Source organism: Halichoerus grypus, chromosome 1 (genome assembly GCF_964656455.1).
Source record: "Halichoerus grypus chromosome 1, mHalGry1.hap1.1, whole genome shotgun sequence".
Taxonomy (NCBI): domain Eukaryota; kingdom Metazoa; phylum Chordata; class Mammalia; order Carnivora; family Phocidae; genus Halichoerus; species Halichoerus grypus.
Genome location: NC_135712.1, coordinates 69085830 through 69306908, shown reverse-complemented (window position 1 = coordinate 69306908; position 221079 = coordinate 69085830). Strand labels below are relative to the sequence as shown.

At 40.3% G+C, this 221079-nt stretch overlaps 2 protein-coding genes and 1 long non-coding RNA gene across 6 annotated transcripts; 2 read left to right on the top strand and 1 right to left on the bottom strand.

Moving 5' to 3' along the window:
• Positions 1 to 44293: 44293 nt before the first annotated feature.
• Positions 44294 to 168635, top strand: ZNF148 (zinc finger protein 148). 4 transcript variants are annotated; one of them, XM_036071637.2, is made up of 9 exons: positions 44294 to 44511; positions 56230 to 56285; positions 82364 to 82499; positions 92204 to 92552; positions 119605 to 119730; positions 128211 to 128334; positions 129787 to 129870; positions 161636 to 161754; positions 162095 to 168635. In XM_036071637.2, the coding sequence occupies exons 4-9, from the start codon at positions 92220 to 92222 to the stop codon at positions 163691 to 163693; spliced, it is 2385 nt and encodes a 794-aa protein (XP_035927530.1). In that variant the 5' UTR covers positions 44294 to 44511; positions 56230 to 56285; positions 82364 to 82499; positions 92204 to 92219; the 3' UTR covers positions 163694 to 168635. The 4 variants fall into 4 exon arrangements, with proteins under 4 accessions (XP_035927530.1, XP_035927533.1, XP_035927532.1 ...); XM_036071640.2 differs by lacking the exon at positions 56230 to 56285; XM_036071639.2 differs by lacking the exons at positions 44294 to 44511; positions 56230 to 56285 and adding an exon at positions 44911 to 45389.
• An 11099-nt stretch (positions 168636 to 179734) lies between these two features.
• On the top strand, positions 179735 to 210301 carry LOC144381104 (uncharacterized). The gene is made up of 3 exons (XR_013445661.1): positions 179735 to 179866; positions 181053 to 181147; positions 210118 to 210301. It is a non-coding gene; the product is annotated as an uncharacterized LOC144381104 (long non-coding RNA).
• On the bottom strand, positions 187728 to 188484 carry LOC118522550 (mitochondrial import inner membrane translocase subunit Tim9). Its single transcript, XM_036071644.2, has one exon. The coding sequence runs from the start codon at positions 188293 to 188295 to the stop codon at positions 188026 to 188028; it is 270 nt and encodes an 89-aa protein (XP_035927537.1). The 5' UTR covers positions 188296 to 188484; the 3' UTR covers positions 187728 to 188025.
• Positions 210302 to 221079: the final 10778 nt, after the last annotated feature.

Sequence of the window (221079 nt, the reverse complement as noted above, 5' to 3'; positions counted from 1 at the left end):
TGGGAGGGCGCCGACCTGGCCTCTGTTCACCCCAGCAATGGTGTGCCCAGCCTTTCTCCCGCCTGGCATTCATCCCGAGGGGGAGGGCACCTGCACTAACGCCACCCTCACCAGGTGATGGGGCACAGGGGGTCTGGACATCCTCTCGAAGAGGAGCTTTGGGTTGTCCCACAGAGTGACATGATGCGGCAGCAGGCCCTCCCCTGTGCCCAGGGAGGAAAGTCAGTGTGACTGTTCTGTTCACTCGAAACATGAGTCAAAATGAGAAAGGGAACAGCCCGCTGTGGAATCCGAGCGCGAGCGCGGCTGTGCTTATCCCTGGCCTCGTTCAACGCTCAGAACAACCTGGGAGGCAGGCAGTGTCATCTTGCACGTGTTACAGAGGAAGAAGCTGAGATGCAGACAGGTTCGAGCTGCACCAGACCTCCGGCTTGTGGCCTCCTGTGGTGCTGTTCAAACTGTGCTCCGTGGAACCCAGGCCCCTTATGTCACTTTGGGGGGCCCTGGAGGGGCAAGGAAGGGACCCAGCCCCAGGTTGGACCCCCACTCCCTCTTCAGCTGTCACAGAGCCTTTCACTGGTTTGGGCCTCGAAATAAGATTCTGCCAGGATTTCCTGGCTGAGGAAAATGTTGACAAAAGCCCTGCCGCGCACCAGCGATCAGCTGCCTGCAGACTGAGGTGGGCGCGTGCCCTGGTCAGCCCCAGACTCCACGCCCCAGGATCTGAGCAGGATGTCCTTTGGGGCCTCAGCTTCAACTGGGGAAGTGAATGCGAAAGATAGGACACATCTTTATGAATGTGAGATGGAATTCCCATACATCTTGAATTTACAAAGAAATGTGGAGAACTGGTTCCACATCTCTTGGACTCCTCAGACAGATCGGGGATCTGAAAATGGGTTAGTGTGTGGGGAGAAGTTTGTGAAGAGATTTCCTGAGAGAGATCGGCTGTCACACCCCATCCCTCATCCTGCCCAAGTGGGAAGGAATGGGGTGCCATCTACTTCACCTCCCACCCAGGAGGAAAGGCTTCCATGGGGCTATCTGGAGAGCTTACCAGGTGTTTCGGTTACTTATTGCTATAAAACAAACCACTACAAAAACCGGTGCCTTCAAATGACAACAATCATTGATTTATTCATAATTTTACAATTTGGGCCAGGCTCAGTGTGGACAGTTTGTCTGCTCTGCATGGTGTCATCTCCAAAGTGACTCAGTAATCTGGCTGGCAAGTTGGCGCTGACTGATGGCTGGGAGGTCAGCTGAGATTGTTGGCCAGAGGGTTTGGTTCTTCTCCATGTGGCCCTGGGCTTCCTCACAGCATGGAGGCTGGGTGCCAACAGAGAGGAAGGGGGAGTGGCCAGTCCTCTTATGGAGGGGCCCAGGCCAGGCACAGAGTCCTTTCCAGAACATATTGTTGGGTAAGCAGTCACAGGCTAGCTCAGATTCAAGCAAGTAGAGGAACAGATTCCTCTTCCTGCTAGCGAACTGGGCATGTGTATAAAGGAAGAGCAGGAATGGATGGCGGCCATCTTTGAAGATGGTGACCACACCACAGGACCTCTGGAGTTGAGGGGGTGCATAGAACCTGGCAGCTGACCCCCTTCTCTGGAGTAGGACAGACAGTTGTGCTGATTCAGGGCTTTGGGGGCAGAGCTAGGAGCTTGCTGGTATCAGGCTCATTCCTGACTTCACTAGAGCCAAGGGAAGCATGAGTGTTTCCCACGGATCCGAAGTGGACCGAGCAGAGGAGAGAGTCCACGGGGCCCCAGTAGGAAGCTAGAAATAAGCTCTCACAAGTGGCCACCCAGAATACCGATGCATCTTGTGGGTCGAGGCAACTCTGGGAGGAAGGTCCTAAGGCTGGTAGTCTCTGAACAACCCATAAGAGCACCCATAACAGAAAGTCTGCCTTAACTCTGCCAGCCCCGAGTAGTAGGTGACCAGTACCCTTACCTGCCCTTTCCCTCCTCTGGTGATGATGGGAACAGTGCTGGTCACAAACCATGCTTGTTCATCACACAGATACGATCCATGAGGGGTGCCACGGCAAATCCCAGCCCCGGGGCAGTGGGACCCCACCATGACCCCGCAGCCCGAGGACCCCAGTGTGGTGCAGGGTGCTTGTTCCTGTGCCCTTGCTCTGCTGGGGGAGGAGAGAGTCTCACCAGAAAGTTCACCCACATCCCAGGGAAGTCCTCAGGGGTAGAAAGGATTTTTGTTTCTCTGCAGGGCTTCAGATCCATGGGGATAGAGAAACTGTGTCCAGCCCTGTGTACCTTTGGCCCTGGCCTGGAGGTGTCCTCCATCTCTTTCTGCCTTGGGTCTTGGGTCTAGAAATGACTGTGCTCGTCCTTGGGTATCTGCACCTATGGGCCAAGATCTTAATGGTGCCCAGATTCCTGGGCTGCTTTGTGGACAGCTATGGTTGTGGAGTCAAGCAGATCGGGAGTGGCTGGTGGTAAGGAAATGCCAGATACATTCGTAAAATACAAGCCTGAACGGCTATGTCTAGTCACGAGAGCAGACTCTCTTGCTGGTGGGAGGGCATCTTGAAGCTGGAGCCTAACCTGTCCCCAGTCTCGCTCCCGCCACCCCTGCCTCCCACGCACAGCTTCCCCCTCGATGCCCCGTCCCAAATGTGGCTACATCACCCTTCTCTCACGATCTGGATAGCTGAGACATGACTCGCCCACTTGAACAGGTTTTACCAAAAGCTTAGGACATACAAATGAGAAATGAACACGAAGAGTCATATGGAAGCAGCCATCTGGCTCACAAGGCAGAACTGACTTGTGACTGTCTCCAGAGGTACCTCTCTGACCCCAGACCTCTCCTCCCCACCCCCCTGGCTCTGTAGGGTGGTGGATGCCACCTTGGCCACCTCTGCCAGGGAAGTCCAAGGTCAGGACAATGAGGATGTGGGGAAAATTGGATTCCCCCTTCCTCCTGCCTAGTGCCTAATTGAAGAATTCATTTTCTTAAGTGAAGAACCTCTTCTTCCCAGAGGGGATTAGCCCTGGGAATGATGTCATGTCAAGGAAGTGTGGATGTTGCGCTGTCCCTCTCCCCACTCCAGAGGATTTCTGGATCCAATTCAAATTGTGTTTCAACACCATAACCCCAAGATTCATATAGCAAAGATTCATATAAACATAACAGTAAAGCTTGGATCCAGATTTTATTTAACTCTTAAGTTGCCAATAAAATCTCCGAGGATGCTTCTAGTCATTGGCACTATTCACCAAATGTTTGTGCTTCGTCTCCTGGCCACACTGCACGCTTTGAAGTTAGGTGTAGGCACGTGTAATGGTTTTAAAATATCCATATGTTCTTTGAGACTCTCCCCTTCAGGAGGTAGGGCTTAGGTTTGCCCATAAGGTATGGACTGGAGTTAATGACTCACTTAGCATAAACAGAATATTCTGGAAGTGATGGTATCTGATGTCTGAGACTAGGTCATAAAAGGTTTTTGGGCTTCCTTCTCGGGTTTCTCTTGACTTGCTCATTCCGGGGGAGGCCAGCTGCCATGTCATGAGAACACTCGAGCAGCACTTTAGAGAGGCTCATGGGGCAAGGAAAAATCGCTCTGCCACCAACAAGCAGTGCTACGTTGCCAGGCGTGTTCGCGAGTCAACTCAGATCCCCCAACCTGCGTCAAACCTCCAGACACCTGCGCCCTGGCATCTTGACTGCAGCCTTGTGGAAGACCCAAGGCCAGAAACACCCAGCTAAGCTGCTCCCGGATTCCTGCCCCCAGACACTGTGTGAGATCACAGATGTCAATCATGAACGCTGGAGATTAAAAGACCCTTCTTGAGAAGTAAGTACTGGCTCTTGCCTAATGGGGTCACTCTTAATGTTTGTACCTGTAACGGAGCAGGGGCTTTCTCTGCTCGCTGTATAGGAAGTCCAAGTCATAAATATTCACAGGGTAACGTCAGTTCTTTTGGGGGAACTTTCAATGATACTTTATTGACAATTTGAGGATAATTGATGGATTAGTTTCCTAGGGCTGCCGTAACTAAGTATTACAAACTGCATGGCTTAGAACAACAGAAATTTATTTTCTTACAGTTCTGGAGGCTGGAAGTCCAAAATCAAGGTCTTGGCAGGGCTGTGCTCCCTCTGAAGTCCGTAGCAGAGGATCCTTCCTTGCCTCTTCCGGTTTCTGGGAGCCCCAGCTGTTCCTTGGCTTGTGGCAGCATCAATGCAATCTCTGTCTCCAACTTCACATGGTTGTCTTCCCTGTGTATGTGTGTGTGTGTGTGTGTCTGTGTGTCTTTCTTTTCTCATGAGGGCACCAGTCATATTGGACTAGAGCCCACCCTACTCCAGCGTGACCTCATCCTAACTAATTGTATCTGCAACAACCCTATTTCCAAATAAGATCACATGCTGAGAGGTTTGGGACTTCAACATATCTTTTTGGTGGACACATTCCACCCTTAAAAGTAGAAAACAATTTACAACTAGTACATAGGCCTAGACCTGTCTTTAGAGCTCCTTGTTTGTTTTTCCTTTTAAATGTCAACTTAAAAAGAAAATACCCATCAAGCCGAACTTACGTAGACCCCCTTCTCCGTATGTTAGAAGAACATACGATGTTCTGTTCTAAGACATCTAATATTGGAAAGAAGCAGTTTACTAATCTAGACTCTGGGAGAACCGGCCCAACATCAAATTAAAATAATGGTGTGTCTGTCGGGGTGGGGAGCATGGCAAGGGATACTCAAAGAGGATAAATACAGCCCATCTTCCCGGAGCACCAATTTTGTTAGAACTTTTAAGGGGGAAACACATTTTTATGTATAACACATTATGAAACAGACTGTAAAATTCACATGGATTTTAAATATAAATTGCAAATCCTCAAAGAAATTTTAGCTTACAGCTGGCCTTTTTGGGCTACAACCTCTTCTCACCCACCCCCAGCTCGTATTCACGTGAGGGTGCTTTCATGGCAAAGCTGAAGAAGCAGGGGATCTGAAAGTGCCTTGCTCGTGGTACAGCTCCAGGTTTGTGAGGAAGACAAAAATATGCCCAGAAGACGAAATACCCGCACTCCGCCTCTCAGCTGTTGGCGTAAGTACCTTCTCTCGGTGAGGGGCAGCTTTCTTGCCCTGTGCATTTAGGGCAGGTCCATAGAGAACCACTCAGGCGAATGGGTTTAGCTGGATTTCTTTGTAAACTGTTTAAAGATAGTGAGGGATCTGAGCATCCAATTCCAACATGGTGGGGGGTAGGGGATGTGTTCCCCCATACCAATAAGCCATTCTCCAACACCAGGGTGTGCTACCATTCGACTCAGTTCTGACACTATCCCACAAGACTGCCCCCCACCCTGGACCCCCAATCCCACCACTTCGGTCACCAGCCAAGGTTAAGCCCAGGCCGTCACCTGTGCTTCTGACTGACAGGCTGCACATTGGAGGTTCCAACAATCCTTCCTTGGGTTCAATTAATTTGCTGGAATGGCTCACAGAACCCAGGGAAACATTTGATTTACTAGATTACTGGTTTCTTATGAAAGGATAAAACTCAGGAGCAGCCAGGAGAAAAAAATGCATAGGACAAGGTATGGGAGGGGTCATGGTGCTGCTGTGCTCTCTGGGTGCACCACTCTCCCTGAATCTCCACATGATCGCCAACTCAGAAGCTCTCTGAACCCTGTCCTTTTGGGTTTTTTATGGAGGCTTCATCACAACGGTGTGGTTGATTAAATGATTGCCCATTGGCGACTGATTCACCCTCCAGCCCCTCTCCCCTCCTTGAGGTCAGGAGGTAGGACTCAAAACTCTAATCATATGGTTGGCTCCTTTGGTAACCAGCTTCCCTCTCCCCCATCTTTAGGTGCTTTCCACAAGTCACAACATTAACATAAAGTCGGTTGTGGTTGAAAGGGACTTGTTATGAATAATAAGACATTCATTTCGTCTCATGGCTCTGATTGAAGTGATTTCAGAAACTGAGGTCCAGAGACCAAATATTACAACAAAAGATGCCCTTCTTTTCTCTTATAGTTCAGGAACTTCCAAAGGTTTGGACAGCTCTGTGCCAGACATGGGGATAAAGACCAAATATACACTTCCTGTTATGAATCACGATACACAGATAGCCTTCAGTGTTCCTTGATACCCTTGATATGAGTATTTGCATCATCCATTCCTGCTTGATCTTAGATCCCAGAAAAAGCTGCCTCCACAGAAGAATTAGTTAGAATTCTTTGTCTTACTGGACAATGAAAATTACATAACTTATTGTGTTTCTTTTTGTTTCATTGCCAGATATCTTAAAACCAAATTTCTTAGGTCTTATAACATTTTCGGATGCCAGAAAATGCCTGCTCCTTCTGTCACCTTCAGATGGACTCTGAGCTGTTCCTTTCCTATACATCCAGCCTTGTTTGGTGTTGTAAACATTCAGCCCACTCAGGAAGAGAGCAGGGCACAGATTATAATGAAAACAGTTTTTTTCAATCAGCTTTTAAAAGGATGGGATCAATTTACAACCAAAATTCAGATATAAGACCAAAAAACTATGAACACAGACTAAAAGACAAGTCAAGCACTAGAGAGGAGTAGCTGATGGATATTATTTTTTTAAAAAGAAAAATCTATGTACATTCACTTATTTTGTTATTATAAACAACACTGTAATGAATACCTAAAGTGCATAATTCTATAATTAGTTCTTTTTTTTTTTTTTTAAGGTTTTATTTATTTATTTGACAGAGAGAGACAGCGAGAGAGGGAACACAAGCAGGGGGAGTGGGAGAGGGAGAAGCAGGCTTCCCGCTGAGCAGGGAGCCCGATGCGGGACTCAATCCCAGGACCCCGGGATCATGACCTGAGCCGAAGGCAGATGCTTAACGACTGAGCCACCCAGGCGCCCCTCTAATTAGTTCTTTAAGTTATATTTCTGGCAGTGAAATAATCGCCCTATGGCATAACGATTTGGAAGGACAAATTAATTTTCTATGTGTAGTAGGATGTTCTGGGTCACAAAAGAGGCCGTGTAACAGTGGCTGAGACTAGACTCTAGAGTTCACATTCTGGTTCCACTGGGTTCTGCCCGGGTTCAAATTCTCATTCCACTACTGAATAGAATTAAAAGTCTACTTTGGGAGATAATAGTAAATATAATGGTGGACTCAGCAAAAAAAAAAAAAAAAAAAGAATAGAAACAAAATAGCAAGGGAACATAAAAACTAGGAAGCATAAGACAAAATGAAAGATGCAACCCCAAATAAAACCAGTATGAAAATAAATGTAGATAGGTTAAGCTGGCCTTGATTAAAAGACAGTGATTCTCAAATTGGGTCAAAAGTCAAGTGAGAGATCGACTGCTCCCCCACCTTCAGCTAATTTGTTACCGTGAAATCTGGCCACCACATCCAGCTCATGCCTCTCTCTGCTCTTGTCGGGGCATGGAGATAGTCACTCAACCCAATGGAGTCTCTTCAGCCCTTGTCTCTCTTAACCTCTTGGGACCATTTGGTGCTATTAGCCACACCCTTCCTCCTGACACAGACTTCTATAAAGTTTCATGTTTTCTGGTTTTTTTCCTATCTCTCTGCTTACCCCTTCTAAGTGTCTTTTTCCTTTGCCCATTCCTCAAATGTTGGCACTGTTCCTTGGCGGTCTGTCCTAGGTGATTTTCTTTCTCCCTCTATATACTCTTACTGTTAGCACTCCCAAAGTTTTGATTATCATTCACATGCTGATGGATCCCAAATCTAGAATTCCAGTCCAGGTCTCAGGAGAGGTCCTGAGCTCCAGATCTGTATGTCCAACCGCAGAGTGGATATTTCTATTTAGGAATTTTGAAGGAACCTCAAACTCAACATTGCCCAACTGAATTTGTCATTTCTCCCATTTCTTTCTCCTGTTACTAATCAATGGCACCACCTGGTTGCTAAAGTCAGAAACCTGGGATCCAGCTTTGAATCCCTCTCCCTTAACTGCCCACATCAAATGGACCAGCCTCTTCTGAATATTTTCTAAAGTCCATTTGCTTCTTTGAGAGCTCACTGCCAAGCCCCTCTTCTGGCCCACTGCCCTTTCTTGGCTGGCCTGCTGAACAGCCTCCGAGGTGGCCTCCCTACCTCTAGTCACACGACTACACTCAATGTCCACTCTGCTCCAGAGTGTTGCTCCTGCCGTGAAACATTGACCGTGACGCTTCCATGCTTAACGTCCTTCAGAGACAAGTCCCTTGGTGACTGGCCACTGAATTTCTTTTGTCTTGAGTGTGCCTTGCTCTTCTCACACTCAGGCCTTTGCACATGCTGTTCTCTTTCTCTAAAATATTATTTGCAATTCTCTCCTTAGCTTACCTCCTCTCATTCTTCAGGTCTCAGATTCAATGTCACTTTCTCAGGAAAATCTAAAGTCATGTAGGCTTCCTGGCCATGTGTTTTGTTATCACCACACAATTTCTCTACCACGTATTGTAAAACTGTTGAAATTTCTTTTTTTTTTTTTAGATTTTTAAAAAGATTTAAAATATATTTATTTGAGAGAGCAGGGGAGTGGGGTGAGGGGCAGAGGGAGAACCAGGCTCCCAACCGAGCAGGGAGCCCAATGCGATGCGGGGCTCAATCCCATGACTCGGGGATCATGACCTGAGCTGAAGGCAGACACTTACCCAACTGAGCCACCCAGGTGCCCCTGTTGAAATTTCTTAATTGTCCTGTTTCCCTGTTGAACTGCAAGGTCCATGAAGACAGGAACTGTGCCTATCTTTTTTACCACCGTGCGCCCTAGCATTTAGCACTGTGCCTATCATTAGGTGCTCACTAAACAGTTACTGAATACATGGGAAGACATACAAAGATGTGTCCTGTTCATATTGCTCAAAATGGCAGACAACTGGAAAATACATAATTTTCAAACACGAGGGGATAAGTTCAATGAGGTATGACCCTGCATATATTGAATTACCCATGAAGTCCAGTCAGGAATATCCGATAAAAAACCTTCAGGGACATATGGAAAGATGTTTCTCATACAGTGTTAGGTGAAAATGATAGTATTACATACTGTATAGTCTGATCATGTTTTTGGGAGGGAGAAGCAGGCTTCCCACTCAACAGGACCCTGGGACCATGACCTGAGCTGAAGGCTGATGCTTAACCGACTGAGCCACCCTGGTGCCCCGGTCTGCTATGTTTTATAAAAGACAGCTCTTCTTCCATTCAGTCAAGGATGCTAAACAATTTCCCAATATTTTCTTCTAGTATCCTACAGTAGTCTGCATTTTCAGGAATTTGTCCCTTCCTCTTGTTCGTTAGGGAGGAAGGGATATGTCCTTTCTCTTATTCAGCAGCATTTTTCATGGGCTCCATTTTTTTCTCTTTTTACTTACTTAGATTGAATGAAACAATTATCTCCTCCTTGGGAGATAATAGCATCCTTTTCTTAGATCAACAGCTTGAGAGGAGGTTGGTGTGAATGGTTCCCAGTCAAATTCTGAGTTCTAGAGGACTCTAGTACAGCATTGCTCACTGAGGTGACATCTTCAACACCTACTGCCTGGCTCTTTGATTCTGTGACCCCCATATGGTACATAGCAACTTCAATTCCTTTTCCATTAAAAGGAACCAAGGCTTCTAGGGGAAAAGGCTGATTCCGGGTCTAGGTTGGAAATATACAAAATAAACCTGAACATCACATCTCGTCATACCAGATAGTGAAGATTATGCATCAAAAGGATTCAGGAACCGATTTGAAGGGGCTTCCAATGCCAGTGATGGATAATTGGAATATCAGTGAGGATAACCGCAATGGATTGAAACACATCACATAATTAAATCCATGCATTCACAATACTACCACCCCCTCCAAGCCCTGGTTGGTCTCTGTGGGAGGGTGCTAGAGACCAACTCATTATTTTAAATCAAGGAAGGACATCAAGCATTTATGTTGCCTTCCCTGTGTGAACTGTATCACTGAGAAACCAAATACGGATTGTAGGGAATTTTTTTATAGAAGCATTACAGTCAATAAATGAAGAAGGAAGGATAGAATTAACAACCATTTTGCTACCCATAATGTAATAACGGATCTAGGCTTTAATCATCAACAGCTACTAACATCACAAAAAAAAAAAAGAGAGATGCTGGCAGACATTAAGGGACTCCTGGTGGAAGAAAACAGCAGTAACTATAAAGTAGTCTTGCCAAAAAATCTAACAAACCTGATCAAGCCTCTAGATTCAATTCCCTTTTTACAGGGAATTGGGAAGATCAGAAGCATGTCACACATTTCACCACCAACACCACGAGGATGCAATCATCAAAATCCAGATTGAGGGAAACTCTTACCTGCTCCTGTCAACAAATAATTTCCTAGTGGACATATAATGGTAAAGGGAGAATGTGTAGGGTCTAAAAAGACATATCCCCAATGTATGGACCTTATTTGGATCCCGAGTCAAACAAACTGTCTTAAAAAGCCATGATATTTATCAAATGATTGTAAATTTGAGCACTGATGGGATTTCCTACAATATTAAGAAATTATATTAACTGCTGGGGTGATAATGATACTGTGTTAATGTGAAAAAAGTCTTTATTTTTAAAGATACATGCTAAAATATTTACCGATGAAATGATAGGATGTTGAGAGTCTGTTTCAAAAGGCATCGGGGGTGGGGTAGTGAATGGAATATAAAAGAAACCAGATTGGCCATGAGTTGATCATGTTGAACTGGGTGATAGGAACACCCCAGAGGCTAGTATATCATTATACTGTTCTGCTAATTTTCCACATCTGATATTCTCTATAATAAAAAGTTTTGAAAATTGCGATAATCCAAAAACATTCGATGAAATAACCTCCTAATCCTTGACTCGCCAATACATAGCGCCTCTGTCCCTATCGTACTTGGGAATCCTCCTAGGACAGCAGGACCTGCAGGGGGGCCCATCCGACCCCAGTTACAGGCTTCAGTCAGCACCGGCTGCTAAGGTCAAGCCAAGTCAAAATGTACCTTGACAATCCTTTAAGTTTCCCACAAAATAAGTAAATAAGGTATCGTGAGTAAACCTTGTAGAGTGTTTCTTATGTATAGTAGCATTTGAAAAACACAGAGATTGGATGCCTTGGTGGCTCGGCCAGTTAAGCGTCTGCCTTCAGCTCAGGTCATGATCCCAGGGTCCTGGGATCGAATCCCTCATCAGGCTCCTTGCTCAGTGGGGAGCCTGCTTCTCCCTCTGCCTGCTGCTCCCCCTGCTTGTTCTCTCTCTCTCTGACAAATAAATAAATAAATAAAATCTTTTTTAAAAAGTGAAAAACACAGAGATAAACAAAAGGAAGCTCCAAAAAACTTGGAATACTTTCTCCACTTGTTTTCCTAGACACCACTATTTCTTGATTCTCCTAGCCCAGTCTTTACCGCTTTCCTCTCACACCCCCCCCCCAATGTGGGAGTGCCCAGGGATCAGTTCTCGGATGGCTTTTCTATCTACCCTAACTTCCTAGTGAATTCATCAAGTCTTAGTGCTTTAAATAATGTCTGTAAACTGATGACTCCCAGATTTCTATCTCTAGCCCAGAATCATTCCCCTGAATGCCAGATTAATTTATCCAATTGCCTACTTGACATGTCCATCTGGATGTCTAATAAGCATCTCAAATTAACGTGTTTGAAACAGAATTCTTGATTTCCAAATCCTTCCCATCTTGCTCCCCCTTCAGTGCTCCTCTTGCCTATAAATGGCACCAGTTGCTCAGGCCAAAAGCTCGAGAGTTGTCCTTAATGCCCCCTTTTCTCTCACATCCCATATTCAACCTTTCATTAAATCCGATTTGTTTTTCTTTAAAATATATCCAGACTCGAATCACTTCTTACCACTTTTGCCTGGATTATTTCCGTAGTTTTGCAATTGCCCTTCTGGCTTCCACCCTTGCCCCACTGACTGTTTCTTCTCAAACCTAGCAACCAAGCGACCTTACAGAGATCAAGTTACTGCTTGTCTCCAAATCTGCCCATTGTGTCCCATCTCAGAGGAAATGCAAAGTCTTAGAGTGGTTTACGAAGCCTTTCAAAATATTGGGCGGTGAACTCCGCTACTTCCCACCACCCGACTACCCCTCTGACCCCGTGTCTCTTACCTGTTTCACGGACTGTGCTTCAGCCCCACAGACTTCACTGCTGTGCTTGAACATGCCAAGCATTCTGCCCCAAGACCTCTACCTTCCTTCGCTTCTTTGCTCAGTGGTCACATTATAACCTCCCATAACAAACACACACACACACACACACACACACACACACACACACACACACTTCTTAGCACTTCCTCCCCCACTTATTCTGCTTTATTTTTTCTATAACACCCATCCTCCGGTATACTATACATTTCTTATTTATTTATTATCTGTCTTCTCTATGGAATGTAAACTCTCTAAGAATTGCAAGTGTGTTTTGTTCGCTCACTGTCGTGCTCCCACTACCTACAATAGTTCTTGGTACATAGAGCCCCACGATATTACTTGAATGGATAAATCAGTGAAGGAAGGGACAAGAAGAAAGTCTAGATGCCGATGGGTAGGCATGAGACATTTAAGACACCCCTCAAATCTCAGCAGCGACTGGGGATGGGTGGGGAATCTGGAAGTGCTCCTGCTTGTCGCCAGGTTTACTCCGTTGTGTTTTCTTATTAAAACTCCTCAAAAGCTGCCATGTTGTGATATGCTCTGTGAAGAAACTTCTGTCTCAAGAACCAGAGGGATCCCCAGTCCAGCAACCATTGAGGAGCCAAATCCCTCCAACAGCCCCGTGAGTGAGGAAGGAAGTGGGTCCATGGGTCCTTCCTCATTGAGCCTTAAGATGACTATGGCTTTGTGAGAGACCTACAGCGGGGCTGGGGGGTGGGGGGGAGCAGCTCAGCCGTTCCTGGACTCTGACCCACAGGAACTGTGGGAAAAGAAATGCCCTACGTTTTGGGGTAGTTTGTTATACAGCGATAGTAAGACGGAGTTTGGTTTAGTGACTAGACCAGAAATTCCTTGAAAGCAGCGACTGTTTACTCAGTGCTTGCCAGACGAATATTTTTTAAATGACTGGATGACTTAGAGTTTTAATCTTTTTCTGTGTCTGTGTGTATTTCAGGGGAGAGTCGGGGAAAGCTACATCAGGCGGCTGCTAACTAGATGCTACTTTAAATGTAGTGTCTCTCTCAGTCCCTAATCCCACCATCCCCACTAAGTGAACCCCTCAGAGGCTGTGATGAGCAGAGGGGGGTTTCCTAAACAAGTGATCACTTTCCAGCCCGTGGAGGATGCATATTTCAGAGATATGCCTAGGCAGAGAGGGGATGATTATTATCAATGACAATGGCCCCTTGATTAGAAATTTGAATGCTGCTCCTCTTGGACCATAACCTACAGTTAACAATCGCAGGTTATTGTTACAGATCAAGTTGCTTGAATATTTCCCTCTTCAATTAAGATGCACATCCCTACAGGTGTGGTCCACAGGGAACAACCTCCACAGTGTAGATGATGCATCAGAGAGGGGACATTTCTGGAGCCAATGACGCTAGTGCCCAGGTCACCAGCATTTAATCCCTCATTTTGAAGCTCAAGCAGAGAGTGTGACAAATACAAGAAGAGATTGAATACATTAACTTTTGGGTCCAAGCATCTGAGTTTTCCACCTGCACATGAAACAGCCAATACCCACATGGCGACGTAGTGAAATCCTTTCATCAGAAAGCTGAGCGAGCCTCAAAGGAAAAATTCCTTATTGTACCAGTCAGAGGCTCAGGGAGAACTGCTCAGCTCTGCCAAGTCATGTGGTCAGCGGCCAGGCTGACAGGGAAACTAAAAAGCACCGGATGTGAACATGTCCCTTTATAGCCAGGTCTCTTCTAGGTGGATGATGTGAAAGCTCAGGAAAAAGATGGTTAGGTCAGGATCTTTTCTCTGAGTCCCACATTCCATATTCCAAGAAAGGATCTCTTCTCTCTATGGGGTGTGTTCTAGGGCCCTGGGGATTGGGAGAACGCAGCTGCTTGGCTTTTTTTTTTTTTTTTAACTCAAATTTGTATGCTTCTCTAGCACATGATTGCTAACACTGCCAGGGCCGGACAAGCCTAGTTCTAATTTTTTGAGGTACAAAAAAAAAAAAAGATTTTCTAATCCACTTTCTCTGAGGAGGGCTTGGTGATGCATCACCCAGCTGGGCAGGGCGGAGCGTTCTATCACTGCTAAAACTGGAATTATGCAAGGGTGTGGGGGGATGGGCTCGAGACCCGGGGCACAGGAAGTAGATATGAGAGGGGCTCGCCCTGGAGGGGAGTGGACTAGTTAGTATAGTTAGTAGCAGGGAACCCCTGGGTTGGGGGAGGCAGCACTGTGGAGGGGGACTTCCGTGATAGTCAGGCTGAAGGGGATGGAGGCGAGGGAACTGTGACAAGGACCGAGTTTAGGCTGAACATTTAGAGGTAGACCCAGGGCTTCGTATGGATCGACCCCTCTTTGTCCCGTTAGCTGGTCGCTGTACAGGTTCGCACGTGAAGTCGTTCAGGTCTTCCTCTGCTGGTCCCTGAGCATTTCCATGAAGCTCTGAGGAAACCAGACTTTGGAAATCAGTACTTTATTTTTAAGTATCTTGACAGTTTCTGGAGTTCTTTCCGGGCCCTGACTATGATTTGATTCATTTATTCACAGATTCATCCATTGAATAAATGTCGTGAGCACCCCCTTTGTGTGAGATGCTGTTCCACCAGAGTGGAAGACCCGTGAGGTCTGTACGTCCGTGGAGTTTACTTTTGTGTGGGGATGATATGGATTTAGCACCATCCAAAAGGATGGGTCCTGCTGGCTCATCAACTCCCATGGGCAGTTCTATTTCAATAGTCAGCACAGATGTGATTTTCCGAGTGGATAGCTATTCTTGAATATAAACAGCTGTGCATCAGCATGTCAAAAGGCTTCCTTAAAGGAATGCTTTCTCCTGTCTGATACTTTGAGGCTTCAGAGAAAGACATTTTCATCCAGGCATCAGGAAACTCTGTGTTGACTAAGGGGCACCAAGAGCAGCTCTCGGGACACCTGTAGCTGCGTTTAGCCTGACTCTAACCCCACCGATTTTGTCACTAGAGATGTATAAACATTCCTCAACCTCCGCCCCACTCTGCATCATCATGCTTGGGTCTACTGGACTTGAGGCACGAGGTCCACTGAGAATCAAACCAACAGATTTAAGGAAGTCATTCATTCCTCAATGGTGTTTTAGAATAGGGCAGCATTGGTAAGCCTCTAGAATCCAGGTAAACTAGCTTGATCTGAAGTGATGTCTGAGAGGAACATGGGGTCAAATGGCAGCCCTTGAACCTTCGAGAACGGCTTCTTACCCCTGGCTGCACATTAGAATGGGCCAGAGAATTTAAAAAATTGCCCATACCTGAGTCCAATGCAGCTCAATTAAGTCAGTAGCTCTGAGTGGGGGGTCTGGGCTTTTATTTTATTTTATTTTATTTTATTTTTTTTATTTATTTATTTATTTATTTATTTATTTATTTATTTATTTATTTATTTATTTTTTAACTGAGATGCTGTTGTGCGGCCAGACTTGGGGACCACTGCTCTAGACTGCTCGAGATGGGAGGCAGGCCTAATCTGTCAGAGAGCAAAGGTAAGTTAAACAGGCCGCTTGTACCTGCCAGAGGGACTTTCAAGCTCACCAGTAAGTTGGTCAATAGGTCTAAATTTCAAAAGCAAATTTCCAAAGTTCAAGTCACTTTTCCTGTGGCTAGAAACCTTTAAAATTGTAAAAGCAAACTTTTAGTTCCAAAGCGGATTTGAAGTTTAAAATTTAAAGCTTGCAAGCTGTGTCATCCCGCAGAAAGGAATATTTTAAATTCCTGGAAAGCATGTCAGAATTTCAAAGGATAATAATAATAGGTGAAAGCTGACTGATGTCGAGAGCCAAGCAGACAGCCAGGTTTCCCAGGCCCATAGTTACCAAAAACCTCCGGGCTCTCTCTCCATCTTCTTCATGGAAATAAACAATTATGGATGTGGAAGGCCAAGCCCTCACCCAACAAAAGAATCCTGTCTGGAACATCTCTGCTGGAGGGCCAGCTAATCTTGCTAGAACAATTTAGATAAAGAAGCACTTACCATTTCTTGGAACAGTCTGTATTGCTGTAGCTGGGTTAGTCTGAGAAATGAGTATCTTTGGGTTGGGCTGACAATGGCAGGTACGCCTCTTTGACCTCAGCCCTACCTTCTTCCAGTGTTGGAGCACTGACAATGGCCATGCCCACTCCCCCAGGGCCTCTCTCCTCCAGCCCATGTCCTCAGTTTCTCTGACATTGTTGGCTTGGATGGTTTCCAGACCCCTCACCCCCTGGTGGTTCTCTCAAATTTGTCAATGTACTTCTCGCAGCATGACACCCAGCACCAAACACTGGGCCTGAAATCCCGGATGTATCAAGAAGTGCTGTGGCAAGATTTGCACACAAAACCACCGCGGTCTGGCCTCTCCGTGATTCGAAGGGGAGGCAGGGCCCAGGCTGGGGCGGCGTGGGGACTCAGGCACGGTCTGAGCTAGGCCTGCGAGAGGCGCGGGTCCCAGGTGAGCAGAACCGTGAGGTCAGGGAAGGACAGACGAGCTTTAGCACCCGTTTGTAACCAAGGGTTAGACGGAAATACTACTTTGTAGTTTTAGTACAATGACTCCTTTAATTTTTGTTAGTAAACGTCCTGAAAACACGTGGTCTGCTCTGCGCATTGTCTTTGTAGTATGGGAAAGAGGGGGTCATAGAATAGATGGAGAGTAATGAAGAGCAAGGTAGGGCAGTGCTCCCTTTGTGGTGGGCAGGAAGAACCCCGCTGGTCCCTCTGGGGTGCTGGTGGCTGTCAAACAAAAGCGGTATGGGATGACCGGGTGGTCCCCAGCCAAAAGCTAGTAGAATGATCTGGAAGGCAGGAGGGGACAGAGACCAATAGTAGTGCCTTGCTCCCCTGTGGAGAACCTTGGGAGGCTCAGTGCTCTAGGAGAGCATGGTGGAGGCAGAGGAAATGCCCCAAACATATTCATCAAAAGTCACTCTTCTTAGAGAAGGAAGAAGACAGTTGGCTTAGCTCCCTTATGCACCTGTTTTTGTCCTGTGCCAGGGAGTCAAGGCTTTAGCGGATGCCTTAGAGAAGGCCTTGTCTTTGAAAGAGACAAGTTCAGAGAGATTGCCCAGGGTAGGAGACCAGAGGCAGCTCTGTCCTTCAGAAGGTGAAGGCTGCTGAGAGAGCTGGCAGCCTGGAGGTGAGGATGAAAGCAGGCACACTGTTCCCTCATGTTGGAGCCAGGAAGAGGAATTGTAATTAGAAATGATGTAATCATTCTGCTTGCTTGTAATTTCTGCAGTTGTGAGAGTTGAACCTGGAGAGTCTCTCTCTGCAGTGAAGATGGTCTGCATCTCACCGCAGAATGGGCTTGTTTCCTTGGCCCTCCGGGGAGGGCCAAGGTCTCAAGTGGTCATGGGGTCAAGAGCGTCCTGCAGGGGGGAGGGGGGCCTCCAAGCCGATGTCAACACCGGCTCAGGTAGCAGGAACTAGCTCTCAGTCATTTTGTTTGTTTAGTTCTGAATACATCAGCACGTAAAATAACTTCATAATAAAAGGCTTTCTGATTTTATGGGGTTTGATGGCTGATGAGGTGACATCTGATCTGATTTTCTTCCTCTAACTTCCTCATCTTCCTGGATATAATCTTCTGAAATACGAAGTAGAGACAAGAAACAATACATAAACTGAGGGTAGGGGGGTTGCGGGGAGGTGGTTTTCTCTGTCTGAAGTATCTGGATTCCTGAGCTCTGTCATGGCTTGCCCAACATTTGAAACATTGTGACAGATGGCATTTGGAAACAAATACACACAAAGAACTTCCCTGAATGGATATTTTCCTTTTAGGGAAAAAACCCACTTATTATTGATGCTATTTTTTTCTTTCTTTCTTTTTTTTTTTTAAGATTTTATTTATTTAAGAGAGAGAGAGAGAGAGAGCATGAGCAGAGGGGAGTGGCAGAGGGAGAAGCAGGCTTCCTGCTGAGCAGGGAGCCCGATACAGGGCTCCATCCCAGGACTCGGGATTCATTACCTGAGCCGAAGGCAGACGCTTAACTGACTGAACCACCCAGGTGCCCTGATGCTATTTCTTTAAACTGAAGGGAGTCACCATTTAACTTGAGTGGGTCCTCATAAGCTCTTCTAATAACTCAAACAAAGGACCTACACACTGCCCAGTAAAATCCTCACTGTCTCCAATGTTCCAGGCAATATGCCATTCTCCTGTTTTAGACAAGAAGGAAGCAGGTTTGGAAATGGAATCTGTCGAGATGAATGTCAGCCTGTGAGGAATTATACTGCTCGAAGAGGAGCTTAAATGTCCTGAACCTGTGTAACTCCCCAAAGTTACGGAATGTGAAAGGGGTTTGTTCATTTACTCGTTCATGTACCCATGTCTTCATCTGTTTAACAAGTACCGATTGATTTGTTTTTAATTTTTTTTTTTTTTTAAGATTTTATTTATTTGCGAGAAAGAGAATGAGAGACAGAGAGCATGAGAGGGAGGAGGGTCAGAGGGAGAAGCAGACTCCCCGCTGAGCAGGGAGCCCGATGTGGGACTCGATCCAGGGACTCCAGGATCATGACCTGAGCCGAAGGCAGTCGCTTAACCAACTGAGCCACCCAGGCGCCCACAAGTACCGATTGAGAGCCAACTCTGCATCCGCAGTGTCTGGCTTTCCAGGTGAGAAGGAGCTCTGCCATCAGGTTCTAACTCTGTAGGAGAGAGAGTGTATGTTTGTTAATGTCCCCCTGGGACACGGGGTGGCCCCGGCTGACCGGATGCCAGTGCGGCACATGCAGTGTCTCCCTTACATTTTGTGAGCTCCCAGCAGCCTTCACATTTGGAAACATGGGCACGGAGGCAGATGACCTCACTCACATGACTGGGGTTGGGGCCACCTGAACCCCAGCTTGTTCTACTTCCCTGCTCTCCACATGAAAATGTCTCTGTATCTTTCCTCATTGTCTTCTCCTCCCTCTGGTTTCAGAGAAAGCAGTGTCCAAGGCTGACCTCTCCAGCTGTCCTCACCCTCTCCAGCAACTGGCGCTTTCTCTTCTTCCTTCTTGATTTTTTTCTGCTTTCCACTAACATACCTAGTTCTCCCCCTTTTGTGCAGACCCCCTCTCTCTTCCGCTCTTCCTCAAACTGCCATCATTTTCCCTAGTTCCTTCTCAGATGCCGCTTCCTCCTCCATCCTCTCCCTGCAAGCTCCCTACAGCTCGCTAGATGAAACCAATTGCAGAAGGGACCGGTGACCTCTGTGATAGAGACTTGGGTCCCAATAGCTGTCCATCATTTTCTTCCATTAGAAATAGAACCCATGAGTTTTAGCTGAGTCCCAGACTGCCCGGTTAACAATGGCAGGTTCCCATGCAGCTAAGTGTTCCCATGTATGTGATCCTGGGTTATCCCCTTGAAAGGAAGGGGCGTGCTATCCACTTTTCCTTTTTTACCTTCATCCTGGCTAGACTGTGGAGGGATGACGGGAACAGTGATTTTAGATCTGAGATAGAAACCTTATGCTCAAGATGGTAGAACAAAACAAGATAGAAGGAGCACAGGTCCGCACTAAGACGGCCTGGCCTTATTAGGCCTGAACTGTTCATGCTGGACTGTTATATGAGAGGAAATACACTTCACACTGTTGTTTGGCCTTTCTTACAGCAATCAAATCTATATTCTTACAGAATAACCCACATCTTATCAAGGCAAGCTTCTTCAAAGTGCCAATTCCCGTGTCCATTTCTCAGACCCTACTCTTCTTGATTTCTCTGTGGCACTGGGCACTATAGATGCCCTTTCTTCCCGAAGCTTTTTCCTCCTTCTGCTCCCCTGCTATTGCACAATCCCAATTCCCTCTTTGTCTATCCCAGTGGCTTCCCGTTCTCCATCCCTCCTTTAACCACGGCCATTCTCATTGACTTTCTCCTCTACATTCGGTGCCCTCCTTTGGTAAGCTGATTCCAACTCATAACTTCAGCCCTTTCTGCAGATCTTACTAGCACTGCCTTGGTCCGCCTCCTGGCCAGGTGTGGATACTTAGCACATAGCAGTGTGGTTGGGGGTGGGGGGTTAAGAGTGCAGACTGTCCTCTTGGAATCCCAGCTCTACCGCTTACTGTGGGATCTTGGACAAGTTACTTAACCTCCCTCTGCCTCAGTTTCCCTCACAGACGAAAGGAAGAGAGTAAGAGGACTTATCTCAAAGGGTCATCGTGAGGATTAAATGGTTAATAGATGTTCAGTGCTGACAGCAGAGCCTGGCCCTGCAAAGTGCTTTGGGAGTGGTAACTCTTGTTATTGTTGGCACCCACACCTGAGGACACAGGTCCCAGTCCCTGACCACGCCGTGGCTGGCCCAGACATTACCTCAGAGTCACAGTCACCTCATAGTGGCTAGAAACGTGATTGGATTTTCCTGCCTGCCTGGATTCCTCATTTCCTCCCTGCTCTGGTCTCTGGAAATTGTAAGATAGTTTTATTCCCCTCGGTGTCAATGATTTTTGGCCACCCATATCCACTGGCCTGACACCTCACCGGAGCCCCCGCGTTGCCTCTTCAACAATCCGTGGCCGTGGCACCTGGAACTCATCTCTCACATCACCGTCAAAGCTGCCTGGACGGGCTCTGCTTACTTGGTGGAATCATAGGCTTTGCGCTATGGGGCGGATTGACTGATATTTCCTACGACACTGCCGAGCGTTTTTACAAGGAAGTTTCTCTTTCTTTCCCCTGGTTAATTATGGCACCAGACTTGTGTAGATTAGTAGGGAGACCCAGTTCAAGAATGACACTGACCCTAATTCAAATCCAAGCTACTCCACTAGCACTGGGGGAAATCCTAAACTATTCAGAGTTGTATAACACACAACTCCTAAGTATGTTCGGTAAAACTGGATGCATTTGATGATGCACACAGGGAACTTGGGCATAGGAGGTAGGTGATACACTTTTTTCTCTTGTATTTTAAAAGTAAGGCTTATTGGATTTACTTTTATTTGTATTTTGCATTTATTTTCCTGTTAGCCTGTGTGAGAGCCTGGGGTGTTTGAATTTGCTCATGCCCTCTCTGTAGGGGAGGCTCGCTCTCAGTGGGTGTGCGAGCAGTGCAATAACTCAAGAAGTTGAATATTAAAGTGATAAATTTCTATCAGGCTGATTCCTGAAATGAATTTGAGTGACCCTTTCAGAGAGGTCGGCTTGCTTCCCTCCCTAGCCAGGTGAGGCAACCAGGCAGGGGAGTCCGTTGTTCATCTGACTTTCCCCAGAGCCAGCCTGGAAGGAGCTTTGCTCTTTCGCTTTTTTTACAGGAATTGTACTGAAAGGTAGGTCACTGCCACCCAGCTCCGGTCCTTTTTGCTTCTGAAGTGTGAGGACTGATGCAGGGGTGGGGAAAATAAGTAGTTGTTTATATACCCGGCCCCTGAAGAAAATACAAAACGAAAATCAGCATAGGTCTAACAGAAATCAAGTAGGTTCTTGTCTCTCTCCCCAGGTAAGAGCTCGACTTCCTCAATAAAAATAACTTCTCCAACACTGGCAGTGAAGGAAGCCTCCAAATATCACATCGGATATACTTACACCAAAAGATTATTTATTGTTTATCTGAAATTCAAATTTAGCTACAGATCTTGTGTTTTCTCTGGCCAACCATAACTAGAAGGGGGTGATGGGTTCTCAGACACCGTGAGCACGCCAATGTCCACTCAGGGACACGAGCAGAGTCCCTACAGACCCATGATCTTAGTACACAAGGCAACTCGTTCTTGCTGGGTCTGAGGCCAGGACTCTGTGCCATCGTGGGCGTGGCCTGGTGGGTTTTGTTTTTCTTTGCTTTCCTGCTTACAGAGCGTGCCTGATGGAGGTCTCTATCACTCCACCATCCACAGAGAGCGAGACTCTCCATTCACTCCAACCCAGACCTGTTTGTTCTTTGAAGTGCCTTCTGAGAAATGGAACAGTGAGGGAGAAAGAAGAGATATGCAGCAAAATGCCTAAAGTATAACCTAATCTGGGCCAAGTGTAGCCCACAGGATCCTAAAAATGAGACACGTGGGCACCTAGCCTCTAATTACACAGTGAGGATGACGCAGATTGGCCGCAGCTTGAGGTTGCTAGAGAGTATCCAAAACCAGACATTTCTTTTCTTATGGGAAATGAGGAAGCAGTCACTTTGGAGATGGCGCGGTGGAGAGAAGGCATACATTTAGTTCTCCTCAGGATGAACATGCTGTTTTATTTCTACCTACCTAATACAGTTTTTGTGAGATTTAAAGCATCCAAAATGATCTGTATGTTGTAAAATGAAATCAAAACAAAGGAACTCAATATCATTAGTTATCAGGAAAAATGCAAATTAAAACCATGATGCCAACTCCTACTTTCTAGGATGACAAAAATTAAATTACAAAACAACAACAAGAACAAAAAAACCCCGAAAACACCGAGTGCTAGCTAGGTTGTGGAGGTTGCAGATCAGCGATGCGACATGGTACACACTTTGGAAAACAGTTTGGCGATTTCTCACCAAGTTAAACGTACATTCACCATGGCACCCAGAAATCTCACTCCTGGTGTTAAATGGGTTTATTCCAAGAGAAATAAAAGCACCTGTGCACACAAAGACCTTTATGCTAATGTTTGTAACAGCTTTATTCATGATAGCCAAAAAACTGGAAACAACCAAAGGCTGTCGACTGGTAAATGAATAAACTGTGGCACAATTAAACTATGGAATACTACTCAGCAATAAAAAAAGAACAAGGCTACCGATGCATGCAAAATCAGAGTGGAATCACAGAAGCATTATGGAAGTAAAGAAGCCAGATTCAAAGGCTACACGCTCTGTGATTCCATTTACGTGACATTTTGAAAGAGACAAAAAAAAAAAGGACAGAAAGTAGATCAATATGGTGGGGATTTTTTCTATAAAAGGGTATGAAGGAGTTTTGGGGCATGATGAAACTGATACCCTGATTCTTTGTGGTTACACAGTTGTGGACATTTGTCAAAACTCATTGAACTGTACATTGGAAAAGGATGATTTTATTCTATGCACATTAACTCAAAAAGCCTGACTTTAAAAAAACCCTAAGGCATTATTTTTATTAAGATATCATCACCTATGTTAATGTGAGCTAATATTTGAATATTTAATATGTGCCAGTCACTATGCCATACGTTATATATATTAGATAATTTTAACTATATGTTAGATGATCGTTGTATATATCAGATGTGTTATTAGATTAGGAAACTAAGGCTCAAGGAGGTTAAGGAACTTGTTCAAGGTCATCGAGGTGCTACGTGGGAGAGCTGAGGTTTGAACCCAGGTGTGTCTGATTCCAGAAACCATCACATCTTGCTGCCCTAGTCCGAGGTGTAGGCATAATCAACTCTCAGATTTCTAGTTAGGGCTTCTCAACCTTGGCACAACTGACATTTGGAGCTGGATGAGTTTTTGGTTGGGGGGGGCTGCTCTGTGCGTTGTGGAATGTGTAGCAGCCTCCCTGGTCTCTGCCCACTAGTAGTACCCCCATGGTTGTGACACCCACACTATCTCCAGACATTGCCAAAGGTACCCTGGGGGCAAAGCTTCCCCTATCCCACCCTAGCCTCCCATCAAAAACACTGAGCTTTCAGCGAGACTGTCCCAAAGAAAGACCCATGGGGAGCCACGGGGAATACAAGAAGATTCAGAGAAGACATTTGGCATATTTGGGTAGCTGGGCCCCAGACTTAACTGGAGCATTTGGGCCGTAGGTGAATCCTCAGAAGTTAATTAATTTGACAGAAAGCTCATGTGAAGAAATACACGTGCCCATGGACATAGACACACAAGAATGAAACTGTAAAGTTTCATGACAAACGTTTATGTCAAAATGCACGTTTTCCTCCTTATGCAGTCACCCTGAGAAGGGTTATGCGTGTGCCAGAGGTACCCCAATCTCTAGGATGGTGCTGGGGCTGCCCTTGAGAACTGCCTCTGCTTGGAAATCTCTATTTAAGGCAAGTCTTCATCTTTTAGAAACAACTAGTAGTTGCTAAAGATGGGGAATAAGGTGGGCAATCAGTGTGAGTGATTATGTTTTTTTCCTCAAAAAGAAGATTGATCTTTCTTTGCATTTTGTTCAATAACTATTGTGTGTTTGGTGGTTTCTCAAAACAAATCATACAATAATAATACTAGCTGCCAGTCATTGACAGCTTACTATATGCCTCGTGGTATGCAATATTCATTTTGTAGAACCATCATAAGAACTCTGTGACCTATCACCACATTTAAAAATTAACTCAAGGGGCACCTGGGTGGCTCAGATGGTTAAGCGTCTGCCTTCAGCTCAGGTCATAATCTCAGGGTCCTGGGATCGAGCCCCGCATTGGGCTCCCTGCTTGGCAGGGAGCCTGCTTCTCCCTCTCCCTCCACTGCTCCCCCTGCTTGTGCTCTCTCGCTCTCTCTGTCAAATAAATAAATAAAATCTTTTAAAAAAATAAAATAAATTAAAATTAAAATGGATCAACAACCTAAATGTAAGAGCTAAAACATACAGTTTTAGAGCTAAAACTCTTAGAAAACATAGGAATATCCTTGTGACCTTACATTAGGCATTGTTTTTTCAAACTATGACACCAATGCACAAGCGATTTAAAGAATAGATAATTTGGATTTCATCAAAATGAAAAGCTTTTGTGCTTCAAAGGACACTATCAGGAAAGTGAAAAGATGATCCCTGAATGGGAGAACATATTTGCAACTCACATATCTGATAAGGGATTAATATCCAGCATATATCCAGTATATATAATACCCAGTAACAATAAAAAGACAAGTAATCTGATTTTAAAATGGGCAAAGGAAATACACACTTCTCCAAAGAAGATACGCAAATGGAAAATAAGCATGTGAAAAGATGCTCAACATCATTAGCTGTCAGAGACATGCAAATCAAAACCACGCTGAGATACCACATCACACCCACTAGAATGGCTGTGATTCAAAAAGACCAACAATACCAAATGTAGACAAAGATGTGGAACAATTGGAACCCTCATCCATTGTTGATGGGAGTGTAGAATAGTGCTGCTGCTATGGAAAAGAATTTGGCAAGGGATGCCTGGGTGGTGCAGGGGAATGAGATTGATATCAGGGTCATAAGATCGAGCCCTGTGTGGGGCTCTGCGCTCAGCAGAGTCTGCTCACGTCTCTCTCTCTCTCTCTCTCTCCCTGTGCCCCTCCCCTGCTCATGCTCTCTCCCCCTCTCTCTCAAATAAATAAATAAATCTTAGGGGCGCCTGGGTGGCTCAGTCGTTAAGCGTCTGCCTTCGGCTCAGGTCATGGTCCCAGGGTCCTGGGATCGAGTCCCGCATCGGGCTCCCTGCTCCGCAGGAAGCCTGCTTCTCCCTCTCCCACTCCCCCTGTTTGTGTTCCCTCTCTTGCTGTGTCTCTCTGTCAAATAAATAAAATCTAAAAATAAATAAATAAATAAATCTTAAAAAAAAAAAGGAAAGAATTTGGCAATTCCTCAAAAAGTTAAACATAGAGTTACCATATGACTCAGCAATTTGATGCCTAGATATATATCCAAGAGGAATGAAAACACATGCCCACAACAAAACTTGTATGGGCATGTTCATAGCAACAATATTCATAGTAGCAAAAGGATGGAAACAGTCCAAAAGTCTGTCAACTGATGAATGGATAAACATATTGTGATACACTCATTCCATGGACTATTATTTAGCCATAAAAAGGAATAAAGTACTGTTACATGGTATAACATGGATAAGCCTTGAAAATAATATATGATTCCATTTATATGAAACGTCAGAATAGCCAAATCCAGAGGGGCAGAGAGTAGATTAGTGGCCACCAGGGATTGGAAGGAAGGGGGAGTAGGGCGTGAGTGCTAATGGGTATAGGGCTTCCTTATGGGGTGATGCAATTTCTGCATTAGACGGTGGTGATGGCAGCACAACTTTGTGAATGTATTAAGAAACTGAATTATACACTTCAAAATTTAATTTGGGTGAATTTTGTGGTGAGTGAATTATATCTCAATTTTTAAAAAAGAACTCTGTAAGGTGACTATTATCTCTATTTTACATAAAAGGAAACTCATGTTCAGAGATTCTAAGTTGCTGAATAAAATGTGAAAATTTGCCTTTGCACCTCCAAACCCTTAGCAGTTTGGTGTTGTATTTTCTTCTAGTCCTTTTTCAATGCACGGTGTGTGTGTGTGTGTGTGTGTGTGTGTGTGTGTGTGTGTGTGTGTGTGATATATAAATATAAGTTGGGGCGCCTGGGTGGCTCAGATGGTTGAGCATCTGCCTTCAACCCAGGTCATGATCTCAGAGTCCTGGGATGGAGCCCTGAGTTGTGCCGGCCTCCCTTCTCAGTGGGGAGTCTGCTTCTCCCTCTCCCTCTTCCTCTAAACACCCCCCTACCCCCGCTTGTGTGTTCGCACGCCCTCTCTCTCTCTCTCTCAAATGAATAAATAAAATCTTAAATAAAATAAATATAAGTCATCTTATGCTTATTGTTCTACACCGTGTTGGTTGTTTTTATTTTGTTTTACTTTAGGAATCGGTCCATGAATGTATGGACTCTATACATAGAGAGACAGAGACAGAGACAAAGACAGAGGGACAGAGAGAATGAGAGAAAGGAGTCCTTAGTATTTCATAGAATGAACATGCCATAATTTAATTAATTCCTCTCCTGATGGATATTTCAGCCCATCTATTCTGTAAACATTGTGTTGATTCCCCAGAGTTTCATCTGTGTTGGCCCACCACTCTCCTCACTCCCATGCACTCTCCCTGGATTATCTCTCCTCCACTGGCATGTTACCCCCTAGCCAATGGGACCTACCTGGTACCTCTGTTTGACTTAGACAAGAGGATCCTGCCCTAGGTGATATACCTTAGCAGTCCCTGCATGTGCAAACATAGTGTAAATTAATTGAGGACTACCTAGGCACTGTTATCATTCAGGATCCGGCACTCAGCACAGGTACAGTGTAACCCATATCTTCAAACATCTCCTCTACCCATTAGCACTGTTCAGGTCCTAGGGAAACACTTCTCCACATCGCTTGCCCTGTGTTCCCCAAATAAAAAGCAACTGCCTCCAGGTTTATGCTTCTGACGTTGGAGATGGATGCTGCTTCTGAGTTTGGAGGGGATTTGAGCAAGGTAAGTATTTAGACAATTAATTTGTCAAATCCTTCTCAGACTGCAGGAGTATAATAGGTTATTGCATAACAAAGTGTTTCCCAGTAGTGCTGAACATCATTTTCTTGCTTCTCTTCACATTCTAAATTGTGATTCTCTTGCTATTCACAATAGTTGCACAGAGTGATGGAGGAACATTTTATAATATTAAATAATATTATTAATCATATATCCTATTATTTCATAGGATTATTTTAAATTTGTGTATATGTAGGTCTAGGCATAACATGTGTGAAGCTATGTAAATAACCAACCAGATGGCTTGTGGTAAATTGTTTGCAAAGATAGCTGCCAAGAATTCTTCCCGTCCTTGTCCACTCATGTCATTTCTCCCATCAAGAAGTGGAGTCTGGGGTGCCTGGTGAGTTCGGTCAGTGGAGCATGTGACTCTTGGCCTCGGGGTTGTGAGTTCAAGCCCCATGTTGGGCATGGAGCCTAGTTAAAAAAAGGAAGTGGGGGTGCCTGGGTGGCTCAGTCAGTTAAGCGTCCAGCTCTTGATTTCAGCTCAGGTTAAGATCTCAGGGTTTTGAGATCAAGCCTTGCATCAGGCTCCGTACTCAGCGCAGAGTGGGCTTGTCCCTCTCCCTCTGCTCTTCCCTGTGCTCGCACTCTCTCTCAAACAAAAAAATAAGTAAATAAAATCTAAAAAAAAGGGGGGTGGTGGAGGGATGGGGTAACTGGGTGATGGACATTGGGGAGGGTATGTGTTGTGATGAGCTGGGTATTATATAAGACAGATGAGGTATTATATAAGCGCCTGGGTGGCTCAGTCGTTAAGCGTCTGCCTTCGGCTCAGGTCATGATCCCGGAGTCCTGGGATCGAGCCCCGCATCGGGCTCCCTGCTCTGCGGGAAGCCTGCTTCTCCCTCTCCCACTCCCCCTGCTTGTGTTCTCTCTCTCGCTGTGTATCTCTCTCTGTCAAATAAATAAACAAAATCTTTAAAAAAAAAAAAAAAATAAGACAGATGAATCACATACCTGTACCCCTATAACAATACATTAAAAAAATAAATTAGAAAAAAAAAAGGTGGAGTCTGTTTCTCTCCACTTGAATCTGGGATGACGTTATGACTCGCTTTGACTAGTAGAACGGGGCAAAAGTGATGGTGTCACTTCAGGAACTGGGCCTTAGACCTAGCAGCTTCTGCTTTCCTGTTTGGGATCCACCTGTCATGTAAGGAAGCTACATTCATTCAGACTGCTGAATGATGAGAAATCGAACCATTCCCTCAAAGGCCTCACATATGTGAATGAGATCATCTTAGATCCCCCAGCTCTAGCTGAGCCATCCCATGACTGCAGTCTCATGAATGAGCCCAAGTGAGACCAGTGGAAGAACCAGCTAGCCAATCCACAGAATGATGAGAAATTAAGAGATCATTATTTTTAGTTACTAAGTTTTGAGGTGCTTTGTCATGCAGCAAAAGGTAACTAAAACATGACTATTGCTACAGTTGATAATAATTCTATCTTGATAAAAATATTCAATAAGATTTAAATTGTCAGAAAATTAAAACTTTCAACTTTAAGTAGTTTTGATTTAAATGGTTGATAGTAATTATAATTTGTCTTTTGCTTTTTAATTTTAATAGTTTTGAATAGTTGAGAAGAAAAGAACTTTGTAAAACTTACATGAATGATAATTTTTAAATTCTAATATTTCTTTGATTTACATTTCCAATGACAACTTATTTAAAATTTTGTGTACTTTAGGGACGCCTGGGTGGCTCAGTCGGTTAAGTGGCTGCCTTTGGCTCAGGTCATGATCCCGGGGTCCTGGGATCAAGTCCCGCATCAGGCTCCTTGCTCAGCGGGGGAGCCTGCTTCTCCCTCTCCCTCTGCTGCTCCCCCTGCTTGTGTTCCCTCTCTCTGACAAATAAAAATAAAATCTTTAAAAAAAATTTTTTGTGTACTTTGAATACAGTTACATTTATTTTTTAACCCTTTGAATCACACTATCAGTTGCATACAAATTATGTGAAAATCTTCATTATAAACATTATTGAAAATTGTGCTGAAATGAAGGCATGAAAAAATAAATTTCATGGAGGAAATAAATAGCAATTCATGAATTGTGTGTATATTTTATGACTCATCCCAACTGCCAACCCATCAAGAGAACTCCCAAGGTGGCTTGGCCATTTTGCCAATGTTCAGTCACATAAAAGCCATCGCTTTATGCATGATTTAAACGTTTTTGTCATCATGAAGATATGTGTGTCAGGGTAAAAGGAGTCCAAGTATTTTAACAGTAAGTTAGTTTGATTTATAACTTTTAAATATTTCGATCTATGCCCGTATGGTAACTTGTACTCTTGTCCTAGGCCCTGCAAATGTTAGGGGCAGGCCTGTCTCCGTCATGGCCTGTCCTTCAGCCACCTGACACACATATTTGTCCCCTAGATAGCTCCCACTGGTTGCCGACAAGAACTTCAGTATCAGCTTGTCCAAAACTGAATTCACCAAATGGTCTCTACCAGACCTCCTCCCTCTTCTGGCGATTTCTCTGTCAGTCATCCAAGCTAGAGCCCTAGAAGGCATCCTGGGTTTCTTGACCCTGTTACTCTCCCTTTCCTTTCTGACTAATTCTCTCCTCTGCCCTAGTTTGGGCTGTGAGAGGCAGCAGCACCCGGAGCAGTGCTGCTCAAGCTTCAGAGTTATCTGGAGCGTGTTCAAACAAAAGTGGCTGGGCTCTACCCCCAGAGTTTCGGATTCACTAGGTCTGGGGTGGGACTTGATCATTTGCATTTTTAATAAGTTCCTGTTAGCTGTTGCTGCCGGTCCGGGGCTGTACTTGGAGAGCTACTGGCTTACAGGTTGATTTAAAATTTTACTCCTCTTATTTGCTGTGTGACCTTGGGTGAATGAGTTTCTCCAGGCCTGTTTCTTGGTCTGTGTAATGGTGATAAAGGTCTTACCTTTGAGAGTTGAATTAAATGAGATAATACAGGTAAAGCACTTAATACAATAAGGCTGGACACGTGAGGGCTTAATGAAAGGTGGTTATTTAGGCCCTCTTCATCTTCTCCTGGACTCACTATGGGTCTTCTGCATCCCTTATCAAACTATCGGAATGATTCGTCTCTAACTGACCACAATCTGTTCCGTTCTATACATGCCTACCCAATAACATTTAAACGTGTTCAAATTTCTTTCAATTTTTAAAAAACCCATAATCTGGCTTTGACTCCATTCCTTCCTTCAGCCACCCTATCTTTGTCCTTTTCTTCACATCTAAGCATCTTGAAAAATTGTTTAGGATTGCTGTCCCTCTCTACTTCTTCCATTCAAACTCATTCCTCGGTGTATTATGGTCTGGCCTTTGCTTCCATAGTCCTCTAAGCCAGCTCTCTCTAAAATAACAAATGGCTTCCCCTCATTGCCAAATCTCCGGGATACTTGATCACTCTTTGACACGTAACACTGCTGACGTATCTTCTGCAGGAGGCAGTTTGGAAAATGGATCCCAGTGATCTCCACCTCCGGCTATTCACTCCCTTTTGTAATGCCTTCCCCTGGTGTGTGGGCTGAGCCTGGGAACTTTGTTCAAATGAAGAGGGTAGGACAAGAGTGAGATGGGATGACATGGCACTTTTGAGGTTGTTATGAAAGACTTGCTTGCACTTTTCCTCTGAGTCTTCTTGCTCTTTTGCTCTGCTGAAGCAAGCTCCCAGGGTGGGCAGTAGTTGAGAAGGATCTGAGGCCCTCATCCTAACAGCTCTTAGAAAACTGAATCCTGCCAACGATTGGAACAGTTTGCTGACAGTTTGGAAGATGATCCGTTTCCAGTCAGCCCTTCAGATGAGACCACAGCCTTGCCTAACACCTTGGTTGCAGTCTTGTAAGATACCCTAAAACAGAGGACCCAGCTAAGCAGTGCCCAGATTCATGACCCACACAAAGAGTGAGATATTAAACATGCATTGTTTTAAGCCACTAAGTCTTAGGGTAATTGTTCCACAGCAACAGGTAACTACTATATCTTCTTTCTTCAAACGATTTTCCCATGGACTTTCACACCTCCTGGATTTCCTCCTCACTCCCTGGTTCCTCTTTCTCTCTCTGGTTCATGGGCTTTTCCGATGGTGCTGTCTCTCACCTCCTACTGTTTCTCAAAGTTCTCTTCTTCTCTACATAACGTTTTTTTGCCAGTGACACCCATTCAAATGCCATCTATAATCCAGTGACCCACTTTTCAGCACCAGGCCCATAAATGCAACTGCTTAAGTGTCATTCCCACCTGGGTGTTTGTCTCAAAGACACTTAGAATCAGCAAGCCCCAAACTGAACTGGTTATTTCCCACCAAATCCCTCATCTTCCTGTGTTTCCTGCCTCGGTGAGTCACCATCCACCCAGTTGCTCAAACCAGAAAACTAAGAGTCATCTTTCATTTCTTTATTTAATAAACATTTTATGGGGCACCTACAATGTGCCAAGCAGTGTTACAGGCTCTAGGAGAGTTTATAATCTTGTGGGGAGACAGACAGTGAAGATAATAAATTATATACCATGTTAGAATGAGATGGATATCACAATAAATGCTTTGGGGAAAAACTGAGCAGGCAGAGCAAGGAATGTCATGGCGAGTGAATTGTGGTATTAGATGGGGTGGTCAGAATAGATCTCACGAAAAAGGAGACACCTGTAGGAACGAGGGCTGTGCTGTATGAATATTTGGGAAAAGAACATTTCAGGGAGAGAGGACAGCTAGTTCAAAGGCTTTGGCCAGGAATTTAACTGAGGGTTTGAGGAACAGCAAGGTGGCCAGTGTGGCTGCAACAGAGAGAACGAGAGGGAGATGATTAGAGATGAGCTCAGGGAGGTACCCAACCCAGATCACGTGTAGCCTCATTGCCATTGTAAGGATGTGGGATTTTACTCTGAGTACAATAGGGAGCCCTGTGAGGGTTTGACTGGAGAAATCCCATGATCACTCTGGTTACTATGTGTAGAATAGGCTACTGAGAAATCATTCCTCTTCTTTTTATCTCTCAGCCCGTAAATCTATTTTGTACACTAAGCCCTTGTATTTTATCTCTTAAATATATCTTGAACACACCTATTTCTTTTTTTTTTTTTTAAGATTTATTTATTTGAGAGAGAGCGAGAGCAAGCACATGAACAGGGGAAGGGGCAGAGGGAGAGGGAGAGAGAGAATCTCAAGCAGATTCCCCGCTGAGCGTGGAGCCCAACGTGGGGCTTGATCCCATGACCATGAGATCATGACCTGAGCTGAAATCAAGAGTTGGATGCTTAACCGACTGAGCCACCCAGGAGCCCTGAACCCATCTATTTCTCTTAATTTTTATTGTTACTCCTTAAATTGAGCCAACAAAATCTCTCGTTCATTCATTCAACTGATACTATTTGAGCAGCTACTACCTTTCAGGCACTATTCCTATTCTTGGGACACAGCAGTGAGGAACAGCCTGGGGGCGCCTGGGTGGCTCAGATGGTTAAGCGTCTGCCTTCGGCTCAGGTCATGATCCCAGGGTCCTGGAATCGAGCCCTGCATCGGGCTCCCTGCTCAGCGGGGGGCCTGCTTCTCCCCCTCCCTCTGCTTCTCCCCCTGCACATATTCTCTCTCTCTCTCTGTATCTCTGTGTCTCGAATGAATAAGTAAAAAAATCTTAAAAAAAAAAAAAAAGAAATAGCCTGTGTGGAGCTGACATTTCTCCCTTGGATTTATTGCCTTTAAAAGTTTACCATCTTTGACTCTTAACTCTAGGAAACAAACTGAGGGTTGCTGGAGGCGAGTTGGGTGGGGATGTGGGGTGACTGGGTGATGGGCATTAAGGTCACTTAATGTAATGAGCACTGGGTATTACATGCAACTAGTGAATCACTGAACTCTACCTCTGAAACTAATAATACACTATATGTTAACTAATTGAATTTAAATAAAATAAAATTAAAAAAATAAAAGCTTACTGTCTTTTTTTTTTTTTTTAAGATTTATTTATTTATTTGACAGAGAGAGACATAGCGAGAGAGGGAACACAAGCAGGGGGAGTGGGAGAGGGAGAAGAAGGCTTCCTGCCAATGAGGGAGCCCAATGTGGGGCTTGATCCTAGGACCCTGAGATCATGACCTGAGCCGAAGGCAGACGCTTAACGACTGAGCCACCCAGGCGCCCCAACTTACCATCTTTTAAATTGTCTTTTGTATGTAGAAATTTCCTGCACACCAGATGCTCCTGGGTGGTTCAGTTGGTTAAGCATCTTCCTTCAGCTCGGGTCGTGATCCTGGAGTCCTGGGATTGAGCCCTGTGTTGCATCGGGCTCCCTGCTCCATGGGGAGTTTGCTTCTCTCTCTGCCCCTACCTGCCATTCGCTCACTCTCTCTCTCTCTCAAATAAATAAAAGCTTTAAAAAAATTTCCTACAAAAAAAAATTGTCTGGGCGCCTGGGTGGCTCAGTTGGTTAAGCGACTGCCTTCGGCTCAGGTCATGATCCTGGAGTCCCTGGATCGAGTCCCGCATCGGGCTCCCTGCTCGGCAGGGAGTCTGCTTCTCCCTCTGACCCTCCCCCTTCTCATGTACTCGCTCTCTCTCATTCTCTCTCTCAAATAAATAAATAAAATCTTTAAAAAAAAAAAAATTGTCTTATGTATGTTTTTGGTTACTCTCTCATTGTGTCCTCTCCTCACATCAACCTTGTGAGCTCAAGGACATTACCTATTGTGTTCACCAGCTGTGTTCTCAGTGCCTAGAACAGCACCTTTCATATATGTGCTCAGTGCATACTAGTTGAGTGAATGAAAAAACTACTGCAGGTGTGTGTGTCTGTGTGTTGTGTTATATGTGATGCTGTCTTGCTATTATATATTCTATCCCGTTATGTTGCACTGAGAAAACCCCCGCCACTTACAGCTTTAAACTTGGTTTCAGAGCCTGGACTTTAACCGGGAATTTGACAAACACTTCTCCAGTATTCTCCACAACCAGAGTCTTCTTTCCAAGTCAGAAGTCTTGTCAGGTTGCTTCCCTGTATGAAATCGTTCACTGGAACTCTGTTGGTCTTATAAGCTGTTTTCCCCAAACATCAGTCATTTATGGTTGTTCATGTACCAACTCTAATAGAATATATTTAATATTTTGTTTACGAATAGAATCATTTTTGCCATGCAGCCTCACCTTAAGCAATAATCTAAGGGAAGTAATATGTCCAATGCATGAGTTATATATTTTTCAAATGCCTATTAAATCCATTAACTGCCAACATAAAGAAATGTTGGTTTGTGTACCATCTAAACTCCTCTTGCTTACCACCCAGCCACACTTTGGGGAAACCTGCTCTCAGGACAAAGGTCAGATGCCTCAACTTGGCCTATGAGCCGCTCTTGGAGCTTACTGGTGCTTTCGTACAGTCTCTCTCTCTTTACCACTTCCTGCACTCATTCATTCTGAATAACTAGCAGGTCCTGAATGCACCGAGCTCTCTTTGGCTCTAGGACTCTGTACTGCCATCAGCTTCCTCTGTCCAGAACTCCACCAGAACCCCCACCTCACCTCCTTCCAGGTCTAGCAGAAAGGTTACCTCGGAGAAACCATCTGGGCGGTGGGTCTGGGACGCCCTGCTTAATCCGGTCTCAGAATGCATCACCCTGAAGCAAAGCGGCTTCTTCATGCCTTGTGCTCCAACCGACGACCGTAAGCTCCTTTTGGGGAGGAAGAGTATTTTATTTACCATAGTATTTCTGGTATTAAATATAGTACCAGACATGCAGTAGTAATTTGGTTAGGAATAGGAGAACAAATATACAGGTTTCTCAAGGAAAGGAATGTCACTAACACTCAGCACGGTGCCTGGCACATAGTGGCCATTCAGAAAACATGGTTGGGTGACTGAAAGCAGCGAGGGCTGCTCCTTGCCCTAGTGACATTACTTTTTGTTTTGCTATTTGAGAGGTGGTCTCAGATTCCAGTCACACTATTCTCTCCTCTCTGCCCAGGAAGAGGTCATAAATGAGGTAAAATGTCTGTCTGTTGCCTAAGAGACTTTTGGTCCCTCTGGTGACAAGAGGATGGGGCTGGGAGGGAAAGCTACAGCACAGAGGGGATCTAGATCCATATGCTTTCTCTTACTCAGGGTGAAGTAGCTATAAAGTCAATACTAAACATTTGAATTAATATTAAAATCCATACTCCATGCATGTTTTCAGTACATTTAATGTTATTATATACAGTCTCCCCACACTATCTGGAAGTGGGGCATTCCCTTGAAAACTTTTGTAAGCTGGAATAGCATAAAGCAAAGAAGCAATGACCATTAATGTATATGAAAAAAACTTTTGAGCATTCCCAGACCTAAAAACGACTTCTCTTGGGCCTTTCTGATGTGTTAGGACACATCTTGCTAACGGATGCCCAGAATAAGTTGAGATAAACACAGATGGTCATAGTTCAGAGCTGAGGCAGCTGGATGCTGAGATGCTGGGTGTAGTTCCCGGGGACGGAGCTTGGGGGTCACTCTCACTGCTTGGGGTGCACGCTGCCTCTCGGACAGCTCCGCAGCTCGCTGCAGAACAAACGCTGAACACTCTTTTCATTTTTGCCTTTTTTGGTAAAAGTGAGCATCCCCTTTGGATTTCTTTTGGTCACCGAAAACAGGTACAAATGTAGGTCTTTCATAAAAGTGAAGTGGCATAACATCAACCTTCAAAAAGCATGGATAATGGGGCACCTGGGTGGCTCAGTGCCCCACATCGGGCTCCCTGCTCAGCGGGAAGCCTGCTTCTCCCTCTCCCACTCCCCCTGCTTGTGTTCCCTCTCTCACTGTGTCTCTCTCTGTCAAATAAATAAATAAAATCTTTAAAAAAAAAAATAGCATGGATAATGACGCCATTATCCCTAATTTCTGAGGTTCTACAACCTATGCAATTTTTTTTTTTTTTAAAGATTTTATTTATTTATTTGACAGAGAGAGAGAGCGAGAGAGGGAACACAAGCAGGGGGAGTGGGAGAGGGAGAAGCAGGCCTCCTGTGGAGTGGGGAGCCCGATGTGGGACTCGATCCCAGGACCCTGGGATCATGACCTGAGCCGAAGGCAGACGCTTAACGACTGAGCCACCCAGGCGCCCCAACCTATGCAATTTTTAAGACTGATAGTAACAATGTTTCTTACAACAATGTGTGCCATACATAACAAAGGTTTTACAGCAACTAAATTCTACTCTAAGACTTTCTTTTCTTTTCTTTCTTGGCTCTACTATCTGGAATCTAGGGGACGATGGTATTTGGTATAAATGGAACTTCCAAATAAATTATATTTAATCTTATAAACAACCAAAACATTAAAAAACAAAAAACAAAAAAAAGGGAACTTTCCCAATACACTGCATACTTCCCTGGCTTTTGTAACAAAATGCCCCAAATATTAACAGTCCCATGCTGGCTAGGAGCTCTTCGATTGGACTCTAGGTTTTTGGATGCCATATCTGCCCATGCTAGAGGTCTGGGGAGCACACATGCAGACTCAGATGATAGCGGGCCTGAGGCGAAACCGGTGATGACTTTAGCTGTGACATTGAAACATTTTCTTATGAACAGAACTAACCCCCAAATTGGCTGATTTCGGAGCTCTCCCCTCTCCCCTTTTTTTCATAAGGGGAGAATGAAGCTTACTTAGCTATGTACTTTTCTTCGGGAAGTATAAAATTGTTGACTTTCTGCAATATCAGCGAATGAAAAGGTAACATAGCCTCCACCCCAGTACTTCATTCTTGTGTTCTTGTGACCTTGACTTGCAATCATGTCTTCCTTTGAATTCCTTCAAACCATAGTTACCTCAGAGCTGATGAACTTTAGGGCAACCCTGGACCTCTTTTACCTCTTTTGTTGAACCCTGCATGTGGGTTTGTAATAAATGTTTATAGAGAACATCGGTAGGCAGGAAAATGGTCACTTTTTGGGAAATGAACTCTTTCTTTGTGTTGGTCTCCACAATTGTTTAGCAACAGGGTAGGGTTGTTGTTGTTTTTTTTTTTAATGTACATTTATTCTTAACACATGGAACATATGGTATAAAGATTTTATGCTGAATAAATGATATTCATTAAGCCCCAAAAAAGGAAAAAAGAGGAATTTACATCAAGTTTTAGCTGCATTGTTTGAAATACATATATGCAGATTTTATCACTGAAAAAAATCTCAGTTGTGTTTCTTCATCAGGAACTTCACCTGAACCTAGAGCTTTTTCAAACCTCATTTAGAAAGAAAAGAAAAGAAAAGAAGACAAAAACCCAGAAAAAAACCAAACTGTAAGTTGATTGCCTGCTGAGACAGCAAGGACTTTTTACAGAGACCCGTACAGCATTGCACCAAGAGGGGCGACGTCTGGAAAGAGATTAAATGGCTGTGTCTCACTTCCTGTAGGTCATCAACTTGTTAACATGTCATACTATAAAGGGGTAGTAGGGAGGGGGACCAAACCGTGGGGATCCAAGGTTATGTGCAATGTACAACGTCATATGTATACATAGTGTAGGCATGGCAGCTAAAAGTTAAAACCAGGTTGTTTTTTTTTTAAGATTTCATTTATTTATTTGAGAGAGAGAGGGAGAGAGAGCGCGCTTGTGCGCATACAGAGCAGGAGGAGGGGCTGAGGGGGAGGGAGAGGGAAAGAATCTCAAGCAGACTCAGCACTGAGCGAGGAGCCCAGCTCCACCTCACCACCCTGAGATCAGGACCTGAGTGGAAACCAAGGGCCAGGTGCTCAACCACCCAGGTACCCCTAAAACCAGTTCTAAGAGGTGATTTCAGGGTTTTTCATATAGTCAAGGAGGAGAGAAAGGGGTCAGGGTGTTGTAGGTTCACACGTGATACCTTGGGGGAAAAGCCTTTTTTTTCTCCTCCAAGTTTAACTAAAAACATTTTAAAAAACTACAGCTTGCTGCTGACCCAGTGTTTTCTGTGGTTTCTATGTGAGACATTATCATTACAGTATGTTTATAGCACCAGGTGTACAGTGCCGCACATGCAAAGGTCTACACTCAACTGCACAGGCCCTCCAGGGAACAGGGTCTAGCAACGGGGTAGTTTTAATATTTTCTGGGAAGTCCAAAATTCTGACATGCTTTTTATTTAAATTATAAGAAAATAGCAAAAACAAGAAAGAAAAATTCATCTGGGCATTATATTGCACTCTCTGGCAGTAATCAAATGTATGAAATCGTTGAAAGCTCTAGAATACTAAAAATTTCCAATTGCCCTTCTTTCTTTTTTATGAAAACCCACAGCTTTAATATATATGAATAGTTAACTTGTCTTCATTCTGCTTAAACTTTGAGAGAGAAGAGGTAGGAACTTGATTTACTGGGTATTTACTGAGTAGAAAATAGCAAGCGTCTTCACAATAGACCAATTTCATCAGCCTTATAAGTAAAATTATTCAGGCAAAGATTATGCTCAGAAATAAATTCTTTGAATAATGTTACATATTTTCTCTGCAGCTTAATTGCTTAGTTCTTTCCTAGCTCCATCTAGCTATCATATAACTTTTTTATTCCCCATGCTAAACATTCTGTACTTTTCCACTTAAATCATTTTTTGGGGTACTTGTATAGTTTCTCTTTTCCCTTGCCTCAATCCACTTGTAGGAACTGACTTTTTTTCCCTATTAAATTTTGCTTTTAGGAAATTTGGTTCAGCACCATCCTTAAGTCCTTTTTAACAGTGACAGTGACAATGACAAGAACAGGAATAATAACACCGATATTCCTCAGTTTACGATGGGATTAGGTCCTGATACACCCTTTGTAAGTTGACGATATCATAAATTGCAAATGCATTTAATGCACCCTACCTACTGAACATCATAGCTTAGCCTACCTTAAATGTTCTCGGAACACTTCCATTATTCTACGGCTGGGCAAAACCATGTAACACGACAGCTTAGTTTGTAGTAAGATGTTGACTATCTCATGTAATTTATTGAGTACTGTAGTGAAAGTGAAAAACAGAATAGTTGTATGGGTGCAGAATGGTTGTAAGCATACCTGTTGTTTACTCTGCTGGTCTTGTGCTTGACCGGGAGCACTGCCCAGCATTGTGAGAGAGCATCACACTGCACACTGCTAGCCCAGGGAAAGATCAAACTGCACAATGCAAAGTTTGGTTTCTGCTGAATACATATTGCTTTTGTACCACCATTAGGTTGAAAAATCATAAGCTGAACAATTGGAAGTCAGGGACCATCTGTATTTGCAATATATGGAACATTCAACTACGTGCCAGAAATTGTTCTAAATCCATGTATTAATGCTTACTATTCTTAACAACCCTAAGATGAAGTTGCTATTAGTAGTCCCATTTCCTAGATGGGGCACTTGACAGCACAGAGAAGTAAAGTAACTAAGGTTGCAAAGGTAATAAATGGTAGAAGCAGGATTCAAACCCAGGAGGGTTTAGTTGCCATTGTGGACTTAACCACAAGGCTAACCTCTAGGTCCTAATAGAATACCTCATAATGTTGCTTTATTTTATTTTATTTTAATTTTTTCCTTTCCCACTGATATAATTCTGCTGAGGCCTTATTTTCATTCATTCTTGTGTTCTTTTGCATCTTGTCTTTTCTTTTTTTAAAGATTTTATTTATTTATTTATTTGACGAGGGGGCTGGGGGGGTAGACAGCGAGAGAGGGAACACAAGCAGGGGGAGTGGGAGAGGGAGAAGCAGGCTCCCCACCGAGCAGGGAGCCTGATGTGGGGCTTGATCCCAGGACCCTGGGATCACCACCCGAGCCGAAGGCAGATGCTTAACGACTGAGCCACCCAGGCGCCCCCACATTTTCTTTACCTATTCATCTGTTGATGGGCACTTAATTTGTTTCCATATCTTGGTCATTAGTTTTAGAATATATTAATGATCTAGAAGTGTCCTTCAGTTCTGAGGCAGGAACTCAGGGGGAGGTGTCTCAGGAAAAGATGGCCCATAGGAACAGGAAAAGCCATGTTTCCCTGCATCTAGTAGGAATGACAAGATGTAGTGGGGGGGCAGGCTCCTGTGGACCAGTCTCTGACAAGGCTATGGATTTGGAGCTTTGCAAAAAGAAGCCAAGTTTCCCCTTTAGGTAGAAGCAGCCTTGACAAAGCTCATGCTGCAGGCACCCATGTGGATAGAGAAGATAGTACGTCCACATACTCCTGAGCCTGAGAAGTCCAGGAAACTTGGAAGATGGTTGATATAGAAGGTTTGGAAGACCTGGTGAAGTCTTTGGGGACAAGAGATGGTACATTCCTCTCCTAAAGAAGCCAGAGGCACAAGACTGAAGAGGACCCTTTCCAGAACCAGAGGAAAGGAAGAAGGCCCTGGGAGGCACTGAGAATCAATCCCCTGTTGAGAGGCCTGTTGCCAGCCCTGTCTGGGTTAGTCCAGATCAGACAAGATAGAATGATGGCTGTATGCTGAATCTGACCCACAGACATGTTTTGTCTGACATGCTTTCCTGTTTTAAAGAAGTGGAATTAGTTGCCAACATTGATATTTGGGAGAGGTCACCCCAAAATTCAGATTCCTGATTTTGCTTAATTTCCTGATCTTCACATTCCCACTTGGAAATTATCAGCTGGAAATGAGTAGTGGCTGTGCCCTTCAGATTGGTGTGAGCTCTCTGGCTCTTCACAGTCCCTCCCACTGTCAATTGTCTTTGCATGTGGCCTGCTTCATCTATTCATGTTGTTTGGCTTGTTGGGCGTTGAAGTTTGCTACCTGTGGACTGTATCCTGAGCAGCTTAGTCTAATGTAGATCATCTCCCAAAAGAAATTCGTAGGCCCACCTAACAGATGTTTCCTGGAGCTATCTCAAAAAGGGTGTCAAAAAGAGACATACACTATATAAGCTTAATATTTCAAGAAACTTTATAATTTACTCATGAGAGTTGTGTTTCTCTACAGCGATATGTGATGAAATCCTTCAACAAAAGGGGCCTGTGAGCTTGTTTAAAAGACTACCAAGGAAAGTAGGAGTTACAGAGATGCCTTATTCAGGAGCCAGTTTTGGGGAGAGAGAACTACATACCTATTAAAATAGTTAAAACATGGGGCACCTGGGTGGCTCAGTCATTGAGCGTCTGCCTTCGGCTCAGGTCATATTCCCAGGGTCCTGGGATTGAGCCCAACATCAGGATCCCTGCTCAGTGGGGAGCCTGCTTCTCCCCCTCCTTCTGCCTGCTGCTCTGCCTACTTGTGCTCACTATCTCTCTGTCAAATAAATAAATAAAACCTTAAAAAAATAAAATAGTTAAAAAAGAGTGATAATACAAAGCCCTGGTGAGGATGGGGAGAAACTGGATATCTCATACACTGTTAGTGGGAATGTAAAATGATATAGCTCCTCTGGGAAATAGTTTGGCAGTTTCTTAAAAAATTAAATACACACTTACCACATGACCCAACAATCATATTCTCAAGGCATTTATCCCGGGAAAATGGAAACTTAAGTTCACACAAAAACCTGTACACAAATGTTCATACCAGTTTTATTTGTAATGGCAAAAAAGTTGGAAACAACCCAACTGTACCTCACCTGGGGAATGAATGAACAAACCCTGGTACATACAATAGAGTACTAGACAGCCATAGAAAGGAATGAATGTTTGATACCTGCAACAATCTGGCTGGTCCTCAAGGGTATTATGTTTGGGTAAAAAACATCATTCTCAAAGGTTATATGCTGTATGATTCCATTTATATAACATCCTTGAAATGACGAAACTATAGAGATGAAAAACAGATTAGTGGTTACTAGGGGACAGGGATGGAATAGTGGGGTTGGGAGGGGAGATGGATTTGTGAATACAGGAAGATAGAGATAGCATGAGGGAGTTCTTTTGTGGTGATGGAACAATTCTAGATCTTGGTTGTAGTGGTGGTTACACAAATCTATACATGGAATAAGACGGCATACACACACACAAATGCAGGCTTAAAGAAAATGGTAAAAACTAAGTAAGTTCTGTAGTCTAGTTAAAGGTAATATACCATTGTCAATTTCCTGGTTTTGACATCTTACTAGAACTTTTTAAGATGTCACTATTAGGGGAGGCTGGGTGAAGGGTAAATGTGACTCTACTATTTTTGCAACTTCTTGTGAGTCTATAATTATTTCAAAACAAAATTAAAAAAAAAAAGGAATGTATGCTGAATGCCTAGGGCTGGCATTTGGGGAGGTGAGCAAGAGGAGCGTCGAGAAGCAAATTGGGGCTGAACAATATTTCCAGAAGTTTAACCTACAGAAGCCTTAAACTTGGTCCCCATTATCACTCCTGATGTCATTACCTCTATGGTGCTTATTAGTCGGCCCGTGTTAGGCAGTTGTTTCTCTACTGTTTCTGTTAAGGTGCTGAGCAGAGAACTAGAACTATTCCTAGGCAAACCAATCAATTTTAACCCACTGAGTGGAATCGCCAGGCCTTCAATCCTTTTCAGTTATTAGTTTTCCTATTACCTAACATTCAGAGACTCTTTCTTGGCTGCCAGAGGTGTTTTATATTTTAACATCTGAATTCGATGCCATTGCAGATGCTAGAAGTTGCCAGAAGGCTGTCCTCCAGATAACAGTCTCTTGCTCTACCTTGTATCACTGTTTTGTTGCAATTAGCAGATTATGCACTGTCATCTTATTAAAACGTGTATTTTTTAATGGAGAAAGCACATGGAGAGTTGATTGTGGAACTGTAGCTTATCCGTGCTCTTCTTAGTTACCTGTGTCTAAATTAAGCTGAACCTATGGGCCTTAGCTATTTCTAAACAGGCATCACGATTTACTAAGGTTAATGCCTGGGGGAACATTAACCTTGCAGACACTAATCTAATTCAGTGCCATCACAAGTGCATAATGCGGGAGTTTGGAGTATCGCCAAAAAGCACTATTCAAATGAACATTCAGTTGGCAAGGGGTGGGAAGGTGGGCGTGGACAAGGGAAGGAGAACTCCAGAAATGGTTATATAGACACTGTAACGTCTTTCCTTTCCCTCTCCCCTCGAGGTTATGTTTAAGTATGCAGAGAGATGCTAAATAAATCTTCAGACTATTATGAAGAAATCGTGATTGTGTTTCATCCCATGCTAAGTTTCTGATGCTCATAATCACTCAACATTCACTGAGCATCTTTTACGTTACATGACTGACCTTGTGCTAGGGTGGGGACACAAAGATGAGTAACTGTAAACCATCACCGCATGGGCACCTCAAGGCGTCTAATAAATGTCAGTTGAATGAAGGCACCCTTAAAAAGAGGTCACAATTTGGCTAAGGTCACTTAAAGGGCCTCCAAGGGATGAGACAACCGTGCAATTCTAGGTCGGTATAGATCATTCCCAAGTCTTTACCATATCAAGAGCTAGGTTTGGACCCCAGGTGAAGCGAGAGGGAGAAACCTGTAAGACCTTGCGCAACAGGGTCCAGAACAGAGTCTTTCTTTAGACTCACATCCTGCTTCTCAGTTTGCAGACACTAACAGGGTTTGCTGGTTTCAAGGGCCCAGGAGGGCCGTTTCCGGAAAAGATGGCATTTGGGGTGATAGAGGCCAACGACTGGAGGTGGCGGGGGAGAGGGCAGGTAAGAGAGAAGAAACGAAAAAGCCAGGAGATTCTGGTAGATAGGTCCTTCACCTAGGTCCCCGCCCCTTCCTTTTCCCCGGGCCTGAAACGCACCCGACCCCCGAGTCCTCCACTTCTCAGGGCGCTAGGCACTGAAGGCTTGACCCCCTGTCAAAGAGATTTCCTCAGGGCCGATATTTCTCATACTGCTTTCCTCCAGGCCCAGCCCGGGGGATCCGCGGCTCGGGGCCGGCTTCCCCGGCCACGCTGCGCCAGTGACACGCAGGCGCCGGAATCGAAGCCACGCTGGGTCTTCCCAGCCTGGTCCCCGGGCCAGGGAGGGCAGGCGCCGCGGAGCGTTTCCCGTGTGCGAGGCTTCCCACAATGCACCGCGCCGGCTGTGGCGGCGACCGCGGCGGCGCTCTAGCCGCGGCATGTCTGCGTCTCGACTGCTCTGGGAGGAGGAAGAGAAGGAGGAAGAGGAGGAGGAGGAGGGGGAGGAAGAGGAGAAAGGCGCAGGGGTGGGAGCTGTTGCCGAAGCTGCCACAGCAAAAGTTCTCTCCCCTCCCCCCTTCCCCTCCTCTCAAGGCCCCTAGAAAGGTTGGAGCTGCCGCCGCTTGCAGTCGGTGACCGCGCGACTCGGCGCCCGCCCGCGGTAAAGCGCTGGGCCTGGCAGGCCCGGGCCCGGGGGAGGGCGGGGGAGGGGGAGGGGGCGGCGCGCGGGGGGAGCGCGCGGCGGTAACGGCCTGACCCCGGGGGGAGCGAGCCGTGGCGAGGCTGGGGGTGGCCAGGGGAGCGGCCGAGGCCGAGGGAAGCGCAGGAGCTGGCTGGGGAACGGGAGGAAGCAGGGCGCGGATGGTGGGTTGGGGGGTTGAGAAAGGATAATGACGGGGGTGGCGGAGGCGAGAAGGCGGCCTCCGAGGCCTGAGGCGGGTGTCAGAGGTAGGGAAGGAGGTGGGAGGTTTGCAGGGGGAGGCCGGAGGGTGCTGGGTGTGGGTGTGAAAAGGCTAGGGAGACACCAGTTCTCTGTCCGTCGTGCCTGGTGCAGTGCTTTATGCACCGCAGGCCTCAGTCACTGTTGCTGCCAGAGTGTGTTCTTTGGGAGAAGGGAAGGGCAGGGGTTGGAGAAAAGGGAATCCTTGCGGGAAACGTAGTGGGAGTGTGTGCAGGGAGCGGGAGGCCGGAGGGAAAGATGCCGGGTAGGTGGAGGAATGCAGAGGGTGGCTGTGGAGGAGTCTTGAGGAGTCCGGGGGGTGTTCATTGTGCAGATACATTAGGGATTTCGTTATGGAAAGAACTGAAGCGTTTCTAAGGAAAGGAAAGAAGGGATACAAGGAGTTTCCGCGAATAGAAAGGACCGCGTTTGAAGCCAGAGGAAGTGCTGAATACTAGAGACTATGAAGAGAATGCATGATAGAATAGACAGATGTAGTAGAATTAATAAATGTTGGCCCAAGGACTAAAGAGTTATTCCAGATGGGCCAGGATGGCCTAGTTCTGAACCTGTTTGGGCTCTTCTGTAGATGACATCTGGTAAGTGCGGTCCTGTAGTGGTTGGGGTCACTGAGAATTAGACCTTAGTCTGTAGTTTTGGTCTGAGACCTTTTAGACCTGCACCAGCGAATATGAGAATTTCTGAAACAGACGGTAAGAAAACGCCTGGCCTGCAGGGATCCCCTAAGCCATGAGTTTAGATTTTAGCAAATTTGAAGTATTGTCATTTATTAGAGGCCGCGTGAACACTAATGCTGGAATGGAAATTACTTGGCTTGGCGGTTTTCTTCACTACCCAGCTTATCTGGTCCAGGAGAACTGATGCCATATTATTCACCCTGGGTTGCAGTACACAGGGTTATAATTAATGGTGGGGGGAGTCCATGCACGGTGGCCTTTCTTTGGAGGCTCCATTTGGAGCTCAAATTAGTCAGACGGGATTGGTTCCGTAACTCTGGGGCTGGTGGGAGATCTTTTGCTATTCAGGGTTCCTGAATGTATACCCTCACTGAGGCATTGTGGTATTGAAGAAAATGCATCAGCCTGCAAAATGTGGGCCTGCAGAATGGAGGATCTAGAATATCTGTTTTGGTCTTAGGTTGCAAGGAGGTCAGGACTGGTTGTCTTGAGGTCTAGGGGAACCTGAAGAGACTGGATGATTCTAGAGCCAGGTTAGAGGGAATATTAGCATTTCCATATCAGGAAATGAACCAAGGCCTATTGGATTTGCTGAGCTCCCACCAGACCAGATTTTCAAGAGGGAAATGTAGGCTAGAACCATACTCTTAAGATTTACCTGAAAATTATTCACTTTTTGTTATTAAGAAAGAATATTACAATTACACATTATAATATTAATTCAACTGAAGAGAGGGTAGTATAAAAAATCTTTTTATGGAAGTAGAGGGTGGAGGGATTAATGGGGGAAGATGGAAAGAAATTTGGGAGAGGGATGGAAAAACTCATTCATTTGTTTAGCAAATATATCTAAAGGAGGATGAGAATTTAGCATTAGAAATGAGAGGGGCTTTTATTTAAAAATTTTTAGTGGAAATAATCCAGGATTTTTTTTTTTTCTTAATTTGGAAAACTTTTTATGTCAGTACACTTAGATTTACTCTTTCTTTTCAAGGGCTTCAGTATATTTCATAGTAGGATGTACCCATTTTTATTGTTATCATAGAATGAGAGAGTCTTTTCTTTCCGCTCACCTGCACTGTGTATTATCACTTAATTTTTGTAGGTTTAATGGACTTAAATATAGTATGTCATTATTTTTCTTCCCTTTGAAATTGTATGAAATAACACATGTACATAATTAAAAAGTAAAATTGTCCTGAGGGAGCTTATAACGAAAAGCAGTAGCCCCTGTCTCACCTGTCCATTGCAATCCCACTTTCCAGAGGCTACTACTTGTAAGCATTAATTTTTGTAGTTCTTGCTTTTCTTCAGGTCTGCAGGTAATATACATGTACTGTTATTTCTTGATTGATTAAAATACATTATGAAGGAGTCAGAAGACTTCTATGAATGGAAAGGGTTTGTGTCATTGGCATTATCCCCATTCTCCTCCTTTCAAACCTTTGATAGTTATTATTTTAGCTTTTTTATTAGCTGTCTTTATATCTTTAAATAATATGCTTAAAGAGAAAGCATTTAAAATTAGACTGGAAATAAACTGGGTGAGAAGGTAAACGGAAGTTTAATGGATGGACCTGTAAGAAACACTAGGTTGTGGGAAACAACATCTTTGCAGCATAAGGGTTGCTGGTTAGAGAGAGGAGGAGTTGCTTGGCAATGATAGTTGTTCATCTTGGAAGTAGTTACCAGGTCAATTGTGCAGTGTTCTTTGACAGTCTTCTGGAGAGTTTAGAGTGGGGAATCTGGGAATGGATTAAAAGGACCCTTGACTGTTCTTACCAGGCTTCTGTGGCAGTTCTTATAAGAGTTTTTAGGAAGGAATGAATTGTTGTGGATAATGTGTTTCTTTTTTTGTGGAGGGAAGGAGGGATGGGGAAATGTGATAAAAGGGGGAAGAGGATGAAGGTCAGGGTATGATGGAGGTGGTGATAGATTTGTAGGAGGCTGAAGAAAGGGTAAAGAATTCTGAGGACATTTGGATATAGTTGATGTGAAGGAGATTTAAATTTACAGTGGTGAGACTGAGATTTGTGGCAGTTACAAGGAAATTTGCGTATTTAAGTCACTAATATGGTGGGAATGTGGTGGAAAAAAGTATGGTGTTCATATATTAGGATTGATTTGAAAAATACTGATTTTTGAAATTTGTGTATGAGGTTTAACATCACTGAGTCAGTAGACAGATGGGGAGAATAGAAAGAACTTGCTCCCTTTTTCGGAAGTCTTGTTTAAGTAACCTCACCTCTTGAGAATCTTTACTTTGAGTAAAAACAGCGTTCACATGCAGATTATATACTGCTAAATCTTGTATTTGCTTTTGGGAATTATTCTTTGTTTTGCAAAGGGTGGCTAGACTGTAACCTACTCTGGAGCCAAGAGTTTCTTTAATCTCTGGGGAAATTCAAAACAGTTTGATTTTTAAGTGCTTAATAAATACCTGTTGAATGACTGATAGAAAGTAGTGTTCACTGTCAGTGATAATAGTGGGACTGTGTCAAATTGCTGAGTACTGTGGAAGTACTGTAGACAAAAATTGTGTGTGTGTGTGTGTGTGTGTGTCTGTGTTTGAGAGAGTGAGGGACAAAAGGGATATCTGGTGAAGCCTTTGGATTTAAGGGAAGAAGACAGAATGGATTAGAATGGGACTGGAACAATCTTGCCAAAATATTGAAGGGGTGGGACCAAAGGTTCTCTTCTAATCTGAGGCTAGTTTAAGCTGAGTATATTATTATTGTTATTATTATTATTATTATTATTTTAGAGTTTATTATTTATTTTAGGGGGTGCCGGGGGGGAGGGGGGACAGAGGGAGAGGGAGAGAGAGAATCTTAAGCAGGCTTCACGTGGGACTCGATCTCATGACCCTGAGATCATGACCTGAGCCAAAATCAAGAGTTGGACACTTAACCGACTGAGCCACCCAGGCACCTAGATCTGAGTAAATTTTAAATCTGGATCTAGAGTTGGTGGCTGGTTTAATTTGGATTTTCTTACCTAAATGACTGCTTAGAGATTTTTAGCTGTTTTAGGAATCTGTCTGATGTAATTCATTTTTGGCATGATAGTAAAAAAGCGTTAGGTGAAATTTCTTCCCTCAAGGAATTTATAGTATTTATATTTTTTTAGGGGGAAAAAGACAGTTATGAAGTAATTTAGTAACAGTTTAAGATTTCAGAAAGTTGATTTTTTAAAACAAATATCAAAAGTATACCTCCAGATGAGAATTTTTGTATTTTGGTAGTCATTTTCAGTAGTAGCATTCAGAACTTTTTTGGATCACCTTTTCTGAATTCCCTTCTGAGCCTCCAGCACATTCTGTACAATTTATCTGTTTATTAAGTACCTATTGTGTACTTTTGGGGGACTGGGCTTGTAAAGGTAGGTTAAACGTGGTCCCTATCTTCAGTGTTCATAATCCCTTCAGAATGGCAGAATTACAAATGGTATTAGGCATAATGTTATTCAGTAGTCTCATTGGTGACAAATCTTTTTAGTTTGAAAGATTTGATTTTTAGAAATGCTGAAGATCCGTCAATAACAAATAAGAGTGAATAAAGAATAGTTTTGGTTTAAATTCAGCTAGTCACAGAAATAGGAATGGTTTTCTTGGTTGACTTATTAACTGATTTTGGAAAACACTCCCCGTGATGAAGTCGGAAATATGTTGAACGGTGATGATAGCTTCACTTGTAGGTAGTCGAACACTGGATAAATGTTGGTTAAGTGCATCAGATGGTTGGGTGGATGGAGTGAATAAATGGATAAGTGGTAGCCTCCCAAGGTAACTATTTTAAAGAGGGCCTCACTGATTTTAACCAACTGAACCACCCAGGCGCCCCTAGGACCTCGCTGATTTTAATATGTAAATAAATTCTGGGTATATTTGTTAACAAACACTTTGATTACTGTGAACAAGGTGGTTTATGATTAAGATCCCAAATGAGTTTTATGGACAGTAAATGCTGTAGGAGTTCAGGGAATGGAGAAATGAATATTGGCTAAGGTTTGGGGAAAGGATTTAAGTGTACCATACTTTAGCTAGATATTTGAAAGGATTCCTTAGGGATCTCAGGAGAGGAACTAAATTGCTCCAAATTTCTCTTGCAGCCCTAGAATGAACCTAGAGTCTGGATCTATTTTTGTCTGAATGCTTTCTGCCTATTTCATTTTAGCTACTCCTACTGGTTTGTTCCTCTTCAAATTCTCCTTTGCTGGGTAGATTTTGAGCTCCTGGAGCAAGGGGGGGGGGGGGCGGGGGTCTGTTTCCATCTATGTCTAGTGTAACTTTTAGTTTTTCCTTTTATGAGCCTGTACCCCACAAATTACTTGGTCTCTGTGAGTGAAGAGCATGAGTCAACTTGGCTCTGCTATCCTGGCATTTTCCTGCGTGCTTTTCTCAAAGCTGCTTTCTGAATTACAGAATAGAATAGTCAGGGAATTGAGGGCATATGCCTAGTAGACACATGCTTGTTGAATAAATGAATGAATGAGAAAGTATCAGATAATTTACAAGCTCTAAATGATCTATATGTTTCTGATTGTTTCAATTTATTTATTCATAACCTGCCTTTTTTCTGCAAAGGATTTATTGGGGCTGACAGAAATATGTATACTATAATATGAATTGAAAAATTGAAGTCTAGTTGAAGAGAAAATGAAAGAAAAATCTGTTTAAAGAATATAAGGTCTATTATTATGAATGCTAGAGAACTAGGAATAAAGTGGAAGATAACCAGATGGAGAAGGAAAGGTGTTATTCCACAGAAAGTATGATTCTGAAAGAAGAAAAAGATTATTGGTATATGATAGGTTATGTTTAGCGGAAAGCAAGAGAAGATTGAAAGTGTAGAGGATTATTTGAAATGGTTATTTTGGGGAGGAAGATGGTAAGACAATTCGAAGGATAATAGTAAACCAAAGTTTAGAATGTAGCAGAAATTATTTATGATGTGGATTTATAACAGTTTTCAGAGAATGATGGGGTGAGTTCTCTTTAGTCAACAGATGATGAACATTTGTTATATGTAAAAGCATTGTTAGATGTAGTTAGGAATAAATCCTTTGGGATTTATATTCTAGTATGAAGCTGGACTTGTGCACAAATAACTACACTATGATAACATATCTTAAGAAAAACGGAATGTTACTGAAGTTAAAAGGTAGGAGAAAACATTTGAGTAGGGGGAAACCTGGGACTACGTTTAATGGCATGCAAGTGGCTTTTGAGCTAGTCTTTGAAGGGATGGATAGGATTCTGACGGGTAGAAATTACTGGAAAGAGCGTTCCAAGCTGAGGGATTAGCAAAAGCAAAGACTTGGAGGTGAGAAGCCAAGGATATGCGGGGAATAGTGAGTTAGTGTTTAATTTTTTTTTTACTGTGATCCACAGTAAGAAATACATGTCACATCTTCAGCTAATATATGCATATTTGAATATTTGTGTATATGTATAAAACAAGATACACCAATAAACATATCCCTTACCATGTTGGATGCACTCATATGTTTTCCATTCTGTTCTGTTTGGCAAAAAAAAAAGATGGCTGTCACTCACAAACTGATTTCATGACTAACTAAATAATTGATCACAACTTGTAGTTTGGAACACAGAGAGAGTTCATGAATAGGGCATAATATGATAAAAGGTAGGAAGAGTCAGTGGGGTTGGATAGAAAATGGGTGGCCTGAAAGCTAAGCTAAGTAGTTTGTGTTTGATATGATGTAGTGTTGTGCTTAGTAAGCAAACAGAAGCTGGGTTTTAGTCTTGGCCCTTCTATTTTACCTGTGCTATGATTATGGAGAGAATTACTTCCTTTCTGAGATTCCATTTTCTCATCAAGAAATTGATAATTATTGGGACTCCTGGGTGGCTCAGTCGGTTAAGCATCTGCTTTTGGCTCAGGTCATCATCCCGGGGTCCTGGGATTGAGTCCCGCATCGGGCTCCCTGTTCACCAGGGACCCTGCTTCTCCCTCTGCCTGCCACTCCCCCGCTTGTGCTCTCTCTGTCTCTCTGACAAATAAATAAATAAAATCTTAAAAAAAAAAGAAATTGGTAATTATTATACCTTCTGGCAAGGGTTGAGGCTAGGATTTGAGGATTAAAGTATGTTAACATAGGATGAAAGTATGTTCACATATCATTAATGTATAACTACTCAACTTTTTTGAGTAGAGAATGAAATAAAAGCCTGTATATTGAATACCTTAATCTGATGATAGCTGTACTGTACAGGGTAGATTGGCGGCAGTGTGTGGTAGAGTAAGATTGGGGGGGTGACAAACCCAGTTAGGAGGCTACTGGAGAAATTTAAGAGGGGCTTGGATTGTTTTGAGAGCAGGATTAGAAATGAGGGGGTAGATTGTGATTGGATGGTGAAAGGAGGAAAGGAAATTTAGAGCTGTGGTAAGATTCAAAAGGCAGCAACTGAAATTGGAATACATGTTGGGGTAGTTTAGTGGGGTACATTAGGGTAAGTAGTTGCAGTTTCTTGCATATAGTAGGTCCTCAGTTATTTGAATGATTAAATACATAAACGGAGGAAGAATTGCAAATGGAGATAGTAAGGGATAGGTTTGAGAAGGAGGGGTGAGATTGAAGGGTGCTTTTGAGGGACTGCAAGCATTTCTTCAGGGAATATTTTTGTATACTTACTGTGCACAATGTTCCATGGTAGGCAGTGTGAAGGATACATGTTTATATATGACACAGTTCATTTTTTTTAGGAGTTTATCCAGGGACAAAAATGTGTACACATCTGTTTATGACAGAAGTACTATGGCAGGTTCGACTTTGTAGAGAAGTTGGTGTGTAGCTTAGGCCTTGAAGGATGAATAGGATTATAGTAGGCAAATGGTGAGGGTTGGTATTCCAAAAAGAGGGAGTATGATATGAGTGACAGAGAAGTTCCGGATGTGTTTAGGGGTTGGTGGTCTAGATTAGCTGGAATTTAGGGTTATCATAAATCATAAGATTTATGAATGGAGGGAAATAAGGCTGTAGAGGAAACATCTAAAAATCTAGACTAAATGGGTTTTAAAAAATTTATTGAGATATGACTTTATGTACATAAAGTGCTCAAAACTTGTTATAGATCAGTGAATTTTTGTAGGTAGACATTTATGTCACCACCATCCAGTTCAACATTTCTAACATGCCAGAAGGCTCCCTCATTTGTCACTTTCAAGTTGATGTTCCATTCAACAAAAAGTAATTAACAGTGACCCTTGAACAACATGGGTGTGAATCGCACAGACCCACTTACAAGTGGAATTTTTTTGATAATTACTGTGTTTTCTTTATGATTTTCTTCATAACATTTTCTTTTCTCTAGCTTACTTTATTGTAAGAATGAAGTATATATTACATAAAATGTACAAAATATGTGTTAGTATACAGTTTGCTATCGGTAAGGCTTCTGGTCAACAGTAGGCTATTGGTAAAGTTTTTGGGAGTCAAAAGTTATACCTGGATTTTCGACCACTGCGGGGAGAGGTTGGCTCCGCAACCTCTGCGTTGTTCAAGGGTCAGCTGTACTATTCTGATCTCTAGCACAACAGGGTAGTTTTATGTTTTGAGTTTCTTACTAGTGGAATCATACATCTGTGTCTGGTTTCTTATGCTCAACACATGTCTGAGATTCGTCCATGATGCGTATAGCAGTAGTTCATTCTTTTTCATTTCTCTGTGGGATTCCATTATGAACATATCACAGTGTATTTGTTCATTTCATGATTGTTGAGCTGTTGGCAAGTTTCTATTTTTTGGAAGTCTAAGGACTTGACTCAGTATGCAGTGAAGAACCATTGATGAGTTTTGAGTGGGGAAATGAGATAATTTAAGAATACATATGTGGTGGCCTGTTTTTGTTATGTTGTTTTTGCAATGAAGAGAACCTAGGGACTAGGAGACAAGTCAGAAAGCTATGACAAGGGGCGCCTGTGTGGCTCAGTCGTTAAGCGTCTGCCTTCAGCTCAGGTCATGTTCCCAGGGTTGGGATCGAGCACCACATCGGGCTCCCTGATCGGCAGGAAGCCTTCTTCTCCCTCTCCTACTCCCCCTGCTTGTGTTCCCTCTCTCACTGTGTCTCTCTCTGTCAAATAAATAAATAAAATCTTAAAAAAAAAGAAAAAGAAAGCTATGACAAAAGTGTGAAGTATTGAGAGCCTAAGTTGCAGTGGTGGTAGTGGGAATAAAAGAAATGAGATACATAGAAGAAAGAATTGAGGGATTTGATGGCAAATGGCTTTTGGAAAACTGGAGAAAAAGAAAAGGGAAACTCTGAGGGCTTTTCTTGGGTAACTTGAGAATGGTAGTGCCATTAATAAAAATTACTGGATCAGTTAGCAGAACTATTTTGCTGGGGAAGAATAATTACTTTGGTTTTAAGACACATGACCAGTGTGTGGGACACCAATGGAAGTAGGCAAAGGGGAATTATTTAGCTAGATTTAGAAATACTGGATTCAGCTGAGGAAGGAGGTCTAATAGAGATTTGGGAATATGTACCTAGAGTTGATAATTGAAGCTACTAATTCTGGATTTGGTAGGGTGGTAATGGCAATGAAATTATTTGGACTGATAATTGAGGTATTAATTGAAGCAATAATTGAAGGATATAGGTAAAAAGAAATCATTATATATTCTAGTTCCTAAGGAACAAATTAGATTGTAGCAGAGGGGGATGGTTTAAAGATTATTTTTGGGAGCTGAGGGTAGATATCCATATGAGGAATGAAAATGTAGAAGCAATGTTAAGGGATGAAATGCCAAAGGGGAGAGAATTAGAGAAAGACAGAACTTGGGAAAATACCCATTATTTGGGCTAGGAAGAGGACCAGTACTTGTTGGAGATAGAAGCAGCAGCTAGAGAGACCACAGTAGAATCCTGTGGTACAGTGACATAAACCAAAAGAGGTAGTTCAGGTGTTATTACCAAAGAGGGAATAAGGATTGAGGTGGTGGGTCATATGATTCGGTACATAAAATTGTTTTTTGGTCTTCAGGAGAGCAGATCAGAGACCACAGTGCATGGAGGTAAAGGACTGAGTGGGTTGGGAGAATATGGAAACATTGAATGTAGGAATTGTATTAAGAAGTTTATTTTAAGAAGGAGGAACAGCTCTTTTTCCAAAACTGGAGGCAACAAGTAACAGATGGATGAAGATATACAGCATTTTAGAAGCTGTAAAGAGGATTTGATTACAGGTGGAGAAGGTGTGATTTGAAGAAATTTTATGGAAGAGATTGAGGTTTTGATGGGATTAAAGATTTAAATATGAAAATGACTTGGATCAGTCAACGAGATAGAGAATTGTATTTAGAATAAATCAGTTGTGGAAGACTTCATAGCTTTCTGGTGGTACTTAACACCCAGTGTGTGGGTGTGAAGAAAACAGATGGTGAAGATTGTCATTGGGGAGGTGCATGGTGAATATAATGGGAGGTCATGATATTCTGGAGAGGGCAATATTAAATGGCTGATGGACTGATTTAAATTGCATGGGGAGACTAGGGAAGCCAAAAGGAGGTAAAGAGCAGGTGTAGAACTATAAAGTAGTTGTTTAAAAAAAAAAAAAAAAAAGGAGGTCTGTGAAGTTATAATCCTAGTGGTACAGCACTCTAATTGATGACCTATTTTCATTATATATGTGTGGGTGGCTGAAGTGCAGCTGAAGGTTTTAGGAGCTGAGGAAGGTCAGGGTGTAGAAAGTACTTCAACATCCTTGTTGAAGTTACTGAGAATAATGGCTGAATGTGGTACAAAGTAGAATTGAAGTCTTTGGGAAGGAAGGGGGGCGGTATTCTGGAACTTGGTAGATGTTGCAGATGGAATGGTTTAAGTGAGTAATGTAAACTGCAAAGAGATTTTTTAGTAATAGGAGTGGCCCTTGGAGCAAGAAGCAGTTGGTCCTTTTAGCAAGCTGAAGGAGTCGGAGAATGGATAGCTAAGTCATGAGAGAAATAGGTTGTCCAGGAAAAGCCAAGCTTGAGATACCATGAAGGGGTAGTCACAACAATCCAGGCAGGAGATGATAGTATCTGACTTATGGTGTGGGGATGGAGATAAACAGATTTGTTACATTTACCCATTCTTTAAATTTCTTTATAAATTATACTTGCAAAATCCTAGCCATTCGTGTGCAAGGAAAAAAAAAGATAAGGTAGGGGTATATACTAATATGAAAGGCAAAAGACATAGGGTAGTTTGTTGACAGTAGAACATGAATAAGCTGATAGAAGCTAGTAAAAGGGTAGAACAGAAATGAATGAGGAGGTTGGGGTTGACCTGAATAGGAATAAAGGTAAGAAGAAGAGGAGAGTTAAGTAACTTGTAGCAGAGAAAATATGGGGAAAACATAATGCTGTTTAGGAAATACCTAATGCCAGGAGCCTATTCCTTGTCTGCGCATAAGGACAGTCCTTGCCACCCATGATGTTATAAAAATGGTGCAGTATGCATTAAGTATTTGAAAAAATAGCATGATGATAGAGATACTGAAATCTTTTGACCTCTACATGAGTTCCTCAAAACCACATCAGTGTGTGGTGATAATTTGTATACGTAAAGAAAAAGAACTGTGTGGTGATAATTTGTATACATAAAGAGGTTCAGGTAAAAAGTGGGAAGAATGGGATGGGTGGTAGGAAGGGGATGTCCTAAGGAATCTAAAATGGCCTCTGTAGTTTTTTCTTTTCTTTTTTATCTATAATGACTTTTATCTCATATATTTCTTAGTGTTCTTAGGAGGCTGGTTGCTGTGTTTTCTCATTTCACTTATTACCTATATAGAGGTAAGTCCCAGATGCACAGTTCTAAATATGCTTTCCTGTCTTGTTTGTAGTTATCATTTATTGAACATGTCTAAAGGAGCTGTATTGCCAGTTCCAAAAACAAAATATAGTTAAACTATTTGTTTCATTTTGATTTTTTTTTAAATCTCAGTGCTTGAAACCTTCATCATTTTCCATTGATGATATTTAAGATCTAGACCAGGCCCTTTATTCTTTGGCTTTGTCTTTGCTCTCAAACTTTTGCTTGTCCAGTTGTGCAGAAGTGTTCATTTTTGTCAGTCTTTGTTGTCTGTCAACTTACCCCTTGTACTATCAAAGGCTTGACTCTCAGTGCTTACCTGACTCTGGTTTTTGAGATTCTCCATCAGTGCCTTGCTGTGGTCCCGGCAGCTGATATTTTAAACCAATACTGGCCAAATGCTGTGTTCTTCAAATCCTTTGTATTTGCATTATATTCCTTACATGATTAACTCATGCTTTCACCCTCTGAAGAAAGAATACTTCCTGATCCTCCCTGTTTTTGATGTTATCCATGTTACAGAGAGCATATTTAGTGGCAGTGAGAAAAATATGACAAGACACAAAATACATATTATTGGTGTTCCACCCAAGTGCAGCTTTATTCCAGAATCTAGCCCCAGGTCATTCGTCACTTCCCCCCCCCCCCCCCTTCTACATTTAGTCTACATGTAGTCAGTCACGAAATTTAATAATGAAGGACCTGTGGAGACCCAAAGCTTTGAAAAGCCTAAGAGGGACAAGGGAGGTCACTTTGCCCATCTCACATCTTTGCTGTAACCTGCCTGATTTGGTCTAGAGTTGTTTCCAGGACCTGCCTCTGACATAGCATGGCCTATTTGAGTGGGTTGTGTGGGTTAGATGAACCATGGATGTAAAGGAAGCTGTTGGGCATGATTGTAGTGGAAATGGTGAGAGAATGTTTTAATGGTAATTATATTAATTTAACAGATAAGTGACTTCATAAGGTAGGAGTTGGATGCCTGAAAATCTTGGTTGGCATCAAGGAGTTTTCCTTTTAAATTTGAGAAGAGCCAGTACCCAGGGGATTAGAATGAAATACACAACTTGATGTTTTGTAGGGTCCTATATATGTGCATTTGTCAACATATGCACACCTGCATGTGTAGATATTAATGATAGACTTAATGTGTTAATTTGATTAGGTTCTATAATTAGAGTCTTTAGGGAAATGGTCTTGGTAGTCTTAAGAGTGATTCCAGTGAATTGGTAGAGAATGTTTGGAAAGGTCATTGTCAAGTTACTGGGATTATGCTTGGGAAATGGATTTTTTCAGTGACTGTGGTGGCCTTTCTGGAATTGGTTCACAAAATTTGAGGGCAGTTTGAGGCCAATTTGTGTGTTAAGTTGGAGAGCCTTAGTTTGGAGGGAATGAGGGAGCACACAAAATGCAGTTTTAGAAGGTTGTGAGTTGATTTGGTGGGAGTTGATACAAATTATAAGTTAATTGTGGAGAGGTTTTGAATAGGTAAGTGGGAGATGTTAATGGAAGGAATTTATAAGGAAGCTTGTTATACTAGAAAAGTAAATTTCAAGAGTAAAATTGGAGAGATGGTTTAGGGAAGATTATTTTTTGGGAGAAATACAGCTCTTAGGGTAAAAACAGGAAGGTAAGGGAAAACTAAAACGAGTAAGTTAAGGTGTGGAGAATCAGAGTAAGCGGAAGGGTTAAGGAAGAGGTTACTGAAAAATTTTTTATCGTGAGGAGTGTTGTGTTGGGTTCTACTTTTGATTAGTGGTTCAGTAAGGGGAGGGGGCTTAAACGTGCCTTGGTTTGTAGGGGTGGGGATAATTCAGCATAAGAGTTACATTTCTTGAGAAGCCGGGGCAGTCGCGAGCCGGGGGCCGGCTCAGACGGCCGCACGGGCGGGCTTTTGCCGGCGCGCCGCTGGGCGGTGGGCGGAGCAGCGGCGCGGGGCTGCGCGGTGGTGGGCCCAGAGCCGCCGCCGTCGCCGCCCCCCGCGAGCGCGGCCGAGCACAGTCGGGCGGGCGTTCGGCGCGGCGCTCCGCGCACCCGGGCCTCTCCGAGGGCGCTCCAGTAAGTGAGCAGGCCGCGCGGGCCGTGCAGCGGCGGCCGGGAGGAGGGGCTTTCCCGAGCGCCCCCAGCGGACCTCCGCACGCGGCTCGCACGGCTTCCTTTTGTTGTGTGTGTACGTGTGTGAGTGTGCGCGCGCGTGCGTGAGTGCGCCCTTGTGCAGGGAGGCGGCGGAGGAGCGCCGAGAAGCCGGGGCTTTGCCTGCTGGGGTGCCTCGGCGGGTGGCGGGGCCTCCCAACAGCCGTCTTCCGGGTCGGGGCCCGCCGCGCAGGCAGGGCCCCTGCTCCCAGCGAGATGGCAAACTTTGTGAGTGGCTTGTCGGCGGCCAACAAGTGTCTGCCTGTCAGCGGGGACTGCCGAATGTTAATTGACAATCCCCCCCTTCCCTCCTAATCCTGCTTTTTTCAAATGTTCTGTTGGACCGGGGTTTATTTACCGTCTTATGGTGTGCCATAAGGTCAGACGGGTAATTTGGTATACTAGACAAATAGTTTTTTACTTGGTATCAAGAGCAAAAAATGTACGCCAGGATCCGTATATTGGTTGCGCTAGTAAAACCTGCATGCTTAGTGGTAAGAACTGTCCTAAGGCCTCTCCGTAATTAGGCTATGGGGCAAACTTTTGCTCTCCAGACGTTGTGGAGCACTTTTTACGGTGTCAGGAAAGAACTTCTTGTGTACTAGACTAACAGCTAGATAGAGTTAGGAAATGCAGAAGTTAAAGCCCTTCCCAAGAGCTTGAATTAAAAACAGCTTTTTTTTTTTTTTTTTTTTTTACATAATTATGATTGTTTAGTTTGCATATAGAGTTTTGCAAAATTGGGCATGGCGTGATTTAAAAAAAGCATTTCTTACTAATTTAAAGGGGCAGTGGTAAAGGCACCACGCAGTTTTGAAATTTCAACTATGTTAAATGTTGCTATAAATAAAATCCTATTCAGATTTTTAGATTTAATATATCTAAAAATACGTTTGCAGTTGTCCTTTGGGTGCAGGAGGAAGTCCTGGGTTTCTCGTGCTTGTTTCTGGGCAGATTTTCAGTATTGTCAGCATGATACGGGTGTAGAACCTTAACCTGAGTGAATAATTTGCTTGAGATTACCAGTCTGTTTTGCAACTGGGAGTAGACTCTGGGTCTCTTATTCCCAGTCTGGTGACCTATCCAAGAATAGACTAAGGAAACTGGGTATTTTTCTGTTTGGTGGAAAATATGGCTGAGTTGAGTTTGTAGTGAGTATTAAACAGCCAAAAAGTGAATGTGTGAACGTTTAATTTTCTGTTGCAACTTTAAATGTAGTTTCTCCACATGGTCTTTGGCCTTTCTTTGAATACAAAAGGGACTTTAGGGTATTCCTCAGTATTAACTTTTCGTGGCATTTGTAGCACATTTACACTAGATTAAAATAGATGCTTATTGTAATTGTGTTTTTCATGTGGGTATTCTCTGTGGCTAGAGAATAGCAGATAACTTGAGAATGTTTAGCCTTCTCACTAATGCTAGGGAGAATAGGAATTATGTTAACTTCATTAATCTCTGATTTAAAAACTTTTGGCTCTTTTTATTGAAAATGCTTAAAGAGGTACAGATGGAATACCTGTGGATTTTCTCCTCAGCTTTCTCTACTGTTATTCTCATTACTATTACTACTTAGCTACATACAACAATATTTGGTTAACATGTGTTTTGGTAGGCCTTTTAGAAAAGAGTACCTTTTCATAGTATATGATTTGCAGTTGAACTTTTTTGTTCATTTCTTAACCTTTCTTATGCCTTTCCTCCTATCACAAAAACAAAAACAGTTTCTTCCTCCTTCCCATCTCCAAAGAACCTGGACATTTTTATTTTAATATAATAGTTCACCACCAGGGGTGATTTTGGCAATGTCTGGAGACATTTTTGGTTGCCATGCTGGGGGATTCTGTTGGTATCTAGTGGGTAGATGCTAAACATCCTACAGTGCACATGATAACCCTACAACAAAGAATTATCCAGTGCAAAATGTCAGTAATGTTGATGTTGAGAAACCCCGACCTCATAATATTGAGAATAACATTCTCCCAAATAATTTAAATCTATAAAAGTTATTTATAATGTGATTGAAATATCTATCACATTGTTATGAATCTTTTTCCAGAGTTGTCATTAGAATGATCATGGGTCAAAAGTTATGAAGTATATTTTAGATCATCAGTACATAGGATTTTGGAGCTGCAAGATTAACAAGTTTAACTCTTTTAGTATGTAGATTAGGAAATGGAGTTTCAGAGAGATTGTGACTTACCCAAGTTCTCACAGATAATGCAGAGCTCAGGTCTCTTGTTTCTATTATAATTTACTTAATTAAAATTAATTTTAGTACTGAGGGAAACAGTATTGGTCATTTTTGCTTGGTATACAAATACATTTAAATAACTGAATTAAAAAATAATTGCATGGTGAAAATCTCAGTATTTAATGAATTATTGTTACGTTTTCAGATTCCCATGTGTTTGTTGAATTCATCAGCATGGTTTTGTAACTGTTGTAAATTTGGCAGCATCTGCTTTTTTTTTTGTTTTAAAGATTTTATTTATTTATTTGTCAGCATGAGAGAGAGGGAGAGAGAGAGAGAGCACAAGCAGGGGGAGCAGCAGGCAGAGGGAGAAGCAGGCTCCCGCTGAGCAAGGAGCCAGATGTGGGGCTCGATCCCAGGACCCTGGGACCATGTCCTGAGCCGAAGGCAGATGCTAAACGACTGAGCCACCCAGGCGCCCCAGCATCTGCTTTTTAAAAAAGTGTTTGAAAATTTAAAAAGACCACATACAATTTTAAAACAAAACAATTCTAAGTTAATTATGATACATTAGGCAACATTGCAAATGCAGACCCAACTGGAATTGTTAAAACATCTTTGGGTGTCATGAATTGTGTGAAGATTGATCACCGTAAGGGTGAGTTATTGTGCTAATTGTAAATCTATTCTAGCAAGATCCTTTTGGTTTAATTGTAGAAAATGATATTGGAACTTTCAGGCGAAATTAATTGAGTGAAATAAAAAATGGGTATTTAGATGAAATATTTTCAAATTAAGCAGTATATTGTCAGAGGAAGAAGTATCAATGGGGTTCTTTTTATGTTTAAAATTTTTTTCCATAGTATTACTTTTTTTATTTTTTACTTATTTTTTTAAAAAGATTTTATTTATTTATTTGACAGAGAGAGACACAGCAAAAGAGGGAACACAAGCAGAGGGAGTGGGAGAGGGAGAAGCAGGCTTCCCGCTGAGCAGGGAGCCCGATGCGGGGCTCAATCCCAGGACCCTGGGATCATGACCTGAGCCGAAGGTAGACGGTTAACGACTGAGCCACTCAGGCGCCCCAGTATTACTTTTTTTAAGTGAGTAAAACAAAAGAAGACAGGATTGTATGAGCAAAGATTTCTTTAAAAACTTTCAAATAAAAAATTTATAGAAAAAAATTTAAAATCCATGTTAATGAAAAGAAAAAAATCAACTGGAGAAGCTGCTGTTAATATTTTGATATATGGCCTTCTTATATTTTCATTAACTTTTTAAAGATTTTATTTATTTATTTGACAGAGAGTGCACAAGCAGGAGGAGCTGCAGGCAGAGAGAGAAGCAGGCTTCCTGCCGAGCATGGAGCCCAATGCAGGGGTTCAATCCCAGGACCCTGGGATCATGACCTGAGCTGAAGGCAGACGCTTAACTGACTGAGCCACCCAGGCGCCCCTTATTAACTTTTTATTATGGAAAAAATTAAATAAAAAATTGAATGGTATTATGAATCTCCATATAACTACGATCTAGCTTCAACAATCAGCAATTAATGGCCATTCTTGTTTCATCTATACCTCTACCCTGTTTCTCTCCTTTCATATTATTTGTTAAAAAACTTTATTTTGAAATATTATAGACTCACAGGAAGTTGCAAAATTAGTACAGTCCTGTGTATCCTTTACCCAGCTTCCCCCAGTGGTGACAAATTTTATAAAGCTCTAGTAAGACATCAAAACCAGGAAATTGACATTGGTACATTACTCTTAACTGCCAGATTTATTCACTTTGTACCATTTGTTTAACCTGAATTCATTTGTGTGTGTGTATGGTTCTTTGTAGTTTTCTCCCATATATTAGTTCATATAACTACCACCACAGTGAAGATACAGAATTGTTCCCTCACCACAAAGAAAACCCCTCTTGGTACTCCCTTTATATTTGCATCCCACCCCAAAAGCCCTCCGTCTCATCACAGTCTTATTTTCCATCTCTGTAGTTTTGTCATTTCAAGAATGATATATTAATACATACTTCGTTGAATCACAACTCATGTGTTGAAGGACTTTGAGTGTATTCACCATTTTGTTATTAAGAAATAAAGTGATTATTATGAACATTCATGTACAGGATTTTGTATACAGTTATGTACAGAGATAAATGCCCAAGAGTGAGCTTTTTAGGTTGTATGGCAAGGGCAAGTTTAGTTTTATAAGAGCACTCCAAACTGTTTTTCCAGAGTGGCTGTTCCATATTACGTTCTCATCAGCCGTGTGTGAGAGATCTACTTGTTCTGCATGTTCACCAACATTTGTTGTTACTATTTTTTATTTTAGCTATTCTAATAGCTAAACAGTGATACCTTATTGTAGCTTTAATTTGCATTTCCCTAATGGCTAATGATATTGAACATCTTCATATGTACTTTCTTGCTGTCTGTTCATGCCTTTTTCTCATTTTCTAATCAGAATATATGTATTTATTTACTGTTATATTTTGAGAGTTCTTTATATATTCTAGATATAAGACTTTGTCAGATACATGGTTTGCAAACATTTTATCAGTGTGTAGCTTATCTTTTCATCTTCTTCACAAGTTCCTTCACAGGGGAAATGTTTTTAATTTTGATGAAGTCTGGTTTCTTTTTTCTTTTTTTTTTTTAAGATTTTATTTATTTATTTGACAGAGAGTGGGTGCACACGTGCATGCACAAGCGGGGGAGCCGCAGACAGAGGGAGAAGCAGGCTCCCCGCTGAGTAAGGAGTCCGGAGCCCGATGTGGGGCTCGATCCCAGGACCCTGGGACCATGACCTGAGCCGAAGGCAGATGCTTAACCAACTGTGATCCACCCAGGCATCCCGAAGTCTGGTTTCTTTTGTGGATCATGTTTTTGGTTCCAAGCCTAGGAACCCTTTTCTTTAGGTCCTGAAGGATGTCTCCTGTGTTTTCGTCTAAAGTTCTGTAATTTTATGTTTACATTAAATTCATGATCCATTTTGAGTTGTTATATAAAGTTGTGAGGTTTAGGTCAGACTTTTTTTTGCCTTTGGATGCCCATTTGTTCTAGCACTGTTTGTTGAAAAGACTACCTTTCTTCCATGGAATTATATTATCTGTTGGGCATATTTATGTTGGTCTAGTTTTGGGTTCTCTCTTGCATTGATCTATGTGTCTGTCCCTCTGTCAGTACCACACTGTCTTGATTAATGTAACTGTAGGTTTTTAGTATATTCTTTAGGGTTTTATGTATATAAGATCATGTCATCTATAAATAGAGGTGCAGTTTATTGCTTCCTTTCCATTGTAAATGCTTTTTATTTAATTTTCTTGCCTAATTTTCCTTGTTAGAATGTCTAGTACAGTGTTGAATCAAAGAAGCGAGAGTAGGGGCACCTGGGTGGCTCAGTCAGTTAAGCGTCTTCCTTCGCTCAGGTCATGATCCCAGGGTCCTGGGATTGAGTCCTGCATTGGGCTCCTTGCTCAGCGGGGAGCCTGCTTCTCAGTCTGCCTGCTATGCTTGCTGCAGCCCCTGCTTGTGCTCTCTCTCTCTGATAAATAAATAAAATCTTAAAAAAAAAAAAAAACAAGAGTGGACAGCTTTGTCTTGTTTCTGGTTGTAGGGGGAAAGCATTCAGTATTTCACCATTAAGTATAATGTTAGATTTTTTTGTATATGGCCTTTATCAGGTTGAGGAAATTTTCTTCTATTCCTAATGTTTTGGGAGTTTTTATTGCTAAGGGGTTGGATTTTGTCACATGTTTTTCTTCCTCTGCTGAGATGATCTACAAAAAAAATAAAGATTTTTGTCCTCTATTCTGTTGATAGGGTGTATTATTTATATTACTTGATTTTCAGATGTTAATCCAATTTTGCATTTCTTTCTTTCTTTTTTTTTTTTAGAGAGAGTGAAAAAGTGTGAAAAAATGCATGTGTGCACAGTGGGAGGGCCAGAGTGAGGGAGAGAGAGACTCTTAAGCAGGCTCTGCACCCAGCGTGGGGCCGATCCCAGTTCCATGACCCGAGATCATGACCTGAGCTGAAACCAAGAGTTGGAGGTTCAACTGACTGAACCACCCAAGTGGTCCAGTGATAACCTTTTTAAAATCCTTATCTTGGTGATTTGTGTCTTCTCTGTTTCTATTGGTTAGTCATATTAGAGACTTAAAAATTTTGCTTCATTGATTTTCTCCATTTTCCTGTTTCAGTTGCATTCATTTCTATTCCTTTATTATTTCCTTCCTACTGCTTGCTTTGGGTTTGTTTTTCTTTTTTCTTTTTTTATGTGTCTTGTGATAGGTAATTAGGTTATTGATTTGAGATCTTTCTTCATTTCTAATGTAAGCATTTAGTGCTATAAATTTCCTTCTAACTACTGCTTTAGCTGCATCTCACAAATTTTGACATGTGTTTTTATTTTCATTCATTTTTATGTATCTGTATGTTAATTTTTTCTTTGAGATTTCCTCTTTGACCTATGGACTTTTTAGAAGTGTTTCTCCCCCCCACCACCCCCCATTGTGTTACAGGGTTTTCCTGTTGTCATTCTGTTACTGTTTTCTAGTTTAGGTCCATTATGGTCACAGAATGCACTCTGTATTATTTTAATTCTTTTAAATTTGTTGAGGTCTGTTTTGTGGCTCAGGATATGGTCTTGGTAAAAGTTCCATGGGTATTCTGCTGTCATTGGGTGGAGTATTCTATATATAGTTGACACTTGAACCATGTTTGAATCGCGCTTGTCCACTTATATGTGGATTTTTTACAGTACAGTACTGTAAATGTGTTTTCCTTATGATTTTCTCTAACATTTTCTTTTATCTAATTTTATGTAAGAATGCAGTATATAATACATGTAATATATAAAATGTGTGTTGATGGATTGTTTATATTATCGGTAAGGCTTCTGATCAACAAGTAGGCTTTAGTAGTGAAGATTTGGGGGTGTCAAGTTATACATGGAGTTTTGACTGTATGAGGGGGTTGTTCAGGGATCAACTGTGTATCAATTAGATTCTGTTGGTTGATTGTGTTATTAATATAGCCACTGTGCTTTTCTAAAAGATATTGTTATAGCTTTTTCATTCCTTTATTTTCAACATATGTTATCATATTTCTTGTTTGCAACATACAGTTGGGCCATTTAAAAAAATCTCCTCTGCCAGTCTGTCTTTTGATTATTTAGGCTATCTGCATATAAGGTAATTACTGATATGTCACCATTCATGTCTGCTGTTTTGTTTTTTTGGCTTGTTTTCTCTGGTTTTTGGATTTTACTTCTCTTTTCTTGCCTTCCTGCAGATTACTGGAACAGTCTTTAGGATCCCATCTTTTATAATGTGCAGAAGATCTATTTATAATGTTTTTGAGTCTGTCTTGGTGTAGTTTTTGCAGTGGTTGTTGTAGTTATTTTACAATATGCATATGTGATTTATAATAGTCTGCTGGTACCGATATTTTACAACTTCAACTGAAGTGTGTAAACTTCACTTCTATTTTACCCTTCACCTTCTCAACTTTTATTTAAAAAAATTTTTTTTTAAAGATTTTATTTCTTTATTTGAGAGAGGGGTGGGGGCAGAGTGGGGAGCAGCAGGCTCCTCACCGAGCAGGGAGCCCAACGTGGGGCTTGATCCCAGGACCCCAGGAACATGACCTGAGCTGAAGGTGGATGCTTAACCGGCTGAGCCACCTACCACCTATGCGCCCCACCTTCTCAACTTTTAAACATAATTGTCTTGGGTGTGAAATGGTGTTGCCATTTTTATTTCAGTCATCAAATATGATTTATAAAACTAATGATGGAAAAGAAAATCTGTTGTGTATACCTATATTTCTTTTTTTCCTGTTGTTTGGAACGTTTTTGTCAGCCAGTCTTTATAAGTATGGCTGTTGGTGACACAGTCTTTTAGTTTTTCTTCTTTTGGGAATGCTTTTTAAAAATGGCCCCTTTGTTCCTTCTGTGGTCTGAATGTATTTCCCTAAAATTCATATGCTGAAATCCTATTGGGAGTTGGGGCCTTTGGGAGGTGATGAGGTCATGAGGGAGGGGCCCTCATGAATGAATTGGTGCTGTTATAAAAGAAGCCAGAGAGGAGCTCCCTTGCCCTTTTCTGTCCTGTGAGGCTACAAAGAGAAGTCTGTTACCTGGAAGAGAGCCCTCACCCAATCATACCGACATCCTGATTTTGGACTTCTAGCCTCCAGAACTGTGAGAAATAAATTTCTTTTGAGTATAAGCCACCCATTCTGTAGTATATGTTGTAGCAGTTTAAATGGATTGTTAAATGGATGTTTAATAATTCCTGAAGAATAGTTTCACTGGATATAGAATTCTTGGTTGGCAGTTCTTTATTTTTCTAGTATTCAAAAAATACTGTTGCCACTTTTCTTGGCCTCTCTGATTTCAGATGAGAGATCTGGTGTCATTTGAATTGTTGTTCCATTATAAGTAGTATGTTGTTTCTGTGTGCTGCCTTCCCAGTTTTTTGTTTTTAATTTTGAACATTTAATTGTGCTGTATCTTGGTGTAAATTTCATTGTGTTTATCCTGTCTTGGGTTTGCTCAGTTTTTTGGATCTGTAAGTTTGTATTTGCCACATTTGATCAGTTTTAAGCCATCATTTCTTCAAATACTCTTTCAGCACCTCTCCTTTCTTTCTGTGACTCCAGTGATACGAATGTTGGACCTTTTGTTATCGGCCTATTGTTGCCCAGGACGTAATTTTTTTTCTGTTGTTCATATAGGGTGAGTTCTGTTTTTCTGTCCTCAAGTTCAATGATTCTCTTTCCTATCATCTCTATGTTTGTATTGCATTTATCCAGTGAGTTCAAATTTTTCTGTTGTTGTATTTTTTTAGCGCTATAATTTTCTTTTGCTTCTTTTTTTTATATAAATTCTGTGTCTTTGCTGAGATTTTCCATTTTCTCACTTGTTTTGGGAAAATTTATAATTGATTGCTGAAACATTTTTATTATGGTTTTTAAAAATCTTTGTCAAATAATTCCAGTGTCTGATTTCATCTCTGCATTGGCCTTAGTTGATGATCTTTTCTCACTCAATTTGTGACTTCTTGAGTCTTTTCTTTTTTATCTGTTAGGAGGCTCTGGGCCCCCTATTGATATTTTTATTTTAGCAGACAGACCCTATTTAGGTTTAACATACAGATTTTGGCTCACTTTTGTAGGCTGTGTTTCCATTGGCAGTTTAATTTTCAGAGCCTTTGTGGTCACCTTAATTTATCTGATGCTGCTGGGCTCCCATTAAGTCCTTGCTGGTGCTGTCTGAGGGAGCAAAAGGGTTTTCCCCATGCTGGGCTTCTGGGTATCTCTAGATGGGAGGAGAGGATTGTGGTAGGATCCTCCTGCTGTTCATCCCATGCCTCCCCATTCTTCCCTGTCCCCCTGTCTTTGGATGAGGGAGGAGAGGCTTGGCCCAAACTGAGCTGCTTGCTCTGGTTGGGTTCCTCAGCTTTGCCTACTTGTCTCTGTATCTCTAGGTGGAAAACAGTCTCAGGCCAGGTGGGTAAGGAAAAATTTCTTCCCCTGGTCTTTGTTGTTGGCTGGGCTTCCAGTTGGATTTCCCCCTTATACTGTAGAGGGACTCCACTTTAATTTGGGGGGAAGAATGTGACTGTCTGGTCTGCCTTCTGTTGCTAAGTTGGTGGTCGGGAAATGCCAGTCTGGGTTGCTTTTTTCTGTTGGGTGTGGGGACTAAAAGCACCCTGCTGCTCTTTTGTTTCTTGTCTTCTGGTCCCAAAGTGGTTCACTGCCTTCTTACCATTTTCAGAGTTTTCCTCTGGTTGTCTCTTATATTATTTCCATGGTTTATAATTGTGCTTAGTGAGGAGGAGCAGGGGAAAACAGATCTGCGCCATCTTGACTAGACAGGGAGTTTAAATTCCTTATTTTGTGAACCTGCATGATCTCCAGTCAGGTTATATCAACTTTGAAAATAATGGTATATGGATATGTGTTTTGTGAAGTTTTAAGCACTATATAAATGCTTGCTTCGGTTATAAATCAGAATATCAGACACCTAAGTTTTTGGGAAGTCAGTCCTAACCAGTTTAAGAGGGTGCCAGGGAATAGATACATGCTATTTTACTGGGCATCTGTCACATAAACAGAATTTTGTTATGTAGTTAATTAAAATGAGGTTATAAATTCTGAGTATTTTCTTCAGAGATGTGTTTGTTTAATAAATTATTTGCACTGAAGATGTTTAAGTACATTATAGTATTTTAATATTAATATTTTTCAAAACAATACTGAAAATCTTGCATTATGCAGCCAATTTAAACTGTTTCTAATTCATAGATTGAAAAGAGCAGATAAAATGTCTTGTCCTGCCTTTATAGTTCCTAGTTTTTTAATTGAGAATAAATTGGCCCAAATAAGAAAACGCCCATTCTACATTAGTAAAAGCTTATGTTTCTAAATGATGAGTTCACTTGCTAATTTGACTTTTCCTGTTTAGAAAAACAGTCTCACAAACATACTTCATGAATTGTTCAAACTTAATATAGTTACTGCAGTTATGTTCACTAGGCTCCTTTGCAGACACTTTTTGGGGTATTCTCTGAATGACTCTGATGGCAAATCTCAGTTTCCTAATCAGATTAAAAACTGTTTGTTTTATGTGTGGGCATACCTCTACATTGTGCTGGTGTCTAGTGTAACTCTGGGCATGCATTCTAAACAGAAGAGATAAGAATGATTGTAGTATTGAATAAGATGAAAATTGTCAAAAGATGAACTGGCTTTTTGTGGACCATTTGTATGTTTTTAAATGAGAGTTGTTAATGATATTTCATATGAGAAGTAATAATTCCAGTTTCTTCTTATCTTTGACCTTTAATAATATTTTAACATTATGTTTTTGTTCACAAAGAATTGACACTTTAAAAAATCAATGTAAATAAACTAATTTTTAAATGGGTATTGTAATTTTTTAGGGTTTCCTTAGTTATTAGAGTGGGATAATTTTTGTGTTAAATTAGGTGAATTTAATTTTCTCTATTTACATGGTAACTATCATAGATAATATTTTAATTTAAAATTTTATGTTCATTGATATTATACTTCAAATATTATATATGTACATATATATATAATTTTTTTGACTCCCAGGACATTGTTAAGAGTAGCGTTAAATATATTTTTAACTTGGGAAGGACTTGCATACTTAACCCCTTGAACCTCAGAGATAAACAATAATACCTGCCTAGGTAATTATAGGGGGTCAGGTGCAATGTGACAAGTGAAAGCAGGTTGTATACCACGAAGTACTTTATCAGAGTATGCTTGTATCATCTTTGAGGAGATTATTTGAAAATTTGCATGATCTTGATCATCATAAAATATTAATTTACAAATTAATGTGTATTCAGTAAAAATTTATGTACAAGTAAAAGTAAAGCAGCTTTCCCTTGAGTTTATTGGCTTACTAATCTTTTCTAAGAGAGAGAGAGAGAATGCATGTGCACATGCGCGGGCAGCAGAGGGGCAAAGGTGGGGGGAGAGAATCCCAAGCGGGCTCCACGCCCAGCATGGAACCTGACGCAGGGCTGGATCTCAGGATCCTGAGATCACCACCCTGAGATCACGACCAGAGCCAAAACCAAGAGTTGGATGCTTAACCAACCAAGAGTGGCTTACCAATTTTAAAAATGAATTTCTATTAGTAAATTTGGGGAAGGATTACATAGTTGCTTGATAGTTTGTCATAGTTTTTGGGAGGTGTCTCTCCTCAACAGGTAATTTAGGTTGAAAGGTTCAATCTCTTTAGCAGTTTAGAGTCTAAGGAGTTTATAAAAATGCTTGTGGTGGACAGTTGGTTTCTTGTTCGACAAACGTTTGTTGTTTAGGTGATTTGAAAAGGTCAAGGGCAGGTGAAAATTTTCAGTTCGTGGTTTTATTTCACTCACTTTGGTCAGTTTTCTTTTAAGAATTTGATTACTCCTTTGTAGGATTTTCATTTTCAACTAAGTGGATCAGCTACATTAATTGCAAAGTTTATAAGATTTTGGCCTGATGTTTATTGAGAGTAGAAATGGAAAATGGTTCTAGAAAGACCTGGGCAGAGTAATTTCTGGGGTGGTTGGTTTGAATTTGTTGGGCTGTCATTCCTGCTTGGGAAAGATCTGGTCATGAAAAATATACTGTTAGACCGTCATTCACATAGAGTTCTAATAACTTTAATTTTTAACACAGCTGGTGTAAATTAAAGAACACCTATGTCTGTGCTTTGTTACTGTGTAGAAATTCTAACCATATTCATAGAAATCTTTTGCCTGGAACAAGTCCCCTCACCCCCAAACATTTAGAAAGCATCATTAAATCACAAAAGTAAAAACTAAAGTAATACTAGAACTTGACTAACCTTAAAATGTGATCTAGTTAAAAGATACTAAAGGACTTTAAAAGATGCTAAAGCATTTTTTGTTTCAGATTCTTAAACCATATGTACTATTATATATTTTATTGCTTTGTGCTTTTCTTGATTACATTTAAAGGGCAAGAGGTAGTAGCCTTTTTTGGTAGTGCTTATGGAAGCATCAGTAGTTGAAATTTTGTAAGCATACACATCAGTGAAACTAAAAATGAGGTTTTAAAAGAGATAATTAACCAAGAACTATGGTTTTTCTCAATTAGCTTTCCTAGAATGGTTGTATTTGGAAGTAACATTAAGGTGCATGATATAATGTAATACTTATAAAACAGCTAAGTTTTGATTAGATTTTCTTATATTTTTATTGTCTTAGAAATTCATATTGACAATTTTTGTGGGGGTTTCTTATCTGGATTTTGATCATTAATTCATAAAACCTCATCTTTTGCAATCTTTTCTAGGCAAAGATGACAGTTGAAACAATTTGGTAGGCTGAAATACACCAAGCAAACAACATACAGATATACTTTGAAAATACTTGAGGTAGAAGTTGCCTAGGTTCGTAGAACTAAACATGGAGCATGTGAAATATTTGAAAAAATTAGTTTCTTCTGATCTGCTGTAAAGTGCATGCAGCTTTTGTAGCTTTTCTAACACAGTACTTCTGAAATTCCTTATTAGAACTCAACAAAGACTAGAAATTAGATAGGATTAAACGGTTTTTTACATTGCTAAGAATTATTTTTTCTATTTGATACAATGTTTCATAAAGCTTATAGTAAATTCATCAGTAGGTTGAATCTCTTTATTGTTAAGGCCTTCAAGCCTTTTTAGGGAAATTTCCCAAGCTGAAGGGTAATGTTGCCAAAAACCTCACTAGGCTGGTTTGATATCAGGTTCTGCTGTTTCATTAGGTTAATGTGACTTTTCTAGATGCTTTAGTTTTGTTATCTGTGATTCTGTAATTGAGATAGTGTTGTGTGGTGGTTAAGCTTCTGGAGTTTGATTTCTCTGTTAGAGTTAAGCTTTATATAATCATTTAAAAAATACTAAATATCTACAATGGGCAAGGCACTGTTTTAGGCACTTAAGATACATCATTGAACAAAACAAAATTTCTGCCCTTGTGGAGTTTATAGTTGGGAGTTAGAAAAACCTTAAACATCATAAACAAAGAGATTACATAGTATGTTGAGAGGTGGTCCTACTATGCAAAATGTGTAACAGATTAAAGGGGGATTGGGTGAGTGTATGTATTTTAAATTGCATGGCAGGAAAAAAGCCTTTTAAATAAGATGATGATTGAGCGAAGACTTGAAGTAGGTAAAGGATTTACTTAGGCTTATCTTTGGGAGGAAGTGTACCAGGCCTAGAACAGCCAGTACAATAGGCCTGAAGGCAGTAGCATGCTGGAAGATCTAGGGAGATAAGGAGGTCTGGCTAGTGAGGCTTATGTGGAGTGAGCAATGGGGAGAGTATAGAAGATGAGGTCTGAATGGTGGTGGTGATGGTGGTGAGGAGAGCATAGCACAACAGATTGTGGAGGGCCTCGCAGACCATTATAGGGACTTTGGTTCTGCCACTTACTAGTTTTACAACCTTTGGTAAGTTATTTAACCCTTCAGTTTTCTCTCATAAAATGTGAGTAATAATAGTACCAATCTCATAAGTTTGTTGTTTGGATTAAGTGAGTTAATAACTGCAAAGTCCTAGGAACACTACTGAGCAAAGTCTGAACCATATATTCATTGCATTTTTAAATGTGGAATCAACATTAAAAGATTACTTCTTTTTCATTTAGTAGCAAAGGAAGAATTGATTGCTCTCTGCTTTTTTAAAAAGATTTTTAATATTTTATTTATTTACTTATTTAGAGAGCATGAGTGGTGGGAGGGGCAGAGTGAGATGAAGAGAGAGAGATCCAAGCAGACTCTGCTGAGTGTGGAGACCAATACTGGGCTTGATCCCACCACCCTGAGATTACGACCTGAACCGAAATCAAGAATTGAATGCTTAACCGTTGACTGAGCTACCCAGCAGCCTGTGATTCCTCTCTGCTTTGACTTTTTTCTATAATAAATTGCTTCAACTTCAGTTATAGCCCTTATCACATTATGTTATTATTACAAACATTATTTGTTATGTGTGTACTTACCATCTTTGCTAAATTATGAACTCCTGTGGGCAGAGGCCATGATATTTTATGCATGTCTTAGGAATCTTAGGTAGCATGTCGTACATGCATATCAGGTGATCAGAATGTTGACTTAGTTACTGACAAAAATGTTGGCTTAATGAATCAACCCACCTGCTGGGGTGTGTGTGTGTGTGTGTGTGTATGTGTATGAATTTTGCCAGTCTTTCAAAACTGAATAATGGAAGGACAATAGCTAATGGCCCCTGCAAAATATTTCATTTATTTTCTTTCTGTGCCATAGTTATTAAAATTGGTAATGGTAGAAAATCACAGTTATTAAATAAGTGTGAGGTAAATTAGAAGTCCATATTTACAGTGTAGTATGGCTCTATTAACATCTGCTGTCTTTGGTTAAAGAGAAGTATCTTTATTGACAGCAAAGCATAATACTCCTGCCTTAAAACATATTTTTAGTCTTAATTTCACTGTTTATATCTGCACAAGTGGTATAATGAGGGAATATTTAGCCAGCAAAATCTTAAGTCAGAGGAATTGCTAAGAAGGAATATTCACTAACTCCTGATGTGAGGGAGTGAAGCAGGAAAAGAGGAAAATCATAACTGACCTTTGGGTGGTTGTCCAAGTAACTTTATACCTCTCTTTTTGTACTTACAGGGTCTTAGCTTCCAGCTTGGTAGGTTCTTTTCTTCTCATTGTTGGGGGAGAGGAGTGGGAGAGAAGGAGGAAGGATAGAGACTTGGAAGGAGAAGTGAATTGGTAGATGATGCTAAATGAATTTAGGGTTCCAGAGACAGAGACTTTGTGGCAGGTGAGTTAGAGGGAATTGTGTTTCCATGGTAGAGGAAAGGTTGTGATGGGAATGATATTCCAAAATTTCTGTTTACAGATTTAGACCTTGAGGTTATATTATTTTAAGCATGCGGGTGTGTGTGGGGGGGGGGGGTGGTCATGTTTCCTTTTCCTTCTTGCTTTACTGGTTTTTTTTGTTTCATTCTCCTTTAACATGTCTAGTTAATGTTCTTTGATGTATGAGAGCCTTAATTTAGGGCTTTCAATAAGAAGTGATGCAAGAAGATGAGTAGGCTTTTTGTGAAAATGTTTTCAACAGAATATTAACATTTCGAAAACATTTGTCCAGTCTGTAGATTTTATCATATTCTGTGATGGCATATGTAATAATGTCTTGATTGTGAAGTAAATATACCCAATCAACTTTGTAAGACTCCTAAAATATATAATTTGAAGACATTTTTATTTCCTGTGTATAGACTTTGCTGTGCTTTTTCTGTTCAACTTTACAATATAGCTTTAGAAATTCTAAAAGTTGAACATAGTGAATGAAGAACATAGATAAGTGAATAGCAGTATAGTGCAAATACAGTGTTGCTCTACTTGTTTTTAATAATGTCTACCACAATAGTATAGTTTTATGGCAAATACATATTCAAAAATTGTTTTACATAATTGAGAAGGTGGCATATATGCTCTTCTGAATTCTTGGAAACAAAACTTTGAGGCAGGCAATTAAGAGCTTAGTAGACATAAAATTTTTAAAATAGAGTTTTTAGTTTGTAACTATTTTAGCAACAAAGCTGACTGGCTGAGGGACTAGAAAATGCTGTAGTGTTTGTGATCCCTAGATAAAATTATGTAAATACAACTTTGAATTAATATATTGGTTATTTTCTAAAGATTTAAAGTTATTTAATTGTTTTGCTTTTCATTTATAGCTTTTATTGATTTGCATATTTATTGAACCCTAAAAATGTGTTAGGGCTGCTATATAAATGCTTTATTATTTCTGAATAAAAAATTATATTTGGCTTATTCTTTGTTTCTAATAAAATTTCAGCTTTCAGTCTTCATTACCTCCATTTCATATGCCAGAAAAAAATACTACAGTTACATAAAAGAAATTGTATGTGTCCAATATCAATGCAATATCAGTGCAGGATATTAACTTTCTATACTAGTCTCTGTTAAAAGGTTTATTACAGCATAACATTTAAAAATATATATAGTCTGTTCTAGTATTATTAAATACCTTTGCCTTGAAATTTTTAAATGCTTAATGTTTTTATGTTTTTAAAAACTATATTAATGTAGTTAGACTTTTGAGCTGAGGGAAATGTTACTTTGGGGTTTCATCAGGAAATCATACTCTGAATAATGTAGAGTAGCAACATAAGATTTTAATGAAACACATTTTGTGTTTATTTTCTTGTTTTTTATTTTTTAAAGATTTTATTTGTTTATTTTAAAGAAAGAGCATGCACAAGTGGGGGGAGGGGCAAAGGGAGAGGGGGAGAGAGAGAGAGAATCTCAAGCAGACTCCCCGATGAGTGCAGAGCCCAACGAAAGGCTCAGTCGCACGACCCCGAGATCATGACCTGAGTCAAAATCAAGAGTCAGACGCTTAACTGATTGAGCCACCAACCCACCCCTACTTTCTTTAAGTTATTTAAGATGATTCTGGGTTATTGCCCAGATTTTAAAGAAGGTAATTCTGGGTTATTGCCCAGATTTTAAAGAAATCTTAATCCTCAACTAGAAATTAAATTAGAAAAAGTCCAGTTAGTGTCTCCTCATTTCCTTGGGATATCATTTATTACTAATTTTATTTAATCCAACAGTATCTACCATGGAGAGAATATTGTTAGATTTGGCATATTTGGATATCACTATTTTACTTGACTTTAAGAACATGTCTAATCCTGGTTCTTTTGGGGGATAACCTGTATTTTTGTACTTTTATAAGATAGAGGGGAGGAATTGGGAGCTTGGAAATTGAGCCAAGTAATCTGATAGGATGGACATTTGCCTGACATATTTTATAGAGGTAATCCAACACTGTTTTACTCAGTCTTTAATTTTTACCTGTGATAGATGCCCATGCACTTGTGTATGAACTGCACTGATGCACTGACCACAACCGTTGGATAGTACTTTTTATCTGTTGGATGATCTCTTTTCCTTTTATGCCCACTAACATATAAGCATGAATTATACATATCCATATATATATATATGGTATTGCTCTATAGAGATAATGAATACCTACATTGAAAGAGTTAATGTTACTAGTTTTATAGGATGTAGATCTTTTCTCACTTAACTAGATTACTTGCGTGTCTCTTTTAGGCCCCAGTTCCCTTATTTTAGGAAGATAGATGATTCCTTTCTTTTTGGCTTATGTTAGTACATATGTTAGGTCTATGCTTTTATCCTTCAAACAAGTGAAAGAAAGTTAAATATTTAACAGTTTTCAGGGTATTTACATATCTGTTAATGGCACATATTCTGATGTCAGTTGTTAATGATCATAAAAATTCTAAAGTTTTTCATAAATTTTGTTTTGAGAATTCCTTAAAAATGAGGATGTGAAAATAATATAGTGGCCATATTTTAAGATTTCCTTCTTTTTCCATATTTTCTGGTAATTGTCATGTTCAGCATTTCTCATTCCTTATCCAGGTTTATTGCAAGAGGATACGCACTAGGCAGTAGAGAATGTTAAAAGGTTTAAAAAAAAAGGCTCTCCCCTTTCCTATTCATGGTTAACATTTGTGCGTATGTGTGTATCCTGTCAGACATTTTCTATATATATGCAGACATATGTATACCTGTATTTACATATTCTTTACACAAATGAGATCACACCATACATATTACTTAGCAACATGTCTTTTTTGTTGTTAACTTCTATATTTTTGCATATCATTCCTTCTCATTTCATTCTGTGTAGTATTCCAGTATTTGGATATACCATAATTATATTAACTACTAACTTATTTATGGATATTTAGGTTTTTAGTTTTTTTTGCTATAATAAGTGGTAATATGGTGAATAATCTTGGGCATGTCTTTGCATATATTTTTAAATATATCTGCAGTATAAGGGGCGCGTGGGTGGGTCAGTCAGTTAAGCATCTGACTGTAGATTCTGGCTCAGGTCATGATCTCAGGGTCATGAGATCGAACCCTACATCGGCTCCACATGTAAAGTCTGCTTAAGATTCTCTCCCTCTCACTCTGCCCTTCCCCCCCAATTCCTGTGCGTGCATGATCTCTCTCTCAAAAAAACAAAACAAAATAAAATAAATCTGCAGGATAAATTTGTAAGGGAAAAATTGTTGGGCCTAGGAGTGTGTACATTTAATAATTAGGTAGATATATTGCCTAACTAAAAGATTATCCCAGTATCAGTAGTCTAGGAAAATGGGAATCTCTGTCTCTGTGACAACATGAGCTAATGTCAAACTTCTTAATATTTTTCAGCATTTTGTTGTTTAGTATTGCTTTCCAAAATTTCATTATGAGTGAGCTTGAGCATTTTTCCACTATTATTGGCCATATGTATATTTTCAGTGATCTCTTTGGTCATGTACTGAGCCCCTAGCCATTTGTTAGGCAGATTATTTTCACTGATTTTTTTTCCTTATCCTTTGATTTTGTTTTTGCCTTTATAGAAGTTTTAATTTTTTATGATTGAATTTAGTGATCTTTTCCTTTATAGCTGGGGATGGGGGGGTTTCTGTGTAAAGTTTAAAAGCTCTTCGACATTGGTTATAAGACTCTTTTCTCTCTGTTGTCACATCTTGAATTACATGAATCACTGGTTTGTCATAGTTTGACATTATTATTTTCTTTCTTAGTAACCCATAAAATAGCCATGTATCTTAAGATTGGTAGTTTTAGATTCAGTGAACTATGGTACTTGAAAAAGAGTTATACAGGTTTTCTATTACTTTTTATGGTTTAAATTGCTTAAAATCTTGATGTATGTTGAATATATTTGGTATAAACAGTAGATGTAGAGCTCTAGCTTTACTTTTTTTTCTGGCTGGCTAACTGGTTGTCCCCATTCCAATTATTGAATGTTGCATTTCTTTTCTACCTATTTGAAATGCCACATTTATCATATATGGAATTTCCATGTTTTTGAAGGGCATGTGTCTGAAATAATTTCTGTTCAGTTCATCTGCTTGCCTCTTTGTATACTGATAGTATTAAGAGAATTCAGTAAAGGAACTGGTTATAAAATTAATATACACAAATAATTTTTTTATACAAACAATAGGCATTAGGACTAATATTATGTAAGAAAAAGTATACATTCAGAATAACAAAATATAAAATGCCTGGGGACAGGCTACTTGAAGAAAATTTTGAAATTCTACTGAGGGATAAGAAAGAAAATTTGAATCAGTTCAAATTTTTGGTAGGAAGTCATAATACAAAGACGTCATTTCACTATAAAAATAAAATTGATTTTTGTTTATTGATTTAATATTTTATGATCTTGCTGAACTTATTTCTTGTGACCTTGCTGAACTCGCTTATTAGTTTTCTTCCAGCTTGTTGAGAGTTTTTATTGTGAATAGGTGTTGAATTTTTTCAGATGCTTTTTTTCTGTGTCTCTTGAGACAACCATGTGGTTTTTGTCCTGTAGTCTCATAATATAGTGTATTACCTTATTTGATTTTCAGATGTTAAACCACCTTTGCATCCATGGGATGTATCCTACTTAATCATGGTGTATAGACCTTTTTAAATGTTGCTAGATTCAGTTTGCTAATATTTTGTAAGGATTTTTGTATCCTTACAATTTTATAATTGTAGACATTGCTGAGTAGTTTCATGTGATGTCTTTGACTTTGGTATGAGAGTAACTCTGGCTTCATGGATTGAGTTGCTGAATGTACTGTCTTCCTCTTGTTTTGTGAAGGAGTTTGTGAAGGATTGGTATTCTTTAAATTTTTGATGGAATTCATCAGTGAAGCCATTTAGGCCTGTTCTTTTCTTTGTGGGAAATTAAAAAATACTAATTCAGTTTGTTTATTTGTTATATTCAGATTTTTCTATTTCCTCTTTAGTCAGTTTTGATAATACATGTCTTTTTAGGAATTTGTCCATTTTATAAAAGTTGTGTAATTTGTTGGCATAAATTTGTTAGGATGTTTCTTCCTTTATAATTCTTAAATTTTTTTTTAAGGTGTAATTAACATATAACTTGTATTAGTTTCAGTTGTAGAACTCTTAATTTTTGTGGGGTCAGTGTTACCATCCCCTTTTTCATACCTATTTTTTGGTAATTTGTCTTTTTTCTCTTTGTTCTTAGTTTGCCTAAAAGTTTGTCAGTTTTAAAAGAACCAGGTTTTTCTCTAATTTTCTGTTTTGTAGTTCATTAACTTCTGCTCTGATCTTTATTATTCCCTTTTGTCTGCTTACTTTAGGGTTTAGTTTGTTCTTTTTCTGTTTTATTAAGTGGAGGCCTATGTTACTGATTTGAGAATTTTTTTCCCAAATATATAAAATTACAAACTTCTTTCTAAGTACTATTTTAGCTGCATTTATGTTTTTTATTTTTTATTTATTCTTTTTAAAGATTTTATTTATTTATTTGGCAGAGAGAGAGACAGCAAGAGAGGGAACACAAGCAGGGGGAGTGGGAGAGGGAGAAGCAGGCTTCCCGCTGAGCAGGGAGCCCGATGCGGGCTTGATCCCAGGACCCTGGGATCATGACCTGAGCCAAAGGCAGACATTTAAAGACTGAGCCACCCAAGTCGCCTTCATTCTTATGTTTTTTAAAGATGTTGAGAGAAGAAATGAGAAAAATATATAGAGTCCTTTAGTTTAACTCACATATTTTCTATTTCTGGTGCTCTTCTTTTTTTCCTGTGTATTTGAATCTGTTGTCTTTTCCTAAAAGCTGAAAGCCTGATGGATTTCCTTTAGTATTTCTTTTTTTTTTTTTTTTTTTTTTTAAAGATTTTATTTATTTATTTGAGAGAGAGAGAGAATGAGAGACAGAGAGCATGAGAAGGAGGAGGGTCAGAGGGAGAAGCAGACTCCCTGCCAAGCAGGGAGCCTGATGCGGGACTCGATCCCGGGACTCCAGGATCATGACCTGAGCCGAAGGCAGTCGCTTAACCAACTGAGCCACCCAGGCGCCCCTTTAGTATTTCTTGTTAGGCAGGTTTGCTAGCAAAAACGTCTCTAAGCCTTTTTTGTCTGAGACTCTTTATTATGCCTTTATTATTGGAGGATAATTCTGTTGTCTTCTTGGTTGACAGCTTTTTTCTTTCAGCACTTTGAATGTCATTCCACTGTCTTCTGGCCTCTATTATTTCTGACTGAAAGTCAGCTGTTAATCATGTTGGGTCCCTGCACATGCTGAGTGATTTTTCTCTTTGTGCTTGCATTATTTTCTCTTTGTGTTTGCTTTCACCAGTTTGACTATGATGTGTCTAAGTGTGGGCCTTTTTGTATTTATCCTACTTGAGATTCATTGAGTTCCTAAGGCCTGTAGATTTGATTCCTTTTTACTAAAATATGGGAAGTTTTGGCTGGTATTTTATTAAAAAAATTTTTTTCCCTGTCCTTTCTGTCCTCTCCTTCTGGGACTCCGGAAGTGTTAATAAATTGGTCTCCAAGGCTCTGTTCAATTTTCTTCAACTTATTTTCTCTCTCTTTTTAAGATTTTATTTATTTGACAGAGGGACAACGAGAGAGAGGGAACACACGCAGGGGGAGTGGGAGAGGGAGAAGCAGGCTTCCTGCTGAGCAGGGAGCCTGATGCGGTGCTCGATCCCAGGACCCTGGGATCATGACCCGAGCTGAAGGCACACGCTTAACGACTGAGCCACCCAGGCACCCCTCTCTATTCTTTAGATTGGATAATTTCAGTAGATAGTCTTCAGGGTCATTGATTTTCTGCCATTTTGAATCTGTCATTGAGCCCTGCTAGTAAATATTTTGTTTTAGTTACTGTTCAACTTCAGAGTTTCCAATGTGGTTCTTTTATGTAATTTCTGTACATTTATTGAGAATCTGTTATTTGTTGATTATTTTCATAATTAAAAAAATTTAAAATATGTGTTCTTTTCACATATCTGAAATAGATGTTTTGAAATCTTGTTTGCTTAAACCAACATCTGGGCATACTCTGGAAACTGTAGTGACTGCTATTTTCTGTTAATATTTAGATCACATTTTTCATTTTTTTGTAATCTTGTAATTTATTGTTGCAAACTAGGCCTTTATTTGAGAGAGGGGGAGAGTAAGAGAGAGCATAGGTGGGGAGAGGAGCAGAGGGACAGGGACAAGCAGACTCTGCTCTAAGCATGGAGCCCAACATGGGGCTTGATACCATGACCCTGAGATCATGTCCTGAGCTGAAATCAAGAGTCGGATGCTTAACCCACTGAGCCACCCAGGTGCCCTAGGGATCTAATATTTTTAATGACTTATGGTAGGAAATTCCATAAACTCTTGAGTTTGTTAACTATGCTCAGAAATACTGTTAGACAGATTTGTTGTGTATAGCTTATGTTCTTCATTTTTATTTTTGTTTTTTGGATATGGTATACCGTCTTCCTGTGATTCATGGTTGATTATACTCATTGTCAGCTTTTCCTGTCAAAGGTGACCTGACTGATTGAGATTCTATATCTAAGTATTTAATGGGATTTTTACAACTGAAATTGTTTTTATTGTAAATAAATACATATTCTGTACATGACTAGTTCTGTTTGTTATTTGTAAGGCCTGGTATTGTGTTTGCTTCCCTCTTCACTTCATAGACTTTGCAAAGCAGATATGAATAGTAGTAAGTGGTTTCTTAATCTTCGCTTTCTCTTTTCTAGCTTTTTAGGTCTGTAACCCTCTGAATTTCCCTCAGCATCACATATCTCTAAAGCTGTAAACTCCAGATTTAGTCAAATTATTCTTTAAAAAAATTTTTTTTAAAGATTAATTTAGAGAGCAAGAGAGCATGGGTGTGTGCATGAGTGGGGGGAAGGGCAGAGGGAGAGAGAAGCAGATTCCTCGCTGAGTGTGGAGCCTGATGCAGGGCTCAATCCCAGGACCCCGAGATCATGACCTGAGCTGAAATCAAGAGTTGGCCACTCATCTGACTGAGCGACCCAGGTGCCCCTAGGCAAATTATTTTTTATAAGGCCAAGGTTATTTCATAGTTACTACTTACCACTATTTTATCTTCCTGGTTTCAGACTTAAAAGCAAGTCATTGTACTGGTCATTCAGGCATAGCTTCTTATTTGCAAAGAATGATCACTTCATTATTCATACCAGTTTCCATGTTGTATTTGTACAGTATTTTTTCCCTTCATAAGTAATGTTTTTGTTGTGTGTTTTTCTTTTTCTTTTTTTTTTTTTGTAGGACTTGGATGGCATAAGTGATTAAAGTGGTGTTGAGGGTCTCTGAAGCTTACGAAAGGTAGAAACTCAACCATGATTTCTTTTTCAACTCTACAGCATTCCCTTCCTTGAAGTCTTCATTTTTACCTTAGTCTCAGGTAACGTCAACACTTGTTTTTCATAATTATGAATAAAGTAATATTTTCAAATATGAAACCATTTTTGGGTGATAGAATTTCATGTTGATTTTTGTATTATAGTTTATGTTTTGATGTTTATATCTGTTAGGAACTTAGGATTTTAATCTTTTTTCTTGAGAAAACAGTGTTAAGAGAAAACTGAGGAGTAATAATATTTTATATTTTAAGTTTAGCACAGAAAAATATGGGTAGCTTATTATGTAATCTTAAGTGAAATTTAAGTGGGAAGATGTTTTTCTCTTTTAACCCTTTTTTCAGCAGGGTATTGTATTTTTCACCCACTTACATTAACACATACAAACCCATGTTACATTTTTCAGAATTTCTATGGAAACTGTTTTCATACGTGGGAAAACTAGTTAAACCTGTTAATCAAATTTAATGGTGTTTGGCATATAATTTATAAAATATGAAAAAAACGTACTAGTTACTGTACTTTGTATGTACTGTATGTTTGCCTAATCATTTATATTAGAGATATTCGTTAAAATATAGACGTGGCCACGGTGACAGAGGCTTTAAAGGTAGAAATACATTATTTGAAAAGTCCATGTAAACAGTCTTGAGATTTTATAGAGGCTCTAGAATCATCATACTCTGGACGTCTTTGTTTTGCTCTGCTATTCTTAACAGGTGGCTTCTCCCTTGTGGTCCCAGATGGTTACCATTATGTCTGTCAACAGGAAGAAGGAAGGACATTTTCCTTCCCTTTAAGAGGAGTTATGTATATCATTTCTACTTATATTCCAGTGGTTATAACATTGTCACATGACCACAATCAGCTGTAAAGGAGGCTGGGAAATGAGTCTTACCTAGGTAGCCATGTGTCTCACTTAATATTTTATTATTAGGCAAGAAGGAGAGAACAGATTGGTGGGGGGAGAAGGGGGAATTTGTTGTTTGTTATATTAGGGTTTGTGTCAGATTTACTTTCCATTAAGTAGTTTGGATTAGCATTAAAATACAATTTTTATTATCTAAGGCATTAACTCTTGGCCTGGGACATACTTTGGAAATTGTGCTTATTTGCATTCTGAGACAGTTCAAGTTTTGTAACTAGTCATCTTGCTTTTTTTTTTTTTGACTAAACACTGCTGGTCTTGATAAGATAGAATAAGGTATTAGAAGTTAGAATTGACTTGAGATAATTCCTCATTTTGTTTCACTGCCATTAGGGTGAAATGATTTGTCTATTATTATTATTTTTTTAAATTTTATTTATTTATTTGACAGAGACACAGCAAGAGAGGGAACATAAGCAGAGGGAGTGGGAGAGGGAGAAGCAGGCTTCCCACTGAGCAGGGAGCCCGACTGGGGGCTCGATCCCAGGACTCTGGGATCATGACCTGAGCCGAAGGCAGACCCTTAACGACTGAGCCACCCAGGCGTCCCTATTATTTTAGACTCTAAAACAATTGGGTGGGGGTCTTGGATGGGAAGATCTTTCCAGATACACATAGAGCTAAAAGATCTGTAACTAGCTCCTTCTAATTCTAAAGAGTCTGTTACTCTAAATGTTTAGATAAGATCAGAACAACTTAATCTCAGGGACATTATACACTTCAAATAGTTCGTTTTAGATGGAAAGTATGTCATCATACATTGTATTTTATGGTTCTTGTCCTGTTGTAAATACTGTATTTTGAAACAAGTATCAAATATTATATATTCTATTATAGAATTTATTAAAGGGTTAGAAACTAGTTGTCAATTTTCCACCATAATTTATGTCAACATATTTTAACCTTGGTACCCTTTTTAAGAGACTTGAATAACAGTTAGTTTTGATAAATTTATGTACTTGTATACAGCATTTATAGTAGTCCTGTTGACTTAAGTTTTATTACTGAATAGTGTAAGACATTATAGGTGTTTTTGGTATTGAAAGTGAAATTACATCCTTAGTTCTGTACTGAACAAATAGGGTTTGTATTATTAAAGTGAGAGCATTTATCTAAGTTTAAAAAATGTTGATATTAATAGTTAGCAGTTCTCTGTTCTGAAACAAGTTTTGGTTACTCTGTAGTACATACTAAAAATAACTTAGGTGTTTAATGTTCATAGTGTACAGGGAAGTTTGTTTTAAGGAGTGTTTTTGATACTCCTTTTATTATACAAGACTGTAGAAAATTCATAGTTTCCTAACAGAATAAGTATTTTTAACATTAATGTTTGAATTGTTGATATTGGCATAAGATGTGATGTATGAAACAACTAGATCCAGCAGAATGTAGGGTTCTGTTTTGTTTGGACCTTTTTTTTTTTATCCCCCTCCCCCTTTTTCAATATAAATTACAGCTGTTTCTTAAACAGTATGAGAGGCCAAAAATTTGATGTTTTAATATTTATAGATACCACTATTTTCTTGTTGTCACATTGTTTTGGAAGACTTTGGTGTTGAGTATTTGGAATACAGAATATGCTTAGATTCTGCTTTATTTGAGGGGGATGCAGGCATATAGAGATGCCTGTTAATTTTGACTTAATATTTACAAATTTTCTGTGGTTAAAAAAGGGTCAGAGGTTTTTCTTGTTATATTGTATAAAATGATGGATCTTAGCCTATACTTTCTCTTATTTAATGTCTTTAATTGTTGCTAGCAATGATCAGAAAGACCATTTTTTCCAGTTGCCATTATTATAAATGATGCTCCTGTTGGAATGTTTTGAATTAGTAGTAATTTAAAAATCATCAAGGAGCGTAGTTTACAAGATATACTTTATAGGTGCAAAATGGTAGTTATACAACGGTATATCTGAAGGAGTTTCTGAATGTGGAATATGTCTAGACAAGAAGTAGACTTTGTTTTTAAATTAGCGATGAAGCATTGTTTGCATAGATAAAACTATTCTTTTGAAGGATGAAAGAGAATAGGAAACTTCTTAAGAATTACCAGTGGCAAATTGTTAATTCCATATTGATCATGGTTTGCTTTGTCTAACCAGTTGATTTTGAGGCTGACTGATATCTGTGTTTCCAATGCTGATATTTTTTAAGGTGTAATTTCTCACTGACTTGTACATGGGTTAGAAGTGTTAATATCCAAATTAATATAACTGGCATCCTCCAGACAACAAGGAGTTTGCTGAAAATGCTTTGGGTCAGAAGTAATTTGTAAAACCTAGCTTTTCTGTTTCAGAATAGGTTCCTTTGAGTACTTTTCTTCTACATTCAGGTGAGGTTTATAGGTTGAATGGGTTCTGGTACAAGGCAGGGTATTGTTGATTTGGGAGAATATTTTGAGTTGGAAATTATTCTTTTTATAGAAAAGAATGATGTTTAATTCTTAAGCTTGCCCACTATAATCTGTTTTGACTCATAATGTTGGAAGCTCTACATTGTTCAATAAAAGTTGGTGGAAAATAATATACAACCAAACTAAATAAATAAAACAGAAAAGCAGTATCTGTAAGTGAGAAATATTTCTTTCATGTTTGAATGCAAGATTTAATTAAAGGTGATAAAGTGGCAGATGAATATTTGTGTACGTTCTGAAGGGGAACTAGGTGCTTTCAAAAATTTTAGAGGATTACAGCAGAAGTCTTCCAGATCTGTTTTCACCTTAAAATGTACAACCCTCTTTTCTTTGATACAGGTATATCTTTAGAACCACTCCTATATTAGCCACATTTAGGATTATTTTGTTTGATTTCCAAGTGAAAATGGTGAGGTAAAAGAGGAAGGGAGTTTCCTGAAGTAACTTGGTAAAGGTTTGAAGAAAGAATGGAAGGATTAAGACCGTGTATGTAAGCCTATGAAAAAAAGAATGACAGAAATTTACTAAGGTGTGAGTAATGGGTGGAAGTGGGAAAATAGCAAATGTAGGAAGTGTCCATTCCTTCCAAAGGAGAAAAGGGGATTTTGTGTCACAGAGTTCTCCTGTGGTACCATGTGGTGGGAGTAGCCAGCTAAGGAGACTTGGATTGCTTTACCAAGCCAAGCAGTGGTGACAGAGTGGCCTCAGAGTAGGTGAGTGAGAAGAGGAGGAGTTCTGTGAGTTCTTAATGTGTTCAGATCCTTTTTCAAGATGGGAAGGTTTAGTATAGTGAGGCAAAAAGTGCACTAAACCAGCTAAGCCCGTTTTGAAATCCCTCCTAGTGTACCTCATAGCTATGACTTGGGGTAAACCCCAGTTTCTTTATCTGTTAAATGGGGATATACTGTTATTGTCTTGAGCGTTACTATACGGGTTAAGTGATGTAACATATATAAATGTACCCAGCAGTGTCTTACAGCTAGTAGATCCTCAACACATATTAGTTGTTCTTCCTTTCCAGGTTATGATAATCTCTGAACTTTATAATATAGACCCAAACCTATTAATAAATTCGGAAAGATATTTTCCTTATTAATTGCATAGAACTCCCTTAAAAAAATCAGTAGGCACTTTAAGTGCCTTGCAGAGTTGATTAAAAATGAGTAGTGGTGGCCAGCTTGTCCATATGTTATGCTTCTGTCAACTTTGTCTTCTGAAAGCAAGCCCAAACAGTCCCCTCAGTTTAGAAATAATTAACACAAATGCTTGTATTAAAAGCGCATGTGTTTAATTCCTTATTGAAAACCCTGACTCAAAGCTTATTTACTCCATTTCATCTTATAAATCTATAAAGCTTACTTTTTAATTGCTTGCACACAGTTGATTAGAAGCATTAAATTAGAAGGTGATGACAAGGAGAGTCAGCTGTCCCTTCTGGAAGACAGGAGAAAGTGATGGCTAATAATTTATGTTCTCTTTGAGTAGAGCATTGCCATTAGGCTTAAATGACTAGGGGTTACCTAATTGGCCACAATTTGAATTACTTTTACACAGCTGAACCAAACATTTTTCAGTAGGAAAGGCTGGTAAGAAGTGTGTGGGAATCATTGAATGGAGCAGGAAACTGTATTGTGGCCCCCTAAATATCCCTGTTGCTGTACCTGTCAGCTTTTTTGACAGAGAGAGATGGAGATGAGGGAAGAATAAAGCTTGGAAAGGGGGAAAAGAATGCAGTTTGAAGTAATCTGCTAAAGGGAGATTTAGGAGAAATTGCCCCGAGGTGGGCTGGCCTCTTCCTTCTTTTCACTCTTTTGCTATGTTCTAGTTTTTAATGATTTGTGTTCTGGGTAACTCTAAATTTCAGAAGAAAGAGAGCTATCCCTTTAGCTGAATTAGCCCTAGGACATCATTGTCCATCTTGTCTCAGCTCTTAACAGCTGTGATGTTTTAAACTCTTTGTCAGCTGTCCAGGGTCCCTTACAAAAGAATGTGTTGTCATAAGGAACTCAGGGTGACTGGTTGCTTATTACTCCACCCAGCCCTTCTTTTTCCCCAGTTGGACAGAGGCTACTGGGAACACAAATTAATTGTTTATTTCTTTTTTTCTTCTAAAGCAGGCTCTCATGTAAGTGACATGATTTAAAGGAACCATTATTTCTTTCTTCCTCTCTGCTGTGTAATATCCCTAACACCTGAATTTCCATTAATTGTATAGATGTTTGGGTCAAAAAGCATTAGTTGGCTTTTTGACAGTTTAGCAGGAAGAGACATTTAACTATTTGCATTTTATTTTATTTTTTTAAAGATTTTATTTATTTGACAGAGCACAAGCAGAGGGAGAGGGAGAAGCAGGCTCCCTGCTGAGCAAGGAGCCCATTGTGAGACTTGATCCCAGGACCTTGGGATCCTGACCTGGGCCGAAGGCCGCCGCTTAACTGACTGAGTCACCCAGGCTTCCCTAACTATTCACATTTTAACATGGATTGATTACATCAGTTTCCTTTCTTTACTCCTGGCTGATCCTCCTTGGAAATAACTGAAATTAGAGAAGGGAAGTAGCCTATGTTAACTCTTGAGCATAGGACCTTTTGTTGTATTCGGGCTGTTGAATGTGCTGTGAAACACATGGGAGCTTTGACTGAGACCATGCAGGAGTTAGAAGGGGGAAAGTTAAAGATGATAAGTGCATGTTAAGAGAGTTTCAAGGACAATAAAAAATGGTCTTTCCTTATCATTTTTCGTGTAACTTTGTCCTTTTTCCTTTTACTATAGGCTTGGTGAAATTAATTTTATTGTTTGAGAACCTTATCTAATTTCTTGTCCAGCTTACTCTGCCCTGTTACTTGTTGAGATGTATGATACAAGTATGGCTCACTTTATTTGTCTATGTATCTTCTTCTTGATTTTTTTCACGTAATGTATCTTGGAGAACTTTTCACCTGGCACATACAGCGGCCTCATTCCTTTTAATGACTGTATTCCATTGTATGGTTGAATCATAATTAATTGAACAAGTCTTCTATCAGTGGATGCTTAGGTTGTTTCCAGTCTTTTCCCACTAAAGGATTGTACCAGACATCCTTGTACATACATCTTTGGTTAATTTTAAGGAATTACTTTATAGGATTGTGTATATTCTTAGCAGTGAGGTTGCTGGGTCAAGGGTGCATGCAGTTTTCATTTTGATATTTCCAAGGCTTGCTTTAAACCCTTGTCAGAGCAGTGTTCACAGATACTGAAATCTATATCTTGGTATTTTCTGGTATTTCAGGGAAGTTGTCTCAAAACAATTTCTCGGCTAGCCAGTAACTCAAAATGTATGGATTAATTTGGGGTCATAGGAATAAAACCATACCTAAAAAAAGGAAGAGAGATTCCTTTTTCTGTGTCTATGGCCTGTTTTCAAGCAAATTTTCAAAGAGGTCATATTTGTCTTACATTTAGGCTTTCCACTTCCTTTTCCATTTACTCCGTATGTATTGAGATGTGTTAACTTCCTGTTCCAAGTCCCTCACCCTGGCACTTAATGTAAGCCTACCTTTTTTCCAAAACAGTCTCTATCCCTAGAATATTTTGACTTTCTCAGTACTTACTGTTTTAGCCTCATGTTAGGGATAAGGTTAGTAAAAATTATATTTTAATGTTTGTTTTCATATGTACATTTTATGTTAACAGTATTTTAGAGGTATAGTTTTAAATCGTATGCATATATTAGGATATACTATTTTAAAAAAATGATGAGATGCATGATCAAAAACAGTGGAGTTGGGGACCATTGCTTTAGGGAAATGTAGACCCTGTGTTGGGTTAACAAGTCAGCTTCAACTTTGGCTACTTTTTCTTTAAGTTTTGTCCTAGGTCAGTTTCTTTAAGTTGCCCTTTTAATGACTTCTTCTACATCTCCCGTGTTCTTTAAAAGCTCCCCAGTTTTTTGTGTTTTGTTTTTAATAACGATATAACAGTAGCAGCTGTAGCAGCAATGAAAAATTGCAATAAAGGATGGCTTTGTGTAGACATAATTCCCTTTTAAATTAGGGGCTTTCCACATTCTTTAAGAAAACAGTAAATAGAAGAATATAATTGATTTGGTATGAACCTCCAAAGAAATGGCCAGAATAAGCAAATTTTAGCCCTGTAAGACTTCGGTCTCACTTACTTGTGGGATAGTTGATTTTCTAAGAAATGTGATAAATAGAATATTAGAAGAGAACAGTTATTTGGTGATTTATTTAGAATCTTTGTCCTATAGATTTTTAAAAAAGATTTTATGTATTTATTTGTGAGAGAGAGAGAGAGCAAGCATGAGCGGGGGAGGGGGGGCGCAGAGGGAGAAGCAGACTCTCCACTGAGCAGAGAGCCTGATGTGGGTGGGGCTTGATCCAAGTTTGCTACTAAAGATTTTGAAAAGTAAAATCCGATTCTGGGTCCTTTGTTTTGTGTTCTAGACTGATAATACCTGGTACCAGGGAAGATAAGATTAGCAAGTATGAATTATATTTTTTGTGTTTTTTAACTTTGCTGTTTGTGTTTTTTTGAACTGTTCATTTAAGTACAAGTTTCTCAGTAAATGATAACCTTAGTAAATGAAAGAGTATTTAAATTTCGGTAGTTTGTTTGTTTGAATGTAACTGATCATTTATTTTACCTACCTGATTGATTTGGGAAAGAGGTAACCAAACTGAAACATAGTTAATGCATTTACTACTTGTGGACCCTTCCCTTTGGGTAGGTTATGTATGTTAATTCTACACAGTCTGACAGTAGAAATCTATTTTGAAAAACTTTGTACAAGTGCTTTCACCCTCTTTGAGATGAAATTTCTTTGATTTCATGATTGTTATGTTAGTTCCTAGAGTAACACAGTGGAATTTGAATTTATAACAATCAAAGTTAGAAGGGCAGATTTAATATTGCCTGTCTTTTCTAAATAATGGAGTAAATAAGGTAATGTAATTATTTGATAGCATGTAGTTCTTACAACCTATTAAATTTAATCATGTGCTGTTATTTAAGATTATATTAGTAATGGAAGTTTCACTTTTATTTCATTTTAACGCATTTAAAAACGTGTAAAAAATAAAATTTCATTATAGTAAGTTTTCAAATTAGAGATAAATGTAAATATGGAGAAATACAGTTTAAACACCCAGTGGTAATGTTAATATTGTTAGCATTTTAGAAATCTGTACATTCAGACACACATTTCCTTTAATATATTGGGATATTCCCCCACATTTTCAGATACTTTTCAAGAATATTTTTATTACTGCATACATTCTTTTTTGAGCTTCCAACAAGCTTATTGAAGTATAATAACTGACAGAAACATGCACATATTGCAGATAAACAACTTGAAAACTTTACAAAGTGAGTACACCTGTGCAGTCAGCATTCCACTCAAGAAAAAACACTGCCAGCACCCGGACACCTCCCATTTCATACCTGTTATAAGCAGCAGCCCCCACAGGGTAGCCTTTATTCTGATTTTATTTTTAAGAAAAACTGTGAGATATAATTTACATATAATAAAATTCACCCATTTTCAGTGTTCAATTCAGGGATTTTTAGTAAATTTACTGAGTTGTACAGCCATCAGTATAGTTTAAAACATATGTATGAATATATTTTAACCAGCTTTGTTTTATTGAATACATAGTGTATTACCATTTTTTTGTTAATGTAAACTTTACTCTAGTGATTTTTTATATATAACTTTCTATGCATTTTGTTTCATCGGGATAGGTTTCTTAAAGTATAATCACCAGTTCAAAGAATATGTGCATTTTTATGGCTTTTGATACATAGTACCAGATTACCTTTGAAAATAATTGAGCTAATTTATTTTCCTATTGTTAGTAAATGAGTGTCTTTTTTTTTTTTTTTTTAACCTACCTCAACATTGGACGTATTTTTTTTTTTAAAGAGTCATACCAGTTTGGTGGATGAAATATAGTAGCTCTGTTTTAATGCTCATTTCTTTGATTACTACTGTAAGTGACTATTCATTTTATATACTTTATATATGTAGTGATTTGCCTGATAGTGGTTTGTCAATTTATTTCTTAATGAATGCACCTTTTTTATTTTTAAGACATTTTAATATATTAAAAGATATGAATCCTTTGTTACAAATACTTTCCCCCAGTTTGCTTTATCTCATACTCATTTTTCATAATGAAATAGATTAAGATTTTATGCCTTAATGCCAAAGATGAAAATTTGTATTTTACTCTACCAGCCTTTGGAAACTTACTTGGTAATTTTAAAATTGGAGATGATAATGAATTACATGAATAAAATTTTTCTGTTAAAGTGTGTACCTTTCATAATTGAAATTTTAAAAAGTATCAAGTAGACATATAAAACTAATTCATTATGCTTTGTTGCCAAACTTGGTCTTTCTAGGCAGTTATACTTAAGCATGAACATTGACGACAAACTGGAAGGATTATTTCTTAAATGTGGCGGCATAGACGAAATGCAGTCTTCCAGGGCAATGGTTGTAATGGGTGGAGTGTCTGGCCAGTCTACCGTGTCTGGGGAACTGCAGGAGTCGGTACTTCAAGACCGGAGTATGCCTCACCAGGAGATCCTTGCTGCAGATGAAGTGTTACAAGAAAGTGAAATGAGACAACAGGATATGATATCACATGATGAACTCATGGTCCATGAGGAGACAGTAAAAAATGATGAAGAGCAGATGGAAACACATGAAAGACTTCCTCAAGGACTACAGTATGCACTTAATGTCCCTGTAAGTAATTCCTTTAAAGATTAATATAACTTACAGTTAGAAACATAATTTTGTGTTAAGTAATACTTCAAGTCATTGAGGAAATTTCAGAAATTGTTTAAAGGCTTAAATAGTTCAAATGGGTGTTCTTGAATTGATATGCTGAATGTTGACAGAAATCACATTTGAAAAAGCAAAATTAAGTTTTTGTATTATATACATTTTGGAAACTTATCTTTTCCAGGATAAAATTTATTTCTCTGTCAGGATTACTGTGTATTAAATTTTAAGTGCTTCAGTTTTAAAGATTTTGTTTTAACTTCTGGGTTTCCTTGAGGAGTAGAAAGATTGACTCTTGAGCATAACTAGAAAAAGATCAGACACTTTTGAGGGATTTTTCCTTCAAATTCTGTAACTTGGCAATTCCTGGTGCCTGTATTTTTTTCACTGTCTTTTTAAAAGGTGTATCAGCTCTTTAATTTTTCCTGTTTATCTTAGATGTCGTGGTTTAATCACCTAAAGTATTCTTTTGTAGGCATCCATAACTTTTTTGCCTTCTTGTGTTTTTATTTTTACCTGATGACCAGCAAAATCATAACCATAGTGTAATCTTCTTCTATTCTTTCTGTGATATTAAACCTGGATTTCTTTCAGTATATCTAATATACTGTGCTTTTTCTTTGCTTCAGAACCTTCGTATATCCTGGTTATAATATTCCCCTCAGCCATACCCCCTCCCTGTTTTTTATCTAGTTAGTGGTTCATCATTATCAGCCTTCCCCTTCTATTTAGTCCAGGTTGAGTTCCTACAATAGGGACTTGTGGTTACTTGTTCAGTGTCTGTCTCTCTGATAGATTATAGGCTCTATGAGAGCATGAATTTTGTCTTACGTTCCATTGTATCCCCGGTATTGGCACATTGTGTGAATGAATGAATAATACTTATAGTTGTGTTCTAATACATGTGCTCACCAACTTTTACCTAGCCCATTGCAATAGCCTTGTCTTTTTTTAGCCTGTTCATGTGATGGATTATAATAATTGATTTTTGAATGGTGAACCACCCTTATATACCTACAATACATCCCACTTGGTTGTGGTGTATAATTCTTACTATATATCGTTGGATTCAATTTGCTAATAAGTTGTTGAGGACTTTTGTATCTATGTTCATGATATATATTGGTCTAGTTTTCTTGTAATACCTTCATATCTGATTTTGATATTAGAGTAATCCTGGTCTCATAGAATGATCTAGGAGTATTCCTCTGCTTCTGACTTCTGGAAGAGATTGTAGAGAATTGGTATAATTTCTTCCATAAATGTATGATAGAATTCACCAGTGAGTACTTATGGTCTGGTACTTTATTTTTTGGAAGGTTATTAATTACTGACTCAATTTCCTTAATAGATGTAGGCCTGTTCAGATTGTTTATTTCTTTTGTGTGAGTTTTTACAGATTGTGTCTTTTAAGGAATTGGTCCCATTTCATCTAGATTATCAAATTTGTGGGCCTAGAGTTGTTCATAATATTCCTTTGTTATCCTTTTAATGTCCATTGTTGTTCAGCAGGTCTCTAGAACTGTTTCATCTTTCAAAACTGAATCTCTATGCCTATTGGACAACAATTCTCTGTTTTTCTCCAGACCCCAGTAGAGGCTTACTGATTTTACTGCTATTTGAAAAGAGTCAACTTTTGATTTTCTCTGTTGATTTCTAGTTTTCAATTTCACTGATTTCTGCTCTAATTTTTATGATTTCTTCTGTTATTTTGGATTAATTTTCTAGTTTTCTAAGGGGGAAGATTAGATGATTGATTTTAGATCTTTTCTAATATATGCATTCGATACTATAAATTTTCCTCTAAGCACTGCTTTTACTGGATCCCACAGATTTTGATAAATTATATTTTTATTTTCATTCAATTCAGTATATCTTTTAATTTCTCCTTAGATTTCTTCTTTGATCCACATGTTATTTAGAAGTGTGTTGTTTAATCTCCAAGTGTTTGGCGATCTTGCAGCTATTTTCCTGTCATTAATTTCCAGATTAATTCTGTTGTAGTCTGAGAGCATATATCATATAATTTCTGTTCTTTCAAATTTGTTAAGGTGTGTTTTATGGCTCTGAAAGTGGTCTGTGAGTGCTCCATGTGAGCTTGAGAAGATTGCGTGTTTTCCTCTTGATGAAGTGGTCTATAGATTGCATTAGCCTTTTTAATAGGACTGACTGTCCTATAAATATAGATTGACTTGTCCAATCTATATTTCATATAGTTTCTATAGTGATCTTTCTGAATGAGTTTTATATTTCTCACTCCCCTACGAAAACTTCTTCAGAGGTTCCTGTTGCTAAACAGCTAAAATACAGCCTAATGCAGAGGCAGAAAGAGCCTACATAATCAAAATCAGATCTCTTCTAACAACCCCTTAGACAGTAGTTCAACAGCTTCCCTCCCCCGTTTATACATGAAGTGTATCATATTACTTTATTTGCCCAGCTCCACTATGATTTTTTCTATTACTTCTGTATATGTTCTATATACTTGTAATATTCTTTGATTGGCAATCTACTTGTTTTTACTTCTCAGCTGAAAAGATTTCTCTTGTTTGATTTTCATTGTGATAACTAACATTTTGCATTTTTTTGCTTACAAGACTATCAGGTCCCTTTTCCGGATCCTGCCTTCAATCTTTGTGTTCTCAATACCTGGGCTGTAGTAGGCAGTCAAATATTTTTTGAGTGAAAAAAACGTTTGTGTGTGTGTGTATATATATATATATTTTATTTTTTTTTTGAGGAAAATGTATGTGTATGTGTAAAGTGAATGCTCTCAGATGCTAAGTTTAAAGTTCAGAGTTTAGACAACTGCATAGACTTGTATAACCCACAACCCATCAAGATACAGAATATTTCTGTCATCCTAGAAGGTTTCTATGTGTTTCTTCCTGATCAGTCCCTTTGAGAACTTTATGTAAATAGAATCATATGTAACTCTTGTGTGGGGCTTCTTTTGCTTAGCACAATGTTTTTGGTTTATCCATATTGGTTGAATGTATACATAAGTAGTTCATTCCTTTTTGTTGTTGGTTAATATTCTGTTGTGTTATTGTCCTAAAATCTGTTTATTCATTTCCCCTTTTACGGTCATGTTACCTCTAGTTTTCAACCTTTATGGATAAACCTGCTATGAGCTATGAACATTCTTGTACAAGTCTTTTTTCATTTCTTTTGGGTACTTCTTTATACAAGTTAAGCCATTTCTCTTGGGTTCTCATTTTATTTGATTGAGCTAGTGTCTGTCTTTGCATCAGTATTACACTGTCTTGATTGCTGAATCTTGTATAGTAAATCTTGAAGTCAGGTAATACGGTCTTCCGATTTTGTTATTTTTCTTGCAAGACTGTTGTGACCATTTGAGGTTGTTTGTATTTTCATATAAAATACAGAATCAGCCTTTCAGTTTTTATAAAGAGAACCAGCTGGGATTTTATTGGAATTATATTAGTTCTACATATTGACTTGATAAAAATCAACATCTAAACAATAGTGGCTTCTAATCCATGAACATGATATATTGCTATATTTGTGTAGGTTTTCTATAATTTATCTTAGCCTTGTTCTTTTCAGTGTAGAATTATTGGAAATATTTTAAGTTTATCCCTAAGTATTTCGTGTTTTGGATGTAATTGTAAATGGTATTTTGAAAAATTTCAATGTTTAATTGTTCATGACTAGTATATAGAAATGTAGTTCATTCTTTTTATATTGACCATGTGTCCTCTGTTATATGTACATATAAGTTCTAGTAGTTATTTTGTCGATTCCTTAAGTTTATTCACAGTCATATTGTCTGATCATATTGTTCATGCATTTTACATTTTCCTTTCCAGTATATATCTCTCCCTGCCCCCATGCCCCCACCCCCCACGGTATATATCTCTTCTTTTTCTTGTCTTATTGTATTGACTGGGGCCTTCAGTACAATGATGAATAGAGGTGGTAAGAGTAGACATCTTTGCTGTGTTCCTGATCTTTAGGGGACTCATTTAGTTTTTCACCATTAAGAATTATTTTAGCTGTAGATTTTTTATAGATGATCTTCATTACGTTGAAGAAATTTTCGTTCTAATTTGCTGAGACTTTTTTGAATAAATGAATTTGTAACTTCAAATGCTTTTTCTGTGTCTATTAAGTGATAATGATTTTTTTCTCCTTATTATCTTAGTATGGTGAATGATGTTGATTGATTTTCAAGTATTAAACCATCCTCATATTCCTGGGATAAACTGCACTTGGTCATGATGTGTCATCCTTTTTATACATTGCTAGATTCAGTTCACTAACTTTTTAAAATAATTTTTAAGTGTACATTTATGAGGGATATTAGTTTTCTTGCATATCTTTGTTTTAGATGTACTAGCCTCATAAATGAGTTAGGAAATATTTCCTACTGCATTTTCTGAAAGAGTTTGTGTAAGATTTGTACATCTCTACTTTACGTATTTGTTAGGCTTTACTACTAAAGCTAACCTGGGACTGTGTTTTCTTTGTGAGAAGTTTTAAATTCCAAGTTCAATTTTTATTTATTTTTATATATATATATTTTAAAGATTTTATTTATTTATTTGACAGCGAGAGAGGGAACACAAGCAGGGGGAGTGGAAGAGGGAGAAGCAGGCCTCCTGCCGAGCAGGGAGCCCAATGCGGGGCTCGATCCCAGAACCCCGGGATCATGGCCTGAGCCGAAGGCAGTCGCTTAACTGACTGAGCCACCCAGGCGCCCCCCAAGTTCAATTTTTAAAACATATTTCAGGTTTCTCAGATTTTTAAATTTTTTTTTTTTTTTTTTTAAAGATTTTATTTATTTATTTGAGAGAGAATGAGAGAGAGCGAGTACATGAGAGGGGGGAGGGTCAGAGGGAGAAGCAGACTCCCTGCTGAGCAGGGAGCCCGATGCGGGACTAGATCCAGGGACTCCAGGATCATGACCTGAGCCGAAGGCAGTCGCTTAACCAACTGAGCCACCCAGGCGCCCATTTAAATTTTTTTCTTGAATCCGTTTTGATAAGTTGTATTTTTCAAGGAATTCATCCATTTCTTCTTGTTTAATTGAACAGAATTTTTCATAATTTTTAAATTTCTTTTTTTGTCTAAGGATCTATAATGATTTTTTCTTTCTCATTCCTGATAGTGGTAGTTTGTCCTTTCCTTGACTAGTCTGGATAGTGGTTTATCAATTTTATTGGTCTCTTCAAAGAATCAGGTTTTGGTTTTATTGATTGTTACTATTGTGCATTTCAACTTTAACTCATCTTTATTATTTCCTTCCTTCTACTTACTTTGTTTTTAATTTGCTCTTTTCCTAGCTTTTAAAAAATTTTTATTTTATTTTATTATGTTAATCACCATACATTACATCATTAGTTTTTGATGTAGTGTTCCATGAGTCCTAGCTTTTAAAGTGGGAGGCCAGATGACTGTTACAGGCCATTCTTCATTTTTGATATACACATTTGGAGCTATAAACTTCTCTTAACTTCCTTTGTGATTTCATTTTGACCCATGAATTAATTAGAAGTTTTTTGCTTAACTTCTAATGTTTTGAAGTTTTCCAGGTATCTTTTTGTCATTGATATTTAATTATTGTGGTCAGAGAATGTGCAGTGTATGATTTCAGTCTTTTTAAATTCATTGAGACTTGTTTTAGGGCCCAGTATATGGTTAGTTGGTCCATGTTTTATACTCTCTTGAAAAGAATGTGTATTTTGGAAGTTATTGGGTGGGTTATTTTATAAATGTCAATTAGGTCAAGTTGGCCTAGTTATGGTCTTTGACACTTTTTTTTTTTAAGTTTTTATTTTAATTCCAGTTAGTTAACTAACATAGTTAATACTAGTTTTGGTTATACAGTATACAGCACCATACATCACCTGGTGCTCATCAAAGTGCATTCCTCAATCCCCATCGTTTATTTAACCAGTTCTTCCACCCCCTGCCCTCTGGTAGCCATCTATAATTAAGCGTCTGTTTGTTGATTTGTCTTTCTCTCTCTTTTTTCCCCCCTTTGCTTATTTGTTTTGTTTCTTTAATTCCACATATGAGTGAAATCATGTGAAATCATTTGTCTTTCTCAGTTATTTTGCTTAGCATCATACTCTTCAGAATCATCCATGTTGTTGCAAATAGCAAGATTTCGTTCTTTTTTTGGCTGAATCATATTCCATCATGTATGTATACTACATCTTCTTTATCCATTCATCAGTTGATGGACACTAGGGCTGCTTCCATATATCGGCTATTGTAAATAATGCTGCAACAAACATGGGGGGGCATGTATCCCTTGGAATTAGTGCTTTTATATTCTTCAGGTAGATACCCAGTAGTGTGATTGCTGGATCATAGGGTAGTTCTATTTTTAGCTTTTTGAGGAACCTCCATACTGTTTTCCACAGTAGCTGCATCAGTTTGCATTCCCACCACTAGTTCATGAGTGTTCCTTTTTCTCCACATCCTCACCAACACTTGTTTCTTGTATTGTTGGTTTTAGCCATTCTGATAGGTGTGAGGTAATAACTCATTGTAGTTTTGATTTGCATTTCCCTTGTGGTGAGTGATGCTGAGTATCTTTTCATGTGTCTTGGCCATCTGTATGTCTTTGGAGAAATGTCTATTCATGTCTTCTGCCTATTTTTTTATTGGATTGTTTATTTTTTGAGTATTGAGTCTTCTAAGTTCTTATATATTTTGGATCGGTCTTTGACACTGATCCTTTACTGATCTAGTCTTCCAACAGTTAAAGTTTATTTGTAAAAAGACCCAGTTGAAAACTCTATATTGCATTAATTGACACGTCTCTTTAGTTTTCTTTAGTCTGCGTTAGTTCCTCACTTTTAAAATTTTATGATCATAATACTTGAAGATTATAACTTTATTTTGTAGAATGTTTCTCAGTTTGGATTTATCTGATTTTTCCTCTTAATGATAGTTAAATTACTATCTTTGGGAGGGGTATCGCAAAAAGTGATGCTGTGTCTTCTCTGCATTGCATTCTAATAGGTGGCACATGATTTTTATCTGCCCCATTCTGATGGTTCACTTTGATAAGTTGATTAAGGTGATGTCTGGCAGGTTTTGTCACTGTAAAGTTAATCTCATTCCTCATCACACTTTTTAATTAATTTATTTATATCAGTATGGGCTTAGGAATTTTATTAACTGGGTTAAAATCTATTACTATGATTGTTCTAATGCTTGACTTAAGATTTGGCCAATTGGATCCTCTGCAAGCTGACTTCTGTGTTCTTTTGACATGTCCCATCAATCTTTTTAGCACATCCTTGCTTTCTGTCACAAGATTTTTAGGTCTGTCTGGTGTGTTTCTTGCCTCACCCTTGGAATCAGCCATTTCTCTAAGGAGGCCTAGTTCATTTTCGTGCAGAATGGCATTTAGAAGGCAAGATCTGGGTGCCTAATGTGTTGCTCATTGCTGTTGAGGTATAGCTACTTCCAGGCCTGTCAGTGGACAAAGCCAGAGAATATATGTATGTATATAATTAAATACATTTATATGTATATATGTACACCCACTTCTATCTATAATTATCTCCATATCTTATCAGTATTATAAAACTATGAGTCACACTGATCCCTCCAATTACAGTCCATTACCACAGAGTACATTTTAGTTTTCTCCCTTCTGTATTTTATAACTCCCTTCTTAAACAGTGAGAAATCTGGCTTTCTTTATCATTAGTATATTTCCTTACTTGATCAGACCTCCCTCCCCCTCGTGCCATGTGTAAACCATTTGTCACCCCATCTTCCTGTGCAGATGCCCTCTTCCTCTACCGAGGCTCCTATCTGCATGGCAGTCCATACTTCCTCCCTGCATGTGCTTTCACAACTTGCACTGGACCTCATCACCATATGGAGCCCTCCTTACACACTGTGCTGGTCCACGCTCACACTTGGTATCCTTCTTACCCCACTTAGCTTCTGACAGCTTGCTCCAGGCTGCCCTTCCCCTATAACGTAGATCCTTACGCTCCCTGGGTTCTGACACCTCACCCTTAGCTGTCTTCTGTGAAGAACCTCCTCACCCTGCTTACACCCTGACATCTTGCTTTGTGCAGCAGATGCCTGTTTATCTTGTCTGGGATCTCATACCCTGTTATGCTTCAGCTTATGCCTTTAGGAATGAATGGTTCATGGAGAGCGGGTAAATAGGGAGGGGCAGGAAGAGGAAGGGACAAAACTTATTATCCTTTTACTTTTGGTTAAACTTAATTTTGAAATTACATAGATTCATAGGAAGTTACAAAATTAGTAGAGAGGTCCCGTGTACCCTTCCCCCAGTTTCCTCTAGTGATTAAATTCTACATAATTATAGTACAATGTCAAAATCAGGAAATTGACATTGCTATAATATGTCCAGTGCTGTATACTTTATCACACATGTAGATATGTGTAACCACCATCACAATCAGGAGACAGAATGAATCCATCATGACAAAGATCTCTGTGGTGTGACCCCTTTGTAGTCACACCTCTTCTCCTACCTTTTCTAACCCCTGGCTATCCTACCCCTAGTTTATTTTCCACCTCTGTGTCTTTGTCATTTTGAGAATGTTTTATTAGTGGGCTCAAACAGTATGTGATCTTTAGAGGTTGACTTTTTTCATTTAACATAATGCCTTTGAGAGCCATCTGAGTTATTGTGTGTATTAGTAATTTGTTCCTTTTTATTATGGAATACTATTCCATGGTGTTGATGTACCACAGTTTAACCATTCGCTTACTAAAGGACATTTTAGTTGTTTCTACATTTTGGATATTACAAATCTGCTATGAACATTCTTGCATAGGTTTTTGTGTGAGCATAGGTGTGTGATAAATACCTTGTCATACTCCCACCACCAGATATACACTCCTAACATTTTGGTATATATACTAATGTCCTTTTTTGATATGTATACCAGACGTAGGATCATGTTGCTTTTTATCGACTGTTTTCATTTACCAGCATATTTTGAACTTTCCTTAACTTCTTATTCTTCTAATGCTTCTTAAATGTTTGTTTCATATTCCATATTTATGGATAATTTTAAATCAAGTCCTGCTACTCCTACTAGGTAATGATAAATTTGTCTCATACTATATACCAGAGGGCAGAATTTAGGATTTGTGTAACATTGCTCTGTAGTAGAACACAACAGACACAAATTATATCGTTTTTTCTTACTTAGGCATTCCCACTAATATGGCACAGTGGTGAAGGGTAAGTCTTGGGACCATGAATATATATTTTTGAATTAAAGAGAGGACAGTATGATCTAGAACAGTATGATCCAGGTCCCCAGAAGTAAGAAGACTTAAGTTACCAGGCCTTTCATCCTTTTTAGATTATGTGCTAAAGACTTTTAAAAATAGATATTGAGCATATTAATGATTTTCTTCTTTTATTTGCTCATTCATTTGGAAGCCACAAAGAACTTTTTCATATTAACTTCTTTTGTTAACTAAAAACTAGAGTTGAGTTTTAAGTTTTCTTAGATTGTTAAATAACAGTTTAGGTTCTATAGCCTACGTAATCTCCCTGCTGTTTCGTGACAATTGAAGTAAAAGTTCCTCATTTGTGATAACTGCTGATTTTCAGAGTTTATCTTAACCTTATTCTAAATCAGTCACCCAAACTCAATGGCCCTACATTTTTGGCAGCAATCTCCAGGCCACCTTTTGAATGTCTACAGTTTACTCATTAGAACTTTGTTTCCTAATGTGTTAGAAACTTAAATTAAAATGAAATAAAATTAATTTTTCAGTTCTTAAGTCTCATTAGCCACATTTTAGGTGCTCAATAGCCACATGTAGTTAGTGGCTTCTGTTTTGGACAGCAAAGATAAACAACATTTCTAACATGGCAGAAAGTTTTATTGGAAACACTGTGCTACAAAGCTTCCGTAACTCAGAAACTGAATTTCTTTTAGAAATGTGAAAAAAGTATTTGGTTTATTCTTTTAATTCTTATATTTGTTTAGTAGGAATTGAGAAATCATAACTCTCTATGGGCTTTATTTTTCCAGTTTGATGGCAAGCATGTTGAAGAGTAAAGACATGTTTGTGTTGACAAATTGGAGCAAAATGTAATTCATAATGATATATATGCTACATTTGTTTTTTAGAAAACTGTTGGATTGTATCACTTGAGCAAAAGGATTTTATAAATTAGGAACTATAAAAAATCATGTTCTAGTCATATAATGATATAATAAAATGTGAAGTATTTCAGATATTTATAACTCCTGAAAAAATATACTTTAGCATTTTTGTAGCATTTTATTTTGTCATGAATTTCTGTGCTATAAAACAGCATGAACAAAATTGTAGGTATTTACTTTCATGTATTTCCTATTTATGATTATTTTGTTCATGGCTTAGGAAACTCAAAATGTATTTGGCCATTGGCATAAGACCTTTATTTGTTTTTTTAGTTTTTAAATTTTCTTAAATCCTGTTACTAATTTAAGGAGGGCTGTATAGATATTTTCCCATATGCCTCTTGCTCTAGTCAGTAAAAACCTAACATGCTGGGCGCCTGGGTGGCTCAGTTGGTTAAGCGACTGCCTTCAGCTCAGGTCATGATCCTGGAGTCCCGGGATCGAGTCCCGCATCAGGCTCCCTACTCAGCGAGGAGCCTGCTTCTCCCTCTAACCCTCCCCCCTCTCATGTACTCTCTCTAAGTGAATAAATAAATCTTTAAAAAAAAAAAAAAAACCTAACATGCTGATGCTAGCAATTTGAGTATATATCTTGTAATGGGTAACTTTTTCCCTTTTATTAAAAAAAGAGAAAAGAAAAAAATCAACCCTAACCCATGTCAGTGGTTTTTTTGTTTTGTTTTTTTTTTTAAAGATTTTATTTATTTATTTGACAGAGAGAGAGAGACAGCTAGAGAGGGAACATAAGCAGGTGGAGTGGGAGAGGGAGAAGCAGGCTTCCTGCCGGGCAGGGAGCCCCATGCGGGGCTCGATCCCAGGACCCTGGGATCATGACCTGAGCCGAAGGCAGACGCTGAACGACTGAGCCACCCAGGCACCCCTTTTTCAGTGGTTTTAAGATATTTTTTATTTCTGGGGCGCCTGGGTGGCTCAGTCGTTAAGCGTCTGCCTTCGGCTCAGGTCATGATCCCAGGGTCCTGGGATCGAGTCCCACATCGGGCTCCCTGCTCGGCAGGAAGCCTGCTTCTCCCTCTTCCACTCCCCCTGCTTGTGTTCCTGCTCTCGCTATATCTCTCTCTGTCAAATAAATAAATAAAATCTTAAAAAAAAAAAAAAAAAAAAAAGATATTTTTTATTTTTGCCACATATTTTGTACTCTTGTTTTTTTTTTTTTTTTTTTTAAAGATTTTATTTATTTATTTGACAGAGAGAAACACAGCGAGGGAGGGAACCCAAGCAGGGGGAGTGGGAGAGGGAGAAGCAGGCTTCCCGCCAAGCAGGGAGCCCGATGCGGGGCTTGATCCCAGGACCCTGGGATCATGACCTGAGCCGAAGGCAGACGCTTAACGACTGAGCCACCCAGGTGCCCCTTGTACTCTGTTTTAATTCCAGAATTGGATTGCATTTATTGGTGACAAATGATCTTTCACAAGCATCCTGGAAGGTGACAAATCTGTTTGCCATTGTATTTATTTGCTTAAATAGTCATTGGTAGGATATGTTTCTTTTTTTGGCTAACTCTCAGCTTGTTATCCCCATTACATTGTATGCTTTAAAAAAAAAAAAAAACAGAGCTATTTATAACTTGTAGCCAATTCTTACTACCATTACATTTCTTTTAGAGTTCATCTGAGGGATTGAGAAGTAGTTTTGTTTTGTTCATTGGCTGTTGGGGTCCTTGTCTTTTGAGGTGATTGCATTGGCTGTTATTAGGGCTCTATGTTTTAAAAAGTGTTTTTATTCTTCCCATTCAAATACTTTTTACTTCAGCATACTCTTTGGATATCTTTTTCAGAAATAGATCCATTAATTAAGCTTATTTTAAGGAGAAGAGGTGGTAATTTATATCAACTCTTTTTTTTTTTTTCTTAAACAAGATTTTATTCACATGCTATATAGACCTTAGAAAGTGCCATATTTGATAGGAATCAATATATGAGCAGAAAACCTGGCATAAGTAATCGTGCTTCATAGTTTCTCCTGGTGTGAGTCATACTACTGCTTATTTATTATTTCAACTTACTTGATAAGCAGATGAGTCAAGGTATCTCTTTTAAGAGATTGTTTTAGGGCACCTGGGTGGCTCAGTCCGTTAAACGTCTGCTCAGGTCATGATCCTAGGGTCCTGCGGTTGAATCCCACATCAGGCTCCCTGCAGGCTCATCTGGGAGTCATCTCCCTCTCCCTTCACTACCCCCCCCCCCCCACTGCCCCGTGCTCACTCTTTCTGTCAAATAAAATCTTTAAAAAAAAAGATTGTTTTAGGGAGCTAACCCACAATGATCTATAGTTTTAATATCCTTCCATGCTCTTAGAGTTGTTTGATTTAATTTATTTTCCCTTTATGTGGACATAAATTATTAATAGAAGATTTCTTTCTAGATGACTGAATTAACATAGCCAGTCTCCTAACACGTTTAATTTAGTTCTGTGTGATCTTTGATGTTCGACTGGTCTGGAATTGTGAGGCAGTGGTACTGAATGAGCATTATACTCTCTTACTTAGGACAGTAGTACACAAATTGAAAATCATTATGGACAAGGCTGTAGAGTCAGCCTAGCTAGATCAGTCTCAGAGATAACTACTTTGGTTTTTTCATAATGATATGATGTAGGTTATTATAAACAATTACATAGTCATTGTAAAGATTCAAATAGTTTAGAACAAAGTAAAAGGTAAAAATTGTTTCCACCACTTACCTACTTTAATTCCCAAAAGATACCTACTAATATTGATAGCCTTCTGGAAATTTTTAATTTATTAACAAACATGCAGAGTGTGTATGTGTATTTATTTCTATGTAATATGGTTTTAAGATCTATTATCTTATGAAAACATATATTTTGTTTTCCATAGATTAGATGGTGCTATTTATATGCTTTTGAAATTAGCTATTTTCATTTAAAACACATCCTATAGAAATTTTGTAATTGCATATAAAACTTATTTTAATAACTGATTAAATGGTATGCCTTTAAGGCAGTATTGATGGATATTTATATTACTACTAGATTTGTTTGAATGAAGTAATAATGGTGAAAGGGTCATGCTTATATATATAGACATAGATGCCTATATATATGTATATATATATACACACACACACACACACATATATATATATATGATCATGTTCCTTGTATTTATATCTATATATAACTACACATTTGTAACACTCTTTCTCTAGGTGTATGTCTTTTATTGAAATATAACATTTATACAGAAAAGTGCAGAAATTTTATGTGAGGAATTTTCTCAAAAGTGAACATAATTGAGTAACCACTGCCCAGATCAAGGTATAGAACATTACTAGCATCTCAGAGGCCCTCCCCATCTTTTATCTATCTTAGTCACAACCCTTTTCTAATTCCTGAAGATAACAACACTTTTAGCATGGCCTAGTGGTTTTACCTGATTTTGTACTGATTATAAATAGAATCATGCACTCTGTAGTATCTGATTTCTTTGGTTCAGATTGTGAGATATATTCACATTGTTGCATGTAATAGTTTATTCTTATTTCTATATAAGCATCAGTTGTGTAAATATATCAAAATGTATCCATTGTAGTATAATAGACATTTAGATTGTTTCAAGATGTGGGCTATTATGAAAAGTGCTGATGTGAATATTCTTGGATGTGTCTTTTGGTGCATGTACATACTCATTTTTGTTGGTTATGTACTTAGGATTGAATTTGCTAGATACACATATGGTCAGCTTTAGTAGGTACTGGCAAAAGCTTTTCTTAGTGGTTTTGCTAGTTTAGTCCATATCCTTGATATTTTGTATTGTCAGTTCTTTTAATTTTAGCCATTTTTGTTCGGTAGTAGTCTTGCACTGTGATTTTAGGTTTTTGTTTCACTGAAAACTAACAAAATTCAGTACTGTTTCACACTTACTGGCAGTTTGGATATTATTTTTTTGTAAGGCACATGTTTATCTTTTGTCCATTTTTCTATTAGGTTTCTTTCTCTTACAGATTTGTAGTAGTTCTTTATCTGTTTGTTGGGGATATATATATAGATATATGTATATATATCTCTATATATCTCTATATATCTATTTTTGTGTATATGTCATCTTTTCTTATCTATCTATATATCTATCTTTGTATATATATCTCATCTTTTCCACTCTGATTTGCCTTTTTACTCTTTTGATAAATAGAAGTTAATGTTAATAACATTCAATTTATAAGTCTTTTCCTTTTGGTTAGTGTTTTGTGTATCCTATTTAAGAATTCTTTGCCTACCCCAAAGTCACAAAGATACTTTGTTAACTTCTAGAAGCTTTATGGTTTTTCTCTCCCATTTAGATTAATAATCCATTTGGAATTGATTTTTGCTGATGATGTGAGATAGGGATCAGGGTTTATTTGATGGCTTTTTTTCCCACTCACCCATAGAAATTTTTTCAGTTTCACTTTGCTGGCTTAATGTTTTAGTTCTTAGAACAACTTAGTATGTTAAGATAATGATAAACAGGTTTTTCTTTGATTAATACTAGGGATTTATACTAACACCGGACTTAAGTATCTTTTTAAGATTATAAAGTAACACATACTTGTTGAGGAAATGTAAAAATTCTAAAACTGTAAAAAAGATAGCAAAAAATTGTTGTAATGTCACTGTAGGATAATCACAACTAACATTTGGTTGTTAGCATTTTAGTGTTTCCTTTTTGTTTGTTTTTCTGTGTATGTATTTGTGTTTGTATAAAATTTGCTGCATATGTATTTGTGTGTTTGTATAAAATTGTAAAATATACCTATCTACATAATTATATATTTACTACTCAAACCATGAACATTTCATTATGTCATTAATATTATCCAAAACTAAGATTTTTTTATAACTGTATAATGTCAAATAGCTGTGTTGTAATTTATCTCAGTCTTTATTACTGGATGCTTAGACTGTTTGCACTTTTGTTTTTACTACCATAAAGAATGTTATGTTATATGTAGACATTGTTGCCATGTGAGATTATTTCTTCAGTATAGATTTCTTAAGACTCTTGATATATCCTGGTCAATTTGTAGTCCGTAAAAGTACCAGTTATTCTTCCTGTAGTAGTGTAGGAGATTTCCTACTTAATATCTTCATAAATGATCTAGAGTAGGAGCTGGGAAATATAATTTCTAAATTTGTATATGATGTTGAAGGAAATAAAAACAAGTGGACTTGGTCTTGGGTTGGTTGGCAGTGGAGAAGAAAATTAAAAGATGTTTTTAAACAGGAGACTGAGGTAATATAGCATATTGAAAGGCAGGGAATTTGGAAGGAGGTTCTGAGGTGAAACACTGATTTAGATAATATGATGTCTAAGTGGAGATGTCCTGTAGAAATTGGTAACCCATCTGTAATTGTATGATAATTAATAACCATAAATATTTGTTTAGAACTTGAAAGTTTTCAAGGTGCTCTTGATGTAATCTCATTTGATTTTCTGTTGTGTATTAGCTGGATATTATTACTACCATGAGTAAGAGATGAAGAAATGATTATGATCATTAGTAGCATCAAGAATCTGTCTGCTATCAACTGCTTGTATTGTAGTTGATGCTTTACATATATAATCTCTTCTAACTCTGCAGAAATTCTGTGAGGATTATTTCCTCCATTGTATAGGTGAAGAAAGTTCCAAATGACTAAATTTTAGTTCAGCCTCAAACTGCTATTAATATTTTTTGGAATTAGATTGTATTTCCTTTAACTCCCCACCTTTGCTTTTCATGTTTTTCCATACTTTTCCAGCTGGAAGCCAAGTTCAGCCAGATAGTAATTGGAAGAGGTAGGATTGAAACTCAAGTCCTGTGCTTCACCTAAATATTGACGATATTTTATCCACTTTGTTATTATTTATTTATTTAAGATTTTATTTATTTATTTATTTATTATTTATCAGAGAGAGAGAGCGCGCGCATAAGCAGGGGGAGCGGCAGGCAGAGGGAGAAGCAGGCTTCCCGCTAAGCAAGGAGCCTGACGTGGGACTCGATCCCAGGACCCTGGGATCATGACCTGAGCCCAGGGCAGATGCTTAAACGACTGAGCCACCCAGGTGTCCCTCACTTTGTTATTTTTTAAATTATTTTCTCTCCCTTTCCTAGTAGCCATTCTAGAACCATTAGAAATTTTTTCCACATTCTGGCAGCAAGCAAACTGTATTCATATTTGGAAAAATAAAATGTTCGTGTAAAAAATTATTTTAAAATAAGTTTTAATAATTCAGATTTATTAAGAAGCTGTTATGGAAATAACACTGGACTAAAAGATACAAGATCTTGATTTAAATCCTAGTGTTGAAATATAGTAGCTTGGGTAAGACACTTCCCTGAAGTTTTAGTTTCCTTATTGGTAACATGAAGGTAATAATTCACAGATCACAGCAGTTAAGATTTCAGTTGCTAGATTTGGAAGACTTGGGTTTAAATTTTGATTTCCCGTCTTAATTAATGGGATTTTAGACAAGTGACTTAACCTGTCTGGGCCTTAGTTTTCTTATTTTTAAAAGGGGATGAAAATAGTGTTGCTGTGAAACTGAGATGAACTGCAATAGACTGTATGAGTTAGGGAGCATGTGCTGCCTGCCTCCCCCTCCCCCCATCCTGTAGCCTTAGCACCTAGGAACCTAGAACAGTGGACGGTGCCCAGCACCCAATAAATGGTAGATGAATCTTTGTTTATCATGCTGAGGAGGAGAAACCACAAATTTATAGAAGACCATATAAATGGTAACTCTTTTAAAACAGCATTATTGAGGTATAATTGATATACAGAAGATCTGCACATATTGAATGTATACAATATGGTGAGTTTGGGATGCTAAGTATTTTTGTAGTTAGAAAAATCAAAATTTTCTTAACTTTTATTTTGTAATAATTTTAGATTTATAAAAAGATTGTAGAAATACTTTATAGAGTGCATATAAACCCATCACACAGCTTCCTCTCATATCAAAGTTTATTCAACCATAATACAGTTATCAAAACCAGGAACTTAATGTTGGTAAAACTATAGACGTTATTAGAATTTCATTTGTTTATCCCCTAATGCCCTTTTTCTGTTTGAGGATTCAGTGTAAGATCCTACACTGCATTTAGTTTTTCATCTTCTTAAGTCTCCTCCATTCTGAGGCAGTTCAGTCTTTCCTTGTCTTCTATGACCTTGACATTTGATACTTGAAAAGTATTGGTCAGTTATTTTGTAGAATGTCTCTCAGAGTTTGATGTTTTCTCATGATTGGGTTGAAGCTCTGCATTTTTGACAACCCCAAAGAAGTGATGTTGGTACAAAACGTTGATATGCCTTATTACTGGTGATATTAACCTTGATTCTTTGTTTAGGTAGTATCTGCCAGTTTTCCCCACTATAAAGTCACTATTTTTCCCTTTGTAGTTAACAGATATCTTTGAGTCTGTTTAAATATTTGATTTCTCGGGGCGCCTGGGTGGCTCAGTTGGTTAAGCGACTGCCTTCGGCTCAGGTCATGATCCTGGAGTCCCTGGATCGAGTCCCGCATCGGGCTCCCTGCTCGGCAGGGAGCCTGCTTCTCCCTCTGACCCTCCCCCCTCTCATGTGCTCTCTCTCTCTCTCATTCTCTCTGTCTCAAATAAATAAATAAAATCTAAAAAAAAAAAAAAAAATTTGATTTCTCCTCAAATTCCTACCTATTGATTTTAGCATCCATTAGTGGACCCTGCCGATTGTGGTTATTAATGTGGTGTTTGCCTAATTGTGATTTTGTATTTTCCTCCTTCTTGCTGTATTTATGTTAATTGTAGCTGTCCCTTCTCCCCTATTAATTTTTTCAGTTACTTCAATTTTTCTCAGCATGGATATTCATTTTACTCTATGAGTTCCAATCCTGTACTGTCATTACTTACTTTGTTGCTAAAGTTGTTCCAGCTGTGCTGGTTTAGAGTTCCTCCAGACTTGTGTCCTTTGGACACGTGCTCATCCTTTTTCTGGCTCTTTAGTTTCTGGTACCACAGGATATTGCAGGGTCATCTTATATTTTTCCCTGGCCCAGCTCTGGAATCAGTCACTTCTCCAAGGAGCCCCAGTTCCTCTTATTTTGGTAATGATATTTAAGAACCTAAGTTCTGGGTGCTAGGTGTGTTAGATATCATTCCTCCTTGGTAATCTCAGTAGACAGAGCTAGGAAATACATGTATGTCTGCTAACTCATACATGCACACACATCTCTACTCATTTCTTTATGTTGGTAGAGTCCAGGTATCTCTATTAAAAGAGATTGAATGGAGAAGAGGAAGAGAACACAAAGTATAGTTAAGATGTATCTAGGTCAGCAGCTCTCAAAATTTCTGGTCTTGCATGCAACCCTTCTAGTCTTAATAAATTTTGAATGCTCCTAACAACTCTTGCTTATGTTGGTTATATATATCATTATTTACCATTTTAGAAATTAAAACAAATTAAAATTTTATTTATTAATTTGTAAATAACAAATCCCACTGCAAGTTAACATAGAACATACTTTTAAAAAATTATATTGGCAAATCGTTAGCTAACCTGGTACCCACCAATTGCAGTATGTTTCTGCCTTCTAAGCAGAGGCTGTCTTTCTTTTTTAATTTATTTTTTTGTTGAAGTATAATTGGCACACAATCTCACATTGTATACCATTGTTTCAGGTGTACAACAAAGTGATTCTCGGCAGCTCTGTGTGTTATGCTGTGCTTAACACGAGTGTAGCTACCATATGTCACCATGCAACACTGTTACAATACCATTGACTATAATCCCTATGCTGTATCTTCTATCCCTGTTACTAATTCATTCCATAACTGAAAGCCTGTACCTCCCACTCCTCTTGACCTATCTTGCCCATCCTTCCCCCCTCTTTCCTCTGGCAATCAGTCACCAGCTTGTCTCTGTATTTATGGATCTGTTTCTGCTTTTTTTGGTTTGTTTGTACATTTGTTTTTTAGATTCCACATAGAAGTGAAATCATATGGTATTTTTCTTTCTCTGTCTGATTTATTTCACTTAGCATAATATCCCATAGTTCTGTCCATGTTGTTCCAAATGGCACAATCTCATTCTTTTTTTTATGGCTGAGTAATACTCCATTGCGCGTGCATGTAGCGCACATCTTTATCCATTTACCTAACATTGGACACTTAGGTTGCTTCCATATGTTGGCTGTTGTAAATAATGCTGCAATAAATATAGGGGTGCATATATCTATTTAAATTAGTGTTTTTGCTTTCTTTGGGTAAATAACCAGTGGTGGAATTACTGGATTGTAAGGTGTTTTAGTTTTAATTTTTTTGAGGAGCCTCCATACTCTTTTCCACAGTGGCTGCACCAATTTATATTCCACCGACAGTGCATGAGGGTTTCTTTTTCTCCACATCCTCACCAACACTTGTTATTTCTTGTCTAAAGGTTCTAGCCAGTTTCATAGATGTGAGGTGATATTTATTTATTTTTTTCATTGTGGTTTTGATTTGCATTTCCCTGATGATTAGGGAGCACCTTTTTTGTGTCTGTTGACCATCTGTATGTCTTCATTGGAAAAACGTTTATTCAGGTCCTCTGCCCACATTTTAATTGGAGTATTTGTGGGGGTTTTTTTTGTTTTGTTTTTGGTATTGAGTTGTATAAGTTCTTTATATACTTTGGATATTAATCTCTTGTCAGATGTATCTTGTGCAAATGTCTTCTCCCATTCAATAGGTTGCCTTTTCATTTTCTTGATGGTTTCTTTTCCTGTGCAAAAGCTTTTTATTTTGATGTAATCCTTATAGCTTATTTTTGCTTTTGTCCTTGACTGAGGAGATATATCTAGAAAAACGTTTCTTCGGCCAGCTGATGTCAAAGAGGTTGCTGCCTATGTTTTTGTCTGGGGGTTTTATAGTATTAGCCCTCACATTTATATCTTTAATCCATTTTGAATTTATTTTTGTATATGGTGTGAGAAAGTGGTCCAGTTTCATTCTTTTGCATGTAGCTGCCTAGTTTTCCCAGCACTATTTATTAAAGAGACTGTCTTTTCTCCATTGTATGTTCTTTCCTCCTTAGTCATAGATCAATTAACCATATAATTGTGGCTTTACTTTTGGAGTGTCTTTTCTGTTCCACTGATCTATGTGTCTGTTTTTGTGCCAGAACTGTACTATTTTAATTACTATAGCTTAGTAGTATATCTTGAAATCTGGGATTGTGATACCTCTGGCTTTGTTCTGCTTTCTCAAGATTGCTTTTGATAATATATGGGGTCTTTTTGGTTCCATATACATTTCAGTATTATATGTTCTAGTTCTGTGAAAAATAACATATAACATTTTTAATGAAATATAACCTTGTTTTCTAAAACAAAAAATTTAGAGAGACTTTTACAGTTTTATTAATATGTATATTACCTGGCTTACTATAATATAACTGGATTCTCCACATTTGCTAATACATTCACTCTGTGGTGACATCACATGTTAGCTTCTGAAAAATGCCACTATGTATTCATGAGAGGAGAGTGGGGAAAACCGTCATAATTATGGAAGCATTTCCAAGCTCATGGACAACCAAAAAGGGTGTCAGGGACCTTCAGGAGTCCCTGGATCACACTTTGAGAACCATTGATAAAGATTTACTGAAATTCTTACAAAATGAAGGTGTACATCTATATATCTATATATCTATATATATATACTAGAAGGATAGATTCAGAAGAACTTCCATGAGGAATAGGAGATAACTTAAGTCATGATTTTATGGAAGTTGAAAGAATGGAATGTCCAGGTAGGATGGGGGGAGTCAGCACTGTCACAGATAAGATAACTTGATTTGAGCACTTCATCTACTTCATCTACTTCATCTTATAGTTACCTAATTTATAAGTTGCTAGCGTAGCAGCCAAAATGCAGATTTATCATAAGAAATGTAGAGAAACAGACTAGAATATTTGCTGTGAAGTATGGATCCCTGAACCCTTCAAAATCAAAAGATAACTATGGACCTTGTCAAACCCTGACGAATGTAGCTACATTCAAAATTTTGAATGCAGTCGTGGGTCAGGCAGAAGGGAAGGTTATAGTTCATGAATCACACAAAGGCCTGTTCCGTCAGTGTGCTCCTTCCTCTCCTTGCCCTATTCTGTGACTTGGTGAGCTTGGAATTAGAAATATTCCTATTGACCAGTTACATTTAACTGTTCTTGCCAAAACTACCCTGAAAATACACACACACACACATTCATTCTCTCTCTCTCTCTCTCGGTCTTAACTTTCTCTTTTCCAGACTCCAGGAATATTCCCCACTATTGCTAACATTCTTTCTTTAGGCAGTATGTTTACAGTACAGTTAATTGTGTTATATCTTTATTTTTATATTCAAACACTTGTTTTATTTACAGTCACCTTGATTTTGTTTCCTAGATGCAATACTTTGAAACAGTTCCCTTCTAGTGATAAACACATCCTTTTTTTATGGCTGTGTGTACTACTTTTACTCTCAGGAATAACCATTTCTTTAAAATTTGGAGGCAGTTATTTTGTCGGTATTCTTATAAAAGAATTATTCTGTATAACAGATTATTCTTTGTAAAAGTTTCGCCATAAGAAAGAAATTGTTAGAAAAATTTTGGTTCATGAGAAATGATTTTATAGAGGAAATGTAAGTGTGCTTTTAGGCAGAGAAGATGTAGCTGATAGAATAAGGAAGATTATTTTAGAAAGGCAGTGAAACAGATAGGTAGGAATTGAGTCAGTAGCACAGAGTAGAGAGGAAATTGAAAATTGGAAGGAACATATGGCTCTAGAAATAGAGAGGAGAGGTGGTAAGGACAGCTACTTCTGCCAAGTGACCTTTTCTTTTCTGTAAAGTGGATCATATAGCATCTTGAAAGCTGAGCTGGGGAGAATATAATTGATACCATGGGCAACAAGGAGCTATTGTAGATTCCTCACTGGGGAGATGATAAGAAAACAGTTTGTTTGTTTTTTTTTTTTAAGATTTTATTTATTTGAGAGAGGGGGGAGAGAGAGAGAAGCGCACGCATGCATGCACAGGACCAATGGGGAAGGGACAGAGGAGAGGGAGAAGCAGACTCCCTGCTGAGCAGGGAGCCCATTGCGGGCGGGGCTCAATCCCAGGACCCTGAGATCATGACCTGAGCTGAAGGCAGACGCTTAACTGACTGAGCCACCCAGGTGCTCCCAAAAAACAGTTTTATATTTTTTCATGGGAGAATATATGAGGGAGATGATAATGCCATCAGGCAGCAAGGTTGATAAAGTTAGAGTGAAATGGATTTTGCTGGATATGGATGTAGAATACTGAGAATGAAGAAAAGGAAGAGTCTAAAATAAACCTTCTTACCTGGGAGTTATGGGTAGAGGGTCGACTAAAATGTGCAACCCAAATGAAATACTTATTCATCATACACTATGTCTGGCAAATTTATTTTAGTACATTTCACATTTGTTATATCACTTATTAACATTATTAAGTCTGGAAGAAAGAAGTTGGGAAGGGTAGCAGGGTTGGAAGGAAAAAATAAAGGGATATGTATGATAAACCTGCAGCTCTGATTAAGTCTCTTATTTCATTCATGAAGCCTTTTGCGGTTATTTCCAATCTCATTAATTTTCCCTTTGATTCCTGCCCTTATTCCCTGTACCATTCATTTAGGTTGAACCTAACATGTACTATCTTGAATTGCTGGTGTTTTGTTGTTGTTGTTGTTATGCATCAAAACTCCGCATGTACACTTTTAAGACCTTTAAAAAGGAGACCTTATATTTAGACTGTGTTCTTGGTATTTAGAATTGTGCTCTGTACATATTAGAATTTTAGTAAATTTAAAGCTTTTGTTAAATTATTTTAGACTGAGTTTAGCACATTGCAGGCACTTAGTAGCTGTTGCACGAATAAATGAGTAAGGCTATTATGGGAAATACCAAAGAAGAATATCTTACTTGCAGATACCAAGATAAGATACAAGTGCATGAAATAGTGAAATATAAAAGTAGGATAGTTTGTCTACTTTTGGGACGGAAATGAAATAAGTCTTAAAAGAGTAATTTTGGATTCTGGGCTCCCTTTACTAGTGATCATGGGAATCAAGGGAAGAGTTTTTTTTTAATGTAGAGAGGCCTCTTTATATTTAAGGTCAGGAGAATGAAGTGAAAGAGATCAAAAATGAAGAAAACATCAGGATAATTAAGAAATATATTTTAGAAGTAGCAAGAAAGAACCAGCATGGGCTGTGGCAAGGGGTGAGGAGGTATGACATTATAGGTCTCTACCTCTTCTAAAGGTGTTGGGGAAGAAGTTAGAAGAGTATGGAAGGTAGATATAACATGGGAGTCATGCCTGACAGTTTCCCTAGTCTCAAAGTGAGAGATCTAGAGGGGGCTTCAGGTTTTAGGTGGAGAAATGCCTGGGTTTAGTCAGATCTTATGAAAGGAAGGGTAGTTAGGCTGATTGATGGTTTGATGGTATTTCTGGGTCGGTAGTGAGAACAACATTGAAATTCAGGTCTCAAATGTAGGCATGAAGTTGTATATGGGACAAGGTGGAATGGTAAAGCTTAAGTGATGAGGAAGAAACCAGAGTCTTTGTTTTTTTAATCTGACGTATTTCCTAGTCTCTTGGTTTTCTTTTCTTTTCTTTTTTTTCTTTAAAAAGGTCAGAGAGAGAGAATACAAGCAGAGGGAAACCAGCAGGCTCCCCGCTGAACAAGGAGCCTCATGTGGGACTCGATCCCAGAACCCTGGGATCATGACCTGAGCCGAAGGCAGCTGCTTAACCGACTGAGCCACCCAGGCGCCCCTGAATATGTTTCAAAATTCCAGCAAACCAGTCTTTTCAAATATCATGTACCTGCAGATGCTGCTTTGATTAATTATACTTTGGTTTATTTTAAGTGAAAAATAACACTGAGAACTTGATTTTCTTGTAAAGACAGTTCTCAAGGAATGAAAAGACAACGTATAGATGAATTCTTGTCTCTTTTGTCATGATTAAGAGGTTTTCATGTTTTGGGGTGCCTGGGTGGCTCAGTCAGTTTCAGCATCTGATTCTTGTTCTCAGCTCCAGTCTTGATCTCAGGGTGATGAGTTCAGGCCCCATGTTGGGCTCCACGCTGGCCGTGGAGCCTGCTTAAAAAAAAAAAAAAGTTTTCATGTTTTTATAGATTATAGTTGTCTTCTTAAAGCCAAAGAAGACTTAAGTTTTCTCAGACTTTTTTGCAACTCACTCTTTCTAGCTGACTTACTATCATACCCATCCATCTCTTTATGGTTTAGAGTTACCTCCATCTTTTCTAAGCACCTTAGGCTGGATCTGTATACTTTAGTGTGTGGTTATGTTATATATAGAGGAGATTAATTTATTCCATTTATGGGTAATAAGCCTGTTGGTGCACTCTAAAAATGTAACTTCCTGTGTGCCTGACATTCACAATGTTTTGATTCATTGATACTTCTAGGTTTGAGGCTGGGCTTTCATATGTTAAAAGTGTGCCTTATATTTGAGAATGCTAGTACAAATACTTCTTTCCGGGGCGCCTGGGTGGCTCAGTCGTTAAGCGTCTGCCTTCAGCTCAGGTCATGATCCCAGGGTCCTGGGATCGAGCCCCGCATCGGGCTCCCTGCTCAGTGGGAAGCCTGCTTCTCCCTCTCCCACTCCCCCTGCTTGTGTTCCCTCTCTTGCTGTGTCTCTCTCTCTCAAATAATAAATAAAATCTTTAAAAAAAAAATACTTCTTTCCAGGGATGCCTGGGTGGCTCAGTCAGTTAAGCGTCTGCCTTCTGCTCAGGTCATGATCCCAGGGTCCTGGGATCAAGTCCCACATTGGGCTCCATGTTCAGCGGGGAGCCTGCTTCTCCCTCTGCCTGCCGCTCCCCCTGCTTGTGTGCTCTCTTTCTGACAAATAAATAAATAAAACCTAAAAAAAAAAAAAACCACTTTCCATATATGTGGAAATAACTGAAAAGTTTAGATACATTTATTAATCTTTTTCACTGTTTACACATAAAGGCTCTTCCTTGGTTTGTGAATATCTGCTAATTGCAGAATTTGTGAATTTGTCTTATACTCTACTTGGCACTTTTGCTAAAAATAATTCCTCTGTTTCTTACTGCTGCATGATAAATTTTCATGGTTTCTTTGCAATTTAGAAGCTGATGGAAATACTGGAACTACTTTTTGGTGCCCCTGCAAAATGGGACAGAGCAATTCAGCAGCTGCTTACATAGTCTGTAATCATCTCTGCTGTCTCATACCCAATCCAAGTTTTGTATTTCAGTACACATCACTTCCGAGGTGTTAACATGTCTGTATTCCAAAGCCTTGTTGGTGGTGATTTTACCATTTTATTTTATGTTCCAAATAATGATACCAAAAGAAGCCATAGGAAGGTTTGCTAGTACTATTCTATAACCTGATAGAAAGAATTATTAGCCTAGTAAATCATTTACATCCTGTTTTTGTGCCAAGATTCTTCTTGATTTGTGATTCTTATACTGCCTACACCTCAGGAATTTATGAAAGCTTCCAGTTCCTTATTTTGTCAGCCTGAAATCCCTGCCTTATGTTGCATTTTCCTCATGAACCCCTTCTACACAGCTGTCTTCCAACTTTACACTGTGAACCTGTAAGATGTTATAATGTTTTGCACCATTCTTTTTAGTGTATGTTTTGAAAAATGTAGCCACTACTACATGGTACTTCCTGGATTGTTATTAAGGAGTTATTTATTTATTTTAGCTTATAAAGAACAGAGATTTATTTCTCACGGTTCTGGAGGCTGGAAATCTAGGATCAGGGTGTCGGCATGGTAGGGTGAGGGCCCTCTTCCAGATCGCAGACTTCTTGTTGTGTCCTTACATGTTGGAAAGGTCACGGATGTTTAATGTGGTTCAGAACCTGTTGAGTTGAAAGGTTTTTTAGTTTTAAGATTCTTGTATTTTCATTTCAAGGATAGATGGAAAATGTACTATTAAAGAGCGGATGACTGAGTATCATCAGTTGTGATGAGAATTGGCACTACCATTACTGATCTAAGAACCTTCATGCGTTTCTATTTGTGTGTGTGGGGGGGGGGTTTGTGATTTTTTAGGACAAGCATCTCATCTGTGAAAACAGAGATCTGAAGATGGGATAACATTTTGTAGTTTTTGTTTGTTGTGTAATTAGTATCCTGCCTTGTACATAACAGTGGCCTAACACTGTATGCAGTTTTATAAACATCTTTATTTGGTGATGGTTTGGTGTATAGGCCAGGAAAGTACAGGCTAAGCTAAGATATTGTCAGGGTGTTGAGTTTAAAGATAATTAAATTTTCATTTTTTTGTCTTACCTTTCTTCTGACATGATTACATTTTGGAATTTTGTGTTTCCTCATGATATTTTATAAATCGAGAGAAAGCCTACTGTGAAGTCTGAATACCCTTTTATTCCCCCAATATTTTACTGATTTTTGGAATTTAAACCTCTTTTTGTGCTTTTAACTTCAGTATCAGTTTCCTTAAATGTGGGAGTGAAATTGATCTTACTTTGTCCTGACTTCTACTTTATTCTTTGGTCTTACAATCCTTTCCCATGATATCTTTAGTCTTCTTTTCCAGATAGATTTTTGTAAAATCTTAGTCTATTCCTTAGTTGATACACTCTTGACTCTTATTATTCATATACTCTTGACTCTTATTATTCTATTGCGTATTAATGAACTCTTCAATACACTGTTCCGCGCACGCGCACACACACACACCATCATTTTGGAAGCACCTATATGTAGGTTGAGCAAAGGATTAAACATGTAATGGCTTTGTCACAATGGACTTTTTGTTTATTTCTAAAATTGGCTTTTTTTTTTAACAGATAAGTGTAAAGCAGGAAATTACTTTTACTGATGTATCTGAGCAACTGATGAGAGACAAAAAACAAATCAGAGAGCCAGTAGACTTACAGAAAAAGAAGAAACGGAAACAACGTTCTCCTGCAAAAGTAAGAGAATATATTAAGGCGGTGGTCCCTAACCTCCTAGTTCCAAACTATTGGTTAATCTTATGGGCAGGAACCTGGCTGCTGGACCATAAGGCAAACATAAAAATCTCATGTGGCTTAGTAAAGTTGGAATGTTGTATCAGAATCGCCAGGAGGACGGGATGCATGTCTGCATGGAGGTGGCGGGCCATTGGTTTTAATTTTTCCACTTTTTTCACCATGTCTTTTTTCTAAAGACAAACTTTTCTTTTTTCACGTCTCTCTTTTCTGCCCTTGCTTCTCATTCATATTAGTTTTACTTATTTTAATATGATTTCAAGAAAATTCAACACCAGTTATTCATCAGGGAAAGGTTGTGGGATACCTGTACTAGAATGTAAGCTCCACGAGGGCAGGGACTTCATATTATTCACAGTTGTATCCCAAGAGCCTGGGATAGTAGGCATAATAGACCCTTAAGAAATACTTGATGGGTGAATGAATAGATTAGTAAATAAGTGACCTAGTAAATACTAGTAGTAATTGCTGGCTTTTTTTCCTCTTTGATATAGTAATAGTTGACTGTAGGTAGCATTTTGGTATTCCTAGGAAGTCTCTGAATTCTGAGCAGTATGTTTACATCTTTATAGTTATTTTTCATCTTTTGTTTTCCCTCATAGAGGAAGGATTTTTTTTTTAAGTCATAATATAACATGACCTTTTAATTTTGATGGCTCCTTATTTTTACATTTGTGATTTAGATTATCATCATCATTATTTATATAATTAGTCTATTTTTGGACTCAGTGATGTGCTGAAACCAGCTTGTATTGGCTTGCCAGAGCTGATTGCTAAATTTACAGGAATTTTGCAAGCCAGTGCTAAAATCATTAGTAACTTAAAATTAGCCATAGTGAGAATATTTATAACAAACACTTCGCACCACCTGACTCCTTACTCTGTTGGTAAGCATTAAGAACATACCACGGCTTTTGGGATAGATATGTATAGCTACTATAGAAAAATTTGAAAAATACAGAGACTAAGATAACCTGTAGTCATATTTCCAGAGATAGCTAACATAATTTTCTGCCATATTCCCTTTCTGTATTCAAATTTGTGTACATAGATTGATTGATTGAAAGTCCTGATTTTTTTTAACAGTGTGTAAGCAATTTTTACATTTAAAGTTATTAATGGTTTTTATAAAGATTTTATTAGCTGCATAATATATTATTTTTTGGTGTATCACATTGTATTCGGTGATTGCTATATTGTTGGAAGTTGTGTTCTCTTTGCCTTTATTTTAAATCATGCTGCACTTAAAATATTTGTGTATAGATCTTCATGTGTTACTGAATCAATCATCAATCAGAGGGCATGAATTTTTCAAAGGTGTTCTTGACAGTGTGGCTCCTTCCAGAAATGTTGTACCAGTTACATTGCTACCTGTAGTGGGCCTGAGGTGTGTCATGTCTGTCTGTACTTCCAAGTGTGAGACTTCATTTTCTGTAGCATAAGAGGGACATTTCATTATAGTTTAAATTTTAATTTCTTTAGTTACTGGCCATACTAAACTTTTTTTCTCCCATAATTATTGGCATTTTATATTTCATGTTTGGTGACGTCCCTCCCCGCCTTTCTCCTTCCCTTTGTTTTCTTGGGGTTAATTTTTTTCTCAGTGACTTATATGATACTTCTGTGTTGTTGTTTTTTTACATTAATGAATAAATCAAGTTTTTCATATATACAATACAAGGTTTTGAGGAAAAAATTATAATATTGCGATAGTGATTGTTACTTTGGGTTTGCTGCTAATCTATGGGGAATAAAGTCTTTTAAAAAAAATATACTGCATTTTCCTTGGTATTTTATTGCCATTTTTTTTCTGGTACTATTCTTTAGTGTAATGTATCCTAAAATTCTGACTAAAACTCAGATTATTATCTTCTAGTAGGGTGTTATTTGGCATCTCTATTTGGTGCTATGTTCTAGGTGTTTCTAATACAGATCAGATTTTTAGAGGCTTTAAGCTATTTTGCTTGTCTAATTTGTAGATAAACTGATAATGTATTAAAATATTTCTAAGGGTATTACGTAAATATATATCTATGTAATGGCAAATGAAAGATTTGGCCTATTTTAAGTATATTATATATAAGGAAATGTTTTGGGGAGGTCTTTTTAGGGAATTCCTAGGAGAGTGACATAACTAGAAATAATACATGGAAGATGAGGGTGTGAGACTAACAGAAACAATTATTTTTAAACTTTCCTGACACATTAAATGTAATGGAGAATGGTTGTGGACTGTTTTTAACACTGGTCTGCAGTCTCCAGATGAATGGTTTTTGTGTCTGGAGTATTAGAATTTGAGACAGAACCAGTGAGTTTTTTTACATTTTCTCAAGCATGTTTTTAAAAATTAACACTTCATATTTTTCATTAAAGTAACTGTTTCTTCCTTTTTTGTAAGAAGAGAAAGAAAAGCTTATCTCACGTCTATAAATCAGTGTATTGCTTGTTTTAAATTCCTTAAAAACAGTTTTAAGTTTCACAAAGAATTAGAATTTATTATGCTTAGAAGACTCTACTCTCCCCCCAGATCTTTTCCAGATCTTGAATTTGCCATTATGAATATTTTGGGTGTGTGCCACCATTGTGTCATATTAGATTGGGGATCTATACAGAAAATATAACTAACATGATAGACTTCTGGTTAAAGTATTAGAGCTTACATATCCATATAAATAAATGTGACTCCTTTCAAGATCAGCTCTGTAGTGAGAAGTACTGTATTGTTAGGTCATCTTTAGCTGCCATGGATTTTAAGCAATATTGCTTTCTAAGCCTCTATCATATGGCAGAGGTAGATTTGATACTGAAAATGCCAAAATACATTTAGCAGCATGTCTGAAGAAGAGGATATAGTCAAGCTTGGGAATGTTGGCTAGGTCAAGTTATTTGGTGCTATCATGGATTAAGCTTGTTTATGAAAGTAAGTTTTCTACATAATAAAATCTTGTCCCTTTTAAATGTCAAATTTAATTTAATTTTAACAACTTTGTCGGGGATCTTTAATGTGTTGTGTTCTTTTTAAGTATAGTGCATATGAACTATAATGTCTAGTCTAATGTCTGTCTATGTTGATGATGTAAACATTTTTTAAAAAATCATATGAATTATAATGAGGCCTTTCGGAAGGACTGAGATATTAGGGCTTTCCCCGCCTCTTACCCTGAACGCTCCTGACTGGTGGACTTTAAGTGTTTTTTTGATGCTTATAATTGCTTCTTGTCTCATTCCTTAATGACGTGCTATTCTTTTTTACATTGCTATACTTAGTTCCATCGCCCCTTTGAATCTCGCTTTGTTGTGGATTAGCACTATATGGAGAACTAAAGTTATCAGAAATGCGTGATAAGTTTTAGTAAACTTAATTCGTTCTCCATGCATTCATGTCAGTGGGTTTCCTCCTGGCTCTCATTAGAGTCACCTATAGGGCTTTTCCAGTTATAAATACCCAGGCCCCAACCCTGGGGATTCTTATTGAGGGGATTTCCATTTATACTTTAAAAGAGTCCGGGGCGATTGTGATGTATGTTTACGCTTGAGAATCTCAAGTCTTAATACTAGAAACTTCTGGAATAAGAAGTAAGGAATGAGCTATTACCACTTGACTTTGATATTGACTTGTTAGGTGTATTAGGAGGTAACACAGAAGGTTTCTCTGAGGATTATTGAGTCAAAGTCAATGAACTCTTAAGATAATCTTTTTAAGAAAAGTATAATAATATTATCTTAATCCAGTATTGTATACATTGTATAGGTCTTTTCAAATGTCTTAGTGACTGAATGAGATAGAGCAGAGTACTTTTAATTCCTTACTTCTTATTCTGAAATGTATCTCCCTTTTCATTCCCTCAGCAAACAGTTTAGATGCCTGTGATGTGCCATCATCTCTTATCAGGTGCTGAAGAAAGGAACTGTGTTTGTTTAATAGTTTAGGTGGTCCGAGTAGAAACTGATCATTCAGAGTTGTGCTGAACTCAGTAAGGATGAGAGTATTCCACAGATCAAATAGATTGTAGATTATATAGAGAATCCTTTCTTAGCAATTTATTATACACTATTGGTTTTCAGAAAAGATTTGTGATTTTGATATCAAAAAGATCTTAAATTATATAAATGAAGAAAACTTAATTAAAGGGAACAGAGAAATAGATATACCAGGCATGTGTCATACTTTCTCCTGTGTGTTGACTTGATTATGGAAGAAGTGGCTTTGAAGCCGAAGAACTGATGAGAGAGCACACCAACCAGGGGGAGTGGCAGGCAGAGGGAGAGGGAGAAGCAGGCTCCCTGCTGGGCAGGGAGCCTGATGCGCGGGACTCAATCCCAGGACCCTGGGATCATGACCTGAGCCAAAGGCAGACGCTTAACCGACTGAGCCACCCATGCGTCCCTAATATTTTATTTCTCTAATTTTCTCAGGGAGCTATGTGTTTTGGGTAAATAATTTTTCTCACAAAACTGAACCCTAACTTTAAAAAATATTTTGATGCAAACCTTTCTTTAAATATCACATACTTTTTTGCCTAATATTTAGGAAACCTAAGAGAAATGACCTTTTCTAAAACTTAGGGTTATTATGCTGAACATTAGTTATTGTGCCATGCTTACAATACAGTGACTTTTGTGTTCTGGCACTGTCAAAAGCTTGTCATTTTAAAATGAAATTTGTAATGTATGAAGTCCAGTATGGACAGATAGTGAAAATTCTGAAGAATGAGAGTGACAGTGTGAGGGTGGGATATTAGAGGTAACTAGAAGGGTCAAGATGTTGTGCTGGTTATTGCTGTGGATGGTTATGGCTGTGTTATTTTGTTGTATATCTTTGGGATGGCACTATTCTGCTTCTGATTGGATTTGAAGAATAAAGAGAATTATAGAAGATCTCATTCTCCACCCCCCAGTTGCAGTGAACTGACTTACAATACAGGAGAAATTTAAATTATCTCCTCTATATTGTCTTTTGGGTTTTGGTAGTTTAGAAGATGCTTTAGGTTGATTTAAGAATATATGATAAAACCTATAATCATTACCTTAAGATAATTAAAATTATTTTAAAATAATTTTAATAGTACATAACAAAGAATGGAGAAAATAATTTCTGCCTTTTAAGACAGCAAAACTTTTCCTCACTGAAGAGTGTTAGGTTGTTCAGTGGCAGTGACCTTTGAGGAGTGAAAAATCTCTAAATTTAATAGAGCTTTGTTAGTGCTTTGCCTGATGAAAATTGATGTATTATTTAAGATAACCATCATATATAGTAGCTAGCTGGGAACAGATTTGGCTCAGAACAAAAAATAATGGACCATGAGATTAAGAAAGCAGATTAATTGAGTTCCATTTGGTTTTGAAATTTTTTACTAAAAAATCTGTTTTAAATTTGTAAACAGTTAAGAAAATCAAGTATGGTAAGTATTGTTTAGACTGTTACTAATTTCTCCACTCTTGATAAAGCCTTATTGCTTGGTCTTTATAATATACCATATTTCTCCAAGAGTAGGAGTGACAGGAAGCAAGACAAATCAAATGGAGATACTATACCAGGCATTTTAGGATTTAAACCTTGAAATTTAAAATGTTTAGTTGTAATAGTGTTCATAAATTGAGGGGAAAAAGAAAAGCAGAAATATTTTATGGTACTAGTTAGAGTAGCAAGTGAGACTGCTAATCTCTAAGGCAGACACATTTAACTGGTAGATCACATTCTCCCAAAAGATCTTGAAAGGGTGTGAACAAGAACAGAAGCCATATCTATACCAAGGAAGAAAATTTTGCCTATATTAATGTGCAATTTCTTTTCCACTAAGGGCCTTTGTTCTTTAACATAGCCACGTCTCTGTGGCACTACTTAGTAACTTCGAAAAATTGAAAGGTATCACTTTTGGCAAAAATTTTTAAAAAGAATAAATTGGTGAGCCATGAGGCTGTTTGGTATGGGTAGCAGTCAGCCATGTCATTAGACATTTATAGAGTCTAACTATGTTCCAGATACCATCTTGGGCACTGGGGTTATAGTGGTGAATAAAACAGACAAAATCACGTGGTTATATTGAAAACAGGTTACAAATTGGAAGAGCCACTGGTGCTCGTCTGAGGCAAGATGAACTTTACTCAGTGTCCTTTATACAAATATGTTTGTTATTCTGGCCCCCCCCCCCCAAAAAAAAAAACCACAGAGAAAGAAATATTAAAATGTCCAAGAATTTGATTTTTCTGTCTTTGAACTTATAAATGTGCTAGATTTTTCAGTCTTCTTATTCACAAGCCAGTGTTAGCTGTTTCATCCATAAAATCCACCTTGAGTTAAGGCTTGAATGCACAGGGAAAGGCAGCATTACCTTCAGTGCCAGAAAACAATGACCTAGAACTCCTTAACTCTTCATAAAAGGGCTTTGTACAGTCAGGGACAACATCCGTTTCACATTAAGTAACTTGGGCCAGATTTGTTCCTTGCAGAGACTTCCCTTGCAGTTGCTATGCCACAGAAAGCTATTGAGCTGCCATGTGTTTTGGCACTTGGATCTTGTTATCAGCATATGTGGAAAAAATACCTGGTGCTATCTTGTTTTTAGTTCTGTTTTATATAAAATGTTTAACATCTTTTTGTTATTTGTTTTATGTTAGAAATATTTTGAATCTTCTTTGAAAAGATTTTGTGTTTTGTTTTGCATAGTGTTAACTTGCATATTATTTTGTGACTTGGAGGGGTCAAAAAATTTAAAGCAACTGGCCAGAGATGAAACTTTCTATTCTCACTGACTCTCATCAGGAAGCTGTGACACCCACTTCCATTCTTGTGCCAAATGTTTCTCTTTATGACTCTGGTGCATAGACTTTGAAGCATTGTTGACCACATTGGCAGTTTGCCCAGAACCCAAATATCCTGTATAATTTGCATAATAATTACCATTGATTTACATACAGTACAGGCTGAGTTGTCTTCCAGAATTTAAAGTAAAAGGATGTTTTAAAAATTAAAGCCTTTTCCCCCTTACCTCTCCTGTTCTCTAGGTTTGAGAAGGGGGTCATAGCTGTGTGTTTACAGGCCCTAATCAGTTTCCACAGGCCTTTGTATTTTCTAAGATGTTTCCTAGATTTTTCTACCCTGTGTGGGACACAATTTCATAGCTCCTACACTGTATGCCCCCACCTTCAGTATTGTTTCCCTCTTACTTGCCATGCTCCTAGTGATCTGATCTCCTGCTGGTTTTCTCTGCTTCTTATCGTCATGTCATATTCTGCCATGTCATTTCTAATCTCCTCAGTAATGAAAAAAAAAAGATCATTATTTTTACTCTGCTATGTGTCTCATGAGCGAGACAGTTTAATGTTGCATGTGGAACAAATGGTTGATAAATTGGAATACATGAAGCCCAAAGATGAGCTTCTCTCCAGCACTGTCCAGACCAGGCCCATAATATTCTCAACCTCAGGAAGCCCAGGAAGATATGATTTCTTTGTCACCTGTCTTCCTTCCCCATACCCACTCTTAACTTATTTATCCAACAGATGTTTTTAGGAATATGCTCAATGACAGTTTAGTAGTCCTAGAATAAGTTACCTTAGAAATTCTAGAGTGAACCAGACTCCAAATTCTATGCTAGATGACTTAAAAACTTAGATTGCTCTTTTTCTCTTCTTTAACAAAAGAAAGAAAGCAAGCAAGCAAGAACGAAAATGTAATAGGTAAGCATTTATGTGATTCAGAAAAGTATTTAAGTATAAACAATGTAGAGTCCCCCTCCCACTTTCTCCCCTCTGCCCAGTTCCCCCGGCCATCACAACCAAGGCTATGTGTGTTTCATGTGTATCCTTCTTAAATAGTTTTTATGCATATACAAATAAATATGTATCCTTGTATGTACTTTCTTATATATAAAAATTTGCAAAATTATGTACTGGATTCTAAACCTTGCATTTTTTACTTAATAAATCCTGGAGCTTTTTCCATGTAGGTCTGTAGAGAGCTTTTCTCATTTTATTTTACAACCAGATAATATTAAGTTGCATTCATTTTCCATGATTTAACCAGCCTATACTGATTGATATTTATGCCATGTCTATCTAAAACATAAAACTTTCGTCCTGCATATGTGAGAATTTAAAATTGAAAATAAAGTTACACTCACCCTAGCAGAGAGCACTTCGGGACTCTGTTAGACATCACCTTTGGAGAAGAGGGGACAGAGTGCTGAGATCTTACTTACACCAGCTTCCAAGGTTTTATTAGTGATTTTTACCATTCCGAGTCACATTGTACTTTCCTACAGTTAATCATAACCTTATTCTAACACCTTTTTCAAGATTAGGAAAGAAATTTTCATAATTTCTGGTGACCATTGTTTGTGTTAAAAGGCATTACCTTTTTTATAAGTTAGTATTATGTTTTTAAAACTTCTTTTGTTTTTTACTTTTTTTTTTTTAACTAGATCCTTACAATAAATGAGGATGGATCACTTGGTTTGAAAACCCCTAAATCTCATGTTTGTGAGCACTGCAATGCTGCCTTTAGAACGAACTATCACTTACAGAGACATGTCTTCATTCATACAGGTATTTCTTGAATTAAAATGGGCTTATGGCCATTAAGATTATTGTTGTTGCTATTTTTACCTCGCATAAATGTCATTCATTTCTAAGACTGTAGCTAACCTGGCATTTTAAATCAGAGATTTCCACAGGCCAGAATGTCAGAAGGAAACCAGCAAAAACTTTAAATGAGAAAACAATGAGCAATGATGTGTAAAATTAATTAATCTTAATTGGACACTTATCTGGCTTATGTGTTCTTTTCAGCTAGAGAAACAGTTAAATAATGTATTATTAAAAGCCTGTCAACATTTATTTTTCTCTGCAAGACATCCAGATGGAGTTTGAAATAAGAATTTATGAAATATGAGCTTCAAATATTAAAAAATGATATTAAAAATGATCATTAAGAACATGACATTATAGAGGGCAGACCTAAAGACTAATCACAGATCCTTGGGGAAACAGACTAGACACGTAGGTTAAATTAAAGGGTATGGGGTGGGGAAGATAGAGTAATAAGGTAGGTTTAATGAAGTAGGAAATAGAGTGTCCCAGAAGCTAAAAAAAAGAGACAGTTCCAGGGCGGGTATGATCAGCAATGGCACAACCTTCAGAGAGGATAGAGAGGGGTAGCGAACTGAGAAGAAACCATTGGAATAAAACAGTAAAGAGATCACAAGTAGCTTTTAAGAAAGCAGAGTATAAGAGTTAAAGCCCAAGTGGGTGGTGGAGAATTTGAGACATGAGGTAAACTACTCTTAAGGTATGGTTGAAAAGGAAGGAGAGAAAGTAATAAGGTGGGAGTGTTTCAGGATTTCTGGAAAGTTTGTTTGCATAGAGCAGACCTCAAGAATACTTAGAAGGAGAGGTTCCAGCAGAGAAGGAATGATTGAAGAGTCCAGATTAAAAAAAAAAAAACGAAAATGTTCGAAAGTTCTGAAGGTTCTGGAGAAAATAATTGAAAGGGCATAAAGGGATAGTTAGCCATGGAGAACAGGGTGGGTGGATCTTCTTTCAGATAAAAAGAGAGAGGAGCTGTTTAAGACACACTAGATAACCCAGATCCTTTTTAGCCTCCTGATTTTTAAATTGTTTTGAATTGTTTTTTTTCTTTCTTTCTTTCTTTTCTTTCTTTCTTTCTTTCTTTCTCTTTCTCTCTCTCTCTCTCTCTCTCCCCCCCCTCCTTCCCTCCCTCCCTCCCTTCCTTCCTTTCTTCCTTCCTTCCTTCCTTTTGGATATAGAGTGGATTTGATCTCATCTTTGTGTGATTGTGAGAATGTGAATTTTATAATTGTGGGGGAAAAATTTGAGGAAATAAAATTCTTTTAAATTAATAAACAGTATAAAAATATTGTGTGGATAATTTGGAATTTTCCAGAATTTGGGCTTCTAAGATTTATCTTTCCTCAGAAATAGTAACTATAAACTGTGTTTTATCCAGTAACTAATTTGTGGATGTGAAATTATTTTAAGGCGAAAAACCATTTCAATGTAGTCAATGTGACATGCGTTTCATACAGAAGTACCTGCTACAGAGACATGAGAAGATTCATACTGGTGAGTGTTGCCACCCTTCCTATAGGGTCATTAAAATTACCATTCCAAATACAGGGAAGAATTTTTAACAAGTAGCAGCAGCTTGTTGCCATTGTCATCAGTTTTGTTTCTTAAGAGTGTGTATCATATTTTTTCTTTGAATAAATCAAGTCTTAACTGTTAAGACTTGGCTTTAATGTCCAAGCCCAATAAATTACTTTGAAATAGAGTTTCATAATAACTTAAAATGTATTTGAAATGACAAAAGGAGATTTTTGTGAGATAGCGGTTTCCTAAGATGTTTAACAAGTTTAGGGTTAGGTAAAAGTATCATTCTTATTCATTAGTCTGGGAAAGAAACAAAGTGCCTGAGCCCTAAGATACAGATACCATTCTTTTTTCCCTTACTGTTTCATGTATATAGCTTACTAAATTAAGAGAGTTGTAATCCTGATAAATTGGAGACTTCCAGGTTTTCAGTTAAGTTGTTAATGATTTAGAAACAAGTATTTCGGAAAATCACTTTAAAGGAACCCGTACCTTAAAAAGTTAAGTCTCTTTTTAAGCAAACATTTATTTGCTTTTATTTTATTTTATTTTTTGACAAATGTAAAACCAAGTGTTATATGTAACCTTGATTTAGTAGACTGTCAGCTTTTGACTTTGATGTCTGTAAGCATGGTGAAAAGTGTTTCTTTAGAATTTATTTCTAGTGTTTTGCCTTTTTGTGATGGAATAAAAGCAGAGTTGGTGTATTTGTATCACTTTGATTCTTACATTTAAGTAGAATTGAGAGTGATGGTGATACTGAAAATATTGAAGTTCTTTTTTTTTTTTCTTAAAGATTTTATTTATTTGACAGAGAGAGACACAGCGAGAGAGGGAGCACAAGCAGGGGGAGGGGCAGAGGGAGAAGCAGGCTTCCCACCAAGCAGGGAGTCCAGTGCGGGGGCCCGATCCCAGGACCCTGGGATGATGACCAGAGCTGAAGGCAGACACCCGATGACTGAGCCACCCAGGCGCCCCCAAAATATTAAAGTTCTTCATATTTTTCTATATTAAGTACTTAAGCAGGAACGTGCCCAATGTTATTTAGATGTGTTCTCATGGTACCTGCAGTACCTGTGAAAGGGGATCCTGGACAGTTTGTCCTATAAAAGAAGCAACTTCTTCTGCCTAATCATTTTCCTTTCTTTGCCCCTAACAAAGAAGCATGAATGTGACTGGTCTCCTTAAATACAACTTCAACTGTGTAGCACATCTATGTGCTTTAAAGTTCTACTTTTCAAAGATTGTTACGCACAACAGCCATTTCAGTTTCTTAAGTAAACATTTATTCATCACTTCCAGATGGAAGGGAGTGTAATAGGCACTTTGGGAGAAAGAACAACTTATTGATCTTATGAGACTTACAGCTAAATTTATATTTCTATACAGTAATAAAACCTGATCAGATAATGATAAAGTGGTTAAAATTTTTGTATGTTTTTAATACCTATTAGATTTTGATGATTTACTCATTCATTTAAAAAAATGTAATGAGCCTTCAGTATTTTTCAGGTATCAGAAATACAGAGATTAAAAAAAAAGGTAGTTTCCGTGGAATTTATATTCTAATGGGAGAGACATACATATAAACAAGCACAGCGTGATAAGTGTTGTCGAGTTTTGTACATGTTCTTGTGCCCTTGAGCAAGAGCCAGCTGTGTTAGCTGTTGAAGGTTACATAGGGAAGGCAACACAGGAAAACTGCAGGCGGCTTAGTTGAGAGAAGCCACGTACGTGAGAGAGAGAGAGAGAGAGAGAGAGAGAGAGAGTGTGTGTGTGTGTGTGTGTGTGTGTGTGTATCTGACAAGGATTTTTGAAACAGTACTTTCCCTTAATTGCACTCTGCTATTTTCTGTTCTGTTCTAGTAAATTCTTTTTTAATGTGCTGGTCACAATCTGTAATCTTATGAAAAAATAACTGTGCTAAGCCAGGGGGGTATCTTGGATTTAAACATGTTATAATTGGTAGTTGATATTTAGAATTTACTAAGACCAGATACTGTGCTAAATATTTTGTTAAATATCTCATTTAGTTCTCATATTAATCTTGAAAGAGAGGAGCTATTACCATCCCCGTTTTTTAGATGAAGAAATAATACGCACACAAAAAGTTGAGAAACTCTTCTAAATTTATATATAATCTAATATACATATATGGTGGAGCTAAGATTCCAACCTAAGTCTGTGATGCCAGATACACATGTGAAATCATTAACTGCAGAATGAGACTAGAAGCATATAACAGTTATCTTTTGGCCGTTTTGAGTTTTTCTTGCTGTGCCACTAAGCCATAACCGGGTTTAGTAATATGTAAAAGGAATGGAAACAAGGGCTGGGGTTCTCATGATATAGAGAATACAGTTAGAACAAGAGAAGAAATTGAGAGGAACCAGGGCAAACCAGTCACTGTGGTTCCTTAACAGAGAAAAGTTTCTTTTGAAGAGAGACTCACTTTTGCTTCACTGTTCACACCACCTCAATGCCCCAGGTGGAACTGATATAAAGGGAATTGATTTTCCTTCTTCATTTTCTTGGTTCCTTTTATGGATTCTTTCTGAAGACAGTAAGGTGTTTTTGTCTTATAACCAAGATACCTATAAGCTATACCTATCTGGGGGTATATATTTAGAACCACATATATGTTCTCCAACATTTATTATTCTGTCCCTTACTGTTCTTTCGCGTTTTAAATGGCTTTCATTTTTGGAGAGGTGGGTAGTGCTCTAAAGTTTGCCCATGTCAAGGCTTTCTCTCTGTACGTTCTTAGTTTAGAAGAATGCATCACATTAGTTAGGGCTGTAAAAGAGATTTTGCATATGTTTATCCATTTTTAAATTGTCAAGAAGGTAATGAGTCACGTATCAACTGATCCTCAATGGTCCTGTCGTGAGAAGAACTGCTAGTTCTTACAGGCTCCATTTTCCTTATAGCCTCCCTCATATTCTTTTAGGTCTCATTATACTGTCTCCTCCAGCCTCCCCAGCCCCCAGGCCTGTACTCTGCTCCATTTCCAACATGACTAAAAATCATTACCTGCTTGGCTACTCTTGCCACCAAAAGATATCTGTGACTTTTAAAAACCAAGAACCGAGCTTAATTTGGTTTTCAGATAGAAAATTTTAAAACTCAGCCTGGACAGGTTATCACTTAATTATGTTTCCAAAGTTTGGCTTAGCCCATGAAATGTCCTTTTGTGAGTACTTTTTCATCCAGAGGCTGATCCCTGAAATTCTGGTTAAAACTTTATCCCTTTAGCCTAAGGCACTGAGAAGGGTAAATATTCTTGAGACTGCTGTTTTTTTGGCAATTATGGGAGATTTCTATCTTTTTGTAAATGTATTATAGATCCTCATGGTATGTTTGGGGATGTGGGAGAGAAGGTGAAGACTTGAAGCCAAGGTTGAAGATGAAAATCTAATTGATCATTTTGTTTAGGGTCAGGTACATACCAGGGTTAAACATTGATTTTCAGTGGCAGATTTGATCAGGTGTTTTTATTTTATCTAAGGTGCCTTTTCCTTTACATCTTCAAAGGCATGTATAGACCACATGTTAGAATGACATATATCCAGTTGTGTTCTTTTCTAGACACCTTGTCACCATTTTACCCTAAGAAAGTACCAGTCTTACTGCCATGGGACAGGAGGTGTGAGTTTGAGGAGTAAACAACTTAATATAGTTTTCAGTATTTTATTTTAATTTTATTTTAGTTCTCTAAATTCCTGTAAATAGTAAGCCACAGAATACCTATCTTGATATTCTGACTGTTTTAGCAAATTATGGTTGTATTTTATAGTGTGGTAGTTTTCACAAATTTTTTCATTTCATTAGTAAAAACTTATGAGCCATTTTGTATATAGGGAAGATTTTATAGAATGATCTTGCTCCCCAAAATGAAAAGTATTTTGAAAATAAACCAAATCATTCAGAGTTATGCATATTCATTAGTTTCTCCCCCCTCTTTTTAAAAAAGGCTTTAGTTTTTAATGCATACAATTCTATATATACAAATAGAGGAAGAAACACTGGAAAACCTGTCACCCAAGTTAGCACTCTTTATGCCTAAAAATATGTTGATCTTCTTTTCCTCTTGACTATGACTTTTATTCACAAGCATGTTAAAAAGCTGAACAATAGCATTTTTTTTTTTTTAAACCAGTTGGGCTAGTGGGGTGGAGTAAGAATGTTGATTCACCCTTGACTAAGTTAGCTCAACACTGTATTTCCTTCATTATAGTTGAGTTATTATTCCTCTCATTATTTGAATCCCCAATCTATAGTTTATGAGCTTTAATAGAGAGGTCTTATTGAAAGAAGACGTTACAGACCTGGTTAGAGTGTATCTTATTGTGGAGATGGAGGAACTGAATACTGTTTGTGCTGCGGAGGATGTTGCCTGCACTAGTAGCTGCTGGCATTCTGATTGCTGAGCCAGATCGCACTGGCATGGCCAGAGCTTGCCAAGAAAGATTAAGCAGGGAACTACAGATTGCTGTGACTGACATCCTCTGGTTTATTAACAAAGCATTCAGAAACCAGATTCCTTTTTTCCTCTGCAAAACTGTTGATAATTCACACTAAAAGATTTGATTACACATAAAATACATATAAAAGCTTAACACTGTATAACAAAGTATCTCAGTAAAGATATAGAAGAAATCATACACCCTCACCTATGCGCGTGCACACACACACACACACAAAACTGTGCCATACTTTTTTTGTTTTGGGGGATTGCAGAAGTCATTCTGAGAATCAACTCCATCTTGACATTATGCATTAGTACTGAAATACAGAGAACAAGAGGCTATATAAGGAAAGTTGCCTGGTTTTCAATTAAGTATATATATTTTGTGTACATGACCTTTTCCTCAAATCCATAGAAAATGTTCTTTGTTAGTTCTTAGTGTCTGCAGTTTAAAAAAAAAATTTATCATTTGTTTTGACGAGTCTCTAGTTTAACAAATTGGGAATCTCTTGAAGTGGTTTCATTCTTATTTATGTATCATTATTGAATGAATGAACATGTGAGTGACATGACTCACAATTGGACACATTCTATACAAGTAGTACAGACAACCTGTGCTTTAGGTGTTCAGATGAAATAGACCAGTGAGGATTCAGATTGGTGGCTTCATGGAAGACATAGAACTTAAATGGTCCTGTGAGGTTCGATTTAGACTTTGTAGTCCATGTGTTACATGGCAGTTAAGTGTCATCGTAGGAAGTATAGGTGGTAGAGCAGAAGCACAATGAAGCCAGGACCAGGAGAAAAATCTGGGGTGTACTGAAGTTGGGAATATTTGGGCAAGGATAGGTAAGCAGATATGCAGATGATAAATTCAGGTACACAGAGAGAGTAGCTAGTTAAAAATCTGACAGATATCAGGACAATTGCAGATGCTGGATAATATGATAGCAAGCAGTGTGTCATATATGCTAGGTTAAAAGAACCAGAAGGAGGCAGATACTTTGAAGTTAGTTAAAAAGCTAGAAATTCCTAAGAATTCAGTATCATCAACCTAATAATACTGTCAAATAAATTTGAGTACCTGTTCTGTCCAAGCACTGAATTAAACACAGTACATAAGTTATCTCACTTTACCCTCACAGTAGTCCCTCGAGGAGAGGGTACTATTGATTATTCCTTTTTTTTTTTTTTACAGATAAGGAAACTAAAGGTAAAAATGATTAAGTACTTGCCCCAATGCGTGCAACTGGTTAACGACACAGTCCAGGTCTTCAAAGATCATGCCCTTAACCAGTATGCTATTGAAAGGGTAGATCAAGCACCAAGAAAATTTAGAGTTGGCAAAAACTTTTGTTTTTTTGTTTGTTTTGTCTTTCGAGAGGGAGAGAGAGGGCGGAGGGGAGGGGCAGAGGGAGAGGGAGAGAGAGAATCTTAAGCAGGAAATTCTTGATTGTTTTTTAAATCATTTTCAGTTACTTTATAAAATGTGGTTAGTCTAGAACAAGACAAGTTACTTTTTCACTTGTTAGTTTGCCTTCCTTTAATGTGTTTTTTTCCCTAAACCCCCGTACCCTCAATTATTTCACACTCTACAGATGATAAAGCATTAAGACAGTTGAATCTAGATCTGATGCTTTGGTTTTTTTGTTGTTTTTTTTTTTTTTTACAAGTTCTTTTGGAAAAATACCCAATTACTTCCTTGAATTCAAACACCTGGAGACCTTCAAGATTCTCTAATATTTGAAGCTGTCTTTTTGACAACTACTACTTATTATTCCAGAAGCCAGTTGAGTGGATGACCAACATTCATGCTTTTCACAACTTGAATTCATTAAGTTTTCAGATGTCTGGATTGGCTGACAAAACTTTTTTTTATTTGTTGATAAGTTTTTCATTTGACAGACTTCTAATGACACGTAGTTTCAGAATTCATATATTTATTTGGGCCTTTGGTGGAAGAGTGACTGAACTGTCTGGACACAGGATGAAGAAATAGGATTTAGATATTTAAGGCAATCTAAATTTACTTATCAAGGTCATTCATTCTTATTTTTTTTGAATACTTTTAAGATCCTTAGATGTTATCTCTGAAGAGTTTGTTTTTCAAGAATTCTTAAATGTTATTATCATTTTCAACTCTGATTTGAATTTTATGGAAGTGTTTTGACATTATTTGAAAGCAGCCACAATAATAGTAACTGCTTCTACCTATTTTATAACTTTGCTCTTCTGTAGATCTTTTGGAGAGAGTCGAACTTCATGATACTGTTAAGAAGCAACTGTCATAGGATTGACATCCTAATGTAGTTATTTATCTCCAGCTTCATCTCCTGTGCTGCTTTTATGCCGTTTGTGTTACTGATTATTGATGGAAGTACTTCCTAGTCTTTATTTCTTATAAGACTGTCTCTTGTCTCTTCCTCACAGCTGTGTAAAGAAGCTGATAGACAGATTAACTAGAAGTTTATTGATTTCCCCCTCCCCCATATATTTTCATCTATCTGTAAATTCCTTACAGGGCTTAACTGATTCTTCTTTACCTACATTTCATTATCTGTTTTGATTTTGACTTTCTAAGGGCACATAAAGAATAACTGCTGAGCAAGAACTTTCAGTGTGCATTTTTAATTATCCTAGAAAATATATTCAGTCAACTCTTAATTACCTTGGAGAATTGACTAAATTATAGATTTTTTTTTTTAAAGATTTTAGTTATTTATATGAGAGAGGGGGTGTGAGTGAGCAGGTGGGGGGGGCAGAAGGAGAGGGAGAAGCAGACTCCCCACTGAGCAGGGAGCCCAATGAAGGGCTCGATCCCAGGACTTTGGGATCATGACCAGAGCCGAAGGCAGACGCTTAACAACTGAGCCACCCAGGCGCCCCAGATTAATTATTTAAAATTTAAAAAGACAAATACAATTGTGAAAAAAATAAAATGAATACCGGCACAAAAAGAGCATTACATATTGCTGTTATTTGAAGTTGCATAGTATTCTATATATAGGCCTGTTAACGCTTATATAATGGAAGAACTGTCTTCATCCTTAAAATTCAGTCAGGTATGTTCTTGTCTACATCACCTTTTAGTTCTGTATCATCGGATGGAGGGGAGGGACCTGGAGTCTGATCAGTGGTAACTCTGTTACAGAGTTTTGAGGTCTAACTTTATCCCTGCAGAAAAATCTGCCTGTTAAGACATTTTATTTTTCTAATGTCAGATTTGGGAGGAAATGGAGGATGGACTCATGGGAACCTGGAACTGAAAGGTATTAACTTAAAATGTTAGGATTCAGTGAAAAATACAAAGGTTTCCCTTATGCAGAAGCCATGGGCATAAAAAATTAGGGACTGGGCAGGAGACATTTGAGGGGCCTTTATTAAGGAGGTGAGATGTTAAGCAGGAGTGGAGAACAGAATGATTGTTACAGGAAGAGGGGGTAGAGGTTACCTACCGAAAACATTGCCTGATGTTCTGCTTAATCATTGAGACTTCTAGATTATTATTTAGTAGAATTTGCTCAGCGGCTAACTGATGTACGTAGGTTTTTTATGATATTAAAAAGAATAAGATAGTAGCCAAGAAATAGACAATGGTAACAGACTATTTTAGCAGAATAATAGGATTTCTGGTCATTTCTTCCCTTGTATTTCATGTGATATTTTGTATTTCTAAGCTGTTACATTTGCTCTGCTTTTACATTTTGGATGAAAGTTCTTGAATGGTAAATATGTTCCTGAATATTGTGTATAAACAAAGTTTACATGAAATCATTACAGTGCTGAATTGAAAGTTGAAGCTATTGCTTCTTTTAACAGTCTGGATTTATTTGCTCAGCAGTGTTTGCGTTTTAGATTAATTAATTAGCTATTAAAGTTTTTGCCCCTGCAGGGAAGTAACTTATGAAACTAATTGCAATCTTTCTTTTTTCTCTCTCGTTGCAACAATTGCTTTTATAATGAGATTTCTTAGGAATACCACTGTCATACTCTGGCAAAGTAATGATGGCCTGAATTTATGAACAAGACATTGACTAAAAATTGAATGAAATGGATATGAAGGATATTTTTTTTTTTTTTAAGATTTTATTTATTTATCTGATAGCGAAAGCAGGAACACAAGCAGGGGGAGTGGGAGAGGGAGAAGCAGGCTTCCCGCCTAGCAGAGAGCCCAATGCGGGGCTCGATCCCAGGACCCTGGGATCATGACCTGAGTCGAAGGCAGATGCTTAACGACTGAGCTACCCAGGCACCCCAGATATGAAGGATATTTTAAAGGATGATTAACTATAGATGAAATTTAATAGCAGTTTAAACAGAAGCAACTAACAGTGAAAGTAGTAAAGGCTATTGGTTTTTAAATTTTTATTATGGTACCCTGGTTTTCAAATGAAACCCTACATGGAGCAACAGCAATAGTCAATTAGAAAACAAGGCAAGTGATTTCAAATGGTTTCCTTGGCTCTTGATGAGTTGACAGATGTTACCAATACTACCCAGTTGTTATTTATTCAAGGAGACAATGACAAGTTGGAAGTGACTGAAGAATTAGCCTTTGTGGAATAACTAGGCAAGAATATTTTCAAAATGGAATAATATGCTTTAAATGGTTGAATTACATGGTATGTGAATTAAATCTCAATAAAGATAGTTTAATTTCCTTAAAAAGAATACACGAGAAAACATTATTTCAGTATATAATACAAAGTGGAGTCCACTAAGATGTGTTAACAGCTGATAATGGGAGAAGTATGTGTGGAGCAGAAAATAAGAAAATGTAAAGCATTTAAAGCTTATGGGCTATTCATTGTATTACATGAGCAGTACTTTGTGGAAAACATTTGAATTTATTATGTGTCACTGAACCAATAGTGTCAACAGCAATCTTCATTTGGTGTGATGGATTTAACCATTATTGCTCCCATGAATTTTCGTCTGAGACATAAGTGAACATCCTGACTTACCCTACTGTATAGCAGTTTAATATGTTAGAATTGGTCGAGTTTCATTGGCAGTTTTTGAGTATAGAGCTGAGGTTAAATTTTTCTGAATGAGAAGAACTACTCGCAACCACTATTTTATAGAACACTGGAAAATGGCTTTGGAAATTAGCTTTTACTGAAGACTTGAGAATGTTTCTTAGTTAATTAAACCTAATACTACGAGGGGAAAACAGTGCTTATAGTGAAACTTCTATTGTAAAGTTGTTTTGACAGCTGCTAATGTGGAATCATAAAATGCTGCTTTATACACTTCCCACGTTGTTACAAGTTACAACAAGAAGCAAAATCTCCATTTCCACACACATATGGGGTAGATATGTTTTCCAGCCTCAAACTATATTTTCATCAGATTTTAGACCTTGATGTGAGTGCAAAAGAAATTTCCATATTTCACGACCATTAAACGGTAATTCTACCTCCTCTTCAGTTGGAAGTAATTAATCTGCAATGTAATGGCATGCAAAAGGCAAATATCAAGAAAAGAATCTAATAGAATTCTAGAAATGCCTTCCAAGTGATGAATGACTCTTTAATTAAAATTATGTTTTCCTGGATTAATGTCAGTATTTTGTGACAAAACAGTTTTAAAGAATATGTAAAATCTCATTACAGATAGATTAGCATTAGCAGATAAACATTTGTAATCAACTTTGACGATAGGGAACAACTAACTTTGAACCCCAATTCAGTGATATGCTACCTCCTCCCATAAAAAATAATTCCAGTCTTACCATTAATGCATCTGTTGGTCAAAGTTATATTCTATTATTCTGTTTTTCTGTTATTATTATATTATTATAAATTATATATTGTATTATCATCATTATGTGTTGAATCTCATCAGTAAAAATATGTGGAAATTTTTCTCTTTTGTTATATGAGTATGTATGCAATATCCTTGATTTTACCTCTTTACCCACAAAGCTTAATATATTTACTGTCTGGCTCTTTATAGACAAGTTTGCTGACTGCTATCAGAATTTATTCTTTGAATGTCCTACTCTCTCAGTTCTTAGACCTCTGCTTTGTTGATGATCTTGTCATTCATTCTACTTCACTCTTGGTCATACCTTAGGCTAGTGGCTACCAAACCTTAATCTCTTCATGATTTTCAAGCATTGCCTCCTATCATTTCTGTTGATGCCTTCTTATACTTAGTTTTCAACAGTCTTTTGTCTCTACTAGGACCTACAATCCAGTGATTCTACCTCCCTTTCACTAGCATTCCTTTTCCTCATCTTTTTCCTTTCCAGTTTAAATTCTGTCCTCATTTATCATAATCACTCTCTTGATACACTCATGCTTTTTGCTCTCTCTCATACATAATACTCACTTGGCTAAATGACAACTTTGGGAAATTTAACTCCTTCCATCTCTGGAATAAAACAGAAAGCTGTGCTGAATTAGGGTCACCTTAAATGTTAAGCAGGGCCTTTAATACCTGCTGAAAAGCATATAGTTCCTTAGTCCATTCAGTCTACCACTCATCTAGATGGGATCCGTATTTCAGCACATGGGCCAGTTCCATCTGCTACCTGTTAATTGTAATTAAAATTGTATTAGAACGTAATCGTAGGCATTTTTTTTTTTTTTTTAAGAATTTTTGTTTATTTGACAGAGAGATTGGGAGCATAAGCAGGCAGAGTAGTAGGGAGAGGGAGAAACAGGCTTCCTGCTGAGCAAGGAGCCAGATGTGGGGCTCAGTCCCAGGACCCTGGGATCATGATCTGAGCCGAAGGCAGACGCTTAACCAACTGAGCCACCCAGGTGCCCCGTAGCTATATCCATTCTTTTATGGAATATCAGTGGGTGTTTTCTCCCTACAAGTAGCAGAGTTGAGTAGCTGTAACAGAGATTGTAGGACTCTCAAAGCCTAAAATATTTACTATCTGATCTTTTACAGAAAAAGCTTGCCTACCTTTCTCCCTAATGAATATTTCATGCCTTCTCCTTTTCATAAACCTCCAGCATTTCCTCCTACTCTCTCACTTTCAGCTGATTGCCTGATTCCTGTTTCATTGAGAAAATAAAAATAATCAAAGGAAAACTTCAGTTAGTTCCTAGTACCTATGTATTCATCAATTAGTTGGGAAGTTTTGATTTTTTGGAGGAAGATGGGCTAATAATAGTGATTTATTTTATTTTGCAAAATAGCTGGGAATTTTTCTAATGTTTTGTATAGATACACATTTAAAGATGTTTAAATTTTCATTACCTTTTTCATCTTAAGGGAAATATGTTTTCTTGACTTCAGACTTCTTTTTTTCATTATTTTAAACTAAGGTACAATTTACATACAATAAGCTTTACCCGTATATACAAATGTATAAACATACATTTGTGTAAGCACCACCACAATCAAGCTACAGAACAGGGAGTGCCTGGCTGGCTTAGTTGGTTAAATGTCCGACTCTTGATCTCAGTTCAGGTCTTGATCTCACGGTCATGAGTTCAAGCCCTGTGGTAGGCTCCACACTGGGCATGGAGCCTACTTAAAAAGGGAGGGGCGCCTGGGTGGCTCTGTCGGTTAAAACATCCGACTGTTATTTTCAACTCAGGGTCGTGAGATCGAGACCTGTGTTGGGCTCTGTGCTAGGTGTGGAGGCTGCTTAAGATTCTCTGTCTCCCTCTCCCTCTGCCCCCTGCCTTGTGCTCTCGCTCTCTAAAAAGAAAAACAGATATAGAACAGTTCCATCACTCCCCAAAATTCCCTCCATATCTTTTTGAGGTTAACTCCTCCCCAATTCCCATCCTTTGCCTCTTTCAGAATATTCTATAAATTAAATCACATGGAAGGTAACCTTTGAGTCTGGCTTCTTCCACTTATCATAGTGCATTTGAGAGTCCTCGTTGTTGATGTATCAGTGTTTCATTCTTTATTTCTGAACATTATTCTGTTGTATGGATATACTGCAGTTGGTTCATGCGTTCTCCAGTTGAAGTATATTTGGGTTGTTTCTAGTTTTTGGTGCTTATGAATGAAACTTCTGTAAACATTTGCTATAAAAATTTGCATGCAGCTTTTTTGTGAACATATTTTCACTTCGCTTGGGAAACTACCTAGAAGTAGAATTGTGGATCATATCATAAGTGTATGTTTAACTTTTATACCATTTTGTCTTTTATAGTAACTTATGAGCCTTCCATTTCATCTGTATCCTTGACAGCACTTGACATTGTCACATTTCTTTATTTTTTTATTTTTATTTTTTAAAGATTTTATTTATTTATTTGACACAGAGAGAGACAGTGAGAGAGGGAACACAAGCAGGGGGAGTGGGAAAGGGAGAAGCAGGCTTCCCGCCGAGCAGGGAGCCCAATGGGGGGCTCGATCCCAGGACCCTGAGATCATGACCTGAGCCGAAGGCAGTTGCTTAACCAGCTGAGCCACCCAGGCGCCCCCCACATTTCTTTATTTTAGTTATTCTAACAGGTGTGGTTTTAACTTGCACTTCATTAAGGACCAAACATGTTGAGCATCTTTTCATGTGCTTATTTGCCGTCTCTGTGCAAATACACATATTTGGGGGATGGTTAAGTGTCTCTTTGATTCTTTTGCCCATTAAAAAAATTGGATTGTTTGTTCTTATTGTGAGTTTTGAGTGTTCATTATGTACTTATTTCAGATATGTGATATGTAGTTTTTTCTCCCATAAGATGTAATCTTTGGTGTTAGGAGTCTAGATAGTGGTTATCTTTTGAGAGTTTGGTGACCAGATGAGGCTTCATGAGGTGCTTAGAAAATGCTAGTAATGTTCTATTTCTTGATTATGGGTACTGGTTAAATGAGTCAGTGGACTTTGTGAAAATTCAGTGAGCTTTGATTATGATTACTTTCTCTGTGACTTTTATACTCCGGTAAAAAGTTTGCTTGCTGAAAATAAGAAAGGAAGGAAGAAAAAAATAATGGGAAGAGTTAGATAAAATCGACTGGGTGTTGGTAATTATTAAAGCTGAGGGATGGGTACATAAGTCCTCTTTATATTCTTCTCTACTTTTTGTGTATGTTTGAAAATATAATAATAATTAACATAAACTATAGGGACAGACAGCAGATACTCGGTTGCCTGAGAAGGAGTAACAGAATGACAAAGAAGGGTGAGAGGAAGGGATTATACAGAGTAGCAGGAAACTTTGTGGTTTTAGATGAATTCATTGTCTTGATTGTGGTGATGCTTTCAGAGGTGTATTCCTTTGTAAAAACTTACCAAATAGCCAAATAGTGTGGAAAAAAAACAACAAGAAAACCTAGGTTCCAACTCCTGTTCTTTTCCTGTAGTTTCCTGACACTGACAGACACTTAGTACTTGCTAAATGAATTGATGAAAGCCTGGGGTGCAACTTGCTATATTATTGGTCCACAGTTTGGGATTGCTTTGAGATAAACCATGAGGTAGATGTATTTGTTGCCGAGATGGCTTTTCTGGAGATGAAAGAATGCCACCAGGGTTTGTTCCTAGGCCTGATTTATTAGTACTGTGACTTTGGGCAAAAATTTCCTAGCCCGGCAAATGGGGATAATGTACTTAATTGACAAGAATAGAGTTGATTTAAGTGTAAGAGTGCCCAGCAAGTGTTTGGCACATAGTAGGTTGCTCAATAAAATGTTAAGATTGAAGACATAAATAAGACAGGTGTTCTAGGTTGGAATGCATTTAAGATGACACTTAAAAAAATAATAGAGTACTTGAGACAGACTACTTCATGCTGTGTTTCTAGAACTGTGGTGCTTGTTTGTTGTCTTTATTTAATTGACGGCTGAAATCAGAAAAGATAGCTGCTTGAAATTTCACTTAATTCTGAGTCACACTATACCTGGGTTTTTGCTTAAAAGTTCTGTTTATGCTCCTTGCCCACGTTAGAGAGCACCTATACTGTATTTCTCAAATGCATTGTAGGTGAAATAAAAGTGTAGGTTGCAGTTAATATGAAAAGGCAAATCATTTTATTGCAACAGAATAAGAGACAATTGTGAGGGTGGGCGAAAAGTCAAAAGACCCTGATTAGGGCTCAGATTAGGAAAACAGATTTTAGTGATGAAAAAAGTATACATATATATTTTTAAAGATTTTATTTCAGAGAAGGAGAGAATGAGCGAGAGAGCACAAGCAGGGCGAGCAGCAGAGGGAGAGGGAGAAGCAGGCTTCCTGCTGAGCAAGGAACCCGATGCGGGGCTGGATTCCAGGACCCTGGGATGATGACCTGGGCCGAAGGCAGACACTCAACTGACTGACCCACCCAGGCGTCCTGAAAAAAGTATATTTTTGAGAGAATGGTTCTTCATCTTTTGATACCGTAGTTAATTTTTTTTTAAAAAGGGAAGAAAGCTGATGGGCATTTGTCCAGTCTTATATGAAGATAATACCATAAATAAGAAAGAAAATAAGCTGATGATAGGTTTCTTTCTTTTTATGCAGTGCAGTATACGGGATTCAAGGTAGAGTCAGTTGATTTGGTAACCTCTTTATGTGTTTAATGTAATCTTCATTGTTGATCTTTTATTCTAGAGCACTTGTTTGCAGGAGGTAGCTGGAAAATGGGGGTTTATATTAAGTTCAAAATCAGATTAACATGTTTACAAAGTTAAGGTAGCGTTTACTTAGCTCACTGTTGTTTAAAATCTATTTTACGTTTTTAGATTTTTTTTTTTTTAAGATTTATTTATTTTCGAGAGAGAGCATGAGCAGGAGGGGCAGAGGGAGAGAGAATCTCAAGCAGACTCCGCACTGAGTGTGGAGGCTGACACAGGGCTCAATCCAAGGACCCTGAGATCATGACCTGAGCTGAAATCAAGAGTCAGACGCTTAACCGACTGTGGCACCCAGGCACCCCACATTTTGAGATTCTAACTTAAATTTCCTTTTGGTATTTTAATTTTGATTTTGTACTGCCTACATGTCATCATTGGGACATCAATTACTTAGTTCTAATATGCTTAGATATTATTACAAGCTGTGTATTGGATGCACAGTATACAACTGATAGAAAAATAAGGTGTGGAAATTGCCATAATTGTATTGTGTTGTTTATTTTTAGAATTAGGACAGTGTTTGTTTGTTTTTCTCATGATTCCTAGACCAACTCGTACTTAAATCTTTAAAATTGTGAATCGGGTCTGCCTGGGATGTTGCTCTTACTGGAGGTGATTGATTATTTTTCAGTGTTGTCTACTTAATAAGGCAGAAGTCTAAAACTTAAGTCAAAAAACAGCTCCCCACCTGTCATTTGCTGTTTCATCTTAAGGAAACTAGACTTAAAAAATTATAGTGCAAATGTATAATTTCATAGCTCCACAAAAGAAAAGAAGCCTAGAGGAGATGAAAGAACTTTTTCTTAATTTTCTTTTGTGGGGGAAGGTGATGACCCCAACTTGTTATTTTTTTAAATGGGCAAACATTGATAATGTTTCTTTCTTTTTTTTTTTTTTTTTAAAGAGAGAGCGCAGGAGCAGGGTTGTGGGGTAGCAGTTGGGGGGTGTGGCAGGCTGAGGGAGGGAGAGAATCTTAAGCAGGCTCCATGTTCTCACGACCCTGAGATCGTGATCTGAGCTGAAATCAACAATAGTCAGATGCTTAAGCTTAACCGACTGAGCCACTCATGCGCCCCTGCCAGTTTCTGAAGTTGAAAATGGCAGGAGTTGAAGTTTCTCCCTGACCTCCATTCTAGGGAAAGAAAGCCATTCTATTCTACTGGAAAGGTTGGTTTTAAAACTTCGCTACCAAGAAAAATTACTTTTTCCGTTAGTTAACTTAAGACTTCTGGTTTTTGTTTTTCTTTTTGTCCGTTTGATTTAACTGACATGTCTTCATGCTACTGTGGCAGCTTCACAGTTTTCATGTAATGACCTAATTTACACTTCATTGGTTGTAGTTTAGTCTCAGATTATTTCCTATAGAATATAGTTTCCGGCATAGTACAGGCAGCTCTGCATCATGCATGTCTGTTAGCGCCATTTTTCGAATAGCAGTTGCTCACTTCGTGTCCCTGTCATATTTTGGTAATTCTTGGAGTATTTCAGACTTTCTCATTATTATATTTGTTATGGTGATCAGTGATTACAATTTGCTGAAAGCTTAGATGATGGTTAGCGCTTTTTAGCAGTAATATGTTTTTAAATTAAGGGATGTGCTTTTTTTAGGCACAATGTTATTGCACACTTGATAGACTATAGTAGAGTGTAAATACAGCTTTTATATGCACTGGGAAATTTAAAAATTCATTTGACTCATGTCATTGTGATATTTGCTTTATTGTGGTAGTCTGGAACTGAATCCTGCAATATCTCTGAGGTATGCTCGTATATGCGTTCTTAGACTGATAAATGATCTTCATAACTTCCTAGAAGGACTGTATGCCAAAGATATATTTTCTAAATTCTCTATAAAGTTTTAAGCAAATAACTGAGTATGTGATTACTAACCCATGTATTTATTTCAATAATCCTCCATGTTTCCCTTTTCCAAAATTTATTGTCTAAGTTAAGGATGTTTTTTTTTTTTAAACAAGTGATTTTATTATTTTTTAAAGATTTTATTTGAGAGAAACATAGAGCACAAGCAGGGAAGAGAGCGAGAAGCAGAGGCCTTCTTTGAGCAGGGAGCCCGATGTGGGGCTTGATCACAGGACCCCTGAGATCATGACCTGAGCCGAAGGCAGACGCTTAACTCACTGAGCCACCCAGGCGCCCCTAAGTTAAGGATGTTTTAAACATTTGGGATATATAGTCCAGCCAATGGGTTGTAACTGTACTCAATATGTAAATATAATGATAATCATTTATTTATTAGCCTCTTCATTTCTATTTTTAATAACTAACATTTATTGAGCTATTAAAGTGTACCAGGTTTCATTTTTAAATTAGTTCCCACAGGTTATCTCATTTAACATTTGGTTCTGAAGTATGTTTTATTAATACTTTTACTTTACAGATAAGAATATCAAGTCTTAAGAGTTTAAATAACATGCTCAATTTCTCACAGTTAAGAAATGCTGAGGACCAGCCTTAAAACCCGGCTGGTCTGGCTTTAGAACCTGTATTTTTAAGTACTTATAATGCTTCTCACAATAGTGCCAGATCTTTTTTGGTTAGTGTAATACTTATTATTGTTGTAAATTTTGTTATACCTACCCTTTTTTATGATTTACTAAAGATGGATGATTCCTTCTGTTGTCCAGTATGTATTACTAGATAGGCCGTGTGAACTTTGTCATAGGTCAAATATTACCATAAGTATTTTTGACCTAGATTTTATGAAGACTTCATTATTAAAATAATTGCCGCTTTCATCTGATTAATCAGAACAGTAGATACCATTTCTAGAGTATATAGCACTTTGCAATTCACTATCATAACAGAAGTGGTTTGGGGGAGGAATTTTAGGAGAAAATGATCCTAGAGGAGAGAAAAAACATGATAGTTCTAGGAATTGCAAGAAGGCCACTTTGATTAGAGCTCAGAAAGTAAAGGAAGGAATTGTGAAGAAAGATTAGACATGAGAGAAAGGCAGGACCCAGTTTTTGTGTTTTCTGTTTTTTTAATTCTAAGAACAGTGGAAGGCCAGGGATAGTATTTAAAGATGATTAGATTTACTTACATTAACAAAATCTGGAAGTGGTATGGAATTGTAAGGAGAAGAGGGTGGATCCCAGAGAGACTGCTATTAGGAGGATATTATAGAATAGTCTAGTCCAGGGTATGATAGTGTCTTGAATTTGATTGATGACAGTGGGAAATGGAAAGAAGTGGGGAGATCTCGCAGGTATTTAGTAGATAGAAACCTTTTAATTAGTTGAATATGGAGAGGAGATGAAGAAAAGTTGTGTGGGCCTCTGGGTTGCGAAACTAGATGGATAGGAGTGCCATTCATATAAATAGGAAATCTGGGGAAGGACTAGCTGGGGGTTGAAGATCACAGGTTTAGTGTGGGGTATGATTTATCTGAGATCCCCAAGTGTTATTGAAGTGGATTGTTTGTTCAGTACACAGCTTGGATGTGTGGATTTGGAGGTCAGATTTGAGTATAATTAAAGCTATGGAAGTAGATGAGTTTCCCCTCTTGCCAAGGAAAAGAAAGAAAAAGCAAAAAACTTAAGAAGCCTTGAAGAACTAAAACATACCATGGTTGGAGGGAGGAAGGTGAGCTGGGAAGAGCACCAAGAAGGAATAGTCGGAGAAGCTGCAGGAGCATGGCTGCCATAGAAGTTAAGGGGAAAATGAGTTTAAAAAAAAAAAAAAGAAAGGGATCACTTGAGTTGAATGCTGTTGAGAGGTCTACTAAGGTAACTGAAAAGATTTGCAAGATGTGATGTGCAAGTACCATTTTGATGAAGTAAGTGCAAAAGCCAGATTGGAATATTTGAAGAGAAGCAGCATAGTTGAAACTGCTAACAATCAGATTAATATATCAAGCCATAGTGGGCTAGTTTATGCATAAAGACTATGTCCTTATCACTTGTATATAATTTGCCACAGTAATTACCCATATATTAGAGTAAGAATTCTTACCTGTAAGTAGCTCAATGTGAACAGTGTTAAAATTACTAGGGAGAAACATCACAGTAGGAAGAATCTGTGGTCTCAGTGGGTAACAGTTAGAAGAGAAACCCCAGGCTTCTTGGGTATTGGAAATTACCATTAGTGGAACACCTTGTTTTTTCCTCCCCTTGTTACTGCTTTCCCGAATTTTAAGTAGTATTTACAAACTTCTTGTTATTTTTCAAGTAAGCTTTTCCTCTTAATCTTAAAATCACTCAAATGCTATATAGGTTTTCTTTTTAGTAGAGGGGCCCTGGCCCTCAAGGGGAAAAACAATAAAGGGATTTTCTTCTAAAGAAATTTCATTTAAGTGTTTATTTTTCTTAGTGAAATATGTATCAGTCATTTTTTGTTTTCATTCAAAAAAAAATACCAAAGTACCAAAGTCAGGAATAAGATATAGAGCACATTATCACTACTTTGTTTGAGAATAGTAGCCAGCAAAAATACACAAAAATATTACAGGCAAAAAAACTATTTTTGCAACCAACATTATTTTATACTTGAAAAATCCATGAGAGTCAACTGAAAAATTATTGCAAACTAATAAATTCAGTAAAGTAGAAAACCATATACTTTGTATACACCCACAGTAGAAGATAGAAGAAAACACCTTATTTATAGTATCAACAACAAGAAATATGGAAAATCCCATATGAAGAAATCATTAAAACACTGTTGAGGACAAGAAACCAAATTTGGGTAATTGGGAGGAGGGCATATCCCCCTCCCTTTTTTGGTGAGAATGGTCAGCATCATAAAGGCTATCTTTTTTATAAGTTAACATAAACATTTCAGGCAGCGCTCCCTTTCCCCCACCCCAAATACTAGACAAGATAATTCTGAAATAATATGGAAAGTGGGTAAACAAAACAAACTAGAAGAGCAATGATGGGGATTAGCTCTACCAGATGATAAAGTGTATAATAAAGTCATAAAACGTTTTCATTCTGGCTTATGATAGTCAGACCAGTGGAATAGAATAGAATTGAAGGTCTAGAAATAGACCCATGGAAATTATTAGTATATGATTTTGATGAAGACGTGATCACAAAAAGTAGAACTTCTCAGTAAATGGTGTTGGGAAAACATAGTCATCTGGACCTCAGGATGAACCCAAAATGTGTCAGATTTAATGTAAAAGATGAAACCGCAAATGGGTCTTGAAAATATGGGCAGATTCTCTACATCCATGCTAACATTTGTGATTGTCTTTTTTATTTTAACTATCTTACTGGGTGTGAAGTGGTATCTCATTGTGGTCTTGATTTGCATTACCCTAATGAGTAATAATGTTGAGCATCTTTTCATGTACTTATTGGCTATTTGCATATCTTCAGAGAAATGTCTATTCAGATCCATTGCCTATTCTTAGATTATTTGTCTCTTTAACTGTTGAGTTGTAAGTGTTCATTTCATAAACTGGATGTACATCCCTTGTCGGATATATAATTTGCAAATAATTTACCCCATTCCCTAGGCTATCTTTTCACTTAAAAAAAAAAAACATAACATGGAAATTTATCATTTTCATCATGTTTAAGCATAGAATTTAGTGGCACGAAGTGCATTTACAGTATTGTGTGACCAAGCAAAACCTCTAACCATTAAAACAGTATAACTCCTTTCCTCCCTCTCCCAGTCTCCGGTAACCTCTATTCTACTTTTATCTCTCTGAATTTGCCTGCTCCAGGTACCTCATCTAAGTGGAATCGTTCAGTATTTGTCCTTTTCATGTCTGGCTTCTTTCATTTTCTTCAAGGCTCATCCATGTTGTAGCATGTATCAGAATTTTTATGACTGAATAATATATCATTGTATGTATATATCACATTTTATTTATGCATTATCTGCTGATGGACACTGGGTTGTTTCCATCTTTTGGCTGTTGTGAATACTGCTTCTGTGAGCATTGGGGTACAAGTACCTGTTTGAGTGAGTCCCTGTTTTCTCTTGGGTATGTACATAGGAGTAGAATTGTTGGGTCATATAGTAGTAATTCTATGTTTAACATTTTGAGGAGCTGCCAGACTATTTCCCACAGCAGCTACCTTTCTTCCTTTTTACTTTCTTGATAGTGTTTTTTTTTAAAGATTTTATTTATTTGTTTGACAGAGAGAGAGAGCACAAGCAGGGGGAGTGGCAGGCAGAGGCAGAGGGAGAAGCAGCCTCCCTGCAAAGCAGGGGGAGCCCGATGTGGGACTCAGTCCCAGGACCCCGGGATCATGACCCGAGCCAAAGACAGTTGCTTAACCAACTGAGCCACCCAGGTGCTCAAAGAACAAACGTTTTTAATTTTTATGAACTACATTGTATTTTTTGTTTGGTTGATTGGACTTTTGGTGTCATGTCTAAGAAATCATTGCCTAATCCAGGGTCAGGATATTTCTGTGCTTGCTTCTAAATGTTTTATAGTTTTAGTTCTCACATTTAGGCCTATGATCTATTTTGAGTTCAGTTTTGTATATGGTTGAGGTGTAGGGGGTCCAACTCTGTTCTTTTACATGTGGGTATCAAATTTGCCCCAGCATCATGGTTGAAAAGAGTATTTTTCCCCCATTGAAGTGTATCGGCACCTATGTTGAAAATCAGTTGACCATAAATGTAAAGGTTTATTTCTGAACTCTCAATTCTGTTCTTTGATATATATGTCTATCCTTATGCCATTACCGCCTATCTTACTAATTACTGTAGCTTTGTGGGTAGGTTTTGCAATTAGGAAGTGTGAGTCTTAGTTTTTCTTTTTCAAGATTGTTTTGGCTATTCTGTATCCCTTGCATTTCCAAATGAATTTTAGGATTAGGTTCTCAATTTCTGCTTTGAAATCTATAGATCTACTTGGAGAGTATGAACCATCTTAAACAATACTGAGTTTACTAGTCCATGAATATTATGCAGAATTAATTGAACTCTAATCAGTTCACTAATTTTCTCCTCTATCCTTTACTACTTTTGAGAAATGACTGTAACTTCTGACCTTGATAAGCTTTATCATCTACATTCTCTATTTCAAAATATGGAAGTATTATTTACTTTTTTCTAAAATATAACCTGTACTCTCCCTTTTCATCTTAGGTCCTCTGAGATCTTGTTCTTCTGATTATTAACCATAATATTTCAGTTTAATCTAGAATTTCATTTCTCTTCTTCACTGGCTCCTTCCTTTCTGGCTTCAGATAAATCAGTTTCCCCATCCTTATCAATACTTACTCTCTTGAATGGATTGCCTCCTCATTATTACTTCTCATCTCCTTTTCTTCATTTCTTTCACTCCCCAAATTTCTTAATAAGTGGTCTTCTTTTTTTTTTTTTAATTTTTTTATTGTTATGTTAATCCCCATACATTACATCATTAGTTTTAGATATAGTGTTCCATGATTCATTGTTTGTGCATAACACCCAGTGCTCCATGCAGAACGTGCCCTCCTCAATACCCATCACCAGGCTAACCCATCCTCCCACCCCCCCTCCCCTCTAGAACCCTCAGTTTGTTTTTCAGAGTCCATCCTCTCTCATGGTTCTTCTCCCCCTCCGATTTCCCCCCCTTCATTCTTCCCCTCCTGATACATTCTTCTTCTTTTTTTCTTTCTTAACATATATTGCATTATTTGTTTCAGAGGTACAGATCTGAGATTCAACAGTCTTGCACAGTTCACAGCGCTTACCAGAGCACATACCCTCCCCAGTGTCCATCACCCAGTCACCCAATCCCTCCCACCCCACCCCCCACTCCAGCAACCCTCAGTTTGTTTCCTGAGATTAAGAATTCCTCATATCAGTGAGGTCATATGATACATGTCTTTCTCTGTTTGACTTATTTTGCTCAGCATAATACCCTCCAGTTCCATCCATGTCGTTGCAAATGGCAAGATCTCATTCCTTTTGATGGCTGCATAATATTCCATTGTATATATATATACCACATCTTCTTTATCCACTCATCTGTCGATGGACATCTTGGCTCTTTCCACAGTTTGGCTATTGTGGACATTGCTGCTATAAACATCGGGATGCACGTACCCTTTCGGATCCCTACTTTTGTATCTTTGGGGTAAATACCCAGTAGTGCAATTGCTGGGTCATATGGTAGCTCTATTTTCAACTTTTTGAGGAACCTCCATACTGTTTTCCAGAGTGGCTGCACCAGCTTGCATTCCCACCAACAGTGTAGGAGGGTTCCCCTTTCTCCGCATCCCCGCCAACATCTGTCGTTTCCTGACTTGTTAATTTTAACCATTCTGACTGGTGTGAGGTGGTATCTCATTGAGGTTTTGATTTGGATTTCCCTGATGCCGAGCGATATTGAACACTTTTTCATGTGTCTGTTGGCCATTTGGATGTCTTCTTTGGAAAAATGTCTGTTCATGTCTTCTGCCCATTTCTTGATTGGATCATTTGTTCTTTTGGTGTTGAGTTTGATGAGTTCTTTATAGATTTTGGATACTAGCCCTTTATCTGATATGTCATTTGCAAATATCTTCTCCCATTCTGTCGGTTGTCTTTTGGTTTTGTTGACTGTTTCCTTTGCTTTGCAAAAGTTTTTATCTTGATGAAGTCCCAATAGTTCATTTTTGCCCTTGCTTCCCTTGCCTTTGGCGATGTTTCTAGGAAGAAGTTGCTGTGGCTGAGGTCGAAGAGGTTGCTGCCTGTGTTCTCCTTTAGGATTTTGATGGACTCCTGTCTCACATTGAGGTCTTTCAACCATTTGGAGTCTATTTTTGTGTGTGGTGTAAGGAAATGGTCCAGTTTCATTCTTCTGCATGTGGCTGTCCAATTTTCCCAACACCATTTGTTGAAGAGACTGTCTTTTTTCCATTGGACATTCTTTCCTGCTTTGTCAAAGATTAGTTGACCATAGAGTTGAGGGTCCATTTCTGGGCTCTCTATTCTGTTCCATTGATCTATGTGTCTGTTTTTGTGCCAGTACCATACTGTCTTGATGATGACAGCTTTGTAGTAGAGCTGGAAGTCCGGAATTGTGATGCCGCCAGCTTTGCTTTTCTTTTTCAACATTCCTCTGGCTATTTGGGGTCTTTTCTGGTTCCATACAAATTTTAGGATTATTTGTTCCATTTCTTTGAAAAAAGTGGATGGTATTTTGATGGGGATTGCATTGAATGTGTAGATTGCTCTAGGTAGCATTGACATCTTCACAATATTTGTTCTTCCAATCCATGAGCATGGAACGTTTTTCCATTTCTTTGTGTCTTCCTCAATTTCTTTCATGAGTATTTTATAGTTTTCTGAGTACAGATCCTTTGCCTCTTTGGTTAGATTTATTCCTAGGTATCTTATGGTTTTGGGTGCAATTGTAAATGGTATCGACTCCTTAATTTCTCTTTCTTCTGACTTGTTGTTGGTGTATAGGAATGCCACTGACTTCTGTGCATTGATTTTATATCCTGCCACTTGACTGAATTCCTGTATGAGTTCTAGCAGTTTTGGGGTGGAGTCTTTGGGATTTTCCACATAAAGTATCATATCATCTGCAAAGAGTGAGAGTTTGACTTCTTCTTTGCCGATTTGGATGCCTTTTATTTCTTTTTGTTGTCTGATTGCTGTGGCTAGGCCTTCCAATACTATGTTGAATAGCAGTGGTGATAGTGGACATCCCTGCCGCGTTCCTGACCTTAGGGGGAAAGCTCTCAGTTTTTCCCCATTGAGAATGATATTCGCTGTAGGCTTTTCATAGATGGCTTTTATGATATTGAGGTATGTACCCTCTATGCCTATACTCTGAAGAGTTTTGATCAAGAAAGGATGCTGTACTTTGTCAAATGCTTTTTCTGCATCTATTGAGAGGATCATATGATTCTTGTTCTTTCTCTTGTTAATGTATTGTATCACGTTGATTGATTTGCGGATGTTGAACCAACCTTGCAGCACAAGGATAAATTCCACTTGGTCGTGGTGAATAATCCTTTTAATGTACTGTTGGATCCTATTGGCTAGTATTTTGGTGAGAATTTTTGCATCCATATTCATCAGGGATATTGGTCTGTAATTCTCCTTTTTGATGGGGTCTTTGTCTGGTTTGGGGATCAAGGTAATGCTGGCCTCATAAAATGAGTTTGGAAGTTTTCCTTCCATTTCTATTTTTTGGAAGAGTTTCAGAAGAATAGGTATTAATTCTTCTTGAAATGTTTGGTAGAATTCCCCTGGGAAGCCATCTGGCCCTGGGCTTTTGTGTTTTGGGAGATTTTTGATGACTGCTTCAATTTCCTTAGTGGTTATAGGTCTATTCAGGTTTTCTATTTCTTCCTGGTTCAGTTTTGGTAGTTGATACATCTCTAGGAATGCATCCATTTCTTCCAGGTTATCTAATTTGCTGGCATAGAGTTGCTCATATTATGTTCTTATAATTGTTTGTATTTCTTTGGTGTTGGTTGTGATCTCTCCTCTTTCATTCATGATTTTGTTGATTTGGGTCATTTCTCTTTTCTTTTTGATAAGTCTGGCCAGGGGTTTATCAATCTTGTTAATTCTTTCAAAGAACCAGCTCCTAGTTTCGTTGATCTGTTCTACTGTTCTTTTGGTTTCTATTTCATTGATTTCTGCTCTGATCTTTATTATTTCTCTTCTCCTGCTGGGTTTAGGCTTTATTTGCTGTTCTTTCTCCAGCTCCTTTAGGTGTAGGGTTAGGTTGTGTACTTGAGACCTTTCCTGTTTCTTGAGAAAGGCTTGTATTGCTATATACTTTCCTCTTAGGACTGCCTTTGCTGTATCCCAAAGATTTTGAATAGTTGTGTTTTTTCACTGGTTTCCATGAATTTTTTTAATTCTTCTTTAATTTCCTGGTTGACCCATTCATTCTTCAGTAGGATGCTCTTTAGCCTCCATGTATTTGAGTTCTTTCCGACTTTCCTCTTGTGATTGAGTTCTAGTTTCAAAGCATTGTGGTCCGAAAATATGCAGGGAATGATCCCGATCTTTTGGTACCGGTTGAGACCTGATTTATGACCTAGGATGTGATCTATTCTGGAGAATGTTCCATGGGCACTAGAGAAGAATGTGTATTCCTTTGCTTTGGGATGGAATGTTCTGAATATGTCTGTGAAGTCCATTTGGTCCAGTGTGTCATTTAAAGTCTTTATTTCCTTGTTGATCTTTTGCTAAGACGATCTGTCCATTTCAGTGAGGGGGGTGTTAAAGTCCCCCACTATTATTGTATTGTTGTCGATGTGTTTCTTTGCTTTTGTTATCAATTGCCTTATATAATTAGCTGCTCCCATGTTAGGGGCATAGATATTTACAATTGTTAGATCTTCTTGTTGGATAGACCCTTTAAGTAGGATATAGTGTCCTTCCTCATCTCTTATTACAGTCTTTGGTTTAAAATCTAATTTGTCTGATATAAGGATTGCCACCCCAGCTTTCTTTTGGTGTCCATTAGCATGGTAAATGGTTTTCCACCCCCTCACTTTCAATCTGGGGGTGTCTTTGGGTCTAAAATGAGTCTCTTGCAGACAGCATATCGATGGGTCTTGTTTTTTAATCCAATCTGATAGCCTGTGTCTTTTGATTGGGGCATTTAGCCCATTTACATTCAGGGTAACTATTGAAAGATAGGAATTTAGTGCCATTGTATTGCCTGTAAAGTGATTGTTACTGTATATTGTTTGTGTTCCTTTCTGGTCTATGTTGCTTTTAGGCTCTCTCTTTGCTTAGAGGACCCCTTTCAAGATTTCTTGTAGGGCTGGTTTCGTGTTTGCAAATTCCTTTAGTTTTTGTTTGTCCTGGAAGCTTTTTATCTCTCCTTCAATTTTCAATGACAGCCTAGCTGGATATAGTATTCTTGGCTGCATATTTTTCTCATTTAGTGCTCTGAATATGTCCTGCCAGTCCTTTCTGGCCTGCCAGGTCTCTGTGGATAAGTCTGTTGCCAATCTAATGTTTCTACCATTGTAGGTTACATATCTCTTCTCCCGAGCTGCTTTCAGGATTTTCTCTTTGTCTCTGAGACTTGTAAGTTTTACTATTAGATGTCGGGGTGTTGACCTATTTTTATTGATTTTGAGAGGGGTTCTCTGTGCTTCCTGGATTTTGATGCCTGTTTCCTTCCCCAAATTAGGGAAGTTCTCTGCTATAATTTGCTCCATTATACCTTCTGCCCCTCTCTCTCTTTCTTCTTCTTCTGGGATCCCAATTATTCTAATGTTGTTTCGTCTTATGGTATTGTTTATCTCTCGAATTCTGCCCTCGTGATCCAGTAGTTGTTTATCTCTCTTTTTTTCAGCTTCTTTATTTTCCATCATTTGGTCTTCTATCTCACTGATTCTTTCTTCTGCCTCATTTATCCTAGCAGTTAGTGCCCCCATATTTGATTGCACCTCATTAATAGCCTTTTTGATTTCTACTTGGTTAGATTTTAGTTCTTTTACTTCTCCAGAAAGGGTTTCTCTAATAACTTCCATGCTTTTTTCAAGCCCAGCTAGTATCTTTAAAGTGATGATTCTAAACTCTAGATCTGACATCGTACTAATGTCCGTATTGAGTAGGTCCCTGGCAGTCGGTACTATCTCTTGTTCTATTTGTTGAGGTGATTTTTTCCGTCTTGTCATTTTGTGCAGAGGAGAATAGATTAATGAGAGAACAAAATGCTAGCAGGGTAACAACGTCCCCAGAAAATATACTCTAAACAAATCAGAAAAGACCTGAAGCAGTGGGAAAAGAAAGGGAAAGAGAGAAAAAAGAAAAAGAAAGAAAAAAAGAAAAAAGAAAAAGATAAAGATAAAAACAAACAAAAACAGAACAAAACAAAACAACAAAAACAGAATGTGATCAAATATGATCAGGCTGGTTTATAGATCAGTGCCACACACTAGATTTTGGGTGTATTTTGGTCTGTTAAAAGAAAGTGCCTCCCAAAATTTTAAAGAAAGAAAAACTTATATATGTATAAAAATAAGGGTTGATATGATGAAGGGATGGAATATGACTGTAAAGATGGAAATTATAAAAAATTTTATAAAAGCAATTGATAAGTTGTTTGAAAAAAGAAAGAAGAGGATTTAAAAAAAAAGAAAAAAGAAAAAAGGGAGAGAATGTGATCAGGCAGGGGAGTAGAAAAAAACCATACACTAGAGATTTAGAGTATATTTTGATCTGTTAGAAGAAACTATCTCAAAATTTTAAAGAGAGAACAACTTATATATATATGCCAAAAATACAGGTAACTACTATGAAGGGATAGAATATGACTCTAAAAATGAAAAATAAAAATGTTTTTTTAAAAAAGGGATTGATAAGATGGTTGAAAAAGGGAAAAAGAAAAATTCAAAAAAAGAAAAAAGAAAAAAAGACAGTTAAAAAAAATAATTAACTTTGAAAGACTACAGAATCATGGTAAAAAAGCCATGAATTCTATGTGCAGTATTCCCCTAGCGCTGGAGTTCTGCCGTTCTCATTGATCGGTAAACTTGGTCTTGGCTGGCTGTTCTTGCTGATCTTCTGGGGGAGGGGCCTGTTGCCGTGGTTCCCAAATGTCTTTGCCGGAGGCAGAATTGCCCCGCCCTTGCTGGTCCCGGCTAAGTAATCTGCTCGGGTTTGCTCTCGGGAGCTTTTGTTCCCTGCAAGCTCTCCGTACAGCTTTGGAGGCGGAGAGTGAAAATGGCGGCCTCCCAGTCTCCGCCCCGGAGGAGCCGAGAACTCGGGGTCCCGCTCCTCAGTGAGCCCCCAGAGAAAAGCAGTCAGTCACTCCCGTCTCCCCGGTCTCCGGCCGCACTCCGTGCTCACCCGGCCTGTGACTGCACCTTTCTATCTGGCACCCGACCCCGGGTGGAGTCTCCAAACCCAGCAGATCCCTGCGGTGCGCTCCCGCACCTCTCCTCCCCGGGGAAGAAGGTGAGTCTCCCCGGATCTGCCGCTTGTTGGGTCCCTGCTGGAGGAGCAGTGGCCCGACTGTGCCGCGGATCACGGTTTATGCAACCCCGAGCTGAGAGCCCGCGCCTGGGCTCCGTCTCTGCAGCCGGCTTCCCTGCTCCGATACCTGGGAGCTCTGCCGCACTCAGGCACCCCCGGTCTTTCTGTGACCCCGAGGGTCCTGAGACCACACTGTCCCGCGAGGGTTCCACCCCCCACTTAGCCACCAGAGTGACGTCCCTCAGCGGAGCAGACTCTAAAAGTTCCGATTTTGTGCTCCGCTCTCTATCACTTGCCAGAAGCGGCTGACGGAGGCCCCTCCCCCGCCGTCTATCCTCCCGAATATCGCCTCGGATTCACTTCTCCGCAGGTCCTACCTTCCAGAAAGTGGTCGCTTTTCTGTTCAGAGAGTTGTTGCTATTCTTTTCTTCGATCTCCTGTTGAGTTTGTAGGTGTTCAGAATGGTTTGATCCCTATCCAGCTGAATTCCTGAGAGGAGACGAAATCCAGGTCTCCTACTCCTCCGCCATCTTGCTCCGCCCTCCAATAAGTGGTCTTCTTAAAAAAAGAAAAGGAAAAGAAAGTTGCATTCTAAACAGAAAAAAAAAAAAAGTGGTTTTCTTTACCAGCTTCCATTGCTTCATTAGTTATTCACTTACTAACCCTTTGGCCAAGTGCCTTAACTTTTCTGGACTTCAGTATTTTTTTGTGAAATAAGTGAATTGGTCTCGATTAATTATGTTAAGCTCTCATTCTAGCCTCTGAACCCTTGGAGTTCTTACTTAAAACCCCAGTATACAGACGTGGAACTATTCTGTCCTGAAATCTAGGTGGCATGCTTAGAGCCATTTGCCACACCAACATCAGCCTTTGGGGTCTCTGTGGTTCTTTTAGCCCTAAAATTTGGTAACTCCATAGCAATTACAGAAGTCACTTTTTTTTTTTTTAAACAGAAGTTACATTCTTGAAAGTTTCAAGTAATTGTCACCAAATTAAATTCTCAGGCACCATTTCTCCTGGACATTTTATAGTAACTAAATTCTTAGTTTCTTTGTTATTTTCCACTACATTTTCTTTCTTTGGCTTTAATCACATACACAGTCTCTTTAAAAGTGTATTCACTTTAAATTCTAACACTTGCAAGAAGCTTTTCCAAATCATACCAGCTCAGTAACATTTTTCCCAATAATAATCCACTGTAATAATCATTTATGCCATTCATTTGGCATTTAAAAATTGTACAAAGTATCTTGAGCTATGTAAAGATAATTTTGACTCAGATTCGGACCAAAAGAAATGTGATCTAGTTGAATAGAGATGTACAAAATAATTATTGAGATGACAATGATAGTAATGAGTGCTATAGAAGAGGCTCAGATGAAGTTCTGTGGAAATTTAGAAAAGATACTTTTCCCCTGGAAGAGTAGGGCAAAGGATCCCAGAGGATATGGGTTGGGACTTGAAGGAAATGTGGCACCTTGAACACAAAGAGATGGGCATTTTCTTTTTTTAATTTTATTTATTTATTTTAGAGAGTTTATTGGGGGGTGGGGAGGGGTGGGCAGAGGGAGAGGAGAGAGAATCTCAAGCGGACTCCGCATTGAGCACGGAGCCCGTAGTGGGGCTCAATCCCACGGCCCTGATATCATGACCTGAGCCAAAATCAAGAGTCGGATGCTCAACCGACTGAGTCGCCCAGGTGCCCCTAGGTGGGCATTCTTGACTGAAGGAGCAGTGTGAATCTGCGGCAGAGGTAGAAAAGCACAAGATGGTAGGTATATTGATTTGCCTGGAAGAAAAGTTTTAAGAAGAGAGGTAGTGAGATCTAATGTTGTACAGGTAAACCAGAGCTGGACATAGTTTTATTAGTTGTCTCTTTATAATGTGTGTATCTTGTTTTCCCAATAACATTATAAGCTCTTTGAAGCCAAGTAACGAATCTTACACTTTTAATCTCTACGGCAGGGTTATGGGTAGAGGGCAAGTATTCAGTAAGATTTTGTTGAATGTATGTAACAGTAGCTTCCCAAAAAAGTATTATTCAAGATAACTTACTGTCACACCCTTCTGTTTACTGTGGTTTTATCAGTAAAAACTATTTTAGATCTCCACAGTAATGGTTCCTTATAGCTAATCAGTCCTTACGAAACTTTTAAAAATAAAATGGAGGGGATGGGGGCAGGAGTTGTGTGTCTGATTAGCAGTACTCAGTTTGATTCATTCCCCAAAAGGACATGAGAAGTGCTGGTTTGAGTTGAGAAAAAGGAGCAGTATAAACAAACCTTTTGAAACTTAGTCTCTAATTTAAGTTCTTTTTATGTTTTAATAAATTAGATTTTTAAGAATATTTCCTAGGATTCAGATTTCATTTAACCACAAATATTTGTTGAAAAGAAGTGAAGAATTGAAAAGGTGTACCCAAGAATTGTGTTGGACTATATATGGGTAACATTTTCTTTTTTCAAAAACTTTTCTCAAGTATTATTTGGTATGACTGAATAAAAAAGATAAAAAGCATCAGCTACTCTACTGAAACAGTGTTCACATTGCTGTAAGTTCCTGGTACTCCTGGTCTCCTTGGATTGGAAAGACTATGTTACGTACACACATAATAGAAAGGTAGGGAAATTGAGTATGCCTGCCTTCAGCCTTTTCTTTCCAATGGCACATGCCAATCTTTTATTTTTGTAGAGCAAAATATTTTTTGCAAATTAAATTGGAAGTTATATTTAATATAGGAGCAGAGTTTTTATCATTTAAAAAGAGCAAAGTATGACAGTTTTTTAGAGCCATTTATTTAGAGATTCTTGTAAAGTAATTCATTATTTTACAATATTTGTTTTGTTTTAAACTTTCTATATCATGTACTAGGTGAAAAACCATTTCGCTGTGATGAATGTGGTATGAGATTCATACAAAAATATCACATGGAAAGGCATAAGAGAACTCATAGTGGAGAAAAACCTTACCAGTGTGAATACTGTTTACAGGTAAGGGGTGGTTTGAAATGTTTGTTTTTGGGTTTTTTTTTTTTTTTTAAATCACTTTGTTGCAGTATGATGGACATTGAAATTCTTCTATCCTAATTAAATTATAAGATAATTCTATTAAGCTAAATTAGAAAATGTTACTAGAACTGTTTGAAGAACTCCCAGCTGCTGCTGATTAGACTTATAATAGACACCTGGCTCAACAAATTAGTATGGAATTGCTTATATTATTATACTTCTATCTGTCTTTATATTAATTCCTTTTTTCTTTTCTTTTCTTGCTTGACGAAAAAACACAAACTAAAACAAAAAACTGACTGCCAAAATCTGAATTTGACAGTATTTTTCCAGAACAGATCGTGTATTGAAACATAAACGTATGTGCCATGAAAATCATGACAAAAAACTAAACAGATGTGCCATCAAAGGTGGCCTTCTGACATCTGAGGAAGATTCTGGCTTTTCTACATCACCAAAAGATAGCTCACTGCCAAAAAAGAAAAGGCAGAAAACTGAGAAAAAATCATCTGGGATGGACAAAGAGAGTGCTTTGGACAAATCTGACCTGAAGAAAGACAAAAATGATTACTTGCCTCTTTATTCTTCAAGTACTAAAGTAAAAGATGAGTATATGGTAGCGGAGTATGCTGTTGAAATGCCACATTCGTCAGTTGGGGGATCGCATTTAGAAGATGCATCAGGAGAAATACATCCACCTAAGTTGGTTCTCAAAAAAATTAACAGTAAGAGAAGTCTGAAACAGCCACTGGAGCAAAATCAAACAATTTCGCCTTTATCCACATATGAAGAGAGCAAAGTTTCAAAGTATGCTTTTGAACTTGTGGATAAACAAGCTTTACTGGACTCAGAAGGCAATGCTGACATCGATCAGGTTGATAATTTGCAGGAGGGGCCCAGTAAACCTGTGCACAGTAGCACTAATTATGATGATGCCATGCAGTTTTTGAAGAAGAAGCGGTATCTTCAAGCAGCAAGTAACAATAGTAGGGAATATGCGCTGAATGTGGGTACCATAGCTTCTCAGCCTTCTGTGACACAAGCGGCTGTGGCAAGTGTCATTGATGAAAGTACCACAGCGTCCATACTAGATTCACAGGCATTGAATGTGGAGATTAAGAGTAACCACGACAAAAATGTTATTCCAGATGAGGTACTGCAGACTCTCTTGGATCATTACTCCCATAAAGCTAATGGACAGCATGAGATATCATTCAGTGTTGCGGACACTGAGGTGACTTCTAGCATATCAATAAATTCTTCAGAAGTACCCGAGGTCACCCAGGCAGAGAATGTTGGATCAAGCTCCCAAGCATCCTCATCAGATAAAGCCAACATGTTGCAGGAATACTCAAAGTTTCTGCAGCAGGCTTTGGACAGAACTAGCCAAAATGATGCCTATTTGAATAGCCCGAGCCTTAACTTTGTGACTGATAACCAGACCCTTCCAAATCAGCCAGCATTCTCTTCCATAGACAAGCAAGTCTATGCAGCCATGCCCATCAACAGCTTTCGATCAGGAATGAATTCTCCACTAAGAACAACTCCAGATAAGTCCCACTTTGGACTAATAGTTGGTGATTCACAGCACTCGTTTCCCTTTTCAGGTGATGAGACAAACCATGCTTCTGCCACATCAACACAGGACTTTTTGGATCAAGTGACTTCTCAGAAAAAAGCTGAGGCTCAGCCTGTCCACCAAGCTTACCAAATGAGCTCCTTCGAACAGCCCTTCCGTGCTCCGTATCATGGATCAAGAGCTGGAATAGCTACTCAGTTTAGCACTGCCAACGGACAGGTGAACCTCCGGGGACCAGGGACAAGTGCTGAATTTCCAGAATTCCCCTTGGTGAATGTAAATGATAACAGAGCTGGGATGACGTCTTCACCTGACGCCACAACCAGCCAGACGTTTGGCTAAGCAGATGTGTAAATAATACTGGCACTTTAGAACAGATTGATCAAGAGTGGGGTTACTCTGTGTAAAATGGAGTGCTGTACAGACTTAAGAGCAATGCGTTATAACAAGTTAAGCTGATAGGAATAGCACGATAATCCAATAACTGCATTTTGTTTGGTTAGTCAGCATTCTTTGAACTGCCTTACATGTTGTCACCTTTATAGAAGCAATGCATTACTTGTTTTAGAACAGAAACTTGCTATTCCACCTACACCGAGTTTAAAAGGAAAAAAAAGACTTTCGCACACTCGTTTCCTAACCGATAACGTTGTACATTCTGAGGAGATTAGTAATTGTGTGAAATTTACTCATACTGTTTCTAAGTTTTTCAGCATAGTCATTGCACTTCAGCAGGGAATCTGAGTATACTTTACAGACAGAGTGAACTTAAAAGTTTAAATGTCAAGAGATTATGGCTTAAATAAATTAGTGTGTCCTATAGGGGGGAAAAAAGAAACCAAGAAACCACCTTTTAAAAAGAATGATATGCCATATACCCTTGATTTTCGTTTCGCATTATATTGACATGTTTTTTTTTTTGAGAAAAAAAGTAATAAAAATCTGATAGTCTAAGACTCCACTATTTAAAGGCCTAATTACTTTTAAAATATGCATACTTTCAAAACTTTTACCAAAATACGTAACTGTTGAAGCATTCACTTCTCTATGGAAGTATGCATATTGGTGTCAGTTTCTTTGTACAGTTGTACTTAGATATTTTTTATGATTTTTCATGTGCAGGTATCAAGGTTTTGAAGTTTTAGTAAAAAGATATTCTGTAGATTACATTCCCAAGAACATAATGCTTACACAAAATGTATATTCCACGTTTTAAAGCTTAATTGTATTTTACTTTACATATACACTTCAGTTAACATAGAGCACTTAGAATCTATTTGGTATTTTTGATTTCTCAAAGTAAAAAAAAAAAATTAGATTTTTAGGTTTGATATGGTTGTGTCATAATCATCTCATAATTGACTATTTTAATTTTTGGCAATAAAAGGAAATTGGGTATCTTTGGAACTGTAAAACCTGGTTTAATCCTTCTCTTTCTAGAATCTTGATAGATTGGATAATTAAACAGTATCCAGAGAAACTAAAGAAATGGGCATTTTAATTGCTTATTTTATCTTGAATTACTTTTTAATGAACACTGCTCATTACAATTTTACAAACCAAAAGTGTTTACTAATTCTAGTAACTACAATTTCTTTTTCAGCTAGATGAGTGATCGGAAACTTTTTGTTGCATTTCAAAATCTAAATAAACTACAGACTTTATCCTTATACCACGAATGTTTTTTTTTTTTATACTTTGTCTTAAAGTAATACAGCATGGTACAATAAATAGTGCTTTTATATAAACACGTATATATACTTTTCTAAAAAATGACGGTTTGAGTTACACATGGACAGTTTTAATTTTTGGAAAATAACATTAGTTCTATTGATATTACTGTGCTCTTTAATTTGTTCCAACTTTTTATTTTAATTTCCAACAACTTTGTCACAATGCACATTCTGATGTAGCACCAGTGATAATCTAAAATTAATATCCTTGGAAGGTAAAACTTTATTGTTGCTAATTTCCACTTTAACTTTTATATTGGCCCTATAGATCTGCAGTCTTTATTTCAGTATAGAATGTTATACGTTTAAATTATTTTTTCTTTTATTTAATGTTATCCGAAGAGTGTTCTCATAAAGAAAGGGAACAAAGAAAATATCCACCCTTAACATCTTTTACATTTATTTTGAATATTTTGGTGTTTTATGATAATGAGTATAAATTATGTTTAATGTGGTTTCCTCTGTACTTTGGTTATTAAGCTTTGCTTGAAATAATTAATTTTCCTATTTGACAGCTTTCTTTGCTGCCAGATTTTTCAAGAATTTTAGACTTCTTTGAAGTAGATATTTAAGTTCTGCCATTACTGACTTTTAAGAATGGTGTGTGTTGTGTTACACATCACACAATTGCAAGAAGGCTTTGTTCAAGTGAGATGTTAAAGATGGAACTGTGCTCATCCTATACAGGCATTTGTATTTTTCTCATACTACTATTTGATAATAGGCATTTATTTCCTGAGTTGGTTTTTTATTTTGAGCCTGATCAAAAATTTTGTTCTATTAACAGCTTTGATGTCGTTCTTGGTACAGTATACAGTTTGTTTGTTTTAACATCACCGGCACAGTTTTTAGAATGGGACTCTACTGCTGAGCAGTTAGGGTAAGCTAAGGAAGGAAGGCCTTTGCAAATGGTAGTTATGCAAGCAGAAATTCAGGTGTTGCATTCCTGTCTTCAACACATTTCTTTAAATCTACATAATGGCAGACTTTTCTACCACATTGTAAGCATTTTTGAGAAAAGTGATACTTTAGCATAACTTACTGACTCACCATTTAAGTTTAGTAGTCATCGCTCTCTTAACTGTGAAATTCTAAATGCCTACCAGAGTTACCTTGTATTATCATCATATGATAAACATCTCAGCAGTTTGGGTTTCCCCACTTGGGTGTAGAAAGTTACTTCATTTCTGTCCGGGCATTAATAGTAAAAGTAAGTAGCCTTTTGTGCTACTGTAGATTGGAATATTGAGGATATGAGATACCCTTTTGCAATTTGTGTTTCTCATTTCTCTCAGTGAGCAAATTGTTCTATTAAAACATGCTCTTATACCGTTGAACTTTTTGGTCTTTGTGAGTAAGGTATGCTTTTTTCACTTAGGACCTACTCTCACGTTTGAAGATTGGAAACAGATTGTGTTAGATGAGGTAATACCTGTTGAACATCTTCTAAAAGCCTTTTTTTTTTTTTTTAACATCTTACTGTACACATATTTCATTTGGTTCGGAATATTTGAGTGGCTCTTAAATCTTTTGGATCTACTTGCAGATTTTCTAGTTGATACCGTAGAAACCCATCCTTTTAGCTCTGGCTAAGGACTATCAGTGGTCGGGTAATTTTCCCTTGCTGAGAGGCAAAAAAGGTCTTGTGCTCAGGGTAGGCTTTCATTTCCACAGGGGAGAGAAACTTGCAAAGTGCCAGCTAGATTAGATCTTTTGCCACTTCCTTCATTTTATCAATTTGAGTTTTTAAAGGGCTGTTTAAAAAAAAAAAAAAAAAGCCGGGAAACTTTAAAAGTAGGCATTACTGTAGTACTACATTTCTTAGACATAGAACATCTTAAACTAGAACTTGTTTTTTCACAGTATAATTACTTGAAGAAGCACTATTATAATCAATGAGAAACTTTTTGACACTGCAATTTAATTTAAACTTTTTCCGTTTCAAATTGCTTTATTTCAGGGAAATAATTTTCCAGTTGTTTTTGCTATATTCTGCAAATAAAACCGTATGTTTCCTTTTTTCACTTAAACTTTGGTAGGAAACAAAACTAAAGCAGACAAACATTTCTTGTTGTGTTTGTTGCTTTCTTTAATCCAATGGATAAAAAAGTAAAACCCTGTAAACATTATTTTATTTTTTTATGCAATACCATGCTGTAAATACGGTTCATCAAATAAGGATGTACCTATGATTGAATCTTTAATTCTGCACAGTTAGAGTTTATATATAAACGTGTCTTGACAATCAAGGACTTCTATGTGAGTCTTCCTTTATGATGTTTATTAATGTTATGCATTCCATTTGTTTTGAAGTGAGTACCAATGTGCTAATTTGTATTGTCTGAAAGTATGTAATGTTTTTACAGCTTGTTTTTAAGAATCTGTAAATATGTACAAACAAATCATAACTGCTTTATGTTAGAAGGCATATGATGTTGTACTGTATGTAAGCAATAATACATAGCAGTGCTAACTTTACAAGTAGCATCAGGAAAGTTCTAAAAACATTTCAGAGTTATTATCCTTATTTCATTTAATAATGATTATCTTTAATCAGTTTTTATAAGCAAATTCCATTGTTCCTCCTATTGGAACATAACACTGTTTACACAGCATAATTGAAGTTGCAGGGGAGACAGGCTAAATCTGACTTCATCTGTACTCACTTTCACTAAGCATTGAATGGCCTTACCACTCTTCTGCAAGATGGAGGAAGACCGCAAAACTTAGTGCCCATCACACTGAAGGAAGGGGGTGTGTTGTTTTGTTTTGGTTTTTTTCCTGCTTCTGTACTGCTACCTAACTTTGTGGTTTGCTTTGGATTTTAATATTTGTTTCTGTTTTAGATTCAAGCCCATTAAGTTTTGAGGTGACTTCAGCTCCATTGTGAAATAGTTCTCTTCATATTTCATAGCTACATTTCAATAATTCTAAACTACTTTCTACTTTGATTTTTAGATACTTATTTTTCGAGCTTGATTTCTCAGCTGATCAGATGAATTTATTCAACTTCAATACAAAGAAAGACAAACCTATTGTAGTTTGAATTGAGTAGATATTATACTGTACAGAACAGCTATTTGAACACACACATCACTGCTTTAGAAATAAAACCGCCAATTTATAAATGTATATGACCTACATTTTATAGGAGAAATGTTTTTAAATGCTAGTCATTTATATAATAATGTGCTTTGAAGGATTTGCTAGTCCACTTCTGTCACTTTTTAGTACACTGGTATCTTTTATATGTAATGTATGCTTTTTATTATTGTAGCAAAGCATTTCAGTAGAACGAATTTTGCAACAATATGGGGGAAATTTTTCATTGTTGGATTTGAATTATACTGGATTTTATCTGTGTAGTCTTGTCTTTATTTTAATGCTGTCTGGAAGGGAACTTGGTATCCAAATAAAGCAGGTAACCTCATTTTACTTCAAGGGCATACTGTGTAGTGCTGAATTTAATCTGGAAATCTGATGATTTTGAAAAGAAAAACACGTTTATAAAAATTGTACAGAAGAAATTAAATGTGTGATGGAAATCCTGATGGTGGAGCACGTTGAATTTTCTGATACATAGTGTTATTTTCCTGGGATCCCCTATGCCTTCTTTGTATTTCAACTAATAAAGGAAAAAACCCTGTCATTAAAACTGGTAGGATAATAGGATATTCTGATTATACAGTATTACTTTTCCTATCCCATTTTCTGACCCTTTCTCAGTCACTGTAAATTTTTATTTTCTATTTCCTATTGATAATTAAACGTGTACATAATATAGACACTGTTGTATAAAACTGAATGAATTGGGTTGTTATGCTTGAATGGGTAAATGGAAATATTATGGATACTGAGAATTCTTAATGTCAGAACAAATTTCCAGGAGAAAGGCATCATATGTCCTGGGAAGGTCACAGCAGATGTTTCTTCAACCCCCTGGGTTATCTGTGTGAAAGAATCAACTCTAAACTCAGTATCTTCTACAAGTGGGTCTTTCCTTCCCCACCTCCCCCCAAATACATGAGCATTAAATTTCAAAATCTACTCAGGTGAAAATTGCTTTGCAATGGAACTTATCACATTGAAATTTTCACTGTTAAAGATACTTGTGATATTTTTAAATACAAACTTTCACATCAGTAGTCAGCAGCCTGACAATTGAAATCTGGTAAGTCAGTGTGTTTTAAAATATATTTTACCCTCCAAATCGAATTGTTTTTAAACAGTTGGGAGGACTTGTTTGTTTGTTTAAATGCATTTTTTAATTGTCACTGTAAAAATAAAATCTTGCTTGACCCCATATTATGACATGAATGAATTGCTGAGCCTTTATAATACAATGAAAGCTCATTTCATGCATAGTTATGGAACATAGACATGTTCTTTAAACTGACCTATTCATTAAGTGGTTTAGTGAGTTTCACAGCTTCTGACATTGTCATGTAGTTAACCTTGCCACTTGGGGTTTATAATACCATTTTATGTATTGTGATACTAAAGGAAGCTGTTTTGTTTTATTTTTAATTGGATTATTAGACTATATTTGCAAATTCTGCATTTTAAATGTGGACACTTGGCTGTTTGAAAAATAAAAAAAAATACAGAATACAGTTTTATGAATAATTTCCTAGCTGAATTTTTCACAATATTCTGAACCAAATAACTTAAATGGCAAATATTTAAAAACTGGTGCATAGATTTATATTAAAAAGATAAAAGGATGTCTGTATGGAATTAACAGTTTTACACACAAATTGGGTAATAATTAGTAGGGCCTTGACGGTATGTAGTTTTGTGTAGAATGTATTAAGCAGTTCTAAAATTCAGGAGTCAAATGTATATCGGATGACTCTGATATTTGACACTTGAAATATGTTTAACATGGGGTTAAAAATTACATGATTTTTTTTCTTTATAGGTAAGATTCTTTTAACCCGTTATATGTGGGGCTTGGGGTTTTTTGCCCCATTAGTGAAGATAGTTTTGTTTTTATCCATTTGCCACCTTGCCAGTCCCCTGTCTTGTGACCGGTGGGACACATTGTAAGAAAGCTGTCTGCGATCAGGAGTACAGTCCAGGTCCTTGGGACAAATATAAGCAAATTGGCCTTTGCAGAGAGATTAATCCTAGGACCCTGGCTTTATTAGCATGGTGCTTTAAGTAATGATACGTAATACCACTGATAGTCTATTGATCCATTTCCTGGATCTCTGTTCTTGAATGATTAGAAATGGTAGGGAGAAGGGTGGGGAGATAACTCTACATGATGCTTCTCCTACCTTCTCAAGATTACAAGAAAAAAATGAAGTCACTTGAATTAATGCATTGTCATTGAGTCTTACTTGACAATTTATGCACAAAAGGAGTATGAAGATTTTTATGACTATATGTTTGGATAGAAATTTAATTTTTTTTTTTTCAGACTGCTGGCTGTCCTGTCCCTCACCCTCACCCCCACCCCTACCCCCACCCGTGGTCCTGTTAAGGTATTAGGATAAATTATATCTATTTGGTGGATAAAAATCAATGGAGCAGAAAAGTTTAAGTGAACTAAAGGTAAAATTTTGGGTCTCAAAATTAGTTCTTTTTGTCATTTTTCTAATGTCCTTAAAAGGACATTTTATGCACACACCCATGCAGATGTATATGCGTATGTGTGAGAGCTAGCATGTGAAATGTGATACTGTGAGAATGACCATTTTCAAAGTGATTTTCTACTTTGAAAACACAAAGTAGAAAAAAAACCGGAAAACTCAAGTTTAGAAATGGACTTAAATGGTAAAATGGGGAACATTTTGAGTTTTTGCATCTTTACCCATTCAGATGAACTTTTAAAATCATAACTTAATTTCCCCTAGCTTCTCCCATTCTTAATGAGATTCTGAAACTGATGCTTGTGTCAAAATGGTGAAGGGAGCCAAAGAAATGCATTATCTGTGATAGTAATTACGTTTCTAATGATGTGAATTCTTACTTGCTGGGGTCTAGTATTCATTGAGCATCGATCACCTGCTAAGTAACAAGCATTGTCCTGGATGCAAATAAGAGACGGTTGAGGATACTAACGTCTTTATTTGAGCATCTGAAAGGTATTTATAGTGGTATCAGTTGCAGGGTGCAGTGTTGTACTTTAGATTATGAAAGCAGATAATTGAGTGTTAAGATGTGTTGGGTGTTGTGCTGAGTAACATACCTCATTCTTCACCAAATGGGTAAGTAGATTATTTTAGGATAGATTTCTAGAAAACATATTTTAATAAATTGCAGAAGATAGAAAATATATACAGGCCAATACAGTGGAAATAAAGAACATTGTTAAAAATATCCCCTAAAGTACCAAACTTAAGGATGAATTCAAACCTGGACTGTGGAAATGAGACCGTAGCCTTTGTTCAGAAGGAACTGACCTATTATTGGAGTGGGAGATTAGTGCTCTCTAGGGATTTTGCAAACCTGAGGGGTACCTACATCAAAGTAGGGAGTTGGAAATGGATGCTAGAGGATGCCTTTCTGGAAATAGAGCCAACCGAACCAGTGCTAGTTAGTCATTTGAGCACAATCTTCATGGAGTGGTATTAATATTAATTTAAATCCATTGAAGTCATACACTACTAGTCAGTACTCCCAGCTATGATTATGATACGCTTTATGTCAAATAACTTCCACTAACCCCTCATTACGATACTCTTTTCCTTGACTATTTTCTTCAGGGTGTTTGGTCCACGGTAAAATTTACCCTTAAACTTCTAATATGACAATTTTCCTTTGGTTCCTTAAGGGAACTCCAGCACTGTCCTGCAACTTTCGTCATTGGCAACATGAGGGTTAAGACTGATTGCTAGAGCACAAAATTAAATGGCAGAAAGAGGATGCAACTGAGTTAACACATTCAGAACCACTCTTGGGTTTACTCACAGGAGACAGTCGCTGAGAGCAGTTGTCCCATGCAGTTTGCTGAGTTGGCCCTCATGACTTGAGGGCAGATGATGGTACTCAAAGGCAGTGTAACCAGCGCTGCAAGGGACAGCTTTAAATGAACCTAGTGTGATCTTGTTGAGGATGATTGTGTGACAGCAGGGCTGTAGGGTAGGGAGGCTCCACCGGCCACACCGGCAGGTTAAGAGGCAGCAAAATGAGCAAGAGACTTAAGTTGTGGCTCTCCCTTTGTGTAAGGTGGTTCAAGTCACCCTCCCTGAGCTTCAGTGTTTTGTCTGTAAGGTGGGGATTAAAAATTCCTTTCAGAATTGCTGTCAGTATCAAAGCATTTGAAATGATTTGTACACTGTAAAGCACTAAACATTTCCTAGTCATATTTTACAAGTGGCACAAAGGCAAGATAGAGCAGAATTGGACAAGGGTTTGGAAGCCTCATTTCATGTAAAGCAGATTTATTACATGTAATAAATTCCTGACTTGCTGACAATATCATCTTTTCAAAAAATTGAAGGTAGGAGTGGGTTTGTCCGGATTTAATTGACGAGCAAGGGAAAACTAGTTAGTGAGGTGGAAGTGATTTCATTTTCAGAGACCCTGGAAGGGATGCAACATTTCGGAGAACAATGTATATTGTAGTGAATGTTAAAAAGTCAGTAGACTTGCAGGGTGGGGGAAGAGGGAGAAATCACACCCTACAAAAGTAGGAATGTATTGAACCACTCAATCCCAAGCTTTTGGTTAATCAGGTACAGCAACCTATCTGCCCATGAGGGAGGCGAAAAGCACCATGGACAGTAAGGTTGAGAAGCTGCAGCCAGCTTTCCCAGGCTGGAGGAGGGCATGTAGGTCTGTGTGTATGTGCTGGACCTGCTTGTTCATCTTTTTCTTTCACCACTTTTTATTTTTCTTTCGCCATTTGTCTCCATTCTTTGCTACCTCCTTTGTTTTCTTCCTCCTGAAAGACTGGTATGTGCCACGGTGCGTATACACCAAATGGAAACAGCTGACTGATGGCATGTAATACCTGGCCTTTCATGCAAGTTAGGTTTATTTACTTCAAGTGATTTTTAGTATTAATATTCCAGGAAAATTCAAAATTGTTCATCAAGAAAAGATTGTGGGACCCCTGGATTAGTTTGTATGCTTCTCGAGGGCATTTTGTTCACAGAATATAGAACAGTGCTTCATCTGTAAGCAAAAATAAATGAATGAGTGAACAATGTTATGCAGTAAAAGAGGTATTAACAGTAGAGGTGTTAGAAATGATGGTGGAGATTTGATGGTATTAAGATGATGCTACTATGATCAGGGAGCTTGGGAATACCAGATTTCTGCGCTTGGCCACAAGCTTCTAAAGATTCCCGGAGGAGACATACACAAGGATCAATGGCTAGTGGGAAACATGGCATCTTATGTGTTGCACCTCTTTCCCAAACCCTAATGTAGAAATGGGCCAAAGGATGTGGTCAGAACTACAGGACTTCTAGAGCCATTTCCTTCCCTGTAGCTCCTTACTACCCTCTGGCTGCAGAGAAATGAGAGCAAATTCATATATAAGAAGAGCAAACAGAGAACAGGAGGTCAGAATTCCATAAATGAAAAAAAGGTCCCAGCATTTTCCCCAGCCCAGTGGCATAGGAATAAAGAAAGGAAAAGAGGGGGGTGGGCATGTCCACATGTGTGGCCTATTGGAAAGTGACTTGTGCTCACTGCTGGGGCAGCTCAGTAAATGTTCTATGATATCAATTGGATGGACAACTCATGGTGGGCTGGACTTGTGACTATTTCTCAAATCCTTTTGAACCCTCCCTTTACCACAACCACAGCCACCCTCAAGTCTTGCTGGGCTCCTACAAGTTTCTGCACATTGACTCTTGATGGCTTCCAGTCCTTTCTGCAGATCATAACCATGCAAAAACCCTTCAGAAGCTTCTCATTTGCTATTTGAATAAACACTAAGCTCCTTGCCTTGGCCTGGCGGCTGCCCATTGCCCACAGCTCCCAGCCTCCCCCACAGTGAGCTCTCATCCTCTCACGTTTGGTCATGCCCACTTCTGCCACAAAGACTGTTTATACTCTTTACCTATTAACCCCCAACCCTGACTTCAGCCCCAGCATCATTTCCTTAGAAAAGCTTATCCTGATCTCCCTGCTTAGGTCATAGCTACCCTCTCCCTGTGCCTCCCCCTACCCACCTATTTCAGACCCCCTCCCCTTCATACAGTTCCTTCTAGCATAGATGGCTGTTTGTCATGACCTGCTTATTAGTGTGAGAATTTGTTTTGATTTCTGCCTGTCCAGAGCCATCTGGCTCCCCATTGTGTGTCAGTGTTGGGCTCAGTGTTTCGTGATGAACAGATACCCGGTGAACATGGTGGAAAGAGAGCATCCAGGCCCACGAGTCACACCTCAGGGTGCGAAGAGCTTGCAGGTGCTGCCGAGGAAGCACCACCTGGGACTTTGAGGCCCTCTAGATAGCAGCCGTGGGACCCGAAAACTGGTCATGTGAGTTTCAAAATGGGAGGAAAGATGGTGGATTTTGAAAACAAGGGATAGCTGCATTTCAATCCTCATCAGATTCTAGAATGTTCATAACAACTCTGCCAGGTAGGCTTGGCAGGCCTTATCATTAACTCCATGGTGCAAACGAGGAAGCCAAGGCTTAGACACAGTAAAGACCATGGCGGAAAAGAAGAACTGGGACCCAGATTGGGGCCTGACTTCTCTCATCCTGACTCTTGAAGGCCTGTCAGCGGGTCTTCCGTGTAGGGTATTCAAGCAAGTGCTGAAGGCTAACTGTACTGTTGCCACTGTCATTCATAAAACAAACAGGACCCAGCTCATTAGGCTTCTCCCTGCACCTCCTATGTTCTCTGCTCCCACTAAATCCTGGCTCAACCCAGATGGCATGTGGCTGCTAGAGGGAGAATGCCTTCCTCCTGTCAGAGGGCAAACTCCCAGAATCAACAAACAGCGTAGATCCTGGAGGAGAAACAGGATCTCAACAGGAGCTGGGGACACCTGACAGCAGGAAAGTGGCGGCCCCTCCCTCTCCACTCAGCCCTGCGCCAGAAAGCCAGGGCAAAACTCTTCTTCCTGGGGTCCTGCCCCCACCTTTCTGAGAACTGGGAGATCTCAGCCTGTGTGAGGGGCTTGTGCTTGCGTCAGGTTTGAATTTCTTGAGTCGCCCCTTCCCACTCCCAGTTAATGCCTGCCAGCCCTTCAGACCGTCCTTCTTGCATCTGGGGCTCCTGGAAACACACCTCAACCTTTTTCTGTCTGATCTCTTCACCTGGATTAGAGAGGCTGTATTGTGTAGAGGAGAGAGCCTGGAACAGGAACCAGACCTCGGTTCAAATCCTGACTCCGCCCTCAGAGCCAGCAAACTTTCCTGAGTGTGTGCACAATTCCTGTGATTTTTTGAATAGACATGTCCCACGGAGCTGCATCACAATGACCGACTAGAAAGAAATATAGATAGATAATAAATTACTTGTGCTCTTTGAGTAATAGATTTCACAACTTCTCTTTGTCATTGAAAATTTTAACTGGAGTAGGACACCACTGTGGACAGAACATATTCTATCCCTTAAGTATTTTAAGACAGTGGCAAAAACTGCCCCCCCCCCCCACCACACACACACAAACTACTGAGCTAGAAATTCCATGTTTTTCAACCTTAGCTGTATCTTAGAATCACCTGAGGAATTGAGAAAATACTGATACCCAGGCTCCACCCCAGACCTGGGTACTGCTGTTTTCTGAAACCACCCCCAGGTGATTGTAAAGTACAGCCTGAGGAGAGGACCACCAGGCTAGTTGACCCTCGTCTCATGACCCTTCTGACTCTGGTTCCAGTTCTGATTCTAGGCTTCGAGGTAATTTTGTATATATACATATTTATATCACAATTTAATGTTTTCAACCTGTTTTTACGTTTCTATTTTGGTTGACTTTGTCCAAGCTCTGATCCTTGCTCAGGGTTCAGACTTTATGACGGATGAGGTCCTTTTTCAAGACCTGCTTTCTTCTCCAGCCTCCACACAGAGGGCAGTTCTCAGCGCCAACCACTGGAAGGGGAAGAGATGAAGGAGCTTCTGCCAGCGGCTAAGCGGGGTAAGGCCCACAGAGCAGCAACGTCACTATTGTGAACTTCAGCTTGAGTTGGAGCTGCTACTGGATGAAAAAGAAATGAGTTTAAAAACAATATTATGATTTTTTATATAACAATGAAATGAATAGAAATAACCCATTTTTTTTTACCTAGGTTGGATGCATTATGTATTCACTATCTATTGCTGAATAACAAAGTACCCCAAAACCTTGTGGCTTAAAACAACAATTTATTATGTCTCATGGTTTCTGTGGTCCACATTTCTGTGGACAGAGCACAGCAAGGACAGCTTGTCTTTGCTCTATAATGTCTGGGACCTCAGCTGGAAGAACCTAAAGCGGGGGACTAGAATCATCTGAAGGCTGGCCTCACATGTCTGGCAGTGGATGCTGGCTACTGGTGGGAACACCCACAGGTGGCCTCCCCATGTGGTCCAGGCTTCCTCACAACATGGTGGCTGAATTCCAAGCATAAGTGCTCCGAGACCAAAGAAGCCAGATGGACTGCCTACTGCTTTTATATTCTAATTTGGAAATCAAGCGGTGTCATTTCTTGCCTTCCTACTACGGGTTAAGCCAGTCACAAAGGTCCGTTCAGGCTCAAGGGTAGGGAACACAGACCCCATCTCTTTTGAAAGGAATGTTAATGTCATATTGCAAGAAGAACATATGTTAGTGCATCTTTGGAATATACTGTCTGCCCCACATTGTTTGTTTTTTGATTTTCTTACTCATCTATTTTTCAGATTCCAAAAGTAATGTGCTCATTGTAAGAAAAAATATCTCATTAAAAATCCAGAATTTGTCAGGGCACCTGGGTGGCTCAGTCGGTTAAGCCTCTGACTTCGGCTCAGGTCTTGATCTCAGGTCCTGGGATCGAGCCCTGTGCCCGCTCCCTGCTCAGAGGGGAGTTTGCTTCTCCCTCTCCCTTTGCCCTTACCCCTGCTTGTGCTCTCTTTCTTTCAAATAAATAATCTTTTTCTAAAATCCTGAATTTGTACACCTAGAAAGTAGATTTCTCTCCCATTTTACCCATTATCTCAATCCCACTCCCTAGAGATAGCCACTATTAACAGATTGATGCGTATTTTTCCATACTAACTACATACATATACACACTGCTTTATAAAAAATAACTATACACATTATTCTGCAACTTGCTGTTTTTACTTATGTGATGAACAGAATTTCATATTAGTACATATAAAGACACCTAATTCTTTTTAATGCTGGCTGTCATAGCATGGCTGTACCATAACTTATTTAATCAATCTTCTATTAATGGACATTTGGGTTCAAATTTTTTTAACTATTGCAGACTAATGATGCAGTCAGTGAACATCCCTATACTAGGTCAGATAGGGTTCTATCTTAAAAATCGAATTGTTCTTTTCAAAGGATATGCAGGGGGGCGCCTGGGTGGCTCAGTCGTTAAGTGTCTGCCTTCGGCTCAGGTCATGATCCCAGGGTCCTGGGATTGAGCCCCACGTCGGGCTCCCTGCTCCACGGGAAGCCTGCTTCTCCCTCTCCCACTCCCCCTGCTTGTGTTCCTTCTCTTGCTGTGTCTTTCTCTGTCAAATAAATAAATAAAAATCTTAAAAAAACAACAAGAAAAGATACGCAGGATACTGTTTTTCAATACAACAAAAGTGCATTTTCTTTTAAAGTACCATTGTTATGAGGTCAATCTACATTAAGCAAGATACACTTTTTTTTTCTTTGAAAATGGGTGGGTTTCTCTCGCTTTAACACTAGGAAAAGAAACAAACATCTGTTCTTAGGTCTGAAAATGCTTATAAGCTTTGAAGGGAACTTCTCATTTATTTAAAAAGTAATGAGTGACAGAGAATAGGTGGTTAAGAACAGTGGTGTGGATTTCTTTTTCTAATGTTTTTAACTCAGGCTGTTATGGAATTGAATGTGGATTCTTCAAAGTTCACACAGACACTTAGAGGATGGTTCATCAGAAGATGATGACAAACAGGAAACTAAATGGGGGCAAAAAAAAAAAAGTGTCATGTGTGATCCCAAAGTGAGTAATAAAGATGAGCCTACTGGCCATCCAGATGTGATGCATGGATATATAGTCTATTGCAATAATCTGACAGTATCATCCTGCCCACCTATCCATCCTTTGTTTACAGCCGGCTAATGTGTAATTTATTCTGGAGTCTTTCCTCTTGCAGAGAAATGTCTTTGGATGTTATTAATTAAAAAACGTCTTTGCTGGGAATGAAGTTCTGACACATTCTACAACGTGAATGAACCTTGAGGACATACTTAGTGAAATAAGCCAGGTGCAGAAGGACAAATATTGTGTGATTCCGCTTCTATGAAATATCTTGAAGGAGCAAATGCATAGAGACAGAAAGTAGATTAAAGGTTATCACCGGCTGGGGAAGGAGGGGAGTGGGGAGTTATTGCTTAATGGGTGTGGAGGTTCTGTTTGGGATGACGAAAAAGATAGCAGTCATGGTTGCACAACAAAGTGAAGGTAATTAATGTCACTGAATTGTACATTTAAAAATGGCTAAAATGGCACATTTTATGTGATATGTCTTTCCATACCAAAAAAACCTTTACTGGAGCAGGAGATGTTGGGGCTCTGTCAGTGTTCCCATGGCTTTGCCTTCCCTTTTGTTTTTAAAAGAACAACCTCTATTTTTAGGGATTTTCACACAAAGGCTCATGTGGGTGTGGGAAGTACTCCCAGCTGCCCTCCTGTTTTCAGAAGCCCACATGGAAGCCTAGCAAGTTATTTAAGGATTAGGATATATGCCAGATTGGAAATGGAGATAATTTAATCTCTCTGTATGTTAATTCAGTTTTTTTTCTGCAATCTGGGGCCCTGGAAATCTGACTTCGATCCCTAGGGAAAGCCAGTTCTGAGTCTTGCTGAAGGTGGTGAGGGCAAAAGAATTCCACTTTCTTCCAGTGGGAGGGCCACCTGGTGGGGTAGCCAGTCGCACTTGGGGATCCCCAGAGCGGGCGCAGTCTCCTCTCCCGCCCAGAGGCTTCTGCACCCGCCCAGGGGGCCACGCGGCCAGTGTGGGAGTTGCGGGCTCTCTGGCTCCCCAACCTTTCTCACTCTTGTGTGCAGGGTTGGACTACTATTCTTTAGACCTGCAGTGGGTAGTCTGGCGTCCTGTCCCATTTCTCAGGGCTGGGCACCTCAGCTGGTGGCATTGAATGGGCCGAGGGATGCAGAGGCAGTGGCTGGTCGAGTCAAGTCTGGGGGCTAGTGAAGCCCCCACTTCTCCCCCCTCCCCCGGTAACCCGGTCGGGGATCCAGATTCCCGTCCTCTCCTCCCGGGCCTGGCAGCTCTGTCGGGGAGCTCGGAGCTTTCCTGGGCGGTGCTAGGTGTGTGGACCCGACCCTGGGTGTGTGTGTCGGGGGGGGGGGGGGGGCGGGGAGGAATCTCTGCAGCCCCTCCCTCTCCACCTGGCCCCGAGGCCCGTGCTGTGCAGGCCTGGCTGGGGCGACCGAGCCCGGGCGGGACCCGCCTCTCCAGCGGGACAGCTGGGACCCGCGCAGCGCACACCTGGTCAGCCACGTGGCGGCGGGGCGGGGATAGGGCGGGCCCAGCGCTAGGAGCTCCCAGGCCCTGGAGCAGGTGAGGGTGGATGGGGCTGCTGGGTGGGGAGTGCACGAGGTGGTCCTGCGGACGGCTTCTGTCTCCGGGGAAGCACTGTCCTGTAGTACCGGGGCCAGGCGTCGCCACCTGCTCAGGTAATCCCCGCCTCTCCCGGGCCAGCGTCACCTGGTGCGCGTGTGCACCTGCGCGTCTGTGCTCGGGGACTCGGACACGCGCGCGTCTCCCGCCCGGCCCAGAAGAGGGCTGGTGGGTTCTCCCCAGGGTCCCGAGAGCCGGGTGTGGGCTGCTCCATCTGGGGTTCGCCGAAGTTGGGGGGGGGGCTGACCGAGACGTGAGAGGGTCAGGGCTCCGGCTCCCGAACCTGGGGGTCCTTTTCCGCAGACCAAGAGCTGGAGCTGCGGGGGTCGTACCATGCCCAGCGCGCCTCCCCCAGGGCCCACTGGTCTGCGCGTGGGCGGCGGGTCGAGGGGGCGCCGGGACCTTTCCGGGTCCCCCTCGCACCCTGCTCGTCTCCGCAACCCGCCAAATGCTTGCAGTCTCCCTGCTCCCCAGCCCCCAACCCTTTTCCTCAGAATACTCTTGGGGAGCTTTCCCTTCCTCGCCTTCGCTGGCTGCTGTCATTGGTCATGTTCTTCTCACATGACAGACTCTGCCCCCATACCTCCCCTCACTCTCCCTTTCCTCCTCCTTCCAATATGTCAAGAGCCCTGTCTCTGTCCCATCCCTATGCTGGGGAAGGGGGCACACCAACGGCGCACAAGGTCCCTGCCCCAAGGAAAGCTGGCTCTGATGCCAAGGGCAGACTGCTCCTCTGAGGAGAACCAAGCCTTGATAATGATGCTCAGTCCTCTTTTTCTGGCCCTGCTCCAGAGGGGACCCCCAAAAGAACTTCCTAAATTCCCCCTCTCCCCCCCTGCTCCTGGTCCAATCGACATTCACTCACCACCTGCAACCAGTTCTAGTGAGCCAGTGATGCCCGTGCTGTGGACAGAGGGGCTCACGAGCATGGGAGAGGAGTGTCCAACTGTGTCCTCAAGGACTGCGCAGCCTGGCGGCTGGCTCTGACCCCCATACTGAAGGCGCTCAGGGAAGGAACTGCTGGGGGCAGCTGTGGCTGGAGGACAGCAAGGTTTGAGCACAGGGAGCTTCTGAAGGGTGTGCGGGATATAGTTGAGTACCAAAGAGGAAAGGGCTATTTCCAGATGGGGTAGAACAAGGTCCCTTCCTCAGTCAGGGCTGTCTGGTGTATACAGGAAGGATGGACCATAAGGACAGAGGGAAGAGGAGCCAGCCTAACCAAGGATGGTGTTTACCTTCCAGAGGGGTCTCCCCACCCAGACTGCCAGGACCCCATTTCCGGGAGAACGGCCCAGATGTCTCAAGTGCAGGAACTCTTCCATGAGGCAGCCCAGCAGGTAGGCTTGCGTGGTGTGGGGGTCTGAGAGGGAACGAGGGGTCACCAGACAGGAAGCTGAATGGAAACATTACAGTACCCTATTTTAAAAGTAATTATCTCAGAAGTTTATTTTGGTATTCTGACTTAAGAAAATATTATGGCCAATTGTTAACCAGCGGTGTGCAGAAAATCTTTGGTATTTTTTGTAGTGGATTTTGAATCCTGGGCATCCCTCCCTGCCCCATGGAGGTTTTCCATGAACAGAGTGAGGACTCACATAATATAAACTCCTTTTCCTATTGAATCAAAGCAGTGTAAGAAGGTAAATTTATTTCTAAATAACTCATATATGCTGAAGCCAAGTGTGATGTAGGAGAGATGTTAGAGTTTGAAGCCAACGGCCAAGAAAAAGTTCTTGAGATGTCTTTGGTGCAGAAAGGTGGTTTTATTAAAGCACGGGGACAGGACCCGTGGGCAGAAAGAGTTGCACCAGGATCATGAGGAGTGGCCCATTATATACTTTCAAGTTGGGAGGGGGTTAGGGATATTCTCTAAGGAATTTGGAAGCAAGGTTTCCAGGACCTTGAGGGGGCTAGCTATTATTGGGCAAGGAAAAGGTCATTTATTACCGTCTAATAAAACCTTAGTCATGAGACCCTTCAGATGTATATCCACCAATAGGCCATATGCTTGGGCGGGGGGAGGTGTTGATTGCCAGCACGTATCTTGGGGGGTTTAGAAATAAAGGAAATTTCTAAAGGAATTTGTATATGTTAAAGTAGACTTACAGGATCCTGTGGGGGGTGGGGTGGGGTGGGGGCGGCTAGAATTGTCTTTTGCCCTTAGCACAGTATTAACATCGAGGCAGTTGAGTCCCTAGAGGAAGGTCACTCTGCCTGTTCAAGGACTTGTCAGTGGGCTCTAGGTAGTAACGAAATTTAATAATTTTTCTTCTGCCTTGGTTTTCCACATCAGAATGGATTTCTGGATTTCCTGACGGCTGCAGGTTCTTCTTTTTTCTTTTCTCCTTCCCCTGTTGATCATTAGAGATAGTAAATATTCAACATAGCTATGGAATTGAAGTGGCTCTCTGCAGAAATACAGTGAATCCCTTAAAAAGTAAAAAGCCGTGCTTCGGTATTTATCAGGAAACTACCTGCACCAGTCTTTGCTGTTGAAGGATCACTCAGCCTTGAAGTTTTCACTGTCCCTTTGATTTCTCTTATACTTTGTAGAAAAGGGCAGGAGGGTTTCTGGCATAAAGGGAGGAATGAACCTGCTGAGAGGGGAGAAAATCAACTCAAGGCCTCACACAATTGCCAGAGAGCAGGCTCCAGAACCTGGGTGTCCTGAGCCAAAGGGCAGAGGCTGGTGAGGCAGATGGGGTTCTAAGTTGGTCAGGGAATCCAAACTGGCCAGTCACCCCCTCTTCAAGTTTACAGGTACATGGGAAAAATGCAGCATGGTGGCTGGCAGGTGACGAGTACCCAGCACAAGGTACTGCCCCTCTTCTCCCAGGCAGTCCCCGGGCTGTAGCCCCTGCACCCTTGTACTCAGCTCCTCACACCCAGCCCTGGAAGTTTCCATGCTGCTGAGAAGTGAGGGACTGGAGACTTGGCATAGCTCCTCAAAGATGTTTCAGAATGCCTGCCCAGAGCTGTTCGTTCTTAGTGTGGCCGAGGACCTGTAGAGAGACCTTGGTTAATCAGGGGTCTTCCATTTTAGTGAGCTTGACCAGCTTCTCACCATACTTGCCATCTGTTTTCTTTGGATATGTAAGACTGTACGTAAGTGTTTACGCACTTGACATGTTATCTGTGGACCACTTCCGGAATAGTGGCTGCTGTGATAGGGCATGAAAAAGATACCCAGATGGAAAACAGGAGGCTCTTGTCCCCAGGGAGTCCAAAAAAAGAGACGAGTTAGACATTCTGGGTTCCCTCTGTGAGAGGGATCTGTGGAGGCTCAGCTGCAACCCTCTCTCCCCTGTTAAAAACTTTCAGTGGCTCCCTGTGTCCACCACCTAGAGTTCAACTCCTTAGCGTAGGCCCTGCACAGGCTGATCCTGCGGGAGCTTTGAGCCTGCATCTTCTCTGTGCCCCACACTCCAGACAGAGGTCACCACTGTCCGGGCGCTGTGCTTGTGTCTTTCCCCCTCCGGTGGTCCTTGCTGATACTTCTCACTCAACTGATTGGTCACTGGAACCCTCCGAGTACCGAAGGCAGTGCTTGGTACTGTAGATCAGGTTGAACATGAGGACTGTCAGTTGACTAACCAAATCAACAAGCAGCAGGTAGCCAAATGCAAGTTCAGTTACACACACACACAGCTACTCCCTCTGGTCTCGAGACAATTAAAGCAGAACCAAGAACCCATCAAGAGACGCTTGCTTTTAAAACTGTGGTGGGATGCAAGGCCTCTGTATCACCTCTCTCTCCAAACACTGAGGGGCTGGACAGTGTTCAGTGTCAAGGCCTTTGGTGTTCACTATCTACACACATTTGAAATCTATCCCTTTCCTCTGACTCCCTGCACTGTCTTGTCCAGGGCACCGTTTCTGGACTGGGTGATTCATACCCTCCTAACTTCTTTTTTTTTTTAATTTAATTTTAAAAAATATTTATTTATTTGAGAGAGAGAGAGAGAAAGCACAGGCAGGGGGAGGAGCGGGGGGGGGGGAGGGGAAGGGGACAAGCAGACTCCCAGCTGAGCAGGGAGCCGGATGAGGGGCTCAGTCCCAGGACCCTGAGATCATGACCTCAAGTCAGACACTTAACTGACTGAGCCACCCAGGCGCCCCTACCCTCCTAACTTCTTTCTCCACATCACTACTTAAACGATCCTTTACTAAAGTGTGAAGCTGTGCATTCAACTCCTTTGCTTAAAGCCTTTCCGTGGCTTCTCACTGCCTTCAGAATTCAGCTCAAACTCCTTATCTTGGCCCCCAAGGCCTCCTGTGATCTGACTCAGCTCCCCCTGCTCGAACTGCATGCTCTCCCCCCCACACTTAACTGTGTGGCATGGAAACGAGCTGTTTCTCTCCTGTCTCCCTGAAGGCTGTGAACTCCTTATCCATTGTCATGTCCTCAGTACCTGCCATTAGTGCTCAGCATCTAGAAGGTGCTCAGTTAGTGCTGGTTCTACTTAACGGAGCTCACTGGGCTGCCATTTGCATTACGTGCTGAAGTATCGGTGGAAGCAGAGCACATACATGGTGAACCTAGGAAACATGTCCCAGGCTGAGCGGAGTGCACTTACTACGTAATGAGCATTTAACGTTGCCTCACCTCACTTCATCTGCATAACCACATTCTGGAGGAAATAGGATGATTTGGGTTGGACAGATGAAAAAAACAGAGCCATTTGGAACCCAGGTGTGCTTGTTGCCAAGGCCCCAGCTTTAATCCTTTCTGCTCTTTGCTTCCGGCGCCGGTGGTAGAACAGGGCCACCCAGATAGTAAATCAGATGCCTGTGCGGAGAACAGATAGCAGGTTGGGTAACTAACACGTGTGAAGCTGACCTCTGGGAGTGGCTGGCCCTCCAGAAGTTTCCTGTGAACCTTCTTCTACCTTTACTCTAGCCTCGGGAGTCAGGAATTCTGCTAGGAGCTTTGGAGCTTGGAGAACACAGGAATAAGGCAGCCCCATGCCAAATCCTTCAGTTTGGATCTGCTCTTCTCTTGGTCACTGTGACCGGAAAGTAGCTCTCAAGAACTTTGGCCAGAGTAGGGATGCTTGTGAGTAAGGTGGAGAGGTGAATGGATGGGTTCTTGGTTCTGCTTTAATTGTCTCGAGACCAGAGGGAGTAGCTGTGTGTGTGTGTTGATCAGTACTAAGTGGACCAGCTGAGAAGAGGCTGTAGATCAGGTTGATAATGTGGTGGTCAAGGGTACTGACTCTAACACTTTGTGACCTTAGACAAGTTATTTAACTTAGGTAAGCCTCTGTTTCCTCACCTATAAGATGGCTGCAATAATACAACATACCCTAGGGAGTTACAAAGATTAAAAGAGATAATTTGTGCTCACTCTCTCTCTCTCAAATAAATAAATAAAAATAAAATCTTAAAGAGATAATTCATGTAAATATTCAGTGTAGTGCTTGGTTCATAGTAAGAAGCCAGTAAATGTTGGCTAATAATAAAACTAAGGTAAGGAGTATGTATTTGTTCCATATTGTAGTAAAATAAGTAATCAGAAGGTTCAGTGGGGAAACCGATGCAGGACCTAAGTCAGACCAAGTCAGCCAAGACCTAAGTCCCAAATCCAGGGTGACCTAAGTCAGCCTAGACCTAAGTACCAAATCCAGGATTATTCCAGTGGCTGAAGCCAGAATGTGGGACCTTGTCCAGGACAACCTGCTGGATGGGTGTCCACTGAGGAGGACGGGACACTTTCTAGACCTAGATGGGTGCAGAGTGGCTTGAGAGTGTGTGTGTGCGTGCGCGTGCCTGTGTGTATGTGTGTGTGTGTGTTTGAGAGCCTGCTGAGACTCTGGCAGGAGCAAGTCTTGTTTGGGACCCTCTGTCCTCAGGCATTTCACTAACATGAGGTGTGGTTTGGCAGTGGACTTGAACCTGAGAGGCTGGGTTCCAAAGTCTGACTGTGCCCCTGGATGTGCTGGGTCCTTGGGCAAGTTATTCAGGGATCCCTGTCTGCTTCCACAACTGTGAGATGGGGAGGGAGCACCTGATTTTCAGGCTTTTATGCCATATGGGGAAGGATCTGGCCTGGAACCTGTCACATGGCGAGCCGTAAATACTGTGTGTGTTTAGTGGCTGGATGAGGCAGATTTCACACTGAAGCCCAGTCGAGCACACTGTTTGTGAAGCATGGGCCTGGGAAGCTAAAGAGCTGCTGGAGCCAGAGGGAGGGCGATGGAAGGCTAACAGCCCTACATCCCGTGCTTGTCTCCGCCAGTCCTTGGACAGAGAGGACTGTGGTGGCAATACGGTGTGTCGGGAAGATTAAGCTGGCAGGAGAAAGCATGTAGCCTGCAGGGAGAGACGGCAAGTTGACGTGCTGGGTGAGGTCTGATGTCCAGCAAGATCAAGTGCTTTTAGCATTGGGAATAGTGAGGAAATTCAGCTCAGCCAGGTATTTACTGAGTGCATATGATTGTCAGGATCTCCAATAATAGCTATTGCTGGAGATCTTAAAACTGAAATATCGGGGCGCCTGGGTGGCTCAGTCAGTTAAGCTTCTGCCTTCGGCTCAGGTCATGATCCCAGGGTCCTGGGATCGAGCCCCATGTCAGGCTCCCTGCTCAGCGGAGAGCCTGCTTCTCCCTCTCCCTCTGCAACTCCCCCTGCTTGTGTGCTCTCTGTCAAATAAATAATTTTAAAAATAAAAAAATAAAATCTAAACAAACAAAAAAACCTGAAGTCTCATAATTACTATGGAATAAAGTAACTAATCTGAGGGTTCTTATCTTCCTTCTCCCAGGGCTGGATGGTCTCCAGAGAAACCTAAAGGGAAGCTGGGTTATGCAATGGGATGTAAACAAGTCACCCAAAGCTGCAGATTAGCTAGTATGAGTGACTTGTATTCTTTCTTCCCCATCCGGCCTTCTTCCAGAAACTTAGCTCCTGTAGGAGTAAGTCCATGAGGACCCCTTTCTAGGAAATCTGGGTGCTAATGTCTGGCTGGCCTGAGCTAATCACGTGGAAAAGAGCCCGAAGCAGACCCAGGAAGTTGGTGCCCTGGTAGAGCTGTGGCAGCTGGCCTGAGTGTGGGAGGAGGTGTTCCCAGGCTGGTTTCTGGGGCAGCGGGGGGGGCCACAGCTGACCTGAACGGGCCCCAGCATTGCCTGACTCCCTTGCCCTCCCTCGCCCTTCTCTGTCCTCTCATCCTTTGCTCTCTTTCTCAGTTCAGTGGCTTCCCTAGGTTAGCTTAGGATGGTGAGAGTAAAGAAGAGAGTCTGGTCAAGTGTGGGAAGCTGGTGAGCAGGGAGGTAGCACCAGCACGAGAGGCAGAGGGGCCCGGAGAAACCTGTGGCCCAGCCACCTTGCTCGGCAGGTCTAGAAGCAAAGCCAGAGGTGTTGAATGGCCTGTCCGAGGACACATGGGAAGAGGGGCAGAGAGAGGCTGGAGCCACAAGTGCTGGTGGTAGTACAGCTCTGGATTGAGCGTAATGCGGCCTGTCTCTAGGTTATAATATTATTTTGAGCCTGGTGTCAGGCTTCATCGCCAAAGCTTTGCCCTGGTTTTCTGCGCCCCCATTAGCCAGTGTACAGTTAAGTACTGACTTTGCCGTGCATTTGCCAGGCCTGGTTTGGAATCTTTAAAAGCCAATATGCAAAATGAGCCTTAGTGGCCACATGGGAGGTTATAGGGTATTGCTTTATTAGTATGTAGAGAAATGAATATGGCTGAGGAGAAAGGAAAAGGGAACTTCAGACAAAACCACCCTGGGGCGCCTGGGGCGCTCCGTCGGTTAAGCGTCTGCCTTCGGCTCAGGTCATGATTCCAGGGTCCTGGGATGGAGCCCCATGTCTTTGGGCTCCCTGCTCAGTGGGGAGTCTCCTTGTCCCTCTCCCCCCTCTGCCCCGACCCCCCACTTGTGTGTTCTCTTTCTCAAATAAATAATAAATAAAATCTTTTTTTTTTTTTAAGAAACAGTGGTTTATTTTTCTAATGAAATTACCAAGCTGCTGAATCTTAAGGCCTCAACAAATATTGCATCTTATTATTTTCATTGAACAATAAGACCTCCTATTTTGATTATTCTCCGTAAATAGCAATTTTGTTTCTGCAGTTGTTTCCATTTACCAAAGTTATGACAGACAGTTTAATATGGTGGCTACTGCTTTCAGGGGATTCTATCAGATGAATCCTCATTTCCATCACAACACCTGCTGGCAATCTTTCATCAAAAGTCCATCCATTAGGACTTCTCTATCGTGGTTGGCCAAGAAGTCCTGCTTTGGCTGCCAGGGCTTCATTCTGCTGAATATGATATTCCTGAAATCTCATGGATATTCTTTGTGTCATTTTTAAATATTTCTGTAAGCAATGTTCGGAACAGGTGGTCTCTTCAGGTTTTACTTCTCTTGTTGTAAAGTCTTTAACGCAATCCAAAAAGCAGGTTTCTGTAAGTTTATTGTAGGTTCCAAGAAATTCCTTAAACTGTTTTATCTGATCAGATTCTGGTATTTGTGCAGCCATATTCTATTGGTATGTTTATTAGTCACCTTTTCTGATGCATGAGTTTCCTTTTGTTCCGGAAAATTAGTTGTCCAACCTTTGCTTGAGTTTTCCAATGACTGATTTCTTACTTAAGCATAGGCTCTCGCATCTGACACCAGTGTGAGGCTGGGGGGCTGTGCTGCCAGTCGAGTCTAGGAGCGGAGGGTCTGGGTCCAATAATAAATAAAATCTTAAAAAAAAAAAAGATAAAACCACCCTGTTAGCCCCTCCTTTTACAGATAAGGAAACTGAGGCCCGGAATGGTTGGATGGAAGAGAAGGGCTCACATCAGAGGTCCCTGGACCATGACCGTCCTTGCCCTCCCAGTTTTTCTAGAGTATGAAGCTTGTCCGATTTTAGAGATTGTCTTTAGTTAAAAGATACAAATTACAAATACAAAATTAGGTATAATCTTTGGAAGGGACTCCATGCAAGTGAAGGGTCTTGAAGCTTCAGTTGGTAGCTTCACTGCCAAGCCACCAATGGTCCCTGGACAGAACCAACTTTTGGAGATGGCAGAAGAGAAGAGGCTTATGGTCCTGGAATCTGGGAGAGAAAAAGGGACACAGTTGAGTCTGAGGCTTTCGTGTGGACACTGTCACCCTTCCTGCTCTCTCCTCTTGGTTATTCTCCCTTTCCATTTTATAGCCCTGTTTGCAACTCCCAAAATGACAATTGGGCCAAAAATGCTGCCCATTTGTAAAAAGGGGAAAGGAGACATTTTATGAATGAAGGTGCCCTAGAAACTGGAATGGAAGTGATTCTTCACTGAAATGAATTAAGTGGGATCCTGTCTCGTTTGTACCCATAGGATCTTCATTTATGGAGGGGAATGCATGATGACATGAAGAGGTCAATGACATTGAAGGAATTTGCTATCATTTCGCAGAAGAAGGGGGGTGGGGATCCCACGCCACACATGACCACAGGGAAAGCATCAGGTTCTGGTCAGGAGGGAGAAGCAGGAGCAAGGGGAAAGCCTGAACCACAGCTTTATGGGGCTTTCCGTGGGAAAAACAGGGCAAGGGAGTTTAGGACTGGCTCATTGGAATAGTTCTGGTGGGCTTCAGGCTATAGCCGTGTTCTCTAGTTGCCTAGTGCCTGGCCCTGGGACAGTTTAGACAAGGGAAACATTGGCTTGGTGTGTGAGGGTTAGATAAAAAGGGGTGATTTGGGGGACAGATTCAGAATTAGTTGGTTTACATATGAAAAGTATGCTCCTGGCCAGCCCTCTGCTATCTCTAAGAATTGGTTAACCCCCGGGGCCCGGGGGGGGGGGGGGGGGGGGTTGTCAATCTTTCTTCAGCACACAAGATCTTTTAAGATGTTAGAATATCGTAAGATATAGAAAAGAAAAAAATATGATTAATACATTCTGCCTAGCTGTGAACGGATTGACTAGGAGACTTTAAAACTTCTTACTGCCTTAGGGTGCTTTTTATCCATGGCCAGACACAAAAAATACAGTCCTTGCCATCTTTTAATAAATAGATCAGGGCTTGCAAGGAGAATGCGCTGAAACACTATTCTTGTAATTTGAGGAAGGTGCCACTAGGTGGTGCTTACACCCTGGTCTGGCCTGACTGAACGTCTTGACTTCCTATGGGGTGGATATTTTTCCATTCATTTTAACCTTTCTCTGGCCAAAATGTATCTCATCGGGATAACAATTTAAACACTAGATAGTTCTATATTCACAGAACAATATTAAATAATTGTAGTAAGATTTAAAGAAATATATATGCCCAGGTATAATTCATTATCTTTTTGCTCTTCAATCATTATCAAGTATAAGTGAATCTGATTCTTAAAATTTTTTTTTCTTTGTGAGTTTTAATACCTAATCAAAGGACTGTGGTGATTGTAGTGATGGTGGTGCGCTTTAGAATAGTTTGGCAAAAGTCTTCAATAGGAAACGCCATGTGTTTTTACTTCTCAGGAGAAAGGTCCTATTTACATTTCCTTTGTTTTTATTTTGTTGTGTGAATGTTTTCTTCTTCACAGACATAAAGAAAGAGAAAAGATAGTGGTGTAAAAAGCCCTGGTCTGTGTAAAAAAGTCTGCTATGTTCTTTTCCTAAACAGTCCCTGGGAGCAGTTATAGGACTCAGGTGCTTTCTGATGAACTGGAAGGTGGTGGTGGCCTACGAGCCCTCACTAGTTACATCTGATGCAGATGAGAAATTTGCTCTAACATGAATCCCAGTGTTTATAGAATTTAACTTAAAGCAGAAAGCCACGACTCAGTAACTTTCCCTGTTTATTTTAAGCAGTTATCAGTCAAGAGCAATACAAAGCAAAACCAAATTTTAATTTCTCTTAGAAGATACACAGATTTTAAGAACAGACATTAATTTTATGAAAGCCTTCACTCTCTTTAAGTATCCCGTCCATCCAACACATTTAAACTGTGATCGAAACCACGGGCTTCTCCTGGCACTGCAAAAAATGAAGTTGAGTTAAAAACAGGATTCCTAACTCTAGGTCAGCACAAAAACCCATTCTATTTTTATTTATTTTTTAAAAGATTTTATTTATTCATTTTAGACAAAGAGATAGAGAGAGAGCATGAGCAGGGGAGAAGGAGAAGCAGGCTCCCTGCCGAGCCAGGAGCCCAGCATGGGGCTCGATCCCAGGACCCTGGGATCATGACCTGAGCCAAAGGCAGACGTTTAACCATCTGAGCCACCCAGGCGCCCCAACCCATTCTACTTTAAAAATATTTCTAATAATTCTTAATTGTTTCTTTACATAAAAAATAAGTTAGTATTTTTATCACAGAAGTACTCCATGCAGTAAAAAACAATTCAAACAATTAAGAATGGTATAAAATTTAAAGCCTTCACCCACACTTTCCATAGATATTCACTGCTTATGCTTTCTGGTTTTCATTTCCTTTAAGTCATATATTTGTACCTCAATTTCTTGACCAAGTTATCCATGTATTAATCATTTACTTATTGCTTCCTGAGCTGAAAAAAAGAAGACATTGGCACATTTACTCTTCTATCCATTTCCCTCATTTCGTTTCTCATTTTTTGTTGGTTGGATTATTATTTTTACTTTGTCGAGGTTTATAAAATTTATATCTTTTTCTGTAATTATAAAGAACATTTCCACATTTGTAATAGTTGGTTATAAAAATTTAAAACCTAGAAATAGGATTTATAACAGTGAGGTGTGTGTGTTTAACTGAATCACCGAGTGATGTTATTGGACTCGTGGAGAAGAAAACATCATATTAAGTTATTAAAGCTTTGCTGCTTGAGCAACAGGGTCTTCATTTCTTTCATGGTTCCTTTCTTCTGGCTCTTGTGTGGCTAAAGCTGTTTCTTTCTTTCTTTTTCTTTCTTTCTTTTTTTTTTTTTAAGATTTTATTTATTTATTGGAGAGAGAGAGAGAGGAGAGAGTGCATGAGGGGGGATGCAGAAGGAGAGGGAGAAGCAGGCTCCCCGCTGAACAGGGAGCTCCAAGGAACTAACGCAGGGCTCATCCCAAGACCCTGAGATCATGACCTGAGCCAAAGGCAGCTGCTTAACCAACTGAACCACCCAGGGGCCTCAACTATAGCTGTTTCTTATGTCGCATGTCCCCCTGTTTTGTGATTCTCATCTTTTGGGTGACAGTCATTTTTTTCACTTATGGACCAGTGGTAGTAAATTACTCTTGCCTTGTCTGACTGTAGAACTGTGGGAGGCCAAATTTTTGTCATGTATTCAAAAACAATACTTCACAACAGATAGAATGCAAAAGTAGATAGGTGGATCCAGCTGTCTTCTATCAGACCAGACATTAGAATGATCTGCAAAATGTATAACAAGGCCTCTTTTTATTAAATGTTTTTGTTTTGGACAGTAGTTATTTTTCCTGAGAACAGGGCATTTATTTGAACAGATAATGAGGTTATTACTGTGATATTTGAGTGATTAATATTTAAAAGTGGCTCCCTTTAAATTTCTGATATGGTAAATATTGATAGATATAACACACACAAACAAAAGCTCTTTGGGGTCCTCAGTGATGTGAGAAACAAAGGCAAAAGAAAAAATGAAATTTCCTTACTGCCTACAGCCCACTGACAAGTCCTTGAAACAGCAGAGGGACCTTCCTCTAGGGTCTCAGCTGCCTCGATGTTAATACTGTGCTAAGAGCAGAAGGCAGTCTTAGCTTAACATTATCCTGACCTCCGGGATCCTGTAAGTCTGCTTTAACATATAACAATTCCTTTGGAAACTAACTTTATCTCTACCCCCTCAAGATATATGTTAGCAGTCATCCTCCAAGCACATGGCCCACTAATACACATCTGAAGGGTTTCATGACTAAGGCTTTACTAGACAGTGATAAATGACTCTTCCTTTTTTTTTTTTTTTTAAGATTTTATTTATTTATTTGAGAGAGAGAGAGCACAAGCAAGGAGAAGGGGAGAGGGACAGGGAGAAGCAGACTCCCCGCTGAGCAGGGAGCCTGATGCCTGGCTCGATCCCAGGACCCTGGGATCATGACCTGAGCTGAAGGCAGATGCTTAACCCAATAAATGACTTTTCCTAACAATAGCTAACCCCCTCAAGGTCCTGGAAACCTTACTTCTAAATTCCTTAGAGACTTAACACTACCCCTAACCCCCTCCCACCTTGAAAGTATATAATTGCCTCACAACCCATTGCAGCTCTTTCTGCCCATGGGTCCTGTCCCTGTGCTTTCATAAAACCACTTTTTGCACTGAAGACATCTCAAGAATTCTTCCTTGACATTCGCTCCAAACCCCAACATTTCCGTATCACTCAATAATTTTTAAGAATGTAAAGGGGCCTTGAGACCAGGAAGTTTGAGAACAGCTGCTCTAGGGATTAAGTGCACATTTCAAACTTTTCACAGTTTATTTAGCGTTAATACTGTACCATGTCCATGTACGATGTAGAAACTGAGCAACCCCAGAGGCCCATTTACCAACCCCGCTCTTCGGTGCTGTAAGTGCCCCATAAGTTACTTCCACACACATGAAAAAGCCTTCAAGATAACATTTTGCCCAGTGGATGCCTGCCCATGTCCACGCCCTGGGTTAGCTAGCTGGCTCTGAACTTGGATCTTCTCAGGTTCCTTAGAAGACCACTCTTCTCTCGGCCACCCTGCTTCTCCCTCCTTTGCTTTGTCTTCCCTCCTCCAAGCCCATCTGTAGGAATTTCCTCAAATGTCTGATCTGCTGGTGGTACTTGTTCTTTTTTCCTTCCAGTTATAAGTATAGTTTTATACTTAAAAAAACCCCACATCTTTTCTGTCATTTTATCGTAATTTGGAAGGCACAGAAGTGCTTTTTCTGCCATCTTAAAAGAGGTACCTAATGTTACTTTCTAAAGCACATTTCTTTCATTCATTCAGCTAGCTCACATTTAGTAAAAGTTTCGTGTTGGGCACAAGAGTGTACAAACTATGTTTTTAAATAAGTATGTGGGCTCCTTGCATAAAATATAGCTTTTGTTGAACTTACTATTTATATTTAAACTTTTGACATGTTGGTAAAATTTCACAATCATAGAAAGTTGCAATAGTACAAAGAATGCCCATATATTCTCTCTTTTTTTAAAGTTTTATTTATTTATTTGAGAGCGAGAGAATGAGAGCGAGTGCACAAGTGGGGGGAGGGGCAGAAGCAGACCCCCCACTGAGCGTGGAGCCCCTATGCAGGGCGGGGCTCCATCCCAGGACCCTGAGATCATGACCTGAGCCAAAGTCAGATGCTTACCTGACTGAGCCACCCAGGTGCCCCAAGAATGCCCATATATCCTTGACTCAGATTGACCATTTGTTAACATTTTGTCTTTTGGCTTCATCATTAGTATGCTCTCTCCATATGTTTCTAATCCATTTGTGTTTATATTTGTCTATATATTCTAATATATATTATATTCTGTATTTTTCCCCTAAGCCATCTGAAGGTGATTTGTACACATCATGTACCCCTATCCATGAATTCTTCAGTGTGTGTGTCCTAAGAACGAGAATTGTCTTTTACCTAACCACAGTACATTTATCGAGATCAGGAAATGTGACATTGGTACATCCTATTATCTAGTCCTCGGTTCCACATTCCAGTTTTGCCAGTTATCCCCCTCACATCCTATAGCATTTCTCCCCAGGGCCCAGGGTCCAGTCCAGGATGACACATTGCACCTAATTGTCCTGTCTCTACTCTTCTTTAATCTGCAACTGTTACTTAGCCTTTCCTGGTCTTTCATGACGTTTTTTGAAGAACACAAGACAGTTATTTTGTAGAACACACCTCAGTTTGGGACCCCTCACGATTAGATTTAGCTTTTGTATTTTTGGCAGGAAGACCCTAGAAGTGATAGTTGTGTTCTTCTCTAGAAGGTACAGGATTTCCGTTTTTCCCATTATTGGTGATGCTAACTTTGGTTACTTATTTAAGGTGGTGTCTGTTACGTTAATCCACTCTAAAGTTACTGATTTTCTCTTTGTAATTAATAAACAGTTTGTTGGGGATACTTTGAGACTAGGGAAGTATCCTGTTCCTCATCGGTCTTTCACCCACTGGCATTAGTATCCATGGAGATGATTCTTGACAGAATCAGTCATGACTCTGATGGTTGCAAAATGGTGATTCTTCTGACACCATCACTCCTTCTACAGATGTTAGTTGGTGTTCTGTAAAGAAGGACTTTCCCTTCTTCCTCATATTTTAATTTATTCATTTATTTACGTCTGTATGGACTCAGATTCTTATTTTATTACATAAATATTCTATTGCTATTATTATTTTGATGCTCCAGTCAGCCCAGAGTTGGCCAGTGGGGGCTCCTTTCAAGCTGGCTCCAATGTCCTTTTGTCGTATCCTCACCATTTTTTTTTTTTTTTTAGCACTTTCTTGCTTTCTGGCACAAAATATTCCAGGCTCATTTTGTACTTTCTCTTCCCCAGCCCTGAATCAGCCATTTCTGCAAAGGAAGGGTCTTGATTCCTTAAAATGAGGAATGGTATTTAAAGACCAAGACCTAGGTGCTAGGTGTGTTGATGGCCATGGGCTGTCTTTGCAGGTGGACAGAGAGGAGGCGTGTAAACACACACACATAGCCAGTACTGTATTTTTCTATCTATATTAAAAACCACAGGGCGCCTGGGTGGCTCAGTTGGTTAAGCGACTGCCTTCGGCTCAGGTCATGATCCCAGGGTCCTGGGATCGAGTCCCACATCGGGCTCCCTGCTCCGCGGGGAGCCTGCTTCTCCCTCTCCCACTCCCCCTGCTTGTGTTCCCTCTCTCGCTGTGTCTCTCTCTGTCAAATAAATAAAAATAAAATCTTTAAAAAAAAACAAAAAAACAAACAAAAAAACCACACATTGAAACTGATACTTCCCCTTCCAATCCATCACTCCAGGGGTCATTCTTCCCCTCATTCCTCTTTCTTTAGTTGTAATTCCTTTCTCCAAAAGTGAGAAACTTAACTCATATACCTTTACTTATTTGCTCAATCCTACAATTCACAGAAGGTAGATTTAGAATTGATAACTCCTATCCCTGTAAAAAGAAACCCAAACCAAACCAAACAAAAAAAAACCTTTCTATCTAGAATTGAGTATTTGTAGTTATTTTTGTCTTTAGACTGAGAGCACACAAAGAACCATATTCAAAAGTTATTCTGGTTCAGTTCTTTTCCCACCTTCAGTGTGGTTATGTTATTCCTTTGAAATACAGTTAGGCTAACTTGTTTCTCTTTGCAGTCTAATTTTTCTCTCATCCTTGTTGATTTGATTTGACTTTGGGTATACAAAACATTAATGTGGGGGTGCCTGGGTGGCTCAGTCATTAAGCGTCTGCCTTCGGCTCAGGTCACGGTCTCAGAGTCCTGGGATCAAGCCCCACATCGCGCTCCCTGCCCGGGGGGAAGCCTGCTTCTCCCTCTCCCACTCCCCCTGTTTGTGTTCCCTCTCTATGTCTCTCGCTGTCAAATAAAATCTTTAAAAACAAAACAAAACAAAACATTAATGTGATTCCAAAAGTCAGAACTGCGCAGCACATAACAATTCTTAAACGGATATAATATTGGCTGATCTACTGATGCACCCAGAAGGATAAGCCTTTTGCAGTTGATTTTTTTAGCTGGTTTGCCTGGTACTGAGGAAGGGTGTTGGGGTCCACATTGCTCCTCGTGATGTTAAAGTCAAGTAGCAGTGGCAGCCTGAGTCCTGCAAGAAAGGCTCGGCCCTTTTGCTAAGGAGGCTGGGAAGGGGAGGGAATGCTCTTGTTTAGGTGGCCATGGCATCGCTGCCGTGGGCTCCCGCCACTTGTGGGATGGTATCAGGTGCCCAGGACACTGTGTCTCCGGGTTCTGAGTCCTGCAGGCAGTAGTGGCTATACTGGGGAAGGATCCGCTGTGTGGTCCTAGGAGGCAGAACCATCAGCAATCAATGTTTGCACGGCGTCTGAGGCTCTTGCCCCTCCTGGGGCTCTGCAGGGGGGTGACCAGGTTGTGCCTTGGGAGATTCTCAGCCTTGGACAAGGATTAGTGTGTACAGGCATGGAAAACCCACAGAGCAAGCACGCAGAAACTCCTGGATGTAGACCTTGGCTTTTGAACTAGTTCTGTGGCAGAGGAGACCCACATTGCCACGAAGGTCTCACATTTCTAGCAACACTTAAATCAATATTGACCAAAGGTGCTGCCCAGATTCGAATCCAGGGAAATCAGACTTTGACCACACGGTCCTTCCCTCCTCTGAGGCAGGGCCATGTCCATTCCTCACGTCGGTCGGGGTGACAGAACCCTCCCTGGCTGTCCATGCTGGAAGGGGCTGGCTCTCCCAGGCCAGGGCCTTCACGGGTGAGCTATAGAGCAAGCATTTCCCTGAAACATGACGACAAGTTAGGTGGGGAAGATAGAAAATGCATGGTCCAGAAGCCCTCTTTTCTTACTCTTCCTCCTGACTTCCCTGAGGGGACCTTTACCCACATTTAAAATGGTCTGTTATGCTTCCTGCTTACAAAAAGCTTTCACAATTATCATCTCATCTAAACTGCACAGAAGCCCAAGATGCAGGTATGTGGCTGTCTGCATCTTAGGCGGGCCCCGCACGTGGGCTCTGGCCCATGGAGCCCCCCGCCCAGCTCCTGCCCGCCGCCCTTTCAGAGCCTGGGGAGGGAGGCGGTACCCACTCGGCGCACCGCATCACCGTTCAGCGGCAGCCTGGCATACTCTCTGATGTGTAATTAATAAATAATTAGCTTTCAGAAAGCAAACTTCTGGCTCATGTGTGTATATTCCAGGCAGAAGCAGTCTCTGTGGATGTACTTTGTCTGCGGGGAAGGGACAGGCCTTGTCTTGCTCTGACCCTCTCCTGACCTGGGAGGGTAGAAGCAGAGTTTCTCACCTGGTTCCTTTTCCTCCTGCTGCCAGAATAGAGAAAAGGTGTCATCTCACGCATCACCTATGTTCCTGAAGGCCTGGCAGGTGGCCTGCTGGAGGCGGCTGCAAAGGGCTCCTGGGCAGGAGCGCAGATCACTGCCTGGTGCAGACATTGCTCAGTGTACTGAGTGCAGGAAACTGAGTGTTTCCTCCTCTGGGCACATTTCAGGGACAGTTTCCCTGCCTTTCTAGATGCCCTGCTCAAGTGTGGAGATTCTCTAGTCAGAGGAGAAAGATGTCTCTCTCTGAACTAAGACACCCAGCAGGCAGCCGTGGTGTGGCCAGCGTGGGGTGCAGGCCCCCGGGCTTGGAGGGCAAGGCCTGGCTTCTTCCCAGTCCTGGGAGCCATGGAAGGAAAACCATTGCCGTGAGCAGCACGGAAGTGCATGTGCCTCGGGGCCCTGCCAGGCTGTGGGGCCCCAGGAAAGATAGGCACTGACCCCCGGTCTGAGGGGTTTTTTTCTTACTCATCTTTGTGTTCTCAGTCTCCACCTCCGCTTCCAAGTGGACGCCATACCACGCACGGCCACTTCCCTTCCCCACAGCCCGTTACGTCTGTGTCAGAGAATGTTGAGTGAGACTTCCGTTATTCTGGAATTGATGACGGGGGCCCAAATCTGAGGACAAGGGGATTCTAAGAGAGTTTTCCATTGCTGGGACCAGACCTCTCCCCTGGGGGCTTAACGAGATGGCCCAGAACTGGAGCGGCTCGCCAGTGGGCCAGGCAGCCCTGGCCATCATGACGCACCTTGGCCCAGCCGGGCCAGAGCATCTTTCTGTCTCAGGTGGTGGGCAGGAATTAGGCTGTCACCTGTGTCACTTACCGTGGAAGAAATAAAGAAGATAGCTGTTCAGCTGCAGAGACCTATAAAGACTGAGTGGAATTCCCGGGTGTTCTTTTTTTTTATGTTATGTTAGTCACCATACAATACTTCATTAGTTTTTGATGTAGTGTTCCATGATTCATTGTTTGTGCATAACACCCAGTGCTCCATGCAATACCTGCCCTCCTTAATACCCACCACCAGGCTCACCCCCCACCCCCGAAACCCTCAGTTTGCTTCCCGGAGTCCATAGTCTCTCATGATTTGTCTCCCCCTGATTCCCCCCCCCTTCATTTTTCCCTTCCTTCTCCTAATGTCCTCCATGCTATTCCTTATGTTCCACAAATAAGTGAAACCATATGGATAATTGACTTTCTCTGCTTGACTTATTTCACTTAGCATAATCTCCTCCAGTCCCAACCATGCTGATGTAAAAGTTGGGTATTCATCCTTTCTGATGGCTGAGTAATATTCCATTGTATATATGGACCACATCTTCTTTATCCATTCATCTGTTGAAGGGCATCTCGGCTCCTTCCACAGTTTGGCTATTGTGGACATTGCTGCTATAAACATTGGGGTGCATGTGCCCTTTCAGATCACTACGTCTGTATCTTTGGGGTAAATACCCAGTAGTGCAATTGCTGGGTCATAGGCTAGCTCTATTTTTAAGTTTTTGAAGAATCTCCACACTGTTTTCCAAAGTGGCTGTACCAACTTGCCCTCCCACCAACAGTGTAAGAGGGTTCCCCTTTCTCCACAACCCCTCCAACATTTGTTGTTTCCTGCCTTGTTAATTTTTGCCATTCTAACTCGTGTGAGGTGGTATCTCAATGTAGTTTTGATTTGAATTTTCCTGATGGCTAATGATGTTGAGCATTTTTTCATGTGTCTGTTAGCCATTTGTATGTCTTCTTCAGAGAAGTGTCTGTTCCTGTCTTCTGCCCATGTTTTGACTTGATTATTTGTTTTTTGAGAAGTTCTTTATAGATCTTGGATACCAGCCCTTTATCTGTAGTGTCATTTGCAAATATCTTCTCCCATTCTGTGGGTTGCCTCTTTGTTTTGTTGACTGTTTCCTTTGCTGTGCAGAAACTTTTTATCTTGATGAAATCTCAGTAGTTCATCTTTGCTTTTGCTTCCCTTGCCTTTGGGGACAGGTCTTGAAAGAAGTTGCTGTGGCCGATGTCAAAGAGGTTACTGCCTATGTTCTCCTCTAGGATTTTGATAGATTCCTGTCTCACATTTAGGTCTTTCATCCATTTTGAGTTTATCTTTAGTATGGCATTAGAGAATGGTCGAATTTCATTCTGTATATAGCTGTCCAATTTTCCCAGCACCATTTGTTGAAGAGACTGTTTTTTTTTTCTTCCATTGGATATTTTTTCCTGCTTTGTCGAAGATTAGTTGACCACATTGTTGAGGGTCCATTTCTGGGCTCTCTATTCTGTTCCATTGATCTATGTGTCTGTTTTTGTGCCAGTACCATGCTGTCTTGGTGATCACAGCTTTGTAATATAGCTTGAAATCAGGCAATGTGATGCCCCCAACTTTGTTTTTCATTCTCAACATTTCCTTGGTGATCCAGGTGTTCTTTTCATCTATTTCCAAGGGGACATTGACAACATAGTGGGTGATCACTTTTCCATGGCTCTGAGCCATGTCAAGAGCCCCCAGGGTTTGAGCCCTTGAGCCAGAGTGAAGATGTGATTCTGAGGAATGAGAGTGACATGCCTCCAAATCAGTGGTGTTTCTCTTCTCAATGGACAAAGCCATAGACAGAGTATCTTTTGCCTATGGTACGACCAACTGCAGCTTGAATGGGCCTGGTCCCATGGCTTTGGATCAGTACCCAGTGTCCTGGGCAGGGAGCCCCTCCATTCTGTCTGGTGAGCTGTGCCATTTTCCCTCCCTAGCCAGGCCCAGCTTCCCAGAGCCTGGGTACTCTCACACCTACTCCACTGGGCATGTGGTGCCAGAGTCCCAGGCCCATGGGAAAGATGAGACCTTCCTAAGTCTCCTCCAGGAAGACATTACCTGGCCCATCCTCAGGAATCTGCAGTGTGGGAGGATTGCAACTCTGGCCAGATTGCTGGAAGCACAGGATTCCTCTTCAATCCGTCTCCTAGCTCAGCAGGCTGTAGGGAAATTATCTCCCCCCAGATCGTGGACCTGCTAGTGCCAGTGTTGCAAGTGAAAAAAGCCAGTCCCCACAGAGAAGAAATCTGTTCTTTTATTAAACTTCAGTTTCAAGAAGAGAATTCCTTTTTTTCTAACCTTGCTCATGGTTTTCTACTGTGAATCTAGACAGGTCTAGAGACGGCACCATCCTTTTCTCTTTTCACCATCAAAGAGGACTGGGTCAGGAACAAGTTTCTGTTCCCCTGAAAATTGTGCATTCCCTTCCTTGGCACCAATGTCCCATGGCAGGGCTTCTCAAACTAAGGGAATCCCCAGCATTTGAAATGGTTAAAACTGCAGTTCAGGGGTGGGGACCATGGAGGCTTGCTTGTTCATTTCACCCTCCCTGCACAGACTGTCCTCCCACTTAGAAATCACAGTCCTCTTACCCTCTACCCGCAGGGTCTTTCAAACCAGGACTGACCACGTGGTATCCTATGGGGTTGTCTCATTTTGCCAACTGAGTGGAGATACCAGGAGCAGTCTGAAGCTTCGTGCCTTACCCAGACTGTGGTCAACTTCACTTCTGCCTCTACCAAAACCAAAATGAAAGTGGGGTGGGCAAGACCCATTGAGAAAAGGTTGAGGCTGGGCATTCCTTGCATCCTCAAAGTCAGGAAAAAGGCTGAAAGTCTCAGAAGCCCCTCACAAATGAAACACTGTCACTTGGAAATTTTGATGCTTCAGTTCTAAAAAAAAAAAAAGTGATTCCAAATGCAATTGTTGAGAAATCTAAGATCTAACTTATTGGAAGTGAGCTAGCAAACTGCCCCATCCTAAGCTGGGCCTAGAGTAAGTTCTGTGCCCAGAGCATTTCTGAGATGCATGAGTTTCTGTCTGCCTCACTCTGAGGATGAGAACTCTGGCATCTGACACCCCACAGATGTTCATCTGGACTTTGGCAACACCTTATAGCCTTCCACAGCGGCCCAGCTGGCTTCTACAAACAACGTAACCTTTCCTTTAGCTATCTAACTGTTAAGTGACATCTGGGAACTCTTAGCTTTTTTTTCTGGCACAGAACTGTTGGGGCCACCCGTGTGGATCCCCACAGCATCTCAGGCAAATTGGAGATGAAAGACAAGGGTTGGTCCCTCACATGGCAGCAGGACCTCCCTGCTAATGGTCCCAGAGAAAATGACAAATTTCTCCAAATCATCTGTTTCTCCAGTCTGGTAGACAGCCTTATGTCCCATGTGAGCATGGCACTTAGTCTGGGGCAACCTCAGAGGCCCCCCTGTCGGTGTTGTGCATTGCAGCACCCCACTTGCTTCTGTGGAATAGCTCAGAGGCTGAATAATAAGAGTACTTTTTTGTATTTAAAAAAAAAAAAAAGCTAGCTCAGAGCTGGTCCAGTTGTCACCTGCCATAACCCCAGCTCTTCTGCATCCTCCTTCCCCCAGTGATAGAAATGACTGGGTAGAGGACAAAGGGGGAGTCTGTGAGTCATGGCCTTTGTGGTAGGGCATATCTGAGATGGGAGGGAGTTGGGTGTGAGCTTCCAGAGCGTGGGGGAGAAGCTGACCTTCTATTCCCTTCTTCGACGTCTGCTTGGGCTGCCAGCCCATGGCGCTGCCCTCAGCCTATCTGAGCAGAAGCAAAGGGGAATGGGAGAAGCTGGCAGGACAGAGAGACAGCAGGGTTATGGAGTAGTCAGTTGTGACATTGTGATTTATAAGAAGAAATATGTATTTGGCCTTTCTCCCCATTCCTGGCAGAGGGCTCCTAAAACCCTTGGAATTTCCTAAGAGATAAGAGTGATAAGGGTATCTGGATATTCATAGCAATCTCCTTTCAACCACAACTGGGTTTATGTCAATAAGGTGACTTTTGGAAAGCACCTAAGGATGGGGTCTGGTTGCCAGGGAACCGACCATGATTAGGGGTTGGAACTTTCAGGGGAGACGTGGGGACTGGAGATGGAGTCAATTGCCAACGTCTAATGATGTCATCAATCATGCCTATGTAATGAAGCCTCCATAGAACCCCCAAAGAACCAGCTTTGAAGAGCTTCCAGGCTGGTGGACACGTGGAGAGGGTGGCAGGCCTGGAGAGAGCATGGAAGCAACACGCTTTACCCCCGCGGGCGTCTCTCCCACTGGCTGTTCCTGGGTTATAGCCTTTTGTAACATAGTGGTAATCTAGGAAGTCAAGTGTCTCTCTGAATTCTGAGAGACGTTCTAGCTAATTAATGGAGGCTAAGGAGGGTGTCATGGGAACCTCCGATTCACAGCCAGTTGCTCAGAAGCACAGGTGACACCCTGGCCTGGTGACCGGCATCTGGAATTTGGGGTGAGCAGCGATGGGGGATCTGACACTGTTTCCAGATAGATCATATCAGAACTGAGTTGGAGTAGAGGACACCAGCTGGTGCGGGAGAATAGCTTGGTATGGGGGGAAAGTCACACATCAGGACTTGTTTCAGAATTGTACCAGCTGTGGGCCAAGCAGTCACTCGCGAGGTGGCTGGTTTGAGTTGTCTAGCCAGTAGTCTCCGGGAAGTCTGCCGTGGGGCAGTAGCAGAGGCTGGGGTTGGGGGGAGGCACCCCTTCAGTGGAGCAGCTTCAGGATGTGGTGGAGGGAGAGGCGTGAAGGATGGACACCAGTGCCGCTCCTATGTGGATGCCCGGGGACAGCACGTCAGTGCAGGGGGCCTGGGAAACAGCCCTTGGTGTCTCTATGTTACCTACTTAACAGTTCCTTCCATGGTTCCCTGTCTCATCCGCTTTCCCTTTTTCTGTGCTTTTCTTTCTTCTTCCTTCTCTCTCTCTCTCTCCCTGGACTTTTGCTGGTATCTCTCTAAGAACATCAGGGTTGCAACCTTGGGGTCAAACGCAGGCTCTTCCTACTGGTCTCTGACAAGCAAGCGGGCTCTGGGAAGACTGAGTTACATTCTTTTGTCACTTGGTAAAAAAAAAAAAAAAGGTAGGCACATTCTCCTAAGCATCCTGAGAAGCTGTCATGGTCTGGCCACCAAACTCATTTTAAACCATTTATACTTTCATTCTCAGGGTGCCGAGTCTCCTAAAGTTTCTGCCTTATTTGGGAACCCCCTTTCAGGCTGATTTAGTCCAGTGGGATCCCAGGAGTAAAAGCTTCTCGGATGCCGTTAGGTAAACAAACACGGACACGAAGCAGCCTTCAGGGTGGACAGGCGAAGTTGGCATGGAAGACGAATACAGTTTCTAACTTCCCGGTGGGAGACCCATGGGGAAGTCAGATGCCTGCATCATGAAGCAAAGTTCAGGGTGTTAGAAATGGGAACCTAAAGAACTGACTTTTAGGAAAGAAAAGGGCAAATCACCGGAGGTGCAGGGCTAAGTACGTATGTTATAGTCCGGCGTGGGGGATTCAAACCCAGCCGTGGACTCCCGGCAGTCCCGGCTCTCCTCCCGGCGTCCTCCCTCCACTCCACACCGGGGCCCTCTCCCTGTCTGCCTCCTGGGGGTGTTATGAGGATCAAAGGAGAAGGTGGGTGTGGAAGGTGAAAGCACTCTCTAAATTGCTAAGTTGCTGAGAGCTGCCGTTGTCACTGCTGTTTCTAATAAAGAACAGACCTAAAACAGGCCATGGTGGGAAACTGAACCCAAGTAGAGACGGGAAGTTGGGCCATCTCCTGAATTTGGAGATTAGGGTTCACCCAACTGGTCCCGTGGTACCATTTGTTCAAGGATGAGCATAGGTCAGCAGAGTCTTTGCTCTGAGCCACGATCACTGTTCTCACATTTGTTGACTTTCAGGAGATCCCTTGTCTGTGGCTTGTGAAAGAAGGATGGACAGGAATACGCACAGATAAAAGGAGCTCCGGCTGGCCTCGGGGACGGGCAGGGGATGCCAGGGGGTCTGAAGTCTTGACTGACAGCCCTGATGATTTTTTGAGGCCCTTTCTTGATCTGTGAGTGCATGATACAAGGAGAGAGGAGGGGACGGGCTCCCCTCCTTTGGTTTTGACCCAGGCCAGTGGGCCTGAGCCTTTGGTGCTCCATCACGGGTGCCTCCATTGCTCTCAGCCATTCGGGAGCCAGGCCGCAGTGACTCTTTCCCAGACTCTTGATTTTTCTGCCTTCTCACTGTGTTTAGAGATCACCCACATGCTCGGTTAGACTCCCTGCGCACACAGCTTCAGAGTTGGGGCCCCCCCGCCCCTGCAAGGTGAGAGTCCTTCGTCCCTGCTGTGGCGTGAGGTACTGGAGGATTCCTGACGTGTGTGTGTGCATCACCAGCCCTGCGCAAGAGCGGTTCCCAGCGCTGGCTGCTACTAGTTGTCTTTAAGCCATTTTAGTATTTCCACGAGCTTTAGTTTCTTCAGCAGAGTTCCCATTCAAGGGTTTTGTTAAAGCGCCTTTGTTATTTCTGAACTGGAAAAATAAAGAAGGCATGTGTTTAACCACTTATAAAGCTCTGATTCTAAACAACTGCCCAATGATGCCTTAGAATCCTGGGGGTGGGCTGGAGGGGGCTCGGAGGTCCCTGGGACAGCAGGGTCCAGTCAGGAAAGCGGCAACTGCACCAGGTGTTTTAAACAGAGGGGATTCAATAGCAGAATTCATCATGGCGGTGTTAGGGACAGAGGCGCAAAATGCCAAAAGTCAGTCTAGCTGAAGATTAGTGACTGCTGGAATCTGCTCCCCCACCCCACCCCCCGGGACGGGAGGACTGAGAGGGGGAGTGTTATACGCAACTAATGAGTCATTGAACATTATATCAAAAACTAATGATGTACTCTATGTTGGCCAATTGAATAAAAAAAAAAAAAAAAAGAAAAAAGAAAGAAAGAAAGTGGCCCTACCCAGAGCTCATGACCGCTGCCTGAGCTGGAGCCCAGGATCCCACTAGAAGCGCTCCTACCTACCTTCCAGAGGCCAGAACCGTCACCTGGCCACACCCATCTGCAGAGAGGCTGGGAGGTGTAGTCCGCTGAGTGGCCGGAAGGAAAGGGAACCGACCCACTGGCCAACTCATCTCTGCCCATGTGGATAGAGGAGTCACCGTCAGGAGAGAACAGGGACCCTTCGGCAGCAACAGCCTCTAAGACCCTGTGCGTGCGCGCGCACGACACACACACACACACACACACACACACACACACACATGCCCTGCACAGTAAGGTGGGCGGATTGGAAAGCTGAGTTCCGCTAGCCCCCTCTGTTCCACTGCCCTTCCCTTCCCCTCGCTGGCCCTCTGCAGTGAGGCTAGCTGAAATCTGTGTGCTCTGTTTTCAGGGGGCGCTGGCCCAGCGCCAGCCCTGGTGGAAGAGCCAGCTGTTCGTCCAGGAGCCAGTGCTGTTTGGGACCTGGGATGGTGTGTTCACGTCTTGCATGATCAACATTTTTGGGGTTGTCCTTTTCTTGAGGACTGGCTGGCTGGTGGTGAGTGACAAGTTAGTGGCCCTGCAGTTTCTCGTGGGCCCGTGACATGGAAAGCCCTGCGCTCTTGGTCATTCCTCAGCTCAGGCGTCAGATTCCCGAACCACGGATGCTCCAGAGCACGAAACAAGAAGCAAGCACATGGCATAGTTAGCATTGCTATTTAAACGAGAATCCTGAGAACCTAGGCCTCAGACAAAGGCTCCGAGGGAAGCTTCACCATGGATTTCAGTTATAGGAACTCAGAAATAGAAATAGGAGCACAGAAGTCAGGGCACATCATGGATGGAACTGGGGGTGGATCAGAGAAGGCAGACTGGTGGCAACTTTGCCTCCAGTTGGTGACCCTCTCCAGCTTTTCTTCAACTTGACTCATGCCCTCCTGGTGGCACCAGCTCCTCCATCCACACGGTCACCTTCCCCTGTGACCACAGACCCCATGTGTAAGGCTGCACATAGCCGTGTTGGGTCAGAGGTGCGTGAGATGGGGGGGGGGGCAGTTTGCTTCTTCCGTACAGAGAACAAAGGCCTCTTCTTTGTGTCTTCTGTGAAGGCATCTTGGGACCTTCCAAGCAGATGTGTGTCCTGAGCAGGGGTCTGAGCCCTTCACACGGGGCCTTTTCCCTGGGACTTCTGTAAACTAAACAGGCTGCTCGAAACTAAGTGTAACCAGTCAGGAATTACGGACGAGCACCTGCTGTGTTCCAGGCTCTACTATGTGATTACAGAATAGAAGGCCCGGTTCCCCCCCCCAGTGGGCAAACAGCCCTGCTGGGTAGATTTCACATCAGGAATCCAAGTGACGTCTCAAGGCCGTGTGGGCTCCCTCAGGAGTTGAACAGGCTGTGAATGTATGGTTGCTAAGGGGTTCAGGAAAGTTTCCTGGAGGAGACATGGTTCCGCCAGGCTCTGAAAGGTGAGCTGGATTGCACGGGTAAAAGAGAAAGCGGGCCATTCAAGGTGTGGAATGTACTAGTCAGGGTTCTTCAGAGAAACAGAGCCAGTACCAATAGGAGACATATATCTGTAAGAGATATATAGGACATCCTATATATATGATTGTGGGGTCTGGCGAGTCCTAGTGAGACTCAGGTAAGAACTGAGGTTGCAGGCTTGAGGCCAAAGGCTGGGAACACAGAATTTCTGTGTTGCAGTCTGGCTACAGAATTCTTTCTTCTCTGGGAAACCTCAGTCTTTGCTGTTAAAACCTTCAACAGTTTGGATGAGGCCCACCCGCATTAGGGAGGGTAATCTCTTTTATCTAAAGCCTCCTGACTGTAAATGTTATTCACAGCTAAAAATACATTTACAGCAATATCTAGACTGCTGTTTGATTAAACAAATGGTCACCACAGCCCATCCAAGTTGACACAGAAAATTAACCATCACATGGGCAAATTCTGGGGGAGTAAAGGTGCACTGTAGTGGGGTGTATGTGGTTCTCAGCCTCTCAGGAGGCCTGGGTGTTGCCACACCGCCCTGAGCTCTTGCTCCACTCTGTACGTAGGTCCTTAGCTCAGGGTTCAGCCTTAGTCATGGCCTGGGTGGGTCTGAATTTTTTTTTTTTTTTATTATTAGCATATGGAAAGCTTAAAGTAGAATCAGCAACCTCCCTAGCATGGATGTTAAGAATTCAGGCCTCTTACATCCCTCCCAAACTTACAGGGGTTCCTGCTTACAAAAACCCAAAGTCTCCAGCTCGGACTCCTTGTCCTGCAGGCAGATTTAGGCATCTGGGATCCACCTCTGCTTTTGTCCCTTCCTAAAGGCCACCTCACTGCCCAGAACCTCTCCAGCCTGCGTCCAAGGGAGGCCCGTCAATCTGACTGCTGTGGCAGAGGAAGGCCCGGCCAGTGACAGCTGGGCCTCTGGTCTCTGCTTCATGCAGGGGGTAGTTATGGAATGGTAGAAAGAGAAAAAGGTAAGCTCTCTATTTTTTTTTAAGTATGCTCTACATCCCACGTGGGGCTCAAACTTACCACCCCGAGATCAAGAGTTGCACGCTCTACCGACTGAGCCAGCCAGGCGCCCCTAAGCTCTCTATTTGGATTCTTAAGTCTTTAAGGGCCTCTTCTTAACCCTCCCACTGGGCTATTTTTTTTGGGAAATGGCTATCCAGAAGTGTCGGTCCCATCCCCAAAGTGAAGGTACAAGTCGCGTTACATTTTCTATTGCTGCATAACACATGACTCCAATAACTAGTAGCATAAGGCAAAAATGTGTATTATCTTATAGTTGCTGTGGTCCAGGGACCCAGCTGCAGCTTAGCCGGGTGCCTCTGGCTCGGGGTCTCTGCTGGGGATGGCGCCAGGCTGTCCGTCAGGGCGCCATCCCACCTGAAGGCTCTGCCCCCGAGGATCTGCCTCCAGGATCACCTGCGGGGCTGTCGGCCGGCCTGTCACGTGGGCCTCTTCCTAGGGCTGCCTCCCTACCTGCAGCTGACTTCCCGGGGCTGAGCAACCTATGAGACAGCGCGCACCCAAGACGAGAGCCAGGGTCTTTTAATATCCTCATCTCAGAAGCGATATCCCTTTACTTCCGCAGTGTTCCGTTCATTCGAAGTGAGTCGCCAGGTCCAAGCCCAACTGGAGGGGAGGAGATTACACAGGGCATGCGCGCGAGGGGCTGGGGGGAGCGGGGAGGGGGGGCCCGGGGGCCGACTTGGAGGCTGCCTAGCGCACGAATACATCGGCTTGCCCTGAAGTGATCTCTGTTTGTCGGCTCTGGCATTCATTTTACCTGAAAAATCGCATCTGATCATGGAAAAAAAGGCAAATGTGAAATGGCAAAAATAAGATAGAACTTCTAGGAGGTGGCATAAAACTCGAGTCAGGAGATGTCACGCCAGATGATTTTCAAATCGACAATATGAACCCTAAAGAATAATTTGGCAGCTCGCTTATGACTTGGAAGATGTTAAAGTGGCAGTTTTGGTATGAAAACTCAAAGATTGGTGCAGGATATCTTTTTTTTTTTTTTAAGATTTTGTTTGTTTATTTGAGATGAGAGAGAGCACAAGCTGGGGGCAGTGGGAGAGGGAGAAGCAGACTCGCTGCTGAGCAGGGAGCCTGATGCGGGGCTCGATCCCAAGATCCTAAGATCATGACCTGAGCCGAAGGCAGACACTTAACTGACTGAGCCATCCAGGTGCCCCACAGGCTATCTTATTATCACATGCAAACAATTTGAAAGCATGAACGGAGAAAGAAAACAGTTATTCTATAATTTCATTAAAAAATATAAAATCAGCAAAAGAAGAAACTGAATAAAGGCTAATAAAACATCATCCCGCTCTCTTGGCACTCCCAGTGCAGAGGTAAAGCTGGGCTTGGAAGCGGACCCAGTATGATAAGTACTGTGGTACTTCTAAGTACCTGGATACTTATAAGAGTACTGTAAGAGCCGGAGGAAGCCCCTCACTACTGAGCCTTAAGTGAAGCTGTCAAGGAGGTGGAGTGAGCGGGGCGCCTGGGTGGCTCAGTTGGTTGAGCGACTGTGTTCGGCTCAGGTCATGATCCTGGAGTACCGGGATCGAGTCCCACATCGGGCTCCCTGCTCAGCGGGGAGTCTGCTTCTCCCTCTGACCCTCCTCCCTCTCATGCTCTCTGTCTCTCATTGTCTCTCTCACAAATAAATAAAATCTTAAAAAAAAAAAAAAAGGAGGTGGAGTGAGCAGGAAAGGCATGGTGGGGAAGAGCATGGGACTTCCGGCCAGGGCATGGGGATGAGGACTGGGGGGTGGAGAGGGGCGGATTAGGAGGGGCCTCACGAGTGCCCTATTGGTGGTGGGGAGTCATTGAAGGGTTTGAAGCAAGGACGTTGTCCTTCATCTGGAATTTCTTCCAGGCCTTACTCTTGTGGGCTGCCTCAGTCCTTTCCCAGTGCCTCACCTCTGCCCGGCTCTTGGTCCCCCACCCCTGTGGCAGCCCTGGGGGGCGTGGGGGGAGGTGGTCAGTGCTCCTGGGAGGGCCTCCCGTCCTAACCCCTGACCTTGCTGCTTGCTGTTCTGTTGCAGGGAAACACAGGAGTGCTCCTGGGCATGTTTCTGGTGTCCTTCGTCGTCCTAGTGGCCCTCATCACTGTGCTGGCTGGCGTCGGCGTCGGGGAGCAGTGTGGTGTTGGCAGCGGGGGCGTCTACGCGATGATCTCCTCGGTCCTCGGCGGGCAGACCGGAGGCACCATTGGGCTGCTGTACGTGTTCGGACAGGTGAGCCTGGGCAGCTGGGGCAGGGGAGCTGGGCCCGGAGGCCATCGGCATGTGGGATCTGTTCCCTGGCTTGGCTGTTAGCCACCATCTTCTTGTCCATGTTCCCGTTGGATCTGGGGAGAGGCAAGGTGGGGCAGTTGCCTCCATTTTATAGAGGGGCAGATGGGGGCTCTGAGAGGAACTCAGAGAGCCTCGCCCTCTGTCCAGGGCCCTGACCCAGAGTCCGGTGCTCCTTCCTCCCCACCTCTGGTGCCTCGTGCAGTCCTGATTTGCCCTGGAAGGCAGGGCCTGGGCTGGGACTGTTCTTGCTGCCTGTTCTCGGGAGGGGAGTGCAGAACAGTGGCCAGAGCCCACGTGGCAGCCGGGTAGCCCCGTCCCTGGGGCACTTTCGTGCTGAAGAAGGGACATTTTACCTTCCTGACTTTCCTGGAAGCGGGCACTTCTCAGATGAGCTGGAGCTCTGGGCTCATTGATCGCTTGCTGGCCTTGTGGGGGGAGGCCAGCCGAGAGCCCCTGTGTGGGCGCCCTGTCTGAGAAGGGGGATCCTAACGGGGAGGTGGTGTGGCGGGGACGCCGGCTCTCAGAACACCGGGGAGCAGGGAGAAGTGCGGAGGCTTATTTAGCTGAAACACAGGGGCGGTGACCTAATGCTGAGGACACAAAGCACAGGCTTTAAGAAGCGGCTCTTTGTCAGCACTCGTTGGCTTGAAAAAGGCTTTTATGTTGGTGCAAAGGGTGGTGGGTGGTTGAGAAAACAGTTTAAAGGAAAGAATTTGTCTAAGTAAGAGTACAAGAGTCTCCTCAAAGAAAGCATAGGTTTTATTTCTTTTATTTTTCTTTTTCAGCAGCAGGGACAGGGTATTTTAGCCCAAGTACATCTGATTCTCCAACAGCACAAAGTTGTGTGTGTGTGTGTGTGTGTGTGTGTGTGTGACATGCCTGGAAGGCAGAGAGATTGTCACTGCACTCTTAAAAACCACTTACTTGCCTTTTTACGCCTAGTAGTTTGGGAGGTGAGTGGTAAATGCCCAGTTTACTTTATTACCCTGGGGATTTGTCTATTGGATTTTTACTTCTGTGCTATCTCATAGGCAAGCAGGTTGTAGCCCCACTCTCTGGGGAGACCAGCTTGCCCGTGGTGGCAGCAGATGCCAGGACAGGGGACCAGCGGGGGGTGGGAGGGGGAGAGGGAGCTGGGATGTTGAGTGTTTTCTGTGCGCTGGCAGCTGCTGTTTGGGCCTTTGGGCCTTGGTCAGAAACACTGGGCCCCTGTGGTCAGCGTCCTCAGCACGCCTCTCCTTCGCCTGCAGCTGACCTTGGGCTGGGCTCTCTGATCAGGGTGCCGCTGCTGCATAATCCCTTTTACATGCTATTGCATTCAGTTTGCTGCGGTTTTGTTGAGGAATTTGGCACATGTATTCATGAGGGATATTGGTCTGTAGTTTTCTTGTGATATCTTTGTCTAGTTTTGGTATCATGATAAAGCTGGCCTAATAGAATGAGTTGGGAGGTGCTCCCTCCTCTTCTATTTTTTGGGAAGAGTTTCTAAAGGATTGGTGTTAATCCTTCTTTAAATGTTTGGTGAAGTGTAGTGGTGAAACCATCTGGTCCCAGGCTTTTCTTTGTAGGAAGTTTTCTTTTTTTTTTTTAAAGAGTTACTTATTTGAGAGAGAGAGAGAGAGAGAGTGCGTGAGAGCAGGGGAAGGGTGGAGGGAGAGGGAGAGAGAGACTCTCAAGCAGACGCCCTGCTGAGTGGGGAGCCCCATGAGATCATGACCTGAGCTGAAATCAAGAGTTGGCCGCTTAACTGGCTGAGCCACCCAGGCACCCCTGTAGGAAGTTTTTGATAACTAATTCAATCTCTTTACTTACACAGGCATATTCCGATTTTCTATGTCTTCCTAAGTCAGTTTTGGTAGTTTGTGTCTAGGAATTTGTCCATTTCATCTCAGTTATATAATTTATTGGCATATAATTGTTCATAGATTCCTTATAATCCTTTTACTTTTTGTAAGATTGGTGGTAGTGTCTTTCCTTTCATTCCTGATTTTAATCATTTGAGACTTTTCTCCCTTTTTTTTAGTCAGGCTAGTTAAAAGCTTGACTGCAAAGAAACAATTTTTGGTTTTGTTGATTTTTCTATTGTTTTTCTGGCCCCAATTTATTTCTGCTCCCGTCTTTATTATTTCCTTCCTCTTGCTTCCTTTCGGTTTAGTTTGCTCTTCTTTCTCCAGTTTCTTAAGGTAGAAGGTTAGGTCATTGATTCGAGATCCTTCTTCTTCTGGGTTGTGGTTGGGGTCTCTGAGGGTCCCTATTCATGGTTCTTACTAACCTCTAACCTCCCCTCGTCAATCCAGGGCATGAATACATTCATTTTATTTATTTATTTTTATTATTTTTACATTCATTTATTTTTAATGATTGCCAGAGTAGATTGCATGTTTGCCCTAGAGCACAGCTCAGGAAACTTCTACCATAAAGGGCCAGATAGTAAATACTTTAGTTTTTATGAGTCATACATCTCTGTCACAACTGTTCAATTCTGCTATTGTAGTTCAAAAGCAGCCTTAGACAGTAAGAAAAACTGGGCATAGCTGTGTTCCAATAAAACTTTATTCCCCAAACAGGCAGCAAGCAGGATTTGTCCAGCAGGTTAAAGTTTGCTAAACCGTTGCTTTAGGCATAACAATTTAGAAGAGATAGGGGCGCCTGGCTGGCTCAGTCAGTAGTGCTTGTGACTCTTGATCTCAGGGTTGTGGGTTTGAGCCCCACGTTGGGTGTGGAGATTACTTAAAAATAAAACCTTTAAAAAAAAATTTAGGGGCGCCTGGGTGGCTCAGTCGTTAAACGTCTGCCTTCGGCTCGGGTCATGATCCCAGGGTCCTGGGATCGAGCCCCACATCGGGCTCCCTGCTCAGCGGGAAGCCTGCTTCTCCCTCTCCCACTCCCCCTGCTTGTGTTCCCTCTCTTGCTGTATCTCTCTGTCAGATAAATAAAATCTTTAAAAAAATAAAAAATAAAAAATAAAAAAATAAAAAAATTTAGAAGATACAAATGCTTAAAATTATTATTTTTAAAGCTTACAGAATCTTTTCATTGCCCCGCATCCTCCCAAATCCTCTTCATCTATCTGAGGTATTGGTGGCTGGCCTGCCGGGTGTAAGACCCCTTGGCTAGCAGGGGAAACGGACCTGGAGCCCCTCCTCACTCGCTGCCCCTCTCACTTTTGTGGGCCTGAGCGTTTCTTTGGGGTTGCTTACCCTGGATACCAAAATGGACAGCTTTAGCCTGCACCGCTTGTCTAAAAGCATTGATTACTGGCTTCCAGGCTCTGTGCTGGGATCTGTGCACAAACAGTGGAGAACCAGAGAACTCTCCAGACCCCGTAGAGGCTGGAGTTTTGTTTTGGGAGTTAACATGGAAGTCAAGCAGCTCGAACCTTAAAGAAGGATTTCGTGTCAGAAGGGGAGGGTGTGGAGGGCAGCTCTGGTCTGCCAGGTAGGTACCCAGAGATGAAAAGCCAAATGCCCATGATTTCCGTGAAGGTGCAGTTGTGGTATCCCAAATACCTTGGAATGGAGGTGTTCCACCCTGAAAGAAGGGCACATTCTCTCTGTGAAATGGTGGGTGACGCCCCCTGCTCCCTGCGGCGGAGGGTTAGAAGTTTCTCCGCAGAGAATGAAAAGGGGAAAGGGATGTCTGTGGTTATGAACTTTAAAAGGTGATAAAAATACTTAAAAAATATAACAAACTCTGAGGGTGCTTATACATTAAACAGGTCAACAGGGATGTTTTCCAATGAAGTGGAGTATTCGTGGTTGGAAGAGAGGGTGGCTGGGCTGCTCTGGGGAGGGCCTGCCGTGCTGTTGTCCACACCCCTGTGGGGTATGGTGTCAAGCTCACAAGCGGTGTTGGGGGAGCCTTGCAGCCTAGACGCACAGTGCTCTCTGCGCCCAAGTGTAGTGTTTGCATATACACAACAGTACTCTTCATATGTTTGTTTTTATTTTTCCTTTATAAAATTCTTTTATGGGGCACCTGGGTGGCTCAGTAGGTTAAGTGTCTGCCCTCCGCTCAGGTCATGATCCTGGGGTCCTGGGATCGAGTCCTGCCTCAGGCTCCCTGCTCAGTGGGGAGCCTGCTTCTCCCTCTCCCTCTGCCCCTCCCCCTGCTTGTGCTCCATCTCTCTCTCTCAAATAAATAAATAAAATAAAATAAAATAAAATTCTTTTAAAGTTACAAAATGATGTTCATTGTAACCAGTCAACCTACTGGAGATAATGTAAAGAGAAAGGTCATTTCCCTCCCCGTCCTGAGTTAACCAGTGTGAACACCTATCCTCCTCTTCCATCACCTTCCCTGTGCTCATGTATGTGAATTTATGATTGTTGAAGTGCTTGCTTGTTTTTACAAACATGGGGACAGAGTTCATACTCTATTCCATGGCTTGTATTTCTCACTTAACAGTAATTCATAGCTATTCCTCAAGGTCAGTCTTTATTTTTTTTAATTTAAATTCAATTAGCCAACATATAGTACATCATTAGTTTCAGATGTAGTGTTCAGTGATTCATCAGTTGCACATAACACCCAGTGCTCATCACATCACATGCCCTCCTTAATGCCCATCATCTGGTTACCCCACCCTCCCCAACCCCCTCCCTTCCGCAACCCTCAGTTTATTTCCCAGCTTAGCATTGCATAATATGAATGTACCATAATTCATGGCACATTCATCTTCTCTATTCATGCTTTTACTCTCTCTTCTGTAAGAGTAGGTGTATTTCTTTTCTCATTGCTAAAAATCTGTATTTTTTTCATTTTTTCTTTTCTTAATCAGATTGCCAGGTGTTTATGTATTTTATTTATCTCTTAAAGGATTAGCCTTTATTTTTACTTTTTTAAAAAGATTTTATTTTTAAGTAATCTCTACGCCCAGCATAGGGCTCAAACTCATGACGCTGAGATCAAGAGTTGCACGCTCTACCTACTGAGCCAGCCAGACACTCCTTAAACGATCAGCTTTTATTCTCTGTATCCTTTCTTTGCTATTTCATATTTCCTTTTATTAAATACCTCCTCCTACTATCTTTTGTTTATATTGATCTTTTTTATCACATCTGAAGTTAAGTATTTTATTTTTTTCTGCCTTTTTCAACTAATAGAAATATTTAGGGTTAAACTTTGTTTTTTCCCTTCTGAATGCAGGATTAGTGTGCCTCTCAAGTTTTAGAATACAGTATTCTCCTTTTCATTACTTTCTAGATAATTTGAAATTTAAAAAACTTCTTATTTTGTCAACATGGTTCAAATTTATTTCTATTATATTTTTCCCCCTTGTTGATTTGGAAGTTCTACTTTGCTTTTTGATCTGAGAATAGTCATAGTCCACCCTTAGAAAAGCCATAATTATACTTTTCCTATAGTTCCCAAACAAGCAGCCTTGCTTACTATGTTCCTCCACCTAGCAAATATGAAATCTCTGTAACACTTTTACTTACCCACATTCCATCAATACCCTCACCTCCTATCCCCAGGCTCTTAGATTTTGAGAAGACAATTTAATTTGGGGCTGTTATTGTTTTCCCTCAAAGTAAGTCTCTTTGGTTTAAGAATCCTTACTTACAAGTTACTTTGCAAATTTCCAGTGACATTACCATCATGTATTTAGCATTAACAAAATATTTTTTTAAAGATTTATTTATTTTAGAGAGAGAGTGAGAGAGAGAACGCGGGAGGGGCAGAGGGAGAGGGAGAGAGAATCTCAGGTCGACTCCGCACAGAGTGCAGAGCCGGATGCGGCGCTTGATCCCACGACCCTGAGATTATGATGACCTGAGCCAAGAGTCGGACGCTTAACTGACTGTACCACCCAGGCTCCCCAAGCGTTAGCAAAGTATTTTATGAAATTCATGGCTAACTACTGTTTCCTCTTGTTCAGTAGCTAATAACAATAGAGTAAGAATGATAATGCCAATAGCTAGTATCTCTATAACTCCAACTATGAGCCAGATATAGTCCTAGGACCTTACATGAATTTTATATATATAATTATAAATAACCCTCACAATAACCTTTGAAGCAGGTACTGTTATTATTTGTGTTTCACAGATGAAGAAATGAAGCACAGAGAGCTTAAAACACTTTCCCAAGCCCCACAACTAGGACTGGGAGCCACAGGGTCAGGCCCTCATCAGCTCTCACAGTCCATCCTAACCACCATGCCCTTTCCCACAGCCTCCAGAGGGCTTTCCTGGTTGTTTTGTTCCTGGCCACTTTGGGCTAAAAAGTGATTTTACGTGGAAACCTGAGAGAGGAGACCCTCTGCGGGAGCTACTGGAAACAAAAGGCGGGCTTTAGTGCTCGGCCCACTTCCTGGGAGCAAATTCTGTGTTCACCAGCTAGGAAAGCCAACAGTTGGTTGGGAAGCTCCAGGTGTAAATGGTTGCATTCAAGTCCTGGTGTCACCTCTGCATGTTTGAGACCTCAGACACCTGGGAAGGGGATGATCGTCCCTGCATTGTTATCATTTGGTTTTTCAACTCTGATATATCTGACCATGAGGGGTCCTGTTGGCCTGGCCACATACTGATGGAATAGCAGCATCGTTATCGCCAGCACGCTCTTGGTATTTAGTCAAGGGTAAGTTTGAGTCATGAGGTGAAGGCAGGAAAACATACAAGTCTCTCTCTCATCTCCCTCTCAGGGCTGACTGTCTTTCTCCTACATTTATTGGGCTTCCCCCCTCACCCATATATAGCCAGAAATGCCTCCTGTAAGTTTGGGGAACACAGATGATGATGATATGTCTAGTTGCAGAATGAGCTGATCTCATTGAAGAATGGGGCCTCCTTTGTGAGTGTCTCTCCAGTATGGAAATTACATTGCCCTTCTGGTCTTAACCTAAAAGAGCTGGAAATTAATGGTGCCTGCTTCCCAGAACACTTTTCATACAGTCAACATATCACAAAGTATTTATTGAATGCTTGCAACATAGTTAGGAAATGCAGGGGCTTTGAAGAAGTGTAATCAGCATAGAAATTTTTGTTTTTTAGAATGTTTGCATTCTTGGTGGCTTGGGGTAGGGGACAGACTTATATGCATGAAATAAGAATAGACTATGGAACCAGATAATTAATTGCATGGTACTGGCAGTAAGCATAATATTTATTCAGAAAAAAGGGATGAGGAAAGGCTTCATGAAGAAGGAGGAACATGACTGAGGCCAGAGAGGAATTTGTTGCCTGAGAGAACAATGGGAGCAGAGCACAGTGATGACCATGACCCCCTGGCCTGGGGGATGGGGAGGATCGAACCTGACAGAGAGAAGGGGCCTGAGGAATTATGGAGCATGAGGTTGGTGTTACTCTCAAAGATTTATTTGAAATTGAGTTTTAAATATTTTTTTAAAAAGGTAAAATCATGACTTTCAGGCAAATAAAAATATACACATGCCAAAGATTTTATTTGACTCATTAATTAATGGAGGAGCCCGTAAGATGTTAAAGAGCATTTGAGAAAGCTAGGTATTGATTACCTAGTTCCTGGTTAAGCAATTTCATAAATAAGTGTAAGGATTGAATTGCTGAACGAAACTGGTTAATGTCTTACAAGATAACAAACCTGAATCTTTTGGGTTATCTGTTCTACTGGATGGAAGTTATTTGCATCTCTGCTGGAAAGAAATCTATAGATTGACAATAACTTCACAAAGTCTGGGACGTTTAACACGTTTAATCAGTAGTAAACAATGAGTAGAACTAAGTACATTCACCTAGATAGTCCTTGTGTAGCCTTTGTTCCAGATGACATTGAAAGGATGTGCTGCTCACTTTTTTTTCTTATTCTAAGTTTTAGGTAACTAAAAAAAAAATAATAGTGACCTACAAAGAAATGGAGAAAAAAACTGGGGTTTGCTTCAGTGCCTAAGGCCCTGAGATGGGACCCCCTGTGTGCTTCTGTTCTCTGTTTAGCTTTTTTTTTTTTTTAAGATTTTATTTATTCATTTGAGAGAGAAAGTGCATGAGCGGGGATGGGGGGGCAGAGGCAGAGGGAGAAGCAGGCTCCCCGCTGAGCAGGGAGCCCGATGCGGGGTTCGATCCCAGGAACCTGGGATCATGACCTGAGCCGAAGGCAGACGGTTAATGACTGAGCCACCCAGGCGCCCCTCTGTTTGGCTCTTGAATAACTCCGACAGAGAAGTTCCAAGTGCTCTTTGGCCCAGGGCCCCATCTCCTTCCTCCTGTGATCTTCTCATCATAGTTACCACTGACTGGCGTTCGTGCTCCCCTCAGGAGGATGGGAGAGACGTAGATGAGAAGAAATGGGGGCCCGAGGCAGGGGTCATGGGCAGGAAGGGCTCACTGAACCCCCATGGTGGTTCCCAGGTGCTGAGCCCTGACAGGGTGAGTGGGGCCCCCGTGCCGGGCAGCTCTGACCTGTGGGCTCCGGACGCTCTATTCTCCTGCCAACGCGAATGGTCTGTCAGTGTGTCGCAGGTGCCATGTACATCACCGGCTTTGCTGAGTCCATCTCTGATTTGCTGAGCCTCAGGAGTATCTGGGCAGTGCGAGGAATTTCAATCGTGGTGCTTCTGGCCTTGCTGGGGATTAACCTAGCAGGTGTCAAATGGATGATCCGCCTGCAGCTGCTGCTGCTCTTCCTGCTGGCTGTGTCCACCCTGGACTTCGTGGTGGGCTCTTTCACGCATCTGGACCCAGGTAAGACTTCTAGGGGTCTGCACTGCTCTCCAGGCGTTCATAGGGGTGCGTTTACAAGGCTACCCCCCAGTAAGCGCTGCCTACAGGAGCGTTCTGTTCCTGGAGCGGGTGAGTGGGCGGGTCCTGGCTGCAAAGGCCTGAAAGCCCCTCCTCGCATAGGCATTTGCACTTAGCACATTGTCCATGTTGCTTTTTATTTTCTTTCTGTTAAAAAAAAAAAACAAAAAAAACCACAAGAACGTTTAGCTAAAACAAAGAATAAAGTAGAACTGGACTAGATAAAGGTTAAATTCCTAACAGTGACTGGGAGAGTGGTAGGAAATGGATCTGGAAGTAGGGAAGAAAATAGATTTTAATTTCGTGTGTCATATTGTATTTCTTTTTTTTTTTTAAAGGATGCAAATATAACAAATGTTAACAATTGTCATTTGTGGGAGATGGGGGCAGATATGGGTTGATTACCTATAGTTTTTTTTGTAGCAGATTTTTTCCAAAATAAAAATATGAATCCATTAACTGAGCTAAGGAAGGGGAATAAACAACAGGCACACTGTGCACCAATCGGAAATGGTGTTTTATGTTGGTAACGAATAGACCCCTGTTTAACCCTGAATTTTCCTGGGCTTGGAGGGTGCTTGGCAACTCTAAGCCTAAATCCTTACACTTTGAGTGGGATGCTGTTATCCAGAGCATCTGTAACTTTGTAGCTTTGTGATCTGGGTTGGTTTGGCATCTGAAGTCTTTGTTCCTCTCCAGAGTACAGGGTTGTTCGTAGGGTGCCGGAGAAAAAAGATAACTGCCTGATATTTCCCACCTCGGGGACTCTGGCTTTTTATGGCGTCTGCATTGGAAAGGGAAAGGGAAATGGGGCCATCCTCTGGGTTAGAAAAGAAAAGAAAAAGACCCACAGCACAAGCACCTCTAATGGTGGGAGCACTTGCTTTTGTGCCAGGCCTTGTGCCGAGCCCCGCACGTGACTTACCGCGTGTCATCCTTATCATAACCCCATGAGAGAAGAACAGTGATTCCCATTTTACAGATGAGGAAACTGGGGGTTATACCATTCATGGTGATGCAGGGCAGAGCTGGGAATGAAACCGGATCTATTCAACTCTACGGCTATGCCCTTTCTGAGCTGGGAAGCGGTGCCTGTCTTCACACTCCCAGCTGTCTTCTTGTGATCGTAGCTCTGCTTTCCCCCACGAAGGCTGCCCCTGACATGTGTTCTAAACACCCTCGTCTTTTGTAAGAAACAGTGGTTGCAGGACATTCAGAATTCAGTTGGTACACACTACTCAGGCCTCACTAGTTTTTCATAGGTTAAAATTCTTCTGTTGGAAACTCGTCACTCCCCTGAGCTCCCCGAGTGCCCCCTACACTCTGGCATCCTGATCCCTCTCCCAGAACCTCCAGACTGCCCAGGACACAGCATCTGAAGGGTTAACCCTTGTGCAGGAGGGGTGCCCCCAGGACCCGCTCCAATGCTAAGGGCCAGTCAGTGCAGTGTCCAGACCATCCCTTGGCTCCTGGGCCTTGCAGCTTGCTAAACATTTGGAGCATCTCCATTGGAGGGGAGGAGTGATTTGTTTCCTGGCTTTGCACCCACTGTAGAGACAAGCCCACATCCGGAGGGAGACCTGCTGGCTGCTTGGCTGTCAAACTAACTGTCAGTGGAGGCGAGGGAGTCTACCTCAGTCTCCCATTCCTGGGTGCTTTCTCCCCCCATCTGCGTGGTTGCTGAAAGAGCATAACTCATTAAATTGCAGGGTGATACTCCTGGCCTCTTTGAAACCTCGCTAGGCTGATGTGTTTTCCTTCTCGTTTAGAAGCTATCTTGGCTGCTCTCCTGTTACTCCAAGTATTTCTCCTTCTTTCTGGTCAGTACATTAGCAGGGTGTAGTGTGAAGTGAAATTTATTTTCAATCATTTCCATGGCAACTGGCCCCTCTCAGATCTGTTTTTGGTATCACTGATGTTTTATATGTGCTACTTTCTTTGCAGTTAAAAATCCAAACTAAAACTAGACCATAAACCTTCAGAATGGATTTAG

Coding starts and splice junctions, on each gene's coding strand:
- ZNF148 (XM_036071640.2), top strand. CDS start 92,220: ATGAACATTGACGACAAACTGGAAGGATTATTTCTTAAATGTGGCGGC. Junction 92,553..119,604: donor AGTATGCACTTAATGTCCCT/GTAAGTAATTCC, acceptor TTTTTTTAACAG/ATAAGTGTAAAGCAGGAAAT. Junction 129,871..161,635: donor ACATGAGAAGATTCATACTG/GTGAGTGTTGCC, acceptor ATCATGTACTAG/GTGAAAAACCATTTCGCTGT.
- LOC118522550 (XM_036071644.2), bottom strand. CDS start 188,295: ATGGCTGCACAAATACCAGAATCTGATCAGATAAAACAGTTTAAGGAA.